General features: G+C 42.3%; 4 protein-coding genes and 2 long non-coding RNA genes across 9 annotated transcripts; 4 read left to right on the top strand and 2 right to left on the bottom strand.

The window, feature by feature from the left end:
- The first annotated feature begins 15,257 nt into the window (after positions 1-15,257).
- Positions 15,258-20,789, top strand: LOC136790443 (uncharacterized). Its single transcript, XR_010830364.1, has 3 exons — positions 15,258-15,550; positions 19,868-19,996; positions 20,074-20,789. It is a non-coding gene; the product is annotated as an uncharacterized lncRNA (long non-coding RNA).
- A 2,875-nt stretch (positions 20,790-23,664) lies between these two features.
- Positions 23,665-26,524, top strand: LOC125184961 (uncharacterized). The gene is made up of 3 exons (XR_007169675.2): positions 23,665-24,740; positions 25,226-25,344; positions 26,032-26,524. It is a non-coding gene; the product is annotated as an uncharacterized lncRNA (long non-coding RNA).
- Positions 26,525-30,833: 4,309 nt separating this feature from the next.
- On the bottom strand, positions 30,834-40,958 carry ADAT2 (adenosine deaminase tRNA specific 2). Its single transcript, XM_066994223.1, has 6 exons — positions 40,826-40,958; positions 40,630-40,734; positions 33,325-33,475; positions 32,684-32,790; positions 31,085-31,157; positions 30,834-30,972 (listed from the first exon to the last, which is right to left on the bottom strand). Exons 1-6 carry the CDS (start codon positions 40,874-40,876, stop codon positions 30,932-30,934), a joined length of 528 nt encoding a protein of 175 aa, XP_066850324.1. The 5' UTR covers positions 40,877-40,958; the 3' UTR covers positions 30,834-30,931.
- Positions 40,959-40,964: 6 nt separating this feature from the next.
- On the top strand, positions 40,965-61,036 carry PEX3 (peroxisomal biogenesis factor 3). Its single transcript, XM_048080773.2, has 12 exons — positions 40,965-41,094; positions 47,350-47,481; positions 48,872-48,953; positions 53,271-53,314; positions 54,698-54,822; positions 56,526-56,592; positions 56,691-56,745; positions 57,004-57,160; positions 58,033-58,103; positions 58,871-58,993; positions 60,168-60,264; positions 60,700-61,036. The coding sequence occupies exons 1-12, from the start codon at positions 41,022-41,024 to the stop codon at positions 60,781-60,783; spliced, it is 1,110 nt and encodes a 369-aa protein (XP_047936730.1). The 5' UTR covers positions 40,965-41,021; the 3' UTR covers positions 60,784-61,036.
- On the bottom strand, positions 60,697-73,075 carry FUCA2 (alpha-L-fucosidase 2). Its single transcript, XM_048080772.2, has 7 exons — positions 72,849-73,075; positions 70,369-70,556; positions 68,504-68,843; positions 67,660-67,870; positions 65,520-65,710; positions 64,176-64,284; positions 60,697-62,747 (listed from the first exon to the last, which is right to left on the bottom strand). The coding sequence occupies exons 1-7, from the start codon at positions 73,037-73,039 to the stop codon at positions 62,607-62,609; spliced, it is 1,371 nt and encodes a 456-aa protein (XP_047936729.1). The 5' UTR covers positions 73,040-73,075; the 3' UTR covers positions 60,697-62,606.
- Positions 73,076-77,287: 4,212 nt separating this feature from the next.
- Positions 77,288-214,367, top strand: PHACTR2 (phosphatase and actin regulator 2). Of its 4 annotated transcripts, none has more exons than XM_048080770.2 (13): positions 77,288-77,536; positions 160,889-161,056; positions 172,144-172,224; positions 174,976-175,134; positions 185,067-185,303; positions 188,975-189,524; positions 190,838-191,037; positions 192,817-192,973; positions 195,439-195,494; positions 201,383-201,444; positions 202,565-202,702; positions 204,951-205,027; positions 209,145-214,367. In XM_048080770.2, exons 1-13 carry the CDS (start codon positions 77,386-77,388, stop codon positions 209,158-209,160), a joined length of 2,052 nt encoding a protein of 683 aa, XP_047936727.2. In that variant the 5' UTR covers positions 77,288-77,385; the 3' UTR covers positions 209,161-214,367. The 4 variants fall into 4 exon arrangements, with proteins under 4 accessions (XP_047936727.2, XP_047936728.2, XP_013049647.3 ...); XM_013194193.3 differs by lacking the exon at positions 77,288-77,536 and adding an exon at positions 105,219-105,358; XM_066994222.1 differs by lacking the exon at positions 77,288-77,536 and adding an exon at positions 132,982-133,235.
- Positions 214,368-214,937: the final 570 nt, after the last annotated feature.

Genomic DNA, 214,937 nt, shown 5'->3' with positions numbered 1-214,937 from the left:
TTATCAGGCAATTGAAAGGGAACTGTACTAGGCAGAAAAAATGTGTAGAATTAATTGCTGATTTTCAGCAAGAAATTATTTTATAAAAAAGTAACTTAAAGATCCAAATGTCCTGATGTTCACATCACACATATTCACTAGTGTATTTAGGTGTATTTATTTTATTACATATAGAGCACTTTAAAGGTATATGTTAATGTGTGGGTTTTTTACACGGATTCCTGCAGAATTTTAATATAACTTAAATATGTTCCTGCTCTGGAACAGTTCTGGGGAAAACTGATCTCATGCAAATCATGACACAGCTCCACAGTATTTTTTTTAAATCCACTACTGTTCATGTACACGTGATCATAGAAACGATGCAGTAGTTCAACAGTGTGATTTCTGATTGTTTCTTTCAAAACTAAGGCTTCTGTGGTTGCATTGCCTTTGTGACTGTCTATCCTCTCAATAATTTTAATTTGGTGGTCAGAGTTGCAGATTTCAAAGCTAGTCAAGTTACTAGAAAGTACATGGAAATATGTGGGCCGACAAAGGAGACGGAGTTCACAGGAGAAGGTCCCAGAGAAGGAGAGGGCAGAAAACCACACAAAACCAGCAGCATTTCCAGCTCAGGATAATTTAGTTTCATGAGTACTGATGCCTAGCTGCTCCGGATGAAATTACGTTAAAGGACATGAGGTGGGTGTTGAACCTTGAAATTTAAAATATGGGTTCTATAAACTTCATCAAACAGATGAAATCTGAGTGAATGCTCCTATAGTTGGACCTTTCCAGCCAAGCTATTATGACAAGTGCAGTCCTTAATGAATGTTCTACAGGAAGGCACTGTCATGTCACTGCAGTCAGGTAAGTCTAAGGAGAAGCTAATGCATCCTGCATTTGTCTGCTCTTTGCCATTGCATGGTCAGGTCACCACTGTCAGAGGACGTGGTGCTAGTGCAGCCCGGTAAGGGGGCTTCTGGCTACCGTGAGGCAGTAAGGTGTTCTGGAGAGCAAGTGCAGATGCACACAGGGCTACATCGAGCCCAGTGATATGTGTCGGTGCTGCTGGGTGTCTGCAAGGTGTGCTTGGGGCTGAGCAGGGGAATTACTGCTTCGGGAAGAGTGTTGGACCTGGGCTGACTACGTTCATTTGTGCATTGCTGTGGCTGAGCTAAGAGCTCTCGTCAGTGTGTGGGGGATGCAAAACCCTAAAGCTTCTCTTGACAAGACCAGCACTGAGCTGGTACCAGTAAATCCTGCTGGTCCCAAGTTGACTGAGCAGAGCACAAAAAATGGTCAGCACTCCCAAAACTGGGAGGGCACCTCAAAGAAACCTGGCCCAGCTCTGCATGGAACTGGTTTGGGTTCCGTGGCTCCATGCCAGATAAAAATGAGTTCCCTGCCTGTGCACTCAAACTGGCTTTGGAAGCAAATTAGCTATAGCCATGTGGCCTTGCAATAAGGTTATTAAGCTCTGCTGGACCTGAGCGGAGTTGGCACACATGCACAGTAATTCTGCAACATGGGTACTCTATCCACAGATAACTGGGCTTGATTGTAATAGATGGTTGTTATTGGAGGTCGTTGGATGTCTGTTATTTGCAACAGGCTTTAAAAACTCGGGAAGAGAAGAAAACATGGATTCAGTTGTGTTTCAGTGAGGTATGAGCTGTTTAAAGTCACTGCTCCTGAAAGCTTTGGTAGCATGTGAAAATACTGATGGACAATGAATGTGCTAAAGACTGTAGCCGTACTTTCTGACATCAGCAGTAACGGTGACACACATGGCATTGTGAAGAGATTATCAACTGTGGCTTAGGGTGGGAAGCTCAAAGCACAAACCCTTTACACTGGTCATTTGGAGAACTTGCATAAACCATGTTCTGCTGTTAAGCCTAGCACATTTTTGTGATTTTTTTAAATTTATTTCACATGGATTGTTTCCGTCACTGAATTCAGGAGTTCATTCTGATGGAAAAGGGTTAGGTAAAAATAAGAAATTCCAAAATGCCACACAGCTATACATACTCTGCTGATTCTAATGACTAACTGAATCCACAGATAGGTATCCAAGAGGAAGAAGACTTCTGTTCAGAGGTGCCACATAGGGAAAATTAAAATTATCTTCCCTTTTATCTGTGAATTTGTGAATATTCAGCACCTCAGAAAAATAGACTGCCAAGTTTAGATACCAGTTATGGGCTTAAACCCCTGAGGTTGGGAATATTAGCCAACGGCAATATATGTGACACAAAATGTGATAGGTTTAATTTGGTTTGAGGAAATTTATAGTATTTGGAGAAGATCTGAACTCAATTTGTCTTCTCAGGTCTCAGAAAGTTCTCCACCTCCTATGAGCCTTGAATCATAGTATTTAAAGTCAAAAAAATTTTAGAGCATTAAATCCAACCTATGATGTATGAACAACGATATAAATAACTTAGGGGCCTGTGTAGCCAGAGTGTGCTCTTCTAGACTGTGTTCATTCCCTTTAGAATTACACAATCCATCATGCTTAAGAAAGATGATGGATGAATGATGACTAAAGTAAAAGTCACTTGTAAACTTGCCAAATTTCAACCATCTTGGCTGAAATTGTCCCTGAAAGGTATTTCTCTTGGGGGAACTATTTTTTTGGTGGAAAACTTTTGTCAGAACAAGTCATCTATTTCCAAGTGAAAGTCTATGAAAAAGACTTTTTTTTTCTATGTCTAGAAACTTTTCCCTACTTCTGCTGTGGAACTGGTTCTGTGGAAGAAGGATAGCAATTATGTTAGTAACACTTTCTACTTTATGACAAAAATCTACTTGTCATTGTCCAGGTGGTAGGAAAAACATGCCTGCACTTCCCTGTAGCGCACAGTTAATTCTCCAAAGTGCTTATGCATATGCAGAGTTTGACTTCCAAGACGCACCAGAATGGGGACTTTGATCTTGGTTCCCATGTATTGTCAATACCTCCCCAAAGCTGATGCAAATAAAGCTGCCTAGAGCAAATATGAAGGGGACAAAGCTTTGAGGAAAACTTGAGCAATAGCTTGTAGATGAATAAGCTAAATGGAAAGACTCCTAGCCTTTCCCTCGAGAACCGCAGTAAAATTAAATTATTAATATTTGTTAAGTATGTCATAGCTATAATGATAAACCACATAGAAAATTCTGTGAAGGAATCATTAGTTTTGTTGTCAGAGAAGAATATAGCATGCAGTAAATAAGGCAGGCTGCCACACCTTGAACCACAAGGAAAAAACAAAATATGGTTTCATCATTCAGTGAGCACCATCCATCATGTGTTATGAATGAGGCAGAGGAAAAAATATTGTGTGATCATCTAATTAAAGGCAATATCATAATTCATACTCGCAAGGGGCCAAATTAAGGTTGAACAGACGGCCTTAATTTTGACATTACCTCACTCTTGAATGCCTGACTTTGCAATCTTAATAATACTCTTTTGACTTAGTATAAAACATTAAAAAAAAAAAAGATTTATTTAAAGCTGGATAGAATGACTAGCCACAGAGTTGCCATGAATTTGAGTTCGACTGTATGTCCTGTTTGGCTTTACAAAGCTCATTCTCACTTTCTGTGTGCATTTAGATACCCTGAAATGTATTTGCACAGCTCTCATACCACTCTGTTACAAAGAGATTGCCATAATTTGCTAACTTTTGCCGCAGCTTCAGAATGAAATTATTTTAGTCTGTAATTTGACTTGTGTGTGATAAAGCCATATTTTGCTTTCTCTCTATAGCAACCGTTGCCTTATTTTAAAGGGAGCTGACAAACATTTTCCCCAATATTAAGTTGTTTCTTTGCTTCTCTGCCCACCAGTAGTATTTGCTAAATTGCTACCAGTGCACGTCAAGTCTACTTGGACACTGTGTGTAGAGTGAAAAATGGCTAACCATTCCACAGACTCCCCAAAGGCTCTTTGTATTGCTAGTAATGATATGATATACAAATGATATACAAAATGGCAGCTTGTAATGATAAGGCATATGTTCTTATTTAATTGTTCATTTTGAATTTGCTATTGAAAGGCTATTTCAAACCATGACAACAATTTCTTCTTCACCTTTTACTTTCTATAAAGATTGGCCAGTCTGCAAGGCTCTGATACAAGCTTGGGTAGCCTTTGAGGACTCTGATACCATTAGACTGAACACTGAAAGAAGGATTTATAATCTAAAACTTGAGATAAAATATAGTCCTGAAAAGACCATCAACCTGAGGCTAACATCACTGAGGTAGGTTTGTTGTTCCTGCCCTGGGAATAAAGGAGCAAGCAGTGAGAGATGTGTAAGTGTGGTCGCTTCTGAATGCAGCCTTGGAGGAGATATGTTACCAATCCTGTCTTTTAATGCTCCTGTTTTTAATGTGAACAGGGTCAAATGATGGTGACAGATATTTTCCATCAGCAGCAACAAAAGAAAGCTCCTAACCAAATCCTAATGCATACTAGTAGAACAGGTCATATCCACTAGGGTATCCCAGCTGCTCTGCACTGCTCCTGTGGTTTGAAGCTTCACATGCTGCTTTAGCCAACCACTTAAATGAGGGTCACAGGTGTTGCAGTAAAACCCGGGAGTTTTATTACGTATTTGGGCCATTATATTTGGCCCAAGGTGTTCATATGTATTGTAAAACTGCGAATGTCTTCAATGTGTCTGATTGCAGTATTAAAGGCGGGGTTTGCACATACAGCTTTGAGTATTTCAGAAGTCCCAAGAAATAAAAGGATTTGCAGGTTTGGTTAATTTCTGCAGGAGTAATGATCTCTCTTTTTTTGAAGCAAGAGGAGCAAAGGGGAATGAAATTAGTCTGGAAAGTAAACAGATTTAGCTGTCAACATCTGTTTAGAAACATCCTTAAGCACATGCTGAATTCAAAGCATAGGCACAGGTGCTTTTCAATGCAGAGGCTTTGCTGAATGAGGGTGCAAGCAGACTTGCAGGTGGGATGCTTTCTGCAGTGTTCCTAATGACGTAGTGAAATGAAAGAGCTTTTTGTGCTTAGAGTCTTTTGAGTACAGTGACCTCCTCTTACTTGTATTATTAAAAAACTCTAAAAACAGAACTGTCCAATTTACAGACCATAAACAGCAAATATATTTAATGTATATTCTCCAATATAAGCAATTTTATTTTTATCTAAAATGCACTCTGTTTTGTTCAAATAACAGATGGAAATCAATGGATTTTAATGTAACCCAGAAGAGCAAGATGTAGTCTTACTCCCTTAAATGCCCTTTTCTTGTTCAGACCACGGCTGTAAAAGGATTTGAACCTCAACACAATAAATGCCAATACGGAAATTTGAAAGGTAGGCTACAGACTTCTTGGCCCACCAGAGGAGCTATTTGCTGTTCCTTAGAGCTGTGTAAAGAGAGACAGAAGTAAAATAGAATCTGTTTCATATAACCTGTATTGTAGCTAATCACGTTGTCCAAGTTTGGCATTTCATATATAGCTTAAGTATTAAAAAGTAAACATCTACCATTAGAGTGGAGAAGTATCTCTGCAGTGTGCATTCTAAGTAGACTGCTACAGTACAGTCAGAACTAGGACACAATATCTCTTTGCTTTTTTAATATGCAAATGGTCTCCACAGTATGTATATTGTGTATGTCAAAGTTCAGCACACATGCATGCATCTATATATACACACATGGCAACACAGACACACACGATCTTCTGTAGAAACAAGTAATGACAGTCAGATGTTAAATGACAGTTACTTGCTTACCATGGAAAGAAATCAGGAGCTATGAAAGGTAACATTCTCGACATGGACAGTAATTCCATCCTATCCCCAAACTTGCAGCTCCTTGTGCTTCCACTTTTCCCCTCGGTGTACGGCTTCTGAGCTGCAGGACATGCTGCCCGTAGCAGTAGGGACAATCTGCAGCTGCAGCACTCTGCGCTCCACTGTGGGCAGTTACAGATAGATAACATTTACAGACTGTGCAACTCAGTGCAGTTTGCGTTGCTTAAGAAATTTTTGCTTCTGCATTTCTGGATATTTAATTTGATTTTGCAGGCAGAGCAGTGCCTGGCTAGCCTTCTACATGTAATTGTCCTAGTTTATTTGCTATGTAAAATAAAATAATTTGTTCTTATTTAATAACGCTTCCCAATTTGGCTTCCAAGTTTGCACCTGACAGATGTAATGGGATAAAAGAGGGGAAGGTCACCCCTCGTCTGCTACTGGTACTAAGCTGCAAACCATTTTCTCTAGGGGTGGCTTTACAGAATAGGATTATTATTAGTCACAGAGCAGAAGGTGGCAATTAAGTGAAAAATACTTAGGCAGCAAAAATTATGATAATGGGGGACCTCAACTACCTGTATATAGTATGACCAAGAGTCACCATGGGACAAGTTATAAAGAAGGAATTTCTTGAATGATAATTTCTTGAGCAATCAGCTGTGGAGTACACAGAAGAAGAGAGTGTTCTCAAACCTGAGAACCACAGAGACTCCTTCAAGATGTAATCCCAGGTGAACCATTAAGTAATATTGACCACAGCATAATGACATTCACCCTCCCTGGGGCAGAAGGGTGCCTAAGCTTTGTACAGTGACCCTAAATATCAGAGGGGAGTGGCGGGGAGGACAGGAATGAAAGGGAAAAAAAAAAAAAAGGTCATTACAAAAAGCTGTAAAACTGAAATTAGATTTACAGTGTACATGGATTTTACTAGCAAAACATGTGAGCCTTATAGCTCAAGAGCACCAGGTGTGCATGGGGCAGCTCCCCAGCCTGTGCTAAGGGGAATCCCACATGTGCAGACCAGCAGGGCTTGTGTCCCACAGGATGGGCACACTCAGGACATTGTCCCCCAAAGGTCTCAGGCTTGGCCATGCCCTCGCACCCATCTGAGGGTGACTTGCCTCCAGCAGAGCCATTATACAAAGCAACTCTCTCGGCACAGACAGTGGCACCTTCTCCCACGCAACAGGGACATCTTGCAGTGAACACTCATGAGGCAGCTCTGCGGAAGCTGTGTAAGAGACAAGAAGTGAAGAAAAAGTAACCTGGTTAGAAAAAAATCACCTAATTGTAGCCAACAGCTGGTGCCTCTCCAGAGAGACACACTCAGTGAAATCAGGTTTCAGTCTCTCTCTACAGAGACCGTAGATTTATGCAGGATTTTGAAAATGGAAGGAGCTGCTGAGGCCAACCCTCATGCAGAAGTATTGTGATACTTTAAATGTCAGAACCACTGCTGGGATAGGCACAATTAGAGGCATATCTGTGTAGCGATACGATTGTAGAATCAGAGACTCATCTAAGTTGAAGAAGACCTTCAAGATCACCATGTCCAACCATCAACCTGACCTACATACTATATTCCAGCTATTTCTAACGTTATGGGGTTTTTGGAGGGAGCCACAAAACTGGACTGGAGCTAAGCTTAGAAAGTGGTCCACTGGATGGCCTACGATACGATTAAACCAAGAACACCTGTAAAGTCAAATATCTGCCTGCTGATGTTAAGGTTACAAAGGTGGTTTTGCTGCACAGATGCAGCATCTTGTTTGTGCTGGACCACATCTTAGCTCTGTGTGATGTGCAGAAGGACCTTTCCTTCAGCAGGAGGTCCACAGAGCCCAAGCTATTCCAGGGGTTAGATGGACATTGGCTGGAAGCACCGTTTCCAGCAAATACGCTGCTGTGCTTGTGAACACAGCTCCGATAGGGTGACATACATATTGGCAAGTACCATAGGTATGGTTGGCATGTGTGATTGGAGATTTCAGACTAACTCAAAACAAAACAATAAAAAAAAAGGAAAGAGAAAAAAAAAGAACAAGAAAAAAGATGTAAGGCTTTGTTTAATAGAGCATTAATTATGCAGGTACTGGAAGATTTCTAAATCCTTTCAGCACTTTTACTCAGAATTTAGATTCAGCTGGATATACTTAATTTTTTAAAAGCCTCTACATTTTGCAGTTTACGCATTTGCATAGCGTAGGACTACTGTCAGGAACATATATCTGCAGATCTGGGGCATGAGCTGTTCTCATCATTTCAGTGGGATGGAGAGAAAACAGTTCAAAGGAGGAGGATGGGGGAAGGGAAGCATTTCCATATATTTTTTTAGGAATCATAAAGAAACACAGGCAAGAGTGTCAATCATGAGACATATTTCTCTCTTTAATATTATCAGGAATACAAAAGTTCATAGAGCACATGTGTGAGAGGATGCTGCGCTGCCTTGACTACATGATCTGCATGATACATGTCAGAAGATGGGAATGTTGCTATGGCAATTGTTCCCGTTCCTGAATACTAAGTTGACGAATAAGCCAGTCCACAATCAGGCAGGCTCATTTATGAACTTATCTGCTTGGAGACATTAAGTGATATTTTCAGTTTCTCTTGAAGAGATGCATAATTTTCTGCCCTGGCTTCTTAAAGCCCCAAGCTCCTCAGCTCCCCCCTCTCCCCTCCACCCAGGGTTTCTGTGATTTGGAAGCTACTGAAGACAGAGATTTAACTGAATTTTGTGCTGAGGACTGTTGCGGTTTTTCCTCAGCTTATACAGAGTTCTTCAATTTCCAGTTTGATAAGAAAGCAACAGACAAATGGATCTTTCTGCTATATGCTACATTTCCAAAAGCCATCTTGCTATTTTTTTTTAAATTCTGTATAAGGTAATCCATAAATCTTTACTTTCAATCTGGAGAAGACTAGCATCTTTCCACTGCCCCCTGGCAGAACAGTAAGGGAGGGATTGGTAGCCTGTTACTTCCCCATTTTAACATTTTAACTGTGCCACCCTGAGAGCCCGTCCCATCCTCCCTTGTACTACTGAGCCTTTCCCACTGTGCTGTGTGTGTAGCGTGACAGGAAAGCAATATCTTTACCGTTGACTCTCCCAATTCCACCATTGGTTTCCATTAAAAACAGTATTTTCTTCTACTTTCTGCCCTAAAAATCTGTATAGCACTTCTTTGTGTAATCAAATCAACTGGCATCATCTTTGCAGAGGTGGCAAACTTCAGTAGATACAGTGAGTCCTGTATTGCTGTGATTCCCGTTGTCCAAGTTGTATCATATTTTCTAGTAGCAGACTGATCTCAGCTATTTTCCTTTTACTTAATTTCATTTTGTGGACTGGAATTTTCCCTGCTAGGAAAATTCTACATGTTTAGTTCAGGCTGAGTATTGAGGGGAAATTTTCTAGTAAGATGGTTGAGACACTCTGGAATGAAGATAAGGAAAAAAATGGGCTGTATGGCCCATATCAGAAAAAGTTCCTTTGAATTAGATGATCATACCATTAAAAAAAAAAAGAGACTTTTTTTTTTTTTTGTCAAGATATATATTGCTTTAGGGAACAGTGCAGGGAAGGAGGCTGTAAAAGGCTTATCTGATGTGTAGTAAATGTTCCTAGCAGGACAAGCTAGGAAGTGAAAGAGGAGGAATCCAAAAGCTGTTCTGCAGAATTGGATCCTCTGCTTACATGTGTGATGTTGGAAAAATTACTTAATTTTACCCATTCACAGTTGGCCAGTAACTTTATTTACAGTTTGAAATGTTTATTTAGCACCTCCCATTGGCTCTAAAAGTACTAAAACAAATGAGTTCTGAATGAGCAAACGATCAAGACAAAAGGTATTATTGAAAATTATGGCAGCCTATATGTCAAACCACTCAAATACCCACCTCAAAAAGTGAATGTACCATAAGAGCATATGGATTTATTTTATGCTTCAGTATCCAGATATTAAATAATAAAGGCAACAGAAAATAGAAACGTGACCAAAACAGCAATGAAAGAAATTTTTTCTGTCAAGTTTAATATATGTGCACAAATTCCAGTACAACCAACCCAAGTGTCTCAGACAACTCACAGGTTTGTGTAGACCCATAGGGATCCACAAACACAGGACATCTTTGGAAACTGCAGGAGCAGGTGCTCTCCATAGAAGTCTGACTTCCTGATGTAACATTCATTCATTCTCTGTAGGAACATGAAATGAGTGGAAGAATTTCAAATATAAGGCTTAACTCTGAAATGCTTGTGCAGACTGTCCAGCTGGTCTGAGGGTTTTGATACCCATCTGACTCAGAGACAGAGAGCCTAGCTTCAAACACAAAGACCAGCAAAAAGATGTCAAAAGCTTTCACAGTGCAAGGCACGAAGGAGTAAAAAGCATTTACTTGTTTAGCAGGATTGACTGAGTAAGGACACTTAGCACTTTACCACTATAGAGACCTAGGTTTTTTAAACTATGCATTTATTTCCTTTCCATACGAACTTGTTTTGTTTCCAGAGTTTTAAAGGATGAATTTGAGAAGCCACCCCTGCTGCAGGTACTTTCCACGTTTCTGAGGAAGGAGACGAGGAAAAACAGGAGATGAAGTTAATTTTTCTACAGTCTTCTGCACCAGATAGGAAAGATGATGTGCTGCAGCTGAAAATCAGATGCAATTTTAGTATACAGAGCAGCTCACCCTGCTGAATGGGGACCAGTATACACCACTTTCTGATAAGCACCACAGCCATGCTCCAGGCATGTTGCCCAGAGCAGGTGTGAAAGTTGCATCCAGAAGGGCTGAAAAGCTTAGATTTCTCTTTGCAAAGAAGCTCTGCCAACAGCTGTCTGTGATCGGGAAGCATTAACTGGGATGTGACCATGGCAGCTTCCTTGGCCATGCTGTTTGCAGGCTACTTGCCTCTCAGGTGACCGAAGCACTATCCCTTCACTTTCGCCACCAGAGCTGAGAATCACTTGCCTGTTCTGAGAAGAGCTCCTCAGCATTCATGGCCATGAAAAACCACAAGAGCTAGAGTAAAACAAGATTTATTCAGAAAGAGGCTGTGAATCCAATTAGAGCAAAACAAACAGTCTATATGACACATTTCTTTCTCACCTCTGCAGAAGCTAATCTAGCTAATCCCTCTGTGTTGTAACAGGAAAATAATCAATACTTTACAAATCCACAGCGAGTATCCGAGGACGCAGGCAGCAAATAGCAGCTGTCTGGGCCTCCAGCCCATTCAGCACTGTATCTGTGAGCACACAACTGCCTCTGGTTTGCCCTCCAGCTTTCTGCTGCGGTGTCCACACGCAGGCACTGACTTCAGGCCACATCTCATTTTCTTATTCCCAAATAAGCATTCCGCTTTGCTTTGCCATCGTGATGTGAGTTTCCTAAATAAGAAGATGTTCCGGGAAAGAGATCTTCCTCCGTGCTCTTGAGAAAAGATAGTCATTTCTTTCGGAAAGCTTGGCATTCGCACAGGCTGCACTGACATCCTGTGGCTCGATTTCCCAGCCTGAAGTGAAGGCGAGTGCACAGGGACAGCTTCGCCCCCGTTTCCCATCCCTTCTCAACACCACCCCATCTGAGCAAGTCCCTGCCCTGGGCCAGGCTGGCAGAGATCCGAGACCCAACTTCATCACATCCACCATTGTGCTAATGCTGACGGCCGGGGGAGTGAGCTAGTGTCCACCCGCCTTTTTGGTGTCCCCTGAATCACAGCCTGCTAATGCAGGGCTGGGTGAGGGTGAGCTGCAGTGACCCATCGCTTGGTGGGATGTTGCTGGAAGGGCGAGGGCGTTTTTAAGGAAAAACTCATGTAAACCCCTCATACCACACCTCTGCCCACAGGCACCCCAGATAGAGCCTGTGGCTGGGGCTAAGCAACCCCAAAGGGTGCCCCAGACCCTGGTCAGATGCTGTGTGAAACAGCACCCAGTCCCAGCAGACAGCAAGCCTGATTTTACCTTCCCACTGGGAGCAGCATTAATCTGTAACTTTTTAGGCATCACTCGATCAGATGAATAACAGCTATTAGCTTTGGACTCTAGGCATTTTTATGAGATATTGGTTCCAGGGCTTGTGGTTTGGCATAGAAAGCATATTATTCACACACAAAACAACGGCATTAAAATAACATTAGGAATCTGGCTTAAACTGACAAAACCTAGGAAACTCAGAATTAAGGCTGAAAGTATGTCCTTAACTCACCCACAGCATGCCTGCTAGGGCAGTTTATATCGCACGTGAAATCCCCTGGCGCTGGCCCCCAGTGGGCCTGTGCTCAGCAGAAGACTTTTGGGGAGGAAACCAGGGCCACAGCTCGCCCGGGACCAGCCAGGGCCATCGCCACCATCACGCCCTGGGACAGCCAGGGCACTGCTCCACCTCACCGGGTGGAGACGCTCGCCATGCAGCGCCGCCCTGACAGGCGGCAGCCATTACGTGGCGGGTCAGGCCGAGGCTGCTTTCCTCCCCTCTGGGCCTCGTGCCTGGCCCTCCCAAGCAGCAGGGGTGAAAGGAGACAGACGTGTGGGCTTGAGCGGTGTCTCAACGTGCTGGGGACAACCCAAATGAGGGGAATATGGGGAAAACTAGATGTGGTGAGCACTGCCTGGAAAACAGCCCTTTCCAAAGCGTGTGGGCAAAATTCTTGCCTTTCATAGGTGCCACTGAATGTGTAGGAAGGCCAGCAATGAAGGGCATGAGCTTTCAATAGACGTAAAAAATTATACATCCAGTGCTCAAATTCAGGATTTCTGTGTGTGTGTACCTAGACAGCTGAGTTTCCTACGCTGCCACCAGCACCGTTGCAGTCAGAAGAGAGCTGCTGAGAAAGCAGTGCAGGCTGAGGAGAAGTTAGTCCAGCGTGTGGCCAGGGGTGAGGCGTGAGCCGGGCATGCCAGCCCATGTGGCAACTTGCCCCGATCTGCAGTTGATTTGCTCTGATTGATCGAAGTAGCGCAGCCAGGATGAAACGTACCCGGGGCAGGGACTGCCAGGTGATGCCAGGACAGTCGAGGCTGCAGAGGCGGGTTGGAGTAACACTAGAGCAGAGAGGAGGACATGGGCCTTTCTGAAACCTGCCAGGGGAAAATCCTTGGCCCAGAAAACACCTTCTCATGTTCCCTTTGTGGATCGTGTTACCATGGGGGACCACGGCCAAGTCGGGGCACAGGGACACAGGTTGCTGCCATGGAAGCAGAGGGGAGGAGGGGAACTTGACACTACCAAGCGCTGGCTGTGCTGAAGGGCTCCCTGCCACAGGCCTGCGGTCGGAGGACACCACCATGAGGACCTCAGGAAATTTGTGTCATGGCACCCAGTGGCTGAAAAAAGGAGGGAGGGTCCCCAAAAGAGTCAAAAAACAACAATTCTGGGGTCATTCCATGTAGAAACACCTGCTGTGATCCCGTTGTCCTCCCCAAACCCTGTCTTTGGTCACAGGACACAAATATCAAAACCCTCAACTGGCCACTGGCTTTCCAGAAGGTATATCTGAGCTGGAGGTGATCTCAGTTACAGCAATAAAACAAATAAATGAAAACAGCAGCCATGGCAGTATCAGAGGTCACATACTCCCAGAAGAGCTCCCTGCAGGTGCCTAGACGCTATGGGAAGGCTGCCCACTCTGAGCCCTGGTGACAGCACCAGCCCCACTCATTTTAAAGCGTATTGCCTCCAGACTGCAGCTAAATCAGCTCCTCTAAAAGCACATTTCAAATAAGTTTCATTTCTGCTGCTCTGCCTATTCCTTTTATTTATGAGCTCTGCCATTTTGTAGGAAACAACCCAAGACATTTGTGCATGAGGCATCTTTAAAGCAGAAATCACATTATAAAAAAAAAAAGTCACAGCCAAAAAAAAGTTGTTCAAATTGCAAGGTTGTCACACTGCTTAGTAAAAAGGGGTGCACCTTAACCATATTGGGTGTGATTTTTTCCTGTCAGTGAGGTGAGAAAGACATTTGCTATTCACATCTTGGAAGCAAAACAAATAGAATAATTATTTCTTTTCCAAGCAAAGGCAAATGCAGTTGAACTTAGAGCTCTGTGCTTTTTACTTTTATGCCATAAGCCAACACATTCCCTTGCAAACTGACATTTGCAACACACCACAAACACGGTGCTATACCTGGCACCAAATTTGTGTTTGGGGTCAGAATTGAAATATTCAGATGATAAGGTGAAGAATGCTCCTCCTCTGGACACTCTGTCCCAGAAACACTGTAGCTAAGTTTATCACAGGATAATTCCAGTTTAATTCTTAGGAGGCCTTTTAGTGGAAAACAAATGTTTTGCTTATTTTGGGATCATTCTTCAAACATAATTTTGGACCCAAGCACCAGATTTCCTTGGTTGCTGAGTGCCTCCATGTCTCACTGAGTACAGCTAGAGTCACTGGTGCTCACTGGTTCAGAAAGACAGGTCTGAAATGAGTGGGCACTGGCTGCATGAAGTAGGGTACGTGTCCAGAACACGAAAGTGATGACCGTATGTGACTAAACCCTAATCCTCCTCTGCACTTCCTAAATCTTAGCCTGAAAATAGAAAATAGCAAAATCTCCTCTGCATTAGGCCCATACCTATCCATGTCCTGTGGGTCAGGAGCAAGTGCAACACTGTTTCTGCTTCTTTGTTGTGCTGCACAGACAACACCATACAACTGAGAGTATCCGCTACCATATTTCTGTATATCGTTTCAATATCACCTTCTGAGCAAAATGGCTTGAATTCCAAAGAGTCTGCATCCAGGGGCAGCTGCCCCTTTGTGTGACAGAGTCAATATGACATGGTACAGAGCAAACACCTGTGCCTCGCACTTCCAGAGCTGCAAGGTGCTATGCATTGCCTCCTCTGCACATGAGCTTACACTCATCCTTTGGCTTTCATGAGACAGAAGTTTGAAGCTGCACCAGTGGGTGTCTGCCAAATAGAAAGTACATGCATGTGTATAGATACATGCAGTGTGTTTACAGAAAACGATAGAAAACAGGCCTGGGTGTTTTTTTAGGGGCTACCTGGAAGGTTTTGTCCCTGCCCATGGCAGGAGGGTTGGAATTAGATGATCTCTTAGGTCTCTTCCAACCCAAAGCGTCCTATGGGTCTATGATCAGTTATCTCACCTGTGCACTTGTGCAACCACCACAAATATGTTTTTATTAGAAAACAAAAAGAGGCTGAAACTTCAGGTGTGTGCATCTTATTAAGCACACTATGCCACTTTAAAAATACAATTTAGATGGCAGGTGATTGTTTCCATATTATGGAAGGCTTGAGAATGACTGACAAGATCTGCTTTTGCAGCTCTTATTTCTGCCAACCAAATTACTGAGGACAAGAGTGAATAGTGCATATTTAGAAAATGTATTTTTAAAGTTGGGCTTTGGCTGAACAGTAACTTCATGAGAAAGTGAAGCCTCCCCTTCCCAACTAGCTGTGACTAAAATACAGCAAATGAAATGGGGAAAAAAGAAATGTAGTAAAGAACTGAAGCTATATAACCAAAAGGAAGTTTCACCAGACATGCACCAGCACCCTGCACCCTCTTCACAGGCTTGGGATCAAAGCTGCGTGCTCATATCCAAGGGCTGATTAACCCTTTCCCCATTAACTCTTTCCTCCCACCCTGGCTACCTCCCACACATCAGATCTTTGACAGTCCCCTCCTTACCTGCTTTTGCTGCCAGGTGGTCTGGCATTCACTTATCATGGCCTCAGAGGACTCTGTGCAGCACGGGGGATTGGAAAAACAAACCAAATTCTTCTTCTGAGCCAGGCAGGTAGGTCCCAAGGTGCCTGTCCTCATTACAGAGATTGCTGTGGGAGCTGGATCCAGCTGGCAGAGGTTTCTCATTAGGATGGCAAGGCTGCAAATGTGAAGCTGGAGGAAAAGTATGTAGCTGTTGAGCAGAGGTGGCCTTGAGGCTGGGGTTAAAGAGGTGGTGGAAAGACTTTTATTTTTTTTAAATGAGGTGCTTAGCGTCGTGGGGTTCTGTTAGTTGTGGAAGCAGCAGCATATCTTCGGGTGTGTTCAGGTTTGTTTGGATTCCCTCCCCCCATTTCCCCTGCTCTGAAGACATTATAATCTTGCAAGTGTTAAATTTTGACTAGTTCTAGCATAGACTTAGGACAGGAAAAAGCCTGTTTTAGGGCTGCTGGAGTCTGGATCTCATGCAATATGTGGGAGTTGTGCTCCAGCTATTTTTCTATTAAGTATATGAGGAAAGGCAGGGAGAGTGGGAAGAGCTCAGACTCCGCTTATTTTTGTGCTAGCAAACAGTGTAGCTCTGGCAGAGGGGAAAAGATTTGAAGTGTTGACCTGGCATGTGAAAGTCATGGGTAACTCCTGGCAGCATTTTCTGTCTTAGAAGTGTCACAGACATATAAGAAGGTGGCTGAGAACATGGGCTGCTGATACTGCCCTTTTGACTGGAAATAGTAGATACCAATAGAATAAAAACAGGGGAAATAAATAAGATGTGGGGCAACAACAGAAGCTTTAGGGGTCTTGGAGACCTAGTGCTTCAGGTCTGCCAGCCCTGCAGAAGCTCTTTCTTGTTTAACATGGTTGGCCCTGTTGCCTGTGTGACAGCTCCCCGAGCAGCTGCTGGGCTGCCTGAGGCGCTTTTACAAAAAGCACTTTGTGGGGCTAGTTGTGAGCTATGCAGCACTCTTACAACTGCACAATATTTACTCGTTGGCATTGCTGGGCCAGCTGGACCATTATATATACAGCCACGCGTCTTCCCAGAAGTCGGTGAGGCATGTGTTTGCACATCCAAGGAAGCTTTGCTTGGAGTGCGACTCCAACGTGATTATTTCAGTGGGTTCTCTCTCCCTTGGCTTTGTGCACAGAAGGAGATGTGTTCTGTGTGACTCAGCCAAAAATGGCCAAACTCTGCTCTACGTAAATTTCAAAGGATCAATAAGTCTAGCAGTTGCACTTACGCCGTGATAAATGGCGATAAACACTACCTGAGGAAGCTGTCATCTGTTGAGACAACGTCCTTGTGTCCACTGGCTCCCGGTGTCTCTTATTGTGCTCTTTGCTCTGATGGTACCTGCCAGACCCAGCGTTGCCTCCATGCCAGCTGACCGCAGGATCTATCCGTCCGATCGCTTTGCAGTAATAAATTGCTGTATCTGCTGCTGGCTGCATATGGCAGGCCAGTGGCGGTGCCTGGCTGCACGCGGTGAGTCCGCATTGCAGCTCCTGTTTTCTAAAGAATATGCCTGGAAAGAGGGGATTTAAAATGTGAAATAAAAAAAGGACATCCACACAGGTGAAATAATAACGGGGAGAAAAAGAGAGGAGTCTTTTAGTCCTCAGCTCTGTAGCTTAGTTCAGCCAAGGGCATAGGAAGCTGGGCAAACACAAATGAACCGCCAGGCTTCAAAACTAGCCCACCTCGCCCATCCCTATCCCGGTCCATTGCAGGGAGGTTTAAAATCCCCATGAAGAAAAATGATTATCGTTGAGTCACGCCAATAGCTGCGATGCTGGCTGCCTGCCCCTGCCAGCCTGCTGCACAACTTGTGTGCTAATGTTTGGATTTTAGTGGTGGGAAATGAATGTCAGCCTGTACTCTCTTCATGCACCATTGAGCTGTGCTTATGGTTGCTCTTGGCAGCACCAAATCATTAAACAGATAAAACCATCAGTCTTTTTATTTCCAAACATTAACCTAACTGCTAATAAAGCACAGCCCATGTCATCCTTACGGACTCTGCAGAGCTGAGTCACATTGAAAACAGGATCCGAACGCGGGGAAACGCCTCGTCCTCCTTCCCCGCGCCTCCTGCGTGAGCAGAGCCCGCCTGGAGGAGCTGTGCCTCGGGGCTTTAGTGCAGGAGCCGCGTGGGGACGCTGGCAGAGCTGGGCTCCGGCTGTGAGCTGTGTGATGTGGTGTGGGTGCCCGGCCTCCCGGCCTCTCCTCTCGCTCCCAGCGCCCAGCAGAAAGCCCCTCTCGGCCCCCCAGGCAGGTGGGGAAGGTCTGCCGGGCCCGAAGGTGGGGAGGAGATGGAGTCATTCTTCCCCTCAGTGGACTTCGCCCTCGGTGGCTGAACGTCTTTTTCCCCAAACATCTCCCAGCAAAACTGGAGGGGTTTTGTAAATTCATTATGTCACAGAGGAATCTGTTTAATCAGCTGCCTTTCCCCGGAGGCGCTTTACACTTAATGAGACACTTGATGGAAGGAATCAAAATTGGTTTGTACAAGTTGAGCCTCAAACCCCCCAGCTGATGTATTCCTGAGAGCGCTGTAATTTAGAGGAGCAAACTGAGAGGCCGAGCAGTTATCACTCTGTTTGTACAGTCAGTGGAAGAGGTGAGAAGTAAAACCTAGAGCTCTGCGCTGCATCCTTCCTTTCCTAGGTGTCGTCACAATAAATAGCAAAGGTCTCCATGCTACCAGGAGCCTGATCTGTGCCCCAGGTGTAACTTGCCAAGCACTCTTCCTCCCCGTCACAGTTTGCCAGTTATGCACTGAGGCATATCCTTGTCTAGCTTACCTGTGGCCGAGGGTGTCTAACTAATTCAAAAAGTATCCAAACGAGGAATATTGCATGTACATGGGAAGGGCATCAAGAGCCTTGTGAGCTAGGTAGTGGGACTACAGAGCTGGAAAATGTAGCAGTTCCACTTTAGTCTCAAAATCCATTACTAAAATCTTCATGCGCGAGGTTAATGTAGAAAGGAAGGGCACATCTTTGTTCCCTCTCCTTGTTTGCTTTCTCCAGCTGCCCGTGCTATGCTGAGTCTTGGGTTAACTTGTGGCTTGCCTTCTTAGCATGGTGTAGGCTAGTGTGGCAGCTTTTCCACTACCAGGCTATGTGTACAGGTACAGGGTCCTCAGAAAGCTCGCTCTGAAAGACCCTCTACAAACCTGTCATGATGTTGTGCCCTTAGAAACATGCAAAGTATTTTATTACTGTAAAGTAATTCCCTTTTCCAGTATTTCATTAGCCTTCATCTTGTAGCTTTTTTTTTTTCTTACGCTAAGTAAAGACTAAATTATTTGGAAGCCGATTTTTCAGCAGCGCAATTGCTGTGCTAGCAACAGCAGAATGCTTTCCCTACAGAGGAGGGGATCAAGACACTCTGCTGGGAGTAGAGGGGTGGTTCATCCCCTGGTTTTCAGACCTCTCAAGCAGCCAGCACCTGTGCCAAGGCTTTTTGCGACACTGCCCTGCTGCGCCCCTCAGGTGGCTTTCAGGGAGATGATAGCCAAAAGCCAGACCCTGCAAAACCCCTGGCTGCCTTTTGATCCGCTCTGGGTGCTAGCACTCTGAATGTTGAACGGTCCTATATTATGAAGATACTGTCCCGAATTACACCCCAGAGCTGCATTTGTTGAAAAAAAATTGGAATTTCACAAGGACGAATCCGTTAAATTACCTGTCCAAGCATCCAGATGCACACCTGAGGCATCTTTTCTCTGTGGAATTCTATTTAAAACTTTAGTGGTTTATTACTCATCCGTGCATAGTTTACAATACAGTTCTGTGCAATTGCTTGTTTCTGGGATGTAGATATTTAGATTTTGATACAGCTAAAATATACGGTTTGTTTGTGTTAACTTTTTAAAATACATAGCTTAGAATAAAAAAAAAAGTATTTTTCTCACAAAGATGATATGTAACGGATGGTAAAGTAGATGTACATTCATCACAACGCATTTATTTTACTTTCAGCTGCTGCAGTTGATAGTTTATGTAAAGTATACATATGAGGTTTTTTAATATAAATATGGGTTTGTAAGAGTGCCATTTACCATAGGTCTTTAACACATTATCTAGAGATTATTTATGGACCATTGGCATCTTTTCTTTTCTTTTTTTTTTTTTTTTGGTTAAAGTTTAAAAGGACTGAAGATGAAAGCATAATTTAGCATGGAATTGATTTTACATCATCTGGTTTTACAAGAAATAATATTAAGGTATTAAAGAATTGCATTGTCATCTCTTGCTGTGAAGTTGCATTATGTTCTGTAGCCTTGGCTCACTTTTAATCCCTCAGTAACGCACACTTAATTGTTCAGCAAATGACATAACATGTGAAGAAATAATACCTAGAGTGTGATTTATATCTCTTCAGGCAAAGACACTGAGAACTGGATTATTTGCCTTTGTTATTCATACCGGAACAGAGAAAGAGCCATAGGATCTGAAAATGGTGGTCAGTTCAGACACCAAACATATTCAAAACGCACCCTGGAAATAAAAGGTATGTCTGCTCTATCAGTCACGCTCAAGCCCAAACCTTGTCTTAAAACTAAACACACACACGATGTATTTACATAGGCATCCTGTGGAGGAGAGGTTCCTGGTGTCTGTGAACTCATGTATTCTGAGCAGGTCAAGCACTGGTGGGATCACCAAAGCCCAACACGGTGCTGTACACTCACCAAAAGGAGCAGACGTACAGCCAGGTAAATACAGACTGATTCCAGTGGGATACAGAGACACTGAGCCTGCAGGGCTTGTAGAGGGAGAGGGGAGGAGGGGCTGGATAAAGAGAAGTGGGTTTTACAACAGATGGGGTTTCCCACCATGAGTCTACCTGGAGTAGAGAAGCCACCTTGCCAACACAAGCGTCGGTTCACAGGTTCCTAGATAGTGGCTAGAAGTGGTGGAGAACACAGTGCACTAGAAATAGTTTGAAACAACTGGTTCTCCCACAGCACAAAGATTGCCTCCAGCCCAATCCCAAACTTTGGCATGCCAGACTTTGAGTCTCCCCAAACACAGCATGAATTAAAGAGGGGCTGCTGCTAAGATCAGTAGAGTATGTAAACTGTGTGGCTCTTTATAATTACATCTCCTTGTGTCTGCTCTCTGCCTTGGAGGACAGAGGGTACAGATCTTCTGGTGCAACCTGCTGTAGAGGTTAGAACCAGCTCAGTCCCTTTGTTCTCCCTTCAGCCTCCAGGAATAGCTCAAGTGCAGAAACCTGGTCTCCACCATCTTCCTTGATTGCATGGGTCATTTGTTTAATTAATTCAAGCTCATAGCTTTTATTTTTCTTGCAACTCCATTGCACCCATTCCCCTTGCCTTTTCCCCAAAGTAATTAAAACAACAACAACAAAAAAAAAACACACACAACTTTTTTTGCAGAAGCAAATTAGGAGAGAGATGTATTAGAAATAGGACTGTCAGCAAAACAGGCTGCCAGGAATGCCCTACACATTTCACAGGATCAAGGCTTTAATGATGTCGCATATTAGCATTTTGCATGTGCAGCACATTGGCTTGCCATATCTTTTGGGTTTATTTGATTTTTTTTCTTTCTGTGACATTTTTTATTAGTCCCCTCTATTTCTCACCTTTTCCTTTTGTCAGGAAGAAAATAGGCACGCTGTATAGAACCAAGTGAAATATCCTGAGATTGCATGAAATGCTATCCCCGGAAGGCACTCCTTGGAAAGTGTTAAGGCAACGGTAACCTAGTTCAGCCGAGTTTCTAAAGTGTCTCACGTGGTATAGTCCAACTCTCTGTAAGAGGTTCTAAGCTCATTCACAAGTTCAAACCTTGTGTGCCATCTACACAGCTTTTGAGTCTAGCTTGGTTGCGGGCTAGGCTCTAGAAGATGTCTGAAGGGAAGTGCCCAAGCTCTCTGTTAGGTGTTCTGGATGAGTCAGGCATGGGCAGACCACAGATCAGGCTACTAGCAAGTTCAGAAAGACCTGAGTTTCATTTGTAGAGTGTGAATGCCCGAAAACAAACTACCTACATGATATACAGAGCTGACAAAGCTGACAGTATAGAAGGAAGGTTGGAGGAGTGGATCACAGAACAAGCAATACTCTTCACCTCACAGTGCTTTCAAACATCATAGGGCTTGAAAACCTTTCCAGTTTCCTTGCCTCAGTATGGGACAGCCCTGAAATCCCATGAAGAATCATCAATGTTGCTGATTTTCTTGATTCATCTGCTTTGAATCATCAAGCTGCATGGTATTGAGGAAGCAGGATAGTGAAGGTCTCTCATTTGATGTGATTCAGGTGCACAATTGCTTTTTACTTACATTTCTACAGGAAGCAAAAGTTGAGAATCTTTTGCTTACAAAATGGTGGAAAAGCAGAGATTAAGAGCCATGAGGAAATGTCTAGGAACTGCTGGCAGTACAGTTCAGGAAGGAAAGCACAGGGTGTTATGCTGTTCCTGTGTATGGTCATCTGTTGTATGAGCTACAAACTCTGTGGACCTTAACGATGTCTCCTTTGAATTCTAAAATCCTGTAACTAATCTGAGTCATTTGCACAGCTGAACAGACTCAAGGTCTCTTAAGTAAATTGGAAATACCTATAATTCTGCAGGAAATTAGAGAACAGTTAGGTAGTCCCATAGCAGAGGAAGAAATAAAAAGGAGTCATAAAACCTCTGGTCTCTGGGAAAGCTCTGGGTGAAGATGACTTTCTAATAGAATTTTCAAAACTCTTTCAGTCTCACTTGGCTCCTGTCATATGGAAAACATTTCAGAAGACCAAAGAAAAAGGGTTCCATTTCAGCATTAATTGCAGTGTAGGGTTTTCTTAACTCTCTTTCCTAGGAAATAACTCATTGATGCACCATTTGCAATAATTAAATTACAGGCCAATTCTTTTGACTAATGTGACTCAGAAGACATAGGTTAAAATAGCATCCAGAAAATTTCTAAACAGCATACCTTATGGACGAGAATTTAGCATATATCTTGAGGTTCACATTAATCAGAAAGCTGCTACAGAGTCTATAGGCCTGTTATTATAATTTGCTATTTTTAAAATTCTCTGAAGTAATCAGAAAATCAACCAGCTCAACATCCCTAAAGAGAGCTGCTTCCCACCCACCAGCAGTGGCTGACTTCACTGTTGACATAAAAACCATGAAGATCTCAGTCTAGTATTCTGCCATGTAATTGTATCCTTAATTTTGGCCTTGTTGAAAGTCTGCTGGAAAACTGAGCTTGTGTGTCCTCATTAGAAGCAATTCATATGTAAATCATTGAAGATTTTCTTTTAACTTGAAGAAAGAAAATGTCCCTGTGACTCAAACATTCTGCAGGCTCTTGCTCCTCTTGTGGTTCCCGTGTGGCCGTGACTCTTGGCAAATCCAATGCAGTGTGAGAGGGTTGCTGGCCACACTCTTGGCTGCTCTTGCCTTAGCTGCTGGGGAAAGCATCTGTCAAGAGACATTGCCTTTTGACAACCTTGGCTTAGTCATTGAAAGGACATGAGGTGAACTACGCTATCTTCTGCTCTTGTGCCTGGCATATATCCACAGAAGGTGCTTCCTTCTCTTTGGTCAATACTAGCCATCTAGAATCAGCTTTTCTCCATATTAGAAGGCCTCATTTTTCCTCTTTTACATGCAAAAATAAGCTGAAGGGGCAGCTTAGCAGTAGTGGAATAATATCCTAGTGTTAAAATGGAGTAATGTGGAAAATACATTAAATAAGAAATGGTGAGATGAGTTCTCTGGACAATAAAATTGATAAGTATGAGGTAACAGCCAAGTGCTTGATAAGAGTACAACTTTGATAAAGTTTGAGCACCTCTTTCTTCTGAGCATTTCTGGGTTTGGAAATGGAAGTTATCATAAGTATACTATTGAATATGTTGATATCAATTTGAAGGTGGAAAGGAATGGTGAGTCCTTGCCATGATTTCTGTGCTCTTCAGTTGGATGAGCTCAGTCCATTGACATTCTTAACTGTTCCTGAAATATAACGTGTCTGAGGTATTAGTTTGTAAGAAAGGTGAGTCTTGTTGCTCATGAACAAATTTCAAATTATTGGTGTTCAGAGAATCCCTTTGGCGCCTTCTTACTGTAAATATAAAAAATGCAGAAGAGTAGGACTAGGTAGCAGATGATGAAATTCAAGTCAATTAAAAATTGTGTGTCAAAACCTTCTGTTTCCTGTTGTATAAATAGTTCTACATGAAAAGGTTAAAAACAAAAACTAGAGTCCAAGGTAATCTATGAGGCAGGTAATTGTTTATTGTTCATGACATGTCCAGTTCATTGCAACAAAAAATTACAGCTGCTAAGAATCTGACCTCGTGCCCAGAAATTGTGTAAAAGCACAGCTGGCCCTGTCTAGGCTGGAAATCTTTAAAACTCATGGCAAAGACTTTATTTTGAAAGAGTATTTAGCTTTAAAAATGAATAGGGGCTGCATGTTCCAAATGTCACCTGTCAATTTAACAAATGGCAACTATATACGCATCTTAATGCCAGATTGCTGTTTCATTAGGCTCGTTGTGGGTTATCACTCTGTAGGAACTGGCATTATTCTAACAGCAGCCGCAGAAATACAGGAGGGCAGGGGCTCCTCATCACTGTTGCTCTCAGCTATATGGTGCGGCTGTGCATGGCTTTTGGAAGGCGGGAAGGGAGAAAAAGGGCACAAAATGAAAAAAATGTGCAGCAAGACGGAGAGGGAGGCATGTGCTTCAGTATGGCTGCGTTGAACTCAGCGTAGCACCAGCCACAAAGGCATCCTTCAGTTTTGTAACTAACTCAGCATGCAGGAAAAGTCCTGCTGGCTGCTGAATAGCCCTGTCCAACAGTGGTCGGAAACATGAAATGAGCAGGCAGGTGGCTCGAAATGGGAGCATTCTGTAACCCTGTCTTAGGGTACAGGTAGCAGGAGGATTTACAAGTTGCCCTACCTTGAATACGCCCTGCAGGAATGAACCAAACGAACTGCCAGTACAACACAGTGAAGCGAACGAGCACTGAGGAAACAGCCATGGCACAGGATTCAGGTGAAGATGGGAAAGGGATGCACCTGAGCCGATCCACTTGGCCCAGCTCCAGCCCACCAAAAGGCAGTTCCCTAGCTGCCCTCTGCTGCACAGGAGAGCAACAGTTCTGCAAGGACTATGGAAACCCATACTTAAAAACTCCCCAAGCTGCAGCTGCCCCCGCCAAAGCTGCCAGATCTTCCTGGTGGTGGAAATGCTACTGAAGTGCCCTACAGTGTAAGTAACCAGGGTTTTGTTGCCACCGTTGCAGAGAGCTTTCAGCCCTCCCTGCTGTAAGTGGCAGCTCAAACGTCCTGATGGAGCTCCCTGACAGGATAAGCGCTCAACTATTAAGAAGCGCACTTGCCAGGTGCCGTTCTGAGTGACTCATTCAGGCTGCTACTGCTGCTGCCAGCACAAGTGCTGCACAACATGACTGGAAATAAGTTGCAGAGGATGAGAAAATGGATTTCTTAGAAAAGAATTCCTTGCTGTCTGCAGGGTCAGCTTTAGCAATAACAGACTGGCCACGACACAAGTGGAGGGTTTCCTTGCTGGGTAACTCTGAGTTCACAGGTGAGGCCAGAGCACGGGAAGGCAGCTAGGTGATTTTGTTCCCAGGCTAAATATACTTCATTTGCTTGTACCACAGCTTTCATGGGAGTTCACTCGGGGATTTGTAAATCACAGATTACACAACTTACCGTTGCCCTGTTCCACAGCACTCCAGCAGGAAGCTGCTTCTCCCTGGGAGTCCCCCTGCTCCAGACAGCGGTCACAGCCACAGCAGCGGGGCCGCTGCCATCCCCTGCACGCCAACACACATCCCGTAGGGCGAGAGGTAAGTGTGCTGCTGTACCGAGCACCTTGCTGGGAGTCTTGCGGGAAAGGAAAACTGCTCAGGGCCCTCACAAAGCTCTGGCCTGACCCATCTGTGCAAAGGCAGCAGAGGGGGGCTGCTGGGGATTCCAGAGCAGTTTGCCACAAGTCCACAGACTCCTCCAACTTCTTTTCTTAGTCAGACCAGGTGATAGTCAAATTTGTCCAGATGTAGGTGTGCAGGGAGATAGTATGTGGATACATGTACTTATTTTCATTTTACTTTCATTAGGTGTGGGGAAAAAGCTGGTAAGCTATTGAACGCAGTGTCCCCACGGCTGGTTGTTGAAAAGCTTGCCTGTTTTTTCCAACTGTATCATTTGGCTTAGTAAAAGATATTGCTTCTCCCTACAAATCTTGTTTCTCTTACCCAATATGGCTGCACTGATAATGGCAGTTGTTTATAACCTCACAAATTAATGCAACTTTAATGGCTACCTCTCAGACTTCAAAAGGAGAAAGTAGGAATCAAAGTCATGTCAATTTTTATTACACTGCTTCCTTTTTGTAGAGAAAGCTCTGAAGATTACAAAAGTGCCCCCCAAAACCTTCCACCTTATGTAAATGTGAAATCCTGACACCATAAAAATGGGTGGCTGAACAATCCCTCCCCAACAACACTAGCATCTGAGTCATTTCTTAATTTCAGAAACTGCCCCTACTTTATCCAGCAACTCGAGCAGCCCACACAAGCACCACACGAGCTGAAGCTGGCAAGGGTAAGTGCAGCTGAGGTCTCTGCGCCTCTCGTCAGCGGTGAGGAGCCCAAGTTGCTGCTCTGGTTCCCTGCTTGCACAGACAGGGAAGGGCAGTTAATTACACCACGCCACAAATTCAGGTCCGCAGAGCCCTTCATTTTATGTTATCGTCCTTTTTTAAACCGCTTAGATTTTCAAAAGACAAAAGTAAGGCACCATGTAAAAACATCGCTATGGAAACATCACAGGCTCACTTGCACTTGACTGCCAAGCGACTACCTAACTGAAGTTTTACATCCTATTGGATCACTGCTGGCCATCTGCTCTCCTTCAAACTTCTCTGAGTTCTTTATATCCCTGAAAAGTTCATTTTTAGAAAGGAAGGAGGAGGAGGCAAGGGGAGAATCCGGCATTCTTGGCTATCACAGAGCTATTGTGAAAAAGGAAGATAAACTCATTTTGGGGCAGCCCCTTAAGAAGACAAAGATCCATGTTTTGTGAAGTAATTTTGTAGAAAATACCCCATTTTGAGATGCACTTTAATGATAAGGGTATATATTGGCAGCCACAAGGCAAAACAAACAAACAGCTGCTTCTAGTACTCTAGCACTAATTGTCTTCCTCTCTCCTTCTCTCATTTAGTGTCAAATGTATTTTCTTCTAAAATGTAACAGTTACTGCCTACACTGGAGTTGTTGGCTGCAGGCTCCCCAGTCTTGCTCCAAATAAAACACAGAAATAGATTTCCTGCCAAGCGCTGGGGAAGTTTGAAGACTTTAGTTTTTAAAAATATAATCTTTTTATCAGTGCCCTAAGCCTGCCAAAGGTAATTATGGGCCATGGCGCATTTACATTAACGCATAGGACCTACAGACATTTCAAAAGCTTAATGGAGAAACTCCATAAATGTACATATTGAAAAATAAATTAATTAAACTGTCATGTAAAGATATCACTTAATTTCACAGAGCGGAAGGCGCTCTTAATAGGAGTGGAATGGATCAGTGAGCATTTCAAAACCCAAAGCTATAATTTAAATTCAGCCTCTCTTCTAGTGTGCAAGTCACAAGACATATTTATTATAGCCTTGGATTGTCATTGTAATTGGTTTAGCAGAGACAAAGCCGTGTTGTTTTGCTTCCTTGCCCTCCTAGCTGGGTCGATATATTTTGATGTCAGACTATTGACAAGCAAACCAAATGCTGAAATAAAACCATGCATGCCTGTGATGAACTGGCAAAAATACAGTCCAAGGTAAATGTAATGCTGAAGCCTACATATTTATTTATCAAGTAGCAAGGGAAAAACTGTGATGTGAGGCATTTAAACCTCTTTAAGTAAACCAGTTGAATATATTTACTGCTGCTCTAGAGGCCTGCTATGCAGCAACAGACACAGATATAAATAAGTAAAAGCATTGTGAAAATGAATAGCAGCATTTATAAGCCGCTGCTCTGGGTTTTCCAGGTGGCAGCAACAATTAAGGCTGTTGCACTTGACACTCTTTTAGGGCTAGAGCCAAAGCCTTAGGTCCAGGCCCCTAGCAAGCAGACAGCAACACTTCTTACAGGTTGTGTATCAATCAGCTATTGATTCCTGGGGTGCCTCCGGCTTGGTTTGCTGCAAGATCTTGTTTGGTAGCAACAGTTACAAACCAAGCCTATGCTTCTGCAGCCATGAGCAACTGTCTCCTTCTTGCTAAATAAGCAATCCAACAACAATTTAATTCTTTTTCTGACATTCTTCTTTCTCTATTTCATTAATACTGTTTCTTGTAAGATCATTTTCTGATCTGGGCCAGCAAAGGTGGTCAGCTGATCTGGTTGTAACAGCGGTGGCCACCTTCTGCCTTCTTCCAGCCCATGTGTAAAGGTTGGCCACGGAGATGTTACTCTGAGCCTGAACCGAGAGCTGGCTGCCCAGGATCTCAGACGTCCTTCTTGTGAAGCGTTCAGGTTTGTGAATCTTACTCTGAACAACAAACTCAAAACTTACTGTAGAAGTTTAAGGGGGTTGTGTGCTCCGTCTTCTTGATGCATATTGCAGGAAAACATGTTTCCGAGAGAGGGAAATAGGGCCAAATGTATTGCGGCCCTAGCTCGGAACAAGACATCTCACTGTCTGGCCTTGAGAAGGCTCAGATCAGACAGAAGCAGTCACCTGCTCACAGAAAATAACTGGAATGATTTCCCCTTCTGAAAAGGCTCTCGGTCCACTCATACTTAGGAAGAGCTGCAACATGTCTGAGACAGAAACAACTGCCCCAGGCACACCTCTGAAGGCAGTGGCAGGTAGAGACAAATCGGAGCAGCCTCTCTGGGTGCCTGCCCACAAGAAGAGCAGCAGGAGCTGCCGCTACCATTGTGGGAGCCTGGCAGTTTACAGGTAGAGAGGAATAGCACTGAGGAATAGGTGGAAGAGAGAACGAGATGGCTGAACACATGCGAGTTGTCAAGATGTCATGCCATGGCTCTGCTGAGTGGCTGGTCTTCAAACACAAGCAGTTTCTCTTATAAAAACACCTGTGCATCTGCATTTGTTCTTGCTCACATAAGTAGTAGGATGTTAAGCAGAATGGGCTGCATTTTTGCTTTCAATGTAACCTTTTAGCAGTCTGTTCCCTAAGATAGTTGAGTATTGTACTTAAAACCATGCATCTGCATGTGTCTTCCAATACTACTATTACCGCAAATAGTAAACAGAAGAATCTTTTGCAACTTTTCTGTAATACATTTTTTACCTTGCTATGCTATTCTTCTTTCTTGTCCATTATCTAAAATGCACGCTGTTATCCTTGATTGCTCTTCACAGAAATTTTTGACACCCTCTTCAGTCTCCCTGAGCTCAGAGCAGGACTTAAACTGCTTTTTAAACAACAGGTTATTACCAATTCCTGTTAAAAAGTATTTTTTATTCCATGTTTAAGGATTGTGGAATTGGACACAGCTTTTAAAATGTTCTATTACCAATAATCTGTCTGCTTTTTTATGTGGCTCCTACTGTCATAATATGCAAATATCAACACCATTCTTCTTTGAAACAACACAGTGGGGAAGGAAAGTGTTCTTAGTCACTCTGCAGACGAATAGGTGCCAAGAGACTTAGGTTCTGGTCCAAAACAATATGTAGCTTCCATTTCCTACTGTCATTGGTGTCTGTGAGAGTCTAGAAGCCTAAAGTCTTCCTTTAATTTGGACTTCTTCAAGATACGGAAAAATTATAGTCCAGCTGAGAATATACGTATCTGTATGCAGACATAGCTACCTTGTATTACTAACCAAACACAGTAACCCCAGGTGTGACCATTTTTTGGTCATCACAGTCATTAAAAATGGTCTTTTTCTAAATAGCTTTTCCACCATCACTGTCTATTTCATGAGCCCTTGCAGCTCTGAAGGTAAAAGAATCTCTATTTGTAGTCATAACTACTTTTCCTTATGGAGGGAAAAATATCTGAGTGTTGTAAGGAATGGTCATGGGGTCAGGAGGACAGAATAGGTCACAGATGTAACTTAAGGGGCTCACGTTAAAGGAAGAGTATTTCTGAACTCTGAGATTAGGTATTATGGTAAAAATGCTCCTTTCCCTTTTCACTGTGTAAACAGTAAGTAAATACAAAAATATAAATTCTAGACTATTAGGAGCAATGGTGACAAAGTAATGATTTTAATGCTCTTAAAAAAACCAGAACAAACTCATTTGAAATATCCAAAAGGTTTAATTGTACTCAATTTTTATAGTCATAGAATTCTAAACCACTCTTCCACATTAAAAAAAAAAAGTTAAGGCATTTCTCAAATTTCTGAATATCAATTATTTAAACTACATTTCGTGTTTAAGATAACTATCCACTAAGAGCAACATAATCAAGATTGAACTGGGCTTGTATTCTTAATTCATTAGTGGAACTGCAAGGCCCTCTTCTGGATTATAAATTACTGCATGGCCAAGCAAAGTACATGGAAATGACAAAAACAACCAGCACTATGAAAAGATACAGTATCTCAAATATTTTATTCATTCTATTAGCAATTTCATGTCCTTGTTTTCACATGTATCTGACCATTTTAATTAGTATAACGTAGTAGCTGAGAATAACTCTTAGCAGATTCTTAATGATAAAGCATTTCTTGTGCTAATATTCATGAGAGGACTGGATAGTCTGATGAGATTTCACATTCTCCACAACTTTGTATGAAAATGCTGCTGTATGAAAAGCCAAGTGATGTCTGTTTTGCTTATTAGCAATAGCATATGCAAATTGGAATGTGCTGTTTTGCATATATCCATGTCTAGATATCTATATGACTTTTAGAACTTGTTTGAAATTTTGGTGTACGCTAGAGGGGGTGTAAAAAACAATGAAGAACTGTTACAACAGTCTTATCTCAAATCTTCAAGGAACATACAGTGCCTTATAGTCTTTTGATTAAGCATATGCACCAGGACTGTGAAGGCCTCACAAATGTAACCTTCCAAGAGATATACGTACTTGCCTAAGCAAACATTTGCTATTGAAATGCAAGATGCTTCTCCAGGCAGAAGAAAATATCCTAGAATGTGCTGTACAGAATGGCTTCATTTTAGTGGGTCCATCTGGCTGTAAACATCTCAACCGGAACCATAAATCTTCTCCTCACCCAAGAAGAGTCACTTACTCTTCTGCTTGGTAATATATAATAACAAGAAATCACAGACATAGGCAGAGACGCAGGAACAGGTAGTATCTCATTAGTAAAAACACCACATAGAACATATTTAACATAGTTTAATTTGACCATACAAGAAGGATGCTGAAGAAACCTTCACACACAATGTTTTTGTAAACTTCTGTTTCACGTCAGCGTAGGCCTACTTACGACGGTCTTTTTTCCGTACTTTTGATTTTGGTGCTGCCATGAAGAAACAGAAAGGGAGAAGAAACATCAGAAGTGAATTGCAAAATACGAGTGCCAGCATTGCTTTAAGTTGGGAACAAAACAGATCCATTAATGTGAAACCTACCATTAGGATTTTCTTGTCTGTAGAAAGCTTTTAACAGTTCCACTGCTTCTTTGGCATAATAGCCAGAAATGCACTGTTCAAATTAAAATAATGTTTATGAGTGCATCTGAAAATAACATAGTCCATGCTTCAAAATAATGCCTTAAGTATAGAGTAATTGTAAACAACTGTACTGCCTATTCCGCTAACTTAACACGTGCCTTTAACTATTTGGGGGTCAGAAAATCATCTTTCCAGGCTGAATACCTAATATATTTTAAAAATACAATGTCAAGACTCAGTAGAATAAGCCATTTCCCTAGTAACTTAAAAGTTAGGTAAAACTCTCTTAAAAATTAGTGCATAAAAGTTTTACTTAAGTTACTTTCAAGCATTTTCAACTTACACCATATACTTGGCAAGCACTTGGAAATGTAAGAGATGTATATTTGGGTATTTATAGAAATTACCAGAAAACATTCTTTCACACACAATTTTTTATTCCTAATAGTCACCTCTTAGACCTTTTTGGTCCTTCCAAAATATTTTTCCCATCTATGAACATTAATAACAAAGCATTTAAATGTCACTAACACTAAAGGAAATCCCCATCCACAATAGAAAGGAATTCATTACACCTATGCATCCCATTGCAGCTGCCTAAAGAAACAAATGAAAGATCTGCAGGATCATGAATCTTCTCCTTTCTTTCCTCTGAACATACAGAAAAATTAAATACCACATGCCAATGTTAGCCTGTGAACACTCCTGCAGTATGGACAATACAAATTAATTCAGATTATAGTCTCACAAACACCCTGACAGAAAGATGCTTACTTAATATGTTAACAGTAGACTGCCAAATGGTATTGTCTTGCTGACTTAAATTCTTTCTGAACCTAGAGCCTTTAGTGTTTATTTACAATGCTGAAATGTACTACCTTTTACATTCATTAAATCATAAATGTTAAGTGCAGAAAAAAATTCTAAGAACTCTAATCTTAAAGGACAAAGATGTCTCTTTCTCCCCACTCTGTTCCAATGCTTTATTATCCTTACGGTTCAGAAAAATCTCCTGATACCTAAACCTCTGCCACTTTTGCAGTCCGTATTTGTTTTGGGATTTGAACTATATGAAGTCAATCTAAGGTAATGCATTTCACCTCATGTATGAATAGACCAGGAGCATGAATGCAATCACTTCCAGTGGTTCAGCTAAAAAAAACAAACTAGTAAGTTGCTGCTACCTGATCTTTATTGATTATATGTTTATATATTCTACAGCTTAAAACAATTTTTCCCTTGTCTCCTCCTGCAGCTGTTACTGTTCTGAGTACTGCCCATCTTTTAGATACACTTATTCTTTACCTTGTACCATGAGTATAATTCTTTGCTCTCTTCTTTGATGCATCCTTTTAAATAATTTATGATTACCAGGCTTTCCCTCAATTTTCTTTTCTTTAAGGACTTACAGTTTTCTTGTTACGTCAAGTTTACTGGACATCTAATCATCTTTCATCTGGAACCCCTTAAACTGCTCCATAACATTCTCAAAGCATAGTGCCCTAAGCTAGGCATAGTACCCTAGCTCTAAACAAAGGAAAACATTTTATAGCTTACTTCAAATGGTTCTCCTGTGTCTACCATATCATCAGATGAGATGCTCAAAACTGAGCCACAGCCTCCAAATCGCTCATTTTGACAGCCATATATGACCCGTGGAATTTATGTGAATGAGTTAAGGTATTAAGTGAAAACCAAGCAGGAAGTAAAGTAGCCTGATTAGTCATTAAATTTCACTAAAATGTGCTTGTGCTTTTCAAACTACATTAGTCTGCACTGTAATTCCTCCCTCCTAAAATCAAAACTTATTTCTGAATAATCTAAGATGCACGACATTCCTCAGAAGCATGAATCCCAAAACAGAGACATACAAAGCCGTTTTACTACCTCTTACACTGTTCAGAACTGAACACTGAACTGAGACTAGCTGATTTTATGTAACAGCAATTATTTCTAAAGTGTATTTTTATATCCCTAAGAGAAATCATTGTTTGTCGTAACTGCGCCATTCCTCTTTTGTTCTTGAATCTCTCGTTACTTACCATGCAGTAAATGGAGGATGGCACAGACTCTCAAGCAACAAGATGGTAACCCTGTTGGCTTTGCCTGACAGTGTCCAGCCCCTCTCTGCAGGCTCGCTAACAAACAACTAATATTTGGACGTGTGGTTTCCCAGCATGAAAACCATTAAAGGATACTCATCAAGCGCACAGCAGCCGCACACATGATGCACGGCTCTACGGTTACGTACAGTACTGAGTTTGAAAACACTTCCTCGTGATTTTTATTGTTTTGCCGGCACCAGTCCAGGACCTGATCAATTGCCACCATTTCTGCATGTCGAGTAGCCTAGGAGATAAAAATAAACATTTTCTTAAAAGTTTGTATTGATTCACACTTTAAACTTCTCACTTATACAGACACAATGGAAATAGAATACAGTGTCATAAAATTATTCGTTCAAGTCAAAGGCACAATAGCCTGATGTCTGGTTTATTAGTAGTGCAATTACTTTCACTTCTGTTGAAAAAGTAACATAAGGCTTTCTTGAGAAGTCCCATGTTAGCACACCATTTTGCTTGTCAAGTTGCAGAAGAGATTTTATGAGAAAACATTTTCAATTCTGTGCAGCCCAAACTGCAGAAGAAATACGTAACCCAAGTAAGAATACATTCAACTTCAATCTCATATGCAGCACATCAAGATCCAGAAGCACACACCTGTTCTTTCTTCTACCTGTTTATAGACAGAGGAGTCTGCTTGGAAATTCTCCTCCCTGTCAAGCCAGCATAAGAAAAGCTCTATTTGCAGATCACGGGACACACAAAGCCCACTAGAACAACTCATCCAGCCCACAGCTTGCTTCCAAGACCAAGAATGCAGGTCAGGTGAATTTCTCTGGCAATAGTAAGAAACTGCTCTTAGCTGGTACCTTTCCCTCTGACAATTTTAGTATGCCTGCACAGAACTGAATATATTGTGACTACTTAATAATTTCAGTGCATTTCTGGAATTGACTGGCCTACTATGTAGGCACAGCACTTTCAGTTTGCATGAGGTTTAATACTGGTCAGGAATACATACATACACAGCAAGTCTCTCACCTAATAGGCAGGGACTGCAGCACATGCCTGATTACAAGAATATTGATTTCTCTTTTTTCAATCCAAGATGACTGAATGGTAAGTAGCACAGAGGTCACAGCAATAGGTATGGCACAAAAATGTGAACACAATAGATGTGCTGAATTTAATTGCAGAGAGCTCCAGAACAATCTGTATTCTCCCAGTATTGCTCCGTAATGGCTGCAGCAGCGTGTTTTTCCGATCAAATGTTACAGTAAAAACATGACAAAGTACTAGCTATGAAAGGAGTCTCCGGTTACAGAGCCTGATACGTATTTGAATTGAGACTGTATTTTCCTTCTTTTTAATCTTCTTGGGAAAAGGGATGTTTCTGATCCAGGAGCTAGATTAAGACTTCAGCAATACAAATTCTACTTCTGCTACATATGTCTTTGTGTGATCTTAGATAACTTGCTCTCAATACATGAATTTGGGTTAGTTTCAGTACTGCAAAGATAAATGGTGATAACTGCAAGTTGCTGTACACTATATGGCAAAGGACTCATGTATAAATAAGTTAGTGGCAAGTTTAATATTGTCTAAAAATGTTTTAAAACTCCTACAGAGATCTACGTTGCCTGTGCCTACATTAACAACAGGAGCATGTCCACAGAGCAGAACAGTGCTGAGGACTTGACACCAATTCAAGGGAGTTCACACTGGACTAGCTCCAGTTTAGTCGCATGGAGTATATTCCCATCAACAGCTGGAGAGCATTAGGTATGCTCTTTGAGTGCATCTTTTCAGTATAGCTTCAGCTGAAAGGAAGAGTTTGCTGTCTCCGAGACACAAACCAAAGCCTGGTAAGCAGGCAAGAAATTTATTCCAGGCATGCACTTGTAATTTCAGCTAACATAGTAATGAGCCCACTAGGAATAAAAACATGGATCTGAATCAATATGCAGACATGATTCCTCCAGACCTACTAGTGAAATGGTGTCGTGAAGGTTCCCTTGTTGAATAAATAGATCACATCAGCTGAAGTCTCAGTGAAGACACATTATGGAGATACTAAATGCAATGCCCTCCTGCAGAATGATCCCTCAGAACTACTACAGCTCCTGTAACTCAAAGTGTAAGTTGAGGCTATTCTAATTTTGTGCCCCTCAAATCAGAGACATAAACATCATGGTAGCTTTTCAACTCCTGAGCATGAATTAAAAAAATACAAGCAATCAGCCCTTGTTACCAGAGCACAACATGACTCCAGCCTACAACACTGCTTTGTATAGTGAGTAAACAAAGTGGCTTTTAGGCCTCTGCTGATCTCGGGAGCAAAAGTTAAGAAGAGCCACGCAGTCGGTGTAAGTCATACCAGCTTCTGTGGTAACAGAAAAGAGAGACACAGAAAAGATTATTACACTACTATAACAAAACACTACTAGTTCCCAGTGCAGCCACAACTTCAGTGACGCATACTGTTCTGCTGTCCTCACCTCATCAAGTTATGGCAGCGCCAGAACACATTTGCCACAGGGTGGAAAAAAAAGGTGGTCAAAGTTACAGAACAGTCTCCGTACAGAGACTAAAGAGACTATGTCTCTTAAATCACTAGATGATACCATTAGTTTTCCAAGTAAAGACAACTATGGCAGAGGTTTATAAAAATAATGAAAAATGTGGAAAAACACAGTAAATTTTGATCTATTAATTCCCCTAACAAGTGGGGACCCAATGAAATTAGCAGGCAGCAAATTTAAAACAAACAGAAGGAAGTACTCCTTCACAAAGCTTGTAATTAAATTGAGGAACTCATTCCCACAGGATGCCATGGAAGCCAACAACATAAAAGAGTTCAAAAAAGGTTTAGACAAATTCATGGAGGATATGTGCACAGACAGCTATCAGAAGCAATGATCCAGACAGTCTTGGGTTCTGGAAGTCCTGAAGCTATTCACTTCCAAAAGTGGAAAGGCTATGCAAGGGAAGACTGTACACTAGTCTTTTCTTGTTTCTTGAGCTTCTTCCCTAAGCATCTGCTAAAGGTCACTCCTAAAGACAAGACACGGGGGGAAAAAAATGGCCTTCTAGGTCTGCCTTAAGGTTTTAATTTATATTGAGCTGTGTCCAGATACTCATTTTTTACTGACATGCTGTGTGTAAAATAACATATGAAAAAAGATGATTTTCATCTTGAGTCACTGACTCAGTTCAGTGTGTTCTGTAAGCCCTATGATTTTTTAATTTGCCCTAGTCTTTTATGTTACGGTAAAGCCAAAACGACAAAAGCAGGTAAAAGTAGAAAGGGGAAAAGAAAACTGTTAGAGAGTGGTGAATGGTGTTCCAAGGAGGAATGAGAATTGATGTCACCAGGGAGAAAGCCTTGACACTATTAAAATAGTACCCCAAACTGTACAAATGTCTTTACAGACAAATAAAGACATCATCAGCACCTTCTGAAACTCAGACAAGCATTAACAAGTGAGAACAAAGGGGGCCAAAGCTCCAATTTCTATATTGTCCTGCGGCTTCATTAGTAATTTGAGTGCAAACAATACTTAATTTCCAATTATCATGTACTGTACATGCAAGATGCTGTGGGCAAAGACATATGCTACAATGACCCAAGAGGAGATAACAAAGATGAGAAGCCTGCATGTATCAACAAATGACCTAGAAGAAAGAACATTTCAGTGAGAAACATACGATTGCAACATACATGGAAATAAAGATGCCAAAAGACAAAAAAAGCTCTAGTTGGGAGGGGTCACATACATTATAAGGAAGAAAATTTTAAGGTTGGTCTGAGGCAAGACTGCGAACAAGCAAACAAATGTGGGAGCTGCCAGAGGGAACACAGAACTGGCACGAGCTCGAGAACTATCGCCAGGCTGTTGAGAACGAGCGTCTTACACAGACATTCGTTGCACTATTGCCCAGTGAATACAAGCAGTGACATGCCTAACTATTTTGAAGTGCTGACGCCACAGCCATGCTCCTAAAAAATAAATAAATAAATAAATAAATAAAAAACAGAACTGTATGTAAACTCCCGTCTTCCAATATCAACTTTTTCCAGGAGAGTATGATGATGATCAGTGATTTTGAAAATTACTCCCACAGAGTAAGAAGTAGTATCTCTAATGTTAGTGTGTTCTGTTGTGGACACGCAGGGCAGAAAAAGTATGCAAGGTGACAAGAAATAGACTGAAAAAATCTGAAAGCTTTCAGCAACTACACCTTTTTGACAAAACAAGCAGTTTAGGAACTGGATGAAGGAGTAAAGGAGATACTACCTGCACCTAACGCCAGCCAGTTACATCAGAGGATGCAGGGACTTACAGAAGAAGACAGGAAGATTATCTGACACAAAGCTTAGTGGTAATTTGACTTCTGAGCAAGGGCAAAGCTGTAGGGAAGGACTGCAGACCTAACTGGATAAATGACTGTTTTTTCAAACGTGGAAAAAAGTTTTCTAGGGATGAAGAATGCCATCATGAATCTACATTTTGGATGTCAGCAAGCAAAGACTAAAGTAAGAATCACCAAAAGTCGACCACGTAATATAAATTATGTAAATAGTAAAAATGTCTTGAGACGAAACATGTGAAAAGGTTAGAGCTACTATAGTGACTTTGGCATGAGACTCAAATACAACACTACTCCAAAACAAAATTAATATTTTGGCTCTTCAGTAAAGATGACACTGAGAATGGGGTGGAAAGGCAGAATAAGAGTATAGAAATTACAGTATGTGAGATACAGAACTGAGACATCAGAACGCTGAAAATACCTGAGGCATAGAATAGGGGCAAAAACCAAGTTGACAGATCATATCCATCACAGAAATACCAAAGAACTTGTGCAAATGGCTGCCAGTCCCATAGCTATGCTTTTAATACATCAAGGGAAGAGTATCACACCACTGAAACCTGTCAGAGCAGAGTCACTGCAACAAAAAACAGGAAGGACAAACAATTCTGACAACTACAGATCCAGGCTGGTCTCAAGAGCAGAACAACCAACGCAACAAACTTTGAGCGTAATATAAGGACTAGTCTGTAAAAGGGAAACAAAATAAAATACAATGTGGATTTGCATCCAGGAGTTGGCACTAAATTAAACCAGTAACTTTCTCTGACAAATGTATTTTTCTAGGCAAAAGAAATATCAATCCCTACTCTCTGGGCTTCAAAAAAGTATCTGGCATAGCACAACGTAAATAAGTATTGTCAGTCTGGGGAAAACAGCACAGTACAGAAAATCTAAGGTGGGCAAGCAAAGAAGAGAAGTTGCACTGAGAGGGGAAATATTTGCCTAGAGGGAACTTATCAGCAATGATGCTCAAAGATTATTTTGATATAAACACTTTGATTATAAACATTTTCATCTGGGCCATTGGCATTAACTGGAGAAAGACCTAGATAAAACAGCTAGCAACATGTGATGAAGACGTCATCAGAAGAGAGTGTCAGAGAATCACTCAAGAAATGGATGGTCCTAAAAGGCAGGAGTGGGGAGAAAACAATACACTAAGTATAACAAAATGGCACTAAAGACAAAGGCAGCTCCAAAAAAGAGAGGCAGACTTACTTCCAGGGAGAGTGGAAGTATTACTGCTATCAAACGAGGCCCAAGAGAAAGTCCATCTGGCATAAAACACACAGTTCTGGTTAACTGAATTCAAGAAAGGTGAATCAAAACTGGCATGGATGTACAGAAGAATTAGAATGAACACAAAAAGAGAGCTTGCCTTCTGAGAGCCTTGGGAAAAACAAAAGCTGAGAAGGGTTATGACTTTAAATACATCCAAGCTATGTAAAACACAGGACGATGCTGGCAGGAGAACAGATATAAATGGATCTTAAAAAGTTTAAACTGGAAATCAGATGTTTTCTAGCCATCTAAGGAATGATGTTCTGGAGAAGTCCTCCAATATGAGATGAGGCAAAAAATTAGATTTAAAGTGGAACTTGACAAATTTATGATGTCTGCTGGAACTGCCTCAGTGGTTCCAGAGTTGTTTGTTTTTTTTTCCCTTCCTCTCCAGGATTTTTCCTAAACAATGCCAGAAGTCCTTAAGAGAAAACTGAAAACACTTTCCCACATCCACATTTCATAGTAAGTGCCTCTCTGGAGCTCACAATTTCTTTCACAGTGTATGGAGCAACTAACTGCATGATCGGAAATTTGGATGCAACGAGCACATCCAGCGTTTCCTGTCACTATAATGTAAACATTTATGAAAATTAAGTGACAAAAGAATTGCAACTTGAGCTAAACAGAAACTTAAAACTGACTTGGCTTTCAAAGATACTAACAGCTAAGATACTAACAGCTTACTGTTTCCAAAATGCAGCTGGAATTTTTGAAATCAGGCCACTTGGATTTATGTACGTACATTCAAGCAAACCTGATGCTAATATAAAAAAAAGGCAGAAAACTTCCCTAATATTTTAAATTGATTATGATTTTGTTATTAGTCTCACCAGTTATGTTCTGCTCATTTACCATCATATGATTTGTATGCAGCAATAACTCTAGCACAATTTTCCCAAAAAGTATCTGCTTTCCTATGGTGTTTACACAGACAGAATTTGAAATACCTATCTTCTATGCCACCTAACTTTCTTGAGTTGTTAAAAAAATATTTTAATACGTTATGAATGTCTTACAAATTAGTATAATAGTTCATCTTTACTGGTATATTTTTGAACCTACGAGACTTATTTGCACCTTTTATCACATTTTGAGAATAGAGACACTGAATATAAATTTCAGCCAGATCCTGCAATCAGATCCATTTACACAGCTACAAAAAATCTTCACTGACTTTAACGTGTCTCTCAGCATGCATAAGATCTAACTTTATAGCTAAAACTGCAAGCATCAGGTCTAAAAATCTAAAGGTAATACTTTTGTGAAAGGAAGAAGAGTGGAAATCAAACATCAGCTTTTGTTAGCCTATGCACTCTGCAACCGCGCACAACTTCCCAGCTCCTTGTCTTCTCCTTTCCCCTTCCAAAACGATTCCTCTGTTTGTACGGGAGTTTTCCTAGAAAAGCAAGAGAGCTGGATTTTCAGTTTACACGTCATGACCTTTCAAAAAGCTTATAGCACAATATGAAATTGGGAAGCCCTTCTTTGCGGAGAGGCAGTGGGAGCAGGAGTCCTCGGGTCCCCGGACGGGCAGGCAGGGAGGCCGTTCAGCGACGGGCCGCGGCAGGTCGGGCTGGCGGGTGGCCGTGACGATCCCGGGGGCCTTTTCATCCCAGACGCCGGCTCGGTGCCAGCCTGCCGGTAACACCCACCTCTCCCGGCCCCGCTGGGGGCAGCGTGCCGCCGGGACGGCCTCGCAGCCTCCTCCCCCCGACCCTCCCCAGCCTCCCCGGGACGCGGGGCCGAGACCCCCGCGCTCCCCGCTCCCCCCCCACTCACGTTCTTGGTCTCGTTCACCTCGTTCCTGCCTTCCCCCAGCACCCGGCCCTCGTACACCAGCAGGCAGCCCACGGGCACCTCCCCGACCTCCAGCGCTCCTCGGGCCTGCGGGGGGACACACGCGGCCGGGATGAGCCGGGAGGCGGCGGGGGGGGGGGGAGCACGCGGAGCCCGCCCGGCCGCCCCCCGCACCGACCACTTGGAGGGCCCGCTCCATGAAGCCGAGCCGCGTCGCCTCGTCCTCCATGGCGGCCCCGGCGGAGCGCGGCGCCGTTTCCGGGGGACGCCCGGCGAGGCACCGCGGGCGGAGCCGGGGCCGCCGCCGCCACCTCCCCTTCCGCCGCCGCGGGGAGGCGAGGGGAGGCCGTGCTGAGCCGAGCCGGGCGGGCAGGATGCTCCGCTCCCTCTGGAGTTTCCTCAAGCGGCACAAGAAGAAATGCCTCGTCCTCGGCACCTTCCTCGGCGGTGAGCGGCCGGGGAGGGGCTCGTCCCGCGCGGGGGGGGGGGGGGGGGAAGGAAAAACCCCCTCGGGTCCCGCTGCTGGCTGGCTCCGGGCCCCTAGGAGCCCTCCCGGCCGGCACGGGGTTATTGGTAGCCGGGACCGGGTTTGGAGCGGCGCCTCGGGTCTGTCCCTGTGCCGTGTAAGCGTCTGGTAAAGGGGGGGTCTCCCGAGACTGGGCGCTTCTCACGAGGTGCAGCCGCGGCTCTGCCTGCCCAGGCGTCACCTCCGCGTGCGTTCCCTGCAGGTGGCACGGGTTTAAGTGTTACTGAGCTGCCGAGGAAGGCTTGGCTCGCTTATACCCCCCGGAACACGCCCAGGGGGTTAAATATCGGGGGCTGAAGTGTTTCTGCAGCACATCTTGGCTCTCAGCTTTTGATTCAGGTGAGGGCTCTTGTGGAGGTGACTGGATGTAATTCTGACTCCCCTCGGCTGTTGTGGCCTCCGCAGCCTCTCAGCGTGAACTCCTTCAGCAATAAGTTAGGCAGCGGTTACTGAAAGCAGCTGTCGAGCCCCTTTACCCCTTCTCCTGCAGGTTTTCTGGCTCTACAAGTACAGCAGAAAGTAATGGTTACCAGCTTCTGAGCCCGCTTACAGCCCACCATGGCAAATTGAGCTGATTTACTTTAGCGTGACAAGCTGAAGACTGTGCCCCCCCCCCTTCACTGCCCGTGTGGGAGTGCCAGGTGGGCAAATGGGCCTAGTAAAAGCACAAGCTGGCCTGGTTTCAGCTAGCCAACGTGGAACAGTGTCTGGGTGGGCAAGCAGATATCATGGGGCTGATGGCTCTCAGTAGTCCTGATAGCCAGAAATCCTAAATTCATCACACATAAGTGGCCTTCTGTCAGCCCGGGAACCATCCTAGTGTCACTGAACTTGCAGTTTTTTGCTTACGATGGATGCTGTTGAGGTACAGTTTGGTACAACTGTCACTGACATGCTATTGACTGTGTGAAGTACACTGAAAAGATAAAAATTTGGGACTCTGTAGTAAATTGGAGCAACCACGAGCAGGAGAACATCGTGAGCTGCCATCAGCTGCAACTTGCACCATAATGTTTTAAGGCAGCTGGGGAGATGGAGGGATTTACTGCAGAATGCTACACTACACTTGTTTTGCAGCTGAATCACGTGTGCTTTGGCCATCTGTGTGTTAGTTATGGATCAGACCTTAATCTAACTCGAGTTATGTCACGGCACTGCTAAGGAATGAGAACCCCAGAATCCACAACTGATCCTTCAAAAAACATTGCTTAACGCTGAAAGGTAGAATGCAACTTCACCTGATTACTTTTATTTAAAGACAGAATACTCTGAATTGGCTGAATGATGTGAGAAAAGCAGCCTAATCATCTGCTGATATAATGTCAGAGAGTGGACGCTACGTCTCTCTGATGTATTTTTCTTAAGAGCTGTAGTTGCAGTTTCTGGGAAGGAGGATGTAACAAAGGAAAATGGGACATCACAAGCTTAATGATTTTAAGTCTTTGACTGGCAAGCATTCAGAGATTGATGTGAATACTTAATTATTCATTAGACAACACAGGAGAATCTCTACATTATTACTGGTACAATGTTTTATCAGTGTTGCATTACTGAAGAACCACAAACATCTGAGTTGGTTGGTACCTTTTCTCTGCTTACAAATTCCATGCGTGTTATCAGTGGCTGTTGTTGTTAATGTAATTTGTGTGACTCCCAACACTCATATCTTCATAAATAGAAAAATCTCTTGCAAAACCCTTGAGGTAAGAGCTCAAACTGATGGAAAAGCAATTGAACTGTGTGTAATTTTCGCTTTGATTAAGAAGACCTCAACTTTGCGAAGACCTTAGACAAACCCATTCTTCAGGGGTTTGTTCTTTTAGCAAGAACATACTTGAATCTCTTCCAGCGGGTAAAAATCTAGTGTTCAGGGATCAGAAACATTATTTAAAGAAGAGAGAGTTAGCATGTCTGAGTTCCAAGGACATGATAGATTCACTTGTTCTTGATGGATGGGTAGATTTAAAGTGGTTTATATTTCAGTGCCCAGCGCTGAAGGCAAGTTAAAATGGATACTACAAAATGATTCACTGTTTAAATCCTCGCTGCTGTAGAAGAGCAAGTTCAGCGCGTTCGAAATGTGTGGTTCTGATTTCAGTGGTGAATGAGTTGTTACTCAATTTCATCTGTTGCAACCTTCAGCTTGCAGAAAGAGCATTTCAGTTCAGATGTCTGTCTGCTTGCCCAAGGCAGTTGCGTTGGCTTGTGAACGAGTGAAAGGGCATTACATGGGTTTTGGTAGAAGTCAGTGGTGCCAGCAGAATAAGGCTTTGGTGCTTTCCTGTTTTATACATGATTTTTAACCATAATGAGATGATTGTATGTCAGTTGATGCATGGTCTACTTGAACATAAGAACAAATCACAACTTAGGGAGCTGCTGATGTTCTGAAAGGATCCAGGCTTCTGTGTGTTAGCACCGTTTCTAAATAATGAAATTCTTGGAACTGAATTTGGGGGGTACGGGAGGAGGGAGATATGGCAGCGAGAGTAAAAGTTACACAGGGTCAGGAGGAGATTTCCTGAAACTTGATGCCTCCCAGTTACTGGTTCCACTCTTCTGCTCACCTTTCCATCCCACCTGTGAAGAAAGGAAGGGGCTGAGGGAGAAAGTCATAACTTACGCGATGTAAGAGAGATCCCACCTGTTTGAGGCCACTGGCATGAAGATGTGAGAGCCGGTGGATTTTGTAAGCTGCTTCCGTTACTTATGTTTGGATGGGAAGAAACTACCCAGCAGTGATAATTATCTCAGTTCGCTGCTCAGAGGAGAATCAAGTGTCACTTCTGCAGAAGATGGGTATTGTAGACCCCAGATATTCACGTGGTGTAGGACAGCCAGTACAAATGTAAACGCATTTCACTTTGTAGATCAATTTGAGTTCAGTGTGAAATGTAGTTGGAGATCCTTGCTGAGGTTCCTGTACCTGAATTCATCGATGTCAGCTGCCATAATCCTTGTTTGTATTTTCCGAACCGTGCGTGGTTCAGAAATGCTGGGACTACAGTTGTTTGTGTAGTTCATACATGAAGAAGAAAAAAAAGATTTACATAGAAATTATCCTTTGCGCAGTCTCATCATTGCTCAATTTTCTTAACTCCTGGTTCTGTTTGGGTCATAGGGGAAAGGTACTACAAGAAGTTATATCTGTACAACTGTGTAGCTAATTAGACATGAGCAAAATGTTGCTGCTGATACGTTTTGCTGACCTCCTATCCCCTATTGAGAGGTAAAATTGAGATACCTTATCTATTGTAAAAAAAAAAATGGTGTTTCCTCTGTTCTTAACAGAGATTTTCAACATGTCAGTTTAGTTTCTTACCATCACGTTAGCTGATGTTGACGTTATGGCAGTTCTTAGGACGTGGCTTCCTCTGGTCCTGCTTCCAGCTCTAAGCGATGGTACCGTCATGTAATGCGTTCAGCCTGGACTTCTAAGTCTGCATGATTTTCTAGTCTTCCGAGTTACTGTTCTGTATGTCCACGCAGATACACACAGTAGTTCTAAAGCAAAACGTGCACACATGCAGACTCCCAGGCTGGCAGCTCCTGGAGATATCCCACGATCAGGAAGCTCGCAGGGGCTCTGCTGCTGAGTGCAGGCAAGAGTGACCTGTGTGCAGGCATCCCTTGTCTCGGGGCTGGAATTGCCCAAGTGCAGCGTCAAGTTCTCCCAGCTGCTCAGAGGCGCTGAGGAGAGCCCTTCCAAGCCATGCAGTTAGTAACAGACTCAGTTTGCTGCTCACATGCATGGGTTTTTTTGTTTGTTTGTTTTTGTCCTTAAGCTGCGTGCATGATGCAGCTTTTCCCTTGGCTAGCTTCTAACGTGTTGTGTTCTCAAAGATGAAACTGGAGTGTGTGATATCGATTAATGATGGGTCAAAGTTATCTCTTCGTTCTGGGCAGGAGGAGAGAAATACAGCTGCTGATATCTGGTGTTGCATCGCTTGAACTGAGTGTCTTTTTTTCTGGAAACTCCTTGTTAAACCCGGGCGGCTGCTAATGCAACTTTGGACCCTGGTGAGACGCAGCAGCTGGTAGCGCAGAACACTCGCGCTGCTTTAACAATCAACTGTTAAGCAATTAGCTGTCTCAGTCTTAATTATAAAGGTGCTGCTCCAGCCTATCTCTCTAGGGTATGCGCATGATTCCTCTTGAGTTGTTTTGCTTCTTGTGGTCTCATGACTGCCTGTGCCCCGTATACATACAAGAGCCTTTTTTTTTTTTTTTTTAAACCTGTGTAACCTTTCTGCCAAAAAAAAATGGAGGTAAATGATTTATTTGGGGCAGAAAAATGAAACGAATGTTGTATTTTGGATGAACGGTTATGTCTGAATGCATTGTGGAAAATGAGGTGGAAAGAAATGATTGGAAAATATTGTTTTGAAAAACTTTGCTTATACTAAAAAAAGCTAATCGTTGCTGTTTCAGTAAGCAGCAAAAATAAAATCGGTACACTGAAGGTCATGTCCGAGATACACGTTCTTGGCAGGAGTGGATTATTCTTTGGAGAAAAATAATTGTTAGCTTTGAAGTCTCATTTTGGTTAACAGTTTACAGTGGTAAAATTGTATTTAATGTCTATGGAGCCATAATATTGAGTTTGTGTCTGATGGGGCGAATCTTCCGCTTGTGACAAGTGGTCAGTCTGCCGAAAGGTTGAGGCAGGAGGGACTGATTTCCACTTCTTTTTATTTTGAGGCTTTGAGAAAATAAATGAAAGTGATTACAGTAGTTCTGAACCGATCTGGTTTGTAGTTGCCTATTAGGAAGCACACTACTGATACAAATTACCAGATTTGTTTTGAGACCATAAATATTAGGGCACAGAGTTGGCAAGCCTCTTGAAATACTGATGATAGTTCTGGCGAACATATTGAAAGGTTTTAATGATCTAAAAATGTAGCGGAACTCAGAATCGGGGGCGGTGGTGTTAGTTTTTGTGGATCGGGTTATAAAAATAGCTCCATAACTTCCAGGGTGCAGTAACTGTTAAAAGTCTCCTTCATTCAGATAATGATTTTGGATCTTGAAAAGTGGATTTCAAACTGTTCATGGCTTTTGAAAGTGCTTGCTGGACAACAAGACTCAATTTGATACTCAGATTTCTTCTATGTAGCATAATTGACTTTGAAAGAGTTGGATCTGGCACTCTGTGGAGGGATGTCAGTATTTAGGGGATTGCCCAACTTGTACAGCAGCATTTTCTGCTTGTTTCTTTTCCTCCCCACCCTCTCTGCAGCGGGCAAAGGTGCTGATAGGAAGCACAGAAGGCATAGCGGCACCTCGAGGGATGGCTCAGAAAGGGAAGTGGTGATGAGGAAGGATGAGAAGAGGGCTGCGGGCAGGCTGGGGACGCCTGCAGACCCCCAGAGGTGTGGGAAGAGCGGCTGGGGGAGTCTTCAAAGGGATGCGTGGTGGGAGGGGAGGAAGTGAAGAGCAAATATTTTTGGTGGGTCTTTGTGGAGATTCGTAGTGAGGGTGAGGTAGGGTGATTAGATCCTCAAGGGTTGCAGGAGAACGGAGCTGGAGCGTAGGAAGCAGGCATGGTAAGAAGTAAGACCTGAGGATGGCGAGAGGGAACGGAGGAGTCCTTGGAGCTGGCGGTGCGCTGAGGGCCACGCTCAGGCCCTGCTAGCCAAGGTTCTTCCTACGTACAAATTACGGACCAACACTTCCTCTGTTTGGTCCTGAAATGTTTTTCTTATGTGATTTTTAAGACTTGAGTTTTATCTTTAACTTCTGCTGCTAATTTTAGAAAGATATCTTGAAAGAAAAACCTTTCTTTTCATCCTTCTCCAGGCTTGTGCGTTTGATTTTCTTTTCTGTTCCTTGTTTCTGTTACCCTACACCTTTCTCTTCATTATATTTTCTTCGGTCCCTTCAATCCTAGTTGCTCATATTGCTGTAGTACCAAAAATACCTTGTTTGAAAAAGAAACATATCTCTTAGAAATGTTTCTTATACTGATTAAAGGCATTACCCTTTACATTTTACTTCATTTTGAAAATGCTATTTCTGATTATTACCTTTGCTAATTACCATTAAAATGCTTGAGACCTGCTTATCTCCCTCAAAAACACTCACCCTTATGGTTTAAAACCAGTGAAAAGGGCTGAAGGGGGGGCTTTGCTCACGTTTTTAAAGCAGCTTGTAATCTGAAAATCTCTCTGCAGGAGTCTATTTACTGGGAAAGTATGGACAGAAGAAAATCAGAGAAATCCAAGAACGAGAGGCAGCTGAATACATCGCCCAAGCACGAAGGCAGTATCATTTTGAAAGTAATCAGAGGACGTGCAATATGACAGGTAAGATAAGGAAATAGTTACTGTTCTCAGTAGGTGGAATTATTTGGGGATTTATACTACATAGGGTCAGGAATGAAGAAGAACAAGAATTCAAAATCTTCATTAAATACTAGTACATAAATATAGTCATCTTACTGAATCTGAAGAACAGAGGATTGAAGAGATTTTGGGGGGTCATGTCAACCCTTAGCTTGAATATCCCCATTTATAATACATACAAATATACATACAGGCTACGATTTTTGTCAGTTAAAGACCCTTGGTATATTGCCCTAAACTGTACATAGTATAAGGTGTGAAGCAGCACCCAGAATTTACAGCACAATTAATTATCGTATTCATTATAGTAAACTGGTAGTAAGCTACACAGAGATCTTGGTGGGTAACTTTTATTTACAAATAAGAAGCATATCAGTCCAGAAAACCCCTACACTTGAACAGTTAAAAGGTACCTCACTATATAGGGAGCAAAAATGAAAAGTGATTTTATTCTGGCATTTGTCTTTAGATTGTGGAGAGGACATGGGTAGAATTAAAATAATAATAATAATAAACCCTGTCATTCTTACAAATAGTTTTGAATGGCTTGTATTTCTTTAAAACAAATTGGGCAGCATTTTCTTCTGTTGAAATTTGTAATGGCTTCTCAAGTGGCTGCAAATGGTTTCTGTGTCCCTTGTTTACCCTGACCAATTTGTATTTCATTTTTATCTTTTCCATTTGGTAGTGCTGGGATTGATTTTACTGCAAGGACTAAGTTTTTCTTTGCCATTCTTTGTGCAAAGTACATTCTGTCTGGCAGCATGCATTCTTGTCAAGATTTTTCATATTTTGTTCATAGTATTTATTATGTTACCTGCATGCTTATTTACTGTTTTCTGTTTCCATTGTACAACAGCAGATGAGACCTTGAATCTTCTGAAAGTCAAGGACTTCATCCCACCAGCTTTCCTTTGTTTAAAATGTATCTTTCTTGAGTTTTCTTGTAAAAAAAAAAAAAAAAAAAAAAAAAGATTAAAAAAGTCAAATTTTTCTTCCCATTTGGAGAAATGCAGCAGTGTAGATTTTCACCAGATTTTCTTCAGCAGAGTTGAAGGCATGTTTATGCAGACATGCAGGATGTGAGCACATATCTGCAGACAGACTAAGAAAAGCTATGTAGCCACACAATGGCATCATTGTGCCCAAAATGGTAAGAGGCAAGCAGGTAATTGCACTTCTGAGTACTTCCAGGACTTCCTGTGTTGCTTGTCCTCCCAGCTTTGCTTGTTGAGCAAATAGGACCAACGCTGTAGCAGTTATTGAGAGAGAGTAGGGTATGGATTTATGATTTTTTTTTTATGTTGACAGATTTTGGTTTTTTTTTTGTATTTTTTTCTTTTAATAACAGTGCTGTCAATGCTCCCAACATTGAGGGATACCTTAATGCATCAATTAAATTCTGAGAGTCTCACATCTCTTCTTAAAAATAGGTAAGACTGTCTCATTGTGTTAAATATAACTTGTTTTGATCACAAGATCATTTTTTTTCAATTGATGTATTTATAATGTAGAGAGTGTGAAGCATTTTGTTCTTGTGTCCCAATGAATCACTTAAAATATTTTGAAATTACCACATAAATATTGTGTGTCATGTTAGATAAAGTTTGACAGGTATGGCTGGCATTCTACAAACATTACTGGAAATAATTGTTACTTTAAGATGCTGCAATGGGAGCCATGGTTTTTGTTGTGTTTATTTAGGATAGATAAAGTCCTTACAGTATCTAGTCTTCTCTTAATCTGCGTCTTGACTGTGTTGTTGTTGCATTTGTAAAAATGTTTATGTAATCTCATCGAGGTCAGACATGTGAACAGTAGTGGAAAGTACCCAAAATGAGTTTACAAATGGAAGTGAGCTATAAGAAGCAATAGGGGCATTTCATAACTTTATACACATCAATCCCTGTCAGCAAACACCTTTGTTCTCATTATAACTGCAAGAACAAATGGCATATTTTTTAAATACATAAAATGCATAATAGCATACCTTAAATGCTGCTTGGCATTTAGCAAGGAGTAGAAGTGTTACGTAGGAAGTTAACACAGGGTTTCTGACTCACTCAAGACTGTCTTTCCAGTTTACCTCCCACTAACTTATTTATATAGCATTAACTTAATCTGTCCAGCATTTAATAAATTACCTATCCTATCATTGTCTTTTTCAGTCAAAAAAAAATCTCTTACAACAATACAACAGAATGTGATATTTAAAATAGGAGTTACAGCCTAAATTATGTTTTTGTAATAGTGGATCTAAGAACTGGCTACTGTAATTGAGGATTATTTATCCCAAACAACAGGAAATTGGAAAAAAGTTAGCTTCTATGGAACATCTAATGTGTTTGCCAAGATAAAAACTTTACTTAATAAAAAATTAACCTGAATGAACAAGAAATGTTGTGGATGATCAAATTTGTCTTCTGAACTGTACAGCAAAATATTCTACAAATGCTTGTAGTCCCTTGTTCCCTGTTAAAGACAAGTAATGGCTTAGTTTATTTTCTGTAGCATATATTCTTTTAGCAAAATATATCTGGTATCTCTAACTTGTCTGACTAGTTGGAGCAGTTTACAGGTACAGTGACACACTTCTGAATTCCAGTAATACATGCAGCTGAGGTCATGAGTATCCTGTAAGTGTGGGCATCCATTTAGAGTCTATCTTAGAGTTTGTGTCTTAATGCTTCTTTTTTTGATTTACCTTTAGAAAGTTTTAAATAGATGCTTACCCTTTTTGATCTGAAAGGGTAAAGAAGAGGTTGAGTGAAACAAGGCTTCAGAATTATCTTTAAAGAGAGTCTTTCAAGGAGCTTTCTTGTGTTACACGTGAAGGTATAGATTTGTTTTCTTTCCACTTTGATTTCAGAAGATGAATCAAAGGGTTCCAGACCCTTCCAGTGTCAGTCAATATATAAAAGGGTAGATGTGGAGATTTACCTTTCTTAATGTCTCTGAAGATACAGTCACTTTGTTATATTATCTATGAGAAGATCTTATGTTATTCCTTAAATCAACTGCTTTATCTTAAAATCCTTTCAGTTCTTAAATTTAAATCCTTTTTACAGTGTTTTAGTAATTTGGTATGGCCAAGGTTAGGTTGGACATTGTCAGTCTTCCAGAGAAATTTTTAAGCAGGGAGCACCACACAAGACCACTGATGTTCTTGCTCTGTCTGCCCTCCTCCTCTTCTCAAAGCAATGTGATTGAGTGAGATCAGGTGAAGTAGTTGCTGCTGTAGTCTTGTGGGTGTTACCTATCTCCCACTTACTCAACACTAACCTTTAATCCAAACCTCTAGTTTATTTTTGCATTACTTGCTGCCTTGCTTCTGTAGCCGATAATGGTTTTCCAAATAAAGAAATGTGAAATAAAAGTTGAGTAGCAGCTGAGTATTAGTCAGTTGCAGCAAATGAAGACTAAAATATCCATTTCCACTTAGGCTTAATACTCACAGTATTAAGCTGTTACCTGGTTGTTGCCTTATGTTGTGAGGAGAAATTTGGTAAGCATGAGCTCTAAGTATGTTTTGACATAATGGGTGGAAATGTAGTTGGCTGATGTTGATGCACTGGCTTCTTTGTCTTGCTTCAGTTGGCATGGAAAACTTACCACTTATAAGTAAAAGGTGTAGTTTTGAGTCCTGTCATGTGTTTCACCTACAGAAGTATTACTGTATCTTCTCTTTTTTCTTTTTTTAACTCTTCGTTTGGCTTTTGAATGGCTTTTAAAACTGTTGATTTTGCTTGCATAATGTAAGGTGTGTAAACTGTCCTTGTACGTGCTATGGATCCTTCTTGTATCTCTTCTAGCTATCTTTTTTTGCTCTCTCTCTACTTTCTGGAGTTTAATAGTGCTTTAAAAGATTTAATAGTTTATAATATCTGTTCATTTGCCTTATTTGATAGCAATGAGCTTAAAAACTAATTGTTTATGTAATTGATATAATGGTCAAACAAATGCCAAAGTACATACGTTTGTTTCAGAAAGATAAAAGCATTCCGTAATGGTTAACTGGGCCTGTAAGGAGAAATGATTTCTAATGAAAAGTGTGTTCTTTTAATAAATTATGTTACTGTACAATCTAAGCACAGGTTAATCTGAACCATCTGTGCTAAATATTTAAGTATTACTTCTGATCCCAAGAAATTACCAAATGTTTCCCTAAGTTACTTTCACAAATTGTTTCCTCCCCAATAGAGATCCAGTAGCCATTCTTTACTAACAGTGTTTAACAGAAGGGAAGGGTTGATTAAATTTCTTGGATGGTTAGCTTGCTCTTACCTCTGCTTCTGCTGCTGTATTGTTAAAATTGTGTCTGGTTAGTAGTTTTAAATATGTCATACGTCTTAGGTGGTCCAGATGTCTTTGTACACACACAGAGTAGGGGACAGGAGGCTGGAGAGCAGCCCCACAGAAAGGGATCTGGGCGTTTTGGTTGACATCAAGTTGAACACGACCCAGCAGTGTGCCCGGGCAGCCAGGAGGGACAACCATGTCCTTGGGTGCTTTGGGCACAGCATGGCTGGCTGGTTGAGGGAAGGGATTGTGCTTCTCTGCTCTGCGCTGGTGTGGCCTCACCCCAAGTGCTGTGTGCAGTTTTGGGCACCACAATACAAGAAGGATGTAAAGCTGTTAGAGATCCTCCAAAGGAGGGCTACAAAGATGGTGAAGGGTCTAGAGGGGAAGACGTACGAGGAGCAGCTGAGGTCCCTTGGTTTGCTCAGCCCAGAGCAGAGCAGGCTGAGGGGAGGCCTCATGGCGGCCTGCAGCTCCCTCACGAGGGGAGCGGAGGGGCAGGCGCTGAGCTCTGCTCTCTGGGGACAGCGACAGGACCCGAGGGAACGGCATGGAGCTGGGACAGGGGAGGGTCAGGCTGGGGGTTAGGGAAAGGTTCTGCACCCAGAGGGCGGTCGGGCACTGGGACAGGCTGCCCCAGGGCAGTTGTTACGGCCCCGAGCCTGCCAGAGTTCAAGAAGCATTTGGACAACGCTCTCAGCCATAGGGTTTGCTTTTTGGGTGGTCCTGTGTGGAGCTAGGAGCTGGACTCAATGATCCTTGTGGATCCCTTCCAACTCAGGATATTCTTTGATTCTATACAATCTGCAGTCTTGCTTTTAGACTGCAGAATATATATAATCTTAGGAATCAGTCAGGTCAAAAAGGTAAATGTTTTTCAAGAGAAGAAAAGAACAAACCCTTGCATTTATGTGGGTAGTGCAAGACTCCTTTTCCACAGATGGTCATGATCTATTTGTTTTTAGGTGATCAAGTCTGAACTTTAATAGAAAGCCAGGCAATGGTAAATCCTGTAAGAAAGTAGGATAGAAATTCTGATCCTGTGCTGCTTACGCACAAGCAGATTACCTGTGCATACTTACTGAACCGAAGTCTGTGTTAAATATACCCAGGATCAAGGCCCCAGAAAAGACTTACCGCTTTGTACCATCAGTGGGCTTTTTCTAACTGCTTAACGTAGGAACTCAAAATTGATAATATAACTGTATGTAATTGGCATCAATAAACACTATACTTACGCATTGAAATGTGAATATTTTTCCTGTGACTTCGTAATGCATAGTTTATATACTGTTTTCTTGAATGAGGCAAATCAATGTAGGTGTAATCTGATGTGAATAATTATAATAGTTAAACGAACTTGCCTTAGAGCACTGCAGTTATTTTAATATGTTTATTAATTTCCAAGTAAAATATACAATGGCTAATATTTGCATTTATTTTTCCCACAGGCCAGCAAACAAGTTAGAAATATGGGAGGATTTAAAGATAATAAGTAAGTGTAAATAAAAGATTACATCTACATAATGTCTAATATAAATTTTAAAATCTTTTATACCCTTTAAAATGCGCACTTCACACTACAGTGAGTCGTCCTTTCAGTAGATACGAAGATAATGTAGCATACTACATAGCAAACTCCTCCACGCTCTGCCAAAGCTCCTCATTAAGGATTTTTTTAATATCCCCCAGGGAAATCAGATGCTCAAAAACCACCTTGAAGAATCTTATTGGCCCTCATGTTATCCTGCTCAACAAAACTTTGTGCAGACTTTCTGTACCACCACAGAAAAATCACATCTCTCAGAAATGCAGGCCAGCCATTATATGGCCAGTGGTTTTCTCTTTTTGAGCCTGTTTGAGATAACCACCACAGCAGTGGTTATGAACCCTGTCGTTCATCATCTTATGTACTGGCTGGTGGAAGCAGTGGAAGGAAAACAATAATAGTGAAGTCAGATAATTATGCAGTGAAATATTACTGAGATGCTGTTATTTTTTTTGTTCACTACTTTTGATTCCTTAGTGCCATTTGTTATCCCTGCCACCACCACTGCCTCTCTGGTTTTCTTTCCTTCCTTAGAGTTATCTTCTTTTCACAACACACCTATAGATCCTGCTTTTGATCTGGTTTGTTTTTTCCTGTGTCCTTGCTACTCGGTGCTCATCCAAATTTATTTGTCACTTCCACACATCCTTTGCTATCTGGTGGCTGGTAGCTGATGCTCATTTTCATTTTCTTTATGTAGATATTATCTGCTTCTGCCTTAGGTAACATTTTTCTTTCTCTGAAACTGCTGTTATGCCTTCTGTGTCTTGACTGCATGATGAGGGCTAACATACTCTGTGTATTTCGTGGCCTAATAACGAAGGAGGATTTGACGGCACTGCTACATGATGCACCTTCTGGAGCAGCTTGTACAGTGTTGTTTTTTTTTTCCAAAATTACTTGTGTAACATGCTAAATTATATTAATGTAGGACTTTGGGGCACTGGTACAGGCTCCCCAGGGAAGTGGTCATGGCAGCAAACTTGATGGTGTTCAAGAAGTGTTTGGACAGTGCTCTCAGATGTAGTCTGAGTTTTGGGTGGTCTTTGTGGAGACAGGAGCTGAACTAGATGATCCTTGTGAGTCCTTTCCAGCTTGGGATATTCTATGATTCTTGGATTTAGATGGAACAACCTTAGCTGTAGCTGCTGTGCATGTTAGACTCATGAACATTTTGGGTGTGTTATGAAAATACGTGTTATGACAACCAATGAGAGAAATTGCTATGTATTTAAGAATCGTTAGCACTTCTTGAGTGTTGGAGAGTACTCTTCCTCCTGACTCACACTTTTTTCATTGACTTTGAAGTATTTTTTGTCTCTTTTCAAGGTTTCACAAGAAGTATTGTAGCAGTGTACAGTACCTGTATGCTAGTAGTTCTTTTGCGAGTCCAGTTAAATATTATTGGCGGTTACATCTACCTAGATAATGCTGCAGTCTGCAAGAACGGCACAGTAAGTTTCTTGTTTTGTTTGAAAAGTTGAAATTCCACATTCTTGGAGGTGAAAGAATTACTTTGATAAAAAGGGCATAGCTTGAATGAAACTGAGCGTTTTCTAAGAGTGGAAGATGTGAAAGCATTACTGATAGTAAGGTATACTGATAAATTATTAGAGTTTCTAAATTTGGATGATTTGGTGATACTGTTGCTTACAAAATACTAGCAATATCAAATAATACCTTTTTGTCTGCATTTATATTGCTTAAAGAAGGCTTCTTCATATCTGAACACCAAACTAAAATAATTTTCGCGTTCACTAGTCTTTTGTGAAACAGTAATACTGTATGAATGATCCAAGATATGTAAGCAAGTATGTATAAATGCTTAGCTCTTCATAGCTTGCACATTAATTCCCCCAGTTATTTTTTTTCTGGAGTTAAAGAAAATCATTGTCTTAGAAATTTTGACTAGTTTTAACTCCAAAAGGTCATTTACCTAAATGTTTCTTGATGGGGCCAAGCAAAGTAGAATGGGTTTTGTTTACATGTTGTACCTATTGCTCAATAACAGTAAAACCTAGAGTAAGCAAATACCCACAGTAAGATTTGTAAATTATTGAACAGATCACCTGAAAATAATGGGTGCAAATCTTGATTAGTTGTCATAAGCTCCTCTGTGATATCTCTTGCTGAAAGTCAAGGAAAAGCAGCATGTGAAGGCAGGTCTGAGGGTTTAGAAAAGCTTTCATTAGGGAGGCCAGAGATGATGGAGGTCATGTTTCATTTTGTAAAGTCCGAAAAAGCTTTTTTAGGCAAGAGGATCTGGAGTAGAAATGTTTCCTTTCTGTCACTTTTCCAGTAGAGGAGTGGGTTGACAGGATCAACTCAGAGGCGCTCTGCTGCAGCAAGTTGGGATCCTCTCTCAGTTCCTGAAAGCTGCTTTTCCGTCAGCGGATTTCTATGGCTTTGGTTAGGGTTGAGCTTAAATATCCTATTCCACCAGGTTTAATTCTTAGCATGATGGAGGGTCTCATTCTACTTGCAATACAGTTTTTTAAGAGACTTTCCTACATGAATGAAAAGTGAAAGAAGAATCTTAAAATTCTTCTGTGCTACAAAAATGGAAGAGATGTCTATAGTATGGAAGAGAGTGATGCCATAGAACTCAAAGACCTACAGGTTGATGGCAGGAAGGGAGAATCAGAAGCTACAGCCTACAACTGGTGAGAGAGGAGATGGTTTGGGACTCTGGTCTCCCAATTCAAATATGACAACCTGTAAGTGCATATCTGGATCTTCTGAAAAGCGTCCTGCTGTTCCTTGCAGTCTGCTTGAGTATAAAGAAAAAGTTGGTAGGTGGATGGGCAGGTGCTTGGTCATTACATGTCTGACTGTGATGATTCACATGTGATTGGAAGGATGGCCACAGCAAACTGACAGGGAAGTCATGATTTATTTTTGATGTCCTCTATCTCAATTTTTCTTTGAAGAAATTTTTCATCTCCTTATTCTGTTTTGAAACTACTGTGATAAGAAGGAACCTCTCTTTAGCAGAGAAACCAAATGTAGTTGTTTTCTAGAGCTGCATTGATAACGGGGGAATCCATCTGCTACATGGTATTAAAATATTAAGGAAAGTGTTTGCAACCTGTTTGAAATTGATTTTGTGTTGTTGTCTACTGCTGACGTGTCACAGAACTTTTCTTTTTCCCCACAGACACCGCTAGCTCCCCCTGAAGTTCAGCAGCAATATTTATCAAGTATTCAGCACCTTTTAGGAGATGGTATGGTGCTTATTATAAACGACTACGCTTACAAAATGCTACTTTTTTCTAGACTTGAGTGAAACCTTAGAATAATTCTGACACTTTTCTTGTTCTAGGACTGACTGAGTTAATAACTATTGTTAAACAAGCTGTGCATAAAGTTTTTGGAAGGTAAGAGTCTGTATTTTTCTGTGGTTAACTTTTCATCTTTACTGTGATGACAGTTCCCAAAACAATGAGTTTTATTAGAATCAAAACCAAGGGAGGCATTACTGACTTTATTCAGGCGAAGATTTTGGCAGGCTGAGAGCCTGACATTGCAAACCAACTTTGCAGATTGGGATCCTGTTATTTCTGAGCATATCATCAGCAGATAAACAATGCATCATTACAATGTTGACTGCAAAATTAACGCTTTTTCCTTTCCAGTATTTCCCTTAAGCATGCCCTTTCCCTTCTGGAGCTGGAACAGAAACTTAAAGATATCAGGAAAGTAGTGGAACATAAAGATTCAGATCAGAGTGCACCTTATTCTCCCTTATGTCATTATCTGATGCCAGATGAAGAAAACCCCTTGGCTACCCAGGTACTTGTTTCAGTTTTTCATCTGCCGTTGTTTATTTTGAAGAAGGAGGGGTGCATAACAGTCCTCCAGTTGCACCATGGTAACTGTATCTTTGATAAATGACCGGGCCTCCTCCTTTGCAAGTCAAGTGTCCTTATCTCTTACCTTCTTCAGACTCGATTGAAAACAAGGGTCTTCCTCAGCACTTCAGCGATGAGCTCGGGAACATCGCCAGATCAGTTGCTTTCAGTCTGTGACGTATGCTGTAACACAGTGCAGCTTAATGTAGTCCTAAGCCAAATTGCATTACCTTGTACTTGTGTACCAGCAACGAGCGTGGCCAATTGTAGCATCTCTGAGAGAGACGCTTTGCTGGAAGAAAGTGATGGTGTGCCGGAGTCTTTGGTTGTTTTGGGCTGGAAAATGAAGTCTTGGAGTCAAGAGAGAAGCGTATCTAATCTCAGTTGTAACACTAATTTCTGAAATTTTCTGAAGGTGTTTGTCTCCAGCCACATCACTGCTTGGTGAAAACTTGTTCTTAATTTGTATTATTGCTGGTATAAAGATGAAACTGAGGCTTCATTGTGTGACGGCATGCATTAATCCATTAACTTATGCTAACATGCAGTGTTTATGTCAGTTTTGGTAGTCAAAAGTAGAAAACATCCTGCTTGATTAGTCTGGCATTTCTTGCTAGTACTAAAAAAAACAGCAATCTGTGCACATGCACAAATTATAAAGAATCTGATTTACTATCACAAATCTTTTCTTTTAAATAGATTTGACTTAACAATCATCTTGACTTAATTCCATGGTGCAAAACTATTCTACTTCTGCTCTTAGAGTTGCCAATATATTTCTCACTAAATAGCATCTGTCTTTGCTTTTTCCAGGCCTGTGGACTCACAGAAAGAGACACTGCTACAATTAAGCTACTTAATGAAACTAGAGATATGCTAGAAAGGTATGCAGAAATACTCTTTATGCATATTAAACTCCTCCTTGCAACTATAGTTTATATAAGACAGTTAGTGTCATATAAAAAGCTGGTGAACTTTCATTTGCAAAATGTGACGGTTCAGCTACCGCATTAAATATTGATTTATATTCACTAATCGCAGGCTGGGATTTTCAAAATACGAGTGTTCTGAAATTCATTTATAAAAAGCAATCCTGCCTTAATAAGATGATGAGGACATCTTTCCTTTATCTCTACCTCACACTTTCTGTACTTATGTAGGAACAGAGGAGTACTTCTCTTCTGTTATACCAGGGTAAATTGAGAGTAATTTTATTGCATTTACTTGCTCTGATAAAATGAACACCAGTTTTGGCTTATCAGAACTTGTTTTTAATGCATGGTTTTATGAATGGTCGTATGCATCCTTCGACAGGAGCTACTGCAGTGAGGCTTTTATGGTAAGCATTGAACAGGAGTGAACTGAGCCAAAACATTCTTAGAATTTAACTGCTAGAGATCTGGGGCGTTTTAAGGACAGGTCCCTTCTATGTTACTGCATAGTAAGAAATAGAGAAGTGAGGAATGCTTTAGGTTTATGTCTTTTAGTAACTCGAGGGTACAGTTCAGGTTGTTGACTGGTTTGCTGTGGAGACACTTGGGGAGCCGGTCTCTCTTGAGATTTGCAGGGTTTTTTAGTTTGGAAAAATAAATCCTAGGAATGAAAAAATGAATCCTAGGAATGAAAACAGCACTTACTTACTTTTTTTCAGTCCAGACTTCAGTACAGTTTTGAGCACGTGTTTAAACAGAGGATTCAGTCAGCTGCTGGACAACATGGCGGAGTTCTTTAGACCTACTGAACAGGACCTGTCTCAGAACGGCTCTGTAAATAGGTAAATGTCTGCTTTTGTTGTGGTTCTTACATAGTAAGTCTTTTGGCCTCATAGTGAGTTCTAAAAAGAGCTAGTGATTTCCTTGCCTTGTTGAAGTTCTCATGCTGGAAAGACTTCTGTTTCCTGTTTTTCAAGACTAAATACCATCCCCTCACTTCAGTCAAGCAGAGACCTAGGAGTTACTGCATGTTTCTTCTCAACCACGAGCTTGCTAGAATTTTCCTGAGGTACCTTCCCCACCATAACTTGCAGATGTAACAACAGAAATCGGCAGACCTATACTTAGCAGTGTTTCCTAGCGCTGTACGAGCAGACTGCCTTGCTAGGGTGGAGGATTTACACCACTGGTGGTGACTACTGAAAGATGTACTTGTAGTACTCCCCAGTGAGGCCAGGAGAAAGATAGCTCTGTATGCCCCGCTTTCTAACTGTTAATTATTGGAGTTCTCAAGGAAGTTGGGCATATTCTCCAACTATATGTAAGCATAAGTACCTACAGAGTTCTTGTTTTCTGACTGGTATGCTGAAAACAATACTAACATTCAGGATCTTCTGCCTCTTCCCAAAAGACTGTAAAAATGTAGCTTTTATTCTGAAGTTAACTTGCTTTTAAAACAGTACAGTGTGCTAGAAATCTGAAAGCTGAGTTCAAATCCTAGAGATATAATTTCTAGAATATTAAAATGAAGACTTTGAATAATAACTAGCTTATATATGTTTATTTTAATAACTAATGGCTCTTGAGTCTTAAGTTTGTATTTAAATGTAGACTATTTGCAATGCTTAGAATATCCAGAAGGCTTTAGGTTGGCTCTCTCTTGGTTTTGAGTTTGAAAGAGTGTGAGATGGCAAACTGACACTTCTAACAACTGCTTACACACACACAGGCTGCAGCTAAACCATGTTTCCCTTGCGTGCAATGCAAGCGTGGAACTGTGTGATAGGAACACGAACAGGCAAGATAAAATTTCCTTTGGTAGTTCTCTGTATTCAGTGAAAGACTTAATAGGGACAAAACCTTCATTTGTATACTCCAGTTTGTGGTCTATGCAAAACTAAGTTGTTCCAAACTTTTACTTTTGAAGTAGTAATTATTTAGAACTGTAATAATCACCGTTCAGTAGTTTTACTGATATCAGAGTGGGTCTAAGTCAATATCTTTGTTCTCTTCTAGTCTTTCCAGTGTCAGTCTTCCTTTAGCCAAGATAATTCCAATAATAAATGGACAGATCCATTCAGTATGCAGTGAGACACCCAGTCACTTTGTTCAGGTAAAAATCATACTTTATTTAAAAGATCCCAAATAAAATTTTGAGATGTACATTTCTTTTTAGGTAGCATACCACACTTTAATTTCAATGGCTTAGGAAAAAAAAAAAGTAGGAACTGGCATAACTTAAACTTTTTGTAAAGTTTTATCTTCCAAAAAGATGTTTCTTTTTTCTCGTGGAATCTCTTCCTTGTACTAAACTGTGCAGAAGCAAAAAAAAAAAAAAAAAGTCTCAACTTTGTTCTATTTGGAGTTCTCTTCATCAACCTTTCTAATGGAAGAAATTTGAGTTAAATCTCTGTGGGAGTGCCAGGTGCTTTTCTCATGATGAGTGCAATCATGTACTGCAGCAAAACCAGAGAAGTGGCTGTGTGCTTTTGATTAAGTGGTGGGTGTGTTTTTGATTAAGCAAATTTATTCCTTAAATTTCTTCCAGGACCTATTGATGATGGAACAAGTGAAAGATTTTGCTGCTAATGTTTACGAAGCTTTTAGTACCCCTCAGCAACTAGAGAAATGAGCTGCGCACTAATAGGAATAGATCATGTATTTATAACACAGCCCGTGTGACTACTGATGAGATTTGGGTTAATTTTGTAACGGTGTAGGAGTGGTAGACCAGCAGAAAGAACATACTGAAAAAACTGGGAGCGAGCCCATATTTGTTCTATCTAATAGAATTCTGTTTCAGACACCCATTAAAAATATTCTTGTTGAAAGAATCACTGTATGTAAAGACTTTTCTATTAAAAAGTTGTTAAACTCTTGCATAATTCATTTGATTATTTTTATTGCATCTGGAAGGCATCTGGTGGCAGTATTACAAGATATTTAAGAAAAAATAACTTGTTTGTCTGGGGTGTGTTAGGTTTTGGGAAAAACACGAATGACGGTGATCTAAGAATAGCAGTATGAAGTACAGCTTTTCTATTCTTCCGCCAGATTTTTCTTTCTGTAAAGAAAAACTCTTCTTTCCTTGACTTTACAAATGTTATTCCAGAGGGTTTCTCATTCTTCAGAAAGCCTTTGCCAACGGATGCACATGCCTCTTGAACAGGCTGGGGGGGGTGCTCTCTTTGTTACTTAAAAGAATGTGGATTTTTAGAAGTTCTTGTTTATGCTGTTCAAACAGCTACACTGTACACATTAACTTGTAAATATTTTAGCTTAATTTGTATTAATTTTGAGCCCAATTGTCTGTATTGTAATAAAATATTTTAATGTAAAATTTGTGTGTGATAACGTTACTAGCAGAAAAGGCAATACCTTATTGGCCCATTACTTAAAATCTGTAATAGTTGGGCATTTATTACCATTACTCAGGAAAATAAGTCTACGTAAAACTATTCATGCTTTTTGTTGTCCTGTATCTCCCCCTTTTTGCAAACCTCACATTGCAGCAGGTCTACAATTACTAATCCTGACACATGATGAGTTTGGGAATTTTTCAAATTGGACACAATCCACTCTCTGCTTAAGATGCTGTCTTCCTGCCAAAGCTGAGGATTCCTAGCAACTCCTCATTATTTCTCAAAAAAAAATATTGTTGAAATATATGGGGGTTTTGATTGTTTAGTAGTCCACAGAAGGCACCCTGGTAACTGTAAAAACAATGGATGTAAACAGGAGTCAGCCTTAACCTATGAAATTATACAAAACAGAAAAAGAACTTCCCCTTACTCAATAGACAGAATTACTCAAAGGTAGGAGTGTGTAAAATCAGTGATTCTCATGATAAAGAAATTAAGATGTACATATGCATTGCCTCCATGCATTGGTGATGAATTTCTCACCTTCATAAGATTGTTCTTGCAGATGCATTATTCAGCTCATCTGAAACTACCAGCCACCGGTTGTAGCAAACAATGGGGAAGTTCATTCTTTTCTCTAAAACTGACAGGTTTTCACACTGCAGTTTTGTGGAAGTTAGATTTCTTGCTTTAAAGAAGGTGTACAACTATCTTAGGTGTGCAGCTCTCTGATCCGTTGCATATGAGCTTGATCTAGCTTTTGTTCTGTCTCATCGCTTTAAAAAAAAACATCTACTGCCCTTATTCTTCCCTCCTTTTCAACTTGACCTCTTTTTTTTTGGCCAGTTTCTTGGCAAGGTAGATGCTCAGTTATTCACGCAAGTTTGAAGAAGCAAGTTGTGCACAGACATAACAATCTAGTGCTGGATTTCATTTGAGGTTCATTTCATTCCACCGTTTACAATTTATTTTTTTAATAAAGATTGACTGAGAAATATCAGTAACAGTCTAGCAAATAAGAATTAAAAACAGTGCAGCGAAGAAGATGGGCAGGAAAAAACAAACCCTACTACCTAAGGCTCCAAGGTACGGCTCACTTTATGTCAGTCAGTTGCAAGGTCCAGCCCCACTGACACGGCAGTTGCTTAAGTGTTAACTGAGGTAGAGCTATCATCAGTCCCTTTTCTCCTAATGCAATCCATTTCAGTGGCTCCTTGTAGCCAACAAGCTTCACCTGAAATAGGAACCGGCAGTACAATTAGAACAATGGCTTTTCAAAGTGCATATAATTGCATTTTCATCAGGGGAAGTGTTCTTCCGTCACTACTATTTGATTATCCATAAACGCTATTAACAACCAAATTAATGTAAGACAATGAATAAAAGCAAAGGAAAAAGATTTGTGAAGTAGGTATGTAAGTAATAAAGCTAGTGATAGTTTGTCTAAATCAGTACTTAGGTCTATAATAGGTACATAAACCTTTGTCAGAAGTATTTGGGATGGGATTTGGGTCTCAGCAGGTAGGTAGGTTATGAAATGCCTGTTTCCTGTGGTGGAGCTTGTAGTTGTGAATAAGCATCAACATTTCTTATAGAGTGCAGCCAGACATTTCAGAGCTGACCTGAAGAACATGCCCCACTAAAAACAATGTTTTGCAGGGAGACTTGTACGCTAGCTACTGTGAAATGCTAAAAATAGTGGAGCAGCTTAAGGAAACAGTTGAAAATGTCTCTGCCCCTGAGGAACAAGATTTTTTTGCGCACAGATAGTCCAGGTGCCTCTCCAAAATGCAAGATACATGTACAGATACATCTACATTTGTATTCTACACGATGTTTGGAGTGTTCTTGAAGTGACTCTCTTCACCTTCTCACAGAGCCATCTCACTGGAAATTAGGTATTTTTTCAGATGACACCATATGAGAAGCCACAATCCAGAAAAACACAATGCGTTTCAACAGCTAGTGGGCATCCATGGCGTGAGACCAGAACTGACCTAAGCCAAAGCAAAGCCTTTAAGTGCAGTAGTGTGGATATTAAGTCCTGAGCACCACGTGTTCTGCTCTATAATTCTGCTTCTAATGGGTCAGGCTGCTTGGGCTACTTGGAGGTGTGGTATCAGCATCCTCAGCTTCTGACCCCTGCTTGCTCTGAAGTGCACATTTAGAGTCACATCCAGTAACTGTTTTATACTCCCAGGCGACCGAAGCCTCTGGGTGCATTCCCTTTGTGCACATGAAACCACTGGACCATTACAGCAATTACAGCATCATGAGAGTGGATATTTATAAAGAAAGGTCATCCTGGGGTAGATCCTACAGTGGAAATGAGAGAGGTGGCCCTGTTGTTTTCCTGCTATTTAGCCTCTTTTTATGATCCTTAGTTTGAAAGCTAAGATATATCCCAGCAACAACTCAGTCTAACTTTAAGAAGAAACATCCCACTGGGAGGACTATGACAAGGAAGGTCCCAGAACATGTTGCTGGGTCTCTTCCAAAGCACTCTGTATGCATTCCCAAAGATGCCAGAAACTAAAATAAACACTGATGGAACATGACAAATCCTGGAGTTGTTTTCCACATCCCTTCAGAGTATGCTCATTTCTCGTAATGTGTTAAAAACCTCTCTGTTCTAAACACAGGGGGGGAAGAGTCTTTTTACCTGTGTTTCTCCAAGCTTAGCCTGTGGCTCACCAAGTTCCAGAGTCCCAGAGATTGGCCAGTTAAGGAAGATGGCATTAACTTTGCCATCTGTGGGTCTGAATGTGTACCTGGTTGGAAATGGGGAACAGAAACACATTTCAGTCTTTCCTTGTAAATTTTCTGAAGCAATCTGTATCATGCTTTCAAGACTGGAAAATAAATGATTTGCGAAGTCAGCATTAATTACATTTTCACATGCATAACCTTCACTTCATATGGTCTATACCCTTTATTAAAGTATTATTCCTTGAAAACACATGCTGACAAACTGGAGGTAATAGAGATTATTAAAGAAGTTTACTTAGAAGTAAACATCTGTAGTAACTTTAGCAAGCTTATTATAATTCACTGCTGCCTAGTCATATGAGAAGGAAGATCTGGGGGGTTAAGGTGAATCATTAACAGATACTTGTGGGTTATATTCAGAAAAATGTTGTAATTCACTTCTACAGACAAATATACAGATTTTACACTGAAGAATTTCCTAGGAGCACGTGCAACGACAAAGCTTCCACTGGGCATTGTTAATTTTTTAAAAACTGAATTTCAGCAGACATCATCCACATTATATCCTTGTGTATCTTGCACCATACGTTTGAAATATTTCTCCCACCTTCCTTCATTTTAGTTACAATTTTTTTATTTTTCTCAAAAGTGGTTCTACGAAACCTTCAACAATTTCAAGGCTATGGCCAGATAGCAAAAGCTTACTTGAAGCAGGACTAAAGAAAGCCGAGTGAGGCAGAGAAGAGGGTCAGAACAAAAGCCTCACGGATCATTATGGAGCTATAGCAGCTGGGAAGCACAAAGGCACAGCAGAGCTCAGAGGCTGGCTGAGCTTTTTACTGACCAAACAATTGCTATTATTTTCCTATGTGCTTTTACCTTAAAAAGAAATGGATTTTTCTAGTTTTCTAGTTCCTTTCTCTCCTCTCTAAAGAGAGAGCATTCCTGTTACACAGATAAACACCACCTCATAGCAGTTTTGTGTGTCTGGATTTTTTATTTAATATTTTTTATTGTTTCTGATTCCAGCTCCACTAACAAGCACAAGATCATTAAGGAAACTCTTGCAACCCTCCTTTCAGCCCTGGCGTCATCCCAGTACTACATTCTCTGACACCCACTGTCCACCTACATTTTTATACACACTTCCATACAGTTTCTTAAATAGACAAAAGGGTTCGTTTCTTCAGCGCACACAAAGCAAGCTGGTGATTTCCGTAGTATCACACCATTAAGAATTTAGCGATTTCCACACACGCTGCTGTACACAGCCTGGATATTGATTCAGGAGCCTTACCACACGTCTGGTGTGACCGTGTCGTTCTGCGCTCTCCACGGCTTTGTCCCATAGATGGCGTCTCCATTGACTTTCAGCCAGGCACCCATTTGCCTCAGGCGTTCCTCAAATATAACAGCGATGCGACCGTCGTGAGTGGGCCCGATATTCATCAGGAGATTTCCTCCGCAAGACACTGTTTCTACAAGTTGCTGAAATGTTTTTAAACATATACGCAGAACATATGGTCACGGCAAATGAAATCATATATTTGAAGTTCTTACTAAAGCCCGGTGTGCTGCTTCAGAATGATGGATTGGATGAGGCACGTTACTGCTGCGTGCTCAGACTTTGGACGTCATCCCAACAGTCGATACAAAATTGAAGCTCCCATAAAACAAAGTTCTACTGTCAGTTTGCATGGCAGGAAGTAGCCCCAAATACATTTTCACACCAGTATGTCTGACTGAATCTACATTAGAATCAGATCCTACAACTTTTTAACATTTTGACTTCTCAATTTCATGAGAGATTTCCCCATAGAACAGTTACAGCATTATTTCTCTGCGTGCGAGGAAAACAGGGCTAGTAGATGCCACTTCATTTTTTACTGAAGCAGGGAAAAGCAATTTCATATTCTTCCTCTGTTTGATGCTCTCCCTGTTTTATGGAGACATCTGTAAAACACTATGAAGCTTTACATATTTAGTACAGTTTTCATAAAATATTCAGAAGAAAATGAAGCAGTCTCAATAATTTATGCAGAAAAGAATAAATCTTGTCTCTGAGAGTACTATTAGGATCTTCCTAGTAGTCTACCTTTTGCAAATGGAGCCAGTGACAGAACGGGTGTTCATTTTTATGCACAGTAGTCATAGACATTAGTGCCTGTAAAATTCACGTTGTACCTAACTATTTCTGTAACACACAATGCACAGACTGGGATTCAGATGAAACGTTCCTACCATTAAAAGAATGGGTTGGAAGAGGATGAAAGAGGGGATGGAAGGCTGAATGTGTTTTCATGTCTGTGCACATGGTACTAATAAAAAAAAATCCTATTGAAAATCTAGATTTTCAAAGGGTTCGTTCATCCTGGAGTAGAGCTTTTCCCAGACCTATTAATCCATGAAGCAAATTAAACAAAAAGAGGCAGACAATTTTACTAATACTTTTTTTTTTTTTTTTTTTAAATCTCAGCCTCTAAAGATCACACGTTCTAGCACTGAGTCTACACTAATGCCATGTTATGAACTTGACAATCTGCAAATAGATTGATGATCCTTCTAGGGAGTCCATAAATGTTTGTGTTTCCATCCACACTGCCCTCCAGAGATCAGCCTGAGATACACAAGTCTGAGGAACAGACAACTGGAGACAAGCTATTAAATGAATTGAAGACCTTCTCCTCTGAAGAAAGGTTACTTCAGTTTGAAATTATCTTTTGCAAGGACAATACAAAGGACAGATTTGGATTAAGCAACAACAACAATCTTCCTCTTCACTAGCTGAGTTTTGCAATTAAATGCATTTTATCCGAAAGATAAGTCTTCCTTTCATTCAGTTCTTCCAAGCTTCAAGTCTTCTTTTTTAATACCTTAGACTAGCAAATTGAATCAATTTTCCATTAACTCAGGCTATCTGTATGTCTGGGGGGGTTGTTTTCATTTTTTATTTTATTTTTATTTTTTTTTTAAATATGAAGTGGAATGAAGGAACGTTTCTAGCTACCAGATAAAAGACTGTTAAGAGTTATAAAACATTTCTAGCTAGAAGGGGGAAAGAGACATAGCCTTCAGACAGGAGTCTCTGTGAAACTGCAGCTGTTTGCTTCTTGTCAACTCAACAGTGCAGTTACTAGAAAACAAAATCCTAGAACAAAGATTATCCAAATCAGTCTTTGACCAGTTCCTCACAGAGGAAATAGCTTCTAAGAAACTGACTGAATTTTTACTAGATAATATTTTTCATAGTATTTTCTATAAAATTAGTAAGAATTACACGGATATTTCATGCTGCCATTGTTAGGCTGCAAATGAACAACATTATTTCATTGCTTCATTATTTAATTAATAATTTTCCTTAAAATAGATGTATAATTGAAACGTACAGTCTAACGTAATAACCAGCAGTTGGAGGCAACTCCTTTGTCCCACCGTACCTTCACCAGTTCCTCAATTGTGAAGTAATCGCCAAGCTTCGCGTTCCTCCTGTACCCCCAGGACCACTTGTCAATGGTCATGCAGTTCTCCCACTTGTGAGGCAGAAGGTGTCCGGGGTTGTATCGGTCACTGCACGTGTAGAAGCCACCGTGCTTACAGATGCTGCCGACTCCCCAGCGGTCATTGGTCACAACGGTGTCCCGAACTGGACTGAAAGCAAGGAATACTTAAGTTTATGATTTTTATTCTAGAAATTACAGTCACGGCTAACATAATCTCTCCCCACCACCATGTCCCTCCCAGAAACTTTCTGATGACTTCTGTGCCATTAATTCATTACTATTAGGTAAAGTGCAATTTCAGGAATCCAGTTCTCATCCTCTGCTAGTAAAAAGCCCAGATTGGCATTGTTGGGGAAATATGCTGCGGACTTTCATAGGAGGCCCGCCAGAAAGCAGTCTGCACTTCGTATCCACTGCCAGATGTTCAGTGTGTGTTGAAACAATGCACCCCTATTCTCAAATTATCCCCCTGTCCTGTTTGCCTACGCAGCAGACAATACTTAGGAAAGAAAATGACGAGGTAGAATAACCATTGCCATCTTAACTGATGAATTTGCAAATGTGGTTTAAAAAAAAAAAGTACAGTAGACTTTTTCTAAAGCAAGCTTCAATAGTTTTAGGGAAGACCTGGATTCTTGGCACTCTGAGTTTCAAGAAAATTAAGATTTAATGAAGTCCCCATAAGCAGAGTTTAGAGGTTCTACAAAATACACAGAAAATGAGACAAACTAGACACAGAGCAGAATTTCAGATTAGGAGCTAAAATAGCATCATGATACACCTGTCATTATACAGCCAAGCTAGAAAGCCAGTGCTGTTCCAGTAAGTATCTGGTGCATTTCCATCCCCATCAGACCAAACTATTTCTGGTTGGTACTTGGTCACAATTTCATAGAGTTCTGGTAATGATTTACTGGTTGGAAACTTTCTTGTCTTGAAGACATTGGTGGCATCTTCACAGAAGAGAGGATTAAACCATTCAAACAGGGAGTGATACAACCCAAAACGCAAGTCGGTCCTGTTTCTAACAGATGTTGCAAGTTCAGCCACAAGATCTCGTTTTGGTCCCACATCAACAGCATTCCAGTTCCAAGAATATTTGGAACCCCACAAAGTAAAGCCTGCAAAAAGAAAATTAAAAGATAAGAAAGAAGCAGAAGAGGGGACATAACGGTTCTTCCTTCTGGGAAGTGATTTAGAAGTACGTTGCAAAAGAAAACAAAATAATAATAAAAATAATACACGTACTAATATGGTTATCATGGTATAAAGCATGCCTATAATCTGTTTATGCACTGTGGCAGTAGCCATAACATCAGAATACAATGCCTGATACATTTATAGATTTTATACATAAACGTGCATTTTCTAGTACTGTACTGCTCAGAATAATTATTCCTTCCTCTTTAGCTGTTCACTCCATTCAAATGTCCCAATTAAATTAATCAAAACTACAGCAACTTCTGAGGCAACTAGAGTTTCACGGAACGCAGTAAATACGAACTCTGAATACACATTCAGCAATTGGAAGATGAAACGCTCCCTGTTGCAAAATACACAAGCTATCATTTGCGTTCAGACTACTCTCCTCCCTTCTGTTTACATCTTATGCAAATGCTCACTAGTCATTTGTCTTGATATTTAGAACAACTCAGTACATGTACATAAGCAGAGTGCAAAAGCTCTTGAAACAGCTTTTAAAATACCAGCGTTAGGTATCAGGAGAGATTTAACTTTTCAGGCATTCGGCTATCCAGCCTGAGCAGTTCAGGTGCTACTGCGCTGCAGACTTAAGCCACTGCCAGAGGAGCTCTGCTCTCACCTTCACGCTCATTGCCTAATGAATCTTGCAGTATTTTTGTGAACTGGAAACGTGTAATCATATCAACCAGACAAACAAGCTAAAAATTCATGCCCAAGGCTACAGGACAGCCTAAACGAATCTTGGTTCTTCTGAAGTCAGTGGGAATTACGCCACTGGCATCATCAGGATCAGGATTTTGTTTGTCAGAGATGGGATTAAAATTCACTTGTTATTAGCTGCAACTCTTGAGCCCACATCTCCCCAACACATTCACTAAACACACCCTCATATTGCTGCTTAGTATTTTACACTTTTCTTTGATATTATGTTGCCTTCTAACCACTTCCTCTTTACTTTTCTCTGCAGAGCATCCTGACTCTTGGAACATACTGCTAAATTCCCTGGGGAAACCCACAAAGCTAGTTAACTGCCTGTACACAGCAGCTCTCTGTACATGAAACAGTGCAGGATGCACTTTCGTGCTTTCTTGAGCAATAAATTACACAACAATCAGAAATTAACTCATCTAGTTAATTCAGAAATTAACTCGTCTAGAAGCTCACCCCGCTTGCCCCCACCATTTCAGGCAGTCTTACCTGTAAGAAGAGAAACACGGCACAATCTACTCTTCCTTCTATGCAAGCTTCATGACCATAGCTTTGTGTATGCATTTTCCTGACTCTAACACATTTCCTAGGCATTTTTAAACTCTCTGGCTGGGTTGGGGCAGGTAACTGTAGCTTTCTCTTTCTCTCTCTCTCAGCAGGCCGGGAAGTCATGGGGATTTTTCTTCAGTTAACAGAAATGCAACAATTGCTAACGTTCACAAGCTCTCCACTTACCTTCATGATGTTTTGAAGTTAAGACCACATATTTTGCACCTGAAGCCTTCAGAATATCTGCCCACTGGTTGGGATCAAAGAATTCTGCTGTAAACAGTGGCCCAAAATCTTCATAACTGAACCCAGGTGGGTAATTTGCCTCCATAAATTTCACATAGGGCTCTCTCTTTTCCTTCTGCCAGTACCACCTACAAAATACAGATAAAAACGACATATGTTGGTGATGTTTTAGACAAAGAACAGAGAACTGAAATGATCAGCTCTTACTTGTGTTCGTGCCGAGAGTCATGCACACTGGAGGCATATGACACTGGCAACCAGATAAACTGCTTCAGAACACAGCAATATTACTAATAAAAGACTTCCTTTTCTCTGTCCTCTTTCCCCATGCTCTGCATCCTTTAGTCATTTCACTTTGGAAAGGTCACAGAATTTCATTTGTCAAGTCCTGGTCCAGTAATGTCACTACTCCAACTGTTCCCATCCACAACAAGGTTTGGAGCTGCTGTGGCCTGAGGGTGGTCTCTCACCCTCACCACGGGCAAAGCTCATAAACTGCCTATACAGCATTATTTCTTTTCGGACTGCTCTCTCTCTCTCTCTCTCCCCTACCTAGCAATGAAAGAGGAATTCTACAGACATCATGCAACAGTCCTTACAGAATGAACAGCCTTATTTCTGGAGGCCTTCTAACAATATATGTTGTGACTGCTAATATTTAGGGGAACAAGGTTTGAAAGCATTCACCTCCCTATGAATTAAGCCAAGCAGCAAAGCTCCTGTTGGCAAATTAAGGCATAAATGAATACAGTTTGAAAGTGAGATAAAGAAAAGGAAAAAAATAAATAAAGAAAGAAAGAAAGAAAAAAGAGAAAAAAATGAAAAAGGGAAGAAAAAATTAAATGAAAAAGGAAAAAAAGAAGAACAGAATCTGAATGTTTCAGATTGTGCTTCTCTCTCCCGTCCTGAGCTGGTCTCTGACCTCAGCTTTGCATGACCACAGCAGCTGCATGAACTTGTTGTAACCTTCCCAAAGAGACTTCAGTGTAAGCAAGCAATCTCTAGCAGCCAATGAGAGAAAAAAAAAAAAAACGAAGAAAGAAGAGGCTGTGACAGTCTTCCTCCATGCAAGAACCTGAAAAAAAAAAACACCTCTTATTTTAAAGTATGTAATTGCATAAAAAGAGGTAACATCCTTCCTTCTTTTCCTTTGTCAACACTTCTGCTCTGACAGGATTAAGTTTTAGAACTGTACTGACCAAGGCTGTGCAGCTCTGAAGGGAAGAAGGCAGACTGGGTGACCATTGGGGTTTTTGACTTTCCCTTTGAAGGTGTCAGCAAAGGACCTCAGCCACCTGACTGTGCATGCTGCCAGAAGGCCCTGGAGCAGCTCCACACCTATACATACCTACGGATGGGAGGCAACAGGGACATAAACAACTTTATCAACTAAGAAGAACCAGTGGATGTTTTTAGAAAAACAGTACAAAATTAATATTTGAGCCTGAATCTGTGTACGAATCCTACTCTGGGAGCACAGCACTCAGAGTAAGGCTTGGTCCAAAACTTAGCTTTTTTTCACCCCACAGAGTCATTACTTAGTAAATAAAAAACTCCTGGTACCCTTAAACACAACTCTGTAAAAAATAAGCCAAACACTGCCTTCAAAAAACTGGTTTGCTTACAGGGAAGTTGATTTGTTTTACGAAAGTTGCATTTAAACTTTATTGTAGCTCTGCTGGAGAGCTGTTGTTAACCTTCATACTGTACATGATGCAGGGCACCTCACTCCAAGTCCTACAGGAAGTATTTGGTAGAGCACGGAAAGAAGGTGGCAAAACAAATGGCTACAGCCAAAGGGCCCGAGCCAGCGAGCACTCAACAAACCCAAGGTTTCATCCAGCCTTTGAACTACAACTACTTGAAGGATCTGGGCTTTCCGTTAAGTGGATAATACCACATAAACGAAGCACCAGCACAAAAGGCGCACAAGAAAACAGGAGGCCGTGTGCCAAGCAAAGGAAGCAATGCGGGGAGCGACGGGCTCCACAAGGGCTGCTCGAAGCCCTCTCAGAGGCTGTGGGGATCTGCAACACCTGTCCTGCACAGATCCTGGGGCAACCTGCTTCTTCTGACCCTTCACTGTGGCACCTGAGTGGTCTCCCTCTGATGCTTTATCTCCTTCACGAACATTGCAGAAAAAGCATCCTCCAGCTCTGGTCCCCCTGCTCACCGGGCTGACGCTAGCCCACCCGCTCAGCAGTGCCAGGGCTGCACACACCGCTGGCCGCACGTACCAGCCTCAAGCCCCTTCCCAACCGGGGCCATGAAGCCCGGGGTCTCTCTGCTCGGCCCCACCTGGGGTACAACCCCCTTGGGCTGTGACCCCCGTCCCCGAAGCGCTGCTCCCCGGGCAAGCCCCGTTACCGCCGGCGCGGGGGCCGCCATTTCGTGGGCGGGGGGCGAGGCGGGGAGCTCACCAGAACCACTCGCTGCCGAAGCTGGGCACCGAGAACACGCCCCAGTGGATGAAGACGCCGAATTTCGCCTCGTCAAACCAGGCGGGCAGCGGCCGGGCGTCCAGCGAGCCCCAGGTGGGCTGGTAGCGGGGCCGCCCGGCCAGGAGCCCGGGCAGCCCCAGCAGCAGCAGCAGCCCCAGCGGGGCGGACATGGCGGCGGCAGGCGGCCGGGCGGGGGCCGGGCGCAAGGCGGGGCCGGGGGCGGTGGCTCCTGCCCGCGGGGCCGGCCCCTGCCCGGAGCGAGAGGCCGAGACCAGCCGCGGCTGATCGGGCTCGACCCGGCCAGGGTTACCCCGGTGTGTGCCGGCCTCCTGGGTGGTTCCTGCTGCTATCTGCGCACCCCTCCCATAACTTTGCTCCTTCCCTGCCTGCCACCGGGCTGGGCGAGTGAGCCTCGTGGTTCTCCTCTTCTTGTGTGGAAAAGCACACGAGTCGAGGTGTTCCTGCCCGTCAGTACTCCTTCACTTGGCTGCTCTATCAGCAAGGGTTACCTGAATAGGAGGATTTTAAGAAAAAAAAAAAAAAAAAGTAATTGAGTACTTGATTTCTGTCCTGGTCGACATTCTGCCCTTCCTCATGCCCAGGAGGATGGCCATGGGCTGGAAGTGCCTGGCCATGCATGGCTGGTGACCGTCGCAAACACCCAGCCTTCTCCCTCAGTGTTTACCCAAAAAGCCACTTGCAGGGAGCACCGGGGCCTGCAGCCAGCACCAGGACTGAACGTCGGCTCTGCTGCCAGTACCCGCCTCAGAGGCAGCCCCAGCAGGCTGCTGGCGTTGCCTGTCCTGCCTGCTTCCAAATGTGGCTTCAGTGCCTCGCCACAGGCCTTCCTTCCCTCTCCTTCCCTAGCCGAGAAGAGCAGGGTGTTAGTTACCTCTGTGCTCTGCAGCTCCTGCTGGGAGGTGATGGCTTTGGGGGGGAAGAGGCATCTCCAAATGTGTCAAGGAGAGATTTCATTAAAGAATCATAGAATCATAGAAGCCACCAGAACAGCTTCACAGGAAGCCTGCGCTGAAACTGCCTTCCTGTAGTGGGTTTACATGGCAAGGTTTTGGTAGCAGGGGACTTGCAGGGGTGGCCTCTGTGAGATGAGTCCAGATAAGGGCTAGTTCAAGTCAGATCCAAAGGGACCCATTGCTGGCCAGAGCCAAGCCAATAAGCAATGTTGTTTGTGCCTCTGGGAGAGCAGATTTAAGAAAGGGAAAAACAAAACACAACAAAACAAAACAAAAAAACCTGCTGTGCAACAGTAGCTGGGACAACAAGGAGTGAGAACCAGCCCTGAAGCCCCCCAGGTCAGTGCAGCAGGAGGGCAGGAGGTGCTCCAGGCAGGGAGCAGCAGTTCCCCTGCGGCCTGTGGAGAGGCCCCTGGTGGAGCAGGCTGTCCCCCTGCAGCCCATGGGTCCCACACGGAGCAGATCTCCACGCTGCAGCCCGTGGAGGAGCCCCCGGTGGAGCAGGTGGATGTGGCCTGGAGGAGGCTGCGGCCCATGGAGAGCCCCCGCAGGAGCAGGCCCCGGGCCGGAGCTGCAGCCCGTGGAGAGGAGCCCACGCAGGAGCAGGGGGTCTGGGGGGAGCTGCCGCCCACCCGTGGGGGACCCGTGCTGGAGCAGTTTGCTCCTGGGGGATGGACCCCATGGTATGGAGCCGTGTGGGAGCAGTTCTTGAAGAGCTGCTGCCTGTGGGAAGCCCATGCAGGATCAATTCAGAAGGACGGCATCCCGTGGGAGGGACCCCACGTGGAGCAGGGGCAGAGTGACCATGAAGAAGCAGCAGAGGTGAAGTGCTACAGACTGACTGCAGCCCCCATTCTACTAAAAAAGGTAATAAATTTCTCTGATCTCCCTACACTGAGTCTGTTTTGCCCATGCCAGTAATTCTTGAGTGATCTTCCTGCCCTTATCTCAACCCTTGAGCCCTTTCCATCTAATTTTCTCCCCCTTTCCTCCTGAGGAGGAGGAGTGAGAGAGAGGTTGTGGTGGAGCTCAGCTGCCCACCTGAATAAAATCACCGCACTCACCTCAGCAGGTGATGCTCAGCACTTGTGCAGCAGATCATGGGTTGCAGGCACCTTCTTTAAAACATGTTTTTTCCAGCATCACTTTTGCCCAGGCTAGTGGTTCTCCACTCTCTGATGCCCAAATTGCATATATTTTCATCATGCCCTAGTGGCCACTGGATGGTCTTTGTGAAATAATTTGGCTTAATCATAAAATAACAGCTTTCTAAAATCATCACAACGAGTGACGATTTCTTTGGCAATCTTATCAGAACAGTTAATGAATAAGTAAATAAATAAATGAGCAGTCAACTAAATTAATCTTTCTCCACGTCAGAAAGATGTATACTGCTAAGGCTTTTCCTGATCAAGGGAAATAGAACTTCAGTTTCCAGAGCCGTTAACCATGGCTGTTACATTTCATCCAAAATTATTGAAAGGGCTGTGTAAAAACGGGAAGTACCTTTTTTTTTTTTTTTTTTTTTTTGCCGGGGGAGGGTGTGGAGGGGGATGGCATTTTCAGTTATATACCTCTATGAGTGTAAGTTATGGGGTGATAAAAAAAACATTTTTACTTCCATGATATAATTTTTCTGACCGATTGTTCACATTACTCTGATCTACAAGTGCACTTTGGTATCACATGTAGGAGCCCTTAGGTTTTTTTTTCATCTTCTGCCTCTTCGTATTCAATGCTGACCTACTTTCTCTGGATCTTCTTTTACCTTCATTTCTGTCATTTTGCTTCTGAAAAGAAACTCTTAAACACCTTTGACCTCTTGCTATGGTATCTTTTCTAGTTTATCTTTAGATTTCTTCGTATTCTGCAACCTTTTCTTTTTGATTGCTGCCAGCAACAAAGGATTAGATATGGAGTGGCTCCTTAATGTGGGAGTTTTAAAGTAGACTCTGAAGCTTATTCTTTACAGAACGACAAAGTTACAATTGCTCTGTGGCCCAAAATACTTTGAAGGAAAAATAATCCAAAAAAAAAGCTCCGGGGTCTCACTCAAAGCTCACCACCATCAGTGAACTATTGACTTTAGTGAGATGTAAAGCATGAACTGTGTATTTTGTTTAATGACCTTTCTCACATCCTTTGAATTAAAAAAAAAAAAAAAAGGTAGAAAACAGTTCATTAAATAGAAGTCATGAGTACACTTCCGATTAAGTCTTAAACAGGTTCAGAAAATGTCACCAGCCCACACATGCACAGCTGCTGACATCTCCTGTGAGAGAAAAGGTCCTCAGTGCACAGCCACACCTGTAACAATGCAAGCTGTAAGGGGTAAATCATGAAAACAGTACATTATGAGACGTGGTGAATAGTGCAGGACCGATGTCCGTGACTTTACAGGAAGCTTTCTAAACGCAATTTTTCCTGTGCAATACTGGAGTAACCTGGCCCCCGCAGGAAGGTCTGCAAGCATGGAGCTCCCAGCCAGGAGAAGCCCCTGCCTCTCCCAGCACAGCTCCACTGAGAAAGCTCTCTGCAGATGGGGAAGGAGGAGAGGAACTAATGAAGGCAGTCCCCTGGGTGGTTGCTGAGCAGAAAAGACCTGCTTAATTGCTGACATGTGAGCCTCATGTACTGGATCACTTGCTCGGGGAATGGCGAGTGGTGTGACTGCTGGGAAGGCTGCGAAATGAATGCACCTGGGGAGCTGTGAGGGCTTGGCATTGCAAGGAGTGCCCGGTTCCTGGGCGGAAAGCAGGAGCCAGAAAATAAATGGACATGGGCACATTTCAGACCTGATAGGATCTGGCTCAGACCTGGTGAGGGTAGATGCTAGGGTGTTTCCATGTGGTCTGAATGGGACTTTGCACTGGGTAGTAGGGTATGTGACAATGGCTGGGTTAAAAATATTAAAATGTTTAAAATGCCCTGTTGATCTTTGCCATTAAAGAAACTTAGGGTTTTCTTCAAGGCAGGATGTGAACTCGCTTGCCCAGAAAAAGCAGTGGAACCATTCTTCTGACGTCGCATCACATTCGAAAAGTATGTCTGCGAGACAAACAAACAGAGAATGGAAACCGCAGGGCTCGGTTTCCCTTTGCACCGAGCTGAACGGGGATCCTGCTTCTGAGATGAAAAGCTTCCTAGCCTGCTGGGCAAAAAAAAAAAAAAAAAAAAAAAAGTTGAGGTGTGGGGTTGCAAACTTGTCCCTGCAGCACAGCCAGAGAGCCGGGGTGCGGGTTTGACTCATCGCGGCTATAGGGGGGGGTGCAGAGGGATGGAGGGAGGGGACGCGGGGGACCCCCCCCCTCCATCCCTCTGCACCCCCCCGGGGTCTTCTCCCCCCGTGGTACCACGGGGTCTGGATGCTCGCAGCCTCTCCGAAATCGCTCCCCCAAAAAAAAACCCCATCGCCCTCCCGGCGGGGCGGCTCCGCGGCGGGGCGGTCGGAGCCGAGGGGCGGCTCTTCCTCTGCAAACTTTCCCTCTGCCCTCCCCTCCGGGCTCTCCCTCGTCTCCCTCCCTCCCTCTCTCGGCTCCCCGATGGCGATGGCAGGGCGGCCGGGGACCGGAGCGGGGGAGCCGCATCCCGCCTGGCCCTTGCCCGGTCCCCGCGGCCGCTCCCAGAGCGACATCTCGTCCTTCTCCTCCTCCCGGAGGAGCTGCCTGCTCAGGTCCAACGTGGGCGGCTCAGGTAAGGGGGTGCAGGGGGGCGAGGGAGCGGGGGGAGGCGGCTCGCAGGCTCCCCCGGACGCCCAGCGCGGGGGGTCCCCGCTTTGCTGCCCCCCAGCTCTGCCCCTCCAGCGTCGAGCTCCTGGGGTCAGCTTTCTGCAGACCCCAGGGCCGAAGCTTCCCCGGGTGGCAGGGCAGAAGACCCCCGGGAAGGGTTGTGCCGGCACCAGGACTCTTCCTGCTGTCACCTCACGCATTTCACTCGTGTTGCGTGTTGGGATTGTGCTCCACGCGCTGGTGTTGCCTTCAGGGTTTTCGCTCGCTGCGCTCCTCCTGTTGGGGTTAACCCCAGCGATCGCGCGTGGGGTGGTGCGGGGTTGGAAGCTGGCCCTCTGAGGCAAAGCAGGCTTCCTGCAGGATTAGGAGTAACTCCGCTCTGTAAACGAGAGGAAGCGAGGATCCTACTTTACAGCGTGGATATTTAGAAGTGGCCAAAGTAAAATAAATACATACTTGGTTAAGGCTGTTCTTTGCTTAGGCTGTTTCCTGAGGCTGGGTATTAAGGAAAATGAAATTCTGGTCTCACATTTTGGAAACATGTGCTTGCTCGGTTCCAGATCAGCACTGCCCTGCTGGCTAAAATGAGACTGTGAGCACACATGTTCCTGGTGCTGCAGATATTTTGGATGGGCTCATGCACTGTTGCACAGAGGTAGCTGTGAGCCCCATCACCATCGGGGCTGTGTGAGCGAGGCAGAGCAGCTCAGAGGGCCCCAGAGCACGCAGGGACCTCCTGTGCCACAGCATCGTCTGGACAGCACGGTGCGTGGTTGGGTCTGCACCTCTCATGTCTGCTCCTCAGGGGGCATTAAGATGAAGCAGACCATTTGCCTGGGGAAGCTCAAATATCAGGGCACCTGACAAGTAGAGAGGGAGGGAGGCTTGCATAGTCAGGTAGGTGCAAGGAGCCTATAGCGGATTCAACTCACAGGGCCAGAGGCCGCAACCAAAAAGAAGCGTGCGTGCCGTCTTCTACATCATTCTCTGCTTTACGTTTTTCTGTTTTTCTATACAAGTTACGTTCAAGCACATGTGGGGCATGGGGAGGGAGGAAGTGTCGGCGCTGTGACCAAACCAGAAGGGACTACTTTTAGGTGTAAGGTGTTTCATCGGGGAGGGCGCTGCATGAGCAGCACCCTCCAGCTCGATGTGTACGCAAGGCGTTTTAACCTGGACACAGAGGGATCGTCACAGGTGGACAGGGCTGAGCCTACGTCAGTGTTAGAGTACACTGGTTATCAGCTTAACTTCAAAGACTACTAATGATGAGCTGGGTGCTTTAAATGAGAACGGTAAATCCAGTAGAGGTAAAAATGGTGGTGTTTCCAAAGATGCATAGTTATTCGTAGTTTTCTCAAGCAGAAAATTTAGGCCTCCCTGTTGCCCTACTAGATTTTTTTTCTTTTAATTTTGAGGATGTGCTTCCTGCCAGCAAGTGACAAGTGTTGCCTTCTCTGGTTTTTATTTTTTCAAAATCTTTTCTTTCATTCTATATTATCGCCATTGCTGCTTCCTGTATATCCTTCTGGCTGCTCACTGGGCACAATAAAAATACTTATGTGCTGGCACACAACTGTTGATTCGCCTTATAAAAAGGAAAGCACGCATTAAAGATTGAAAGCTGTTTAATTTTTAACATGGTGGTCAGAGAATTGTTTTTGTACAGAGATGCCATTAAAATAACCTGCTTTTTCATTCCCCCACTAACCTGGAGAGCGACCATAATGGGGACAGAAATGTGAAGCACTTAGGGGAACCGTATGAACTGCCTTATTATTATTGCTTCTACTTCTTTCTCTGGCTGCATCATTTGATTAATTTAAAGTAGGTCACACATTTACATCAGATGTTACCTGTGCTTTAGCTGCCCCATTTAGAAAAGAACAACTTGCATTTAAAATGACCTGCAAAATGTTTGCTTACTGCCTGTTCCTAGAGTAGTTCAGCTCCAGCTGTTAGTCACAAGTTGCAGTTTCTGTTGTGTGTTTTCTTTTTTTCTTTTTTCTTTTTAGATTTTCTAAATTCCAATGCTGGTTGCGTTGGGAAGATGATTTTGTCTGCTCACGCACCCACAGTGATGGGTTGGTACCTACCAACGGTTCGCACCATCATTTTGCCACCTCCCGACCCACCACTCTCAATGCAGGGTCTGTCAAGATATGATATCTGTAGAGACCCTTCTAGTTAAGGAAAACACATCAGCCTTTCTAAAAGCAGCTTTGGCAGTAGTTTGTGAAATCCACCTGTCTGTTATTCCAGGTCAGAGCTGCGCGTATCTCATTAGCACAGCGAGTCTGATGAGGTTTTCCCAATGCTTGTGCTGCATTTGCTTTCTTACCCCCCCCCCCCCCCCCCTTCCTCTGTTGCTAGCATGTGCTGAAAGCAGCAACTTCCTGGTATCGCCATACAGAATCTCACTTCATCAGCCACAGTCCAGTTAGTGAGGATAATAAATTTTTGGTTTTCCCCTACTTTTTAAAGCTGGTCTTTTAATTTAGGGTTAGCAGTAGAGGTTTGCTGTCTTTCCCTGTCTGGGCTGCGTCACACCACCCACTGTTGTGTCAGACCTAGCCTTTACCTTCAGACACTACTTCTGGTGCAACCCTGGGGAGAAAAAACTCATCCTCGGCATGAGTAAGGGTAGCACGACCTAGGCTTCTGATCTATACCCAAAAAGGTTTAGTGTCATACAAGTCCGTAGGCTTTGTGGAGGGCATAGATAGGAATCATTTAAGCATCTTGGCACACCCTGCCTGACAAGGGTCTGTAAGAGCATCTCTAGGAGATTGGTGAGGAAAAGACGCTCTCCTAAAATGTCAGAGCAGTATTGGTGCCACTCCAAGACCACTGCTTGGGTTGTGTACCCCTTATGGCCTCCCACATCGAGTGACTAGACTGAAACCCACCTGACGGGCAGGTCACATTAGCTGTTTTTCTTGATTTGCCCAGCACAGAGGGGACTGAACTACATTTGAAATGCAGACTCTATTCAAATGCAAGCCCCGAAGTTATTCAAAACCCAGGTTTGGTGGCCGTGGGGCCGAGGGCAGCTCTGAGTCCGAGTGGTGGACCCAGGTCCCAGGGGATGCTTCTGTTTTGTGTCAGCTGCCTGCAGCGCACTTCGTGACAGGCTTCATGCACGAACCCCAGCTGCTGCAGCACACAGCCAACACGTAGCCATGCCCGCTCTTTATCTGCATGTCCACGTAGGCAGTTTTTGGTTTGCTCTCTTGTTGTGGGTTTTGCTATACGGCCTGAAGCAAAGAGTCTTGCATTTTATTCCGAAGGTGGTGAGGTTTGTGGTGAGGTGCGTCTTCGTGAAAAGGGAACTTTACTTCTCAGACCAGAAGTCAAAAAAAACCATTTCTCCACTCCATTTAGTGTACTGTGTGCGATTGACACTGTCATATTGTTGCAGTTCCTCTTGAGGTCTTACTCTTTAGCAAGAAGTAGACATGTCAGATAATTTCCTTCACTGCTAAGAAGTGCACCTTTCAGACAGAGAGGTGAGCTCCTAATGCTTGTTTCCAGTCCTTTTTTCCTGTCTTTCCGTTGACAGATGAAAAAATCTACCTGAAAATTCAGACAGCATTCTTCAATATATCAGCCGTACACCACATGCACACCTTTCAGGTGAAAGGCTGAGAGAAAATGACAGTCCTGACTCAAAATTCATGCATCCCAGGTTTGTTCTGGGAATTTGGGGCTAGCAAAGTGGTCGTTTGCACATTAACTTACTCAAAATGATAATGCGTAACAGCTAGGATTACTCTTTCTGCTGCCCCCACAATAGGGTGGGCGAAGAGGTGGCTGAAAATCACCCCCTTCATGCCATGACCAGAGCATCCAAGTGGCTGATGTTGGATGGGAAGGAAATTGATGAATTTTGGACATGTTGGAGCTTCTTGTAAACAGAGCGCCCCATTTTGCAAATTTCAGATTCTCTTCTTAAAGTGCAAAGGTTTTGGTTGATGCAAAGAAAATAAAACGTTTTTGACAACTGGAGATATTTTAGCATCTAGCAAGAGTGAAACCCCAAAAAAAACTCTTATTTTAGATGTCGGCCTGGCTATCTGGGGGCATAAAACCTAGGGAAAAAGATAAATGATGGGTAGGTAAGTGGCCGTTTATATCTGCTTGTATTTCTGTATGTTTGTACAAATATTTGCCAAAATGGCTACAGCTTCCAGCTTCTTGGGTCTTATTGCTGTATACACCAAACAAGAGTCCTACCAAGGTCTGTGGAATGGAGTTCAGTGTTTGTAAAGAAGACATCAGATGTGCTTTGGGAGGGCTGTTAGGAAGACTGTGTCTTTCATTTATCACATGGGGGCAAGGGGGGCACAGCCTCATGATGTGGAAGTACACTCACAACTAAAGCAACTCATTTTGGTACATTATATGAAAATACAGGAGTTAGGGGAAAACATTTCTCCATTGGATTTTTTACAACATAAATCAAACTACAGAATTTGGCAAGATAAGGCAGATAATTCAGGGTAAAAAACTATAGTCAAAGTTAAGACAAATCATCATTCTTGTGATTTAGAGACTAAACTCAACACCTGTGACTGGACTGTGTCATTTCCCTAAATCCACATTGACATTTTCCCACCAATTTGGAAATTTGAACGGTCAGGAATAGGCAGCAATCACAAGCATATACAATTTGACCTGTACTTATACAATCGGAGCACCTCCTTCTTTGTAATAAACTGGAAAAATGCTAAAACCATCATCCCATAATGTTAAATCTGATTGCTGCCATTGTTCTGTGTAACTTGTAGTTTCCAGACTGTGCTGAGGAAAAATCCAGGAATAATTAAACATTATGCAACGAAGAGCCTGCCTGTTTTATGCTGGACTAAAAGACATTATTCCACACCAACTCCTGCAGGATAACTGGAGTAAATTCTTGATATGAGCTCAGCCTAAGCATTCAAGTTAACTCTACAATTTACAATACGACATTTACATATGACACAGTTTCTGGAACAACAACTTTGCAACCAAATATTCAGACTTGGTCTGGATGAAAAAAAAAAATATTTTCTAAATGTGGCAATAACCATTGTGGTTGGCTAAGTAGAGATTGGATTGCAAACATTTGCAGCGTGTGATTGAATGCGTCTTTTGCAGCAACAGATCAGTAGCTCACTCTGTGATCTGTTCATCATTTTGCCACTGTGTGTGTTTTAGTTTCTGAAGGCCCTTTTGGCATTTAGCACTTCCTGCTGATGTGTGGCTTCTAGCAAGTAACCATTTAGTATCAGATCTCACTTCAAGTCAGAAGCCAGAATAAGTTATTAAGTGACTGAAGATGAATTTTTACTTCTTCTTTTGCTGAATGCAAGAAATCAGATTTAAAAAATAAATAAATAAAAAATATAAACTGTTTCTAGAACCTAAGTATTTCATCAGTCAAATCCGTTGTTATTATACACCTCTTAGCTTTCTTGCCCTCTCCCAGCCTGGGATGTGGGAATTTTTCATTGCCAGAAATCCTGTAGGATTTCAGTTTTAACTAACATTGGTATTAGTCTTGCCTCTGAATTTTTAGTGGTTCTCACTGAAAATATTCTAACAGAAGACTAAGATTTTACCTAGTAAGATGCAATTTTTAACTGATGCCAAAGTTTTTCCCAGGTACAAAGCAAGTGGTACAAAACAAAAAATACCCAGAAAAAAATAGGAAATCCTGATTTTGTTGGTTTGAGTTCTATTACTTTTTAATTTTTCTGTGTCTGTCTTCAACAATTGCCTTTGATTTAAAAAAAAAAAAAAAAAAAAAGTCTTAAAATTGCTAGTCTTAAAACCCAGTACAATAAGAGAAGCTTTTGAATTTCATTCACGTGGAAAGCATCATGGTATTCCTGAAACACAAGCAGAGTTTATTGGCAGACAACACTTCCCTCCATAGTCAGATAAGAAAATTTGTTCCTGGTTTTGCGCAGTTTTGAGGCAGAAGTGGACTTTTGATACGTAGTGTTGTATGAATTCTGAGTGCCGTCGATGTTAGTAGGATTTTTGAGTTTTGAAAGGCTGAAACAGTGAAATATTAGTAAGGTTTATCTATATCAAGGACTGTAATATAGCCTCAAGCTTCATTAACTCAAAGATGATAAACTGCAAGTCGGCCTTGCTCTCAAGTAGAGTATTTTGTAAGAAGTGTGGCTAAGGAGCAGCTTAAACCACTGACAGCTTCAGTGGTAAGGTATTTTTCTATCCCCTCTTCTTTCTTATGTTTCTTACATATTTCTCATAGAGACTAGATTGCCCTTCCCATTTCTTGTGTTATTTCTTGTGTTAAAACCACTTTGCTGTATTCAGAGAAATACGCAGCCAAAACACTGGGGGCTGAGAGGCGAGTGAGGAAGTGTTCTGCCAGTGATGGCAATGTGAGTGCTGTTCAAATGCTAAAACACTGTGTGAATATGAATTCTCATTAAAATAGTCATCATATTTTCACTAAAAGCTTTATTTTTCAGAATATGTAGCATTGAATGATTATTTTTAATTAAACGTATTTTACAGCTTGCCCCCATATTTTTTAACATTTGCAGAATCTTATCACAGAATCACAGACTGGTTTGGGTTGGAGGGGACATTAAAGCCCACCCGGTTCCAACCCCCTGCCATGGGCAGGGACACCTCCCACCAGACCAGGTTGCCCAAAGCCCCAGTGAAAAGGCTGAGCTCTGGCACAACTCTTTCATTATTTAAAGTTGTTAAGTTAGCAAATATTTTTTGAATAAAAATGCATTCTGCTGGAATATGGTCTTGTAAAAATCTCACTTTTTTGTCTAAACAGTTCTGATATCAGTCAGGTGTCTATTTTTCAGGAGAAATACTTGACAAAGTTTGAAAATGTTAACTTGTCACTTCATAAAATCATTCGGCAATTTTTAGAAAGTTTCATCATATGAAAACTCAATATATGATTTTTTTTCTTCTGATTTGGGGAGCAGGAATAGGAACAAAAGCAGCAGGGAAGTGTCAGAATTTTCCTGGCACAGAAATTTCGCTTTGGCAATTTCATGCACCCCAACCACCTGCACAGGGAACGTGTGATCACTGCCATTGTATTTTGTTATGGTCAAATTAGTAGATAACAAATTCTTTAAAGGTTATAATGCCTCTTAAAGGAGTAAGAAAGTTCAGTATTTTCATGGAGCCAGAACCTAGAGAGCGTGCTGAACAAAGGTACCCCCCCAGTGCATGTGTTTTCTTTTCCCATTTTTGGTGGAGAATCACAGCTTTTAAGATACATCTGTGACTAATATACCCCATCCTCAAGAAAATTACAGGCACTGACGGGAGTTGGTGTTGAGGTATTGTCTTGTATCATCTACAAGCAGAGTAAAGAAAGGGGTTGTGGTACATTTGTAGTTGAACGTGTCCTAATTGTAGGCCTTCTTTGTGTGCAGTCAGGGGCAGCTATATTTAAACTTTGTGAGTGAAAGGATAATTAGCAGTCATCTTTTTTCTTTTTCTTTTTTTTTTTTTAATTATTTATTTATTTCCACCCTTGCCTAGTGTTGTTGTTGACAGCTAATGTTAGCGGTTTAAGCCACTGTTGAAACGGTGGTTATTTTTAATCTGAAAAAAAGAGTACTACCAAAGCAAGGCGTGAAAAGGCCATGTCTGCAAGACATAATTCTGATTTTCTTTTCTGATTAAGAGCAGTTTGGGCAAGATCAGAGTGCTTGGATTTGAAATATGTCCTTCTGCTTACCCAACTGGCGCAAGTGTAATCCATAGCGGATGAGTGGCAGTCCTGAGAACATCCCAAGACACGACATTAACTGCTCCAGCCCCAGGGATGGAGCATGGTGTGCTGCTTTCATTACTTGGGCTGCAGTTTTATGGTGTTTCTCTGAATAGACTCCCAACTCCGAGTTCTTAGGAGTGAGCAGAGAGGGAGATTTACAGATCCCCAGGGACACAGCATCCCCCTTCCATCCTTTTGACTTTTGAGTCCTGAACTTTTTTTTTTTTTTCTAAATGGTATCTTCCTGTTATGCCTTGCTGCAAACAAAACCGAGTGGCAATATTTCACATGATGTTTATTTCAGTGGATGGCAAATACAAAAAATATGCTGCCACCTAGCTACCCAGCTATTTAAGTCTTTGGAGGCACATCTGCTATGAATTTTGTCATACTCTTTGGAATTTGAGAGATAAACAATGGTTTCTCATCTGCAAATAGCAAAAATCATTTTGGAGAAAATTTTCCAAAGGACTGATTCATTCATTTTCAGAGCTTTCTCTTATTTACCTGATCAACTTGCGATTTGTCCAAAGGGATCTTCACATGGTGAGCAAGTCAATGTGTATATGATTGTGTAGGTGATTGTAGCTCACAAGCCAACACTGTGTGGCATGGATGTTTATCGCTGGGTATATGGTACGGTAGGTTTTTCTCTAGGATAGAAAGACAAACATATTTTTAAACTCTAATAGAGCTTCTAGTACATATTAATATATTTCTCCTTAAAGAAAAAGGCCAGTGCCTTCTAATGTGGTTCAAAGCAGAATCTGCTTTTTCAGCCAAGTCCATCTAGCTAGCACAACGAGTTAAATTGTGAGAGGAAGGGCAGGAGCAGTTCTGAAAAAGGAATACAGCAGGTTTCTGAAACAGCTCTCCCGAGAGGGGAATATTTCTGCCTAAGAGGTTTCCTTCCCACTAGCTGCCACATATCTGAGGGTCACAACTGACCTCCGAAGGAGCGTGTTGTGCATTTAGTGGTCTGTCAGAAAGCAACAGAAAGCTACGGCCTTGTCGTGCAGAGTCAGCCAGGCCCGGAGGGAAACAACAGCATGAATTATTTTATTTCAGCTATCAGGCTGATAGACCTCGGGGTGAGCTTGGGGCTCACCAGACACCAGCCCTTTTTTGGCTCCGTGTCAGAGCCCTCCTGACCATCCCCAGAGCCTGGAAGAAAGTTCCTCCCCTTGCAGCTTCCACGGGGATGCCCAGCGCCAGCCTCTGGCCATGGGGCAGCGCCAGGAGGTGGCAGCTCTGCAGCTTCGCCCGTCCTTGGGCGACGTGGTGGCACATGATCTCGAGAGAGCAAGGTCATTGCCCAACAGCAAGCACGGCAGCTACGCTGAAATCGCTCCCAACTCACGCTGGGTTAAGTAAAACGCAAACAAAGCCACTTTTTTTACAACGTCTAAAATTGCACAGTTGCCAGTGTCTTGAAAAGGCAGAGGAAACATCTCTGACAGAGTGAATGCTGAAAAGATGTCTGTAATGGGTCTGCTGAATTCGGGGCTGAAGACCCGTCAGTGTGGGTCTCAGTGTCAGTAGTCTATAGAAAGAGCTTCTTTACTATTTTTTTTATGTCTTCTGTAGAGTTTGTAATTATATTTTCTGTTTGGGATGTTTTTGCACTCTGGTGGTGAAGTTATCATTTATTAAAATCAGAAATTATCTATTGCAAGAAGCACACAAGCTGGTATCACATCAATTCCTGTCAAGTAAGAATAACCCAGTGGAGCACACAGCTTTTGCAACTTTGTTGCAGTATTTCCTAAATTCTGTGGGGAAGAAGATTCTGGTTGCCCTAGTTCTAGGCCAAGACTGGCAAAGCAGCGTGAGCATAGACGGGGACGTGTAGAAAAGAGATTTCTTGGGAGTGGGATTTATTGGGTTGCGGAATAGTCTCCTGGGAGAACCAGGGAAAGCCACGCTGCTGGAGGCGCTCAGAGTCAGAACTGCAAACACGCTAAAAAGGATGTGGGAAGAAACAGCTGTGCACTGACAAGAAACAGGGTCCTTTGCAGCTGTGGTGTGGTATGTTTTTTTTAATTATTATTATTATATATATATATATTTATTGTCATGTGTTTAGGCCAAGTACACAGTGGGCTAAGGAGGTAAAGATGAATCTTGGGTTTTGGCTGGACGGAAGATCCACATCTGTGTCTTCCTGTCTGTGGCAGGGTGTCCTCTCCACCTATAAAGGGTGTTCCCTCCTCCTTAAAGGCCAAGGGAAGCAAATGAGAAGGGAAGAAATCTTCTAGAGCAGCCAAGGAATAGCTGACAACAAGATGAGAGAAGGGAAAGGGCAAAACCAGAGGAAGTTCTCCCTCTGTGTTTTGAAGAATCGTGTTACACTCACCTTTACCCTAGGATTAAGATAAATATACATTTAAATGAAGTTAGATGAATATTTATGATGTTTAGATGAATTCTAGTCAACAGGATCTTGGCAGTGAGAAGTCCATGGAATAAATTTTGTCTGTCTTCTAAGCCCATCACTGGTTTTAAAGACATGATGCCAAGTAACTTCATACTTCTGCTTCAATTAGTTTGTTCCATGTATACCCCGTAGGGGAAATAAGACCCAGAAAACTAAACTTTGTGCATATTATGCATGAAGTAAATGAGGTTTGATGCAAAATGTTTTTGTACAAACACTGATTATCATAACAATGAGGGAGACAAAGCCCAGAAAGAGCTCTGTAGATGGCAAATGTGCGTCTGTCTCAGACTCAGGATTAGATGCTCCAGATTATGCACATTCATAAAAAGGGTATGAGTTTGAAAAATGCATGCGAATAGTTTCTGATACTAATCCTTTTAAATGTCAATAAAAGCTATCAAAATATGCATACCTTCCAATAGGCCTAATCTCCATTTTTTTTTCATGGGAGCTTAATCTTCTCGAAACAGAGTTGTTGCAGCAATAGCTTTCATGTTTGGAGGCAATTTGGGATTACTATGGAAGTGATTTGGCAGTGTAGTAATTGTATTGAGGAGAAATCAGAAGCTAGTTTCCTTCGCATTTGCTAGATGCCAGATGTCTGCGTGATTCACTCTGGCGCTGAGGACTCCTGCAGCAAAGGCCGGGGTGTTTCAGGGCACCAAAATTCCTTGCTTGTCTTCCCTTGGTGCTGCTCTGAAGAGTGCAGTTTCCCAAAGCTTACTTCTCTGAGCCCAGGAATTTCAGAACAGCACTGAACATAGCTCGAGTCGCAAGGATAGTGGGCATTGAAAAACTTTGATACACACCTGCAGGGTGTTTTATAGCAGAGGAGTATATTTTACATGTAAAATTGCAGTGTGGGTTCCTCTGTTGAGAACTCGGGATATGCAAGGAGTAAGAGTGCACTAGGTGTGCCCTGTCCATAGTCATTGACAGTTTCTTGGTATGACGATGTGTGTCTATGTGAAGAATGTAATTACCCACCCTCAGTTCAGCCCAGTTCATTTAAATGCCATTTGTCTAAGTGACTGAAACATCGAGCTGCCAGGCTGGTAGGGCCTTGCTTTCCCTGCTAGAAAATACAAGTATGCAGTCACAGGTGAGGAAGGACCCGGTTGGTACCGATGGGGCATCTGCAAGAGAAAGGCTGAAGGCTGCTGCATGGCCCCCTGCTCCCAGCAGGGCGGCAGGTTTTGGTCACTGGGCTTTCAGGCTGCCGCTGAAGGAGAAAAGGCTGAGCACCCGCTTCCTTTCCCCCCGCCAGCCTGCGCTGATGATCTCCCTCGGATTGCAGTGTACTTGGTGTAGCGTTAGTATGTTACATGGGCATTTTTATCCCCCGGGGAGTACACTGGCTTTGAGGAAAAGAGGACCCAATGCTTTTAGCAGAGAGCACTCCTCCAAGGAGCACGCAGCTCGGGCGGTGGCAGCATGCCAGCCTGCCCCAGCCAAGCCTTCGCCACGGCTGCCACCCAGCCACCCACTGCCCGCCTTCAGCCGCTGCGCAGCCGCCGCCTCGTACCCCAGCAGGGCGCTGCTGCTGAAGGCCGAAGCGGAGTTTCTGGTCTGAGATTTCATTAAGGCTTCCTGGCCTTTACTGCTGTTTTGGTTGGGTTCTGGCAGTCGTCTCCTCCGTTGTTGGTTTTAGTGGCTGCTGGGCTTCTTTGCTGCAGAAAACTTGCGAAAACATGATCCTGTCATGCTCAGGCATTCAGAAATTAGAAGAAATTAGAAGAAAGAAACATAGAAATCTACCGTTCTCTTTTTTTTTCCCCCTTTTTTTTTTCTTTTCTAAATTAAGTTATAATATTCTTTGTAGGTCATCCTCATGTTTCTGGAGGCCTGATTCATGTCTGTACACTTGTGGCTGGCAGTGTTGCTGTCGTCTTCAAGGGGCTTTGGCTCAGGCTGAAATATATTGCTGCAGCTTTTATCCCAAAAAGGGCCCTTCACAACACTTTACAAAGACAAGGTGACTTGTAGCTCGATACCACAGTCCTTGGGGAGGCTGTTTTGTTTTGTTTCATTTCCCAGTTCCAGTCTATTGAGAAAGTGCTGATTTGAATAGACATGAGAAGTATTAAGACATCTTGTGATCACCCAGGCTTAGCAATGATTAAAATAAACGTGCCATCCTAAGTACTGGGAGATTGTTTTCCAAGGGCAAATAAACAAGGAGCAAGTGGAAAGCATCTATAACCATTTGACAGTAGGTAGTGTTATAGAGCAACTTCTAACTTCTTTCTGTGAAAGCACGGTGGAGGTACACCTGAGGATGTCGGGTGTCCAGGCAGCTTAGCTTCATGCGAGAGGATTTCCTTGTGGGATGAGAGCCCTGCTTGGGCTCCTTGTTATCTTGATCAGGACAGGGACAGGGTGGAAGTGTCTGTGGTGCATGGAGTTACTCCCACCTCTCCTGCCTGGGAGTGGGACTGAGGAGAGCGTTGGTTCTCTTCTTTGGTAATCCCACCGTTATGTCCACAAACAGAGCAAGTGACTTCTTTTAAATTTTATTTCTTTTTTGACTAGAAAAATCATTTAATTCTCTTCCACCTCTTCCATTTTATCCCCAGCAAGCCACCTTTTGCTTCTGCTCCCTTGGTTCCTGTTCAGTGGAAAATCCTTATTCTCCAGACCTTTAGTATTGCAATACCCAATGAGTATGGAGAAAGCGGGGAAAAATAATTGCTCACCATCTAGCGTTGGTTACTGCAGGAGCCCTTCTGCCTGTGCTGGCCAGCAGAGCTGACGTGCTGAACCCTTACCAGCTCTCTGCCCATCCGTGGAGATGAGGAGAAAAATTGTCCACGTCTCGGGATTTTTTGAACAGCCGAAAAGCACTGTGCCTACAACAGAAAACAGCGAGTGAGAAGGTCGTTGCTTTTAAACAACTGGTTTGCATTAAAGTAAGTTATGGAAGAGAGTCTCTCTCACATATGAGTGATCTTTTTTATTTCTCCCTGTGCAGTGAATGTATAAAGCCCCTTCACCTGTCCAGCCCCCCGAACCCCCCCAGCTGCGGGGCTGCCGGCCGGGGCACAGCCGCGTGCGGCTGGGGGTTGGACCCGACGATCCCTCGAGGTCCCTTCCAGCCCCTGCGGTTCTGTGATCCCTGTGACCGATGCCGTAGGGCCGGCAGGCAGCCGCTGCACGGGGCCGGCACGCTAGGTGGGGCGGTTGTCCTGCCGCATCCCAGCCCTTCCCGCGGCGCGGAGAATTTAAAATGCCGGCTTTGCTGTTGTGGGCGCACAAACCCTTCTGCGGCAGCCTTAAGAGACCGCTCAGAGCCGGCTTTGTTGCACGTCTGCGCCTTTCTGCATGTCCTGGCAGAGCCTTTGTTAGTTTTGGTGTCTTTAAATGCTAACTCAGCAGTCTTTAAAGGCATAAAACCGGAGTGGGATAGGATAGCATGGCACTGTTTTGCACTTCCTGAAGCCCCCCCCCCCCTTTTTTACCTTCTTTTTCTTTTAAGCAATACGATGTATATGTATTTAAACAATACAAAATATTATCATCAGTCATCTGCCCTTCGCTCAGCCGAGGCAATGCTGCCGGCTCGGCATTATCGGTCGCACTGGTGAAATGGGATCTCCTTGCAGCATTGATTCTGCTGTACTTTGGTCCAGGCTTGTGGTTTCTGTATTGATCCGTCAAAGAAACTGCTGAGGAGCAGGTGAGCAAGGTCTGTTGTCTGTGCTGTTTGGGAACTAACAGAAGCTATTATCCTTGGTGGGAAGCCTGTTGCACACCTGGACATTGATCCATTATGAGAGAAGTCCGCTTTAATTAGAGCCACGTTTTCCAGTATTCGTACAGAGTGCTTCGACCCTGCTCCACAGCAAGGTCATAAATGCAGACTTTCAGGCTGAGTTCTTCATTTATTATGTAGTCTTCTGAAAAAGAACCATTAAAAAGAATCAGACTGAAATTTTTGTACGTGCTGAACTCTGAAGTAGTCTTTTCTAAAATGAAACTCAATGGGATCTATATGATGTATTCAGAAATACATACTTAGACTTTGGTTGGCAATGTGCATGGAAGCAGATGCTGCTCATCGTGGTGTTTTCCTGGCCTGCTAGAGATTTAAAGGTTATGTATGCAGCTCTAAGGGCAGATGTAAAATCCCTTAACTGAAAGATCCTGAAAATAGGAATTCCTTCTCTCAGCCTGGACATTCTGGAATTGGAATGACTTTCCCCAGAAGCATAAAACAGAAACATCCCTCATTATTTGCAATTCAAAAACAATTTCATGGCAGGAAAACAAAAAACAAACAAAAAAAAACACTTTTTTCTTTCTTTATTCTTGGAGGAGGATGCCCTGTCTAGGTTTTTTGCTTTTAGGCTGTCTTTCATGATAAACACCCTGGCAATGTTAAGTGCTTCACATGCAATTGATAACTATCAAAGATAACATCAAAATATTCATGTATGCTAGTACATGTGCAGCAGAATTTTCTATGAGAAAAAACAGAAGTATAAAGACTAAATATGACTACAAGTAAACAAAGACATTTTCCCTTGTATCCTCATGCTTTATTGTTTTCCAAATGAAACATAAAAAGAACACTCTTACTAAATTACCAAATCGTCTCTCAATAATTTATTCAATATTGGCTGAAATGATCATGAAAATGTCTTAGTCATTTCTCACTGAGTCAATTTTATAGAACGTACTCCATGTCCTATAAAATGATGGCATTAGAGTAGTACAAACAAAATCAGAAATTCAGTAAATTATATCTGTAAGTTCTGGCCATGTCCCATAGAGTTGTACAGATTAATATAACAGGAAAAAAAAAAAGGTGCCCTTACAGTCTCTCTTACTAGCCAAGTTCTGTTTGAGTACAAGCATCTAGCAGTCATACACCTCCAATCACCCCCCAAACAGCCATTGCAGCATTTACAAGGCTAATGAGCCCCAAATGCCTCACCCCACAGCAACCACAAGAAGTGCTTTGTGTCTTTCAGCTTCAGTGCCTCAAGAACAGTCAGGACCGCTGCTGGCTTTCTGAAAACTTTGGGGTAGACTGTGTTGCTAGAGCAGCATGGTGAAAGGTCTTCATGTCCTGGACTTTGGTGGAGGAGGCATGGTGTAGTTCCATCCAGGTCACGAAGTGTGTAGTTTTATCCTTACAGCAGAATATTGTTACGTCAGGACATAACAGCATAGTTGTTTCTTTACTGATTTGAAAATTATGCACCAACTTATTTCAGATTCAGACATATCCTTGACCTAAAGATGCAATAAATAAGGTGGCCTACTTCACTGCTTGTTGCAGCCTTAGGACGATGTAGTATCTGAACGCTTCCTTTTACATTACCTGTTCAAAATGCTGCCAACATGATTTAATTCTTGATATGGACATAAAAGCCTGTTGGAGACGTATATCAGAGAATCAGCATGTCCTGGCTAAGCAGATTAGAAGGTATACCAATTGCACCCAACTTTGCTGTCATCAAATAGAAATGTGATAGTTGAATTTGTAATATGACAGTCTCTTTGTGGACTGGTCTAGTTAAATATATATATATATATACATATATAGTTTGCTTAGTTAACTTTAAACGTAATTGTTTTCCACATGAAGTATGGTAAAATGAATACCAAGTCACTAAAAATATTAAATTCCTGAAATGTTATAAGTCTAGTATAACTGTGCAGAGGATGGCCGGACTGCACGTCTGATTTGTCACATGGATAGGCTTTGGCAGGATTGGTCCTTTATTTAATATGGGCTCACTGAAATATGCAGGACAAGCACAATCTTTTTCGATCAACTTCATCTCTGCCAGGGTATCTCGTAGACCACATGGCAGCAGCTTGAGAGATTGTACCGTCCCAACTGATTTTTGTTTGTGCTCATCATAACCACTTCATTTACATTGTTTTCTTCCCCTGTATTTGCTGGGCCTCTCTGTGGGTTCTTATGCTTAGTTTGTAGGATTTTCAGGGACAGGATGGATTGATGTTTTTTATTGATTTCTGTACATTAATCAGAACCTAGTATGGGGAAATTCTCAGGCTTGACAAATAGGCCATGCTATTCCTGCTCCAAATTAGCTGTAGTAAATTGGCTAATCACTGCCGCTAAAAAGAGGTATGAATTCGTGAAAAACTTGATGCAACCCGAGAAAAAATCCTGTCCTGGTAACTCTTGTTCTGTGCTTTCATAGGTCTTTATCAAGACAGTAGGATAATCACTAAACATTAGTTGTTTGGGATTTTTTTTTGGAGGGTAGGGGTGGGAATGGGAGCAAGTAGGGTGTGAAGAAAGCTTCTCTGCTACAAAGAAATGTATTAGTGAGTGACTAGGTATTCCTTTGTAAAAGGTGTATTGAAAGGGGGAGTGGGCAGGCACGTGATTTACCACCATGTTTCTATGTGGTAGCTGCAGTGTTCCTCCAAAACATTTTTTCAAACTTGTTTATTTTAGTAACAACCTGGATGTGTTGTTTTTTCCACATAGGCAAACCATGACCGTGTCGGCACAGCTGCAGCAGAGTAGCCTGCTGCATGGACCTAGGGCACCTGCCTCAGTGGATAGCCGTGGCTTGTTAGGGGGACATCCTGCAAATCACTGTTGCTTGGCAGTGCCCCGGTCTCAGCCTGGTGTTTTGTAACAAAAGGTGGAGACCAGTTACACTAAATTTCCTCTCAGAAAGGTTCCAGAGTGAGGTATGTTGAACTGAAGACAATAAAGTCAATAAATAAATGAGACCAAATGAGTGGCAACTCCATTCGCTTTTCTACTTTTGGAGGGTTAAGTAGCCTACTGAAGGAAAACACTAGATGTATCTTGATTTGATATGTCTTGACTTCAAAGAGGTTTTGAGACTGCTCCACAGGACTGTGTTTTACTGATGAGCTAAGGAAACATGGCCTAGATGTAATCTCCATGAAGTGGGTGTACAACAGTTTGATAAACTTGTCTCAAAAATATTTCTCAGTGGTTTTCTGTCAGATTAAAAGGGCATCTCAAGCAGAATCTTGCGGAGGGCTGTCCTTGACCCAGTTCTACTCGATATTTTAGTTTTGATTTGAATGTTGCAAAATTTGCAACTTTTAGCAAGCCAGAAAAGATGCAAGCGCTTGAGAGGACAACACTGGGAGTCAAAGCAGTAGTCGCAAGCTCAAACAATGGGGTAATGCAGCTTTCCATTAGTTGGTATAGTCCTTCTTTGGGCTGATTTTCGTGTAAAGCATTATCAAAACATCAGTAAAATTCCAACGTGCCTGAAAGATTAATCACTGTCAAGTAATTTGTGCCCAACAGTAAGGTTTTGCATGGATTAGAATAAACATGTCTGAAAAAATGCTTTGGAGAAACACAGCAGTTAACACACAGAAATATGCCATTTCAAGCTTTCATTGAAACTCTTGGAGTTCAGGACTCTCCAGCTTGAAAACTGTGGCATGAGAGGGCAAGTAAGAGCAGGAGGTTTGGGAGGTTATGGCTATGTATGATCGTGACACAGTCCCACGTTGCTAAACAGAAAGCAAATTAGAGGAAGGATATTATAGAAAGCCAGTATGCATGTGCTTGAAAACCAAGATGGGAAATTGTGAATAAAAGAAGAAACAATCCCCATTGTAATCCCATTGTCCATACTGACTGCAATGACAAAGGAAAAAGATATCAGCAGTGAAATAATTAGCTATTTCAAATTCATTACATTTTAATAATTCAAACATTATCAATAATGCAGATAAAAATATTTCAAATATACTTTTTGCCACGGTCCCTCTATAATATTCTCCTCCTCACTGAAACAAAGCAGATTATGCTTTTCGCCACCCTGCAATGTAAAGAGAAGGGCAGTGTAGCTCTAAAATGCCTAACCACCTTTTGTAACAGTTTTAATGAGCTTTTCCATATTGCTCTCAAGAGGGCAGCTTTCCCTGCATTTCTAAATATGATCTCTGGGTCGATTCAAGCAGCAAGTTCCTGATGAAATTTTGTTATTTTTAGAAATAAATGAAGCAGGATACATCATTTTCCCTCCCACACCTTTGTTGATGCCTTAGTATAAAGACCTGTGTTCAGAAGTTAATTACAGCATCCTAGATTGCGCACCAAATAGGCACTGCAACGGCAAGTGGGTGCTATTGTAAAGGGAAAATAAAAGGAACAATGCCATACAAATGTCACTTTGGAGTTCTTTTCAGGCCTGATTACCACCCCAGGAAAACAGTACTGACTTGTTTGCCACAAAAAGGATTAAACTGCCTCACATGACACTCCGGGAATGGATGCCCAGGTGAAAGGCATATTACGGTAAACAGGGTATTTTGGGTAATAGCTAAGAAAGGAAAGAAACATCACAAACCAACTTGCAATACGTATTTGGTCCCTTTTTGAACTTTTATGCAATCTTATACACTGTTTCACGTAGGAGAAGGAATTGTTAGTAGGAACAGGAGTCACTTTGGTTTCTTCATCTGTTTGTACACCAGCTCCTGCTTCCATGAAGACAGGAGGAGTCAAACAACAGGGCATGGTTTCATTGCTCACAGCTCAGTCGTTTTTTCAGCTGGCATTTGGTGAAGAAGCTCTCCCTAGATTTTTTGGGGGATGTTTTTCCATAGTTTCCCTGGCTTCACTGTGGCCTCGTCGGTCAAAGTTTCTGGTCTTTCTGCCCTTCTTACCTGGACACTCATGATTTTGAGCAAAGTAGCACTTGCTCCCAATGTTTTTAACCAGATTTATAACATTTATAACATGTCATTGAGTTCATCGTGATGCACCTCTAAGCAGTGGTGCATCACCAACAGTTACCCCCTGCCTCTGTGTGCAGCAGAACGCTGTCAGAGTTTTGACTCAGGATAAAAAGCTTCAGCTGCTGACCTGTCAGCGGTACTACCTGAAACAGCTGCGAGGGGTCATTTTTCTTCTGACACGTTGGACAAACACGGTCTGTTGAAAGTACGGCCTATGGTGACACAACCGCATCCTGAGCTGGAAAATATTTATCTTGTCTGCTCATTCACCAAAAGCAAATTGTCGCTAATGCATATTTTCCCAACACCTGAATATGGCACGCTTCCAGCTTGCCAATTTGTCTGACGTACTTTGCTGATATCAGTTTTGCTCTGTGTTTGTTACACACGTTTTGCAGTAAGTTCTGGCAAACACGTTCGTTATTAAATCACAATGAAAATAACTAATGCAATTAACTAGCCTTTTCCAGGGCAAATGTATTTTTATAAGAATTGGAATATACCTGTCCTTTCATTACCTTTGAAGTGCGTTTGAACATCTGCTTTGCTGCTGGTTTTGGAAAATCACCAAGCTGTGTGAGGTACAGCAGTCTTCTACACGGTACCTAAAGCAGTGAGGACAGGAACTTAGCAAAAGTGAAAGAGAACAGACACTTGTATGGCTAACAAGGGTTCTGAGGGTTAAGTAACACATCCATCAACAGGCAATCGATTCACCACACTTTCTGCGCTTGAAAAGTGAAGTCAGTCTCTGACTATTAGTCATTAAAAAAGTATCCTCTGGTGCGAGTGCGAAGCACCTTGTACTGGCAGTATCTGGAGCCGTGATGCTGGTCTAGACGGATCCCTCGAGGAGCTTGATCAAATATAGGAAGTTCTAGTGCATAAATATCTCACTTTGCATCAGGAAACAGCAGGTGAAGCAGACACAGGGAAAAGCATGGGTGTTTTGTTTCAGGTGTCTCTGCGGGCATGATGTAGATTAATCCACTTGGGCATGGTTCACAGTTACACAGCCCATTCAGCTCGCGCTCCTGCCCACATAGGAGGAAAGCAAAATCCTTGCAAATCCATGGAAACTCAGTTTAGGATAGTAATCCTAAACTTGAACAGATGAGACCTGAGTCTGTCGGACCTCATACAGACACCAGTTGCTCAGACAGATGCCATGACTTGGACTTTAAGTGGGTAGAGTGAATCCCTTCCATGTGGAAGAGAAGCTGCAATTAAGAGAGAACGCAATTCTAGTTCAGTAGTAAAGAAAGCAATTTCACATATAAATATAGTGAGATATCTCTTAAAGTCATTTAGGGAGACACACTCAAGCAGCGTCCTTTGCTCTGCTTTGGTTAAGTCCTCCTGCCATTCTCTTGTTTCTAACATTGCAGAACATCTGGCAGCACAGAGATTTTATGCCTTTATTTAATGGCAACCTCTGGCTGATGGATTTTACTTTTTTCATGTAGAGAATGGAGTACAAAAGCCAACCCTTAGCAGTGAGAATGATGTGATAACTAGCTGGACCTCAGGGGAAGAGATAGTAAGGAAACAAACTGAAGTTATAACTGTCTTTACTGGATCTTGTCAGGTGTCTCCTCTGGTTGTTCCTAATTTAAGTTTATTCAGATTTCTGTCTCACGAATAAAGTTATAAAACACTAACCTCCAAAGAGGCAGTCAGGTTTGTCTGGCAAAATGTACAGTTTATAATGTACAGACCATTCACAACAGCTGTTATTCATCAGCTTTCAGTTTTTGAAAGACTTATTTTTCTCTCTCAGTATTTATTAGATGATATTCCTAAGAGTGGCATTTGACATTTAAGTGATAATTGTCTAGCTGTCACTTGCCTAAATTTTACTCCAAGTGGGAGAGAGGGATTAAGCCAAATGTCAATATATATCTCAAATTCACTCCTCAATTCCCTTGCCTGAGTCTTTCTTCTTGCATTTTTACTCATACTCCTATCCTTAACACAAACCTGACCACAAGTTTAATGTGCAGAGATAAAGTCCTGGCCCCACTAAAATGGAAATTTTGGTGCTGGTTTGACTGTACTTGGGATCTCACCTCAGCTCCTCAGACCAGGATATATTGTCTCTCCTTGGTCTCCCTTTACTGAATTATCTGTTCACAGATTTTAAGAGAAGACAGAAAGAAAGCTACACTTATGCCTCTCAGTAAGGTTAACTTCCCTCTCTTTTTACTGTACATAAGATTACAAGAGAGAAATCTGCAGAACAAAAAAGAGGAAAAGTAGTGAGCAGAAGCTGAGAATAAGGTCCCAAGATGAGGAGCAAGGTAAAGATGTTTTGTAAATCTATTACATGCAGTCATTAAGGCATGATAGAAGTCTGGTATTTCATTTCAGCAGGGATAATGAAGACTGGCCTTTTTACACAGATTCATAGCACCAATGACAGAGGGGTTATTAGGTCTGATTCGTGCAATACAAGCCCTTAAATTACTCTCATTTACCTTTCTGTTGAGCTCAGTAACTGCTGTTTGATTGGTGTTATCCAGAAAGACACCCAGTTACGATGTGATGACCTCCAAAGACAGAAAACCCACAGGTAGCCTTGGTAGCTTAATCACATTTGCTGTTGCAATAGATACTTGCTTTCAAGTATCTACTTGATAGCTACCTACTTGCCTGTTCTCGGTTTCCAACCTTTGTTTCTTGTTGTGACTGTCTCCGCCAGACTGAACGTCCTCTTTTTAACCTGGTACTTTGTCCCTTATGCAGCAGAAGGCTGCAGCATCTATGTTCACGGGAGCCATCCTCATCCAGTCAAATGCCGAGAGCGGCTGTTGGAGCCGGAGCTTCAATTTTGCTTCTTTATGCAAAATCTGTCCAAATACAAATATTGCATCTAGCCAAATACCACGATGGTTTCAGAACATTCAAAGATGTTCATGGATTTTCAAAGCCAGAACATTTGATAAACAGGCTTGATAATTGCCTAGTCCAGGTGTGGGAAGCTTGCAGCCCATAAAATGGGCTTTGAGTCCGGGAATTTATTTTGCATTGTACATATGGATACAGATTTTCTAGTTTTTCTTATTACTGGATAACAGTGGGGATTATATCATCCCTCTCCTCTACAATTACATTCAAAATTCTTATTTTGCCCTGATTTGCCCCATTTCCTGTGCCTGATTCAGTCTGGCACTCTGGATAGCAAAGGCCAAGCTCTGAGGTAAGGCTTCTGTTGAAGCTCATCTCTGTTTCCATAGGAATTGCAACATGTTTCAGTGCACTTGTTTGTGATATTTAAAGAGAAAAGGAGAGAGGCTATTTCAGTTTGCTTGACAGAATTCACTTATGTGAGCAATATGTTATATTAACAGATGAACACCAATCACAGAGATTATAAATATCTGTCCAGGTCTTGTAGTCTTTCTCGCAGAAGAACATGATATCCCTAATTCCTCCATAGCCATTCGATTTTTTCAAGTCATTTCCATTTTGGGGAGATGTCAGCAAACAGCAGGACACGTTTGGTTTCTGAGGGTTAACACATTGCAATTCTGTGGAAGATGTGACCCCCTGGGGCCCATGCACCCTCCCTCCAGCCCTGCTCAGGCATGCAGGAGCTGGCACATGGGGGGCTCTGAGAGCTCGGGGTGCATGTGTACGTGGGTGTGAGATGGAGACAGGGCAAGAAGGGTAAGTGCTACAGCAGTCATGGCTGTCCGAGGAGGAGGAGAGGGCATGGATGAGTCTGAGCATTCAGGCGTTTTTACCAGCATGTCAATTAACCCTGGCTCTGAGTAGATTTAATTGGGCTCTGAAGGCAGCCAGTCTGCCAGTAGTTTGGAGCTGGTCTAAGGAGCAGTAAAAATGTTGGAAGCCATGAGCCGGCTTGTTTCTGGGGCTCCCCCTGCCAGCTGTGCAGCCGTGTCTGTGATCACACAAGCAGGTCTTTCAGTTTTGGTTGTGTCAGGGCATGGAATAACTCGTTAAAGCACAACCAGCTACAAGAAGTCCTCTGCAGGTCTCCATGGCTGGGTGGGCAGCGAGGCAGGTACGGAGCTGCCTGATGCCACAGCAGAATCGGTGGGAAAACCAAAGGAGAGAAACAGGTGCTTGTTTTTCCGGAAATTTTCAACAGTGGCTTGTTCATTGCAAATAGATGCTGTCTCTGGAAGAGTAAAACCAAACACATACTGCACTTCTTTCTAGGTGTGTGTTTGTTAGAAGCAGCAATTCAGGAACAAGTTAGAGTTTATTTAAAGAATGGAGTGTTTTAGGGGTGTTCTTCTTGTCCTTGCCTGTATCTCCTGCCGAGCACCCCACTTCACGACATGCTGAATTTTCCTTCACAACCTCACCCCGTGCCTCTGCCTTCCCCTCCCACCGCCCCCGTGCCTCCCTCCACCCAGCCTTTCCATGCTCTCCCTGCACCATGCGCTGCTGTGCCAAGCCCCTTCCTGCTCCCTCTGCAAACCCATCTGTGCTGTGAAACTCCCCACCTACAAAGACCACACGCTGCTGTCTGGATCCCACTCTCTTCTTGTTTTGTATCAGTTTAAATCTGTTGGCTTCAATGGTGTTGCTTCTCCCCTTGCAGCTTGAAGCAAGAATCACAACTCGGTATCTGGCCGGGCTGTTCAAGGATAAAATCTTCCTGGGGAACCAAGGGCTCCCATTGTTTTCTCAGCAACGTAAAGCTTCCTCTGCACTTAGAGCCACGTGTTGTTAATCAACGTTTCCAGGTTGAACTGTAGCTTTTTTCCCAGGCAAAGAGCATCTTTGCTTGTTGCTGTCCTGCTCTCAAACTCTTCTGTCTCTGCGAGGTGGGGGAAAGGTGTTTGCAAACCCTTCTCCCGCTGACACTGGGAATTGTTGCTGAGGCCGGACCTGCCATGTCACAAACACAAACAATGTCCCGGGCCCCGGGAAACGTGCTCCAGGTACACCACAACATGTACTGCAGGTACACAGGTTCACTGCTTCCTTGAGAGGCTCTCCCTCGTGTACCTAGGGCCTGAAGAACGTGAGTCTAATTACTGCGTTATAGGGATGTTCCTAATCACGGGTTTTGGTGCGTTGTACAACACACTCTCTTAGTGTTAGTGGCAATCTTGGTTACTGGCTGGAAGATTGGAATCTGGCTATAGCAGAGCCCCTTCCTTTACCTTCAAGGTGCCCTTCCTCCTCTCCCCCATGAAACCACCCCGCTGTTGGCAAAGAGCAGGAGGGTGCTTCACAGAAGGAAACACCTCTTGGAGGGACACAAATCCCCTGCACTGAGAGGTCGTTGTCCTGAGGCTTAGTGGGTACTCAGAGGAATCGCGTGGAGCTGTGTGTTTAGGGAGTTGGCGTTGACTATAAAAACCCACAGCATCTAAAAACAAGGACAGCTTCTCCCAGAGACACCTGCACGATGGTTTCTGCGTGGGAAGAAACAGACACAGTGAAAGCGAAGCGCAACATTTTGCCCGAAATGGCATCTTACCGAGTCAGAGCTTCACAGTGACAGGTCTGCACCCAGCCAAGCCAGCTTCTACATTTTCTAAATGTATTCTCAGGCGCCTTTGTCATGATTGGAAACACCACAGCTGAAGCTGTGCATCGATTCTGTGGGTTTGTCAACCTAAAGTGTTTTTGATGGCCGTGCGGCGAGGTATCTGTTTACCCTGCTTTCTCTATTTGCTTCTTACCTGGGCAGATTGCTGAGCCTCTGTGAATCCTCATTGATTTTCCTGGGAGCGAAATGTCATTACTGCAGCGGGCTGCGCACATCAGGTACACTGAAGAACGGGATCATTAGGGGGCTGTGTCATTAGCTGCGCTCCTAATGTACTCCACAGTGCTTTCTTCTCGAGGAGGTGGCACTGATTATCCGAGCTAGCTGCCTCATCTGCTCTCAACACGGCACCACTGGGCCTTGCGCAGCCTCTGGCGTGTTTATCCCCACACAGCTCAGGTGCAGGGAGCGAGCAGGGCGCGCAGCGTTCCTGCGGGAGGTCGGATGCTGCAGGGACTTGCACAAAATCACTCAGGAAGTCTGAGGCCAGGCAAGGAATTGAGCCCAGGCCTTGAAGAGCCCACGGCTGAGATGAACGGTGAGGCAGGGCCGCCTCGTAGCTGGAGGAAACTGTGACACTGGTTGGCAGAGAGTGAAATTTTGGGAAGCAGAGCAGACCTGGTCTCTCAGTCCTTACCCGAAACTGTCCCTTAACAGACTAGGATATTGCGGTATCGTGCAGCTATGGATTGTGACGGGGTTGTTCTGTACTCAGAGTTTAGTTTATGCCTGCAATATACGCATATTTGGCTTTTAAATAGCAGTCACAGCCTGCTATTCAACCCCGCCTAGTATCTGTATCCTTCCTTTGCCTGTGTGCAGTCAGGAGATATGGCTTTGATCCAACAACTGCATCTGATCAGACACATCTGTTAATTCCTGTTCAATAATCTAATTGCCTACAAGAAAAAATTGCGGTGTGTTTTGTAAAGTTTTCTATTTTTGGAAAGTTCCTAGTGAGATATTTTATGTTCAAACGGCAGAGATATAGGTCACAAATCATATTGAGTTTCCATTTTTAGTCATCTTTCAAGAGTTAATAACATTTTACTTGTCACACAGCCCTGATAAAGCACCCAAACTCATGGCTTATCAAGCTGTTGCAACTGAGACTTCCCACACCCTAGTTAGCACCTTGCAGTCCTGATCCTCAGCTGACCTGAGGCTGTGACTATATCTGAACTGCATGTCAGGGTGGGGTCTGGGCACACATTATCACCTTCCAGGGCTTCTTGGGAAGGACACGTGTGCGTGGGCAGGAGGGGACACGTGGCGTGCTCCCACAGGTCTTCTCGTCTGCGTGGTTGGGGGTCCAGCACCCCGAGGGACACCATGAAGCCCATCTGCCCTGCAGGTGGGGGTCAGCCGTGGTGCACACACTGGGACCTGCCTGCTACATAGAAATAGTCACTAGGATTTAAGATGCTTGCATGCCCTTCTGCCCTGACTTGGCTTTGTCACCATTCCCGAGTCTTGTCTGGGCTCAGACAGCTGTAGGTGTTGCAGCTCTGCAGACCCCCGTCTCCAAACCAGGGGATGTCCCCTCTCACACAGCTTGCTTTGCCCTTGGTTGGCTCCACAGGTAAATTGGTCGTTTTTAACCTCTTGCATCGGTGTGGTTACAGCTATCTGAAACACATACTAATGCAACATGCTCATGATAGCTTCTATTTTTTTTTATAAGCTCTTTATAAGCCACTTATAAATAGAACCTTAATATGAAGTGTGACAGATTTCTAGTCTTTATTCTCTCCTTAGCCCTCCAAGCGCTTCCTTTCTGTAATACAGAATATATCCAGCGTGCCCTAGATATTCTCCATTCTTGCTGATGACTTTAGCTCTCAGCCATTGATTCTCTCCACTGCTTTATCAGTGCAAATGGATCAGGGCTGCAACTGTCTTTTCATTTAACATTTAGAAAGGACAAAAAAGATCAAAGGGGCAGTGAAGGGGTGATGAATGGACGATGTATTTTGTTGCTCATGTGATGCTCTGAGGTTGAGGGGTTTCGTGTCAATATAGTACAGACACAAAAATCTGTATTTCATTTCCATTGCAGTAGAGAGGATTGGGGTAGCCGAGTGAATTATCGAAAAGAAGGAGAAAAACATGGCGAGGACATTGTGTGACATTTATGTAGTGTCAGTACTTCGTGACGTTATGTTTCACCAATGAACTTCACCAAATTCAGTGTATAATGGTCTCCCTTTCACCACGGGGCAAACACAGTGGCACCAAATGCCCAGTTTAGGGTTACACAGAAAATCAGTGGCAAAAGGGGGATGGAGCCCAGATTTAGTGTAGCCCCCAAGTACTGCTTCTGTTCACCCTCTGCTACCAGGAGAGAGATTTTTTATTAAAATAAATTACTTTTTTTTTTTTTTTTAATTTATAAGGAGAAAACTCTAGAAGTGTATGAAGGAGAAATGTTTAGAAGTCTATTCTGGTTTTGTTTGTTTTTCTATGGGAAAAAATTCTGTGCATCAGAGACTTGTGTGGTGTTGAAAGTTTAGAAGTAATACCTGTTCATCCCAGCATATGGTTGTTCAGATTTTACTGAGCCTAGTCCCTTCACCAACCAGCGTGCTTTTACTTTACCATGAAAACAAGTAAAGCCCTGTTTTTTCTCTTCACCCTTTCCTTACATCTAGCTATGAACAGTATAATGATGGATGTCTTGAGACCATTAACAGATTGGCATGCAGTTGCAGATAAGCACATCTTCTGTGTTCCTCACGAACCACAGAGAACGTCAGGTGCAGAACTTGTAGGATTTAAAGCACAGCCACAGCTGAGGGCTGCAGACTGTAGTCTAACCTAACGCTTTCTCAGCCATAGATTCCTTCCCCTTTATTTCCTTAAAACTTTTGCTGTTGCGTCACTGATAAATCATAGCCCTTTGCTTTGTAATATATCCCCTTTTTTATTTAAAGTTTTGCCTCCGTACCCATTAAACATATCCTCATTAGTGCTGCTTTTACTTTTCAGAAACGTATATTCAATATTATAGGCTCGGAGTTCTTTTGTTTTCTCCCCGAAGAGGTAAAACCCTGGGGGATTTAAGTATCTACTTGATAGGCTCACACAATCTTAATCAGCCTATAATGGAGCTAATGGCTGTTTGTCATCCTTGGAGATATAAATTTCCTGGTGATGTCTACTGCAGTCAGTGCATGAAGTATGCTCTGACTGCCAGCAAGGTCTAATAACCAGGAGAAGGGCAGCCAGCTTCAGCAGCGAGAAGGAGACTGTACTGGCTGCTTTTCTGGGGAACTCTGCTTTTTCAGTACCGAAGGGGGGAAAATGGATAATGCTGGTAAGTGAAATAAAACAGATCTTCCTTCTTAGTGGAGCTACGGGGCTCGTTTTCCTCCTCTCTCACTTGCTGCAGGAGATGTGTTTCTTTAGCCTTTAGCTCCTTCCGTTCCGATGTCCTTTATTAGAGCAAATTTCTATGTGTAAAATGTGACACGCTTAAGTTTTTAACCCTTTATCAGTCAGTTTTTCTGTTTTAAGTCTGTTTTTCCTTGGAATGTGATCAAAACTGTAATGTAGGATCTGCCTTCTTAAGGTTTTCGGTTCTGTTTGAAAAGCTATATGCAGGAAATGTGGAAGGAATGGGAAATGCATATAGCTGAGTAGGAAAATATCTTTCACAGACTGCAATAGGTGTGTATAGGTAACTAAAAAAGCTGACCCAAAGTGGATAGTGCGTATCTCATACCTGCATTATTTTAAGCTGCTTCTATTCCCTCTATGTACTAGTTTGCTCTCTCTTATATTTAGAACATAAAATGCTGAATACATTTGCACTTTTTATTGTTTTCTTTGATGTTCCAACTTTAGATCATGCATTTTCATGCCAAATAATGCGCTGCATGGTTTCTAAGGAGGTGCACACAATACCAGCGTTGCATATGGGATGAAATGGGTTATTTGCATTTCCCTCGTGCATTACCTTGTATCCCTAAGCATTACAAAAAGTGCTTTTTGCAATGGATGTTTTGCATGTGGCGTTGACTGCTGTAAAACTTGAAGGTGTCAGTGTCTCAGTGATTCACTGATAGTAGGACAATTCGTACTGGGATATAGAATTTGCAGTAGACTCAGTGACCTTTGAAACCTGTTCCAATCATCTGATTTGTCTAATATTAACCTTAAAAGTGATGATCACCTCTACAGTGTATGAAAATAATTCTACAGTAGATTTCAGAAGTGATACTATGAGTGCAGCTTTTTTATTTCATTTTATTTTTTATTATTATTTTTAAAATCATATAACAATAGGAAAACTCGTACCTATATCAGCTCAGCTGTCCAGGTCAATCCCTTCTCAGGTGTGTTGTCATCAGTTTCTATGACAAACAAATTCTTGCTCTTATCTCTATAAAATGCAAGACCAAAAATATCCCCTTTTTCTGAAATTAAAATGTTGGCATCATGGAAATTTACATTGCTGGTACCTGTGGGCTCAAAAACTGACTCGGTCCTTGTATAATGTTCATTTCTGTGAAGTAAGATGAGGAATACTCTTTGCGCTTGGTGGTTTGGCTAGCTCCTGAAAAGACTTAACTTAATAAATGCTAACAACGTGTGTTTGATATTCCATGACGAGGCAGAATTTTCCAGTTAGAGGGGAAGGATCCCTGTTCCCCAGCACAGAATGCCTTTGGGCAAGAGATACCCTAAGCAGTTAATTCCTCCAGGTTTTTAAACTCTCCAGCATCAGCAACTAATACTATTGAAGTCTTGACAGAGCTATCACTTTAATCCAGCTATAAGAATCTGCTCTGGAATGAGTCACATTTATTTTAAAGGCCATTTTTTTTTTGGAGGGGGGGTGAAGAGGGAAGCTGGTATCTGAAAACCATAGAAACAGATTTTCCTATGCATTTTTTTTCTGCCTTAGGAAGATTCCAGTTTCCTTGAGGTCTGCAAAATTTGGAAGTTAAAGTAAGTAAGGCTTTGCCCTCTGCACAACTTTGCCAACTACTTGCAAAGCCTCTTATAAGGCCAGCTTGCTGAATAGCTCCCGATTTATTTATTTATTTATTCAATTTCGTGCAGAAACAGTGACTGATACTCTGTTTTGGTTGGTTAGTTATTGTTTTTAAGAAAACAGTTTGTATACAGTTGAACGCAATTAAAACAGTGGAAGAATAGTTAAGGACCAGGTAAGAAAACCCAACAACTGGTGGCAGTAAGCCTCACTGAGAAGGTCAATTTGTTCCCAAAGCATCTGCAGAAAGACTTTTAGGGCACTTGACCCCTAATTGCAACCAGAGCTGGGTGCCAGCATGGGAAGCGCACAGCTGGCACCTCTGTGGGCCTGGTCCATTCCCCCCTTCGTTTCACAGGGACGCCCTGTGCTGAAATCTGGGCACTTACCAGTTGGTGATCAAACAGAAAGGAGCGGGCTATCTGCAGCCACAAAACTAACTGCCCTACCAGTTTGTTCTCCAGTAGCTCGCCAGTAGAAATGTAACCATGCCAATGTATACAGAGTGGATTACCTGCCTGGATTCCTCTTACAGAGGTGCCATTTCTGGCAGCACAGAACTGCAGAGTCCTAGCTGAGCTGCAAGTTTTAGCCACCGAGTGTCAGAAATAACAACTTAGCTATCGGTGTCAGTGAATCAGGCCTTTGTTGTTACATTCATCATGCTGCCAAAGAGACTTTCAGAGTCAGACCATGGATAATTGTTGGGCAAAACTCCATCCCCTGCTCCACATAGCAGAAATATCTCTGTAATTCATCAGTCATATTCTGTGCCATCATCAAAATCATTTTTCTGGCCAAAACTGTTATTTAGAAAGATCAGTGTTGCTAATAGATCAGCTGATTAGGTCCATGCTATTTCATGGTTTCAAGAAACAAGGTTTTCATTTAAGAAGTCCTTTCATTTCAGTGCTGGATTGCTTATTTTTAATCCATGCCACTGAGACGGCTCCACACAACTGTTGTCTCGTGTGCTCTTTTAAAAGCCTTTCCTGGAATAACAATAAAATATTCATCAATCTGTGTATGGCACGGCAGGGCAGTTCTAGCGGCATTTTTTTGCCTGTTTTGGCAGCACTTGTCCCTGACAGTTTGGCCGCAGGTATTCAGCTGTGAGAGTGCCTGCTGCTGCAGGGGGGGCACCAGCAGACCCCTGCCGGCCTCCCCCAGTAGGTCCTGGGCTGCAGCTTTGCTGCCTGCCTCTGCTTCGATCCAGGCACACGGCTGAAGACAGTGATGATATAACAACACTCACGTCAAAAAAAAAAAACAAAAAACAACAAGGGAGGGCTGGAAATAACTCATGGGAAAGAAGGAGAATATAGAAGTAGCAAGAAACTTGTGTAGCAGGAAGAGAGGAGCTTGCGGAAACAGACGTGCTCCCAAGTGATGCTTTTTTTGGGATTTCCTGCCAGAAGGAGTGAGATCAGCACTACCCCTTCCCCCAGAGCTCTTCCTCCGCTCTGTCCTGCCTGCCTGGCATCTCACCTTAAAGTGGACGAGTCTCACGTGCTAGTTCATAACCACAAAGCGTGCTGGTGCGAGGTGCCTGGGGGCAGGGGTTTGGCAGGGTGAGCCACACCGCGGTGAGGTGCCACGCCGTGCACGCGATCCTACCCTCAGACAAAACCAGGAGGCCTTGTTTCATCGTTCTTGGGGATTTACGTGACTTCTTTGCACTTGGAATATTATTGTAGCCGTAATGAGCTAGCTGTGGTTAATTGTTACCCTGAATTATGTCGGCTGTACGGCTGGGGCTGCAGACTGTGCCTCCCAGTAAATAAGCTGTTTTAAAGGGACTGGCAATCTTGGATATCGAATATCCTATCTTTGGTCCACTAGCACATTGAAGTTCTTCTTTGACCAGCAGTGAAATTTAGATTAGCCCACAGAAGCAAGACTGTACTCAATCGTGGCGGGGCAGGGTGAATAGCAAGTATCAGCTGAGCCTTCTTCTGCATGGTGACACGTGTCACAGGAAGGTTAGGAGACACAGGAAGCTGTCTGCTGGCTGTAACTCCCTTGCTTTTGAATTAATGCATCATTTTTGTCTTTCAGTAAGTCAATAGGACTTATTTAGCATCCTTTAGATGTAAGAGTGCCAGGATTGAAAGCTCGTTAAGAATTTGACCTTACAGATACCTTGTAATGTCTTACCTGTATTTGTGGCAAACAGTGGACATCCTATTAAAGTATAAGGAAAAACATTCAGGTAGTTGGAAGAGGAAGCTGAGATTTGGGATTCAGATTATGTTCCTGGTTTTCTCATAAACTCTCCATGTTCAAAGACCGATGTAGAGCAGCTTGTCTGTGTGCAGAATCAGCCGACCCAACAGCTTCACCATGTTCTGTAAGGTTCACTTGGTGCCCATAAAGGGCTCTGAAATCCTTTGGCCATCCATGGCTTAGGCTTGGCTGAATTGTCCCTTTCCATCCGTATCAATTTGGAAACAAAACCACTTGCCGTGCAGACATTGGCAGTGTAACTGTGGGTTTGCCAGCTCTTAACAGGATGACAACTCCAAACTCCAGCAGCAAAATCAGCCTTGTCCTGCTGGCAGCTTCTGTTTTGACCTTGGGTAGTACCTTGCCCAGGTGACTTGTGTATGTATTCTTGTTTATTTTCTCCCCCTGCCCCTCCTTTTTTTTTTTTCTCTGACAGCGTGAAGATGCTTTTGGAAACCACATCAGCATCTCTTTCATCTCCATCCCACACTTATGTATAAGCTCACTCAGTATCTTTGCAAAGCATGGTTATCAGTGAAGTCATGCTGACTTCTGTTGGGTTCACGTGCTGTTTGCTATAGATCACAAAATGGTTTGCACTCGGACAATAAAGTACAAAGCAACGATCAGCTCTTTTACACTACACTATGTGTCTTTATTTGCCTCCTATTTGCATTCATGGCCTCAGTTGTGGCAGATGCTGTAGTGTGTCACAGGTCACCACCGTCTCCTGGAAAGCTGACTTTCTTCCTCCTGTAATTTTAGAATAATACCCATGGCGTATGCCCCTTTACCCAGAAGCTGGAACAGTACATTTAGAAAGTCATATTCTTGGAAAATGCTTGTCAGGATTAAACTTTCCCGTGAGGATGCAGCTCCCAGTCTGTTTTCAAGTTGGTATTGATGTAGCCTCTGAGTAACTGTAGAAACTTGTGTAGGACTAAAACGACGGCGCATCTTCTAACGTAGTGATGGTCCACCAACTCTACTTAGAGTGGTTCTTGGGTATCCTTGTGGCCAGAAATGCTGTGGTTGCACTGCACGCTCATCATACTCCAGCAACAATTCCAGCCTCCACAACACTTCTTAGAAGGAAGCTCCACGAACTCTGGCTGCTTTGGAGGGGTGGTGTGATGCAGATTTCATTTTCTAACAAATTCTGATTCTGTTCCCTGACCAAAAGAGCTAGCAAGCACCAGCCCATCAGGTACTGAGTTTGTACCTTATATTTACGTCTACTGGTTGTGTGTTTTTTGGCAAAACGCCCTCAGACCCCCCTGTTCTGAGCTCTGAATCATCACTGCCACCTGTTGTGAAGAAGGAAGTGTTGTGCACGGACGTAGAAACCCAGATTTGACAGGTACTGTTTCCTCACACGCTTCTAGCCAGGCCATTGCTGCAGGAGCCAACCACTCTGAGAGCACAAGGGAGCAATCAGGAGGAGGAAAGGTTGTGTTAAGAGGCACTGGCACAAATGGTTCGGGTAGAAGCAGCCTGGGCTCCAGGGGCTTGAAAGACCCCAAATTGAGGGGCTTGAAGTTATCCACAAAGGGGGAAGCAACATCATGTGACCAAAAAAGCAGGTGGCTGATAATAAGGATCCAGTCTGGTGCCGTTTAATCATCGTTCATTGTCTCTAGCTGTGAATCTTGTAGGAAATTCAATGCTTAATTATGGAGTGCCTTGCAGGGGTATTGCTTTGGGCTCTAAAAGCAGACTGGATGGAATTCTACCAAAAAGCCTCCCCTCCCAGTGTTTAACCATTTTTTATATTTTCATATGAAACATTTATAAAACTTCCTCCCAAAGCAAAATTGGAAAAAAAAAAAAAAAAAGCTTAGGACTGTAAAGCTGCCTCGCAGCCTTCCCCCAGTAGACACGTGCCAGTCCCGAGCAAAGCAGCCCAGCTGCTCTCATCCCCTTCTGCTGGCAGGAGGGGCCAGATGACCTCGACCCTGGCCTGTCAGCAATGGGGTATCTGAGTTTCTGGGAACACATGGCTCAAACAATGGATTTTGGGGCAGGATAAGGTCCCTGATCACATCTAGTTTTCAAATAAAGCAAAGGGCCCAGGAGAAACTGAGCTGGCCAGAGCAATTGTTTAGTTATTTTTAGTTTGCTCAGCATCAATGTTTCTGTAACATAATTATCAAAAAATAGCTTATTAAATGATAAAACCCTTTAAAATAATTTTCTGAGTAGTACCAGGATATTTCGTAATCACAAAGACAATCCCAGGGTCTTTACGCTCTGCAGGGATGCAGATGCAGTGGGAGACACCTCCAGAAGTAAGCCTCTAATCTCTTGCTTAACCTGTGCTAGCAGAGCACAATTCCAACAAAATTCCACAAATTCCAAGACAAATGTGACAGCAGCTGGTATTGCTGCAGGAGACAAAGTTGGGACGGATTCATCCTCGCTGCAGCTCCTGCTGACTCACGAGTCCCTTCTGTCTTTCTCCCTGGGGCTTGAGGCGGTCCAAAAAGCGAGGGGTGTTTGGTTATGGAGGCCTGCGTGGAAGCCATGTGGAGAGAGGAGCCGACAATATGGCTATCTCGAACCAGCAGAAAACGCGTGCTGCTGGGAGCTGCTCGTTGGCATTTAGAGCACAGTCCAGCGATGCTTTGCTTTGCTGAGCTGGGGCCTTGCTGCCAAAGAAAAAGGTCTGTTAGTGCAGGAAGCCTACAGAGCTCTTGTGCGTGCATGTATCACAGAAATAGTGCGTGTATTTTCGCTTCTTTGTAGCTGCAGTAGTTATGTCGCCTTTTATCTTCTTTTTTTTTCTGTTTCTGTTTTTGTTATTTAATATTACTAAAATAACTAACATGACACATTATTCTGTTTTAATTTCAAATGAAATTTGGCAACTTCTAGTGGTGGGATAAGGTTTAATTGCTCTTGGCATTTTAAAAAGAGATGCAAATGACAAAGGCATTAAACTGACAAATTATGACAGCTCACATAACACTTTTTTCAATGGATTTTTTCCATGCATTTTTAATGCCCAGAATAGTCAGCCTTAATACTACCATATTTACAATAAATCATTATTCTAATGGAGACATTTTGCTTTGTCAGGCAATACACAATCAGCAGTTTTCAATTGAGAATCTGAAAACTGTTTAATTCCGTGACACAAACTTATAAATGCCAGACAATTTAAAATTGGGGCCAACGTGCTGCCCTTAAATTGGGATATTAAGAAATAATTAGAGCGCAGTAAGGGCAGGTTGCCAAATGTAACTTTTAAATTCCCTAGTTCGTGTCACTTAGCACAGTGATTGTAATGTGTTATATGTCTTCTGGAAGGCATACGCATGCATTTCCTACAGGGCAGCTTAAGGCTTTGAGGGGTGCCTGCAAGAGGTGGAAGTGGCTGCTTACTTCGATGTGCGTGGCTTCAGGAGACCTAAAACATCACAGAATTTAGGAACAAGGGTGGGTTGGGGCTTAAGGTGGGAATGGGAGCCAGTAGCAGTCTCCACTTTGCCTACTTTTCCTACAAAGCCCAGCAATATTTTTTTTTCCTTCAGCGCCCCATGTGGACTGTGTCAGGGCATTTGCAAGTTTAGACAGCCTAGACAGTGGGAAAAGTGCTATTTCTTAACTACAAGTAGGAGGCTCTGAGGCTGTGGTGAAGTCTTGAGCAAGATTTTGGGATCCATCAAGGTGAGCAACTTCCTCTGCAATGTCAGGAACATCTGAGGCTGACGAATATTATTTTGTTGTCCTCCATTTCAAAATAACGCAACATCTATTAATGGTCATTGTTTTAGTGCTGGGTATTGAACCTTTAACACACATATCACAGGACTTGAAGTATTTGTATGCAGAGCTCTGGATTTTCGGTTAAATTTCTGTCACCTGGGCAGCCTCTCAAATTCCGTAGGTGCTGTGGGTACTCTTTCATACTGTGTTCAGGAAACCTGCCTGCAAAGTAAGTTGGGCACGTATGATATTGGCAAAGTAGCCAGATTGCTCAGCATAATGTAGAGTGTTCTTTCAGGAGAAAGAATAGCCAGCGTCCTTTCCACCTTCCCACCCCAAAATGTTCCCAGGGAGGGATAAGAGAGGGTGGTGGGACCCCTTCCCCTCTCCGGTGGCTGCCTGCATCGCTCTTTCTTCTGCACCGTGTGTGAACAACCTAATGATATGCCTCTGGCGTGAGGGGGCAGATCGCACGGCCGCTGTTTAAAAGCACTTTTCTGAGAGTAGTGTTTTGCTGTCACATTAGCAATGCTGTGCGTGCGTTGGTAAAGGCTGCTTCTCTCTGCAGCCCTCTTACCCGTTGTGATGCTGTTGTCTACGTGACGCAATGCCTGGCTAATTCAGTGCCATGAAAAGCTCGACTGATGTAAAGATTGACCTGAGATAAGCTCCCTCACCGCTGCTTGCAATCACAGCTGGATTTTGTTGCTTTTTTTGTTTGTTTGTTTAAATTAAAAAAACCTTGAGGGCAAATCTAGCTTTTCTCATCTGTTAGTGCTGGTGGCTCCCATATGCTGAAGTTTGTGCACCTCTTCTGGATGTAGACAGGCTGAGCAGTAATTTCAGAGGACCACCTCAGGGTGAGCACCAGGTGAAGGCAGAAGTTAGCATCCTTCCCGCGACCAGCACTGAACCATGGTTTTGTGGCATTTCTGCCTCTTGTGCATGATCTTTGCTTCCTTTGCTTTGCCTTGAAGCTTTTTCACAGCTCAATAAATGGCACCTCAAGTAGTACCTCAGACTGCCGATGGAGAAGAGGGTTGTCACTGTCGTGAAAGACAGCTGATGTGTGTTTGCCTGAAAAATCAACAAAAATAAACTTAGCAGCAGAGTGTGGATGGAGCTGTGTGACCTCAGTCTCGCCCTTTCTCCTCTTGACTTTTGCACCTTTGCCTTTTTATGGCTTAGGAAACACCTAAATGCCTGGTAGGATGCAAAGTGTCTGTTGCCTGCTACTGGTCCTGGTAAGTCCCTTGGTGCCCTCTACTCCCGTTTCCACACTGCTCTTCATGCTCTGTGCAAACCTGTACAACTTGGGGGGCTTGTTGTTTGTTTGTTTGTTTTTCTTCTTCTGCCACCCTTCACAGTCGCGTTGTATTATAGGCAGAACGAAAAAGGGAAAAAAGTGTTTCAAAAATATTAGTAGCTTGGCAGCTGAAGCTTCCCAAGGCTTTGCAGAGGGATTTGGAGTACTTATTTTCTGTACTTTCACGAGTTGTGCTACGCACTGTGCAGTAAAGCTCCAGCTCCGCAGCTGATGCCATGGAAGTAGGTTGCTGTGCTCAGATCTGGCATTTGCCTGCGCATCATCTTCCAGGTTCAGCTTTAGCACTGGCAAGACCGCACCTGCACTGGGGGCTTAGGCTGCTTCCGCTGTGGGTGCCCCATTGCTGTCTCACACTATTGGGAAGGGGAGAGGGTGAAATTTTAGCATGAGTTTGGTTTCTAGAAACACAGAACAAACAAATTTGGGAAGAGAAAACTTACCTGTATGAAACTGGGCTTCTTTTCAGCTGAGAGAGATATCAGAGAAAGTTTTCATGTGACCTATGATTTCCGTCCTTGTCAACTCCCTGATCACATTGGCTAGGCACGAGCACACAGAAACTGGATGTTCTTCACAACTAGTATGAGATCACTTCCCACAGCTGAGAAGTGGTCTCTCAGCTATTTTGGATTTTGCCGTGTCAAAGATGACTAGTCCATCTTACCATCTTAAAAAAGCATATCAGCTCCTCCACTTTGCTCCCGATTCTTCCCTCCCGTTTTAGTGAATGTTACATTAAATCACATTCTGTTGCTTGTTCATTTATAGAACAAGCTATCTCTTTGCCATATTTGTGCACAGCTGCATCGCATGCTTTGTGCGGTTCAGGAGGCATTGCAAATGCATGGGAGCAAAAATGCTTCCTGAGCAAAACAAGGCACCCTGCAGCACACGAACACTGACCTGTGGAGGTGATGCTCAGCCACCACATGGAGCCTGTGGAAAGCTGGATTGCTGAGGGCCACTGCTGGAGGGGGAGTGCTGGGCTGGATGGACCTTTCCTCTACGTGTAGGAGGAACACGAGCAGAGCAGAGAGTTGGAGAGGTCCCAGACTGCTGCAAGATGTGTTAGTATATCATAGTGGATGGGGGATTGTTACCAAAGAGCGCTTTTGTCTCCTTTGTGAGAGAGCTGCATGCTTTTAAAGAAGTGATTATTAATCTGTTATAACAATTTTTAAAAGCAGTAAGTGAGGTACACTGGTAATCATTAGCTGGTGAGTCTGACGTCCACCCCGAGCAAAAATATGGAACAGATGATACAGAGACTGAGCCAGAATGAATGAAGGGACTGAATATAAATAATTCCAATTAACATGGGCTTGAGGAAAAACAGGTTTGGGGGAATTATTTCGTACATCTAACTTGCTGCATTGGAAGATGCTTGGCTTGGTTCTGCTGTGTAGACCCTAGATATTATCCAATTAATATGTTATGTATCAAATGAGTTATCCAGTGCCTAAATACTGGGTTTCAAAATACAAATGTAATTTGGGAATTTGTTGTCACCCATCTGGTGTGATTCAGGAGGTATCCAGCAAGAGCTGGTTCTCTGCTCCATGCCGTATGGTGCTACTAGAAGTGGCTAGCAAGAAAATATAAAACTATTTTCAGGTGAGAAACTGATGCATTCAATACGGACAGATGAAAGGCTCTGTAATCAGGGGGGGAATTAATTAGGTCATAGTTACAGACTGGGAGTCTCAGCATTGAGGAGCAGTGATTCTGAAAGATACTTGCATAAAAGCACAATGCTGGAAGCACATGGTCAGCCAACAAGCTGTGTCCCAGAGAGCTAATGCACTCTTTTAATGTAGTTGCAACACTGAAAGATAGCGTCTTACCCTGGTCTGAGCACTGGAGTGACAGCTCCTGGGATGTTCGATAACTTCTGGTGTCCCCCATCTTGCCTGGAACATGAAAACCTAGGGAGTATTCAGGTAAGCTTTGTAACTCAGCAACTGGAGTCACTGTGAAGGACTGACCAAAGCAAAATTCCTGATATTCTGAACCTTCTTTGCATCTTACCCTAAAATACCTTTGCACTTCTCTAAGTGTAATCCTGCAAAGAAAACTGTCTCAATAATGTTTCTTACTAGAAAACATTAGTTTGGACCTTTTCATTCACATCTGTGACTAATCATCACCAAGAACTATCTGTAGAAGTATCTTGAGAACTGTACAGATTAGAAAAAGGAAGGTAACTACCGAATACCATCAGGGGAAAAACAGTATTTCAGAAGTTATAGCTGACAGACTGCTAAATAGGCTGAAAGTCAGGGGTCCCAGGTGCTAGAAAGCCTCCAGCAGGATGCTTCCTAATGAAAGCTCACGATTCCTCCTCCCAGTTTAATAAAGCTCCTGTTTACAGGGGAGCTAGCTGTATCTGCCTTTATTGCCAGCTGTTGGACACTGCAGCGTGGTAACACGGAGACATACAAGTCTTGGCTACCTCTCAGCGTGAGAAAGGCTTCTTGAAATCCTGCCCACTGTAGTGTTTTTCAGTGCGCGTGCAGTAGTGAAACGAAAGATGCTCAGTTCTTTCTCATCATCGTGGAGTCAGCACTGGCCAGGGTTCGCGTGTAACACATTAACTCATGGTACTTTTATGCGGTAAGTACTAACAAGTGGGGCTGGTGGGGGAGGCCAGAACCAATTAGATCCATCATCTCCACTTGCTCCAACGGAGGGCGGATTTTGGTGCTGTTCCAGTGTCTGAAATCAGGCATCATCCCCATTTCTCAGTGTTGCTGTCAGCCTGGCGTTGCGGTTGGAACTCGGACAGGGCTGCAGTGAGGACTGGGGTAAAAAAAAAAAAAAATCACTTTGCTGTTTTGTCTGGTAGGATGAGCTTGGTGACTAAATCTGGCTGCTTAAAAGGCAAATTACTGGTGCTGCTGTTCAGGCTGCAAGGAACCACTTCCTGGCTATATTGCTGTTGTTTTATGTAGATGGCATGTTTCTCTCCTCTGATCTGGTGAGAGTTTATTTACATTTTATTTTTTCATGTGAAGATTGTCAGCAGGAACTTTAATGCCCTGTCATCCTTCAGGTTTACGATGTCTTTCTCTGGGTGGCACCTAAGGATCCTAAGGCAGGGGCAGCCCTGCAGGAGAGGCCCCTTGGGGCACAGAGCTGGAGGCAGCCCAGCAGGTTGTGGTGAGGGTCAGCATGTACCAGGGTCTGCAAACTCCACAGTGTCTGAAATAAGGAGCAGTTTGTTAGGCCTCAGATAACACAGTGTGCGATAACACAGCCTCCTGAGTAGGGCACTGAAAACGCTGAAGCATTTTCTGGAAGGAGTACTAGAAAAAAGAGCTCTGCTTGAAGCATCACCAGTGTTTCCCCCTAATCCCAGCTGGCAGGACAGAAGTCCCTGAGTACTTGTACTGCACCAGCACACAGGTCTGCTTGGCTTGGCCATCAGGAGGAAGGAGAAGCAGGAATTAATCTCTTCATGCAGAAAAAGGAATTGAGTCGAGGCTGCCAGAACTGTTCTGTGCCCTGCCCGAGCTACTGTGTGGGTAGACAGAAAGGGTGCCCCCGTCCGAATGCCGGCCGTGTGTGAGATTTGGCCTGGGGGGAGAGCCCTGAGAGTGGTGAGGAGGTGTGTGGGGCACCTCTGCTTACAGATGGGGGTTTGTGACCAAACAGCTGGGCACCTTGCTCCCCAGCACCGCGTTGTCCAGGCTCCTCTCTTGGGAATGGAGCCACCCTATGAGGGAGGATAAGGTTCGCTGTCCACAGGCGTTTCCCCCAGGCATGCATTCCTTTGGCAGCCCCGTATCACTTGAAAGCGGGCAGGCTCCTCAAGAAGCACCAGGCTGCTCTCCAGGACTGTGTTAAAGGGACTGGGCAACACTTACCCAGTGGTGTGAGTGCTGACAGGGCACGGCTGGGGGGCAGGCAGCCATGTTGGGACCCGTGTGGACGTTTTGGTACCAAGGAGGAAAGCTTTCCATGGTGCTCGTGTGGTTCAGCAGCAGTGAAGGGGAGGGCTGCGGACTGTGGAGCTGAGTGTTTGTGGGTCTAACCACAGTTCTGTGAAAGGGAATAATTTATCAAGCGGATATCCTGCTACCCCCTAGATTATGCCTGTAGCAGGCCTGTTTGCTGGGTTCTGTGAGGTACTCAAACATTGCAAGGATGGGGAGCCTGAGACTTGCCTTACCACACAGTTGGTGAGCTCCCATATCCCACACCATTTCAGCTACACAGTGCTTTCAGGAGGAGCACGCCCCTATACCTGGCTCTCTTTCAGCCTGCAACAAGTGGCATAAAACACTGAACACAGTGGAAATACCCTCAGAGTTACTACACACAACATGTGCTTTCTTCATTGTGAAGGGGAGTCAAGAAGCCAGGTCTGAGCGTAGGCTGTTGTTCTAACCTTTTGCTCACATTGAGGAACAATGACCTATTGTTATGTTGTTTCCTGCAGATTATACTAATAACCAGCGAGCAGTGAGGCATGAAAAGTGCTCGGGTTTCTTAGATTGAACTCTAACGTAAGAAAATGTGTCAGCTTTTTAAAGGCCAATCAAAAATGCACAAGAAAGCAAATTGTATAAAATAGAGTACAAGGAATTTTGCTGTAACTCTCAAAACTTGAAAACTTCCTGGAAGAAATGGATTTTATACCTTAGGGCCCGTGACACTTCTGTTCAACTATTTTACAATTTGGCAATTATATATAATATACAATACACGTAAATTATATATATAATGTATATAATATATAAATTATAATATACAATATACATAAATTTCTCCTCTAAAAGTGTAGTCTAATGTTGGTAGTCAAGCTTTCATAAAGGCTTGATTATAATTAAAGCAGGGATAGGATTTTTTTTTGTATGTGCAGCATCTATGCAGCATGCAGTAGGGTATGTGCATTTTCTCTACAGCACATTTTAGGAACACAGTTGTTAAAAAATCTAAGAATTACGGTCACGGGACACCAGAGTTTGCCTTTCAAGGTGGGGAAGAGTTAGCAGAATGCATCTGGTCGTGAGAAGATGCTCCATGCTGTGGGATCCCCTTGTCTGTCTTTGGCTGGCAGCAGCAGCTGAAGGTGTCGGGGAGGGAAGGTGTGAGCTCTTGTGGGGGTGTTACTTTGCTGGGCAGCTGAACTGCGCCACAACCGCTCTCTCGCTCCCCCTCCTCAGGAGAGGAGGGGAAGAAGAAAAGGAAAGAAACAACTCATGGTTTGAGATAAGGATAATTTAATTAAAGGAAAAATAACTACTAAGGGAAAATTATTATTAAATAAATTAACTAAAGGGAAAAGGAAAAAGGAATTACTCTCTACTTCCCACCAACGAGCGATGCCTGACCACGTCCTTGAAGCAGGGCCTCAATGCACGTAGCTGTTGTTCAGGAGGACAGATGTTTTCACGAGAGCCCACCGCTCCCATCTCCATCCTTTTTCCACCTTTTATTCCTGAATGTGACATCATGTGGTATGGAATATCCCTTTGGTTGGTTTAGGTCAGCTGCCCTGGTGATGTCCCCTCCCTATCACTTGCCCACCCCCAGCCTGCTGGCTCTGGGGGGGTTGGAGGGAGTCCTGATGTGGTGCCAGCACTGCTCAGCAGCAGACACAACACTGGTGTGATACCAGTGCTGTTCTAGCTACAAGTGCAGAGCACAGCACTGTATGGGCTGCTGCAGGAGATGTTAACTCCATCCGAGCCAGACCCAGCACGGCTCTGTGCGCTTACTCAAGTGTTAAAATTATTTGTGCACCAGCAAGTCTGTGATATATTAGGTATAAAACTGATTGTCACTGAAATACACTTTAGTGACTTCAGTGATATGGCACCAAAGATGCACTGAGTGATGTTCAGCTTTCATTTGGGCAATTCAGTAACAAGCTATTAGCAGCAGACTAATGATGTCTGCATGTAAATGTTCTGTCTGCAGAGAAGGTCACGCTCCTCTTATTCTGGGTTTTCATTTGTCCTTTAGGGCTGGCTTAGCTTTTAGTGAGCTTTAACCTGGGAGGTGCAAAATATCATGGCACTTCAAAGGCTTTGCTGTCAGACAAATGACGTTCAGTGCGAAAATTAACAGGCAGACAAGCCCAAAGTAACGTCATTGAGGGGATGGGTTTTCCTTACTGAAGCGATGTGATCCTGTAGTTAACCAGTGCTACTAGAGAGCTTACACAGATCAAAAATCCCTTGCTTGAATTGTGAATCCAGTTACTTTATATTAGCAAAGTCAATGTGACAGGGACAATTATTTATAAAATCACCTGATATTTATCACATGATAAGCAAATACCAAATCTGTGCAGGCTGCCTGCACCATAATTTCTTTACCTACTAGTTTAGTAACAGAATCTCTCAACACTCAGATACTTAATTTTCTTTCTATTAGACTGGTAAACAGGTCTGTATGATACGTTTCCACACTTTTCCAGTGGATCTGAATGGCACCAGGTCTCTCTGTTGGAACTTCTATTCACACCTATAAAAATGGCCTAGGATTAACAGGATGCTGCAACACCAAATCTGGGCACACAGAAAATTTTCAGCAGTGCTGGCTAGAAATTTCTGCCTTTTCACCTGCATCAACATTCAACTGACTCGCATTAGTTTAGCATACCTACTCATGGATAAGCATAAGTTTAGACTTATGATGTTTACTATGCAAAGATGTTCACTAAATAAATGTATTTAAAATCATCCAGCCCTTGTCCACAGATGTCTTATCCCATGCTGATTCATGTGGCTTTTGTGGAATTCAGCTGCACAAAACGAAGGTGGCCCTGTTTTGTCACTCGACTAAAAGGCGCTCTTCCTAAGAGCTGCTTTGGAAAGGGGCAAGAATTTTCTCAGCACACATTTAAAAAAAAAAAGTCTCTGTGTTTTCTTCAGATGCCAGTTCTGCACTCTGATTTATTTTCAGCAGTTTGGGCTAATGAGGATGGCAAACACAGTACACGCTTCTCAGTCACGTAAATAAGTTGTAAAACATGCTGAGAGTTTTCGGCACATCTTCAGCAATGGATCATTAGATAGGAGGAATAAACAAAGGGACCATCAACATGACCTCTGAATAATGCACTTAATGACTGCCAGCTACATTCATAAATTTGCAGACAGTGGGTTTTATCACCACGTGTAAATCAAGGTCGAGTTTCATACTTGCTGTGGAGATCATGAGAAAATTGGAGCCTCTGACATCTTGCATTGCATTTTAGGAGTTTGAGTGAATGGGATGTGGGCTTGAGGGTACTTGGGTACATCATATGGTTAGATGAGACTTTATATAGACTTCTACTTGCTATTTTGGTGGAAAATAATTATTTACTGTGGTACACAACAACTGTTTTAAAATAGAAATGGAGTGATCTTGTGTGTCTTAGATTTTTGGTGTTCTTTTTTTTCCCTTTTCTTAACACTATTCAGACAAATACAATCACTGAGCCAGCATCGCATGCCCCAGTGACAGGAAAGCCCTACACCATATAGCGCTGGCTCAAGGGACTTCACAGAAAACACTGGAGCACAATGCCAAGCTGGATTTTGCCGATCAAACCCCACAGCTGAAGGTATCCGCGCTGCAGCCAGTGGGCCCAGTTCGGGCGGCAGGTGACAGGAAGTGAGGAAACGTCTTCAAGTTACACCAGGGGACGTTTACGTTGGATATTAAGTAGAGTTTCTTCATGGAAAGGGTGGTCAAGCACTGGAGCAGGCTGCCCAGGGAAGCGGTGGAGTTCCCTTCCCTCCCCGGGCAGGCCGTGTTCTTGAAAATGTGTTTTCTTCCCTTGCGAATGGGTCTGGTTGCATTAACTTTTTTCAGCACTCAAATACATTTCGGCACAATAAACACTGTAAAATTAAGTCATTTTTCTCCCAGTAAGTAACATACCAGTAAAGATCTCAGTGCTGGCTCTCCCACATCAGCTTTGTTGATGACTTTGTAATTCAGTGAGCCACAGAACTATGGAATTATCTGAAGTATGGTTTCTTTTAAATTGATTTTCTTTACAGACAAGTTTTCTTCCTGGGCATTTTTGTGAAAGCTTCTGTCAACCCTATTTAATTGAATTTGAGCTGAAAACAATAATATTACATTTACATTAGCTCTAAAAGTCTCTGCATTTTTTCCCTTGTAGCCCATCTGGCTTTAATGCCTCTAAATTTTGATTTAATGAAATTTGTTCATTTTAACTAACTAAATGTGCTGCATTAACGATCTGCTGTATTAAGCAGGTAGTTTTAAAAAAAAAAAAAAGTGTAATATTGATGTTTAGTCTTGGTAAAAGCACTTTCCACAAGAACAATACAGCATTCCTGCTTCAGTTTATGTAATTAGTTTCCTTCTGCGTGGGTTTTGTAACTGAATGAACCTGAGCTAAAAATGATCTGGATCAGCACAAAAAAAAAACAACATGACTGGCGTGATTACAGCATGCCCGTTCCCCTGGCCACCAGCACGCAAACGAATGATGCACGAGAATTTAAAAAGCAAAATCAGCCCCGCAGATTTACACTTGATTTAAACTATCAGCACGCAGAGACCAAGTGTGATGTGTATGGGAGTCATTTTAGGCAAACCTCGCCACGCCTTCTGACTCATTAGAAATAGAAAGCCTGCTCAAGGGAGCTGTTGTCGGGTTACCGGAGCAGCATTCCTCCACACCCATCAGAAAGGGTGCGAAGCCTGAGCCTCTGTAACCCTCCCTATCCACAGCCATTCCCTCAGCAGGGAGGATGTGCTTCCCGGCATCGAGGATGGCTCTAGCAGAGGCTGTTAGGTAAAACCTAAAAAACAGCAGAACTACATCCAGTTAGGAAAATTGTTGAAGATACTGAAAGACGGTGGCTGGTTTTGAAGACCAAGAGACGGGGAGCTTGCACCAGACCTGGCAGAGGAGAACCAGCCTGGATCAGTGCTCTGCAGGCACTCAGCTACCTCTGCGGGCAGGCAGAGCACCAAGACCCCAGCAGAGCCAGCCTGGAGGGGACGTCACTGCCCTCTGGAACCTGCAGAGAATTCCAGTGGCAGGGAGGGATGCTCTGCAAGCACCCCTCCTTAGGGAAGCCTCCCATCGGTATTTGCGTCTCACTGCAAGGCAGGAACATTGAGCAAAAGCCACAAATCCACGGATCAGAAGTAAACAAACAAACAAACAAATAAATAATCAGGCTGAACAAAAGCAGGAGATTCATTTTACACCCTCATTTAGAACCCTTTTACTCGTTGTGGGTTTTTCTAATGAATCGGCAAAGATGCAGGCCAAGTACCACAGCTGTAATTGTGGTAGGTGCAAACAGGGACTTTTCCTTGATAGCCGGAGGAGAAAACTGCCCAGGGCTGGGCTAAATGCCTTGGAGCAGCTGGAGTAAGCAGGCAGAAAATAGCAGGCAGGCTCTGCCAGCAAGGAAACGCGGCTGAGCACAATACCTTCATTGCTTCTGTAGCCAGCCAGACACCCCTAAGAAGGTGAGGTTGAGACAGAGATTTACGAATTTTTGTTCTGGATGTCGTCTGGGTGGCCCACCCTGTGCTGGGGAGCAGATCTGTCCCTTCGTGACACGAGCTGGCAGCACTTCCCCTGCTTTTCCCCACAACACTCCCGATGAAATGTGGAAATCTGACCTTGAGGATAATAATATATCCCCTAGGACCGGAGAGGGGTGCTCAAACACTGCAATAAAACACGCCGTATAAGTGCTGCAGATGGAAAGCGGATATGGGTTCAGTATTTGCCAAGTGGGAATAGTAAGGTCAGGCTTGCAGAAGACCCTTTGGGGAGCATGCTGTGCAGCAAAAAGCCCAGCCCGCGGAAAGGGGAACACCTCCACTGCTGGCCTGTTAGCTGCTTTGCAGGTACCAATGAATTAAGCGTGCAGCGTCGTGCCGCGCAGAGTAAGCGGACCAGACACGGGGAGATGTCTGACATACATTTAGAGGTGTATTTAATATCGCAGCGCTTCCGGATTCCACTAACATGCTAGGGATTTTGGCATCGGGTCAATGTTTGCATCAGTACCATGTGTCTCTGGAACAGCAGTGCTTACTTTAGAGCTGGCTATGAAAATAGTTTCCATTATAACCCCTTGTTTTCACATGCTTCTTACTTTTTTTTTTTTTTTTTTGAAAATCCTCTTTTGAGTAAAAAATTTCCATTCTGTATCTTTGCCAAAAGGTGAAGTTCCTCCCCCCCCCCCCCCCCCCCATTTTTCTTAAGCTTAGAGGAAGAATCTTTCGGATGTTTTTGAGTCATGGGAGAGTGGAAAAAAAATGCATTTTCCCAGTAGGGAAAGAAAAAGATGCATATTTTCGTAATAGTAGAAAAAAGGGGGACATGAAACTGAAGGCTGGAACTTGTACTTTTGGTCTAGAGACTTCTGTAGTTAACTCGCATCATAGGGAATGACTTTGATTTAACAAAGGCAGAGATTATTCTGACTTCTGGCAGTTAATCAGGCCCAGGTCCAGGTTTCAAACGTTGCTGGTGTTCAGGATATTATTTAAGGTTGTGTCTTTACAGCTGCCCATTTGAAGGAGAAGGAGCTGGTCCCCTGTGGTCTCCTGCCCTTCGGAGCTAATTATAGTCCAGCAGCACATTGAAATTCATTCCAAAATCTCATTGAATGGAGAGGAACTAGAGGAACGGTTGTGCCAAACACTCTCAGCTTTTCCAAAGATGAGAGTTTTCTCAGTTCTCGCTCAAGCCAGAAAGAGCAAGTGGACGCGCATTCAGGGTGTTCACGTGTGGCTGGTTTAAGCAGCTGAGAAACTTCATTTTTGAATTTGCTAATTTTTTGTTGTTACTGTTGTTGATGATGTCTCTTTTCCCCCTTCATATAGGCTAGGAAGCATCAGTGTAAAAATCTGCCGTGCTATGTATAGTTACATTGAGTCAGTTAATGAGCAGACGAGGAAGGAAAGAGATAGGCATCTAGCAGCCACCATGGTCAGTGGGCCTCTGCTCCTAGGCTGCTTTCTGTTACTGGTTTTCCTGGTGGGAGCTGTAGCTGATGCATTCCTGGTAAATCCCCTTCCACACGTCCCACAAAATATACCAGGCGAGCCCCACTGTTGGACTGATGGTACCATTGTGACCTTCAGATGTGCATTTTCTGGCTTTTTTTGCAACTTTCAGCTATGCAGCCTGAACATTTCATTAAATGTTTCTATCATTCAAAACCTGCTCTAAGTGTACGTATGTTTGGCAGAGACATCCCAAATGATGTGTTTATGTTGCTTCGGTGCCAAAAAGCAGTGATTCATTAAGAAGCCTGGAGACGTGGAGGGAAAGCTGCAGCTAGCAACCACGACACATGCTCTGAAGAACAGAAAGCTGTGTTTTCCTACGGAAAATGGTCGGTGCAGTGGGACGGGTATCATAGCTGACTGAAGGGAAGAGGCACTGCTGGACAGGCTGGATAAGTTCTCCTGGATAACTTGGCTTTGTTGCGGCAGCAACAGCCAGGAGGCTGCCATTAAGCACAAATGGGAGAGGGAAAAAATATCCAAGCGAGCCAGTGAAGCTGGTGGGAGCCTTTCCTTGCGGTGCTGAATTGGGGTGTTCCTGTGCTGGGAGCACTGCTACGGTGAAGAAGAGGCGGAGGAGGTGTGGTGGTGTCCCACAGTAGGAACAGACCTCCAGCTGCTTCATTTTCTCTGCTGGGACTATGCCAGCTTCTATCAGTAGTGGGGCCTGCTCACTCTATTTATTGTAACTACCGATACGAACTCCAAGTGGCTGAAGTCTTTGGAAAGCTGGCAAAACCCCAGCTCTTGAGGAATTCCACAACCCGGTATGGCATTTTTACACCAGCGCTCTCTTCTTCCCCAGTGGCCTGAACTAGGACAGGCGGAAGGCTATTAATAATTTTTAATGCAGTCCTTTTTGCCTTTCATCGTAAATCTGGAACCACAGACAAAATTGATACCCGGTGATAAATACACACTTGATTGGAAAATTTCTGACGGTTGTTTTCTGCTTGGAAAAAGGAAACGCTGCCATGTGCTATCGTAGCGCTGTCACTGCACCGCGAAGCTCAGCGCAACAGGCAGCTGCCGGGACTGCACAAAAGAGAACACTTAGGAATAGCACAAATATTGATAGTTCTTATTATTGACAACAGTAAAAATGTAGAAGAGTTTTTGAACATTTACAGTTTACAATTTAAACCTGAACTTTAGCATTTCAATAAGTATATTGAGGTGCTTCAATTCACTTCAGTAAGTAAGACCTTACAGACTCTGGGTAATACATCATGGGACATCTCTGTGGGGTTCGTCTTTTTTTCAGGAATATCTGGTATAGGGTTAGGGACAAAGTGGGATTGAGTATGTCCGTTCCCCTTTGTGCTTTAAGCAAAGACAGAAGCAAGCTTTTTTTCCCTGCGTGCACAGCAGAGTGCTTTGCTCTAGTTTAAAGAGTAAAACAAAATCTGAGCCCTGAAGAACACATTTTAATAGTGTATTACTTTTCAGTAAGTTCAAAACAAAACAAAACACAGCACTGTTGGTGTCAGAAGGGTCTAATTAATCATTGTCTGAACTGTTCATTTGATCACCTTTCATAATCTTGCACAATTGGGCTCAGAAATTCTCTAAAACCTAGAGTACACCACTCCTGCTACTTGTGTCATAAGGCTTCAGGTAGCCAGTAACGCCTAAAATAGTAGATGTGAAAGTAATAATGCCCCAAATACTAGTTGAAATACTCTGGGTCTGTGAGTAATGGAAGGTTCCTGTGTAGGTCAGGTTTGCTGAAACAAAACAGCAACTGACTTCACGTATTTTCAAGTGGGAAAAAAAAAATAAAAAAATTGGCAATGAACACAGAATAGAGAAATGTCATAGAATTTAGAATTTGCTCTTAAAGAACATTAAAGAAGGAAAACACTGTAAAGACATTGTGGGAAGTAACGGGGATGGAGGGAAAGCATGTAGAAGCTATTAGAAGGTGGCGCAGCAGGAGAGCAGGGCAGTTTCCGAAGCTGAGGAGCACGGTGCATGCAGGAGGCGAGCACGTTTACTTTCCATGCCTCCAGAAACATCTGTGCCAGGACCACGCTCTTTCTGTTTTCTGCCTTTCAACCACACGCATTATGTAAATTACTTTCAAAGCTCTGTGCCACGAGAAACTGCAAACTGTTATTAAAATGAACACGGGGATTTTTCAATATACTCGCAACGTTCACTTCTGTAGAAGCCTTCCCTAGAGCAACTTGCCGGGCACGAGTAACGTAAGTCGAAGGGTACAACAAAAGCTACAAATCAGATGTTACAATCACATGGGTAGATCTATAAGCATTCATCACCAACCATTTAAAATCATATCGATGCAGCTATTGTGAAAGTTCCCTCTAGGTACAGACAGCACCGAGTCAGAGAGCATCGCCAGGGCCACACAGCCGAGGGTGCCTAGCACACGGCCCGGATGATAAATTATTGAACTGCTGTGGCAATGAATTGTTTACGTGATTAACCACCGTCTGAAATTTGCCTACAAAGTGTTTGGTGAATAATTTAGGCTAGCAAACAAGTTTGTAAATGCACAGCCTATTTGCAGATGATTTGTGAGCAGAAAGAAAAACTGCCTGTGCCAAATTGCCACGGATAAGTTTGCCCAGCTGTGCTTGCGATGGCAGCAAGCTGGGGAGGGCAAATACGAGGAGATACTGAAACAGAGCCAAGATCACCTGAACACTGATAAAAGTCTCAGCCCCTCAGACCTCTCTTAGGTAAGGGCCAGCCTAGTGCAGTCTCCCAGCGCAGCCTTACTGCTGTACAAGCAGATCTCATCCAAGGAATGCCCACTATTTGTTTTAATCAGAATAGTCCTCATTAGCATATTAATTGCATTGGCCTAAGGCTTTGAACCCCTAGCTTCCAAATTTAAAGACTGAACTACAGAGGTTCCTCTCAGCTAGCTGCTCTGCATAGCTCCCTTTCATTCGACTATGCAGAAAGTATGTATGTGGGGTTGTTTTGAGGGGGGAAGGGGAAGCCGTAGATTGCTGATGATCTCTCAGACACAATGGCCTCCTTTTAAAAAGAGACTTCAAACTCTTTTTGTGCTGTATTTGTGTATGGGAAATGGGAGGTGACACTGCGAGAACACAGAATTGTTATTGAATGGCTATTCAATATGAAAAAAGGACACAAACATATTATAAAATATTTTTGAAATATTTTTAAAAATTTATTTCCAAGTGAGAGAACAATCTAGGGTTTTTTATTTTGACAGCGCCTGTTTAAGAACTACATCCAGTCGATGTTCTAGTCTTGAGCAAACGGGCTCGTGTGGTGCCCTCTCCAGACTCCTCCTGTTTGTAGCTGCAAGCTCTCTACAAGCAGGTACAAATTCATTGTCCTTGTTATAAACCTTAGTGTGAACTATGACTAAAAAAAAATATTTATCTTCTTGTTCATGTTTGCTCATATCATAACCTTTGCTTTGTTCACTTAATTACACAGTTCTACAGTCTGTAGGATGCAGTGCTGCTCCTCTTCTACCAGCTCTGCACTGTATTTTATTTCATATTTATATTTCGATTAATATTTTTTCCTCTTACTAGGTTGAATACTTTTGCCAGTCTTGCATTCTGAATCCTCTGGTTAAATAAGGTATCCTCTCCTTATAGCTTCTGTTATGTTTAGTGCCATAACTTAATCTCACTGACTGAAGGAAGAGTAATATAAATTCACTTTTTAAAAATGCCTCTTTACTGAATGTGATCCTAAAGAGCTCTAAAGATGGGACAACAGCATCCTACACATTGTAGGTCATGTAGTGCCATCAGTCGTCCCAGTATAATAAGCCCACTGAAATACAGCCTTCTTTGAAGCTTTACTGATGGGATGGAGTTTGTTCTTTGATGTATGAGAGAGGTTAAAAGCTGTGCATTATTCCACTCTCCCTTGGAAACTATTTTTAAATTTTACATTCTCTCCAGTAAAGAGACCTCATTCTAGCCATTTATACAACATGCAGTATTTGTGTTCTACAAACACTTCTGAAGTTCACGAAGAAGCTATTCTTCCTCTTTTGGTGGAAGATTTGAGCAAGTGCGGAGTTTAACAGAATTCCCTACGGTACCCAACACAATAACTTGGGACAAGAAGGGAAGAAAGGTGCAGGTAGCACGATGCAATCAGATAACCACAGTTCTGACACCAAAACCTAACTAGGACACTGCATCCACTGACCACATTTATGTGAATGTTGTGTCAGGGCAGCTGGGCACCACTTACTGGGACCTGTGCCACCCATCAGCTGAACCTCAGCTTCCCCACCTGGCTGGAATATATGTCCATGTTTCAACATCTTCTTGCAGCATTTTCCTCAGTACAAGATTAGCCCTGGCTAAAATTAAAGTGGAAATTTTAATCCTGAAATTCTCACTTTTATCTTTTGGGACATTTTAGCTTTGCTTGTAATTCTGGACTTCAGGAAACTTCAGTTCTTCAAAGACCGTAACAACTACAAACGACTGGGTAGTCCATTTGCGTCTCATCTCATTATTTTTTTAAAGATGAAGTGGAAAAAACATCTAAAAAAAAGTGAATTCATACAAATGTATTAATTGCAATCTCAAATCTCTGCTAGAATCAATTGTTATCAAACATTATCATATTCTTAAACTTTTAACTGTCCTGAAAGCCAGCTTCGTCGCAAGAAATTTACTACACAGATTAAAATATCTCTATCATATTGTAGATTGAAAGTCTCTAGACAACTGAATACTAAATGTATGTATTTTATGTGGATGCTCATAGGGGAATGTCAGTAGGATGCTAGAATCTCTTCTATGTGGAGCCAATTGCATAAATATAGCTCTACATATGAGAAATGTAATATATAATTGACTGTCCAGTTTCTCTCATAGTTGATACTGGTAGGTGTCTTCTCATACACTGTTGAAGTTTCAGAGTACCCTCTTGTTAGTGAGTCATAAGGTGAATTCTTCAATCTAACACCTTAAAAAGCAAGATTTAAGCAGAAAAGTGATGTTTTTTTTCCCAATTTAAGACCACTAATGACTGTGACTGGAGTAGCCGAACAAATATATGTTACTTTTTTTGCATCTCTAGGTAGGAGATAAAGCAGAAAGAGACATAAGTGTTCTATAGATCAGTGCTATTTTAAATATTTTATTTTTTATGAATATTTCATATTTAACTAGTATTCCCTGTTTGGAAACGAGAGAGTGTTTGCTATTGCCCACTTTGCAAAGGCTGAATAAAGGATCTATAAATCTCCTTAATAAGACCTTTAAATGTGCTAATGCAAGCAAATTATTTCTTGTTGAATGTTTGCTCTTTTGGTACATTTTATAATCAGAAGCTTCATTTTCTTATTCTATATGATATGCCTACAGTCTGTTAGTATTATAAATTAATATTTATCTTCCCTAAACTAGAACTGAACTCCCTGATTTTGTAGAGTAGTAGTCCTACCAGAGTAGTTCTGCAACATACCGCTAACCACCACTGGGGTATGGTGGTGACAGGACCCTTGCAATGAGATGGCTGCAAAGAAATGATATAAAAGAAAATCACAACCAGCAATTAATTTTTTTTGGGGGGGAAAAAAAGTATTGGCAATTAATTCACCAGGACTGGAGGATGTGATAGCTATACCCGTTTTATGTGCTTACGAATAGACTTTGAGGAGTTTATTACCTTCACAGGAATCATTGCAGACAGATGATCTATACGTTTGCATTGTAAACTGGGTAGGGGAACACAAATTCCTTTGATAAAATTAATGAGATCCACCAGAGGCAGACAGGAGCACTTTTATGTTCCTGTTTACAAGTAACTCCAAAGGGAGAATTCAAGTTTCTCAAAACAAACCCTTTTAAAGTCATTTTTCAAGGTAATAAATGTGGGGAATTGTTGGGGAAAAAAAAAATCTTCTTCTGAGAAAGACGTGCTAGGATTCAGTTGTTTAAGAAGCTTCAGGAAGCATTTCCTTGCGTGGAAGGAGGGATCATCAGAGCATCTCCTCTAGTGTCTTTCTTAACTCCTGCTGCATAGCTCAGTCTGGTGTCTCTGTACGTGTCCCTGTCACTTTTCTACAATGCTGTGCTCTGCAGGGGACTCCTGGATTGCCAGGAGCGCTGTAATACTTGCTCTTCTCACACTTGTATATTGAAATGCGGCACCTGTGTCAGTCTTTCCTGTGTACATCCACACCAAGCCTTTTGCTGGAGAGCACTTGTTGCACTTTGCATCTCATCTTGTGGACTTTGAGTTGTCTCCCAACTTTCAGGGTTTTTCTAAAGCTGCAGACAGCAGCACTAGACACTGTATAGTGTTTTTTGTCTGATAAGAAGCACAATGATGTAACTGTATCTCTACTTACCATTTTCCTATTTGCACATCCAAATGAGAATATTACCTTTCCTTTGCATCAGCAGCAGCTCACATGCATCAGCTTTCTCAGATACAGCTCCTGCAGGCTGCATTGCTCAATCCTTCGTGTCTGACTTCGTTCTTCTGACCCTATTCAAACTTACTTGAACGACCTGAGTTTATTAAATAATCCAGATAAGTCTTTGACTGCCTTGTCCTCGTTATCACTCTGGTAATATTTACTCCACCTAAAATTGCTGCCAGGAATGATTTATTTAGCCTTTCAGAGCTGTTTGAAATAATTCCTCTCTAGATGGCCGATGAAAGCACCGAGAGCCTCCCTACAGCTCTCCAACAGAAGCACCCTCGTTAAATGTTAGTGCCCCGCAAGCAATTGGTCTTCTTTTCATTTATCTAGTTCTTCATCTGTTTGTGCTTTGGCAATTTTGTGTTGTCCTCGCTTTTTCCTCTCGTACTAAATCAAATACCTGACGGAAGTCTGTTACACTCAAGCCAGTACCTTTGGGAACTGGAAGTGTTAATCGCATCGAACAAGGGAATAGGTTTGTTTACTAAGACTAGTTTTCTATAAAAAACATGAAGATTGGTGTTAGTTGTATTCTTGTCTATTTGCTGTGTCTTAGTTGACTACAAGACTCTTCTGCCCATGACTGATGCCAGGCTAAGCGGCTGCTGCTGTTAACCTTATTTGCTTTCTGAGCACGGGCCTCACGGAGACGCAGACGTCTCCCAAAACACCATCGCAGTACCAACACCGTGATGTTGGAAGGCCAGAAATCTCCTCAGCCACCCTCTCTAGGACTCCCATGCCACTCAACACCGTGCTAACTTCACCCTGTGTCTCACTAACAGACGTTCCCTGGCATGTTCTTCACAAGAGCCTTCCGTGTCCCCGTGTGATGCATCTTCCTGCCTGTTCCTAGGTACTGAGCGGCAATAGCCACCAGGCACTTGAGATGTTTGGGATCTTTTTGTGTGTTTTTCTTTTTTTATCCTCCATCGGCTAACAGTTGCCTGTTTGTTCTAGGATTAAGCCCGCAGCAGGGCTTGGATTACGCATTAAACGAAAAATAATAACGAAAACTAGAAACTTTGTTCCCTTTGCCCCGGTGCTAGGCAGGACGCCTCCATTTGCCCCGAGCCGTCCCCCTTGGCTGATCCCCCTGGCCGCGTCCCTTCTTCCACTCCTCGGAGCAGAGAGCTGGCTGCCGGGGGCTGCCGTCCCGGCCCACCACCCGTCACGGCCCCGGGGAGGGCCCCGAGCGGGGCCGAGGCGGTGCCGGGGGCGGGGGCCGCGGTGGGCGCGGCGCCGGGGCCTCCGTCCCGCTCGGAGCCGTGCCCCGGCAGCATGAGGGGCGGCCGCCGGGACACCGCCGCCGCCGCCGCTCCGGGAGCAGCCGCCCCCCGCCAGCCGGCGGGCGGCGCGGCCCCGGCCCCGGCCCCGGCCCCGGCCCCCCGGGAGCAGCCGCGGCGGAGGAGGCTGCGCCCCCGGCGGGCGGCGTGACGGCGGGGCGCCTCCCGGCCGAGCCATGGGACAGACCTCGGTCTCCACGCTGCCCGAGCCGCCCGGCGGTGAGTACCGGAGCTGCCCGAGCCCCCCGTGCCCGGCCCGGCCCCGGGCTCCTCTTTCCGTGCCCCCCGGGTAACTAATAGGAGGGAGGAGAAGGGGGCAAAACGGGGAAAAATTAAAAAAAAAAAAGAAAAAAAAAAAAGTTGGGGAAGGAAAGGGCTGCTGGCACCTCGCCCGGCAGCGCGGCTGGTAACCCGCCCATCTGGCTGCGCTCGGCTCCGGGACGGTTCGCTGTGTGAGCGGTATTTATTGGGAATAAATAAAGAGCATGTGAGGGGAACTTCGTCTTAGTGTTACTAATGGAGGAGCCGCAGTTACTTGCGGAGTGACTTTCTGGAGGTAGGAAGGAGCCGTGGGTCCCTTCCCGCAGCCGTGGGATGTAGGGGCTGAATTAGTTCCAGCAGGGTCTGAAGTTTCCTGCAGAAATGGCATCGCACGCATGTTTTTCCTCCACGTCTATTTCCCTTGCGTTCATTTAAAAAAAAATAAATCCCATTGTAGTCCTTTGTATCAGTTGTCTTCTGAACTTCATTCCTAATTCTCTCGCTGCTTTTAACGTAGGAATGTTCTGTCTACCAGGAGACAGTACAACAGATTTCCTTTATTCCCTTTTCCCCCCTTTCTTCTCTTCATGGGACATTCAAGTATAGCTTTAGCAGTAACACCTACGTTTTAGCAAAGCTTCGTTGTGTTGTCCGTGGTGCAGCTTTCCCCTCGTACCACCCCAGGAAAAAATCTTGGACGATTTCTTCTTCTGCCAAGCGTTACGTTGGACCATTTCCAGTGCGTTTCCCCATCTTGCTGAAGGTCTCGCCCGGCAGCCAGCACGTTAGGATTGTACCGAGGTAGGCACTGAGGAAACAGCTGTGAGGAAACAGATGTACGGGTTAAAAGCTTTTGTTAAACTTCCTGTACCAAAACGCGTCTGAGCTGCTATGTGCAAAAGTGTATTTTGGGGTTATTTTGGCAGGAGGGGGGCCTGTATTTTGACAAATCATAGCTGGGCTTGCGTTGTCTCCGCAGAATGTGACTGCGCTGTAACTGGGCTGGATTTGTAGGTTTAACTACAAGAAAAAAACGTCACCCTTGAATATTTCCCTAACAGAAAATGGTATTTCCAATCAGGAGCAATAAGATGCAGTTATCTGAAGGTGCGGATTATAACGATGCTACCTTGGTGCAGCCAAATAAATTCTTGTCATCACCCATTCAAGAGCAGTGGGCTTGAGACACTGCTGGAGCCTTCAGGAGGTCTCGCAGAAGAGCAGTCCCGCTGCAGGTTCAGCCCCATCGGAAATGTTGGGAGAGCATGCCCTCAACGAGAAGCCCTTGGGGCAGGGACGTTCGTGAGGGGCAGAACTGTGTATTTTCTCTCATCTGCTGTGCGGGCATGGTCTGAATGCTCAATATATCACGAAGTTTGGGATGCCTGGTCCAGCTCAGTCAGGGCGGGGCCTGGCTCCCATTGCTTCCGATTGAGACTGATCGCCCCTTACGCGAGGAATCCTAAAATCTTCATTGATTTTGGCACGCCGGCCAACGACAAGCTGTTCAAGTCTTTGACAGCTGCTAGAGATTAGAGTTGAAGGAGATCCCTGTCTTGTACGCACAGTTTTAGTGTTTTAGTGCCAAGGAATCAATAGTGCATTCAGATCCCTAGTGAGCCAAACAAAAGCAGCTGTGAGAAGTCGCTTGCCTGTTGGCTCCATTCTTCTCCCCAAACACGCCAGCCTTTAGGGGTTGTGATCCTGCTCTCTCATGCCCTTCATGTGCCCATGTGGGGTTCAGAGGGACTGTTTTCTGGGCACAGCAGGGCACGGTACTGGTGAATCACAGCGGGGCCTCAGCTGGGCTGATAGGCTGAAAATGGTTTGATACAGAAAACTCAAGTAAAAGATTTTTCCTGAAAGGGTGTTATAATAAATACAATATACCGTATAATACAATACTCAGTATGAGCACAATTCAATGTCCTGCTTTTTTTTTTTCCCCTCCATTCTTTAAAGATTTACTTTAAATAAAAGATTTTACTCTTGGAAAGGGAAATATAAACTGAAATATTTAAACAGCCCGACGTCCTGTGGGCACTTTCCCGCTGGGTTAAGTGCAAGACTGAGGCCTTCCTATAAAACTCTTAAGTTCTCAACTCAGCAAATGCTTATTCACACCAGCCAGAGCAGAGCTCTGTACAGAGAGGAGGAATGGTGTTTTTGTGTCCCACTGCCTTCCAGCAACTTCTACATGCAACGTTTGTATGCAGCAATGCTCTCTCCCTGGGGTTTGCTGTCAGCTGTGGGTGTTCAAGTATTTTGGGCAGAAGAACCAGGGCTTTGGTCTCCTCCCCTAACTGTGATGGGTAGATGGACAGCAAAGCAGGTCTTAGCTGTCTTTGGACACCCAGCAGGCAATCTGTTGTTCCTTCTCCCTCTCAGTTCCAATTTCGCTGGCATTTAGATTCATTTTCTAAAGCTTGTTTGTTATTTGTCGTGGTCTGCAACTGTGGACAGAAAAAAGGAATTGGCCAGTGATAGCAAGACAGCGTAGATACGTGGAAAAGGATGAGTGCATACTGTCCTTGTTCGTCTTCCTTCCTCTTCTGTGATTATCCCATGCCTGGCAGGACTTGATTAAAGTGCTCTCTCTTCATTCATTGGCTAGGGTTTGGTGCTTTTTGGGGTTATCAGCTATCATATGCAAAGGCTATTACTTCTTTCTGATAAACAGCTTATCAAAAGATAAGAGTTGTGCGTTTTTTCCTTTTGGGTTTGTTCTTGGGTGATTCAGTACCATACAGAGTACTGGCAAACATCTGAGTCCTCAAGTGGAAGTGTGATTGTCATATTGCGAAGCAAACACTTAAAGAAAAAAAAGAAAAAGGGTATTTTCAATGGGGTGGAAAAGATTTCTGGTGATTTTTTTTTGCAGTTATGACTTGTCAAAAAATGAGGCATGGTAAAAACACATCTATAGGTGTTCCTAGAAGGGCATCCGTCAGTTCAGCATGGAGTCTGTGGAGCACAGCTGAGTGTATAGAGGGGAAGGAGCAGGCTGTAAAGGGCAGGTCTCAAGAACCTCCTGCCCTGATGTCAGGGTGTTCAGCTGTGTGAGCTGAAGACGGGGGCCAGATCCCTGTACTGATCTGCAAAGAGCCGCGTACGTGCGTAATCCATGGGTCTGTTTACTGTGGGATGGGTGGGAGTTCCTTTCATCTTATACATTTAGTAGAAACAGAGCACAAATTGTCAGGCTTGGGTTCATCCTGTTATAGACCAGATTTTTTTTTTTTCCAGGACATGAAAATGTACTTCGACAGCACAGGAAAACCATTTCCCACCCAGCTCACCCCATGAGATGAAAGCAGTTACTCTCAGGATCCTGTTGTTTGTTGACTTTGGCACTCAGTGAAATAATTACCATAGGTCAAAAGTTAACATGTTTCTCAGACTGTTCTTTTTCATCTCTCTTGGCATTATGGGATTTCCTCTTAATTGACAAGAAAACAGCAGCTTCACCTGTGTCTGTGCAGAGAAATTGTAATTGCCTTAACTGGGCAAACTTATCTTAATTCTGAAATGAAATGGAAAACTGATGTTTGTTTCAGCAGTTCCAGGTGTTGACAGCCAAAGTAGTTGGTTATCCGTGCAGCAATATCAGGGTTTGTCATGGAAGAGAAGTTATTCCAGCAGCACTCCACAGTAGTAGCTACTTCTGAGCTGTACTGATGATGCTGTGCTGGAGCAAGAATTTCTGCTCCTATGGAGATATTCAGCAACAGCCTTAAATTTTCATCCTGACTCAGTCCACTGCAAATCTGAAGGTGCAGACAAAGCGCTTATAGTAATAATTCCTAATTGGGGAAAAAGATAAAATTTATTTTTCTCTTCCAGCTTCTCTTCCTTTTAAAAGTGGAAGAACTTTGACATCATTGCACATTACAGCAGGGTATCTCAAAGCATTTACAGGTGCACTGAGCTACTCACAACACACCTGTTAGCAGGTCATTTCAGTTACCAGTGCACTTTAAAGAAAGGAAAGGCAAGATATTTAGCTAAAAAGTCAAGTCCCATTTGAGGTGAAGCACTAAATGACTTGCCCGTAGTCTCAAAGGAAGTTCTTGGCAGAGAGCATCATCTTTGGTGTGGTTTTTTTTTTTTTCCCCAGGTTTAAATTGACTGAGGGCTCGGAGGCTGAATCCTCGCAGTACTGCACTGGGAATCCTATTCTTTTTTTGTCCCTTCTTTATGGTTTTGTAAATTCTGGAAGAGTTATAAGTACGATGTAAAGGGAAATCTGTTTTCAGATTCTGCTAAATTTGCATCCAAAGCTTTTCTGGTTTTGTGGATCTTGAGCATGGCAAACTCTTTCTCATCTTACCTGTGTTGTCAGATGGGGCTGCAGATGTGGTAGCTCCGGGATTTGGACTAATTAAGTGGACAGTTTGCCCCAGGATTTGGGCTGAGGGACTGAATACTTTAGATACCTTGTCAAAGGCCCAGAAAGCCCATGTTTTCAGACAGAATGGGTAGCCACAAATTCACCTATTGCTAATGGGATCTGTAAGTGTTTAGACCTTTTAAAAGTTGGTCCTTGTGTGTTGTGGGCTGAAACACCAAAATAATAGAAACTCCTGGGTAAATGTGGGTCTCAGTACCCAAAACCATGTTCTGGCTTGTGCTGTCAGGGAAGGTCCAAGTGTGACCATGTGAAGTGAATCAGTATTTATTTATGGGGCAGCGTGTCACCTCTTCTCGCTCTGAGGCTGCTTCAAGGATGCCAAGAGTTCTCCCCTGCTGCTGCCAGCAGAGGTGACCTTTCGTTTCAGGCATGCTGGCTGAGATGGCTTCGTGTGCTGATGTTTGGTAGTCACTGATCACCTGTTTGCAGCATTAACCTTCCATCACCTTCCTCATCTGCTATGAGGAGAACGAGAACCATCTCCAAGGAGGTCAACGCTGACGGGGCTGTAAAGCCCCGTGTGCTGACCAGGTTTGTATGGAGTTGTGTTATCAGATGGCCACCCTGATACTTCCCCCAGAAGCTCCCAGGAGCTCTCATTTGCCCCCTGAGCCCCCTGTGCTAAGGCACGCTAAAAACTGATCTCACCCTGTAAGATCTCAGCCGCCCCTTGGATCAGTTGTCCTTCCTTCCTAGGTCCTCTTCCTCAGCTTTCTTACTGCTCGTGGATAGTGATGCCTTGTTCTTAGATGGCGTTTCTCATTACAGGTTCCAAAACACTTTCCAGTTGTTTTCATAATATTCCTTGATTTAAATGGGAAGGCTGAGCCTGAGGAAGCAGGACAGCCTACTTGAAATCACTCAGTGGGCCTAAGACACAACCAGAAGGAGAAAAAAAAGATCTCCCAAGTCCTCGTCAGTGCTTGAGCCCTATCACAGACCCACCTATTAAAAGCAGGAAATGCTTGAATGTTAATATCTCTCTTCGTGTGTTTTTACCCCCTTAGAGTTATCCTTGAATTGTTTTGGACAATGATGCGTTTCTAGGGCTAAAAATGAAGAAGTGGTTAACATTTCTGAAAAATACTTCTGAATCACTGCTGGGTTGGGATTTATTTTTTTGCTTTAGTTCTTTTAGAACATGCTGATGATTAAAAAATAGAGTTCATTTAAGGCTTTGGAGCAATCACTGATGCATTTTTTACAAATACTTCAGCCGATACTTAGGCTGCTTTAGGAATTTACTTCCGCTTGTAGTTTTTCAGTCGTAGCAATGGCTAGAAAAACATTTCTGATCCACAGAAATGCCCAAACCAGGTGCTATTCAGTCCCATATGGAGGAGGAGTGCTTCTTGAAGAGTCCCTTCATTGCCTTCTCTAGTTGGCCTAAGTGGGATTCCTGGTCCTGTGCTCTTTCTGATGGGAACCGTGGCAGTGTGATAGAGGGATTTTCATGTGTCTGGGCAAGGCCAGCGCTAGGCATAGGGGGAAAAATAGAGGTGGAAGTTTGCCGGTGATGGTTATTTGGCTCTGGTAACAGGCAGTTTAATGTTGCATGTGCTTGTGAGTCAACAGAATTTGGTTCTGCCAACGTTACTGAGAAGCTTTTGGTCAGATCCGTTTTCAAGCCACATAATGATACTGATGTTAAAAATACGTGCAAAGAGGAAGAGAAAGAAAACAGGAATACAGACCATCATCAGGCAAGGTAGGCAGACAGTGAGGGTTTCTTATTTTTTTCCCCAAAACAGAATCAAAGGCAAGCTTTGAGTGTGCCTTTGAACCAATGAACCGAACTGGGTCATTTACGTCTGTTCTCAGGTGATCTCTATAACTCCTAGGTTGCCAGGTGTATTTTTTGGCAAATCTAAAACTATGCTGTGGCTCTAGAGCATGTTATTTTGTATAATGTTGTATTATGGAAATGTTTCAGTCGGAACAAGTCAGGAAGGTCACTGTGAACATCAAACTGATACAGGTGGTAAAGATGAGCTGTTTTCTCACTATCTCTGACTAGAATCTCATGGGTAACAGTGCTGGGTGTCCTCTCTTGGCTTTTTTGGTGCCTTTTTTTCCATTTTCTGGGCTGGGTTATAACATTACACTTTGTGAATCAATTTAGCCTTGCCTATTTGCAATCCATACGGTGTTTTGGACTAACAGTCTGTACAGACAATGCAGTTACCCCTGTCCATCACGTGGAGGCTCATTATTAGGGAATTTGATTTCAGACTTAAGTTGCTCACAGGCCTTATACAAGGTTACTGCATAGGAACAGATTTCTTCTGTCTATGGCTTGTTTTTCAGGCACCTGGAAACAAAGTCTCTGTCCAAAGCGAAAGTCCAGTTTACCTTTGTGTTTTCTCACTGCTTTAAACAGCCGTGATGACCAGTGCAAGTGGGGAAAAAAAGCTAGGGAAAAATGAGGGTCTCGGTTGCACTGCCATTTTGTATGGTAGTCAGGGATATGCAGACAGGTCGCATGCAAATAAAATGAGAAAAAATGTGAAGATACTGACTTACTGTCTGGTTTATGGTGATTGGCTATCTGTGAGTTGGACGCCACGCTTCTATATAATACTGTAAGCCTGTGATAACACTGTCACTTGGCAGGTCTGACTATTTATACAAAAGCCTGTGACAACAATACCCTTATGAAAATGAAGTTTCATTGAAAAGATGTAAACTGCAAAGTGTGTGTTGCCTTTTCCCTCTCTGATTCCTGCTTTGGCTACCAGCGAATCTGCGTGATGTTTCCTTGAACAGAACCGGGCTGTGGTACCGCTCTCCTAGCTCTGCAAGCTGTCAGGAAAGCAGGGCCTGTTCCCAGAGCTCAACCTGCACCCCTGCCCCTGCAAATGTGCTTTTTAATTCGTGTTGTGAGATGTCTGTACTCTCACTGCCCAAACCAGCAGAAAACGGTGGTCAAGGCAACTACCAGGATAGGCAACAGAAAGCGATCTGGATCCAAGCTTGTGTTTGGTAGCTACCTGAGCTACATAAAATAGCACTTAGCGGGAGTGAAATTGGGTCTGGGAAGCCAGCTCTGTGCGCCAGCGCCCTTGTCTTTGTCCTCAGCAAGCTGCTACCTCTGCTGATGTATCCCAGATCCTAATCTATGTCGATATGTGTTGTTGCACCGATGCCAAAAGGCACAGCAGTTCATGGCGGAGTCACGGTGCTGTAGGCCCAACTTACGTCCTAATATGCCCCCAGCCAGTTTTTGCAGATACTATAGCGAGTGAGAGGCCTGAGATACTTACTCCTAACCAGCCCTTTGTGACCCATGAGGCTTTGGTAAACCTCAATGTGGCTTGTAGGTCTCCAGCCTCTGCTGTTTAATGGACGCATGGAGATTTCTTATGTTTGGCTGCCAAACAGGCGATGTTAACCAACGCAGTAGCATCCTGAGGCAAAAACACAATGCAGCTGCAAATAGGAAGGGCCTGTCAGCTTTGTGACTTTCATCCTGTACATTTTTCTTGCTTATAGCCCCCAGAGATCAACTTACCTGAAGCTTACCTGTCATAACAAGCAATATAAAGTCAGCCAGGCTGAGAACTAATCTCCTGGGGGCTTTTTTTCTTTAAACACTCCCACTCCATTCACCCCCTCCCCAAATCCTGAGAGTCAACAAAGAACTGACACTTTCATTTTGCGTTTATGAAACACGTAGATTCAGTGGGGTACAGACAAGCAGTTAGACTTGTAACCACTTAAAGTCATTATAAGCTGGTGGGAAATGATTTTTAGATACTGGCTGTCTTTATGAGGAAAAAAACACCAAACAATTAATTGCCAAGAAATTGGGCATGTTTAAAGTATACATGTATAATGTGTTATAATTTATTTCATTGGTAATAGCTCAAAACTGGCTGTGTATTTCCTTTCCTGTAAATGTATTCAGTGTGTCTGAAGATTACTGGCTTGTTCCTTGCAGTTTTGTAGATTTATTGCATTTCTGAGTGGAAGGAAGTGTTGGTTTTGGCACAGATGCTACGAGTATTCTTGTTCTGAAAATGTGAAGTAGTGTTCTAGTACACCGTTAATCTGGCCTCTTTTATGTAGACACAAAGAAGGGTGTAGTGGCTTTGTTGTCCTGTGTGTTAGACCATCGTGCATGGTCCTCCTCTTCTGATGAATTGTTCAAGTGATTCATAAAAAGAAGGAAAATACTAGTATTAATAATTTGTATTAAAAATCCATATGTGACTTAAAACAGCTTCATTAGTTGTAGAGTAGTTCCTGTGCTTAAATACTGGAATTGAGAAGTTTTGAAGGCTGGTCCAACTCTTCTTAGAAGATAACGGATTTGGTAACTTGGGAAGAAAATGCTGTTGTTGTTTCTTACTTGAATATTGCCACTTTTGAAACACGGAAATGGAATATGGAAGAACTACATAAGGCCCGATTGTGAGACATGAAAGAAGCTATGTCTGTGCAAGTGAGTGAACAATAACATGGACAACTTGAGGTCTGTGGATAAAGCCAAGTTGTCAAGAGCTGGACAAGCACCAGGCAAAAATGAAAGATGGTCTATAGTTTAGTTGGAAGGGAAGTCAGGGAGAGTAGCAGAACATGAGCCAGCAGGAAAAAGGAGATGTGAACTACAAAGCATTGCACAAACTACATGACCATGACGCTTGGCTTTTAAAGCCTTTTGTTTGACAGCGCCATCATGTTTACTGTATGGTGAACATGATTCTGAAGAGAGGACAAAAGTTTTTGCTGGAAGAGTTTGGGGGAGTTTGCAGACACCTGAAACTGAAAAATACATCCTGGGTGCTTACGGCAACACCTCTGCCTTAACTCCCCTCTGGTACTGTTCATTCTGCTAGTTCCACCCCCAGGTGCTTGCTTACCTTCCCCTACGCAGAAGCTGCTCCTTGCATAGCTAGTGTGTGAGTGTTTCCCAAGCTGCGTCCCAGTGCAGAATAAGCACGGCTAGCTGAAACCCTGCACCAGGGCAATTGAAGCTTTTCCACTGACTTTGCCCTGAAGTGGGGTAGGGAGTGTTCGTGTGATCTCTTAGCACACAGGAGTGAAGGCCCCAGCTCATTGCCCTGGCATGGACTGGGAAGGTTTGTGTCTCCCAACTCTGAAGTCTTCCATGGGCATTAACCAGTCCTGAAAATGGCCATTGGGTGGTAAATGTTGTCATCCTCTCTTCCTCACTAAAAATGGAGCATACAAGACCTGGTGAACTGAAAGCTATAGACCAAGTGACTAAGTGAGCAGAAATGAACAAAGTCAGGCCCCGGATTTTTGCATTCACATCTTTCAGCCAGCTGTCCCTGTAGAGAAAACATCTCTCTCCGTGTTGCTCAGCCTGCAGTACATCCAGGGTTTGCTTAACCGCAGAAGAAAAACACTGCAAGAAACATCCGTAGAAGATGAGGTGAACCAAAAAACAAATAAAGTCCTTCATTAAGCGAGTTGAGGGTGGTGGAGGACTCCATCTGGAGATAGTTAGCCACAGCACAGGGTTAACTTGCTTGCTATCCCTTCAGTTTGTCAATGGGAACAGCCTCCTCTCTCCTCCCACATCTCTGTTACTCTGCCTGTGGTTTAGCAGATAACATAATTACATCATGACAGTCCCTGGATGGGAATGCTGCTGTTTAGCATAATTGGCAACCTGTTTTTTCCCTGAGGGCTTGTTTCATGGGTTGTATACCAGCAGGGCAGAACTGAGCCTTCAGTGTCTTTTCAGCGGCACAAAGCTGTCTGGCAGCAGAGATCGGGTTTTTTTAACCCCGAAGAACTGACACACCCTCTGTGTTAATGGGGCCGCAGGTTTTATTACTATGTTCCAATTTAATTTTTTACTCTTTCTCTTTATGCACTAAATTCCACATGGCAGTGAGAGGAGAGTGGAGGAACAACAGAGGAGGCAGAGCTAATTAAATTAGCCATTTCTTAAAAACAAATAAATACCAGGCAGTTCAATCTCATTTAAAAAATAAATAAATACCAGCACGTAGCCCATTTTTATTGGTTCAAGCAGTTACTTCCATGCCCAGATGTTAATGCAGGGAAAACTTGCGATTCCCAAGGGGTTTATTTTGTCTTACTCTATTTCTTTATAACTCACTTTGTGCTCCCACCATTTTTGGCATTTTTATTTTTTTACACAAGGGATGGTAGCAGAACTTTTGAGACAAGCCAAAAATTGTTGTTCTTTAGGGGGTAAAGAAAAAGGAATGTGTTTGGGGTGAGGGAGAAGGGAAATTTGGGTAATACTGAGATGGTGCACCAGGTCACCCTTCAAGAGGAGACAGCAAAGTAAAGAGGTTTTTTTTTTTTTTTCCTGACATACTGACAGGAACTTTCCTTTTCTAACCCAAGGATTGGGGCTGGAGTCCCACAGAGAGCTACACACGTGTGTGCAGCCACATATATTTGTAGAAGTTTTTACTATCCGATTAAGATTTATATTATATTCTTGGTGTAAACTTCTGTAGTGAACTTTTCAAGAAAACTGTGACATTTTTCAAAGTATTTCTTGTCTCTTATCAGTTAAAACAGAAACGCCAGAGCTCCGATAGCGATCACTGCAAATGGTTCTTTGTCTAAAACCACTTAAAGAACTGGGACATGAGACACTGAGCAGCACTCCTCAGAGCTCCTCTGTAGCAGGATATAGTGGATTTAGGGTAAACCCTGCTACAGCAGGGTTTTGCTTAGGTCTCACCGAAGCTGGGTAGGTGCCATAAGCTGTGTCGTAAGAGGTAAAAGGGGTCCTTTAGTCTGGTGGACAGAGCCCTCCATGTCACCTAGTCTTACTGTAATTACCTGAGAAGAGAGCCATCTGTGTTACAGTGAACATTAAATTTGACCTGAAATGAAATTGTTGATGATAACTTTGTTCTCAAAAAAACACAAACAAACAAGTTCTGTTTTTTATTGTCCACCAGGCATTTTCACCCATTAGTCACCTGCTTTTACTGGCGGGTGCTTTCATGCTTATAAACAAAATATCCAAATAACCCCCCCCCCCCAAAAGTCCTCTGACTCCATATAAAATGTCAGCTACGTTCTTTTCAAAGCTTGACTGAAGCACACCAAGGGCAGTATTCTGCCAGCGTGTATTCAGCTCTGCATTTAAGCTCTGTCTTGTTTTAGCCAGGAAATAGGTGGGTTCATCAAAATACTTCATGGAGGCAAAGGTCCTTTCCGAGAGCCAGCATGCAGGGCCGTGAGCTCCAGAGCAGCTATGGTTCTGAAATCGGTTTGAAGGCAGGTTTAAGACCGTGGGGGTGCTGACTGTGGAGGACGCCAGTGCTGGTGCTGGAGCTGGGCGGGCAGGCCGCTGGTGGGACTGGGAGCCTCACTCCGCGTGACAGGGCTGTGTCTGTCTGAAGGCCTCTGGAGAGCTGGTGGTGTGACAGGGACCGAGAGAAACCTGGCCGAGCTGCTGCAGTCAAGTCAAAGCGTAAAGCTGGATGAGAAGAAGGGGATGGCAGGGCAATCCTGTTAACATCATTACCCTGCCACGGCTGGGCCTCCTGCTGCTGGACACCTGTCTGAACCCCATAGGGCAGCCTTTAAAATAGGAGGTTATATGGTCACTGCTGGCTCCTGTGCGTTCCCTCGTGGTCATAGAGTTGTCTCCATGCTACTGCTGACACTAGACATTCAATAATGATGGGTCAAGCTCATTAGGTCATGACGCATCAAAAGTAAGACTCTGGACCTTTCCTTTTCTTTTCTTTCTTTGCCACTTGGAGGTTGCTATCTCAAGCTGTCTCTTACAAACACGAAGCTGAAAACTTTGGGTTTATTTTTAAGTGAAAAAATTTAAATAGAGAACCGGTTCCCAGTGACTTGCTATTCATAAAAGCATGAAATTGCCGTGAGATTTGCCAAGAAGCTTCGAGTTAGTTACATCATACATACCTCTGGCAGGAGCACCGCGGGAGCGGTGCGGGGTCCCCTGCCCGTCCCCTTTTGGGTCCCTGCCGGGTGAAAATTGCTGCCCTCTCGCCGAGCCCGAGCCTGGCAGCCAGCTGGGGTGGAAGGAGGCGAGCCGGGGAGTGAGCATGGGGCTTGGAAATGCTGAGTGCTTGAATGTTTGCACGAGCAGGAGGGAGGTTTAGGGGGAATTATAAACGTTTTTTTAAGCCAAGAGAAGTGATTGAACCCTTGATCACTCCTTTTCATTTCCAGAATGTCACAACCACTCCCCTGAGCTCAGGAAGCTTGGAGTCAGTTGTTTGCAAGCTGCTTGAAAGCGCTCTTTTAAAAAATAATTGTTAGCCTCTCTGTTTCCTAACCTGCTTTTACACCAAGCCTGTTGCGCTGGAGATGAAGTTACGCATCAGCTTTGTTTGGCGTGTCAAAGGGTTTTTTGGGAGGTGTTTTCTGAGGGAGGCAAATTGCAGCTGGCTGCTGGAGGGGCCCCGTGCCTTTGGCAGGCAGGGAAGTGCAGAGCTGAGCAGGCTTCAGGCGAGGAAATGAGGCTGCAGAGCTGCAGCACCCACGTGAGCAAGGGTGTCCGTCGGCTGTGGGCTCCCTGCTTTCCTTTGCCTCCTGTTCTGGGGGCGAGCAGGGTGCTGGGGGAACAGCCAGGCTGTGATGCCTGCTGTGTTCCAGCCAGGAATGCGATCGGGATGCAATCCCTGCGGCTGCTTTGTGCAGCTGTGTCGGACAGTGGGGAATGCCAGGGAGCCATGGCCGGGGGGAAAGGAGGGACCCCAGAAGCCTGCTGGGAGCAACCCCAGAGAAGGACACCCGTGCAAACACCTCCAGAGGAAACTCAGCATTTGAGGCTCATTTCTTTGTGGGAGAACCGATCCACATAGCTTATTAAATGAATGGGTAAATAGCCCACGCTCTCTGTTGTGGTGCCTGCAAGCTGCCAAATCTGTCACGTGAAAGCCCCCAATGAGAGTGTGAGGAGCAGTCAGGGCAGGCAAAAACTGAGAGTGGCACTTTCTGAGGTATTCCTGTGGGCTTTTCGAAGAGATGGCTTGCTTTCCCAGGGACCTCTGGAAACAGTCGTGTGCTCTATCACATAATGTTCCCTCCCTAGGAAAACATTTGGTAGTAGTTTAAAAAAGAAAACTTCAGAGAGCTTATGTAAAGCCAAAGTGAATTTGTTGAACCCTGATGCTGTACATACTTTACTTGGGATGATGTTGAATTTCCAGTGCTGGTTTGAGCTGCTAGCAATAGTTGCAGAGCCTTCCAGTGACACTCAGGCTTTTTGTACTTTTTTTTTTTTTTAATCAAATCCTTTTAAACACACAACTAAATACTAACACTTCTGTGTTTTGTTTGTCTGGATCGATGTGGCCACAGTGCTCACAAAGTGGGAAAACTTGAGCTTTGTCCTCAACCTTATACACACTTTTTACTGCCTAATCCTATTCCTATCTTTGGCACAAAATTGTGTGTGAATTTCTTCTATAAGCTCTTAAATGTTACGCTTGTTCAATTCACTTTGAAGTGTGTTATATTTCAAGTATGAATGGGTTATTCTTTAATACAGTATTATCCTCCTGAGGATGTGCTACCAGAAACATTGACTCTTCCCAGCAGATCATTTTATAGAAATATCCAACAATATCAGCTGCACTTCCGACGTGTTCAAGAACTTCAGCTGTCTCCAAGCCCATGACCCTGTTTTGCTTTGCTTCATTTCTCCAGTGGCACTCTGTTTCTTCTGAATCATTAAGCAGCAATACTCTGAAATTTTCAAATGTTTAGGGCAGCTTTAAGTTTGACCTTATTGTCAACGAAAGTACAACAGTGAATGATATTGAGGTTGAGTTACTCATGTTCATAGCTGGTTTTAAGTTGATTTTTGTATTGCTTGCAGTGGCCACAATATTTCAAGTTTTCTTCACCAAGGTACTGCAGAATCAAATATTCATGTTTGTAGCAGTGGCACGTGCTGACGGAGCTGGGTGGTTGCAGTTCCTCCATGTCAGGCAACGGAGCATCACTGCTGAAACTCAGATCAATGCTGTGTGCTGAAGCTAAGCACTGCGTGAATGTTGATGGTGTAGCATAAATATGCATTGTCAGGAACAAAATGGGGTCTTGTGTTGTATAGCTGCTTCGAGGCTCAAGGGATGCTCATCCACTTCCAGCTAAAATAATTCAGTTTAAACTTGTTCGTAGAAATTCAAGTTGATGCTTTATTTTAGCCTATGGATTACAAAGATTGTTCAATGTCAATGTGTGACTGAGGGAAGTTTTAGAAAATTATATGCTGTAAAAAAAGCAAAACAAATTTTTTTTGATATCTAAAAAATCTTTAAGATGCAACAGGTGAGCAGGTGGCGATGAAAAATCAGAACTCTGCTATTCAAGCTCTTCTCTTTCACTTTGTAGTTAGAGTTGGTGTAAAAATGGTCTCTGTTTTTTTTGTTTGTACAGCTCTTGTCACAAACAGGTCCTGATCTATGACTACACCTCTTAAGCACTGTGATAATACAAGTCATTTATTATTAATGGAGAGCAGAGGAGAAGTGGGGACCTGAAATACATTCATTTCCCCACTTCCTTGTTTCATGCTGTATCAATTATGTATTTGCTGTGTTTATGGTGCTCTTAGAGTTGTTGTTTTCCCCTAAGGGAAAAAGGAAAATTCTGCTGTAAAAGCTGAGCAAGTTCTCAGTACCTTTTCTGATGACAGGATGGCTTCTCCCCATCCAAGGCCTCACCAAGCCATGAGACCCTCTGGTTGGCTTTGTCAGGGACCTCCAGGAACAGAGACCTGAAGGGGCACCCAGGCTACTTTCAGCCCCTGCTCTGCTCACCTCTCCAGGCTCAGCACCTGGGGCAGCTCGTGGGGCACCTCCCATAAATGCTGATTCAATGGAAAAAATAAAGTTCAAAATGTATACCGATCGGTCTTCAAATCTGCTTAAAGATGATTCTGTAATTCTGTAGTGTTTTACGGCGCCACTAGCTTGCTTGATGGAATTACTACTTCGTGATTGTGTAGGAAAGGGAATATACTGTTTTTATTTATTTAAAGTGTAACTAAATCCTATCGCAAACTGCATATGGACCTTTTTTTCCATGAAAACGCCCCTGAGCTTCGGAGTTTAATTTGGTAAAGGAAGAGCAGCTGGGCTGACAAATATGTCAGCTTGTGTCTGATTTTCTCCACCCTGGCCCTAATAAGGAACAAGATGCAGGGAATAAAACAGCTGTGTGCTGTGCAGCGAGGCATGAGGATAGTAATGAAACATGATGCTGAAGAAAAGTCAGCTGCAACTTGGCGACTCCCATTTTCTCCTAGCAAATAAGATAACTTCAGCTGTATTCAGGATCCTGGTATTATACACACAGAAAAAATATGAACGGTTTTTGCGTGCTGTAGCTTTAGAATTGACAAATTGACATTTTGACTGAGAGGAGCTATGTTTAATCATAAGTAGTTTCTTGTGAGTGCGTTGGAGTTGTATTATTTCTGTTTATCCAAGCTAGTATCTAGCAACAAAGGCAAACAGTTTAAAGGCAGTTGAAAAATAAAATTAAAATAAACAGTTTTCTCTACAAAGACTGCAGGACTAATAGCCTGCAAAAACGTTTGCAGTGACAGCAACACTCAGAAATTTGCTAGCTGGATTTAAAAGTGTCCTTGACCTCTGCTGGGTTCAGAGGCCAGCTGGGTCACAGAAATAAACTATTTGCTTCAGGTTTGACTTGCACACTTGTGGACAAGTGCAATATGCTGTTTCCTGTGCTAGAAAAAAGGTGTTGAAGTAGTGCCAGTATGAAAGAAAACGTCACCTTTAAATGGCAGTACAGCGAGCTCCGGGCTGTGTGCAGGGAATTTAATTACACAGCTGATCAGATGGATCCTAGGATCTTTTGTAAGTAAATGTTCTGTTAATTGCAATCAAGAGCTCCTTATTATTTTACCTAAACGTGAGGAAGCGTTGGGATGGGAGTCCCCCAAAACCAAACCTGCTTTCAGATTTATATACACGTTAACTGTGGAAGACTTGGTTAAAGATGTATGATAATGGGAAAAGCACACATGCAGTGTTCATGCAGAACTGTTTTTGGCAGGGATGTTGGGTAGTCAGGAATGAATTGGGATGGGTGAGCGGGGGAGGAGAGATGCGTAACTACCTTCCCTGGCTTCCTTCATGTGGAAGAAGGAAACAGCCACCACTGTTAGTGCTCCAGGCGGTCATCACGCGAGCCTTTGATGTGCTGTGGGGGTCAGGGCGTGCTGCTGTGAGGGCCTCTCCTCTCAGCTCTTGTATCCTTGTGTGAGACCTTACACCACAGGCGGTGAACTCGGGCACTCTTCCTGCTAAAACTCTTCCATCTCTTCCCAAACTCGTCCCCATCCCCTCCTGTCCCCTCCTGCTTGTTCCTGACTGAGCTCCGTGGCACACCACACAGCTCAGTCTTGTCAGCACGCTGTTTCGCTGGCCCTCCTGTGAAGTAGAAAGGAGCTGATTTATCTTTAAAATTCTGTACAAAAAGGATGTTTTTTCTGCTGGCTCAGCACAGTGATGAGGTGCAGCCTCACAAAGAGCGACCGACATGGTTGTTCAGCTGAGGTTTCCACCAAGACGCTGTGAGAACCCAGGCTGAAATAGCTGGAAATACGCCTGTGGGCTCAGCATCTCTAGAAAGCCATATCTGCGTACCTACTCCACTGGCAGTGTTGATGCTTTCTGGAGACGTCCCACTGCTCATAGCACCGCGGTGAGCAGTGCGGTTCTTTGGGCGCGAGCTGTGAGGAAACACCTCTGTCTTTCCACATGTGCTGAGGGAGGGGTAGAAAGGCATCGGAGAGAGATCAGCAGCCGAGTTGGTTAGCCTGCACAGCAGGCCGGATGAGCTGTTGGCAGCGCAAAATCCTCGCTCGGGATGATGTCAGGCTCCAGGTGAACCAGCCAGCTTAGATCTGAAGCAGCCCCGAGCTTGTGGCTGCTTAGGTATGGAGGGGAGTGAAGCCAGAAAGCCTTTGAGGAAAAGCCCAGAGTAACTTTGGCTGTGCTTTGCCGGTTTTGCAAGGTTTTTGACTCAGCTGTAGCAGTGAGTCGCTCAGACCGTCTGAGGGTGTGCTGGTTCACTCCCCGGGCTGGCTCCTGAGAGGAGCCGTCATTTAGCAGCTAGAGCTGCAGGGATTCAGCAGGCCGAGGGGACAAGGACTGCCCAGCACGATTCGCGCTAGGCTACCAGGCTGTCACTCGCCGTGCTTCTTCCAGTTTTTCTTCCAACAAATTCCTACTGACTGTATTTCTCATCAAATTCCTGGGAGCTCTGGGGATGGCACATTCCAGTTTAGTGATGACATAGCGTAGCTATTACGTTTGCCCCCCTTTTGTCAGGACAAACCAGCACCGGGGAGCCCCAGGGGCACGGCCTTCCCCTGTCTTCCCTCTCCTCGGCAGGGGCTACCGCTAGGACAGGTGGTACAGGAGCTGCTGGCCCCGCTGAGCAGATGGAGAGTAACTTTGCAGCTAGCTGGAGGAGTGGGAACAGGGCCAAAGGCTTCCACGTGGCACACTTGGCCGGCTTTTATCTCAGCGTCAGTAGTGCATACGTATTAATTACCGCAAAAGATGTTTTTGTTTTTATTCCTGCTTATTACCGCATAGGAAGAGGGGCCACATACTCACTTCAGATTATTTTCGATAGCCAGTATCTGTTGGGAAGTTTTATCACTTGCCTGTAGCTAAAAATATCTGTTGTAAATTTGTTGTAGGTATTTTACTCCCCTGTATTAGGACTACATCAAGACATCAAGAAAAGTCAGTCAGTAAGGAAATATTTCCAGTTCTGCAGTTCTGGTTTTCAAATGTGACATTAAAAATATCATTAGGGAATTTAACAAGATGAGTATGTGCAGCGCACTTCTAGGTTGAATTACAGAATTATCCAAAAAGGTTTTAAAACTATAAATAGAAATATATATACCATTGTACTTTAAGGAGATTTATCCCTTAATATTCTGACACACAGCATTAATTTTCAATCCTCAGCCTTTCAAAGCAATTTGGATGCTCTTTCACATGTACTGTGTTGTTGTTGTTTCTGTCCTCCCACATCTCTGTTACTCTGCTTGGATTTTTTTCCCCATTTTTGTGGAAGTTGCTTGGATCTAGAATGCAACCTTTGACCTGATGTTTCATATATCTGGAAAACGTAACTGTCTGGAAATTTTCCATTTGCTTCTTTTCACTGGAGTATTGGGGTTGAGAAGAGAGGAGCAAGCGGCCCGCGTTGAACTGCTGATCCCTTTTCTTTTGGTCTGAGCCAGCCGCCTTCCAGTCAGAGAGCAGGTATCGAGACGTTTGCAGCCAGATCACTTTCAGACCTGCATAACGGGATTGCAAAGCATTTGTTTATTCCTTTCTTGGTAAGGCAAAGGGATGGAAGTTAAACACTGGGCTGGAGAGCAGGAAGTAGTGCAGATGTGCTAATACGGACTGCATGAGGCCAAAATGTAAATTCTTAATTTGCAAACACATTTGTGGGCATATTACAAGCATAAGGTCAGGTCCTTATTTTTATTCAATCCCTAAGCAAAATCCTAGTATGTTTTGACACGAGAAGCAGGTGAAAACAGAGTAGGTGAGATTACAGAGGTAAAACCACAGTGTTAATGCACCACAGAACACCCCCCATTTGCTCAAATGCCTGTGCAGATGTAGCTGGGAGCCTTGCACAGGTATGGCAAGGGCAGTTTAATCTGGCAAAGTAAAAAGACAAACAGCTAAACAAGCTCGTCCAGGCTCTAAGAAATTAATCCTAGGTTTACAGCTGAGAGAAAGAGCTGGAATAAATGCATGTGGGAGACAGCACCATTGCTCAGGCAAATCTGAAACGTGTGACTTGGCTCATGATCCTCCTCTTCTGTGCACAGCATCAAAGGAGCGGGTGGCAGGGTGTGCCTCTCCTAGCTTCCACGCTAACATGCTGTTCTCCAAGGGGTTTAGCAGTGCCTGTACAGGATTAGTACGGTGCTGGCTGTGCTTTTTGCAGAGCCTAGGCAGGGACTTACCAAAGGGGAGAGCAGAATATGGCCTGTTGTCCGCAGATGCAAAACTGGATTTCCGTTTCTCTGGCTTTCTGCAGCAAGGTAACGCTTTGCCTGTGGTGAAATGGGAGTTGCATGGTTCACCCCTATAAAAATTCATCTCTCTGAACTTTGGCATTGCTGGTCCATGTGCGACTCTGACAACCCGAAGGGTGTCTCTGCATATACCCTTGCGGAAGCCCGGGGGGCACTCAGGCTGCAGCTACCCGAGGAGGATCCCCCCGCTACCCATGCCGGCTGCTTTCAGGCAGCAGCCAGAATCCATCTGAAGTAGCCGCTGCCCACCCTGTTTAGCTCATTGCCAGCAGGAGGCCCAATTAACATTTTGCAACATTGGCAGTTCCATATGGAAACTACCATTCAGCCGCCTACGTTTGAACTTCAGCTCTTTCCTTTCATTTAATTAAAACACAATCAAGTCAATTAGCTCATGACAGAGTTTCCCCAAAGTTAAACTCCAGATGTATGGCAAGGCAGAAGCATTCAGATGCCAATTCATTGTGCTGCTCTGAGGTAGATTATAGCTCTCCCGTTTGTCAGTTTATCCTCTGGGGATTAGTTTCATTTTTTTCCCTTCCAAGTAGAAAATAAAAAGAGAGAAAGAAAAAAGACCTGTCTTTCCATCTGGTTTTGGTCAAAAAAAATTGATATAACGTTACAGAACTAGAGAGATTTATTGAAAATGACATTGATAGTGTCAGAATGACTTCTGGTTTTTAATGACCACGTCAAACATTTTACCACGCAGTGTCTTGATTTTTTTCCAGTAAGCTCCAGGAATAAGTGGCTTACCATACTCTATAGCAAGTTGATGAGTTATTGTTCTTGTCACTAAATTGGGATAATATACAGCTGCACAAACATGTTGATTTTGCTGGCATGAAAACCGTGACTTCAAACTCTGTTCCCTTTGGCAAGACTGTATAGAAAATTATAACACTGTCAGAAAGAGGTTTTGAGGTCTCAATAAGCCAAGATGACTTTAGCAGCACATCCCTGCAGGACAGCTGGGTGCAGTGAGAGGAAGAGAAAAATAACTGAACCAGCTAACTGGTAGGTAGGAAGTATAGAAATCCTGCAGACCTAAATCCACACATAAGGTAACCTTCAACTGAAGCCATTGCATCTTCTGTTGCATTTCTCAATTCATTCATGATTAGATATGGCAATCCCCTGAGTATTGCAACAGAGGTTATATTGACACAATTTAAGGGTGACGGGGTGATACCACATTAATATTGCAAGTGAGATACCCAGTGCCAGTGAAGGTAATAGGTACCGGTCCTACCACGGCGTGTCAGTGGAGCACTTGGTTCTGTGCCTTTTCCTGCTTGGTGATTCAAGTGGTGTTGTATATTCTCATCTAAGCAGAGCAACAATTTTTCTTGCAGAAGGCCCATACTTATTGCATCAATGATGTACATGTGATTTCCCATATCTCTATAAATTAATTAATTTAGCTACCCAAGTACAGCATCGCCTTCTTCCGGCTCTTGCTGTTGGCTGAATGGCCTCCAAGCTGCTTTTTGCAGAGGACCATTACTCACACTGCCAGGTAGGGTGTTCTTTGAGAAGGAAAGGACAGGAGGTTGCAATGCTATTCATTTGGGAAGGAGGAGGAGGAACCCAAGTCTTCTGCCTGCCCTGTAAATACTCTAGGCAAATGCATGCTCATTTAGTGGATTAATCTGGGCTCAGGCACATGGTATGTGCTAGGCTGTTTAGTGCTGTCAGGTCCGTGGCTACAGTTTCATGGTATTCTGGCTGCAGCTGATTTAGGCTGTCTGCCCAGTCCAATCTGGCCCATGCCACAGCTCTCTCCTTATCTGATCCTGACACTTCAAGCATTTGTAGGATTGTGCTGAAGACTACATCACTACAGTGACCCAGATTAAAAGTAATCTTTTAAAAAAGGAAAGAGGGTAGAAAGGGGAGACGATTTTTGTCTGGATCATTGAGATCTACTTGAGATCAAGCCCAATGAACAGTTGCATTTTTTACAACTGAAAGGATGGAATATTTTTTTAGGGTCAGGAGTGAGCAGATGGAAGAGTAGAGAAGAAAATTCCTTCATCGCCAAAGCCAGTCTGCTGTGAGAGTCTGGTTTGGGCTTATATTTTATGTGCAGTAAAGCAGAGTTTTCAGATAATTTTAATCTCGTGACTTGTAGCACCTGCACTTTCAGAGTCAGGGCACTTCTGATCAGAGTTCCTCAGGTTCCCAATAGCACAACTCTTGGCATAGGGACCTAAGTTCTGCCTTATTTCTGTTCTTGGGTATATCCCTAAGAGCTTTTTTACTCCAGGATAACGAGTATCATTGTGACAAGAATAAACTAATTAAAATTTGCTTGGAGGCATTGATTCCAGTGTACTTGTTATTTAAACCACCTTTCAGATGAGAATTATTAAACAGCAATTTTGTAAGATATTTCATACTCACAGCAAAGTCTACCTAATAAACTCCTTCTCATTGGGACTAAATGTGAATATGGACTAATTAAAGCTATTCAGATTCAGTAAAGGACTCTTTAAAAGAAAATCTGAGTATACATCTACCAGCTACTTAAGCTACTTGGGTTTTATCTTTGTTAAATCATCACTGACAGAAGTTACTAGCAATAAACTACAAGCAACAAATTATGATCCATTAACTATTAAAATGTGGTTCTACTAGAATAAGGATGCCATAACAACATCATATATATGTTTATATATAATCTGCATGACTCTGATTATCCACTAGTGAGGTTAGATTCTTCTACTGGCTTTCCACTTTCACTGCCAAGAATAAAAAGTACAGCACAACCTATTGCATAAGGTTAGCCCTCTTTTTCTGTTCATGAATTATCTTTAAAGCAAATCTTTAAAAAGAAGTGGTCTAAATGCATTCTAGACCAAAAAGCATGGAACCAGTAGAATCACAGCTATTTATTTCAAAGGCATTTGTAGTAGACTTGCTTGAAACAATTTGATGGATAGTTTTTGTTGCATTTTGTAAAGTGAGTTCTGAGTTCTTACCTGAAGAAGGTATTTGCGTGTTTCAGTGCTGACGTGAACATTGCAGTGCTGAAATGCACTGTGCTATGGAAAAGCTGCATATAATCCGTGCAGCTGCTGCAGCTGCACAACACCTCTGGAGATCATTCAGAGCAGAAAAGTGTCTCCCAGGCAGCTACAGAGATCAAAGTTGTTTTTTCCAAGTAGCCTTCCTAGGATCAGATGTGTTCGGGCATTTCCATCTTTGGTTGTTTATAGGAAAGTTAAGGTCATCCCTAAACCAATCTAATCTTTGCTGGCTGCCTGCAAGCTCAGGGAAGGGTTTTTTATTTCTTTCATCGAGCCTGTGCCAGCGCGATTTGGCTTTGCAGTGTCTCAGTGTTGTAGTTGGTCTTTTACAACAGAATTTCCTCTTGGAGATTATGATATAATGCTTGGGATGACATCAACAGGAATGGTTAACAGACTTACAGGATGATGATTTTTGATTTATTTCTCTTGCATCTTCTGCTACCTAGAGTGAGAGGTCCCTGATGGTACTGATTTAAATGCCACCCTCCAGCTTACAAGAAAGGTCAGAAATAGCTGTGTCAAGCAGTGCAGAATCAAATGCCTTGAACCTTTCAAATTACTTGACTGAAGCACTGCTGGTACCAGTGCATTGTCTCAGTTTATTCAGACTATGTCTACATTAGCAGGCATTGCGGTGTGGTGGGAACGAGTGTGTAAAGTAAAACAGTTGCAGCTGTTTTGGTTTTAGCTGGCTGTAGCCTGGTACCCCAGACTGATTGCTCCTCAGCACATGGAGCACAAGATGCCCTCCTGGAGTTCATCTTCCAGTTCAGTTGCATGCTTAACAAAACTTGTTCATGCTCTTCATAGCTGCTGTGAAATAGAAACCAAAGCTTAGCAAGTGGAAGCAGTCTGGAGGTTTCCTTCGGAAGCAAAGTCCTGATGCAAACAGAAAGACTGACAGAGGCACGCTGTTGCTTACAGTGAGTGTTTGGGGAGCATCAGCACAGAACTCATCCAGGAGCCTAGAGCTAGAATATTAATGTGTAAAGCTCCAGTGATAACCCTCCCTACTTTTTTTTTTGTTTTTTGTTTTAAACTGTGCTTTTCAAACTCCATTTTGTAACATTCTTATTCTCGGACTCTCAGTTCAGAAGAACGTGTGTGTAATTCTCCAGCCCACCATTTTTTGTCCCCCAGAATCAAAGCACGAATGGCACTGCAGCACTGTCACTAGTTTCCATAAAGGAAGTCCAGTGAAATAGTACGCAACCTCCAAAATGTGTCTGGCTAGCCAACAATAAAGCTATTTATTTTTTAAAAGCAAACTTCATTTAAATGAACCTTCTTACATTTTCTCCAACATTTGGTATAATCAGACACTTATCCTTCAGATTTAAAATCTGCATCTAGTATAAAGGACAGCGATATAACAAAATAGACTATGCAGGTAGTATAGTCAGAAGTCCTAATGTCAAACTTAAAAATTATGTTTGTTGAAGGCAGTGGAATGACTCATTGGCTTTCTGACGATGGTGGGAAGAAGGGAGGTCTTCAAGACACTGTACAAATAGAAAGAATAACACAAGTGACTAAATTCCTCTAATCTTGGAAAACTAAGGTGTTTCCTTTCATCTGAGTGAAAGCGTATAGTGCTTATAATGATTAATAGAAGGTACATAAGCTCTCTGAGGTGAAAAATACACTCCTTTATTCCTAAATAATACATGACCTATAAAGCAAACAGTGTAAATCTTAAACACCAATTTCCTGCTGAGTGTTTCGAAGATGAGAACTAATAGCTTTTGAAAAGATCTTTCCATGTATGCTGTGGAACGTCACTGCTGAAATTCTTTTTTCCCTCTACGCAACTTATTAATTGCTAAAATATGCTACCTTACTATTGCTTTTGAATTTAAATACGTCCTTTTTCCTAGAAGTGTTACTTTATCTCAGATTATTTCTAAAACCAACCTATGATGTTTGGCCATGCTTATTCTTTCATTTCAGATACATATTTAGATCCTTTTTTTCCAAATGAAGGAAGTGGTACAAGGTCAATGGATGAGTAAATTCCTAATTATGAGCACTTACGGAGCTCATTTGATAAATAAACTCCTCGTGTTTTATGGTCAGAAGGAGTTAATGTTGAATCCCCTTTTCAAGAGTTGCAGTCTTCCTAGACAGAATTATTCACCACTGAATTGAATTGATCCTTTTTTTTTTTTTTTTTTGGTATGCTGGCTAATTTGAAGCAGACAGATTTCTTTAGCTGGGATGAATATCATTATTTCAGAGTTAAATGTTTTCAGCAGAGGGCAGAGGGAAGGAGTGATCCAAATCCGTGTTTCTCTGTGGGGAACTATTGGAGCCATAATCCTCCATTCCCTCTGGCAGGCACAGGAGAAAAAATTCAGATGAGCCTTTTGTGAAAGTGGTTGCCTGCACCAGGGTGGACTCCATGACCCAGGAGGAGTTGAAAAGAGCTATGTTCTAGTATTTATAAAGACTGTGCTGTCTATCACCAGGGCGCAGGCTCTTCACATCAATAACCCGGCCTTTCAAAGCCAGTGAAGACAAGAACATGGGTTTTGTCCTGCTGCAGCCAAGGAGCGGGTAGCCTTTCACTAATGAACTCATGGACTGCCTCTGCAAATGAGATAATGCTTGGCTCCTGTCCCGGGACAAAGCTCTTCAGCCACCAGATCCTCATCTCTTTCCTTCAGCACCTCGCTCCTGAGTCTTTGGGTTTGCTAGCACGGATTTCACAAGCAACTGTGGTTTTCCACATCCCTCAGCACTGCAGAAGCATTGACTGGGAGGTGACTTAGTCCAGCCTCTCTGAGCAGGATTACTCCTGACAGGAGATGAGGACAGCCCTGACTAAGCCCTGGAAACCTCCGAAGGCAGGGATTCCCCAGCCTGCACCCTCCTCCTGGAAGTGCATTCTTCATGTCCAACCTGGCTCTCCCCAGCCACCATCTGCGGCCCTTGCACCTCCTTGTGTCACCTGGAATTGCCAAGAAAAATTCAGTTCTCTTATCTTGTATCTTGTTATCTTATGTACTTGTATCTTATGTTATCTTATGTATCTTGTATCTTGTTATCTTACGTACTTCTCCATTAGGTCCACAGTTTGCAGCAGAGGCTTCAGTATTCAATACAGGATTATAAACTCCACAGGCAGTGACTGGAAACCTAGAAAGAAATGCAATCCCTAATTCCAGACAGGACACCCCTGCAGAGGTCCTGCTGCTGTCCCATGTCTTTCTCTGCCTGCCAAGCTGCTTGCTGGCTTGCGTTGATGGTCTTCTGATCCCCACCTCTTGCTCAGACTCTCCGACCAACCTCTTAGGGGCTCATCCATTGCACAGGAGTGTCGTCTTAAACCTCCCGAAGGATCACCCTGATAACGTTTTCCAGGATGTGCAAGCAAGGAAGATGGGGGTTTTGTACCCAAGTGATGGATAGACCTAGCCTGGCCCTTGTGAAAATCTTGGCTTTTTACATTTAAAGCCCGTTTCAGCACCTTTCTTCCATCTTATCTCTGTGTTATAGGCCAGAAAGTACCCAAGGAAAACACTTGAAAAATAACTTTAAATGTTGATGTATCTGAATAACAGTAATTTCTGCTGGAAATTTTCTTAAGCTGTTTGCTCTGTCCCTCTGACAGTACAGAATTTGTTGCATTTTATGGCATAACTCAGATTTATTGATTTGAATGCTATCATTTTCATACAAATTCATCTCTGGTTTTAACTTCATAGATTTCAGTTAAGTTATACAATGGATCTTTTTTTCCCAGTACTTCATTTCAAGACATTGGGAATGAAGTTTTTTGGACTCTGATTGCATGACATCAGCTTTCTCACAGAAAAGATTTTTTTTTAGCATCCTATATCAATCTAAAGTCTAGGACAAATATAGGTCTCATTAAATGCCATTTGTCTGAGAAACAGAGTAATAAGATTTCACCATGATGTTATGTGTCTGAATACATATCTTAGCAGCTAAGATACAGTACCAGGATTTAGGAAGCCATTTTGACAGACATGAAATTAAAAACTTAACTGTTCCGTGCCTCATATTTTCCATCTGTAAAATGGGAGCAGCGATATTTTGTTCTTTGAATAGCACTTTCTGATTTAATGGTCTATGATTATCATTATTACTGTTGACAGTGGCATCAGCTCTGTTCCAAACTGGTTATAATTGGAATGTTTAGATGAATGACAGCAATTACAGAGCCATTATGCTGCAAACATTTAAGCCTGTGATTAATTTTATGTACGTAAGTGATCGCGGTTACTTCAGTGAAGCTACTCACGTGAATAAAATTAAGCTCATTTGAAGTGTTTGCAGGATCAGGAGTGGAATGCTCTAAGAAACCGTAGTTCTTATATAGAAATAGATAATAGTAGACTTCTCAGGGAAATTTCTGGGAAATTTTTTTTTAACTCTATGCTGCTGCGTGTTGTTCAACGAGCACTGATTTGGTTCACAAAACTCAATGTTACAGCCATTGATTATAAATACTGGCTTTGATATCACTCAATATGTTTTTGCAGAAAAGTGATCCTTCCTTATATTTTGGCTACAGCGCAAAAGCTTATTGTTAAATACATTTTCTTAGTATAAAGCCTGACTCATGGCATGCTCCACTGTGCGTGACTGATTACCAGGGATATCAAACTGAACTATTTCCATTCTGCTGCCAGCACAGTTATCATTAGAGCTCTTTTAAAAGGGGATTTGCTTTACTCCAAAGAAACGGTTTATGTTTTTACATTGTGCGGATTTTGTTTTCTGTATCATGATAGCTAGTTATTCAGCTTTACCAAAGACAGAGAAAATGTCACATAAACATGTGTTGAAAGGAGTACTTCAACAGAGAAGAAGAACCAGAGAAACGCACACATGCCAGAGGCACATTGTGAGCAGCCCGCTCTGGCTGGCTCTAGTGGGGATGCTGAGCAGAAATGAAGCATGGGGCTAGCTAAGGTGAGGACTGGCTTCTGACTACAGGTGTGATAAAATGCCTTCTGGAAGAGAAAAATGGGGACTGCCACACAGCCTTTTGCAGTCTGATAATGGAGCGCTTTATCTGTTAGCTACCACTTTATTTTCCATCCTTCAGTTACCTTTGCTTTTTTTGTTTATGCAGTTGATGGCTTGGATAAGGCTTCAATCGCTAACTCTGATGGACCAGCCCCAGGATCCCAAACTCCCCCCTTCAAGAGAAAGGGCAAACTCTCTACCATTGGCAAAATCTTTAAACCTTGGAAATGGAGGAAGAAGAAGACCAGTGACAAATTCAGAGAAACATCGGCAGGTATGCACGTGGTCCTTTGGTGACAAATAGTAAGAAATGCAGTAATAGCTTTGAGGATAATACTTGAAAAGGTCTTAGATGTTAGATGGCAGAAATAATTTAGGCACGGTATTTGACATACACAAAAACTGTTTGATTCTTGGCAAGGAAACACCTTACTCAGCTTCTGTCCTGAGCCTGTCACCAAAAATGTGCAATTTGTTCATTTAATATTCATTATATATGATATTCTTTTGATGTTGAAAGTGTTATTTTTTAACTAAGAAACACTGGACTGTATGCTACATGTTCTCAGGAATGTTGGAAGTGTCTCTGTCTTCTCCTAATAGCCAATGGCTTGGGTTATGAAACAAACCCTGCCTTCGTGGGGACGGAAGTTTGGTCTGTTCAGAGGTGAGAAGCATATGTGGTCATGCCCAGCAGGAGAATGAGGATCAGATTTGCTACCACTGCCTTCATACTGTCTGCTCAGCCCCTTCACTCCCCTATTGGATAGGCTTGAAGAACAGTCTGAAATAAAACGCTGTGACTGAATTATGTTCCTTCTGAAAATGAGCAAGATGGAGGGCTGGGATTCAGTCACCTAAACACAGGTGCTTGGTGCCACCTGAGGTGCTCTGGACATCCTGGCTGCTCTCCCTAAAGGTTTTGCATCATGTTTGCCATCGCTTTGCAGATATCCCCAAAATCTTGGGACATCTCAAGTGGCTGTAGAAAGTCATGCTTAGGAAACTGAACCCAATCATGCATGTATGTCTCTGTGTGTCAGAGCTCTGTCCAAGGTTTCTCCAGAAAAATCCCCAACTTCTATTTTGGGAGTCAGATATTTGATGCTATGCTTTTCTCAACTTGAGCTTTATCAGAGTCCATGGAGCATCTATGGGCTTTTCAGATTCATTTCCACAGTACAAGTTCTCTGTCCACTGTCTTCCATGCCTTTGGGTTAGAAAACCAATATTAACCTCCCAAAATGTCCCTAATAGTCTCTTCTGAACTCTCAGGAGTACACTGTTTTATATTTTAAACCCAGCAACTGATAACAATTACAGAATGGAACTCTGTTGTTTTTCAGTGTAACTTCTAAAACATGCTATATTTACTCAGAAGGCAAAAGGAAACCATCCTTTTCCTCTGGGTACCCTGTGACACCCCCAACACAATTTCTTCTACTACTGCAATCAAAAAGTTCTCCTAAGCCTGATAACTCTTGCCTTGCTTCCAGTTTCCTTCAGCTTTCCTAGTACTTTTATCATATTTATAGGGCAAAGTTCTTCCTAGTTAATGACTCCTGAATGTTCTACCTTTAGGGAGGTACATGGTGAGATATGCACTGAATTCTTCAGAATAATCAGTATTTTTATTACTGTATACAGACATTCCCCAAACTGTCACCACACATTACCTTATGTTAAATTGTTAAGCCATTAAATAACAATGCATGTATCATTTTGCAGTCATTTTTTACCAATTTATATCTGATATATTCACGTTAAATACAGTATTTCTTACATTATGCTATCTTTAGCAGCCTCAATACAATCGTACAAGCATGACGTCAATTCATATAATACCAAGGCAAAACACACGTTCATATTTCTTTTACAAAAGGAGGAAATGAGGCACAAAGAAATTGAGCTCAGCGTTTCCAAAAGTACCTGCTTTGTTACTTGCATATACTGAATTTGCTTGTGTTGTTTATGATAGCTTAGTCCCTCAGGTCCTTCCACAGGTGTGAGGAATCCACAGGTACCACTGGCACTGACTTCAGATAAAGTTATTCAGGATGAAGGCATCTTAGATTGAGGACCTGAACACTGGAGATGCCTAACAGTCGATGTAATGGACAGAAAACATTAAATAATTTCAGAACTGTAATAAAAATCTGGCTTTAAAATTATGCTATAGGTTTAAATAAACAAACTCTGAGTCACAAAATGCCTTTTTCAGGTGCGGTACAGCAACACCAGTTGGTAATAAGGGATGTTACCTCTTTCCCTGAAGTTTGCTGCATTTATATGCATGAGAGCTACAGTATTGTTCGCGTTACAGCAGAATATGTTGAGCACTTTACAATGAGTCTCTGATTTTGCCCCTGTGTGCTCTCAATGCATAGCTGTGTTTATTACTCTTAAGAAGGAGGTAATTACTGGGAAGCAGAGTCTATCTCAACTACTTTATAGCTAATTTTCAAGTGATACTTTGTCTTCTCAGTTATCTCAGGCATTTCTGTTTTCCACTGCCTCCTGCATAACGGCACCCGTTCTGTGATGAGTAGATCACCAACCTGATCCAGCAGAAAGCTAATACAGTGAACCATAACAAGAAGTAGTAGTTTTTAATTTTCTGCAAAAGTTACCACTTGGACTTGTGGTCTTGCATTGTGATTACTGTCAATAGAGGATACTGAAGTAGAGAGCAACACAGACCCACTCTTTTGGAAGACTTAAAATTTAGACAACTGATTTTTTTTTTTTTTTATTTCAACTGCAGTTATGCATCACTGCCTTTCAGATCTGGAAGCTAAAAAAATAATGTAGATTTCCTTGTCTATTTTTCCAAGGTTAGAGTTTTATTTTGTGATAAATCTTTTCTTCAAAATGAGGAGCACCAGCGTGCAAGGAGAAATCCATGAATGTTAGGAGAATTTGCACTACGAATCGTCAGAAGAGTAATAGAGTCAGTGGTGAAAGATCAATGTAGTCCATAGATCATGTAACCGGGAGCTCTTTTGGTCAATTGAATACATGACTGTATATAATTATGTATTGAAAAGTGGAAGTTAATTGTCGGCACAAATGAAGTATCTCTATAAATGTTGTAGGGCATGGGAAAAGTTCAATGCAGGAGGAGGTAACAGTTAAATAATTAAAGTCCCCACTCTTAAGTTCAGTCACAGAACTTTATATTCAATAGTTCTTTTTGAAAAAAGAAATCTACTAGCGCAATTGATTCGCTAGAGTGCCTAATGTATCTTGTGTTGAATATCTTCTATCTAGACTTTTAAATTATCCTTACAAAAAAATCATTTTTTTTATTTCATTGTTTAGATAACATCCTGCTAGATAACCATGTAGTGTGTACCCAAGCTTTATACTGTAAAAGCTGTTCTTATGTTTAATAACATAAAGTAATGTAAAACTCAGCTAGTAAAACACAAAACCATTCTCATCATCTAAATTATACAAACCGCAAATTCAGTGCATGTCTTGGTGAATAGAACATGATTTTATACACAGGTTTAGGAACTTCTTATATTTTTTCATTATTCAGTAGACTGTTTTTATTTTCTCTAAAGAGTCCATATGCTCTATTTTTAATAAGGATTTAATGAGCTATCCCACCATGCTGTAAAATTTCACTCATTTGAGTGGGATTGTGCAAATATAGTGATATGGGGTATTAATTTCAGGTTTTGGAAGCTTTCGTATTCTTTTGTACATTCAGTGTATCACCAGCTTGCATTTGTAAGGTTACATGCATTTTGCCAACCATCACAGTATTTACTGCCTTTTTTTTTTTCTGTAAAAGTGAAATTCTGGGAGTTATGTAATATCTGAATGTCTCAACTTTCACCTAAGAAATAAGCTGGGGAGATGAAAAGAAAGTAAATCTGGATGACATGAATTGTAAGTTTTAAAAGTAAATGAAAGGTTCCCAAATTAATTTCCATCTACTTGTTATATTGGAGTTTTACCCCTTGTGGCTCTCTAAGATGTAACCTTTGGCTAGGTGAAAGTGGCACCTAATTGACCATACTGACTAATCTCTACGGAGTGAAGATTTTGAGTACATCTTCAAGGCAAATTTAGTTCATAGCCTTGTTTAGATGTTATTGTCATTTACTGTCTTGTATACCATCAGAACTTTTTCTTCCAAGTCTTGCTGTACTGGTCTTATGCTAGTAGCCTGTTTTGAGCTAGATATATCTTTCATTTGTACTGATTGCCTACTAGTAATACTGGTAGTGCTGGCAGGAGTACACATAAGTCGTTTGTGTTGACTTCCAGTGTCCTCCTGCAGTTCCTCCTCTGTCTTGGCCAGAAACACAGATGACCTCCTCACATAATTCCATACAGAGAAATGATAGGGATAAATCATGCTGTTTCTGCAGCACTAAGGGACTGTGTCCTCAGAAATCCCAGAAACAAGACAGGGTGCCAGCCCCAGCTGCATCACGAATGAGCTATAGCTATTCAGTGTAAATCGGGTTAGCTTGCACTGTAAGCGTATCTTGACGTGCCTGGGGGCTATTTTGCTGTCAGGAAACCCCAGAGCTGTAGGGAGATAACTCATTTGTTTTTAAGCTCTATGTAAGGAAGGTATGGAACCACTTACGTTTGTATACGTCTTTCCTGTGAGGCTGGAATTTGAAATTAAAACCAATTTGGATTGCGTTCATCCTGCTTCAGATGGTTGTTTCAGAAAAAAAAAAAAAAAGTTATCCTTGTATTTCTTGAGGAAACAGACCCAGGGCCAGCAGAGATTAAAAAGATGCATTTAGTTGGCAAGTCGCCCCTTGTTGCTGGTTAATTGACACAGCAGAAGAAACTTGCTTATCTAATATGAGAATGGGGAAAACATCCGTACAAAATAAAATTCCTACAGGAAATCCTCTTCCTCAGATAACTCAGACAGAGATATATTTACATTGCAGAATGGTGTGTATGTGTACGTGTATCTCATATGCAGGAGGCTAATCTCTTGTTCTGAGACCATGGGAGACAGTATGATGATCGTTGCATGTATTGCTTATTCTCTTAACAGGGCCAAAACTTGCTAAGTATGGATGCAGCTGAAGAAAGCATTCCTTCTAAGACAGAATATGGGATATTGGAAAGAATTTCTATTGCTGTAACTGGGTTTTCAGTCAGCTTTTGGAAAGGTTCTTGTTACAGATTTGACAGGGCTGTACAATGCAGTGTGTTGACAAAATCTCATGTGCCTGTATTATGCTAGCAGCTGAAAGATATTCATAAACAGCAAATACCACAAACAACAAAAAACATGGAGAACTAGATGTGATGTGGAAGTATTTGGGCCAATGTAGGAATGATGGTTGGAATTTTTTCCTTCAGCGACATATTTTCCATGCTGCATCTCAGAAAATCTGTTCTCAGGGCACTGGTTGTACACTTTCTGCCCATAGGGCTTTCAAAATTAAGTAAAATCAAACAGGAGATGGCATTATCTCAAGGGCTTCTCCCCGTTCCCTGCCTCAGTGTTTTTATATGAAGGCAAGCAAGGCAGCAGTTTGTCTTGGCATGAAATAGATGCCACTTCAAAGCCCCAGTGTGGCGGTATGTGCAGACAGGGAGCAGGAGGCAATTTTAGCTCTTACTGGGTCAGAGAAAAATTAAAAATCGGAATTCTCTCTTGCTTCTCTTGGACGGGCAAAACTAATGACTGGAGAATATCCAGAATCTCACATTACTCTTCAAATAAGAGGATGGTTTTTTAAACTGCTTGAGGTTTGTAGCTGCTGAATGTCACTAAGACTTCTCTTTTGAGGAGGCAGTTAGGAAGTGATGGAAACTGCCTTTTGAGGTAGACTGTTATTTTGATTGGGTTTACTGTTATTTATATTGGGCTAAAAATACACGTTTGTGGGATCCCTTGGATGAGTAAAATTTACTCAAGTAAATGAGGGCTGCAGTTCAAGGCAACATCGAGTGTGATAAATTGACATGCTTTCTGTTAGTTACACCTGAAGTCAGTGGAAACTTCACTCTTGATTGCAGTAGGAGAAAGATTTTGACTCGAGATTTCTTAAATCTACTGGAGCATGATGTCTGAGAGCTAAGCTTGCCTCACCTCCAACTTCCTCAGCAGGCAAGGGTTGGTAACCAATTACACTTACAGGCAGGACTGACTCGTTTGTATAATTGATCTCAATATGCACATGTACACAGGTGGAGAAATTGTTATTTCCATTTCATTATTGCTTACTGTTATAGACAATATGTTACTGTTAATGTTGGGAAGTGTGCATATATGTAATATTTCTATATACACATATTTATATACTTATAGATATCACAGATGCCTATAAGATTTATATAAATTTATACACACACACACACACATTATTATAGAATCACAGAACGGTTTGGGTTGGAAGGGACCTTAAGCCCAATTCCACCCCCCTGCCATGGGCAGGGACACCTCCCACCAGACCAGGTTGCCCAAAGCCCCATCCAGCCTGGCCTTCAGCACCTCCAGGGATGGGGCATCCACAGCTGCTCTGGGCAACCTGTGCCACTGCCTCACCACCCCCTGAGTAAAGAATTTATTCTGAATATCTAATCTAAACCTACACCTTTTTAGTATAAAACCATTACTCCTTATCCTACCACTATATTCCCTGACAAAGAGTCCCTCGCCAGGTTTCTTGTAGGCCTCTTTTAGGTACTGGAAGGCCGCAATGAGGTTTCCCTGGAGCCTTTTTTTCTCCAGGCTAAACATCCCCACCTTCCTCAGCCTCTCTTCATAGGAGAGGTGCTCCAGCCTTCTGGTCGTCTTTGTGGCCCTCCTCTGGACTTGTTCTAGTACATCTATCTCCTTCTTGTGCTGGGGGCCCCAGAGCTGAACACAGTATCTTCAGTGGGGCCTCACGAGAGCTTATACACATATGACAGAAAAGATTTGTTTTAATGAGATCCGTTGGTCACTCAGCTTAAGGATTTCCACCTGATGGTGGTACAGATAACAGCATTTGTCATATATTTCTTCAAGGATAGTACTAGCCTTCTGCTCCTAAGCGAGGAATAGTAATAACCTGCAAGATCAGACATTGCAGGAATGAAGATCAGGAAGAAAGACACAAAGGTGTGATTATGGGAGAAGCACATGAGAAGTGTATGGCAAGTTCTGATAGAAGAAGGAAGAGAAGAGAGTTAGGTCTGGAAACTAAAGAAGATTAAGCTCTTTCAAGCGAAGGAGAAAGACCATGATGAAGTTGTTACAGAGGTGATGAGAGGAAGGAGCATGCCAAGAGGGACAGTGGTGTAAGCACCAAACTACAGTGCTCTTCCTGTACTGCGTTCAGGAGACTGAACTGTTTCAAAGGTGACAAATAGTGATACCCATCCCGGGTGGTTCAGATAGATGATAACTGTTTCTACAGTTGTCTATGGCATTAGCTCAGCAGGAGATCACCTGTGGTCATGTCTTTCTTTCTGTTGATTTTATAAATAGTCAATTCAACCAGAATTCCTATGGCTTGGGTTGTTGGTTTGTTGTTGTTGTTTTTTTGTTGTGTTTTGTTGTTGTTGTTTGAATTATCACAATTTTAAGGTGGGAAATTATATCTGAAAATTTACCTTGAATTATACACTTATTATCAAACATGCTGACATTTATTATGACTAAATTATGCTATGGCCAAAAGTTGCCCAACTTGCATCTCACATGGGCATCAAGGAGAAGAATGTGCTCTCTTTGATTCAGTTTGGTAAAACTAATAGTTTTCTGTTCAAATTAATGTTTAGGTTGCCTCTTAAATGAGGTCAGAGCCACAGTTAAAAGGTAAGGTAAAGTTAAAAATTTAGTCAAAGAAACCATTCACTGAACACAGTGCAGTCTGTATCCTAAATGAGGCAGGGGTGGCAAAGGTAAAACATAACAAGCAAATAAGAGCTGTACCATCTGCACACTTGTCAGCCCTCATTAAAACTTTTTTTAACTTCTGAATGCTTGACTTTGTAAAAAATAACATAATTTTAGGAGAGTTTACTGAAACATAACAGTAGTCTAATGTGATTTGCACAACTAAATAGTTTGAGACCCTTAAAGCTCAGTGCAGTTGGGCTAGATAATCAAAATAGTTGGTTGTGCAAATGTGAAATGCATTATATAGTCCAAAGACTGTAATAAGCAATAAATAATGAGTCCACCTGTCTAAACAGCAACCGGTACAGGTTCATAAGTAGACAGTCTACTCATTCCTCTTACACAAGGGTACATATTTTTGATCACTTTTATTTAAATTTAAATTCTGCCTGTTTGTAGGAATTAAAAGATATAGCAAAAGCTAGTGAATTTTAAATAAATTATCTTTTCAAGCTGAATTAACTGAGCTTTATCAGTTTAAATAAAAACAACACTCGTGGCTAGCATTTTAGATGATTAAGGATTGGGGCTTAAGCTTCTTATCTGTTCATAAATTTTCTAATCTGTAAAATGGAGATTGTTATATTTAAGGGATGTCACAAGACCTACGTAATGTTAATAAAATGCTTTGAGATCTTCCAGTGGAAGTGTAAGGAGTTAACATCTTTTAATTCCATGTGACATTTTCCATGACTCTTCACTGTTTAGCTTGGTACAATTATTAATTCAGTGTTGTAGAACTGAAAAAACAAACAAACAAAAAACATCACCCTGAAAACTAGAGAGAGACATTGATGAGGGGATCAGATCCAATGTTATTGAATTTGAGGGAAAGGACGTAATTGTTTTCAACCGGTATTGGATTAAATCTCACAAAAAGAAATACATGAGAGAGCATCTGATTTCATTGTCCACAATAAAACAGATGCAAAAAGGAAGCAGAGATGAAAAAAAGTAGGAAGTAAATTATACTTGCAAAGTTTAAATAATAATAAGGGAGTATTTATATTGCCAGTGACAAAACAGGTATAAAGTACGTGCACAAAGAGTTCATCCTTGGGGCCTATATCAAAGGAAATTGCACTCTGCTGATAAATACACATACTTTCTGGAATGATTACAGCCCTCAGTCAGTGCCTGCCCACAGTCTTCTGGCTTTGTTGTTCCCATTCTCTTTTCCAGAAGTCTTTCTGGGAGTTGACCTACATGAAAAGCTCCTTGCTAGAATAGGGCACTTTCCTGTCTTTTGTTTGCTGTGCCAATAACTTGTGTGGCACACAGTTGCAGGATATATACCTTAAAAAGTTATGGGGGAAAACTGGAAGAACTCCTGTTTAATTTAGGAACGGAACCCAGGGCAGTCTCAACTGATCTGCATTCAGGCTGCCATACTCTCCCCCATTCCCAGCTATGCTTTTCTGCCCTGACTTTTGCACCAACAGTAGTTTTTGTGAGCAGTACAGTCCAAGTAGGTGCTTATCATGGTTAGGATCAATTTCCGGCATAAAGGAAGCCAAATTAAGTTGGCGGCACTGTGCTCCTACCTCTCTAGTGCCCTGCTTTATGCCCACACTCCTGTTCAACCAATTGTGCCAGGAGCCAGTTGAGGGAGTTAGACTGGCAGAAGAGCACTCCTGGTGTGTTGGTTTAAGGGACAGCTTGTCGTGGTGGCTAACTACGGGGCCAGGTCCCACTAATAGCACTGGGGAGGACAGGGGAGTGGGCAGCTGAGCGGGAGAGCTGGAACAACACTGGCGTAGGTAGGTTGGCTTGTGCAGCTGTGCAGTGATGCTCGTGGGCTCCGTTTTATTTGAACACAGCAAAAGTTAGACCTTTAAGAGACAGACTTCGCAAAGTATATATAAGTACAGCTCTAAAACCGGCTTATACGTTCTTGAGCCAATATTGCTCTCGTTCATGAGCTCTTGATCTTACAGGAGTGCGTAACTTAAACCAGGATGGTCACAATGGTTACTACCACCAGTTCTTCCAGAAGCTGGTGTTTTTTTGGCAGGCACACGCATCCCACGTGGAGCAGTTGCTGCATCCCCACATTTTGCAGTGTGAGAAATAAAACCAGTGCTGTAAATTTGAGAAGTGAAGAATCTGCATTGTGTTCTGCTCGACCATCCCCTCCCCTGGCAGAGAAGGGGAGTGGAGAGCTGGGAGCCGCGATTCCTTTAGGTGTCTGAGCTCAGCCAGCTTGCTTGCGAGCCAGCAACCACAGCTACCTGCTGCTGGGAGAGGTGTTTGTCAACTGCTGTGCACAGAGGGTAAATTTCTCAGAAGTGCCAAAACGTGGGTGAGGACTCTTGTGTGCCTCACAGTAGCACTCACTTTGCCATATGACTGCTCACTTGAACTAGGCCAGCTCAAGTGAGATGGACAATACCTCTTGCAGCATTTAATCTACATACAGCAGTTAAATTTGCACTAGAGAGTAATTGGATTACCAGAGTGTTTGAATTAGTTGATGAGATAAATTACCCTATCCCACAGCATTAATAGGATGAAGTCCAGCACTGCTGAAGTTTTGCCGCGTGATCTCAGCTTCTGCTCCAAACATTACTTGGGTTTCGATGCCTATATGTAAACAGGATCAGGATGGGTGATTAACTTTTACTAACAAAGGAGATTTTACAACAGTGATGTTCACATTTTCTGGACCACGCACCACGGTTCTATAAATCATTGCAGTGGCTTCCCAGATCACTGACCAAAATCGCACTGGTTTGGGGATGGGATGGAGTGGGGAATTACTCTATTTTGCCATCTGTAAATGCTTTTCCCTATAAAACTATTTAACATTTTCTCATGGGAAATAAACATAATAATTAAAATGTTTGATGTCACAGTCTTTTTTTTGTGTGTTGTATGCATTTTTTTTTAAACCTAAAAACAGGATGCTGCATTTTTTTCCATGACAGGCAACCAGCCTGGATGAAAATGTTATTCCATTTTAGAACAGAACTTTCTAACTTCTGTTTAAGATTTTTTTTTTTTCATTTAAAACAGCTTGTGTGTCACAAAGGCTACTCTGTGAGCAGCTTTGTGACTTGGCTGAGGATACTGCTTGTTCTGAGCAGTCTCTCCCAACAAAAAGCGTCTACAAAAACAGATGAAGGTATCTTTGGCTGACCTAATCACCCCAGTTAGTGAGAAAGAGGTGCTTTTAAATATTAAATGTCTGTGCTAGGATGAGTTGAGTTTCACTCTGGAAGTACATTTTCCTATTAACTGTAAAGGAAGCTTCATGGAGTCTAGCTCAGCTGAAGACATTGGATCAGGTGATTCCCACCTTCTGTGGCTGAAGTTCAGCGAGAATGTTTTCAGAGGGCGTCCATGAAAACCCAGGCCACTTCTCCTGCAGAGTCAGAGGAAACAATATTTCTCAGGGTTTCTTAAAAGTCTTTCTACGTTTTTCACAAGCATCAACAAGTATGAGAATAAATCTATTCTTAACTGTGCTTTTTCTTTAGTGTTGGAAAGGAAGATTTCGACAAGACAAAGCAGAGAGGAGCTGATAAGAAGGGGAGTGCTGAAGGAAATGCCCGAGCAAGGTGATAACACGTTACCTAGAAATTAGCTCCTAAGTGCTAAAAATGGATGGTAAAACCCCTATTGCATTGTTTCCATGTAGTATAAATAGGTGTAAGTAGAAGCTGGAAAGTGTGAAAGGTAATTTGAGCCAGCTGAATAATTAAAGTTGGAGTCAAGACATATATGTTCCATAACTGCTCCTGCCAGGATGCACCATCTGAGTTCTGGTCACATCCTCAAGAATTTTGATGCTCCCTGTAAACAGAGATATTTCACATATCAAAAAGTACTAGTGCTGGGATCATGCAGATCCCACCACTGTCACACAAACCGTATTCACAAATGGCACAAACAAGAGATTGTGAGGAAGACACCACTTGTTTCAAAACAATTTGAGGTTAATAACGGGTAACCAGGGTTTGTGCTTGGAAAAGCATGAGTAAACTATGGTCAATACTGATGCACTAGGTCTGATTATGTTTCTGAAATGCTCCTAGTGGTATTCTTTCTAATATTCTTGAGCTTCTATAAATCTAAATGTAATTAAAATACAAATGATTGAAATAATTATCAGTAGCTTAAAATTGAAGCATTCATCATTTTACCAAGAATTCTGTGAACTCCATGTTTTCCAAAACCAGATTTCACCTAGAAATTGTATTACTGTCTCAGCTGAAGAATTGTGCACATTGATATTTGGAAGTAAAGGATTTGTTTGTTGACATGTGACATCACTTGTATTTACAGTGTTTGTCTAATTACTAGACTACGACAACCAGCATAGCTGGCTTCTTAACTTGTCTCTGCCACTGTCTTTGACTCAAAACAAGAAATGTAAGCTCTCCATACCTCTATTTGTCCATCTGTGAATGTGTATATTTTTTGCTACATGCTTTCTGGGCAGCTGTGTGACTTTATTGACTGATGGTTGCAAATTTCATTTAGACTGTTGGGAATGAAATGTGTTACTTGATCGTTAGTGTCCTTGACCTGCTATTCCACTCTTAAAAGGGGATGGCACTTTGTATCCCTTACAGAGGCCGTATTGTCCCAGTGGCTCAGAACAAAGTGAGAGAAGGATGTAACGGTGAACAAATTTCACCCCTTCCTCCCCTCTTAAGAAGGCCATCAGTCCAGTCTGTGCTGCCTTCATCACATTGTGCTTCATGTGTGATGAAAATGATAATCTTTAAGGAGCAGTTTGAAGGAATATAGGTTTGGTTTGAATGAATCTCTAAAAACAGAGATATAGGACAGATTATAGGTTGAATCTCTAAAAACAGAGATATAGGACAGTTAACAGTTGGGCAGTGAAGCTAGTTGGAAGGAATAACTACAGAGATGAAACCTAGATGAAGAAACGACACGTAGTATTGAAATGTAAGAGGTAAGAAATGTGAAGAAGTGACAGTTTCACAAGGGATGAAGACGAAGGAGGTGGAAAGCATCAAGGGCGTAGATGAGATGTTTGCAGAACGTGAATAAAGTGGGAGTGTTACAAGCAGAGGCAGAAAGGTCGGAGTGGATTTATGAAGATCTGGAAGGAAAAAGCTGACGCTGAATGTTGCAGTCAGGTAAGAGGGAAGCCTTGTGCAAATAGCAGCTATAGTGAATGAGACGAGGTTAAGAAGGCAGAACTTAGTTTTTACACATTGTTTGTACACATCAAGTTAAAGTTAGTGTGTAGGTGAAAATGAAACCATCAGCTTAACCCACTGAGCAGCCTAAGGGGGTAAGAGAGAATCTGCATAATTGTATTGAAATGAGGGAACTGCCAAAATCCAAGTCTGACAGCATACAGCAATGAAGAAGAGGAGAAGAAGAACCATGATTAATGAAGAAACAACAGGAGGAACCAGAAGAGATGCCAGGTAAAGTTGCATAATTTTTGAATGGATGGCAAGAGCACCTTGTAGGATGAAGGCAATCATCTATGTGAACTGCAGGTGAGGTGTGAGCAACATAAAGATAACAAATCTGAGAAATGACCGGAGAAGAAAATCAGCAGAGATTTTAAAGTGCGTGGAATAGAAAACAGAAATCAGGGAATAGTGAAAGCTGTGAGCCAGCAAGAGTACATAGCATTTTTCAGGAATATAGACACAAATAAGGACAAGAAAGAATTTTTTTTTTTCATGAGAAAAAAGCAAACATAGCTGGGGTAGTCCAGGTAAGTGAGTAAAATATCATCAGAGCTGGGAAAGAATTGGGCTTGCAAAATTTAATAACAGTATGTGATATGATACAGGAGGACCGTACCTTGGTTCTTAAGATTGGATATTTACTTATTAATAATAAAGTCGCATTCATCAGCTGGGCACTCATATTCTGAGAATTCCTGCCTGATTTACCTACTGGGATGCACCATAGTAGTCCTGCAACTCTACCCCGTAACTGTCCAGATTTGGGACCTATGGAAACATAGTGCAGCTACATTGTGTTACACACACACGTTTCTTAGCTGCATAAGCCATGATGTGGGGAGGAAGAGTATGGGATGCTAATGTGTATTGAGTTCACACCCCAATATGGAGTCATGAAGATAGATCTGGAAAGTAGGCCTGCTCCAGCAGAGGTATCCACCCAAAGACCTGGCAGCCTACAGAGGTCCTTAGTTACTTTTCAGAGCATATTTACAGCGTGTTTTACGTTTCAGTAAATCTTTCTTCTTTGCTTCCATGGAAACTTGAAAGCAGAGAGACGTTGTGTGTTGTCAATGGGTGCTAAGCAAGTAGTTAATTTAGACAATGGCTTTTTCATTTTCATTTCAGATGGTGATGTAACAGTAAATTTTGAAACTTCAAATGGACATACCATAGCCATTGGTGAAGAAACCATACAGGAAGAAAACATAGTAAAAGCCAGTGGAGATAATGGTACTTTATCAGAGAAAGCTTCTGCATTGGAAGGAAAAAAAGAAGATCAAAAAGGTAAATGAACACATTTATCACAAACTGTTTTTCACCTGCTTAAAATATTAACATGTTCTTCCATTAACACTAACGTGCTGTGAGTTCTGTTCTGCAACAAGGATGCCAGCAGAACCTGCCGAGAAGATAGACTTGTGAAACATCAGTATTTCATCACTGGTAGGCACACTTTTTACTGTGGATATAGTAAGGTAATAAAGAGAAGCATGGTCTGCGCATGAAAATACATGCAGAGATGTTTGATTTCTAAATTCCCTGTGAGCATTTCCTTGAAGCTGAGGGCAAGCTCTGGTTTCTGGTTTTCCTTTTGTGAAAGAAGACACTAAGTGCATATGCATCACCTTGCAATATCATTGCAGAAGTGGCTTGCGGCTTAAATGTTCAAATGTGTTTAAGCTACTTAAAAACCATGTGTCATTTTGAAAATAACTTCAGCAGCTCATTTCCAGTGGTTTTCATTACATCCTGAACACTTGTATTCCAAGTTCTTCAGAAATATTCAAGGGAATATATTGCTACTGCAAAATGAACCTAGGTCATTTATGGAAAATGTACTTTATGACCCTAGGATTTTTTATAAATACAACGCACATAATACTGGTAATATTTATTATGCACTAAATCCTAAGGTCCTTATTAATTTTGTTACCGTTATTCAGATTCACCTTGGTAAAGGAGCTTGACTAAATAAAGAAAAGGTAAACGCTAAGGTGGAATCACAAGGGTTTGGACTGCTTATAAACTTCTTTCTCTAGGATCTTGAATACTGGACCAATTCTTTTCCGTAATCCCCCCCCAAAAAGCATTCTTAAATGCTATTCCATTTATTGGATTTTTCTACAGGAAAGAGCAAGGATACAAAAGACCAAGAACTTCATGGCTGGCTGTTACACTGAGCAGTCTTTCCAATGTTTTCTAGTAACCTCTACCTAGTGATGAATGAGCCTCTGGAGGTTGAGAGGGCCAGTTCAACTAACAACAATTTGAATTCTTCTCTGAACTATGTAAATCACTTAACTATGTAAAAAGTGGCTGGATATCTAAGCAAAACTGCCTTTCTTATGAGATTTCTAGTACTTCCTGTCTCCCAACAAGCCAGAAATACATGATTAGCTTTTTTCATGACATTTAAATACATCTATCTTTTGATGCCAACTCGAACCAGATGTGTATTGGGTCAGGAAGAAAGAGTTGCAAAAGCCATGGAAAACTCCTTTAAAATGGTTCAGGTTAACTTTGGGGTTAAATCAGATCACTTATTATTTTATGCCTTCTGGAACTGTCAGATTTTGGAAGTTTTCCTAAGGTGCTTTTTTTTTTTTTTTTTTAACATACACATTTCTAAAATCCCATTTCTGAAATCCCATCTAGCTGACTCTGCAGAATGTAGAACTCTAATGAAAAGGGGAAAGTTCAGTATCTATTTCAAACTCGTTATTACACTCTGCACACCCTATATATTGCGCTAACCTTAAAGAAATTTGAAATGATTGCTGTACAGGAGTAGGTGTGGTGCCAAAGAATATATAACTATCACTCCAGTCCCTTCATACTACATTAAGCAAGAAGGTGAGCCTGTCTGTTGAACTCGATGCAAGAGTAAGGACCACAGAGTAATCTCACCTAGCAGATTAATCCTCGGTGCTTTTTTATAGCAGGTGCCATAAGCATGCGTTGCACCTACAGCCACTGGCAGAGTGAGAAATGACCTGCTGATGGTTTGATATTTATTTGATTATATATTGATATTTATCTGCCATCTTACAGAGCATCAAAACCAGAGCTGCACCAGGACTGCAGGAATACCTAGGGTGGTGTACTCTGCTCAGACCATAAAACGCTCCCATTTCACATCACAATCCTCTGTCAGAAGAACTGAGATGGGTGGAATGAATACTAACCAGACTGCCACAAAAAAATGGATTCTAGTTCATCTTTATAGAGGCTGATGTTAGGCTTTTTAGAGTCATGAACTCTTGTTCATAAATCTTAAAGGAAGTTATATATACTTTGCATGTTTATAAGACCTGAAGACAGGATTAATTCCTGCTGTTTAGTAGCTCGCTATGCTGCAGTTCAAACTCCTGCCAAAGGAAAATGTTCCTAAAAATGCATCTCAGCCCCTGAAAGCTATGAGGTTATTTTAAAACTCTTCTATGAAATTGTGGTGGTCTTTATTGCTCTCTAGTTCAAGTGGGTCTTGAAAATGAATTTCCAATATAAATATGATAACTGCTGACACTGGAAGTTTAAAAAGGGTGACACGCATGGTGATCAAGTGACGAGAGTTGGCAGCAATGCGTAAAAGAATGGGGAATATGTTAGGGGTTAAGTTAAGTTACAGAAAAAAAGCTGTTTCAGCATGAGCCGCGGAAACGGAGTGTCAACAGGGCAAATGAAAGGCTCAGCCACACAGCACAGAAACAAATTAAGCAGAAGGGTGTAAAGAAGAAGCCTGAAAGCTGATCCCTGTGCTGCCAGACAACTCTACAAACCTTGCACCCCTCTGCTGCTTGTCAGCTTGCAGGTGCCTTTCATATTTGGGGAAAAAAATCCCTTTGGAAATTTCATAGTGTAACTATTACTGTTTGTAGTAATGATATGTCAATCATCCGAGTGGGATGTTTAAAAGGAAATTTCTCCTTCATGGCAGGATAATAAGAAGCTAGTGACAGTTTTACAAAAACAGGTAATTGAGTGATAAAACTTTGCAGAGGAGAAACCAGACTCTGGGTCTTTTTTTCTAGATCATTTATTCATATTATACATGCACCGGCTTGAATTCTGAATTACTACTTTTTTTCCTGTTCTCACTAAAAGTCTCTAGTATCATTTGTCTTTTGCAGAAAACACAAAGTTAAACTGTAGCCTTTCTCTGTGAGCACCCTGGAAGGGATGCAGAGCAGCAAGTGGACAGGCAGCGTGCCAAAGTACCTGCTGGTTGTCTGGCCAGCAGTCTGGACCATGCTGTCATGCCAGGGCTGCTGACCTCTGGCACATCTGCAGCCCCTGCAGACTCCAGTGCTCCAGGTTCACAGTGGGGTATGGGCATCCCATATGGGATCCAAAGAGGCTTTCTGCCTCCTGTCCTCTACAACAGTGGTGGAGAAGAGCAAAAGCAACATCAGTAGAATAGATGTCAAAATTGTAGCTGTTGTAGGTACAGGGACATAGCATGATGATACAGCATACTTGCTGCACATTTTAAAACTCCTGGTACTGTGTCAGAGCTCCTTTTCTCCTCCTTATCCTCTCAGGATGTCTCTGGCATTCAGACATATCAGAGAACACTGAGTTTGTATCTGAGTTCTGTTTGTAATTTTTTTTTTTTTTTTATCATGGGAAGCTAAATATATTTTCAAGATTCTGGTAGATAATTTCACATCTCATTGTTATCTTGGGGTTGAAGAAGTGAAAGGTTTGGTAACCATTAGTAAGATATGGCCTGGAAAAAAGTAAGAAGAAGTTTCATTTTGCATACCATCAGTCAGGTATGTGTGATAGAACTCTGATAAATAACTGCACTGCAGGAAGCCAGAGCTCCTTTGTGGGTGTTGTGGGAGACATGAAGCATAAGCTTCTGAAATGTTCCTATACCGTTTATAGCAGACCTGAGATCCTCTTAGGTTTTCTCATGTGTTTCAGTGAAGGAAACAATTTGTCGTCCTGTTTCCAAATGAATTCATAGGATCCATGTGTATAATGCTTTTCCCCCACCAGATAACTCATCTTGAGAGCTAGCAGACGTTCAGGTCATAGTATGTTGGGTTCAGAGGTTCTTTCCCCTACACTTTATCAGCTGTCTCTTAACTCTGCCTTTAAATTTAATCTTTTGTTTTTCTGATGGATAAACAGAAAAGGAAAAAGGGAATCACAAGCTCTGGTCTTATGAGTATGCATACTTGCTGACCAGCACTCTAGTTTGCGTACAAGGGCATGTTCTTCAAACTAAAATTTTCTAGGTTCTTTTTCTCAGAGGTCTTTGCTTTATGTTGTCTTCCAGGGTCTTATACAGGAGCCTCTCAACAGGCTTCAAACCACTCACTGTGAGAGACAAAGCAGACTTTTCTCCCTCTTCTGTGTCTTGTTGGCTTCCTACAGCCCTGAGCTCTGTATATCATCGAATCATCTACGAGCACAATACATAAAAGTTGTGGTTTTTATTTTTTCTTGTGTTTTGGTTTGGTTTTTGTGTTGTTTTTTTTTTTGCCTGTCTCAAAAGAATCTTCTTGTAGGTCTCAGTCCATCTGAGTTATTTGCTGGCTATAAACAGTTCTTCTAAGAATAGTATATCTTCTATTCATCACCTGAAGTATGTAAATGAGGCTGAATCCAAGTCTTCTTGAAAGGAAAGCTACTCTAGATAAAGCTCTGTTTGAGCAGAGACCGTTCGCTAAGTCAGCCAGGCTATCTCATGCCAGTAGGCTGACGTGAGAGGTGCAGGCTTTCACCCACATACGTTGAGTGGCAGAGGAAAGCTCCTAATTTGTAAAGCTGCCATTTTTATTATTTTTTTTTCATTTATAGAAAAGATATCCTAACTTGGCTCCAGGAGTAGGATTGTAGACAGGATTTTAGAAGACTAACCATTGAATTGTTTGAAAATATCTATACAAAAAGTATAAGGGAATGTAGAAACTAGCATGCCTGTTCACTTTCCAAGTCTCTGTAGAATAAGAAAAGATTGAAATATGCAGCTTAAAGTGAAGATGTTTTAGATATTCTGTCTTGATTTAATAGCTTACTTTTTACACCGCAGTTGGGCAGTTAGCAGTGTAAAATGATAGTCAGTGGATTTGGGTTGTTGTTTTTTTGTGTTTCCTTTTTTATCTTGGAACCAATGTGAAATATTTGAACATAGTTACTTTAGGTCAGATATTACACCTGGCCCTTTCTCCCTTCTCCTTCTGATTTCTACATTGTCTCTGTTACAAGGCCTCTTGCACAGGGTGCTGTTGACATTGTACAGTAAGCAAGATCTGGAAGTCTGCAGATGTACAGATCTGCTCATCTGTCTTCAGGAAGGATGCATTCAAAACTGGAATTAATGCAGATAGGGCTGCTAGGAGCGTCATGAGACAGCTGTTCTTGTTCAACCTAGCAAAACAGAGCCTTAGTCTGAGTGCATTCAATGAATGTGACAAGTTGGTATACAGCCAGGAGAGAGCATGGCTGAAGGACAATGCTGGCACAAGTAGAAAGGAATAAACAGTGGCTTTAAATACGTTTAGACTGGAAATTAAGGGAAGCTTTCTAACAATTAAAATGGGTGTTCTCTCAAACAGAATTTTAGTAGCAATAGCAGGAACAAAAAATGGAGCCGGTTAAATCTGAAGTTTTTGAAAGCATCTGAATGAGTTCACCACCTGCGTCAGCACAGTCAGTGAGTCCAAAAATGAGACAAAAGACACCTTGTGTTGTCTGTCGTCCCACGTTTCTGAACGACAACTTCCTGGGTTTTGATTAATCACAACACAGGTCTCTGCGTAGACTGGAAAGGAAACTCTCGATTCTCAAAACTTACTGCGTTTCTCTTTACAGGGATTTATTCTGCAAAAGGCAACAAATCATATGTTATTTCCAACTTCGATTTTATGTAGTGTTACTCCACTGAGTTATGCTCATTTTCCAGGAGAAGGGTGCTTTGCAGTGGATATAGATTACATGCTTGCATTGCAGCAGTACTGGTTCTCCGTGAGCTATCTTTGTATCACTGCTCTATCTGGAAAAGCAAAAGCGTCAGTACTGTATGACAAAATCCTGGGGTAAAAAAGCTTGGACCTTCAATTCCTTAGAAATTTACAAAAGTAAAGAAAACATACATGTATTATACAACCTGGTTATGTATGGTTTCCGAGACTATGTCAAGGATTGACACAGTTCTTCAGAACCACCATTTGGTCCACAGTTTACAAACGGTGCCACATTTAGCTTCCAATGTAAGTCATATGATATTCCAGTGAATAAGTGAATACTGCATGTTGGAATCTCTGAAAATCTTTGAGACTTGAAGGGTTCCTACAAGAGCTGCTGTACACTGCGTATTTTGTAATCCTGGCCATCATTTAGGTGTTTATATGAGAAAACAGCATTCTTAAAAGCCTGGCCTCAATCACAATTTCTGGGAACAAGAAAATCTGATCTCAAAGTGAGCTTTCTTGAAAATCTGGCCTTTGGAAAATTTGTTCCAAGCATAAACATATTATTGATCCAAATGCTTAATGAGATGTTAACATTTGCTTTGCTTTCCTATTAAAAATAATTTATGGGGAGATTGCTTTTACAGCAGACGTCTTGATGAAGGCAGAAGTGAATAAAAGATATTCCTATCTGATGGTCATTTGGAGACCTTTTGTTAAAAGTCCAGTTTGTGATGAACAGATCTGTAAACTAAGAAAAGAAACAACAATAAAAATACATCGCAGCTGGTACTGAGATACCTTGGGGATGGGCTTGAACAAATAGATGAACTGAGCTGATTCAGCTGGCTCCTTGATTTGGCAGTCACAACTGAGATGAGAAAGAACAGTCTTGAAGACCAAGGACCCATATTCAAGTAGAGTCATGCTAGGGAGGTACAATTACAACATAATTTTATCTTGAACCATTTACAGACATCAGACCATTCCTGTTGCTGTTCAAGAGCGTGCCAGTGTTTCATTATTAGCTGTTTGTATTACTGCATTACTCACACACAGACCAGGAATTTATTTTATGGTGTCTTACATAAGTACAGAAAAACACAGAAATGTCCCAGTGGACCTGCAGCAAAAGAGAGGACACTGTGGTTAGACATCGAAAAACAAGAGGAGACTGCACCAGAATAACAAACACAATGCCAGCAGCTTAAAAATTGTCAGCTTTGTCATCATAATAGAGTGTAATGTAGGAGACGACAGTTGATAGGTATATTTGTGAATGTTGACAAGGAGAGCCTTCCAAACCTGAGGGCAGCAAAGGAAAATCAATGAAATACTGTCTGCTTCAACATCTGGCTTGTTGGCAGCAAAAGCTAGCGTAATGGCCTAGTCAGGTGGGAACTGGGAATCAGTGTCTCAAGAGTAAGTGAGAAACAACAGTTATGGCAGGATTGGACTAACGTTGAGGGCCATTGGGCTTGTATCTGATGAGATAAAAAGGGAAGCTAACAAAGTTAGTAAAGACAAAGATAATATGATAATATGACATGGTAAAAGCAATGGGAAGAGCAATTGTCTTTACCATGGCTTTCCTCGTGGATACGAGATGACTGGCTGGTCAAGGCCAAGAAAAGGGCATATACGGTGCAGTCAAGATTCCAAGTGAGCTGTAACTATCTGAGCAAATAGGGTTCTGCTGTGCAAAAAGAGTCTGCCAGACTTTGGTATGATGTACATAACAGTATGGAAAGAACTGTCCTAGATAAAGTGATGATATCCCAGGGATGGTGAGGTATTTCAGTTAAAATCAATATTATATAAATTGCCAGTTTTAATCACAACTGAAGTCTGCAAGCAGGGACTTTGTTTTGAATGAACTGTTCTAATTTTGTTTTTCATTTATAGCTTTTAGTTATTTTTCTACAGAACTGAAAATTATTCGTTGGGTGTCAATAAGATATTCTTACTTGCAACTAAGTAAAGATTTAGCCTTGTATTTTGTACTTTTTTTGCTAATACATAAGATAAATTCTGTGACACATTATTTAATCACTTATATAGTTGAATGTTAATTGACCAAGATTCTAAATAATTGCACTGCATTTCCTTAGAATATGGTGGAGTATTTCTTTTTAATAGGTTATTATTCTCTTCTAAAGATTTTTTGTATTAATATGACTGGAAGCAGAACACAGTGGCAATGTATAAATACACAAATTCGCAGTTGTTTCTTGTTAGTAAATGAAGTTTTAACATGCTGGACCCATAAGGAAAAGGTATATCAAGGAATGGTTTACACTTAAAATTATTTCTGATCATCATGCCCTTCAAAATTTTATCTTATCTTGCTATGTTTGTATAATGGAACTAAAGTTTTAAAATGTCCTGCTTTTTCAGAATTAAATCAGTTTTTCAACTTTGAATGAAGTTAAGTAGACTTTCTCAAGGAGATGCTGTTTGCTATAAAAGAGGAAAGCAAAATGTAACAAACATGTTTTTTTCTTCTTCCAAAGTCTTTCTCTGGTCCAGAAGAAAGAGGTAGGAGAACAAAGAGGTCATACAAGGATCTGTGCTCCAAAGAATCTGCTTGCTAGCTTTAAAACAATGGTTCTTGTACAACATTAGCAAAATTTAGTCTATCATGTGATTATATGGGCTGGAAATAAAGGAGGAAGACACTGGACTGTTAGTCTTAATTCCTTTGGTTGTTAAAGAGACACGTGTGCATGTTTCTCTTAATATCTGCAGGTGATGCATTAGGTTCATATTAACAAGCCTTAAACTAGAGTTTGAAAAGGCTTTGTTTCTCAGATAAAGAATGTCATCATTGTCCAACACAATTTTTGTTTTTCATTTACTAATCTTAAAATGAAAAGATGCTGCTTATCTCTTGGGAATCTTTCACAGAGGAAGGAAGAGGGTGGAGAATGGGCAGAAGATCCAGGAATGGCCACTTAATGTGTGTAAGAGTAAGGATTTTGTAGGAACATACTTCAAGAAGTGAATTGGTTTCCTCTCGAGTGATTAAAAAAAAAAATGAGATTGTTAGAAGTACTTTTGATATGTGCTTGGCTTCTTTGTTCCCTGGCCATTGTAAATTATACTAACATGCAAGTAAAGCCCATATGATTTTGATGGTATGCTCTTGGTTTTATAAAATCCTTTTTCCAAAAGGCTTGGAAAGGCTGTCTTGAGCCCAAATGGGCACAGAGCTGGTGTGATGTTATAAATAAAGATTCCCCTCTGACTACCAGCTACAGTCTAACAACTGTAGAGATTATATTGCAAAATTTTGTGCTGACTCTAAATGGCTAATCTACATTAGCGCTAGGAGTGCAGTTTTAAAGTGAATTTCCAGATCATCCCTGCTTATCATTCTTGGGTTTGCAGAGCACACAAACCAGGTTCCCTTTGAATGAAACTAAAACCAAAGTTGCATTCAGGGACTGGTGGTGCTCCCACCACATCTGGGTATGTGGTCTACAGAACTAGGCTGAAGCTAGTCCAAAGTAAGACCTCATGATGTGCACACAGTATGGACGTAGGGTCCTCAGTGTTACCTGTTTTCACTCTGCAGAGCCATTCCTACTGGACTACACAATGTAGATAAAGTCAGGATTTCCATGGGCTAAGTAACTGACAATTCTTAAAACTGCAGCCTTGTGGCAGTACTCGGAGAGCATGCAGGAGAGAAGAGCATTCCCATGGCAAATGACATCCTATTTTAATTTAGCTTCATCTCTTCCTGAAGAGGAGAAATACCCTGGGGAAGATACCCAAAATAAAGTTGCTGTTTCTCTGAGCAAGCACACTGCAGCTTAGAAGAATGGGTTCGTGCAGGGGAAAATTTCAGCTGCATAGCCATATTTGAACCTGTGGCTGAGGGAATGGCCCTGTTCACATTCAGATTCACATGAATCTGAGTTTTATAGCCTGTTGGTCTCAAGAGGACTGGAAAGAATCTAAGGGAATTTGTGAGAGGAGTAAATGGCATTTCCCGTGCTTCGTTTGCAGCCAGCAGTCTAGTTGGGGATGTTGGGAGTTAAGGAAGGTTCTTGGAGATCTAGAATAGGTGAGAATGAGAGAAGTGCCAGACAAAAGTCTTCAATGAGAAGGACTTGAGTGGAGACAGATGGCAATTTTTTTTTCTGAAGTAATACTTCAGAAGATGAAGAAGTCTCTGCTGATTCCCAAGAGCTCAAGCAGCAAAAAGTAGTCATTGTCAAGCTTGCTATTAAATGTATGTGGCGTATGTTTGTGTCAGTTGGCTTCTATTCACTTTCTTATCCATAGAGAGCACTACTGATCACTGCCCAGAAATACCGGCATCCCATGCTCCACCACTACCCAAGTCTAAGCCTAAATCTAAAAAAGCTCCGTTACCACCAAAAAATGCTATTGCTGCTTCCACCACCACCAGCCATAAGAGTAATGAAGCATCTCATGCTAAAAAAAAGGGAAAGGCTCCTGCTAAGCAGCCTCCTCTCCCACCTCCAAAGCCAACAAGTCACAGTGCAAATCGGGAAGCTGGTGAGTACTGCACAGGCCGTGCCTGTTGCAGTGGGTGCATGTGCATGGGGGTGCTTGACTTTGTCTGGTGAGAACTTCTGCTTTTGTAAATAGCAGTGCTACTAAAGAGCATGCCCCTGATGTTTTCAGCTAGCTTCCCACTGAGCTCTGGTTCTGCTGTCCGCAAATGACCCAGACATCAGATGAATCACTTCACTGTCTAATAAATGTATGCACAAAACCAAGCACAACAGAGACTATATTGAATTCCCAGGTGACATGTAAGTGTTGGTAATAAAACAACCCAGAGAACTGCCAAAGAATCAGCAGGGAAAAAGGTGACTTCTGAAACCAAATACATCTGAGTTGCCCCAAAGTAAAACTATTTTGGTTTTACTGTAACTTTCTGCTGGAAGTAACAACTATTCCAATTAATGTGACAAGATGAGAAGATTTCAAAGAGGTAAAGGATAAAACAAGGAAGACATCTTTAAAGATTGTTGAGTAGTGGTTGTTTTAACTGAGAAAAAAAATTTAAAAAAAAAAAATTAAAAAAAGAAGAATTATAAATCCTTAGAAATAGACAGACTTCCCTGAGCTTGTTGATAGCTTCTTGTGATTCTAAATATGCACTGAGAATGGAAAATGTCAGTCATCAGGCACGTAATAGATGTTTTTATCACTGCACTTTTTATCCAAAATTCTGTAAAGATGCTAGATTATAGGTAGCTGTTCTAAGGTACTGATCTGGAGTTTGAGTGGTTGTAGTTTAGACAATGACCAAAAAGAAAACATTCAAATATAATTTGAGTGCGAGCAGTATTATGATGAATAGACTGTATATATATGTGCATTGGCCAACTTACACAAACCTTGTATTTTCGATCCTCTTTCAGTCATTCAAAGCCTTTCAGTCACTCCAGTTTTCTCTCCAAGTATACTTCTTCATAACTTGTACATTTTGGCAAGTTTCGTATTTGAAGCACACAGAAGAGGATTGTTTGAAAACATTGCAAGACTGCTAAAGTTACAATAATAACTTTGCCATAAAATATCCATTAACTTGGTATTAACTGTCCCTACTACATCAATAGACCACAAGAATAAACATTTTGAAAACCCAGAACTTGCTGCTTGTATTTCACTTGCAGCTGGAAAACTCAGTTCCTCCCAGGTGAAGGAACCTAATAACAGCAGACCTTTCAGAAACAGAACAACCCATCAGATAGAGAAGTGCTTAGGCAAGTGGTTGGTAACGAGCTCTCAGGTATCTCAGTTCTTAAATTAAAACACATTCAAATTCCAGATTTGTCTTTTAGTAGCCTTGATGAAATTTCATGCAATACTTGAGACCATACAGCTATAAAATGTATCAATGTACCTCTTGTATAAAGTGGTACATTTTCTACTAGCAATTTCTTTCAGCATTAGGTACATTGTTTTCATTTTAAATAGGGGCAATGCTTAATAAAGAGAACTCATAGGGAGCAGTATTTAATACAAGAGGTTCATCAGATCCCCATGAAAGTGAACACGTGATGCAACCAGTGATCTAGTCCCATGAAGGAGAATAGGATTTGAGAAACTGAGGTTACTCAGGTGGTTTCCAAACTGAAACAGTATAGTTGGGAGAAAGGGGACATGAGCGTAAGCATGTACTTTTGCCAAAAGGCAAATAATGGTCGTGAAATTTCTGTGCTTAATCAAAATTCAAATTTTCTACTGAAAAAGAGGCTTGACAGAAAGTTGTCAGGCAGCCCAGCTTAAAGCAACAATAGCAATAGCACTTCTGACCTGAGCGAAAGTGTGTGGGGGTGAATTTCTCTGGGAGAATTCTTTCAAGTTTTTGTATCTGATTGCAAGTCCAGGAGGGTTCTGAGAATAATGTAAGGTTTCATTCAATGGAAACATCTTCTGACGTTTTCCCAATGATAATTATAGTGCAGCTGTATATTTGTATTGTGCCGGAGTTCTTAAGTTTAAGCACATAACTGGTTTCGTTGGCTGGGGCCTGTGTTTAAGTGCTTTGCTGGATCAGAACCAGAGCCCTTTGTTAGTACCATCTACTTACTCACTGAGGTTTCTGCTAAATAATATACAGGTTGGAGCCACCATTTATTTCCACTGCAATTAGGAACTGCCGCCTGTAACATTTCTTTGTTTCCTTTTGATTTGCTGGTAAGTGAAGTCAGTTGGTGTGGCTGGTGACTGCAGTATCGGTAGATCCTGCGCCGTGCCCCGTACAGTTACCTCACGGCACAAAGAGGGACACTGATATGCCTGAAGCCATGAGTTCCTGCAAATTTTTCCAGATGTACTGAAAGCCACACGGCTCTATAAATGTTTATAAACCATAACATTCTGCTGCAGGAGAGAACGGTATAATGTGTCTTTTGAATTATTTTCCATCTTCTTTGAGACTAAGAACAGCCACGCTGTGAAAGCTATTTTTGTATCGTGAGCTTATTATGGCCGGTATCTGTATTTTGATTCTATCCTAATCTGCTGGGGTTTTGTTTTTATTTAAATGCTTTAAGTAAAGTAGGCCTTTCAGCAGATTTTTATTACAGCTTTCTGTTTTACTCGGTAAGCTTAGCTTCAAGGCTGCTGTGTAGCTTTATAATGCTTTCATTTGTGCTCTTGAGGTTAATGCATTTTTAGTGCAGCAGAAGTGTTTGAGTTGGATGCATTTTGATGAAGAGGACTGAATTTTAAGGCGGTTGTCAGTTTTATTGCTTTTAAAATGAAAGTCAGAATGCTGAAGCTCCCAGTCCAGATGATGCGTGCATCAACGCAGCAATCAGAAATGTGGCTGGGATGCACATGGGCATACCTTGCTAGCTGAACTCTCTTGCAAACCTGGGCACTGACTGAAGCCAAGGTGCAACCATATATGCTTCAATATAGTATCACAACAGCAGACAGCAACATCGCTGGCCAGCTTGTGCAGCTAGCGTCAAAATCTTGTGTCACCACATTTTCAAGGCTACTTGAGTTGGTCACTGTCAAGACAAAGAGCTCCAGTATATACAGAAGGCCTTCAGTGCCTCTTTCCTTCTGGAGATCATTTGTGCAGAATGAGATCAGTGGTTTCCAGCTCTATTTTATGGACATACCCATCTGGACTCAAAAGTACCTCTCATTTTACTGTCCCTCTGCTGCTTGCCATTAATTAGAAGCACACCACTTGCAAGAACATTGTGAAATGTAATTAACTGATGCCCTCAATGGTCCTGATGTTCATTGAAAGGTGTAAGGACATATTGTTCTCCTACTGCTCAGACCATAAAAATCACATAATAGAAAAGGTCAGACAATTTTCTCAGTCCAGTAGCATTTATTATTTTTTTTAACTAGGGCAAGAAACATTTTGGGAAAAAGTAGTGGATGATGTCCAGGCAACTTCTAATGGGCCAATTCAGAATGCTAGGATCAAAATCTCACCTATATCTAACATTGATCCCCTCCACTGATCTTCGACAAATATTTATCATTTCAGTTTTCCCATCTCTAAAGCTGAATTGTGAATTCCAGCATTTACTCATCTCAAGCATATAGATGGAGAACTATAGAAGTATCAAGTGTAGTTTTTTCATTTTTTGAAGTATCAGCATACAAGGCAATTCATGCAGAAAGGTGCAAAAAATGTATTGTTGCAAGACTGTAAAATGCTTTTTCTTTTCTTATTTTAGCTAGTTCTAGTTCCTCACATGCTAAAAAAACACCAGTCTCTAAGTCTTCTTCATCACCATCTCCTTCGTCCACATCATCTCATTCCAAAGCCTCTAAGGAGACTTCCAGCAAATCGGGCACATCAGGGACTCCCAGGGGCAAGAAAAAAGCTGGGAAGCAGTCAGCCCCACGAACGGCACCAGATGGGGCAGCTTCTTCCCCCTCAGGTGCCACAGCCAGCAGGTTGGAAGCGAAGGCAGAAAAATCTGAGCCTGAGCAGCCTTCCATAGTAATTTCTGAAACAGAGGACGTAGACCAACGGAGCAAGCTGGTTGTACCCCCTCCTCCCACCACGGCTCCTCCTCCGCCCCCACCTCCTTTTCCTGCCGCAGCCGGTCAGCCCGCTGTCTCCTCAGATGCCCAAGATGCACCAGAGGGCTCGGTGGTGAGGCCATCGGTCCCTGGATCAGATACTAAACCTCTTCTCCAGGCTGAGCAAGGCACAGATGACAGCCTGAGCAGTACGGCCCAAGACGGCGGTCCAGATGCTAGTGGAGAAGACTCAAAAAGGTGAGATGGTCGTTGGTAAGTCATTGCTGTCATGGGTAAGTGGCAAAGCCTACAGGAACCCACATTTCTAGTGTTACCTTTGCAGAAAGGATGCTGTAGGCATGCTGACTGGTAATAATCTGTGTCCATTTCCTAGAGGCATCCCAGCACAGTTTGTCCCTTGCCAGCATCTTTGAGCCATTTACCCATAATATTTAATGATTCCCCATGACGGCATTTCTCATCACGTGTGACCTATATTGCTGCCTGGCTGAATACTGACCACTGCAGTCAACAGCTCAGCTAGCCACAGATAACACTTTTATTTCTCTCTCATAAAGGCAAGCAAGAAAGGATGCTGAATTATAAATGTGTTCTTTAAAAAACAAACAAAAAACAGAAACAAAACCTTTTTTAGTGGTGAATATCTTTTAAAATCTCATTGATAAAGCTCTCAGTTCAGTAGCTGAATTCACTAGCAAATGTAATGACAGTTTTAGGCATTGGTTAGTAAATGTTTGGTTCTGCTACTGCCTAATAGCTTTTCTACGTCTCAGATATTATAAAATCTAGTCAAGAGCAAAGTCATAATTATATTTTTTTTTAAGCAAAATAGTTGGCAGCAAAAAAGTGACTGGCTTATTAATCTGTCTTTTCGCTGCCACAAGAACCAGTGTCTTTCATAACAATCCAAGAGGTTTTAGTCTAGATGCCAGTGACCGAGAGAATTTCCTTGAAATAGAGGGAGCCTTGCTGGTACATCTGTGCCAATGTTACATTCCTGTGCTGCTTCTCCCTTTGCTCTACCCTTCGTTTACACAAAGGATTTTCCCAAGGCAGAGGGCCCTCTGCTGCTGATTTCCATATTTATCACTCATAGAAATGAATGTTTTGCACCCAACAGCAATAAAACTATATTTGCAGTAAATAGTCAGGCTTCTGGAAGAGGAAGCTTTGCAATTCTGCCTGCTCTCTGACTGACTCCTCTCACCCCCAACTTTATGAGCTGTTTTTCTCCTCTCATTAGCTTTTATGTACTATTGGTCCCATCCCACAAGAAATAAACAGGAACAGCCATGTTTCTTCACAAAGGCTTTGCAGCTCATCTTTTTAGACTGCATCTTTCTTCATAACATACTTACCCATAAACAGATATGTATACCCATGCACATATATATACATTGCATATGTTTTACATACATACAGTTTTAGAGAGAGAAGTTAGTTTGAGCAGCAGAACTTTTGTTTTCATGCTTGCTTATGCAGTCTGTCTCCCATTCGTGTTCTCTACTGCTTGCGTTAATGTGACACCGTGTCTGCTTATGAATTCATAGCCTGGCTACCAAGGATGACCAAGAAGCAGAGGCACCTGACCAGACCCACTCTGAACCACTGGAGGAGGCTTCTGATGCTGCTGCCCCTGCTGAGAGTGAAAGCAGCAGAGAGAGCCACAGCAGCGACTCGGACTCTGATGGGCCGATACTGTACACAGATGATGACGATGACGACGATGATGATAATGCTAGTGCTGAAAGTAAGCCCCTAACAAGAAGAGGGTACTGGGAAGGGTTGGCCATCTTAGGGTATCTTTAATATGCATTTGTCCTGGGCTGGCTCAGAGAGCCTGCAAAGCTGCTGTGGTAGCCAGATTGCTAACTGGAGCTCACTGGTTGCGTGTAGTCCATGACTCCTACGCCCAGTGAGTTGTTGTGCAGATGACCCCATTAAGTTGTGGCCTGCAGCAGAGCAAAGACTTTGGGACAGAGCTGGAAGCAAGCCTATCAGTCTGTGGGTGATTCTCTTCCAGGATGTGGTGCTACTGCAGGGCATCCCACTGACAAGTTGCAGACCACCCTTTGCACATTGTGTTACGTGACCATGCCTGACCCCTGTTAGTGCAAAGTAAAGAGAGCAGGATATGGCTGCGTGGCATGGCTTTAGATGATGTAGTGTTTTACCTAGTGGTAAATGAGAAATGAGTGTCCTTCTTCTCCCTTCCCAGACAATTGTGATCAAAATCCTGCTGGGACCCATGCAATGGTGGCACCAGATCAAGCATTGCATGGATGGGAGTGGAGGTGGGAGGAGCAGGTTCAGGAGAAGAGGGTTGAACAAGGCCTCCACGTTCGGGCATCAGCCCTAAGTTTTATTGATTGGGGCTCATACGTGTAATGAATCTTTACCCTTAAAGCACCACTGTGGCTTTGAACTGACTTGCACTGGAGATCTTGTGGGAGTCAGGTGATGGGGGAGGTTGCTTCATGGCAGCTCTCAGCTGCTGCTTGAAACTGAGCCCCCAAAATGGCTCAGAATCATGTAGCCACCATTCCAGACTGCTGGTTACAGAGGAGCACACCTACCTCCAGGAGGACTGGCTCGCACTGGACGCTGTCCTCAGCAGCTTCTGGAAGGCCCTGCAGGAGACCCAAGGGCAAGGCATGTAACAGCATGAACACTGGTGCAGCAGATGGTGAAGTGCCAGATAGCTTGAGACACTGAAGTCTTCTGCAGTTCTCCCTTTGGTCTGAATACCATCCAAAGTGGTAGCAACTAAAAATTCATCGATTCAGACAGCAGCAGTGTCTTAATAAGAAGTGAAATGGGAGCCTGTGACCTTAACAAACTGTCATACATCATAAAATCACGCCATCATAGGACATAGGTAGCCCTCTCTGTCAGAATAACGAGACAAGGGAAGTTGTTCCACAGCTGCCTGATGCTGACACAGGCAAAATGGTGTGTTTGTTGTCCCTACTGTATCTGCTTTATGGATAAAGAGATTGCTTCAGTGCCTGGGGCATCCTGCCTAGAATACTTTGCGAGTTCTCAGAGTATTTTTCATTTTATTCAACTATTTTTTTATTTTTATTTTTTACAAGCTAGTTAAAGATAGAAAGCAGTATACAAGAAATAAGTAGCATTACATTGGGGAAAAAAAAATGAGAAAGATGAAAGAACAAGACTTTGTTCTCATTTTCATTTAAAGTTTAAGAAAAAGAGCAGCATTTTGCTAACAGTACTAAGTAGGTAAATAAATCAGCCTATAATGTATCAGACTTCAAAGACACATAAATGTAGATTTGTCCTTGTAAAACTCCTCTGTCATTTTGGCTGTTAGCTTTTTCATGCAAGTCTTCCAACTTTTTATTGTTGTGAGCTGAGTTGAAACTATTTCCCTTTTGATGTTAATTAAAATTCTTCACCTGCATGTCAGAACAAGGCTGCTTTGGGGAGGTATTAAAGTCCTTACTCAGTTTGTGTTTGTAACCTAAGCATGAATGAACTAAATTTACCCTCCTCTTCCTTTCCTCAGGCTCTTTGGCAAGTAAAATTCGTCGTAGGGATACTCTTGCTATCAAACTTGGCAACAGACCATCTAAGAAAGAATTAGAAGACAAAAACATCTTGCAGTGCACATCTGAAGAGGAGAGGCAGGAAATCAGACATCAGATTGGAACAAAGCTAGTGAGGTATTAGTTGCAGTGTAAATGTGTTTTTACTGGGTGGAGGTGGAGGAAGATGGTGAATAACATTGGGTTCACATTTTAAATTCAGCCCAATATGCAGTGCAGGATCTTCACGGTAAAACAGTCTGGAAAATTGTATTTTAATTTCTCATAAAACTTTAAAATGTCAGTGTTAGATTTTTGTTCTGCTGGAGACAAACCTGAGAGCTTCAGAGGCTGAGTTTTTTTTTGTTTTGTTTTGGTTGTTTGGTTGTTTGTTTGTTTTTTTGCTTGTTTGTTTTATATAGGAATAAAAGTGACTCCAGAACAATCAGTACCATGGTTCAAGCTTTTCCTCATGTTGGTTAGCAGGGACTTGAACTTACGTGTCCCCCTCTCAGTCAGAGTTGTAGTTTCAGACACATAAAGTATGCTTGTGCATGTTCTTCCCTTATGTTCCTTCCCACCCTTCTCCTGTTCTCTATATGATTAATTATTCATGTCCTGGTGCCAACAAAAGAAATTAACAGAGACTGGATTTGTAGATCAGTAGTGTGCTCATGTCTTTCTCATGCTCCTAACTGCTGTGGAACATAGATTACTTTCTGCTCCTGAACTTGAGAACATAGCATTAAAAAATAGTTTTCACTTTTATTTTTACAAACTTAAAAAAAAATCATCCAAAGTGTTAATTTTGGTTATAACAGTCTCTGAGAACAGACTACAATACATCTGGATTTTCCCAGGCCTGTCGTTGTTTCTCTTGTGCTCGGCAATGTCGTCCAGGCAGACTTGGAGGATGTCCTGTGTTTGTTAGATTTCCAGATACTGGGCAGTGCAGCCAGTGCTACTCCAGTACAGAAGCCCAGCAGCCCGGCACCAGCACTTAGCACATGTGCTGAGGTGCTCCGTGAATTGCATGGCTAGCTAAGTAATTTATTTCATTCCCTAACTGTGAGAGGTATACATCTTTTTTTGTAGAGCCCAAAGGTCATTTTTCTCCTGCTAATAAAGAAGCCTGGTTGTTATCAGTGCTTTCCTAACCAAATTCCAGCTCTGGTAATCACATCCCGCTTATCTGTATTCCCTGTGGGGCTTACAGTGAACAAGCCGCTCTTTGATTCTTGCCCTCAGCTCTCCTGCCTGGCATTGCCAGTTCTGCCAGGCTGGCACCCTCACCACGCAGAGATAAAATAGATGTGCAAAGCTTATGGTGCCTGGTACAATGCCAGGTGCAATACCTGTGCTCAGGTATGAAATCACAGCCACGTTTATGGCATCTTCTTTTAAAATTCCTGATGTCATGATCAGCACCTCAGAGCAGAGATCTGGTGGGAAAGTGTCTGAAGGCAGTGGAAGTCCTGTTCCCACAGCCCAGTGAGTGCTGGGTCAGGAACTTCCTGCAGCATGGGGTTGGTCACTCCTTTCAAACCTCCTCACAGTCCGAAAATCACATGAACACAACGGAAACTTTGTACATAATGAGACCTGGAGCTGTTAAAAAAACAAAAGGTCTGATGCTGAAGCAGTTCTTTCCCAGAAATGATCCCCCCATAGTGTAGCTGGAAACCAGTCTCTCCATCACAGTGTTTTTTCTCCATTCCTTACCAGAAAGTCCCTGTTTGAGTCAAAACTCAGCTCTCCAGTCCCATTCGATGGCCACAAGCACCCAAGCACCCTCCGCACCATCCTCTTTGTCTCCAGGTGTCACAGAAATGCTAAGCGTTGTTTGGATCAGGTGGCTTTCATGAGGCCACAAATGGTCTGTAGTGAGCTGGGGGGGGTTGCTGGGCAGAGGGGATTTCCAACTGTTAAGACATCTGCAACATCAATTTTACTGCTGAAATTTTTCTTGCTCCTTTTCTCAAGCAAACAAGTGAACTTGTTTATTAAACACAAAGACAATATCCACCATGTTCTCTGCTATATAGACCAGAAAATTAGTATCTCGGATATTTCTTAAACGGTCATTTTTATATATAAGTAACTAAATAAAATCAAATTTTAATAGAAACTCCACAATTTTAATGTACTTGCAAATTGATGAGGAATGCTCAGCTTATGTTTTGTTTTGTTAAAAAAAAAACACAGGATTTGCATTCAAAATACCTGAGAATAATCTTATGATTGCACAGCTTATCGTAATTATGATGCCTGGGGATAAAAAAGGTTTACAAACTCTTTCATAAAATTATACCTGTAAATGAGGAATTTAAATTCGCTTGTACAATTTCTGTAATATTGTGCAAGTATCACTTATGTATTCAAGTGGTGAGTATATAAATGTTAAAAGAAATACCCAGTCAGTACTGAGGTTACATGCCCAGGTATTATAACTACATGTGGAAATTGTCTGTGGTTGAATACCTCAACTGGAAATGAATAGCTTTATAAGAATGGCTATATAAGACACCTTTTAAGCTGCATTACAAATCGTCAGGTGTTATTTAGATCTGGTTTAAAATCAGTCACTTACTTTGTTCTTACAGGAGGCTTAGCCAGAGGCCTACAACTGAAGAGCTAGAGCAAAGAAATATCCTAAAGCGTAAGTATTTTATTCAGGTTTAAGTTAATACTTACTTAGAAAGTGAGCACAGCATATGTTGAATTCATATGGAGGCCTGGTCATTGGTACTCTAGTGTTAGATCCATAATTGGAGAGAAATTATGTTCTTGAAAATAACAAGTCAACACTAGACTTACATGCTAACCTGTAATGGTAGCTGTGAAAATTGCATATATTCAAGATGCTGAATTTTTCTTGTCACAATCCCACTTCTTGAAGCCAGTCCTAAAACCCAGAAATGAATTAGATACCCCTTAGAAGCAGTTCAAGACTGGTTAAACTTCCACCTATTTTTTCTGAGGAGGAAGAGGGAATATCAGTAAGACTTGGAGGTGGGATATAAGGACAGAGTTTGGAAAGTGGATTACGAAGAAAGGTGAAGTATTCAGAGAAAAGGGAACAGGCATATGCCAAATGCTTCAGCGTTATATCCATAACTTATATCCATTTCTGAAATAAATGTATTTATTTGTCTTCAGTACTGAAACTTGGATAGTACCTTCCTACTGAATATCTTTTTGATGATTAAATCATTCTTCAGTATCCCTGTAGAAAAATTTAAGTCTGTGTATTGTGTATTTCAAATAGTCAGGGGAATAACTTTGGAAAACTGGATTTTTACCTTCTATACTTATTTTCCAATTTAGTTATGCTGTTTTTGTTTTTAGGCTGTTAAACTCTTTAGAACAGGCATTTTTTGTCTTTATGAATCTTTTTATAATATAGATGTTATCTATATGATATCTATATCTATAGAACATCTATATCTATAAATGTTATAATATAGATGTTATCTAAACACGCACTGTAACAATTTCCATGCCCAGCTCCAGCTAGCCCTGTGTTCTTTCTGCAGGAGTGGCTAGTAGCTGATGCTTACATCAAAGAAATAAATGATACAAACATTTACAAGGAAGAAAATGCACATGGAAGCCTTTCATGCATAGCAACAAATCTCAGAACTCATCTGTTCTTTATATATATATATATATATGGTATATATATATACCATATATATATATATAAAACTTTCCACAGCTGATGTAACTGAAAGAGCAGGTATAATACAGTTATTTCCAACAATTGTTCAAAAAAATATGGAATTCATCTGTGTAACCCTGGTGCATAGCATGCCAATGGAAGAAAAGCTAATAGGCTGTTTTCCTGACAAAGTCCGTGGACTGGTCACTGTCACCTGCTCAGGCCAGCAAATCAAGGAGGAATAAGAATTATTAGCTTTCAGGCAACTTTCTGCGCTAATGAAATCTTATTGCTACTGTGCAAGCTTTTCAAAGTCAAATTGTGTCATGTCTTATTGAAAAGGGGAAGCTACTGTTTATGCATTATTGTGCACAAGTTCAAGGGACTCCTGTCAAATACATAACGTGAATGAGCTTTCTAAGGGCATAATTTCTTAACCTGTAGATTGCATAGTCATAATAAAGATAAAATGGGAAATACAGAAGTATTTGACATGACAAGCAGCTCACACTGAACTATGTGGGAAACGTAATTCCAAAACATCTTTGGTGCTCCGGGATATGGACACTGAGGTGGGAACATCAGCTGGGCTTCTTGTGCTCTCTGTCTAGCTAATCTCTAGATAACTGATCTACCAACATATTTATAGTGTATTTAGTATCGCTTTTGCCATTGTTTATTCTGGTCACTGATTTTGCAATAAGTAGCTCAAGACTGGAAAGCAGTTAATAGATTTCTACTCCTGTTTCAGCTTGTTTACTTGATGTTTTTGGCAACATACCATGCTTTGCACTCAATACCCCTTCACTGTTCTTTTCTTCTGTAGCCAGCCATCCTTCCCTGCTGCTTCCCTGTGTCTGGCTTAAAGGTGCAAGGGAGAGCAAAAATAAGTGCTGAAGTGCAGACATATAAATGGAAAAATAAATAAATAACAAAAGCAGAGCCACTGACAAGCACATGTAGAATACACAACTGCTTTTTGCTCATCACAGAGATATAAAATATTTCAAGTTAATTTTTAAAAAGCAAAGCAAACACAAGAAAAGACAGTGTTTGTGATGACAGTCTGACTCAGAGCCCTTTGAGAGTGCAAGTTCTTTCTCAGCTCTAAAACCTGCATATCATTTATCAAAATTATGGCATTCCCTTCCTGTGGATCATTCAGAAATGTTTACATCTCTTAAATGCCTTTGTTGTTGTAGGCAACTTTTGTGAATAAGTTGGGATTCCTTTCATAAAGCTTCCTTCCTCCTTTTTAAGTATTGCGTGGGGAAAATTATTGCTTGTATGTAAACTGCATCCAAGGGAAAGTATTGTTTTGAGTAATATTTATCAGACATTGAGGTTACATTAAGTGGTAAAGGTCCAAATGTTTATTTCAGGATTAAGTTCAGCCCAAATCTTTCAAGAGGTTCAGAAAAAGTCAGAATGTCTTCTTTTTCTGTATTTCCATTTAAGATGAGGAAATCTGTGTTGCAAGAAGATTTGTTTTGATAATATTACCAGATAAACCAGTTGCTGAAAATCCTGTGACTGAGTAAAATTGCAAGACATTGCAGGCTGCTTTGTGTAAAAACAATTTGGATAAAACTATCCAAACTTTTGAGTCTTCCCACACTAAAACAAAGTTATGATAGCTGAAGAGTCCACTCAAAGGAACAGATAAAGGCTTGTGGTTTTAATACAGACCAGGTTTCTTTTGTACTGGCTCTGAACTGGTAGTATTTATAGCATTGTATTACAGCAAAGAAACTTTTTATTCTTCCAGGAATTTTAGATTAAGATAATTGTATTTTTTCCCGTATCTGTAAAGGACAGTGAACTTCTTGTCCGGTGCACCTGCACGCTTGCCAGTACTGGCTTTGTAGAAAGCAGTGTTTAGCCCTTGGTGCTAGTTAGGGAATATTAATGATTATCTTTTCTTGTAAAACCGGGAATTAGAAGCCGCTTTTTGCGTTCCACAGCATTCCAAGAGGGAGGCGCTTTGTTTGTCTTTTCTTTTTCTTTCCTCAGCAAGCCCACAGAGAAGTCTAAACATAGCTAATCCCCACAGGGACACAATGGAAAGTTCAGTTTCATGCTCCTGGAGTGCTTTCTGGTCAAGAGCAGAACAGTCCTTGGGCAGAGCAAATCCTCTCTTCTCTTCTCCCCTTCTGCTGTGAAGCAGATGTCCCGCAGAAACAGAAGGTGACAGGATTTAATGGGGCAGGCGTTGCAGGAGCGATAACGTACAGATGCCAGGGAAGCTGTTTGTTCTACTTCGACCATTGGGCTTTTTAACTCGGAGACCATGGCACTAAATAAAATGGTTTCAGTGGGTAGTCAAATGCCCGTTTGACCTGTGTGCTGATGCTGATGTGCCTCCCAGGAGCTGCAGGCAGGGAAGGAGGAAAGCCACAGCTCGCTGGGACCTGACTGGAGAGTGCTGCAAGCAAAGGGCGATTGCTCAGCTGGTCCTTTGCCAGTGCAGCAACCGTGGCAGCCTGAGGAGGGGACTTGGAGCTGGGAACACTGTGTTTATGTTTTCCTCCTCCACATCCTACAGATCAGATCTGCTTTTAAGGTGGAAAGCAGTCAGAAAGGTGTATCAGTGCATTAACATGTTCCTGTTTGGGCGAGTCAGTCAGTTCATACCTGCAGCTGGAACTTAGCCTCTGGGAGGGATTTTCCACGACACCTGAAGGAGAAGGAGCACAAGGCCCATTATTTTTAGCTCAATGCATCTTTTTAAATCACTGTGGCAACTTTCAAAACTTTAAAAGACAAAAAAATGCATTATAGTGTTATTCTTAGTAAGAATTTCTGTCAGAGCAGTGTTTCTGTAGAGCACCGCTCCGCTCAGCAGTCTGGAGAGATGCAATAGGTGCTTTAGGTACAAGGGAGAGTGGTCAGTGCCAGGAACCAGGTGCCTTTGGCCAAACAGCAGATTAAGAACATTAACAGCAGCCACCAGATTTCAGTCCCTTTACGTCAGCTCTTGAGTTTTCTTTCTAGAAATAAACCAATTTGAATGTGTAACTGTGTGTGTATATCCACTGATGTGCATTATCCAGTTGCATCTTTTCTGCTACTGGAGAATTTCTATGAGGTAGGACTGAAGTGATTCAGTTCCTGAAGGGGCAAAAATTTGTATGTCAAACAAATCCCAGGTAAATGGAACCCCAAATTAATAATTTATGTTTAAGTACTATGTAATATTTTGTTTAAACAAAAGCCTACAGATGACTTACCTGTCCTAAAAAAAGCTAGAGAGCTTTTGATTTTGTTAGGTGAAGATGTCATAAAAAGAGTTACCCTCTAAAGTCAAGTCCTCAAATACACACAACTTGGTTATTGATAGATATGTTAATAATAATAATAATAAAGTTTAAGTAAATTAATCTTTAACTCTCCATTTTTCAGTTTTGTCAGTTACAGATCCTTACAGATCCATTTCTTCATGGTTTAAGAGAAAAGCTATTAATAAACCATGAATTATGTTCATATTTCGGTATCTCAATAAAATCACCATCAACAATAGATCCAACCTAATTCTGGCTGCAAGCCCTTGCAATTGCATCTTGCCAATAGAAATCTGGGGTTGGTGTTGGGATCTTCTCCCAGAACAGTTCTTGGGCTGGTTCTTCTTATCGTCACTTTCTTTCTTTCTTTTTTTTCTTTAATCACTTGTCCTTCTTCCCCTTTCCACTGTATTCTTCTTACTTGAGAGCCTTTGAGTCAGCAATGAAATGTGCAAGTGCTGTTAGGTGACCTGTCACAGTGTTACCTCCAGCATACCAGCCATGACATGGAAGCTCTTTTGCAGCTAGGTTGCCTATAGTAACTCCACAGGCTGGCCATAGCAGACAGAGTGTTGAACGACGCTGGAATTTAAAAGTGCCTTTTCGCCTATGCAGGTTGGCTGCATCCACAATAGACAAATGAGCTTTATAGTTAGCCTTGAACTGCAACTTGGAATCCATAACTACCAACCTTGAATAAAACAGGATCTGAATTCTAAAAATATTTCTAGGTGGTATATTTCAGCCACAACAAAGTTAAGCTTGCATGTAACTATGAGGTGGATCAATAAAATAGATAATATCCTTCAGAACACACATCAAATTAAAAAAATGCTGAGTCTATATGAATGTGCCCTTGTAAGTGTTCTTGTCAGTGGCACTCAAGAAATCAAGTTTGGTTAGCTCAGAAATTTATTAATAGCACATTTCAATTTTGTTCCCAAGTACATTCAGAAAATGCACGTGCAATTTTCTGTTGTACCCATTCAGGGCATAGAAATTATACATTGCATTTGGTTTAGCTAGTGGTCTTTAACCAAGAATATCTGAGTAATGAATCATATACATTCATTATAAAGTCAGAAAAAAATGTTAAAGCAACAAAAACAATTTGCACTAACAGCTGACAGTAAAAAGAATTGTCATTGATTCATTCCATTCTGTAGCAGTAGAGGACACTCGGCTGATTCAGATACTCAGAGCAAAGTTTTTTCTTTGACCCTTATGAATAATTAGACTCTTAATCAAGAGATGGCATGTTGGAAGTAAAAGCAATAGTGATTTTAATACTAGGATGAGTAATTGAATCATTAGACAGCTCTTTCAGAATACCTCTTACTTGCTGTTACACGGAAGCCTTCTCTTTGCTATGTTCCTGACCCATCATGGTGACTCAAGAAGTCCACAGAAATGGGGGGAAATGTGGATAGGGAAAAGAAGTAAGAGCACACAAAATCAAAAAGCAGAGAATACATGCAGGATCACCCCTAACTATGAGCAAACATTAGCCAAGATTTGAAGTCCTGAAGCTTTAAACCAAGAGAATTAAGTATGTGAAGTTACAATATGTAAATATTCACTGCTTTTTCTCTCTTCTAAAAACAGAGAAGAATGAAGAAGAGGAACAGGAAGCCAAAAGAGAAATAAAACGTAGACTCAGTAGAAAGGTGATGATGTGGTTTTTTTTGTTTGTTTTGTTTTATATTGTGTTTGTGCGCATAGGATTATTTTTTTGTAAGATTCAAAAATTTAGTGTACATACATTAATGCAAATATGCGTTAGTCATGTCCCCATATTAGAAATCTGTTTAAAAGGCAGTACCAGCCAAATCCTTCTAGGGAGAAACCCCATTCTTTCTGGTTTCCCATACCTCAAAAAAGCATACAGTCTACCCATGCTTAATATTTGTCCGTGTAAGCAGGGGGAAGAAATGATCTGCGAGTTTCCTCTGTGACCATGACCACCGCTGTCACATATGTTCAAGGGCAGCCATGCCTATAGATCCACTCTTCCCTTGGGCAGCAGAGAGGGCAGCGAAGCAGTGTGTGCCCATTCCTTCACCCTTCTCCTGGCCACGTCAGGAGTCTTGCCTGCTCCAGATGGGATTGTGCTCATTGTCCCTGTGAAATAAAAATAATAAATAAATAAATAAACAAAACAAAACAGTGATGTGCTATTCCAGCTCTGGGGTGTCATTGTGGGAGAGGATGGGAAAAATTTTTGTACGTCTCCTTTGTCTGTCCTTCTCTGCAAAAATAGTTGCAGTATTATTTTTTTTTTTCCTTAATGTAATTGTCTTTAGCTGATTAAAATGAATGTTGTTTGAGGTGACTGGAACCCTGTGGCTGGGCATCGTAATGACTAAGATAGAATGCCTGACCACCAGATGTTAATTTTTTTTTTCAGTTAGGCAGGTCCCTCCATATCAGGCTTATTTTCTGTATTATAGCCGAACATACCAGAGTGTGTAATCGTAAATGCAGACAGACCTATCATCTAGTGGGGTAAACAGAGTGACAGTTGCAAAGTCACAATTAATATTCCAGGGATAACTGTCAAGATTCTCTGTGACCTGCCTGACAGAGACTATTTTTATAATTGAAGAAATTAGGTTATGCTGCTCCCCCATTCCCATACAGTGCTCCCAGGGTGGTGCCTTTTTTTAGACACCTGAAAGTGACCCTATTTAGAAACACCATTAAAGTTCTCTAGAGATTACATCATACCCTCGGCTTTTCTTCTATTATGTCTTATTAAGTGTACTATTTTCTGCCTTTGGCTTACAGCTCAGCCTGAGGCCTACAGTGGCCGAACTTCAAGCAAGGCGAATCCTGCGGTTTAATGAGTATGTGGAGGTCACAGATTCTCCGGATTATGATCGTCGTGCTGACAAGCCTTGGGCCAGGCTAACTCCCGCAGACAAGGCAAGGGGCAGATTTAGATTACAATTAAATTCTTGCATCTTTCACTTTTGGTTGGTTCTTCTGGTCTGTGATTTCTTGGTGCAAGCATCATGCGTTGCATCTGCTGGAGACAGCAAAATTGTCATGGTGATGGGCATTTACTGCTTGCAGCTAAGAAAACTCACTCAGATGCCTGTTAAGGGTGTGTTTGCCAGCTCTTTTACAACAGATCAGGCCAGAATTTCTTGCACTTTTAAAGCCTTGCTAAGCCAGGTACGTGCTGTTGGAAAAGATAGCCATGATCATTGGAGTTCAGGCAAAGTTTCTGCAGGCAGAAGCCTGCATCAGTATCACCAAGAGTTATTTTTGCAATCCATTCAAGTGTAAAAGGTAGAAGCTGTTCCATCTTTCTAAGGATTCTTGGCCATAATTACCAATTTTGGAGATAATTCTATGTAGGCAGCAGTCCTTGGGAGGTTTGCCCCAAACATGCTGCAATTAATAGTTCCTCTGCCTAACTACAAGGAATGGGACAAATTATGTTGTGATTCCCTTTTAAAGGATAAATTGGCGAAAGATTGCCGTAAAATACTCATCCATTTTCCTCCTACACCACTTCATAAAAGGAAAGTTTTATATGTTAGATTTACATATCAAGTTCTGGCCCTTTTAGTACTTGATTTGAAACAACTTTTATGGTAATCCTATGACATGTGCTTGGTATGAAAAGTTATGTGTGCACAAATCCATTGTCTTCTGGCTGAGGACTGTGAAGCACTAATTTTATTTTAGCTTGTATTTTAGCATTAATGACAGCTCTCCTGATATTCAAGGGAGACTCTCATAGCAAGTCAAGGTGGAGACATTAAAAATGTACCTAAAATGTTTCAAGATGTTGGCTCTGGGAGGTACTGAACTCTCTCTAGTCCTCATATACTCTGTGGAAGATTAGAGGACGCAGCACCTCCACTTTCACTGAGGTCCATCTTACCAAAAAAAATGGGTAAGCTTCACTAGAACAAGCAGGGGAGTTTCCTGTCTACTCTAGGGTGATGGGTTTTAATCTCAGTTCATTTTGTAATGACCAGATGTCCATGGCTGCTTCTGATCCCCATGTTCGTTGGCCTCAGCAGAAAGGCAAAGCCCCTGGGTTGCCTGGAAACTCCTTTGCCCTTTTCTCCCAAGGAATTCATTTTTCTAATTCCAGTGGGAGCAGAAGATAGTACTGTAACAATATTATGGAGCTGGAGCTCTGGTGGTTTTGCTGCTGATTTGGTGCTCAGAAATGACGCTCTCTTTCCTAGTTATTGCAGCAGCCTCGTGTAAGTGTGCTGCTGTGGCTAAACAGAACCATACCCTGCTTAAAATGAAATTTCTCATTTATGAGACCTTAGTCTGGTGATGCTGTAATTTTATCATGCTCTATGTCTGTTCTGCATTGAAAGGCTTGCATGCCAGATGAGATTTCTTTAGGGATTAATGAAATGATACTGTTTCTATTTAAAATGGGGAAAGAAAAGAGGGAGCAAGAATAAACTGGCATTTCATTTAGCAGTGAAGGTAGGAAGTCATTTGTCATAGAAACAAAAACCTTTCTAATATACAGTAGAATTTTTCAGAAATTATATGAATTACCTGATGAAGTAAATTGCTTATTGTTCTTCTAATGTAAGCAACAAGCACTGGCATTTGTAAAGTGCACTAAATTTCTGCTGCTCTTTAGTATTTGCCAACTGAAAACACAAGCCTGAAATGTCCAAATATTTCATGCAATTTTTCATAAAATTAATCAAGCCAAGTGACTAATTCGCACTTAAAAAGTGCTATTCATCTTGCATCCCTGAAGTCCTGTCTCCAGTGGGAGATACAAGGATCCTGCTGTTTGTACAATTACCGTGCAGGACCTGTGATTCATTGGCTCCTCTGGGGCTTTGCGTGGCGATACAGTGCCCTTGCAGATGCATATTCAACGGGTGACTGTGGAGGTAACAGACTTTCTTCTCCTTTTTTCATCTGTAGCAAATGCCATATTGCAGTGCGGGGTTGGCTTGCCCACTGCAGTATATTTTGTCTTTCTTTGTTGTTGTTTGATGCTTTGGTTTTCTTTGTAAGGTACTGCTACAAATAATTGTAAGTGGAAAGAATTCATTCATGTTTATGATCAGAAAGGTGTGAGAGCTACCAGAGTAGGGCTAGCTTCCTCTCAGACTCTGTACTTTCCTTACAATTCATGTTTCTTATGGTTGAATATATATTTATTGTTTATTAGGCAGCAATACGGAAAGAACTGAATGAATTTAAAAGCACAGAAATGGAAGTACATGAGGAAAGTCGGCAATTTACCAGGTGGGTGAATCTATCTTTTTGCATCAGAGAGATGACAGCTGCCATCTGCTTTTCTTCAGGTCCTCTGCAGTTGTCTCATAATTAGTTCCATCAACAGATTCCTGCCATGAGTCCCCTTGAATTCCAGCTGAATCCCACCACTGATTCTGGTGGGATGCTCAGTATTGCTGATGCAGTCCCTGAAGTTGATAGGGCAGTGAAGGTGACTGCAGTGGATTAGTTGCTAAATGGAGAAAGATTGGGAAATCTAGACAATAATCCTTTGAAAGGACTCAGCTTTTCTCCCAGATGAATTTATCAGTCCTCAAGCATATAAAAGGGTCTTCCGGCAGTACTGCCTTGGTCATGGAAGTATGCATTTTTGCAGATATGTTTGGTAAGTGAAAAGTAGATGATGTGTTGAACCTAAGTCTATCGATATTATGGGGAACTTCCTATGAGTCACGTAGGCTCCTGCCAACAGTTTCTGTGGAACAAGGCAGACTCTAATATTCTTTGTTTGCTGCATGTAATGTTTTAATCAGGAGTTGTTTCATTCTACGTATTGGATAACACCAAGATGTTGTTTGAAGCATTATTGTTTAAAGAGCTCTAAAGTGTCCATAGTTTTTAGTAGGACTTAAAAACTGGCAGAGTTATTCCTGGGAGGAGAGAGGTGCTTTCTGCCAGCCCCATGGCATCTGTTCATATCTTTTGAAATTATAAAGGCTAAAAACTGACACCAGCAAGCAGAACTTGCTGTTAGGATCAACCAGCATTGCAAACATAGTATTACTGTCTTCACTTTCACAAAGAGTTATCAGATACAGCTGGCCTAGACTAGGTCTCACTATTTCAGTCAAACTTAAGATCCTAGCAGGTGAGTGTGAATCCTGTAATTAAAGAGAGTGTCAAAATGAAAATTCACAACGAGAGATAGGTGTTTGGTGATTTCTGGCATTTCCTTATTTAGAGCTTGGTTTCACAACTTTACTCATCTTTTTCACCAAAACGTGTTTTTTTATGTAATAATATATACACACTTCCATGTAGATATAACATGAAAAAATGAATTTTCAAAAAATAAACCAGTTTCACAGAGAGCAAAACTAAGCCAGGAGATGAAAAAAGAGGCAGGGTTTTAATGAAGTGTCACATTCTGACAATTAGAAAACGTCCTTTTCAGATATGGATTTCTATATTCTCGTTTGGCTTCTGGGGTCATTATCTTTTCAGGTAGTAGGAAGTGTATCTTCTTCAAAACTATAGCAGTATTAATTAAAAAAAAATAGACTTCACAAGTGAGAAAAGGAAAATGAGCAGGAATTGAAATCTTTCTGTGTGCTGGGAGAGATGAAGTGCAACCCCTTGCTGAAGTTGTTTGATTTTCTGAGTTGCATTGCAGTATAGGAGCATAAGTATGGATACGCATGAGTCACACAAAAAGAATCAGATACTTTTTCACTAGAATTGAAAACAGTTGAGACTGATTACAGTAGGATTCTTGAAAGCTGAACGAAAAATCTCAGGGATTTTTTTTTAAGTGAAAACATTTTTTGAGGAGGGCATTGAAAAATAGAGTCAAAAATAGGCATGGCCAGATTGTGATAAATATAGGCAATGATTCTGTAGGGTCCTGGAGGAATTTCAACCTGAGGGAGATCAGATTCTCCCTGCTCCCTCCCTACCTTTATTTTCACTGGATGTGTTGTGGAGCCACTGCACAAAACTCTAAATAGAGTAACACTAGGAAAAGCCCATTAAGGTAGCTAAATTAATGCAGGCGTTTTAAGTCAGTTGCAGTTTTGAACATAAAGAGGTTCAGTTTCCTCCTGGACCTCTCATTAAAAATGATGTAGTTCACAATTACATTTGGATTAATGCAACAACAAAGTGATTTTTTTATGAAAACTGTAGACAAGAGCCAGAGAGGAAGTCAGTCTTTTTTTTAAAAAAAAGGTTTTGAAGGATGATGACTGACATAATGCAAACTTGTATGGGCAGCAGGTTAACAAACATTTATTTGTGAAGTTCTATGATAGAATGAGACAAAAATAAAGCTGCTTATTAAATAAAAATGTCTTACAACATACAGTTAATTAATCAATATAAGAAGCTTTATTATTATAGTCAGTATTCACAGTATCTTTGAATTGTTCAAATTTGATGTTAAACTTGGGAAAGAAAAGCCACTGTTTTTCATTTTTCATGATTTACTGTAATGACTGTCAGTGGAATGGTTTTTCTACTCCTAGTAATTTAGATTGATTCCTTCTGTTATTTTGTAACAGAATCCAAGAAACTGAGTTTCTAAAAATACAGGAATAAACAAAAGTTTGGGAAGAGGATATTAGCAGATGTTTATAAAGTGCTTCTAATGGAAATGCTATATATAGTCCAATATATTGTTGTTATACACAAATACAAAAACACCCAAGTCTTTTTTGCAATGCACTGTACCCTCACTTAGCAGATGAGCTGCATCCTTGTGAATGTCAGCTTTTGTGTGTATCTCCTGTATTTGAAAACTGCATCCCTGTATTGTGCTGTACCACATTGCTGAGGTAATGTGGGGCTTGTTTTCTTTTTTCTGGATCTATTAGGAGAAAATGTGTCAAAAACCTTCACAAACCCGCTGTGGTAGGTGGATCATTAACTGTTCTGTCTGTTGATGCACCTTTTACTGCTCCGCAGACACATGCACTTTTAAAACCATTTAAACAGATTTAGAAATCTGGTAATGGATACACTGAGGACCTGGTATCAGCACCCTCCTTCGTCTCCCTTTGGATTCACTCTGTTTAAGCTAAGTTAGAAGTGCTGTTGCTGTAGGCACCCAACTTATTCTAGAAAAGATTGGTGACACCCTTGGTGCAACCCATGTCTCTCTGTCCTTCATACAGGTAATCTGGAGTGATGTATACGCCTTATCTAAAACTCAAAAAAAAAAAAGGCAAGGTGTATTTGGGCCTTTATCTGCCACAGCGGGCAAAAATAGGATAAAGCATCTGCAGTGCTATAAAATTTGTTTCTTACTTTAAAAAAATTGCCTAAATATTTTGTTAGCCTTATTTGGCAGAAGGATTGAAATATGGAAAGTTAAGTTTTATGGCTCAGCAAGGCTTTTCTGATTTACTGACAGTATCTCCAAATAGTACATGCAACGTGACTCAGGCTGTGCTGGTAAACAAAGTGGACTGGAAGCTCTTCTCCAGCCCTAAGGCCAGCAGGCTTGGCATGGCTTGAATTCCTGGGGCTAACGTCTTTCCCACCACCACCAGGAGAGTTGTCATAGCGTCCTCCCATGTCCAGTCTGCCCCTTGGCCTGCGCTCACCCTGCCATGCCAAGGCAGCATCTGGAAGAGCGGTGGTTGACCCAAGCAAAGCTGTGCTAGGGACCATGGTAACAGGTGAATCATAGAAACACAAGGTTTGAAAGGACCTACAAGATCATCTAGTCCAGCTGTCTTCCTATCACCAATACTACCCACTAAGCTACTAAATCATATCTCGTAGCTCCTCGTCCACGCGCTTCCTGAACACTGCGAGGGACGGTGACTCCACCACCTCCCTGGGCAGGCCGTTACAGCGCCTGACCACTCTGAGAGAAAAAGGGTTTCCTGATATCCAATCTAAACCTCCCCTGGCTCAACTTTTGGCCATTTTCTTGAGTCCTATCATTAGTTATCTGGGAGAAAAGGCCAACCCCCTCCTCATCACAGCCTCCCTTCAGGAAGTTGTAGAGAGCAATGAGGTCTCCCCTGAGCCTTCTCTTCCCCAGACTAAACAACCCCAGTTCCCTCAGCCGCTCCTTACAGGACTTGTGTTCCAGGCCCTTCACCAGCCTTGTAGCCCTTCTCTGGATCCATTCCAGGGCCTCGATGTCCTTCTTGTAGTGAGGGGCCCAAAGCTCAATACTGTACTCGAGGTGTGGCCTTGACTATCACAGAATCACAGAATTGTAGGGGTTGGAAGGGACCTCCAGAGATCATTGGGTCCAACCCCACTGCCAAAGCAGGTTCCCTATAGCAGGTCGCACAGGTAATTATGGTACGGGCAGACATATGCCAGCACCTGAGCCTCACCATAGCCCTGTGTCAGTTGCAGAAATATAATTCTGAATGGTTTATCATTTCAGGTTTCATCGTCCATAATTGTTCGACCACATCCCATGTTTCATGTAACAATTTTCTTTGGGGAAATCATTGCGTCCTGAAGACCCGAGATTGCACTGGAACTTGACTGAGTGTGAGCGTGTCTTGCAGCTTGCCCTGAGGTTAATGAAGGATGTGGCCCTTGTCTTTATCAATGAACAAATGATTTGACTAGGAGCAGAACCCATACGAAGTGTTTGTTTTAACAAAGATACATCTCGATGCTAAGACAGAGCATGGTCCTGTGGCCAGCCCACAGAGACAAGTTGATGGCCTTTTTCCTCGGAGCTTGACAAGTCAGGAAGAGCAGAAGACAATCGCTTGAGAGCCTACGGCCAAGATCTCATCAGAGCTTGTGGCATTGTGACTGAGGGTAACTCAGGGGGGGAGCATGAGAAGGACTGGGAGAGCCGGGGGAGAGACTTCCCTTGTCAGTCAGCAGAGAGCAGCGGGGTGGGTGGCACTGCGTAGGGATGCACTTGGCCAGTGGGAGGAATCATTTAAAAGAAAAAAAAAAAAGGAGAGTGTGAGCAGCTGTGCATGTAGTTTTTAGTGGCCACAGCCTGTCTGAGAAAGACAGAAAGCCACAAGTCCTCATGTCATCAGTACTTAGTGAAGAACTGTAATTTTCTCTGGTGCCAGTAAATACAGTTGCCAGAAATTAGTCCTATTATAACTCAGATGTCTTTTTTAAAATCCTGATGAGCATGCTTCAAGAAAATACATTGAATGTTCATACAGAACAAGTCATATATTTTTCATTTTTTAATGTTGATGTGCTCTGGATCCTCGGAAATACGTAAACAGGATTCGAAGGACAAAGGACACGCGACACTATGAATGCAACGAAGTGATTTGTGTTTAGAAACACTCCTTTCCACCTGTCATTTGTCATTCAAACCAGAGGGATCGTTATCTTCTGCACCTATGGCAGGCAGTAGTGGCAGCTTCGACATCACGCTAGTGTGAGTCCAAACTCAGAATTGGAATGGGGCACAGAATTCCTTACCGGCAGGTTTGAGCAGTGATTGCTGATGTGATGTTTTACATGTAAGAACCCTTGCACTGCTTTTAGGAAGGACTCGCGGGGGAATCAGTGTGTCTTCAGCCCGCGGTCTCGTGAAAGCTAACCGAAAATCCTTAGAGCGTCTGCGGCCTGTTGTTGCTCAGTGTGAAGAATGCTTCTTAGATCCGTAATTTTTTATACTATCTTGAAATTGTGTATGTGAAGACAGTGCTATTCAAATTAAGTGGTATGGAGTGTGAAAGGCAATACATGCTTTTTGTAAGTTGGCACAAAAGCCTATTAAAAAGCCTGTGGCGTTGTTTACACTAAGGAATTCTCTGTCATATATTAGCACTTATTTATCCTTTGAATTAATGTACACAACATTTGGGGGGGGTCTGGAATTCACATATACGTACATTTAATGCAGTATTACAATATATATGCTATTTATCCTTTCTAATGTGTGTACATATTACAATTTATTTTTGTCTTTTATGTGCCCTGTTTAGTTTTTTAATTATGAAGTGTAAGTATTTCTTTTTCAGGCAATAAAAGGTCTGTGTAGATGTGATTCTTACCTCAGAACCTGCAGTAGATTCTTGTGGAATGTTTTTACGTTATAGAATTGACGATTTTGTTGTTTTAGATGTCAGCCTAAAGGCAGGAAGGCAATTTAGTTGCTTTAATTAGATCTCCCTCTTTACTGATATTTACAGCAAGATCAGGTTTGCATAAATGTGGTGGATTATTTTAGTAAAGAGCACTTGAAGTAACAGGAGAGTGCTTTCCAACAGCTGGCATCCTATTATTTTTAAATGATTTGACAAACCTTTAAAAAAAACACAACAGATTTATATAACTGTTAGGATCGCTTACATCTTAGTAAAAATCCAATGACGTACAATCCAAAAATATCAATAACCAAATAAAATAGCCATCTACATGCCTGTAGCAAAGATGAGGGACGAGCACCTTCCTTTTTTAATGGAATCAATAAGAGGCATTAGGATTCCATTTGCAGAAAAGAGTTCAGCTTCTGCATGGCACATCATTTTATAAATATAGAAACACCACTTTGACATCAAGGAAGCAGTGAAAATGTATTCTTTGGCACTAAATTATACAGAAATGATCAGGCCATTAGAGTGAAGGTTTGTCAGCAATTCTGGTAGAATCCTTATTCTTATTTTTAGAATTCGAAGACCAAACTTAAAAACTTACACTAGCATTTAATAAATAATTCTCCTGCTTAAGGCTTCTTTTTTTTGTTGCCAAATTTGGAAGTGTGTGTCCAAAATCCTATAAAGGTCTACTATGTTGACTTTTAAGTATAAAACACAATACTTCAAAGAAGACAAGTTGGAACAATTAAGTAGACATTAGTGCTGCCTTAATCACTTTCAAACATTTGGAAGTAGCCAAGATACGCAAAGCAGAAAGATGGCTGGGGCACAGACCAATAGCTTTGGCCAAGGTCAGGTCAGACCATATAAGCTTGACAACAGATAGCTATTCCACTGACATGCCAGGGTGTGCAAGGGCTACAGAAGTGAACTAACATTTGTTAGGCTACTAGGATGAAGTGAACCAAGTGACACTGCAAGAAGACATTCCTCCACACCAGACCAGGAACACGGACATCAAGAAACATGCCGCCTTCTCATTTCAGAATTAAGACACAGCGATGAGGATACAACTTCTGGCACAGGCATTCTCAAGCTGTGTTTTGCCATAAGGCATGAGGATGTATAGTTGAGACATCACTTAGGCTATCCTCCTCCTGGTTTCTTTTTTTTTTTTTTAAAAAAAAAAAAGTATTCACTACAAGCCATTGCTACAGGCAGGGTACTGGCCTGGCTGGAGATGCTGAGTTATCCTTTATTTCTCATGTAATTTCTTAATACTTCCATGATAAATAATCAGATGCATTCTTTGGCCCGTGGTTCATCCAACTACTTAAGCAAATGTATGTAACTGGACAAAAAGAGTTGCCTTTATTGGGACTTATGTAAAAATGTAGTATATATGCAGAATCAGAACTATAAACTATCCATTGTGTATTGTACTCATGCACAGGCTTAGAATTGTACATATTATTTTTATATTCTAAATATCAACTGGCAGGACAGCAACAGCTGTAAAGTGTTATCCATGCAATAAAAAGTGAGATTTTGGTATGTCACTATGAAGCAAGTTTGCTTTACCTTATTGACCTGCCTAAAGCAGAGCTTCTGCTATATCTCCTGGTCCTCTGAATTGATGATTTCAAACATCTTCAAGTTGCTACAACAGCCTGTTGGAAAGAATATGTAATGTAACTAACTCTCCATGATGCTGCATGCCTGTCAACAAGGAAAAATCGGGACAAGTTCTGAGAAACTCCTGAGTGAGGAATCCTTGTGGAAAAAAAAATTAGAAGATGTAGAAAGGGCAAAGGAAAAAAACAGCACTTCTCATGCAACAAGTAGTACTGTCAAGCTGGCTAAAAGAGATCAAGATGTTAATTTTTATGAGGTTGGACAGTTCGTTTAAATGTCATCCAAAACTTGTGAGAAACCTTACGCACATACCTATGTTCCACAAAGTCAGATGTGAACTCAGATGTCTACACCCACACAAGAGAAAACGAGTGACCTGAAATTGTGGTTTCTGAACCCACCCCCTGGGTCATGTTTATTGGCATGACTGTGCATTGCAGCTGTAGGTGTAGGAGAATGGATGCGTAGGCAAATCCTAATTTGTTCTTCACAAGACCAATTGAAATGGTTCTAGGATGCCTGTCTACTTTCAGGTAGCATGAAAGTCCTTATAGTTAGTCCTTATAGTTGAAATCTGTTCTTTCAAATGAAAAATAGAGTATTTGAAGTCCCTCGAAATGTGATAAATGTGCAGAGTCAAAAAGTAGGAAAAAAAAAAAAGGCTAAATGCCAGTAATTATTTAAGCTAAAAACTATTTCAAGCAGTAGTTTGAAATGATGTAGGACCAGGAGCTGTGTCTCTTCCAAATCACTGAATGTATTCACAGCCACTTGCAGGTCTGCAAGGCTGCATTTAGTTGCTGGATTTATCATTTTCCTACAGCTCTGCCTGCTCCTTGCTGCGGGGTGGTACTTTGGGCAGCTCTCTGCCTGGTTATAAATACGGCCTGAGCCCCAGTTTTGTATCATCACAGAACAGATGATTAAAACATCGTGTTTAATCAGGCCAGGCTGGGCCATGGCAGCCTGGGTGCCCCGCAGCCTGCACCCCAAGGACCCCCTGTCTGAGCACTGCTGGCGTCCAAAGTAGGGACAAGAGCGTGAGCCCTTCTCCTCACGTGCATGCTAATGCTTTCATCGTAACGTAAACCAAGCTCGAAGCCTACATTTGTGCATTAAGTTGCCAGGTATACCGGGACTGCGATATTTACTGCTTTCATATCATCATTTTTTATTTGTATCTCATGGAGTTAAGACCTGTGCCGCTGCTGTGAACTAAAATAAAGATGTACTCAGGGTGAAAAAAAAACAGATAAACTTGCCTCCTGCCTTTAGGAGCTCTCACATTTAGCTCCATTACTGTTGCTATCTGTATTTTTATTGTACAAAGCTCAGTGCAATACTCACTGCTGGGACCTAGCTTTTGATGGACAACAAAAATAAAAGCAATTCTGAAAGTTTTTATTAGGTTGATACTAAAATATTTCAAGGGTCAAATAAAAAGAAACATAAATTCCCCAGAACACATCAAAGTTTCTGTTTAACAGGCACCTGGAAAAAATATGGAAGTGTATCTATATAGAAAAAGGGAGGAACAGAGTAAAAACATATTTCACTGTAATGTTTTGACAGGTTTCTATTTATTAACTTTAATGATTAATAAGGTCTTGTTTCATTTTGTCAGTGTTCCCATCTTGTTTCAGGATTTTAATGGAAATAGAGCTCATACGAACTAGATATGCCATTTCACCAATATTTCATTGTTTTCTAGAAGCTAAATATTGCATTGGATAGGAACAAAGAAATTAATGGTATTCTCTGTATCTCCTTGTTCAATCATTAATTCTTTATATAAAAAGTCTTGCAATACTATGTCAAATTTAACCATATTTGAGCATTGTTATAGTAAAATGTTTCTAAACATATCTTCTCTTCCTTTCACTACTTTGTGTGGTGGTATATTGATTTGTAAACTTGTATAAATTTTGGAATTAAAGAAATACTGTGTTTTGGACAATTATTTTAGCTGGTATGATTTTAAACAAAACTAAAAGATGTCAGTGGATTGTCTCAACGGGCATCTGGATGATTTGGGGTGGGAAGGGTGTGGAGGAGGCTCAAGTTTATGTCCCTTTCCAGTTTTTTATACAGCTTGAAGAGTAGAGTAGAGTAGAGTATAGAATAGAGTAGAGTAGAATAGAATAGAATAGAATAGAATAGAATAGAATAGAATAGAACAGAACAGAACAGAACAGAACAGAACAGTAGAATAGAATAGAAAGAATAGACAGTTGGAAAGGACTACGAAGACCATCACGTCCAAATGCTTTACTCTGTAAAGCAGTATTAATATGCCATGTTTCATAGACCCACCTTTACCTTAAAAAAGGGGCTTTCAAGAATCTCTGTCTTCTGTGGCAGAGCTGCAGCTGACGGCCAGGCGCAGGGCACTGCTCAGTACTGAGCATCCTTGTGCACTCAACTCTCACTCCAGTCTGCGAGGGCACCTCTGAGAGGTGATGCTGATCAGAGGGCTGGGCGACCCATCCACTGCAGGCGCTGGTGGTTCA

The sequence above is a fragment of the Anser cygnoides genome, chromosome 3 (assembly GCF_040182565.1).
Source record: "Anser cygnoides isolate HZ-2024a breed goose chromosome 3, Taihu_goose_T2T_genome, whole genome shotgun sequence".
NCBI lineage: Eukaryota > Metazoa > Chordata > Aves > Anseriformes > Anatidae > Anser > Anser cygnoides.
The sequence above is the reverse complement of the archived record's forward strand: the minus strand, read 5'-3'. Positions and strand labels throughout refer to the sequence as shown.

What these genes read in the sequence shown, in the direction of transcription:
- ADAT2 (XM_066994223.1), bottom strand. Translation starts at nt 40,876, where the DNA reads ATGGAGGACGAGGCGACGCGGCTCGGCTTCATGGAGCGGGCCCTCCAA. An exon ending in TGGAGCGGGCCCTCCAAGTG is followed by an intron (nt 40,735 to 40,825) that starts GTCGGTGCGGGG and finishes GTCCCCCCGCAG; the next exon opens with GCCCGAGGAGCGCTGGAGGT. An exon ending in GGCTGCTGTGCGCTTGATGA is followed by an intron (nt 32,791 to 33,324) that starts GTATCCTTTAAT and finishes ACTCATTCACAT; the next exon opens with AAATTCCACGGGTCATATAT.
- PEX3 (XM_048080773.2), top strand. Translation starts at nt 41,022, where the DNA reads ATGCTCCGCTCCCTCTGGAGTTTCCTCAAGCGGCACAAGAAGAAATGC. An exon ending in TCAGCACCTTTTAGGAGATG is followed by an intron (nt 56,593 to 56,690) that starts GTATGGTGCTTA and finishes TTCTTGTTCTAG; the next exon opens with GACTGACTGAGTTAATAACT. An exon ending in GTGCATAAAGTTTTTGGAAG is followed by an intron (nt 56,746 to 57,003) that starts GTAAGAGTCTGT and finishes TTTCCTTTCCAG; the next exon opens with TATTTCCCTTAAGCATGCCC.
- FUCA2 (XM_048080772.2), bottom strand. Translation starts at nt 73,039, where the DNA reads ATGTCCGCCCCGCTGGGGCTGCTGCTGCTGCTGGGGCTGCCCGGGCTC. An exon ending in GCTTGGCTGTATAATGACAG is followed by an intron (nt 67,871 to 68,503) that starts GTGTATCATGAT and finishes CCTTGCTTTCAG; the next exon opens with TCCAGTTCGGGACACCGTTG. An exon ending in CAATTGAGGAACTGGTGAAG is followed by an intron (nt 65,711 to 67,659) that starts GTACGGTGGGAC and finishes AAAACATTTCAG; the next exon opens with CAACTTGTAGAAACAGTGTC.
- PHACTR2 (XM_048080770.2), top strand. Translation starts at nt 77,386, where the DNA reads ATGGCGATGGCAGGGCGGCCGGGGACCGGAGCGGGGGAGCCGCATCCC. An exon ending in ATTCAGAGAAACATCGGCAG is followed by an intron (nt 161,057 to 172,143) that starts GTATGCACGTGG and finishes CTTTTTCTTTAG; the next exon opens with TGTTGGAAAGGAAGATTTCG. An exon ending in TGATAATGCTAGTGCTGAAA is followed by an intron (nt 191,038 to 192,816) that starts GTAAGCCCCTAA and finishes TCCTTTCCTCAG; the next exon opens with GCTCTTTGGCAAGTAAAATT.